This window comes from Triticum urartu, chromosome 7A (assembly GCF_056163025.1).
Source record: "Triticum urartu cultivar PI428250 chromosome 7A, HENAU_Tu73, whole genome shotgun sequence".
Classification (NCBI taxonomy): Eukaryota; Viridiplantae; Streptophyta; class Magnoliopsida; order Poales; family Poaceae; genus Triticum; species Triticum urartu.
Window position 1 is genome coordinate 52,500,697 of NC_141879.1, and position 288,358 is coordinate 52,789,054.

Below are 288,358 nucleotides of genomic sequence, written 5' to 3' on the forward strand. Positions count from 1 at the left end.
TTGTGTGATAATGAGCTCTAATGATGTATCGAACTCAATAGAGTTTACTCAACGAGTCGTTGTGATGCTTGGATTGTTATTATAACATGCTCTTGTGTTGAGTAAGTTAAGAATGGTTTTATGACTCAACCATAAGTTTTCGTCATGGAGAAGTTTGACATAAGTCATGCTATCTAAAGAAATACAATTATGAAATAATACAAGCATTGGGACTCTCGTACCATAAAACAAGGGGGAGTAAGACTACTAACTTGTGAAGATGGAATATTTTTGGCGAGCTAAGAAATTTTTATCTTCTATTTATGACATAGGATCTTGGTGGTGCCTCATACTTTGCTTGTATTGAATTTCGCCAAGATATAGGTCTGAAAGGAGTATAAGTTTTATTATGACGACATACATCGATAGAGTACGAAAGAAAATATTATGTGGTAGTACTCTATTGTACCTGCTACTAAAGTTAAGGGCAATAAAGGTGGACATTTCATTGTCCAAGGAACCATTATGAACTGATCAGATAATGTTGATTCCTTATGCTTTAGTTGCCAGAAGCAATATGTGTACTCAGGTATGAACGTGCCCTTGTTTGTGATCGGGATAATTGGCAAATATGGAAGTAAGTCCAGAAGTGGACCAGTAGAAAAACCGCTACAGCCTTGTAGATATGCAAGGCAATAAAGTTTACATGCTCACTAATGGGAAGTTTGATAACCTTGATATCTTGTGTTATTCAGACATTGTTTATGCGAGATGTGTGGATATTAAAGTTTCCACGTTACGTTACATCCTCATTCTTGCATATGGAGTTATATTGTGGAAAAGCTCCTTAATGACAATGATGGCATTAGAAATATGCATTTAATTATGTGGCATGTTAAGAAGCTACTTGGCAGGTTGTATGTCAAGAAATTTTATTCCTGAAATTATGGTGGTAGACAACATATTTTTAACCACCTACTGCAATATGACATGCAGTTTTCTATGCGAGTAACAACAAGTTGAATGGCATTGCCAAAACCATTGACAACATGTTTAGTGTTGTGAAAGATAGAATCCAGGATCAAGCTATTGGAGTTGAGCGTATGAGAACATTTGAATGTTTTACGGATCCGTTTATCGAAGACTTGCCACCCATACTTATGATTATGTTGCCGGCATGGGGTTACTAGAAAGCCTTTTGATCCTGGAAATGAGGACCGTTCAATAAACCAACTCCCATAAAGTAATATGTTATCCATTTCAAGATAGAATGGTGTACTATAAGTATCGAGGTTTAATGGCACTTTTTGGCCATTACAACACCTTACTTTGGTATATTATTTCTATTAAGAATGGGCTTATGATGTTTGTTAACCTTACGATCAAGGGGGAGGGATGTTGGAATTGATCTACGGTTGAAACAAACCGTGAGTGAAAAGGGGGAGCCTTTTGACCCCAGGTGTGCAATGATCGGAAGCACGTCACACATCCACACATTTGGTTTTGGTCCCATGTACCCAGCACACGCACATATATAAGAAAAAGGGGGTTTTCATTATGGATAACAGAACCAAGATCTAAACCCACCTAACTGCCGATCCTGAATATGTGCTGAGGTACGTGAAGGCCATCTCCACCACCGGCCACCGCAGAGCTGTGCCTGCGGCAACCCTGTTGCCGTCGTCGTCACCGTGGTGCTTCTTCCCCAACATCTCCTCGCTACTAGAGACGCAAAGGTGCGGCCGTGGGCTACACAGGGGCTGCATTGACGCAGGAGATATCGCCAAGTACCTGTAAGTTTGTACGCTTCCGCATAAAGTTGTTGATCTAGTCTGAGATTAGGAACTTACATTGATTAGCCTAAAGGCTAATTTGTCTAACATTGGTATCTCGAGCCTACCTAATCTGGCTAGAACACTAATCAGGCCTTCCAATGGCAAATTAAAGAAGTGAGAAGGAGGGGAAATCGCGTCAAATCAAAGAAATCTGAATGGCAAATTACACCTAATCCCCAAATCCCAGCCCAGATCGACATTATATATATATATATATTTTAAAGGAAGAGGGACTGGGACTTGTGTTGTTGATGCCGGCCATCGTGCGTACTCACCATGCATTGGCCAGACGACTGCGTCCTTCGGGACGACAGCCGGGATTATGCGCGCCGCCGATCGCCTCTCCAATGGACGCGCGCGTGGCCAAGGCTCCGTGCTTTTGCTCGCCGCCGTCAACACCAAAGGTTGCGCCGGCGCCCGCCGGCGAGATGTGCTCCTCTGGTGCACACGCGTGCAACGTGGTCGCCACCGTTCGAGTGGATAAAGGACCTAATTTGGTCGTGGGTTGAGGCCCAGGTTGTCTAGGCCCCGGGGAGATGTTTCTTTTTCTCTGAGTTTTTTTTTGCTCCTGGGCCAATCAATAAAAGGCTACCGTGGGTATTATGGGCAAAATTTAATGTTCTCTGTATTTTCCTTTTATTCAGTGCTTTTATGTATTATGATCATTCTCAAAATATATTGCACTACTTTATAATGAAAATATCTACAAATGTATGTTTTAGGTTTTTGCATTAACTTTTTCGGGGTACTTTTAGCACATGTTTTTTGATGATGAGTATCATTTAAATATATATTTATGTTGGAAATTTGCCAAATTGATATTTAATCTAAGAATGATGTGCCCAGTATCTATGATGAATGATTCATTTTTTTTAAAGCGCGCTTTATGCAGTTTGATTTTTTTCAAGTAATGTCTTATGTACTAATTAAGTTAGAAAATGCCTTGATTTTAAAGGAGAAATATGATATGAGATTATGATGTCATTTATATTTTTTCTTTCAGTGTTAATCTCTCTTTAATAGCATGTCAATGTTGAATTATGAGATGATATTATTATTTTGGCACAATTATGTTCAACTTCTAAAATTATGAATAACCTTTTTTTGGATATCGAACATGAATTTTATGTTGATTTTATGATAATGGTATTCCTTAATGATGTGATCATCACTAACGGAATAAAGTCACCTCAACAAAAACGCTAATGTGTGGTGCGGTTTTCCGCGTTGCACTATGCATCTAATAATGTTGGGCTTCTGTGCTCGTTGAGCAATACTAAGGTTTATGTCAGTTCATTTTCTATTGAAATTAAGATATGCACTCACTGGTAGAAAAAGGGCCTATAGTCCCGGTTCGTAAGGGCCTTTAGTCCCGGTTCCTGAACCGGGACTAAAGTGTCGGTATAATGCCCCGACCCTTTAGTCCCGGTTCAATCCAGAACCGGGACTGATGAGCCTCCATGTGGGCAGTGCGCAGAGCCCAGGCAGGAGACCCTTTGGTCCCGGTTGGTGGCACCAATCGGGACCAATAGGCATCCACGCGTCAGCATTTCTGTGGCTGGGGTTTTTGTTTTTTTTTGAAAGGGGGGGGGGGGTTGGGGGTTTTGGGGGGTTAATTTAGGCGTTTCATATATTGTGTTAGCTAGCTATAATTAATAGAGAGAAGTGTCCTCTCTTATGTCCGTGCTTGGTCGACGCTACGTACTATACATACGTATAGAGAGGACTAGACACGCTAGCTAGCTAGTAAGCAAACGAAGGAAACAGAAGATCGTCATGAACATATATGCATACACAGAGAAGTGATACCGACCACCTCTCCTTCTCCGAGAGATTGGTCGAACAACAAGTTCTCGTATATCTATCTCACACTACCGGCTACATATATATACAATAATTATCTCTTAAAAATATAATCATACGGACTCAGGGTCCACATAGAATTCTCCGTCTTCAAGGATCACGTGGTCAAGAAAGAATGCCACCAATTTCCTCTTGAATTGCTCGCATGCGAGCTGGTGCTAGGAGTTCATCCCGCTTCTGAAACATCTAATTTGAAGAAGGGGGTCAATACATATATATATATGAATGAATGAAACTCAACACAAATGATGGTAATAAAATAAAATTGTGAATGTTGTTATTTACGTACTTCATATTGTTCGTTAGAGTACCCGCCCCGCTCACAGGTCGTGTGGCGGATGGACTCGCAGATGTAGTATCCACAGAAATCATTCCCTTGTTCCTGCCACAACCACTTTACAAGAAATAGAGGTCAATCAAACTGATAAGCAAGAATGCTAAATGGTATTGATGAAACTAGCACTTGAATCACTAGGAGATGCGCGGAACATGCTACTATAGTACTTACTTTCGGGTGTCTAAATTCCAGCTCCTTCGGCAGTCCCGGAACTGTTTTGGTGAATTTTCACCAAACCCTACTGGACAAAGAAAACAATTACTTGATATCAGGAAATGAACAAAGTTGCTGATATGGTGGATAATGATCGATTTAACTTACTTCTGGAGTATTTGAGTCATGTCTGCATAGTCCTGGGGATCTTTTCGTTTTGAGTCTAAGACGGTTACTAGTCCCTGCTCAAGCTTAAATCTCTAGGAGAATATAGTGGAAACTGCACACGCATGCATAACTCATGAATTACATTACTATAACCTTGACTAATATATAAGGGAAACCGAATACGCACAAGACAGTAACACTCACCTGAAGTTGTAAGGAAAGAGTATTATATCTTTGTTTTGATTTATTATGAACGATCGTAGCAAGTTGGCCTCGGTAGCTGCGGCATGAAGTTTAACCTGAGTTGCATCTATGAGATATGTGTTAATGAACCCAATATCACCGACTTGTCTTTTCTTCAATTCGGCGATATTCAATCTGCATAATATAGTGAGGATGATTATAAATACATGCAATGAAAGAGCTAAGCTACATAGAGAAACTTAATGACAGAAGTAGTACTACTTACAGACAGTAGCAGGCGACCGTTGTTTTATCGAGGGCCAATTGATTGAAAAACTGATAGAACTCCTCAAATGGAACAGGTAACAGATCAATTCCAACGAGGTCATGCTCCTTTTTAACTTTCACATACAAAGTACTCCTCCCCCAAGAGTCTCTGCAGATTTTCATGTACCAATCATGCAATCTTCGCATCATCGTTGATAGAGATCTTTCATCTTTGACGAGAGGCTTCCCGTACTCGTATCTTTGTATCTGCATGTCCATGGGTTCATAATGCAATTCGTCGGGCAGGTAATCTGCAAGATTGCTATAACCGGGCACCATCCTCGGATCATTAGCGACGTTGTGGCTAGGCACCTTGAGCGGGGGGCACGATTGCTTCGCTTGTTCGCCGAGCTGGGCAATTTGTTTCCCAGCTCATCGTTCTTTCAGCCTTTGATCACTGACAGTACTTCCCGACCGCTCCGCTTCGGCAAATTCCTTTCCAATAATGCGGTCATAGTTTCCTTTCGGCAGATCAGACTTCGGTGGTTTTGTCAGGGCAGCCAGAGTGCGCTTCACTTTCACCCGATCTACCTTCTCCTCCGGAGGTGGATGTTTCTTTGCTTTCACCCCTTCAAAGAAGTTCCTCACTTCTTCTCGCGCGATCTCGGCGTTCTCCTCCAGGGTCCTCTCATATGGTAACTTCTCTGGAGTCTTCAGAGAAGGACTGAATCTGTATGTCCTCCCGCCTCTGGTTGTACTGCTAGACGCCGACCGAGCAGATGGAGCGGTTGTCTTCTTTACTTGCTTAAGAGGCGGAGGAGAAGGACTACGACACGCCGGAGCAGCTGGAGCGGCGGCAGGTCTCTTCCGCCCTTGCTGACGAGGCGGAGAAGGAGGAGGCTGGCTGCTCGGGCGCGTCGGCGCAGGCGGAGAAGGAGGCGGAGTGCCGCCACGCGCCGGAGAAGGAGCCGGCCGAGGGCCCTGATCGTTACTCGCCGGAGGAGGAGGCGGTGGAGGCGGAGTGCCCTGACTCGCCGGAGGAGGAGGAGGAGGCGGTGGCGTCCAGTTCGGAAGGTTGATGAGCTCCTTCCGCCATAGGCATGGAGTCTTCAGAGCAGACCCCAGCCGAGTCTCCCCTTCACCGGTAGGGTGGTCAAGCTGGAGGTCCTCAAATCCCTCCGTTATCTCATCCACCATCACCCTAGCATATCCTTATGGAATCAGCCGGTAGTGAAAAGTTGCGCCGGGTTCAGTAGGATAAACAGAGCCAACAGCCGCCTTGACCTTCAAATTCATCCATTGCGTCATAAGGTGGCAATTTTGAGACTCCGTTATAGCATCCACGGGATAGCTGGCAGGAGCCGTCAAGGCATGCTCCAGCTGAAGCAGCTCGGTGGAAGCCACGCTGCTTCTGCGCTGAGATGGCGGGGTAGCTTCGGGGGAGGCTTCGGCAGTACGTTTGCTGCGATTTGCTTCTCGTTCCTCTATCGCGTCTACCCTTGCTTGCAGCGCCTGTATTTGGGTCTGCTGCACTTTTTTCCTCCTCTCATGGGATTTGTAACCGCCTGCGTTCGGAAACCCAACCTTCCACGGAATGGAGCCTGGCGTGCCTCGTGTCCGTCCAGGGTGCTCAGGATTCTCGAGGGCCATTGTGAGCTCGTCGTTCTCTCTGTCTGGAAAGAACGTCCCTTCCTGCGCTGCTTCGATATACTGCTTAAGCTTACTGACTGGTATGTCCATTTGATCGTTCGTCCAAATGCACTTCCCTGTTACAGGGTCCAGGGTTCCGCCAGCCCCGAAGAACCAAGTCCGACAACGGTCTGGCCAGTTAATTGTCTCTGGTTCGATCCGTTTATGAACCAGATCGTTCTCAGTCTTGGACCACTTAGGCCGGGCTACGAGGTAGCCACCTGACCCCGTGCGATGGTGAAGCTTCTTCTTCGCAGCATTTTGCTTGTTTGTCGCCGACATCTTCTTACTCTTTTCTGATGTCTTGTGGGCCACAAATGCGGGCCAGTGATGTCTGATCTTCTCATATCTGCCCTTGAATTCTGGTGTCTCATTATTTTTGACAAACTTATTCAGCTCTTTCTTCCACCTCCTGAATAGTTCTGCCATCCTCTTCAGAGCAAAAGACTTGATTAATTTCTCTTTAACTGGGTTCTCTGGATTATCCTCAGGCGGTAGGGTGAAATTTGACTTCAGCTCAGTCCAAAGATCATTTTTCTGCATATCATTGACATAAGACACCTCAGGGTCTTCTATAGCCGGCTTAAACCATTGCTGCATGCTTATCGGGATCTTGTCCCTAACCAGAACCCCGCACTGAGCAACAAATGCGCTCTTTGTCCGGAGGGGTTCAATAGGTTGGCCGTCGGGCGCAATTGCTATGATCTCAAACTTTTCATCCGAGCTCAACTTTTTCTTCGGGCCTCGTCTCTTTACCGAAGTTGTGCTCGATTCAGAGGGCTAGAAAAAAGAACAAAGACTTAATTAATATGTGTACATACCAAAACAATGAATGCATCAATCAGCTAGTCAGCATAGGCTTAACTAATATATATACCTGGCCGGACTCGGTTCGGTCACCGGAGCCGTCATCACGGTCTCCTTCTTGCACCGGCATTGGGTCACCGGAACCGTCCTCATGTTCTTCTTCTTGCACCGGCATTAGGTCACCGTAGCCAGCTTGTTCACCCTCTCCTTCCAGACCATCGGTTTCGTTGAGAAACAACGAGATGGCATCACTTCCTTTCGCGATTATGTCCCTCAACAACGCTTCTTTTATTGCTTCGTCTAGGGCGGTGTCCATAGTTTCTACAAATATTTACAACATGGCAATTATTATTCAAACATGACAGATGGATATATTAGTGCCAAACGTAGAACTAGCTACCTAATCATAGTAAGCTATCGGGAGGGGGTATATATCGACAACGACGACACTACATCTATGTCCCTCGACGACCCTCGTTCCCGATAAAAAAAAGAGGAAGAAGAAGAAAAAAAGAGGAGAAGAAAGAATAGAGGAGAAGAACTCCTCTATTCTTTCTTCTCCTCTTTTTTTTCTTCTTCCTCTTCTTTTTTTATCCTCTTCTTCCTCTCATGTTCTAGAGGATCGCCGAGGGGTCGGGAGGTTGCCTAGTGTCAAATGATTCAACAAAACCATGTCTTCATCATTAGGCGAAAGTAACATGTGCATGATGGTACGAAGCTCTTCAAAGTTGTTCTGGAACGGAATCCCAGATAGGATAATTCGCTTTTTGGTACAAAGTTCAGAAAGAGCCTTCCAAATATCGCTATTTGGAAGGCCTTTGCTGAATTCGTACCAAAAGGCGGATTATTCTATCCGGGACTCCATTCCAGAACAACTTTGCAGAACTTCGTACCAACATGCCCTGGTTACTTCCGGCTAATGATGAGGGCATGGATTTCTTCAATACTTTGACACTAGGAAACCTCTCTCGACCCCTCGGCGATCCTCGACCCCTCGAACCCTCGACGACCCTGGAACCCTCGACCCCTAGATGACCCTCTTCTTCCTCTCATGTTCGAGAGGATCGCCGAGGGGTCGGGAGGTTGCGTAGTGTCAAAGGATTCAACAAAACCATGTCTTCATCATTAGGCGAAAGTAACATGTGCATGATGGTACGAAGCTCTTCAAAGTTGTTCTGGAACGGAGTCCCAGATAGGATAATTCGCTTTTTGGTACAAAGTTCAACAAGAGTCTTCCGAATATCGCTATTTGGAAGGCCTTTGCTGAATTCGTAACAAAAGGCGGATTATTCTATCTGGGACTCCATTCCAGAACAACTTTGCAGAACTTCGTACTAACATGCCCTGGTTACTTCCGGCTAATGATGAAAGCATGGATTTCTTCAATACTTTGACACTAGGAAACCTCTCTCGACCCCTCGGCGATCCTCGACCCCTCGAACCCTCGACGACCCTGGAACCCTCGACCCCTAGACGACCCTCTTCTTCCTCTCATGTTCGAGAGGATCGCCGAGGGGTCGGGAGGTTGCCTAGTGTCAAAGGATTCAACAAAACCATGTCTTCATCATTAGGCGAAAGTAACATGTGCATGATGGTACGAAGCTCTTCAAAGTTGTTCTGGAACGGAGTCCCAGATAGGATAATTCGCTTTTTGGTACAAAGTTCAGAAAGAGCCTTCCGAATATCGCTATTTGGAAGGCCTTTGCTGAATTCGTACCAAAAGGCGGATTATTCTATCTGGGACTCCATTCCAGAACAACTTTGTAGAACTTCGTACCAACATGCCCTGGTTACTTCCGGCTAATGATGAAGGCATGGATTTCTTCAATACTTTGACAATAGGAAACCTCTCTCGACCCCTCGAACCCTCGACCCCTCGAAGAGGAGAAATAAATTTCTATTTTCTCTTCTTCTCCACTATTCCTTTCTTCCTTCTCCTCTTCTTTTTCTTCTTCTTATTTATTTCTTCTCTTCTTTTCCTCTCCTCTTCTTTTTTCTTTCCTCTTCTTATTTTCTTCTTTCCTATCCTTCTTTTTCTAAAATTGTATTTTTTGCATATATAAAACTTTTCTAAAATTGTAACTTTCTATATAAAACTTTCCTATCGGGAGGGGGAGAAGATCGAAGAAAAAAAAGAAGAAAAAAAAGAGGAGAAGAAGAAAGGAATAGAGGAGAAGAAGAAAAAATAGAATTATTTTTCTATTTTTTCTTCTTCTCCTCTATTCCTTTCTTCTTGTCCTCTTCCTTTTCTTCCTCTCCTCGTCTTCTCCTTCTTCTTCTCCTTCTTTCTCTACTTATTTTCCTTTTCCTTATTTTACTTTTTCCTCTCCACTAACATAAAATGCACTAACCTAAAATGCAACAAACATAAAATGCACTAAAGAGGCTCAACTAACCTAAAATCAGTGATAAAATGCACTAACCTAAAATCGATATCTACTAACAACTTAAAAAAATTAATACATATATGAAAAAATGCATATATGAAAAACTTTTGCATATATACATCAACATATATATACACTAACCTAAAATGCACAAAAATGCTATCGAAGAGGGGGTATATCGACCCGCCTCATGTATCCACATACATACATCTATACATACATACATTTCTCATATATAAATACATACATTTCTCATATATAAGTTTTTCTTCTTCTTCCTTTCTTCCTTCTTCCTAGCTAGATATATAAATTTTTGCATATATAAAATACATATATACTTGCATATATGTATAAATTTTTGCATATATAAACAGAGCCTCGACGGCGGCGGCTCACAACGGGGGCGGCCGGCGAGGGCGACAGCGGCGGCGGCGGCGATGGCGTCGGCGACGACCACGGCGTTGGCGGGGGCGGGCGGCGGGCGGCGTCGGGGCAGCGCCTGGCGGCGACGGGGCAGGGGCGACGAGGACGGCGGGCTCGGAGCAGCGCGGGGCTCGGGCGACGGCGGGGGCGGCGCGGGCGATGTCGGGGCGGCGCGGGCGACGACGTGCGTGGGCGACGAGGACGAGGAGCAGGGCGTCGGGGCAGAATGAGGAACTTAATGAAATTTTTGACAAGTGCTGTATATATAGCAAGAGCATTGGTCCCGGTTCGTGGCACAAACCGGGACTAATGCCCCCCTTTAGTCCCGGTTGGTGCGACGAACCGGGACCAAAGGCCAATTTTCGGCAGCCGAAAGGGCGGGAAGCGAAGGCCATTGGTCCCGGTTGGTGGCACCAACCGGGACTAAAGGGGGGCAATGGTCACGGTTGGTGCCACGAACCGTGACCAATGCCCCCTTTAGTCCCGGTTGGTGCCACCAACCGGGACCAATGGCCTTGTGCTGCATCGCTAGCTGAAGTTTAGTCCCACATCTCTAGCTGAAGGGCGCCGACACTTGTTTATAAGCGCTGCTGTGCCTCCCCATTCGAGCTCCTCTCTAATGCAGGCTTTCGGGCCTAAACTTGTTACTGCCTGTGGGCCTATTGGTCCTCTGCGGGCCTGAATCCTGGCCCATGTAGGGTTTCTAGTCGTATTCAGGCCGTGGAGGCCCAGTAGGTGGCATTTTTTTGGTTTTTTCTTTTTTATTTCTATATTTTTTTGGTTTTTTATTTTTTTTATTTCTACTTAAAACTAAATACTTACAGTAATTATAAACTTTCTGTTAGTGCCATTAGTTTTAAATTTTGAATAGTTTAAATTTGAATTTTTAAAAATTTGTGTGAATAACTAGTTTATGAATAACTTTACTATAAAAATAGAAAAAAAACATTATTTATTTTTTATTTATACTTACAACTAAATACTTATAGTTTTTTAGTGATTTCTTTTTGATTTTAGGTCACAAAAATTATAAACTTTCTGTTAGTGCCATTAGTTTTAAAATTTTGAATAGTTTAAATTTGAATTTTATAAAATTTGTGTCAATCACTAGTTTATGAATAACTTTACTATAAAAATAGAATTTTTTTCTTCTTTGCTATTTATTTTTTATTTATAATTACAATTAAATACTTATAGTTTGATTTTAGGTCACAAAAATTATATTCTTTTTGCTATTGAAGAATATTATAGTTTTATATTAGTTGATCATAACATAATATTTTAATTGGTTGTTTTTATTTTCCTAAAAGTTTTGTAGTTCATTCTGTTTGCTATTAATTCATTATTTGAGCTAAATGACTCTGAAATTGGAAAGCATTTCAAAATGAACTCTGAAAAGGTTGAAAGTTGGCATGGTATCATAATTTCACCCACATAGCATGTGCATGTATAAAACGGACAATGGTAGCATGTCGCCTGTTACAAATTTGGCATGATATCATCATAATAGTTGCGGGAGAAAGTCTTCACTTTTTCTTCGCTTGTGTCATTTGCTTATTGCGCCGTAACCATGGATAATCTTCATTGTTTATCAGGATGCTTGTGTCAGCCTTGACATTGAAGGGAGGAATTTCATGAAACTTTTCATAATCTTCAGACATGTCTGTCTTGCCGTCCACTCCCAGGATGTCCCTTTTTCCTGAAAGAACTATGTGGCGCTTTGGCTCATCGTATGATGTATTCGCTTCCTTATCTTTTCTTTTTCTCGGTTTGGTAGACATGTCCTTCACATAGATAACCTGTGTCACATCATTGGCTAGAACGAACGGTTCGTCAGTGTACCCAAGATTTTTCAGATCCACTGTTGTCATTCCGTACTGTGGGTCTACCTATACCCCGCCGCCTAACAGATTGACCCATTTGCACTTAAACAAAGGGACCTTAAAATCAGGTCCGTAGTCAAGTTCCCATATGTCCACTATGTAACCATAATATGTGTCCTTTCCGCTCTCGGTTGCTGCATCAAAGCGGACACCGCTGTTTTGGTTGGTGCTCTTTTGATCTTGGGCGATCGTGTAAAATGTATTCCCATTTATCTTGTATCCTTTGTAAGTCAATACAGTCAAAGATGGTCCCCTGGACAACAAGTACAACTCATCACAAACAGTGTTGTCACCTCTGAGACGTGTTTCCAACCAACTGCTGAAAGTCCTGATGTGTTCACATGTAATCCAGTCGTCGCACTGCTCCGGGTGTTTGGAGCGCAGACTGTTCTTGTGTTCATCGACATACGGGGTCACCAAGGTAGAGTTCTGTAGAACTGTGTAGTGTGCTTGAGACCAAGAATATCCGTCCCTGCATATTATTGAGTCTCTTCCAAGAGTGCCTTTTCCAGTCAGTCTCCCCTCATACTGCGATTTAGGGAGACCTATCTTGTTAAGGCCAGGAATGAAGTCAACACAAAACCCGATAACATCCTCTGTTTGATGGTCCATGGAGATGCTTCCTTCTGGCCTAGCGCGGTTACGGACATATTTCTTTAGGACTCCCATGAACCTCTCAAAGGGGAACATATTGTGTAGAAATACGGGCCCCAGGATGACAATCTCGTCGACTAGATGAACTAGGACGTGCGTCATGATATTGAAGAAGGATGGTGGGAACACCAGCTCGAAACTGACAAGACATTGCACCACATCACTCCTTAGCCTTGGTACGATTTCTGGATCGATCACCTTCTGAGAGACTGCATTGAGGAATGCACATAGCTTCACAATGGCTAATCAGACGTTTTCCGGTAGAAGCCCCCTCAATGCAACCGGAAGCAGTTGCGTCATAATCACGTGGCAGTCATGAGACTTCAGGTTCTGAAACTTTTTCTCTGGCATATTTATTATTCCCTTTATATTCGACGAGAAGCCAGTTGTGACCTTCATACTGACCAGGCATTCAAAGAAGATTTCTTTCTCTTCTTTCGTAAGAGCGTAGCTGGCAGGACCTTTATACTGCTTCGGAGGCATGCCGTCTTTTTCGTGCAAACGTTGCAGGTCCTCCCGTGCCTCAGGTGTATCTTTTGTCTTCCCATACACGCCCAAGAAGCCTAGCAGGTTCACGCAAAGGTTCTTCGTCACGTGCATCACGTCGATTGAGGAGCGGACCTCTAGGTCTTTCCAGTAGGGTAGGTCCCAAAATATAGATTTCTTCTTCCACATGGGTGCGTGTCCCTCAGCGTCATTCAGAATAGCTAGTCCACCGGGACCCTTTTCAAAGATTACGTAGTGTAAATCATTGACCATAGCAAGCACGTGATCACCGGTGCGCATGGCGGGCTTCTTCCGGTGATCTGCCTCGCCTTTGAAATGCTTGCCTTTCTTTCGACATTGATGGTTGGTCGGAAGAAATCGACGATGGCCCAGGTACACATTCTTCCTGCATTTGTCCAGGTATATACTTTCAGTGTCCTCTAAACAGTGCGTGCATGCGTGGTATCCTTTGTTTGTCTGTCCTGAAAGGTTACTGAGAGCGGGCCAATCGTTGATGGTCACGAACAGCAACGCCTTAAGGTTAAATTCCTCATGTCTGTGCTCATCCCACGTACGTACACCGTTTCCATTCCACAGCTGTAAAAGTTCTTCAACTAATGGCCTTAGGTACACATCAATTTCGTTGCCGGGTTGCTTAGGGCCTTGGATGAGAACTGGCATCATAATGAACTTCCGCTTCATGCACATCCAAGGAGGAAGGTTATGCATACATAGAGTCACAGGCCAGGTGCTGTGATTATTGCTCTGCTCCCCGAAAGGATTAATGCCATCCGCGCTTAAAGCAAACCATACATTCCTTGGGTCCTTTGCAAACTCATCCCAGTACTTTCTCTCGATTTTTCTCCACTGCGACCCGTCAGCGGGTGCTCTCAACTTCCCATCTTTCTTTCGGTTCTCACTGTGCCATCGCATCAACTTGGCATGCTCTTCGTTTCTGAACAGACGTTTCAACCGTGGTATTATAGGAGCATACCACATCACCTTCGCAGGAACCCTCTTCCTGAGGGGCTCGCCGTCAACATCACCAGGGCATGCGTTCAGATCCTTGTATGCACCGCGGTAGAGGATGCAGTCATTAGGGCATGCATGTATCTTCTCCACCTCCAATCCTAGAGGGCATACGACCTTCTTTGCTGCGTATGTACTGTCGGGCAATTCGTTATCCTTTGGAAGCTTCTTCTTCAATATTTTCAGTAGCTTCTCAAATCCTTTGTCAGCCACAGCATTCTCTGCCTTCCACTGCAGCAATTCCAGTACGGTACCGAGCTTTGTGTTGCCATCTTCGCAATTGGGGTATAACCCTTTTTTGTGATCCTCTAACATGTGATCGAACTTCATCTTCTCCTTTTGACTAATGCATTGCGTCCTTGCATCGACAATGACCCGGCGGAGATCATCATCATCGGGCACATCGTCTGGTTCCTCTTGATCTTCAGCAGCTTCACCCGTGGCAGCATCATTGGGCACATCGTCTGGTTCCTCTTGATCTTCACCAGCTCCCCCCGTTGCAGCATCACCGTATTCAGGGGGCACATAGTTGTCATCGTACTCTTCTTCTTCGCCGTCTTCCATCATAACCCCTATTTCTCCGTGCCTCGTCCAAACATTATAGTGTGGCATGAAACCCTTGTAAAGCAGGTGGGAGTGAAGGATTTTCCGGTTAGAGTAAGACCTCGTATTCCCACATTCAGTGCATGGACAACACATAAAACCATTCTGCTTGTTTGCCTCAGCCGCATCGAGAAACTCATGCACGCCCTTAATGTACTCGCGGGTGTGTCTGTCACCGTACATCCATTGCCGGTTCATCTCCGTGCATTATATATAATTAAGTGTCCAAATTAATAGAAGTTCATCATTACATTAAAACCAAAGTGCATACATAGTTCTCATCTAACAACATATAGCTCTCCAGAGCATCTAATTAATTAAACCATACATTGAAACTATGTAAAACATTTCAATGTGAAAACAAATGCGATCATAATCGCAACCAAGGTAACAATTGATCCAACGGCATAATGATACCAAGCCTCGGTATGAATGGCATATTTTCTAATCTTTCTAATCTTCAAGCGCATTGCATCCATCTTGATCTTGTGATCATCGACGACATCCGCAACATGCAACTCCAATATCATCTTCTCCTCCTCAATTTATTTTATTTTTTCCTTCAACAAATTGTTTTCTTCTTCAACTAAATTTAACCTCTCGACAATAGGGTCGGTTGGCATTTCTGATTCACATACATCCTAGATAAATAAAATCTATGTCACGTTGGTCGGCATAATTTTCATAAACAATAAATGAACCAATAGTTATAAAGATAATATACATACCAAATCCGAATCATAGACAGGACGAGGGCCGACGGGGGCGGATACCAAAACCATCGCACTATATAAGATGCAATAATAAATGTAAGAAAATGATACAAGTATCTATCTAAACATACAAGTAAGAATATTTTTCCTTTCAGAAAGAAGATAAGAACAAGAGGCTCACCACGGTGGTGTCGGTGATGAGATCGGCACGGGTGATCGACGGCGGTGAAGACGGGGACGGGGCGTGACGGACCTCTAAATCTAGACAAATCTCAAGGAAAATGGAGCTTGGAGGTCGAGCTTCGAGAGGAGAAAGCTTAAGTAGTGTGGCTCGGGCATTCCATCGAACACCTCATGTGCATAGGAGGTGAGCTAGAGCACCACAAAGCCCTCTCCCCCTCGGCCAGAAAAAACAGAGCACTGTGCTCTGCTCTTGCGCGAGGGGGTATATATAGGCACCTCATTGGTCCCGGTTGATGACATGAACCGGGACTAAAGGGAAGCCTTTGGTCCCGGTTCAAGCCACCAACCGGGACCAATGGTGGTGGGCCAGGAGCGAGGCCCATTGGTCCCGGTTCGTCCCACCAACCGGGACCAAAAGGTCCAGACGAACCGGGACCAATGGCCCACGTGGCCCGGCCAGCCCCCTGGGCTCACGAACCGGGACCAATGCCCACATTGGTCCCAGTTCTAGACTGAACCGGGACTAATGGGCTGAGCCGGCCTGGACCATAGCCCTGTTTTCTACTAGTGACTATTGAAATAAGCATAATGGACCAAAATGGTATCAATAAACTTATGGTTGATTCTCTAAACAAATAAATGTTGTTTAAAGAATTTTATGTGATATGCAATATCCTAGTCATTATATGACATTTTTATGAAATCTATCCAAAGTACATGTTGCCATTTATTTGACCATCATAATTTGTCAAATATTATTATTTGGTGAATTCTTACGTAACTTTATGTCCAAATTTTATTATTTTGAAAATCTTATGACAACCTAACAATAATGTTAGTGTCAATTTTAATGTTGGCAATGGCATTTATATTTATGACATTTTCACTCTGAATGCCTTCTTTAATTATTACTCGGTGGGAGTGACATTCATATTTATATGTTAATTCCAATCTCATTTTCATTGTATGTCATTGACAATTCTAACAATAATTTTGACACTTAAGTTCAATATTTATATTATCGTTGTGAGATTTAGTGTCAAAAGGCATCACTGTGCCTCATGGCACACATGATTATATTATGATGTTACTTTATGTTAATGATGGCAATTAATTTAGTCGTAGTTCTTGTTGGTCATTACAAGATTTGACATCTCTCTGGTCAAAATGGAACCAACGAGAAGTTTTGATTAGAGATTTAATGAGCAAGCATTCTAATAGCATATGATGATATTCTGATTGATTATGTTTTTTCATGTGTCATTTATGAATGAGTAAGGTTCTGTTTTGTTATCTGCCCAACGGTGATACAAATTAGAATAAAACTAAGCATGTTTTTATTCATGGCATTGCATGGTTAGTTCATGCTTGATTTTTTGTTATGATGATCATAAAGTTCTCTCCTTTTTTCTAGCAATAATACTGATGTCAAACTTTAGTTTGGCATAGAAGAACCTTATGAATAACTTTTCCACATGGAGAGTGGAGATCATTGTCTCATGTAAGGAATCTCCCAATGTTTTTCTGCCACTAAGGTTGAAGGATGTTAATCATGATGATAAGACATACATTGGGAGAGGACGCATGTGCAATCATGCACATCACTAATGCAAAGGAGAATAAAGTCAAAACTATTGGATTTATTTATTCCACTAGCTTTTGGAGATGACTTAATTCATCATCTTATTGATGATACTTTGTTCATGCTCCTAGTTATTGGGGAACCTTAATTTCGTCTCTCGAATAGATGACGTGATTTTATATGTTATTAAGTCAACTCCAATTATGTAATGTTAGTCCCGCCTTATGGTGAGACGAGTTATGTTTTCACTAAATGAATCTTTTGTAAAGATTATATGCTATGTTACAATTGAAGATGCAAGAGAAGTGTAATGAATGAGACCTCATCAAAATTGTGGTTTAGACCACATTTCGAGGGGGAGAATGGAAGTCTCATTTAATATGAGATACCGCGTTCACTTTTCCTACTTAGATTATAGCATGTACAACTAAACAAACTATGTATCTCAATTCTCTAATTAAGATGGAACCAATGAGAAGTCTTGGTTGGAGAATGTATGAAAAGCACATTCTAATGTTGGTTCTCTAATTAAGATGCAACAAATCTTATTTAGAAGAATGAATGAAAAATGACTCCTTTATCATGTTAGCATGTACTTAGTCCCTTATGAGCATTACGAAGCACACATGAATGCTAAAGTGGCAAGCTTGCTAGTCTAATGACCATCATGATGTAACATGTTGATTATATATGACCAACGTCGTTTATAATCATATGTGACACTTCACTCAAGTGGCAAGTTTGTCAGTATCACCTGGCTTGTGGTTATATTTCTGACTAACGTCGTTTATAATCATTTGTCACTATTCTTTAAGTTCTTTTCCATCTTCAGCCCAATGGTGTTGTGGTTTAGAACTAAAATGATTATTATCAAGATTTTGGATATGTTTTACATCCTTTAAATAATGTGATCATCGGGGAACCTGGAGCGTATGAACATGAATCTTAAGGATAACTCCATTAGATCTTTATTCATATGCATCAGGTAAGTTGAGAAGAAATGCATATTGCAACACCTATTGTTGAGGCTTAACAATTACCCTGTGATTGATAATGTGTGTGAACGATCATCTTAGAGGCTTGTGTGATAATGAGCTCTAATGATGTATCGAACTCAATAGAGTTTACTCAACGAGTTGTTGTGATGCTTGGATTGTTATTATAACATGCTCTTTTGTTGAGTAAGTTAAGAATGGTTCTATGAATCAACCATAAGTTTTCGTCATGGAGAAGTTTGACATAACTCATGCTATCTAAATAAATACAATTATGAAATAATACAAGCATTGGGACTCTCGTACCATAAAACGAGGGGGAGTAAGACTACTAACTTGTGAAGATGGAATATTTTTGGCGAGCCAAGAAATTTTTATCTTCTATTTATGACATAGGATCTTGGTGGTGCCTCATACTTTGCTTGTATTGAATTTCGCCAAGATATAGGTCTGAAAGGAGTATAAGTTTTATTATGACGACATACATCGATAGAGTACGAAAGAAAATATTATGTGGTAGTACTCTATCGTACCTGCTACTAAAGTTAAGGGCAATAAAGGTGGACATTTCAGTGTCCAAGGAACCATTATGAACTGATCAGATAATGTTGATTCCTTATGCTTCAGTTGTCAGAAGCAATATGTGTACTCAGGTATGAACGTGCCCTTGTTTGTGATCGGGATAATTGGCAAATATAGAAGTAAGTCCAGAAGTGGACCAGTAGAAAAACCGCTACAGCCTTGTAGATATGCAAGGCAATAAAGTTTACATGCTCACTAATGGGAAGTTTGATAACCTTGATATCTTGTGTTATTCAGACATTGTTTATGCGAGATGTGTGGATATTAAAGTTTCCACGTTACGTTACATCCTCATTCTTGCATATGGAGTTATATTGTGGAAAAGCTCCTTAATGACACTGATGGCATTAGAAATATGCATTTAATTATGTGGCATGTTAAGAAGCTACTGGGCAGGTTGTATGTCAAGAAATTTTATTCCTGAAATTATGGTGGTAGAGAACATATTTTTAACCACCTACTGCAATATGACATGCAGTTTTCTATGCGAGTAACAACAAGTTGAATGGCATTGCCAAAACCATTGACAACATGTTTAGTGTTGTGAAAGATAGAATCCAGGATCAAGCTATTGGAGTTGAGCGTATGAGAACATTTGAATGTTTTACGGATCCGTTTATCGAAGACTTGCCACCCATACTTATGATTATGTTGCCGGCATGGGGTTACTAGAAAGCCTTTTGATCTTGGAAATGAGGACCGTTCAATAAACCAACTCCCATAAAGTAATATGTTATCCATTTCAAGATAGAATGGTGTACTATAAGTATCGAGGTTTAATGGCACTTTTTGGCCACTACAACACCTTACTTTGGTATATTATTTCTATTAAGAATGGGCTTATGATGTTTGTTAACCTTACGATCAAGGGGGGGGGGGATGTTGGAATTGATCTACAGTTGAAACAAACCGTGAGTGAAAAGGGGGAGCCTTTTGACCCCAGGTGTGCAATGATCGGAAGCACGCCACACATCCACACATTTGGTTTTGGTCCCATGTACCCAGCACACGCACATATATAAGAAAAAGGGGGTTTTCATTATGGATAACAGAACCAAGATCTAAACCCACCTAACTGCCGATCCTGAATATGTGCTGAGGTACGTGAAGGCCACCTCCACCACCGGCAAACGCAGAGCTGTGCCTGCGGCAACCCTGTTGCCGTCGTCGTCACCGTGGTGCTTCTTCCCCAACATCTCCTCGCTACTAGAGACGCAAAGGTGCGGTCGTGGGCTACACAGGGGCTGCATCGACGCAGGAGATATCGCCAAGTACCTGTAAGTTTGTACGCTTCCGCATAAAGTTGTTGATCTAGTCTAAGATTAGGACCTTACATTGATTAGCCTAAAGGCTAATTTGTCTAACATTTATAACTCTTCGCTTTATTATTCAGTTCTCCGGAAAGACGGGGCGAGACAAGGGGGTGAGCATATGAGGCGCTGATGACTCGCCCCCTCCAACATTTTGCAGCAGCTCATACTAGTGTACTGGTCATGCGCTAATGGTTTTTGAGATAGCTCACCACTCATGTCAAGTGGTGATGCGCTAATGGTTAGAACTCGATTAATTAGACATGCCATCCATGCGAACCTGGTGCAACGAATTAGAGACCCAATAGCCCATCTGCATCGTATTTACTATTTTCCCGGACCAAACCTCGATCTGCCTAGTGGTCATAAGGATTGCAGTCCTTGGTAGTACACCAAATCAAGTGATTAGTACCTAATAAAATACTAGATCCTGCCGGTGTCGCTGATCACCGTCCACATGGACCACCTCAACGCATTAAGAGACCAGATCAAGATGATCATTGCCTCCCACTGCAAAAAAAATGGAGGTTATTGCTAAATATGTGGGTAGTGCTACCTTTTTTTGATAGAAAGTTTTTTATTAAATAAATGTGGCATTAAGCAGATACAATGCATGATAAGTAACATCCGATCTCTTCACAACTAAAATACACAAAGCCAAATACAAACGAACTAACAAAAGATAAACAAGCCGACATATCGGCAACAGTAGAGTCGTATAAGATCAACAATATGCCTGTGTCCAAGGAGGTGGTGGACCGATTCAGATATTATGCCGCCACCCACGTTGGGTAAAAAACCTTCCCGACCACTCGCTCCAGTCGCATACACACCACCTTGAATATCGGTTGGTACTTTATTTCGGGTTATGACACATTGAGGTTTCTGATGTTAATTCTCAGCATGTTAGCTTTGTCAAGCCACCAAGGAAGAGTTAGCTCAAAATTTCTCTGCTATATAGTACAAATGAAATGGCATGGGAAAATTAGGAAATTTGATGAGTGGACACCCCGCAACTTATTCCTCTGCCCTTCTTTTGAATCCACGCTGAGCAAAACAGAAATACACAACCGCTGAAGCATCACCGGCTTGCCGCCGATGGTAGTCCTTGCCGGTTCCACTGAGTCACACATCATGTCACTACATACTTCCAAACGTCTTCCATGCCTGCAAGTAATCAAATAGCTAGGAAGATAATGTGATATGCGGAAAATGTTCACAACGACAATATATATAGACCGGTGGCTCCGGAGGAGGTGGTTAATATATGGGGAAATCTTGAGCTATCATGAAGCAATAACTATGGAATATGGCAATGAATCAGTCACCATACAAAGCAATCTTGATCAAGTGGTTGTGTAACTGTTTAATACTCCCTCTATAAAAACTAATATAAGACATTTTAGACCACTAAAGTAGTGATCTAAAACGTCTTATATTAATTTAAAGAGAAGTACTTCACACGTACAATAACATCAAAAGTAGTTGGTGCTTCTTGTAGCGTTCTGACACAAGTTCAGCTTCACATAAACCGTCGTTTTGATCATGACCCAGACTACTCAGCTAAAGATGCGTATCACTCAGCTCGCATCTTATATACACGTGAAGACCATCTCTTGTTCAGTAGTTTTGATATATGGTTAGGTCTGCATCGCCTAATCCATCTATGAAGGCTTCTCGAAGTGAAATTTTGATATGATAGTTCGACTAGGATGGGCAAAATTAGAAGTAGGACGACAACCAACGTAGAACCTGACAAAATTTGGTATTCATGAAGTATACAAAAGGCGAACTTAGTTTCGTGCTTTGAGCAACTATGATTTTTCCGAAAAAGGGTGAGTTCAGCACACTGGCTACGAGGAACGCGGTCTGGCGGTCGTGGATAACAGGGAAGAGCACCGAGGACGGTAGCGGCGGTGGGTCAGCGGGAGAAAAGGGTTATGGGATTGTTAACGGGGCGGCTGGAAGTTAGGATTAGGAATGGGATTCGAGAGTTTTTTGGAAATTTGAACGCGGTTTATTTATAACCACGATTTTTTATTTCAAAATTTTGACAAAATTTTGGAAATGCGAACAATATTACGACAAAAATGAATAATCTTTGAAAAAATGGAACGCATTTTGAAATTCTGAACAAATTTCAAGAAATAAGAACAAAAGTTCAAATTACGAACATTTTTTTTCAAAAGGAGCAAAATTTGAAAACCTGAATTTATTAAAATTGTGAACAGTTTTTTGAAAACACAAGCTATCTTTTAAAAAACCGAACAAATATTCAACTTCTGAACAAATTTTTAAAAATGATAACCAAAGTTGAAATTCTGAAGAATTTTTAAAAAATTGAACAAATTTTGAAAACCCGAACAAATTTCGAAACTCTGAACTATTTTGAAAACACGAACATTTTATTAAATTGCGAACAATTTTTGGCAACATTAACAAAATTTTGAAACTCGAAACGTTTTGCAAAAACATGAACGTATTCGGAATTCTGAACATTTTTTGAAAAAGTGAACAACTTTTGGAACCATGATGAAAATTCGATTTCTTTTCCTTTTTAGAAAAGGAACCAATTTTTTTAATATGTTGAACATTTTTTTCATCTTTGCGGTTTTTTAAGAAGTAACAAAAAATAAAATAATAAACCAAACACAAAAAAAATGATTCATGAACCTAGAAGGTCTTCAAACCAATTTGCGCTTTCAAACATTTGTTCGAAATTTCAAAAAAATGTTTTCTTTTCAAAAACTCACCTAGTACAAATTTTACAAACTTGAACACTTTTTCTAAAATTGTTAACATGTTCCCAGAAATTGCAAACCACTAACTTTTTTAAAATTTATGAACCTTTTTGGAAACTCAAACATTTTTAAAATTTGTGCACAATAAATAAAGCGGGAACATATCTTGAAATTAGAACTTATGTCGAAATTACAAACCACTAACTTTTTTAAAATTTATGAACCTTTTTGGAAACTCAAACATTTTTTAAATTTATCAACAATAAATTCGAAAGCGGGAACATTTCATGAAATTAAAAATTATTTAGAAATTGCAAGCGATATTTGAAAATAATTTTTTGAAGAAGAAAAACGAATTACTCAAAAAAAGAACAAAAACAGAAAAATAGAAAAAGCTTAGGCCTTGGCCTAACCATGCGACAAGCCCCCATCGAGTGCCTGTTGGACCGGCCCAAGCGTTCCTCGAATTGGAAAATGTTAATCTATTTTGAAAAAATGTTCACAAATTTTGAAACATTTCGCAGATTTTCAAAAAGCAATCACTAAATTTTATCATGAAATGGAATAAGACTAAAAAATTGAGAAAAGTTGACGATTTTTTAAATTTGAAGAGGCCACGCATTGGAAAAAACATGAATTTTTTAAAAAAGAAAAGAAGACGGAAAAAAACAGAACAAAACCCGGTTTAAAAAGTAAAAATAACACAAAAGGTCATGCCCTACTAATTTAGCAAGAACTTGATGCTACCCCGACTGGTTAGCCGTGTGCACGCTAATGGGCCAGGCCATTATTATAGACAATTAAGACGAAGCGCTTCTTCTGTATGCAAGCCAGCCACATCCCTCTGCGGAGTGTTCTGGAGCCTTTTTCTATTGAGCTTCTATAGCAAAATATGATGATCCCGAATAAACAATATCTACTAAAAATTGGCATTTTGCTACAAAAATTGCATGAACACAATAAAAAAATCCTTATGGAAAATAGCCATGGCTCATGTACAAAAATAAATACCTATATGACCAAAATATGCCAAGAAGGACCACGCCCCTAGTCACCTACCACAACCATCTCGCCCAAAGCAAGCCATGCTCCCGCCCCAGCATCAGCGCCGCCCGACTGGTCCCTGCCCTGCGAGCGCGCCACCCGACTGGGCATGCTTAAGCGTCGCTTGCAACAACTGCGGCCGCCGGTACCCCACCCCTGCGTGTTGGCCTCGCGTACGCCGCCATGGAGGTGCCCCCACCATAAAGAGTTGGCTCATGGCCAACCTCCTCTGACGCCTTCCCCATCTCCAAGCCGCCCTCTGCCTCGAGGTGAGTAACGTGCCTTGACGGGGCGTCGCGGCCTCCCACCTCCTGACCTGGCACAACCAGCTTTCACGCAGGCGCCGCCTCTTATCATTGTGTTGAGAGCGGCACCGGACCAAATGGGTAAATCTGCTGCCCCACCTGGCACGGTCGCACATCTCATGGGCCTTGTTTCGCCGGGAATCGTTGGGGATCCGCAACCCTCATCGGGATAGGGAGATCCTACATGAGGGGTAGGGAGGAAAAAGTTTGGAGAGGGAAAGACCGTTGTGGTGTGGGTGAGTGGGGGAGATGGAGCGATTCCGTGTTCACTCGGTTTGGCTCCAGATTGAACGATCTCTAAATATGACGTGGCAAGAAGGATGAACTGAGATCTGTGTTGTGCGATCTGACGGCTTGAACAGCGTTCGCTCGGGAGGCATAGAAATCTGACGTCCCGCATCCAGATAACCGCTCCCATAGTAACTCATTATGGTCCGACCCAGTGACGCTCGACACGCAAAAATATTCAAGCGAGACATATGGAGGCACCACACTTCTTTTTGTTTTGTTTGTTTTGTTTTTCAACCGGTTTTCTTTCGGGTTGTTTGAACTTTTTTAAGTCTTTAAGTATACAAGAACCTACTCCCTCCTAATAATATTGGAGGGAATACTAAAAATAAAATGATAAAAACAATTTATCATTTCTTAGAAATATGTTAGGAATGTGTTTAGAATTTTTTTTATCATATAATACAAAAACGTGCACCATGCATTAAAAGATGTTCATTGTAAGAAATTGTTCAACGTATATTAAAAAAAGTTAAATTTATATTTAAAATTCCAACATATATTTAAAAAATGCTTGTATTTGAAAACAGTCACCATATGTGTTACAAAAACGTTCAAGATAAATTAAAAAAACAGAAGAAAAACAAGGAGAAAAACCAAAACCGGAGGAGAAAACGGAAAGAAACAAACCAAACACAAAACCATATGCTAAAAACGACAAAAAAAAAACCAGCAGCGGAAAACCACAGCAAAATGCAGACAAAACCTGGAACTGGGCCGGCCATGTCGCCCCATTCAGAGTATAGCCTTGTCTATTTGACGCCTGCAGGCAGCGAATAGGATCCACCATGTTTGGTCTACTAGCACGCAATTTTGGATTTTGTGTGATTAGTCACTTCCTGACGGATTCTAGACAAAGGAAATCAATTTGTGCCGAGTCTAAGAAAAACCACTTCACGGCATAATGAGATGGAGACCAAGAAACGAGAGGGGCCACACATCAACTTCTCAATTTTAATTTGAGTTTATTCTAGGCAGTGTCGATTCAGTGGCACTATCACACGGAGAAGGAATTGTCGCATGACTCGTCCAATCTTGATTTGGCCGTCATGGTTAGCGCAGGGGAACCTATGTTGGCTTTACCCTCTAGATCAACTACTACTGACCCGACGAATTCGTGGACTGTGACCCCTTTCTTCTGCCTTGCTCGGCGATTACAACACACTAGGAAAAAATTCTCGCATTGAACTCATCTTTGAGAGACGTGTCGGATGTCATGGCTCTCAGCTGTTCCTCCCGTGTGTTGGTTTCTTTCCGAGAGTTCATGAGCAATGCGAGGTTGGAACGGCAAGTCGTCTCAAAGATCAGCCCAATGCAAGAAATATTTCCTGGAGTGCCATAGATGCCGAGTGTGTCAGAAGCAACGGGTTACATTCCTCCGTGTGTTGATCCCTTAGCAGGAGCTCATGAGCAATGCGAGGGTTGAACGGCAATTAATGTCACTATAAACTTCCCAACGTCTTCCATGCCTAAAAGTAATCAAATAGCTACAGAGTGAACGGCGATATGCCATGAAATTTTCATGATGACAGAATAGACCAGCAGCTCGAGGAAATTGGTGTTAATATCTGGGGAAATGTTTCAACAGCTTGAGCTATCATGAAGCAATAAGTAAGCCAGATGGCCAGGACTCGATCAAAACTGGACATAAAGCAAACAAAATCCGGTAATAGTGTAAATGCTTAGTACTTCACACGCACAACAACAAAAATAGATGGTGCTACTTGTAACTTTCCGTGACATGTCCAACTTTACATAAAGCCTCGTTTTGATACCTCGCAGTGGTGAAGCCACGTTACACCTGTGTAGTCGATTGACTACACAGGATTCTTGTATGTCATTGACCCCCAGGTCCGCATGCCACGTTAATGAACGAACCAAAAATGGAATTTGACGAAGTGGCCTATCTACTGTCTGCTATTTTGCTTGGGTTAAGACTAAATGGGCCACTGTTGGGTGGGCCATATAGTTAGAAGTCCAAAAGCGCCTACCTCACGGTTTTACTCAAAAAAGAAAAACTAACCTCATAGTTGATCCCTAAATCGCGTGATCTCCTTCAACTTCTCCAGCTACCACATGCCTATCCAATGAGCGTCGACAGCCGCCGCAGAGTGCGTCTTCCTGTCCTTTGTCCGGCGCTGGCGATCTCTGATCAGACCGTGAGATGTGAGGAACGGCCCCCTCCGGTGAGCCACCACCCACCCACCCACAGCTGCACACGCATTGTCCGTCGCCATGATCACTAGTTTAGCACTAGTCGGCACTCTATCCGATCCAACACCAGGAAGAGGCCCTCCACTCTCCCACTTTTATTTGTAAGTTTTATCTGCCAACACTGCAATACTCTTCCTTATTTTATTTTTCTCGCCAGCAATATTAAGAAGTAAGATGTTGTTTTTCTTTAGAATAAGAATTGCATTTTTCGTGATGAAATATATCACGTCTTATTTGTGCAACGGGAATAGCGATGATCTGTTGTATTGTTGTCGCATTACTTATGTTGAAACCGATGTATTCGAGTCTAATACCGACCCCTTCACGCGAACAAATCAAAATATGCATGATCACAAAGGGCTGCTACATAATATATGCTCGTAGTAAAGTATGATATTTTATGTTCGTGTTTAATTTGTCTATAAAATTTTCCATTAGAAAAGCTTGACATCACAAGGTTTTGATCCTGGCACCGCCACTGGTACCTCGGGTTTACATAAAGCCTCGTTTGGACCATCACTCAAACACTCGGTAGAAGATTCGTGTCAGGCAAGTCACATCTTATATATACATGAAGACCACCTCTTATTCAGTAGTTTCAATATATGGTTAGGTAAGCGTCGCCTAATCCATTCTAGGAGTGAAAATTCACTTTGGTAATTCAGTTGGAACGGGCAAAAATAGAAAGTACACAAAAGGTGAGATCAGTTTCTTGCTTCGAGAAAATATGCATGACATGCCCAATGCATTCACCAGCGATGATGCATGGGTGGCTGCCAGCGGCAAGGATGCAGCCGTTTTGCACATCGCATCCAAATTATTCAAAGTTTCAGACCCAGCTCACAGTATGGCTATTGTCTTCTCGGAATTGAGATTTGAGAGTCATGACGGAGCAGTGAATTCCAGATATATTTCCCCATTGCAAGAAAAATTGTGTATTAATACCAAATCTGAATCTGAGTTTGTAAAGCGACCCAACCTCTTCTGCTGCACTACGATTCTCTCTGCAGAAGCTGTCACAACACAGCAAATGGAAATAAGTTTAGATGGTACTAGCCTTAAATTTTTGGCAATGTGGTTTGTGCTCTTGAACAATGACGTATGATTAGAGGAACCTGCAACAACGAATGCACATAGGCAGGAAATACCAAGAGAAGAGCACCGCGTGAATCACTATCTCTCAGCATCGCATCCAACAAAATACGAGATTAAATTGTAGTATGGCAGAGAACTTTGGAAATACCGCTGCCGGCCTCCAGACACACACGCGTGTTAACAGCACAGCAGCGTTAACTTTTTTTTAAGAAACGTGCAGCAGCATTAGTAGGCCGGTTTCTGATTCATCCTCTGTTAGTGGGCTTCCTTGCCCATTTACTCTTCCTCAGTCTGTTGCTCCCCTGCCGCCTGTCCCTTCTCAGATGTTAGATGAACACCATAAGAAAAAAGATGTGAGATGAACGAACTTATTTGTAGATTGTATGAAAAAAAAACTTGTGTATAGAGAGAAAATTCTTTGGGATCAATGCTCTAGTATAAGGTGGCTCAAGCAAGGTGGGATCAACACAGAATTCCCTTCGGAAGGAAAAGCAGGGTAGTATCGCGTGCTGGAATTATCCGGTAGCCCTACACGACATGGCGACATCTTATTTTCATACACCCTTAACTCGTGACTTACATAACGAGCCTTCGTGTCGGACCAAGTTACGCTTTGTTTGGATGTCCGTATTGAAGAGCTCCTTATTGAATTGGAATGGGATTCCAATTGAGTGAGAAAATTGAAATGGCATGAATACTCATTCCGCTGTTTGGTTGTTCATTGAATTGGCCCTTGAAATGGCTCTGAGGTTTCAATACCAAATCATGTTTGGATGGCAAATTTTTTTTTTCGAAACGGAGGCAAAAGATTTGCCTCATCTCATTAATTAAGAAGAGTTTTGAATTACATGACCGACCGCCCGTAGACGCCCGAAACCGATAAGCCTACTCTTGTGGCATAAGAGAACTCAGCCGTTTGGCCCCTGCCAACCCCCAAAGTCTGACCTCCGCCTTGATTCTAGACGTGATTACATTTGGCATGGAGGACACCACCCTAAATACTCTCGCCAAGAAGATAATACCTTGTTCTACATGACTCAAAAATGAAATCTGCTCACAGTGACTATAATTGAATGAATATATAGCGGTTAAAAATAAAAATATTCTAGAAATAAATCACGACAACACAAATGGCCACACAAAAACAAGAGTATCCTCTTACGATAACATAGCACAAATTTCTAAACAATAACAAACAATACATAGACACAATATTGACTTGTTAACTTTAATTGTGCTTTGGGTGTTGGAAGCTTCCAGGGAATGATAGAACACCAATTAAAATACTTAATTATGCATTCCAGGATGGCACTGTTCTCCATTGTGAAACGCTGCTAGACAGCATGTTGAACTCTTGGTATAAAGATGGATCACATCTCATCAAGGGCATAGAAGCCCCTGTCATATCAACAGGTGTTGTGTTTTTTCCTTGGAATTAAGGTGCTCCTGCCCCAAATTTCATTTTCATAAGATTAGTAGAATATCACAGAGTCTTTGTAGTCCCTCAGCCGCAGAGAGAGAGAGAGAGAACAGCAAGCAGCCCACACGGCACTGCAAACCACAACCAGTACCATCCACGCCCCGCACTCAGATAACACTCCTACAGTAACTCATTACGTGCTGGCCCAGTAACGCCCGACACAAAAAAAATCTTCAGGGTAGACGGACGAAGGCATCACACTAAGCGATACATAGGAAATAAGCTTTACGAAAAAGGGATTTCCCCCACTTTATATTATAAAGCAACAACCGAGCATACAACCATCGAAACCACAAAAAGAAAGAAGAAGAAGGAAAAAAAAACGCAACAGAGGATACAAGATGCCACCGGACAACAGCAGTCCTGACAACCCTAGAAGCTAGGACATCGAGGACCCCGGCAACTCCAGGACATGCCCACAACATGCTCACGCTAATGGAGCGGCCCGCCGCCGGAGGAAGCGCACAGTCGTCAACTCCCATACCATTGCCGGCCATCCGGGAGCACGCTTGATCCCGGATGGACTAGGAGAGGATGGCAACATGCTACCACACCGGCAAATTTACTCCGATCAACGCCACCGCCTCGGGCCACGCCACGAAGAATACCTAACATTGTCGAGCAGGACCCACTGAAGAACCGGCAACCGACCATGCCAAAGCCGCGACCACCACTCACCCGTCCCAAAGGCGGCGTCTTCAAGAAGAAAGCGACGCTAAGACGCCGTCGCCGCCCAATCCAAGGGGATTTGGGTTTTCACCCGGGACAAGGAGAGGAGGAGCATGGGCTAGGACTCTATGCCGACCCCAAGAAGTAGAACGGCGACGGAGCGCCGCCGACATCGTGGCTGCCGCAGCTCGCCAAGGGTTTCCGCCATCCATAGCCCACTCCAACCAACCACCAAACCAGCCACACGAGGTCGCCGACAACCGAGTCGGCGTGGGCGGCCAGAGAACGCGGAGGTCGCCGTCTTCAAATCGAGATCCATACTCACCGCCGACTCGCCGCCTGCACGGCCAAGTCCAGCGCCCGGAACCATCAGCACCACCTCCCCCCGTCGCCAGGGAGGGGTGCCCTCGCCGGAGGAGGCCGCCACCCCGCACCTGCACTGCCCAAACTGGAGGCCTCGCCGCCACGCCACCTACCCCGCCAGCCGCCGGCCACGGCAGGGGAGGTCGCCCGTGGTCCAGGCCGCCCGCAGCCCCCACCACCCACCGGGCCGCCGGTGCCAGATCTGGCTGGATCCGACGGGTGCGGCACCACCAGAGACCGCAGCCGCCGCGCCGCAAGAGGAGGCCCCGCACGCGACGCCGCGAACCACGCATGCCGCCGCTCAGAGCCCCCGTCGCCGCACCGCTGCACCCCGCGCTAGTGCAGCACGTCCACTCGCCCGGGCCGTCCCGCGCCAGGCGGGGGGAGGGCGAGGGGAGGGGAAACGAGGCCCCGTCGGCGCCGAAGCCAGCTGGGCTTTGCCCGCTGACCCTTGCCGGCGGCAGCGAGGGAGGAAGAGGGAGGGAGGTCGCGGAGAGCCGGCGGCTAGGGTTTCCCCCGCGTCGCTCGCGGGAGCGGCGGCGAGGGGAGCAGTGCGTAGTCGACTATCAGGAAATAAGGTTGACGCTCGTGAGCATCAAGTAAATTAGCCTTCGCGTAATTATATGCTTAATGGGCTGCCAGTCCACTCTGTCTATACTTGGCATGCTCTATTGAGCAGGGGCTTTTTTTTGCTTGTTCTGTTTTTCAGCCGGTTTTCTTTCACACAGAGTTGTATGAACTTTTTAGGACATTATATATACAAGAGCCTACACCCTCTTATCCAAATTAATTGACGGACACTTCACAACTTTAGTACAAAGTTGTTCTAAGTGTGGATCAATTAATTTTGTATCGGAGTGAGTATTAAAATAAATCAATAAAAATAATTTATCATTTACTAAACATATGTTCAGTATGTGTTTAAAAACTCATTACATAAGACAAAAAAAGTGCACCATTCATTAAAAAATGTTCATTGTATCAAGAAATTGTTCAACGTATAATAAAACATGTTAAATATATATTTAAAAGATGTTCATCATATTAAAATATGTTCACATATAGTAAAATATTTTTCAGTTTGTATTTGAAAATGTTCACCATATGTTACAAAAACTTTCAGCATATAATAAAAATATATTAAATTTGTATATTACAAAAAATTGTAGTACAGAAAGTATGAAAAAAATAAATGGTACAAAAATAAAAATAGAAGAAAAATAAACCTGGAAGAGAAAACCCCAAGAAAACAGAAAGAAATAAATCAAACCGAAAACCGAAACACTAAACTGAAGACGAAAAAAAAGGCAAAAAAAAAAAAGCAGCAGCAGAAAACTGAAGCGAACTGCAGGCAAAACCCTAAATTGGGTCGGCCCAACTCGCCACATCCAAGTATAGCCTTATCTATTTGCCGCCTGCAGGCGGCGAATAGGATCCACCATGTTTGGTCTACCAGCATGCAATTCTGGATTTCATGTGATTGCTCGCTTCCTGGCGGATTCTAAACAAAGGAAGTCAATTCATGATGAGTCTAAGAAAAACCACTTCACGGCAAAATGAGAGGGAGGGACCACACGTCAACTACTCAATTTTAAATTTTAATACTCAGAACACTATATCCGGCAAAGAATTTGCCTCCATGTTTACCCACTTGGGTGAAAGCAACTTGGGAAGCTATCAAGTGCAGCCACCGTGTATTAATTTGGGCTCCTACAGGGTACAATTTGGTGGTGACTTTACTCTTTTGGTGTAAATTTTGTTAACATGGTTTGTGTTTTGTGTGTGCGTTTGTGTGTGGACCATGCCGTCCTGTTTACCCGTATGTTTTTCAAATGAGATTCTCAAACATGCAATCTGTCCCCCCTGGTGTCAGCCGGTGAATTTGGCAGCAAGTGCATGGATGCATGCAAGCAGTGGTGAGAAATGACTTGCCTACGTACATGTACTCCCGGTTCCAGCGTTTTCTGGACAGCTGATTAGTATAGGCGGTCGCTGTTTTTCTTTCGGTTTGTTATTATCTTCTCTGCGTTTTGTCCCAAAAACTCTTCATCAATACCTCAATCCCATCGCCCCCGCCCGGCGGCTCACCGTCGTAGCTCCATATAAAAGGCCCCCAACTCCTTCGGAGGTGGAGGTCACCAGTGTTCGCTCGCGCTTCACTAAAGCACCCACATGCCGGCCAGCGTCTCGCCGAAAATCCTACCACCGCGCCCTTATCCTCCCTTCCTATCTTCTCTCTGCCGGAGCCTGAGGGTAGGCCGCACGAGCTCAGAGCACGCCGTGCACGGGAGCTCCGGCTTCTACCTGCGCGAACAGGAGGTATGCAGGGATGTGGTGGCGCGGACGAGGGACGGTGGCACGGTATATGGCGTGGAGAGAGAGGGGTCGTAGTCCACGTGCCGATGGCGGCGGCGGCGACGACGGTCTCCACCGTGCCTGTACCTGCGGCGACGGCGCCTCAAATTTCCGCAGGGCGGCTATCGGTAGCAACATGGCCTCCGTGTCGTGGCTCTCGACTCCGGAGATCCTATGGCCCCGTCCTCCTCCCCACGATGACACCCATGTCTTTCGGCTTCGACGGGGGGTGGATTCAGAGCGCGGATCGTCGTGGCGGCCAGCTGCGTGGAAGATAGGCCTCCACCTTGAGTCAGGGACGGGAGACACGCGTATGCAACCCAGCACGCGAGGCTGGCGACCTCGGCCGCTAAGGTGACGACGACGCATGAGTTCGGCGTGACGCACGCGAGCGTGCCCTGGACACGACGAGCATGGACTGCCAGGCCTTGGGCAACGATCAGATCTTACGTGCTTCTGGTGCAATTCATGCAAGGTCGACGTGCTGGCGACCGCCAAGAGCAACTGGAGGGCCGTGGCCAGTGCCAACGCCGCTACCCTCGCGCTCCTCATTCTTGCCTATTGCCTCGGCTGCTGCGGCCTCCGTGTCAACGCCGCTGCGGCGACGACCGTTACTACTGATTGCTTATTTTTTCGTTCATTGGGGACGGGATGGTTGATTTCATGATTCGGGTTGAGAGAATCAGATTTGACAACACAAAGTTTCTTCCTAGCTCGAGCTCCACGGTACCTCTTATCCGGACTGTTGGTTTGCTTCGAGATTTGTGCACACAAAGAGCATGACGAGCAGTGTAGCTGTTCGGTGCAGTGTCATTAGCAGCACGTCCTGTCCTGTCTGCAGGGCTGCAGCCGCATGTCATGTTCCTAGCCTCACTGTTGCAACAGTGAAAGAGAGAGAAAGAGTGGGGCCAGCTAATAAAGAAGTGTAGCGTCCTCAGGGCATCTCCAGCCGTTGGCCCCCCAGGAGGGGCAAAAAATCGCCCCCTAGGGGCGCACCGGCGCTAAACCGCGCACTGGGGGCGTGATGCCCCCCAGTCGCGGCGCTCATGTTTTTTTAAAAGTCAAATACGGCACAAACACGACTCAAATTTAACGCAAACATCAGCGAGTTCGTTCAAATTTAAACATAATTTACAAAAAAGGGAAAAACTACCGCGGGCTACCCCCGCCGTCTCCCTCGCCGCCCGCCTCGCCGCCCGCCCACGCGGTTCTACATGCCGAGGAGGCGGTAGAACCTCGTGCAGTCACCGCCGTCGTCGTCGTCGTCATCGCCCCCGCCGACGCCTCCGCCGTCCCTGCTGCATCCCTCCCCCGGTTGGCACGGCGGGTTGGACGGTCCGGGGGCGTCGTCGACGTCGTCACTGTCGAGGACCACGACGCCGTGCTCGTCCTCGCGCCCACGCTTGCGGGCGGTGATCTCCTCCAGGGCCCAGCGCTGCCGGACCATCTCGTCGCGGAGGTAGTCGTCCCGCGCTCACCGCAGGGCGTCCTCGTCGGAGAAGCCATGCCGGGCTACCTCCTCGTACTCCGCGGGGAGGCCGGGCTCCGGCTTGGGCTTGACGAGGACGAAGCGGCCGGTGGGGGAGGCGTTGTCGCCGATGCGGACGCCGGAGCTGCGGGTGCGCGCGCTGACAGGCGCGCCCTGGGGCTCCGGCTTGACGGGGCGCAGGTGGAGGAAGGGGGAGCCGCCGGACGAGGAGGAGGACCCCCCGGTCTCCATGCGCCTCGGGGTCCAGGAGCTTCCCCGGCGGCGTGTGAAGGACGGGGGAGCGGGGTACTCGAGGCGCGGCGTGTTGCCACCCTCGATGTACTCGAGGACGGCCTCCAACGTGCGCCCGGGCACGCCCCACCACCGACGCCGGCCGAAGGCGTTGAGCCTGCCGGAGGGCTCGACGCCGTTGGTGGCCTCGAGCTGCTCGGCGTGACGGCGGCGGAAATAGGGCTCCCAGAGCGGGCTGTCGGGGACGTATCGTGGCCCCTCCCTCGCCGCACGCGGCAGGGACGAGCGGATGCGTGCGATCTCCGCACGCCACGCTGCGCCGGTGGGTATCGGGGGCACCGGCACGCCGCCGGCGCTGATCCTCCACGCCCCGGGTACCCGCATGTCCGGCGGGACCGGGTACTCGACCTCGAAAAGGAGGCGACCTCGCTCTCGTGAAGATGGCGGCGGCCGAAGCTGTTTGTCGCCGCGCCGTCGCCTGGGAAGCGCTCGGCCATGGGTGCTGGAGACGGCGAGAGAGAGGAGAGGGAGGAACGGCGACGGCGAGAGAGAGGAGAGGGAGGAACGACGACGGCGAGAGAGTACGAGTCGCCGAGTGCGCTGGGGCGCGTCTTATATAGGCCGAGGCGCCGCCCGTGCGCGAGCCGCCGTGAGTACGCGTGGCGGGCGAGGGAGGGCGAGGGACACGCGTCATCCGGCCTTCACTGCGCCGCCCGTGAGGCATCAATGACGCAGGCTGACCGACGCGGTAGCGCGGCAGCTTTGGCATTGATTCGCCGCGGGAAACGAGGCGATGAGGACGACGAAGGGGCGAGAAGAGGGTCCACGGCTATTTAGCGCCAAAACAGTTCGCCCCGGCGCCCCCGGGCGCCCCCCAGCGCGCCGGGTTCGCCCTGGGTCCGCCGGCGCTGTTTTCGGCCCAAGCCGGCGAAAATCGGGCTCCTGGGGGCGCGACTGAGCCGATTTTTTGACGCCGGCGCAATAAAAACGCCTGGGGAGGCCTTCCTGGGGGCGCGGCTGGAGATGCCCTCACTCCTTAGGGAAAGGTGAAGAGAGAGGTGGCAGGTGTGATTGAGAAAAAAAATCACTCAGAAAATTCCTTTGAGAGAGAAAAGTGCCTACGTGGGAATCTCAAAGAGAGAAGAAAATATTTGCAAAATTTGAAGAGACAGGTAGCATGCGATAGGGAGAGAAGAGTCTTTTTTTTTATGGAGAAGGGAGAGAGATGGAGAAGCTATTTGGATTAATTTTAAAAGGAAGCTTCATTTACGAGAGTGAGAGAGAACATACGGGAGAGAGCCTGCACATGTGAATGAAGATTTCAATTGCATACGAGGAAAGAGAGAGCTTCTTGTGAGGAAAGATTCTTTTTTGTAGTTAGCGAGTATGTCAAATAATACGAGAGCAGGTCATCCATCAAAGAAAGAGAGTGTTTTTTTTTATTTGTGCAGAACTGTAGCCATCACAGTGCATAGTGGTAGAAACTGTAGCCCTTTTGCCAGTCTCTATCACGGGTCTTTATCCACTGCCAGGTTATTAAGCGTTGAGCGTCTGCCTAGCTGCTGATTTTTTTAATCTATGCACACATCCAGATGCACCTAAGTACCGATTGAACAGCTATGGTAGAAGGTACCGTGTAGCTCATCCTATAAAAAAACATTCTCATTTGACAAACCTTATGAGATAAGAGTCAAGCAATTTTGTCTTTTGCACTAATTTTGATATACTTGTGGTCTTACCGTATCAGTTTCCATTACAGGAATACAGGGTGAAGAATGATGATGCATGCTTCTTTGTTCAATGGCTGGATGTAGAATGTGAGTGCAGGAGCTGTGACTATATTTTCCATCACAATTCTTCATGTGCTTGCTCAAAATGTTAAAATTTATTTGAATATATATTGGAACTGCAGTCCTGATAGCCGTTGGATCATGACTTATTGTGTCGTCCTTCTGGTCAATATTTGTGAGATATCTATCGACGATGGCAAGAAGGCTGCTGCTTCTCATTTCTTGGTGTTCAGTAGTTAAGGAGCTAGAGACATATATGCATACTTTTTTTTCTTATGGGAAACTAACTGAAACGTCTCTTTGGGATTAAGGTGAATATATGCATGGTTTCTACTTTCCTATACTACCACTCACTATCACAACTAAATGTACCTAAAATGATGCAAGTTAATATAGTTTGTTTGTTATGGGAAACTAATCAGTCAATAGACTACAAAATAGGCAGTATCCTTTCTTCAACCGCGTGGCATGTCACCGCATATATGTTACCACATACAGATGTTTCTGTGTTTCCATTCAAAGTTAATTGTTAGCCATAGATGATGATAACACCGAGATTTACATATACTTTATTTGAATAACAGTTCACAGTAGTTTATGTTACCATTAACAACACCATAAATTTCTGTTAACTTGGCATTGAGGGGAAAGAACTGGACTCTTTGGTGACTTGGTATCGTCAATACATTTCCAAAAGAAATATACCATGTAAGCATGTATTTCCATCTCTTTGAGGTTATAAGAACATATCAGATAGACTGTTTTTGCATCATTTCATTTTAAGTGGGCTAATAGAGAAGAGACATGCAGGATCGTTGGTTCTTTGATGCTATGTACAGGATCAGCATATAGTATGGTGGTCTGTTGGCGTTGGCAGTTCTGAAGGCATGTAGGAAATAATGTAAGCCTACGCGTCACATTCAACATCTAGCTGGAAAAGAGCTTCCGTTAAAAAATGTGAAATGCAGAATGCAGATGGAAATAATGTAAGCCTACGCGTCACATTCAACATCTAGCTGGAAAAGAGCTTCCGTTAAAAAATGTGAAAAGCAGAATGCAGATGTAAATGAGATGACATCATAGTAGCCACTAATTTCATGCAATGGAAAATTAGCTGAATAGGCCTTAAGGAAATTTTCTTCCGTGGCCGAAGAAAATTTAAGGAATAGGTTTGATCACCCATAGGACCCTAAGGAAAAAATGTTCAGGGTTTTACTGTAAAAAGATAACAATGGGGATGTACATTCTGCTAACTCATAGCGTAGCTTGCTTCCTCCTTCTTTAACCATTTGCAGAGTTGTCTTATACAAACAGAATTCTGAACATATAAAGTAAAATTCAACGGTTCTCCCTAAAAAAGGGTGTCTTCCACCATCTAGGGGTGTCCTAACTCCTTCCGGCAACAACCCTAAACCCAGTTTGCCACTGCAAGAAATTTCTAAAAAAACAGAAAATAGTAACCTACCGGGATATAGAGAAGGTAGTACATTTAGTAAAAATGTGCCTCCCTGCTCTAAAGTGAAATGACAGTGAGATGCATGTCATATCAACAGGAGATTCTACAGTGCGCCATTCTAGAATTTAAGAATGTTCTCCTAGCATATGATTAGTTGGTTTTTCAGAGACATGCAAAATGTTTAGAGGCTTAAATAATTTCTCTTGACATTAGCACCACTAAGTCAACCTGTAGGCGTAGATGTGGGTCATAACAGTTCTACTGTTTTACCACCGTATACAGACCTCCTTCATGGTGTCTAAGCAACCAAATCCTTCAATCACTATGGCCATGTTAAAGATCACAAGCTCTAGGCGAGCTATTCCTTTTGATTTCTGCTTCTTTCTATCTTAGCTTCGCATGCCAACATTTTTGGCATACAGAACTTTGTCATCTCAAAACTAAACACACTCCATATAGGTAGACTGTATCGACGAGCGCGGCGTGCCGCCACGCAAGCTTTGCTAGTTTGAGTTTATTCTACATTATGTATTGTGTGTTCCTGAGGGCAACGTTGACTTAGTGATTTGGATGTCATGGTTAGCACAGGGGAACCTATGTTGTCTTAAGCCTCTACATCAACTATTGTCGACCCAACAAACTGTTGGAATGTCACCCGTTGCTTCTCAGTTACTCGGCATTTATGGCACCCTAGGAAATATTTCTTACATTGAACTGATCTTTGAGAGACGTGCAGGATGTCATGGCTCTCGGCTGTTCCTCCCGTGTGTTGATCCGTCAGCAGGAGCTTGAGAGCAATGCAAGAGTTGAACGGCAATTCATGTCACTATAAACTTCCCAACGCCTTCCATTCCTATAAGTAATCAAATAGCTACAGAGCGAATGGTGATATGCCACGAAATATTCATGATGACATGATAGACCAGCAGCTCAGGAGGAGGAACTTGGTATTAATATCTGGGGGAAATGGATCGAGATCTTGAGCTATCATGAAGCAATAAGTAAGTCAGATGGCAAGGACTCGGTCAGCACTGGACAGAAAGCAAATTCAACCAAGTAATCGTGTAAATGCTTAATACTTCACACGCACAATAACAACACAAATAAATGGTGCTACTTGTAGCTTTCCGTGACGTATTCAGCTTTACATAAAGCCTCGTTTTGATACCTCGGGTTTACATAAAGCCTTGTTTTGATCATCACTCAAACAGTTAGTAGAAGATTCGTGTCAGGAAATTCATATCTTCTATATACATGAAGACCACATCTTACTCAATAGTTTTGATATATATGGTTAGGTACGCGTCGCCTGATCCATTCTTGGAGTGAAATTTTGCTCTAGTAATTCGGCTACAACGGGCAAAAATTAAAAGTATACAAAAGGCGAGATCAGTTGTTGCTTTGAGCAACTATGCATGACATGCCAAATGCATTCACCAGCGATGATGCTTGGTTGGCTGCCTGCGCCAAGGATGCAGCTGTTTTGCACATCGCATCCAATGTATACATTCAAAGTTTCAGACCCAGCTCACAGTGTGGCTATTATCTTCTCGGAATTGAAAGTAAAGATGCAGCAGTGAATTCCAAATATATATTTCTCCAATGCAAGAAAAATAGTGTATTAATGCCAAATATCTGAGTTTTTAAAGCGACCCAACCTCTTCTGCTATACTACGCTTCGCTCAGCAGAAGCTATCACAACTCACAACACCAGCAAACGGACATAATCACGTACACGTTTAGAGGAACCTGCAACAACGAATACACATAGGCAGGAAATACCAGGAGAAGAGCACCAGGTGAATCACTATCTCTCAACATCGCATCCAAGGAAATACGAGATTCAGTTGCACTTTGATATTGAACTTCGGAATTGGAGGAAGGAGATAGACAGATTTTACAGGAAAGGGAAATTGCTCGCTGTTCACCGCTGACGGCCTCCAGTCACGCACATGGCATTAACGACAGCGCAGCCGCGTTAGTAGGCCGGTTTCTGATTCAACCTCTGTTACTGGGCTTCCTTGCTTGTTTACTCATCCTCAGTCTGTTAGGGCATCTTCAACGGCAATTCACAAATTTCCTCTCACATTCGTCCGTAGACAAGGAGAACCAGTCCGCAGACTCGGATGTGGGAGAACGTCGTCCAATGCTAAGCGCATACATTTCAAATTTCTTTCAACAAATCAGATGAAATTCATGCAAACACAAACGGATTTCATACAAACATGACGGATTTCATATAAACACCGCGAATATCATTCAATTTCAAACATTTAGAAAAAAAAATGACCGGACTCTAAACCTATCCTACGGCAGTGGCGGGCGGCGTCCAAGACCATGTCGTCCTCCATCCGCCATCTTCATGAACACCGGCGATAAGACCGGTGAAGTGAAGGTACGTCTCCGTCGAGGAAGAGTAGAACACGAGAGACGGACCGGCCCACATGGGACACCAGGCCCTGCCACTTCCCGTGGCCTGCTCATCCTTGGAGGAGTCCGCGACCTGTCTGTTGCCGGCGGACGTAACGTCCACGAGGGAAATGGTGTCGCTGGCGCTGTCCTCGTCCCACTGGGCCGCCTGATGGTTTGTCGGCGGCAAGTAGGAGACGCAGCTAGCGTTATTCTCCTCCGCGATGGCCTCCAACTCCGTCTCCTCGGCGGCCGCTTCCTGGCGAGCAGCGGATTGAGCGCGAAAGGCATCGTAAATGGCACGCAGCTCTGCGACGAAGTTGGCGTTAGTCGCGGCCATGACCGCCATGGCCTCCTCTCTTGCTCGCTCGCTGTAGATCTGGCCCTCCGTCAGCCGGCGCCGCTCCAGGAGGAACAGGTTGTACCGTTGTTCCTCCAGCGCCTGCCGGAACACCGACAAAGGCGCCAGCACCGGCTGCACCTCCGCCATGGCGGTGTTGTAGTGCGCATGCGCCTACTCCATGGTGAAGCCAGCGTGCACAGGAGGCGCGGGAGTCGGGGCGGTGTCGTCGGAGCCTTTCTCCATCATGATCTCGTCCTCGTCATCAGAGACCTCGGGTGAGCTGGCTGGCAAGCCAGCCTCAATCCGCCTGGCACTGTGGCTCTGCAAGACGGCGGCAAGGGCGGCCACAAGGTGCTTCATCGCCCTGGAAAGGATGTCCCATAGAGCTTCGCCGCCTGCAGTCATGGCGGATGCAGTGCAAGGGAAAAGGATGAGGAGAGGCTTGTGTTGTGGTGTGAAGTTAGCCGAGTGTGGCCGCCTTTATAGTAGTTAAACTCTGGAATCTGAGGTACAGGACAGATTCGATGAGGTTGTTATCGGGAGGATGACGAGGGTGGCGATCGGGAGATAGCGGGGTGGGAGAAAATATATAATGGGGGGGGGGGCGATGGCGGGTTTGTACGAGGGGAGTCGATAAGAACAATTTACTATTGGATGGCGGGGATATAATAGCAGTGGTTTCACTTATTTTCTTTCTACCAATTCTTTAAAATATATGTAAACGCCATCTGTACAAATTGAAATGTGACAAACACCAACACGAGCTACCAAACGTAATTAGACAGTTCACATGAATCATGTTAGAGTACATAGGATGCCAAGATATGACGTTACAACGGGCAACACGATTTTGGATTTGAAATTAAACACCCCCATGGCACCATCACACTTGACATGATCATGTTCACTACTAAAGTTACATGCTCAAGTATTTTCTGCCTATAAGCCTACGGAGAGAGAAGGGGGAGAGTGACGGGGGAGAGGAAGGATTTATACCCCTCGCTACGCATGTCCCGGGGGGGGGGGGGGGGGCACGGTAGAGACCGCTTAGTAGTAGCGAGGGGTAAAAATCTGCGCTACTACTATCAACTTAGTAATAGCAAGGGGTAAAAGCCCGCGCTACTAGTAAATAGTAGTAGCGAGGGGTATAAACCCACGCTACTAGTAAGTGTCTTCCTATAAGCTTTTCACTAGTAATGGGCATCGTCGATTATGGGCCCGTATGTCAGAAACATTGACTGGTCAAACATGGTTGGTCAGTTGGTCGTGTCGGATGTATCAGCACGAAAACTACGATGAGGGACGGTTGTTAGTATATGGTGACAGTCGTAGTGACATTTTTTGGTCGTCGTGGAAGATAGTTTCAGTGACAATTTTTGGTTTGTCACCTAAGATACGATCTTGCGTGATGGGGCAAGTGGTACGATTAAGATTATATATTTTTATGACGACACCTCAGCGACGTCGGGGGTGACGGCCGGAAAACGTCACCCTTACATTTTCCGTGACGAAAAACGGTTTTATGTGACACACGTGAAACACCGCAAAATAGAGCAAATTTTGTATTGTTTGCAATGGTAAAGTTAGTCATATCTCTCTCACTTTGTGAGAGTGGGAAAGAGTGAAGTTGGATCTCACTTGTGCTTCTTTTGCCACATAATGTTGACTTTTGCATTCACCCTTAGTACCGCTAATAATCATAATTTTGTGTTGAGAACTAATGTCGCCACATAAATATGACCTATGAATTTTGGTTGTATACCCTGGTATTAGGGATGGCAATGGGTACCCATTACCCATATACCCTGTGGATAAAACCCTATTAGGGTAAAGGTATGGGACAAAAATTTACCCATGGGTATCTAAATAGGGAAATCTCAAACCCATCTGGTAGAGCAGGTATGGGTATGAGATCATATAACCCATACCGGCCCGCATACCCATGTACCCTTATAAAATCTAACAAGTATGGAAAAATTACCTCGACCCTTTGTCATGAGTTTGTAAACTTAAAAATGTATGACTATGTACCGTTGTTTATGACTATATGTTGATGTTTTGATGTGTTGTTGTTTACAAGAAAGTGTTAATGTTTATAAAAGGCAGTGTGTTTCTGATGTGTTGCTGTTTATAAGTATCTATTGATGTTATTATGTGTTGTTGTTTATAAATTATGATTGTATCTTGTTGTTTATGATTATGTATCACTCAAATTGATGTGATGCAAACATGGGTATTTTAACCCACGGGTACCCATTTACCCTGTCGGGTGACGGGTATGGGAAAATTTTGTACCCACTAGGAGGTATGGGTACGAGTGATGGGTAAGATTAAATGGGACGGGTAAGGGTATGGGTGGCTCCACCCGTACCCAAACCCTGCAGGTGCCATCCCTACCTGGTATGATTAACAACTATTCCATATCATCGCGCGCGTGCACACACACACACATTCATGACCATTGTAGCACACTAGCAATGTCCAAGATTATTTAGTTGTGTTAAAAGCTTTGCATGATTGTCACGTGGAAACCCATTAAAAATTGCATAGAGTTAATAAAATTCATGGGCAATAGAAGTGCCACAATCATTGATTCATACATCAATGCTCCATGATGTGGCACCAGACAAGTACGCTAGCTGGGTACTATAAATGTCGGTGCTTCTAACCGAGCTTTTCATGCTCCAATTGCCACTACAAACACTATTGCAAGTAGCAACTAAGTCCCAGGAAGGGTCTTCTTTTGTTAGAGGGAAATCAACTTGAAATAGATAAGTGTGTCATGAATTACCAACTAGCCTCATTTGAAAGAAATTAGTTTGAAACATATAATCGTGCTATAATTGTCATGAAATAGGCTAATTCAAAAGAATTCCCAGTGACTGTACCATTCAAATATTCTTAATTGAATATTTATAGGCCCATTAAATAAAAAAAATGAAGGTTGTGTACACTAGAAAAGACTAGGGAACAAGATTAGGGGTGAAGGAGATTAGCAGTATGAAATGGTAAGAGCATCTCCAGCCGTTCGCCCCCCCAGGGCGCATAAAAATCGTCCCCTGGGGGCGAGCCGGCGATACAATCGGCGTTGGGGCGGTTTCGCGCCCAGTCGTCGCCCCCAGCTCGCCCCCAGGCGCCGATATTGACCCATTTTTCAGCCCCATTTCGGCGAATAAAGGGCCCATATGGGCGACAATAGGACCATATTCGGCGTGGTTCGCCATTGTTCGGCGTTCAATTATGCACATAAATTTTGTATCACATATTTCATCACAGAAATATCAAATACTTCAACAAAATAGTACAACAACAAATAGTTCAATACAAATTATATAGTTCAACAAATAAAAACTCATATTTCATCACACGTTGCGCCCGGCGTCGCCCTTGAGCCTCCATAGATGCTCTATCAGATCTTGCTGCAGTTGATGATGCACCTGTGGGTCTCGGATCTTCTGACGCATACTGAGATAGGCAGTCCAGGTTGCCGGTAGCTGGTGATCAACTTCGTCTAGAGGACCCTGTCTGTAGTATGGTTCAGTGTCAAACACTGGGTCTTCTTGCTCGCTCTCGATGATCATGTTGTGCAAGATGACACAGCAAGTCATAATCTCCCACATTTGATCTTTCGACCAGGTCTGAGTGGGGTACCGGACAACAGCAAATCAAGATTGAAGCACACCAAATGCCCGCTCGACATCCTTCCTGCAAGCCTACTGAACCTTCGCAAACCAGGCGTTCTTGGCTCTTGGCACAGAGTTTGAGATCATCTTCATAGATGTCGACCATCTCGGATAGATGCCATCGGCTAGATAGTACCCCTTGTTGTAGTGCCGCCCATTGATCTCGAAGTTCACCAGAGGAGAATGACCTTCAACAAGCTTGGCAAAGACAGGAGAGCACTACAGCACGTTGATGTCATTGTGAGTTCCTGGCATACCAAAGAAGGAGTGCCAAATCCAGTCATGTGTGGCCACCGCCTCAAGTACCACATTGCAACCGCCTTTGACGCCTTTGTACATCCCCTGCCAAGCAAATGTGCAATTCTTCCATTTCCAATGCATGCAGTCGATGCTTCCAAGCATCCCAGGAAATCCTCTTGCTGCATTATGTGCTAGGATCCGAGCAGTGTCTTCCGCATTGGGTGTTCTCAAGTATTGTGGTCCAAACACTGCCACCACTGCCCGACAGAACTTGTAGAAACACTCTATGCTGGTGGTCTCGGCCATGCGCCCATAGTCGTCGAGTGAATCACCGGGAGCTCCGTATGCAAGCATCCTCATCGCTGTCGTGCACTTCTAGATGGAGGTGAATCCAAGGGCGCCGGTGCAATCCATCTTGCACTTGAAGTAGTTTTCGAACTCCCGGATGGAATTCACAATCCTGAGGAGGAGTTTTCGGCCCATCCGATAATGGCGCCGAAATGTTTTCTCTCCGTGAAGTGGAGCATCGGCGAAGTAGTCAGAGTAGAGCATGCAGTAGCCTTCGAGACGATGTCGGTTCTTAGCTTTCACCCGCCCCGGCACCGAGCCACCTCACCGCGACTTTTCATTGCTCGCCAGCAGCTGGGCAAGGGCGGCGAGCACCATGAGATGCTCTTCTTCCTGGACGTCAGCCTCGGCTTCCTCCTCCAGCAGCGCGGCGAGCGCTTCCTCATCATCCGAGTCCATCGCCGAGGCAGGCAAATCGCCGAACACCTTGCGCCCGGTGGGCGTGTACCCACCGCTAAACTGCCCCTCCGCGGCCGGAAACGCCCAGCTACTATTGGAGGGGCTGCCGCGGCGAAGCTCTGCTAATTTTCCGGCGTGGAATGGCTATCTAGTGGTGAAAGGCGGCGGGCGGCGCCGGGATATAGCTACTGGCGGCCGAGGTCACAGGGGGTGGGAGGCGAGTCGGGAAGAAAACCTTGACTTTTCCCCTGATGGCGTGGGCCAGCCGCGCTTTTCCCTTGCGCCGGAGCCCCCAACTGCCCCCCAGTGCGCCGGGTTCGGCCTGTGACCGCCGGGCAGAAAAAAGGGCCGAACCGGCGTTTTTCGGCGTCCTGTAGGCGCGACTGGGGCTTTTTTTTACGCCGGCGCCGAAAAAGTGGCCTGAGGGGCCTGTTGGGGGCGCGGCTGGAGATGCTTTAATTAAAGTACGGTAGTGATATGTAGATCTACTCATCTACAATTTGTCAAACAAAAAAGTACAACAGGGAAGTATCAAACAGTGAGGTGAAGCTATTCCTCAAAAGGAAATTTGAAACGGTCGACCATGGGCCATGAATTTTTTGAATTTCGTCCAAAAAGGGTTCAAATATGAACACAAATGTCAACATTACATTGAACGAAACTATGATCGGATCGAATGGAATCTGAACATCAATGTGCAATTTTTTTCGTGTACAACTTATATATCTCGAATATAAGCACGATTGTGTAGAAGAGAACAAGCTAAGTGAAGAAATTCAGGAGATGATTAAAGGAAAATACCTGCAAACAACGTACACATACGTACCGCAAGAGCCACCCATTTGTGCTCTGTGCCTGGCTCTGGAGAATGGTCCATCTGAGCTTTCGTCCTCAGCCAGGCCCAAAGATACTTTGAGCAGCATGCCATGCAGGCCGAACATTTTTTGCGCATGGCCCCAAAAAATGCAGTTAGCGAAACAAGCCCTTGATATCAAATCGACATGTTTTTTTTTGTTTGGATGGCTAGAAAGATAGAGATATCACTCTAACCCACTAGAGTTCAAGTACTAGAATTGACACCGATGCTCGTATTTTCCTGGATTTATTACAGGCCCTCCGTCGATGTGTGTTTAGTTGGAGAAGACGTTTCGTGTACTAGGAAGGCATCTGCGGCGATTTCGTTATTCTGAAGATGATGTGCAGACTCAATCTATCAAAAATGCTCATAGGAGTGAGTGTGTGTATGTATGCATTCATATGGATGAGTACGTGTGCGTATGTATGAACGTATCCATCGATACTGTGTTAAATAAAACACGCGCAAACACATGTGACGATGACCGAGTCCTTCTTGATCAGTAGAAGCAAAGCAAAAGCAAAAGGGATCATAACAATGGAAAAGTCACATACCTAAGCGATGCACGGATCAAGTGGTGGGTGCAGTCTCCATCTTGCGAATAGGCATGGGTACGTGCTACCCTCGATCCATCGGCATGCTCTATCGAGTCAAACACAAGGGAGGGCGTCCGAGTCAACAGCGGCAACGGCGGTCGGTATGGCCCCTGCACGCACGGCTTGATCGTAGTAGTAGACCGTGTGCTGTGTTGTCATTCGCACCTTCCCAGTGAGCTGCAATATAGGATTATTTACTTTTCATCGACAGCAACATCTTCCTCTTCCGGGAACTTTCGAGCTACGAGTACGCCGTGTGCTTGCTACCGACGCAGGGAAATGAGGTCTGAACTATCCTTTTGAGAAACAGTGTGCCGCTTATTTTGTTGCAATCGGCGATCTTGACCGTCTTCAATCCGCGGATGTCAGCGGTCAGCTAGCGGCACGATCATGGTTGTGTTGGATCTCAGCCGTGAGCAGTGAAGGTAGTGGTGGGCGCGCCGAGATTTCTACTTGAATCAGGGAGAAAAAAGTACTTTCTTGGTTTATCAATTCTGATCCGAGGTGGTGGCTTCCATGTGTGGTGTTCGGTGGTCGTGGTTGTTGGCGGCGGCGATTTTGTGTGGGCACACGACCATCTCGGTTCGGGCAGATGGCCGGACTTGATCTAATGTTTTGGGCATGGTGAACTCTGAGTGAATGCCTTGCACTGAATTCGGTATGTGCCTTTGTTGGAGGCTTCGTCGTGGAGCTCTTGACTTCCAAAGGCATTTGGTCTAGAGCTCTCCAAGTGAAAACTTAGGCTTCAGCTTTGGAAGAAGCAGGCGGCGGCGGCTTTCATCGCCCTTGGGGGCGTCGCCTTGGAGATTCGGTCTCCTGTCTCGCAACAGTGGTTGGAGTTTTCCAGCAATTTTGTCATTGGCTAGGCGCGTAGCGGCCTCGGGGCCGGCCGGTGTGAAGATCGGGGTGGAGGCTTGGAAGAGTACTTTTGTGTTGAGGGGTGTCGAATTTGATCACCCGGGTGACAGAGTCGTCGGCTCGTTGGATTTTCGGCCTTGGGGCCGTCCGGAGTGGAAGCCGGAGCGATGGCTTCGGACAGTGTCTTTGGGGTGTAGGGTATCGTTTCTGGTCACTTGGGAGATAGAGTCGTGGCTCTTGTCTGGTGCGCGGTCTCGGGACCTCTGTGTGTGTGTGTGTGTATGTGTGGATTGTGTAAGTATTTTAGGAAATTCAATAATTATGTACTACCAAGTATTTTATAACTTTTTGAAATGCAAAAGAATAAGAGATATCGTGAAAAACAATGGAGCTCGGTAAAATTCTAGAATACCACGAAATTCAGCAATTGGAGAGCCAATAAATTTTATACTCCTTTTAGTTTCAATATTTTTAATGAACTCCTTTTATAAAAAAAATAGCATTGGAGAAGACCAGGATGCCATTTTAACCCGGCCCCACACGGTCCGATGACGCCTTCGAACGCTCGGTGGCTCCTTTTTGTTTATATATCAACAACAAATCAGCATGTGTGGGGAAGAAGGAGATCCAAGCCCGAGCTCACAGGCACAGATAAGACAGAGCAAAGAGAGCAAGAACACAAAGAAATAATCATTTTGCTACAGAAGGCAGACAAAGCTTGCTAGGAATTTCTGTTGAAGTGGACAGCATGGTTCATCATGGACAAGATCCAGGCTTTCTCGATCCCAGCTCGTCGCCTGCAGAGATCACGGGCGTCGTGTGCGCCACGCGCCTGTCCTGGCGGAGCAGTGGCGCCGGCAAGCAAAAACTTGCTCTGTCACCAAAGATTGCCGGGTTATTATCACCGTACCAAACAATGACTTGCTTGTTGATAGGCTCGAGTGATAAACAAAAGCTGTAAAACAGACACGCGTTAGCGTTCTTGTCGATAGTCATGGGTATGTCTCATCCAACGTGTGTACATCGTCGTCCTCCAGCAGCTAGTACGGCGTCGATGCCTCGCCTTTCGCCAGTAGTAACTGGTCCGTGGATTGGAGCAGAGTCACCGACGCCAAGGTCACAAGGTCACCAGAGAATGTCGAGGCCCTTGTTGGAAGCTTCGACGTGGAGCTCTTGACTTCCCAAGGCATAATATCTAGAGCTCTCCAGGTGAAACCTTAAGGTTGAGCTTTGGCTGAAGCGGTCGGCGGCGGCTTTCACGCCGCATCGCGCTTGGGAGTGTCGCCTTGAAGATTCAGTCTCCTGTTTCGCATCAGTGGTTGGAGTTTTCCGGAAAATTTCGTCATTGGCTAGGCGCGTACGTGGCCTCGGAGCCGGACGGAGTGACGGTCGGAGCGGAGGCATGGAAGAGTACTTTCGTGTTGAAGGGTGTCGACTTTGATCACCTGAGTGACCGAGTCGTCGACTCGTTGGATTTGTGGCCTCGGGACTGGTCGGAGTTGAAGCCGGAGCGACGGGTTCGGACAGTGTCTTTGTGATGTAGGGTGTCGTTTCTGGTCACTGGATGATACATGATAGAGTTGTCGGCTCTCGTGTGGTACGCGGTCTGGGGAACATGGTGTATGTATTGCAGAGGTTGTACGTTGGAGCAATTGCTCCAGGTAGTGTTGTAGGGTGTCAACTTCAGTCTCTTGGATGATGGAGTCGTCAGCTCATTTGGAACGCATTCTTAGGGCTGGTGTTGCCACATATATATTGGTTCTTCTATATGAAAAGTCAGACCTCCTGCGGCTTGCTAAAAAAATTCTCCACCAACCTTTACTTGAGTGTATTATAAGTTTTCCTTATATATATGAGTCTATATTCACATGAGTGTATAGCAGGGCCCAATACTTCATCCACACTTTCATATTTCCTCGTTCTTCTGACTGACATGTTACCAGATAAATGAGTAGCAAGCACGAAAATAGAGCAGGGAAGAAGACAAAAGAAGCACTGAATACATTTACAAACACGTAGGATTTAGAGACATCAGGAGAAAGACAATCCATACTTTGCGAACCCAGCGTCCTTTAATGTTAGCATCAGCTAGTAGACATGAATCCGGATGCTAATGGGTACTTGTTCAAACTGCCCTTTGGTGATAACTGGCACAAGTTTTGAATTACCGCGGAGCTTAAAAGTCATCAGCTTCGCCTGGCGTCTAGAGGTAGCTTCAACGGCGATGCACCTCGCCAGATCCGGCCCTCTCGCGAAGGTTGGGGGCTCCGGTGGTGGATCTAGTGATGTGGGAGCGGTGGCCTGGTTTTTGACGGTTTTGGGTCGGGGTGGCAGGCCTCCCTGCCGGCTCTAGTGGTGCAGTAGAGATGGGTGCCAGATGGTGGCCCGGCTTGGCTGCCGGCGAGATTTGTGGTGGTTCTCGTGTGGCGCAGCGCAGTTGCCGCACAGGAGGGAGCGGGTTAGCGGATTGCGGCGCATGGGGGTGATTTCCAAGATGCTTCATGTGAAGGCATGCCCGGTTGTTGCCAGCCGGTGCCGGTAGCGCCCACGAGCGTCGTTCCTTCCCTTGGAGGCGCTTCTGTGCAGATCTCCACCCTTCTACCCTCGGTTCAAGGTCAACGGGCAAAAGCCAATGGCCCGGTGTCGGGTTGGGCGACGACGTCATTCTTGTCACATCCCCCTTTGGGGCGTCGCCTTGAAGCTCTTCGGTCTTGTTCGCGCATTCCATAGGTTGGACACTCGCGGCATTGCAGTTGGCTAGTGTCCAATCGGTGATGCGAGTGGTTGGCGTTGCGACTTATGTGGTGACAACAATGGTGGTGTGTGGAGCTGGGACGCGGCTTCTCCTTCTAATATGAAAGGCTTTGTTTGCCAATAGATGCGCCTACGTTTGTTCCTTGCTATGACAGAGAAGTCGGAGTTGCATGTGGTGGCGCCCCTACAGCAACGATGACTCTATGACGGCGGCTTCAGCGGATGGTGCTCTTCGGAGGTTGTGCTGGACTAGATCGGTACGAGGCTTGCAAACTTTCTCCGGTGAAGCGCATCATCAAAATCGGAGCTGCATGTCCTCGACGTCTGTGGTCGATTGTTTGGATATGGCTGACGAGGTCCTTCTGTGTTGTTCGTTTGGAGAGTTCCTGACGGGTCATCAGCAATGAAGTCCGAATCGCTTGCTCGGGGAGAGGTGATGACGATGACACTATAGGCAATCTCAACGATGTCCTTTCCTTGGCGGTGTGTGTAATCTTGTTGGTGCCAAGTCGGTTGGGTGCCCTTGTCTGTGGGTATGTTATAACGGGTTTCGTCCGGATTTCTGTTAATTAGTCGGGCAACTCTATTTTACCTTATTTAATGATGAATCAGGTCATAAGGGACCGCATTTCAAATAAAATAGCTGGTGGTTCTTGTAGTGTTCTGACACAAGTTCAGCTTCACATAAAGCCTCGTTTTGATTACCCCCTAGACTATTCGGTTAAAGATCCATATCACTCAGCTCACATTTGATATATACGTGAAGACCATTTTATCTATGAAGACTTCTCGAAGTGAAAAGTTGCTATGGTAGTTTGATTGGGATGGGTAAAATTGGAAGTAGGACGACAAGCAAGCCAGACGCGCGAATGAAAACGTTCGATATACGAGCTACCGCTGCCGCTGCTCGGCTAATTTTCTTTATTCTTTTTTTTAGAATTATCCCTCTGCTAAGTGGGCCGGGGCTTTTTACTGTTGGTCTTATATAGCAAAATTTGGTGACCATAAATAACAATATCTATAAAAAAATTGGCATGATGACAATAAGAAAATCCCTACGGAAAATTGCCATTGCTCAAGTACAAAAATAAATAAAAAATATCTACATGACAAACATATGACAACGAAAACCACGCCCCTGGTCACCACCACCACCAGCTCGCGATCCTGTATTTTGTGTGCTTGCTCGCTTCCTGGTGGATTGTAGACAAAGGAAATCAATTCGTAATGGGTTTTAAGGAAAACACTTCACGGCAGAATGAGAAGGGGAGACCAAGAAGCGAGAGGGACCACACATAAACTTTTCAACTTTAATTCGAGTTTATTCTACATTATGTGTTGTGCGTTCTTGAGGGCAGCATCGACTCGGTGACTCTGTCACATGGCTCGTCCTATCGTGCTTTGGCTGTCAAGGTTAGCACAGGGGAACCTATGTTGTCTTAAGCTGATCTAGATCAACTACTGCCCACCCGATGAATTGGTGGAATGTAACCCGTTGCTTCTGACACACTCGGCATCTATGGCACTCCAGGAAATATTTCTTGCATTGGGCTGATCTTTGAGAGACATGCAGGATGTTATGGCTCCTAGCTATGTTCCTCCGTGTGTTGATCCCTTAGCAGGAGCTCATGAGCAATGCGAGGGTTGAACGGCAATTAATGTCACTATAAACTTCCCAACGTCTTCCATGCCTACAAGTAATCAAATAGCTACAAAAGCGAATGGCGATATGCCACGACATGACAGACCATCAGCTCGGGAGGAGGAACTTGGTATTAATATTTGGGGAAAATGGATCGAGATCTTGAGCTATCATGAAGCAATAACTAAGTCAGATGGCAAGGACTCGGTCAGAACTAGACACAAAACAAATTCAGTCAAGTAATTGTGTAAATGCTTACTACTTCCACGCACAATAACAACAAAAATAAATGGTGCTACTTGTAACTTTCCATGACGTTTCTAGCTTTACATAAAGCCTTGTTTTGGTACCTTGGGTTTACATAAAGCCTTGTTTTGATCATCACTCAAACAGTCCGTAGAAGATTCTTGTCAGGCAATTCACATCTTTTATATACATGAAGACCGCCTCTTATTCAATAGTTTCAACATATGGTTTGGTACGCGTCGCCTGATCCATTCTCGGAGTGAGATTTAGCTCTAGTAATTCGGCTGCAACGGGCAAAATTTAAAACTATACAAAAGGCGAGATCAGTTGTTGCTTCCAGCAACTATGCATGACATGCCAAATGCGTTCACCAGCGATGATGCTTGGTTGTGTACCAGGGGCAAGGATGCAACCGTTTTGCACATCGCATCCAATGTATATATTCAAAGTTTCAGACCCAGCTCACAGAGTGGCTATTATCTTCTCAGCATTGAGAGTCATGATGCATCAGTGAATTCCAAGTATATATTTCTCCATTGCAACAAAAGCAGTGTATTAATGCCAAAAATCTGAGTTTTTAAAGGGGCCCAACCTCTTCTGCTATACTACGCTTCTCTGTGCAGAAGCTATCAGAACTCACAACACAGCAAACGGACATAATTAACCAGGTAGACGTTTAGAGGAACCTGCAACAACGGATGCTCATAGGCAGGAAATACCAAGAGAAGAGCACCACGAGAAACGAAAGAAACAAAAAACAGAAGTATAACGACAAAGAAAGAAAACCGAAGAATAAATAAGAAAACGAAACAAAAAAATTGAAGTAAAACAAAGAGATAACAAAAACTGGGGAAGACAAAAAAACGAAGAAAAAAGTAACAGAAAAAGGAAACAGAAGAAAAACCGGTGCAAAAAGAAAAGGAAGCAAGTAAAACAAAATAATCAGAGAAAAACCGAGATAAGAAGCAAAAAAAATGAAGAAATAAAAAACATAAAAAACGAAGGAAACCAGATGCGAAACAAAGAAAAACAAAAAACCAAAGAAAAACCGTTACAGAACACCAGACTAAAATCAATAAAAAATGCAAAAAAAAAAATCGAAGAAATGATAGCGAAGGCAGCCAGCATCGATCGAGCGTTTCAATTGAAACCAGATCGAAAAAAAAAAGACGAAAGTGGGCTGTCCCTATGGCTACGCGTGAGCTTTCATGCGAGGGCACCTTTTTCCCTCAAAAAACAAAAATGCGAGGGCCGCCTGTAGCCATAGGGCGTGGGCGCTTGCTGCGCTCACGGGCGTGGTAGTTGGGCCGACCCATTAAAGCAGGAGCGACCCCTCAAAAAAATAAAACAATTATGCACGATCGTTGTCGCTCCTCGCTTGATCGATCACAGGTTCGCTCGTCGGTCGGGACGCTCGTTGCTCTGGTTCGCTGGTTGACCACAGACCACTTATAAAGGTCGTTCACTATTGACGTTTACACAAAACTTAAAATTTAAAATTCCGAGGAAACTGTTGAAAATATTAAAAAACCGTGATTTTTTTCAAAAAAGTGCACGAATTTTAAAAAATCATGAAATAAAAAATCCGTGCAATTTGAAAGAAGTTTGCGAAACTGAAGAAAGTTCATGAATTTGGGAAAAGTTGATCGATTTGGACAAATGGTGATAAACTCGGGAAATGATTCACGAATTTGGAAAATGTTCATGACTTTGAGAAGAGTTAATGAATTTGAAAAAACTTCACAACTTGGAAACGTTTGTAATTTGAAAAAGGTTCACAAAAATGAAAAATATATTGTAAAAATTGAAAAAATACTACAAAATTTGGAAAAAATAAGTCCGTGAATTTGAGTAAAGTTCACGAGTTTGAAAAAGTTCATGCATTAAAAAAATAAAAAAAAAGTGAAAAAACAAAAATACGAAGAAAAACCAGCCAATACATAAACTTTGTAAAGAAAAACGTCTAGAAGCTACTAGAAGCTTCCCAAAATATAACTAAGTAAACGCTACCGTGCGTTATATGGGCTGGCCCGTTAGTTCCCAATGGGAGTTGTGCACCAGTTGCCAAGTGGCCATTGACCGGCGCTTAAGGCACCAAATAGGATTTGGGAAAAATCACTTCATGATAGGGTCTAAGGAAAACACTTCACGAGGAATTAGAGAGAGATAAACCAGAAGCGAGAGGAACCACACACCAACTTCTTGATTTCAATCTGAGTTTAGTTTCTACATTATGGATTGTGTGTAGGGCAGCGTCGTCTCGAGTGAATTTGTCACCCGAAGAAGGAATAGTCACGCAGCTCGTCCCATCTTGGTTTGGCTATCACGGTTAGCACCGGGGAACCTAGTTTGTTTTTACCCTCTAGATCAACTACTGCCGACCCAACGAATGGGTGGAATGTCACCCGTTACATCTGTCCCACTGGGCTTTTGTGGCACTGCAGAAAATATTTTCTGCATTTAACTGATGCTTCAAAGACGTATAGGATTTCATGGCTCTCAGCTATTCCTCATGTATGTTGGTCTCTTACCTAGAGCTCATGAGCAATGCAATGTTTCAACGGCAAGTGATGTCACTATCAACTTCCCAACGTCTTCCATGCCTATAAGTAATCAAATAGCTACAAAGCAAATGGCGATATGCGACGAAATATTCATGATGACATAATACACCAACAGCTCGGGAGGAGGAACTTGATATTAATAAAGGATCAACATCCTGAGCTATCATGGAGCAATAAGTAAGGCGGACGGCAAGGACTCTATCAAAACTGGTCAGAAAGTAATCGTGTAAATGCTTAATACTTCACACCCATAATAACAACAAAAATAGATGGCCGTACTTATAACTTCCCGTGACATGTCCAACTTTACATAAAGCCCCGTTCTGATACCTTGGGTTTAAATAAAGCCTCATTTCGATCATTACCCAAACACTCGTAGAAGATACGTGTCAGGCAATTCACATCTTATATATATATATAGGCTCGCTCAAATAAGCCAGAGCGCACAATAAGTAATCGTACGCTCCGCTCAGCGCACGAGCCAAACAGCGACCGGTGCGTTAATTAGCCCCAAACCACCCACTGCCCGCCTTCCTCCGCAGCCTATATGCATTCATCGTAACGAACCAATTCACATGGTAATGGATACTGCACGCACACTCCGCGGAAGCGATACTAATTAGCAAAGGAACCTACTAATAAATTTACCATAATTAGTGAAGGAACCTAATAATCACGCATACATGTTACGAGGAAGGACCTTGTATGAAGTAGTAAACATAAATTCCATAGTTTTACCATGGTTAGAAGAATCGTGTGTTTGATTTACATCTGGTAATTCCATTACTATCTTTGCAACTTGTGGTAATTCCATTATCATATTTGCCAGCTTTTTTTACCATGATTAGAAGAATGGTTGGTTTCCAGGAACTGAAGATGGTAATTCCATTACCATATTTGTAACTTGTGGTAATTCCATTACCATATTTGCCAGCTATTTTTACCATAATTACAAGAATGGTTGGTTTGCAGGGATGGTAATTCCATTACCATATTTGCCCGCTATTTTAGCATGGTTTCTGAATTGTGCATGGCACATAGTAATAAATTTAACTCTATTACTATTTTTGCTAGCTATTTTACTGGGATGAGAAGAACAACTAGTTTGCGGAGCGGAGTCTCTTGCGAGACTGGCAGTAACCAATTTAATTTTGTTACTTTGTCTAGGATGCGGTATTACCTTCATGATTAATGGGGTGGTTCAGAGCGACGGGGCGTGGAGGTGGGCGCGTGGAGTGGTAACAAAAACTAACCACATTACTATATGTTTTACTTCCTTTTACCCTCAAATAATTAGCACCGCGGGACTCCAATCGAGCGGCACGCAGAATAAGAGTTTCGCGCTATTCGTCATCCTGGGTGAGAAATAATTATTCGTCACCCCCTCTCTATTTTGACATAAATGCACCATATTTTTACGTTTCGTAAATTTTGTCTTATTTCATACATAAAAAGAAAACGTAAAAAAATATGTACTCACCGTAAAAAAATTATATTACGTAAAATTATGAATGTAAAAATATAGTGTAAAACATACATAAAATGTATTTTTTCTGGTCTTATAATCAATTTTTTGTACCAAATTTTACATATTGAATCAATATGCATGTAACTATTTATATTCTAAATGTAATTTATTTGAGAAGCGATCGTAAGATTACGTCGGTTGAAGAATAACTTATTCTGCACCCTGCGTGATGAATAGTAACACTATACACACACACACATACATGAAGACCACCCCTTATTCAGTAGTTTCGATATATGGTTAGGTTTGTATCGCCTAATCTCTTCTCGGAGTGAAATTTTGCTCTGGTAATTTGGCTGGAAGGGGCAAAAATTAAAAGTAGGACGACAACAAACGCAGAAAGCAGCATAATTTGGTGTTCACTAAGGCTGGTCATAGTGGGGAGTAACTTAAACTAGTAACATACATATGTTACTAGTCCATATTACTACCTTCATAGTGGGAAGTGTCATAAGTGTATTAACATACATGTCTTCATTTATTACTTTGTAGACTCATTTTGTATTAGAATCCGCTATGTGATGTTACTCTATTTGTCTCTCTCCTCTTTAATTACATGATACATCATCTTTTTTGCTTATGTGGCATCCATGTTACTACTTATGTTACTTCCATTATGACTAGCCTAAGTGTACAAAAGGTGAGATCAGGAAATATGAGATATGTTTCTTGCTTCCAGCAACTATGCATGTGTTCACCACCGATGATGCTTGGTTGGCTACCAGCGGTTCAATGGAATGCATTCACCTTTTGCACAGCGCATCCAATGTATTCAAAGTTTCAGACGGAGCTCACAGTTTGGCTGTTATCTTCTCAAAACTGGGAGTCATGATGGAGCAGTGACTTCCACATATATTTCCCCATTGCAAGAAAAATAGAGTATTAATGCCAAATCTGAGCTTGTAAAGCTAGCGACCCAACCTCTTCTGGTATACTACGCTTCTCTCTATAGAAACTGTCACAACACAGCAAATGGAAATAAGTTTAATTGGTACTAGCCCTAAATTTTTGGCAATGTGGCTTGTGCTCTTGAACAATCACGTACACGTTTAGAGGAACCTGCAACAACGAATGTACATAGGCAGGAAATACCAAGAGAAGAGCAACACGTGAATCACTCTCAGCATCACATCGAAGGATACGAGATTCAGTTGCAGTTTGATAGAGAACTTCATCCGACACTAGTGCAGAACCGGGCAATAACACCGGTTCGTAAAGCCCTTTAGTGTCGGTTCCATAACCGACACTAAAGTGTGGTCACTAAAGCCCCTCCCTTTTAGTACCGGTTCAGCACGAACCTGTGCTAAAAGGCAACCACGTGGCATGAACCAGCTCCGGGAGCCGGGAGCTCTTTAGTACCGGTTGGTAACACCAACCGGTACTAAAATGTTTGGGGGGTTTTTGGTTTTATGATTTCTTTTTCATTTAATTTTGTGTTTTCCATTTTAATTCTTTTTTGTTTGCTGGTATTTTACGATACTACACATTGTACACGTTATGCATATATATATATATATATATATATATATATATATATATATATATATATATAAATAGAATTTCTAGTAGAACCAATCATATATATATCATCAATGTCTCACAAACTACCATATTAATTCACACATACACACATGTATAGCTATATACAATTTCTCCTACATATGCATGTTGCCTTCAGAGCCAGTGGCATTAGCCTAATTGGTGCCTTCGAAGCACGATGACAATTGGAAGTAGTTCATGACCTGGTCGATGGGGACGGTAGCGGGTAATAGTATTCTCCTTTCGAATTTATGACCTGGTCGAGCAAAAATCCCGCTATTTCTTCTTGAAGTGCTTCTACGCGCTCCGTTTCTAGGAGCTTGTCCCGCACCTCTTTAAACTGTTAAGAAGGAGATCAATATGCATGTGTATTAGTTGTGTGACTAGATATCGATAATGGTGTAAAAATTGTGAATAGTGTTCTGACAAGCGTATCCATTCCTGTCTTTGAGATTTGCTCCTTTCGGACGCCATCATGCGAATGTTCTCGCAAACGCAGAATGCACACAGATCAGTCCCCTGCGCCTGCTTCAGGGCCTTTATTATGAGAATGGAATTTAATTTGATAAGATAATAATTAATCAAGCATGATAATTAAAGAGATGGCAGCTAGCTAGCTAGCTAGTACTACTTAATTACTTACCTTGGGTCGAAACCATTTCAGCTGTCGTTTCCATTCGCCTTCCGTGACGCTGATGAACCTTGCCCAAGCCCTGCCCGCCGACAAAGAAAATGAATAAAGGGGTTATTAAATAGTTCATATCATGAAATGACGAACTAAATAGGCCGAGATATATAGTTAATAATGATTGAAATTACCTGTTGACTATCCCAAACAAGATGTTATAGTCACTATTTCCTTTGAGTAGTGAGTCCAGTATTTGAACTGTTCCGGCGTCAACTTTAATGATACACAAGATCCAGTGAAATCTGCATGCACACACATTTGCATGTCTTAATTAAGCGGGCATATGTAAGCAAAAACATGTAGCTAGCTAGTAGGCAAAAACAGAGAATTTGTAGTACAAGAAAGTGTGACTCACTGGAAGTTGTAAGGAAGTAGTATATCTTCATTGTATTTGAGGCGCTTCAAGAACTTTAGCATGCTGTCCTCTACCTGCTTTTCATAATGCTTGTTTATTTTCCATGTGTATTCATTAACGGTGTTTGGGTCAATGAACCCAATGCCATAGCGTCCACCTTTTCTCATTTCATACATCTTCATCCTGCATAATACCACAGAAAAAAATATAGTGAGGATAATTACAGGTAATGATTGATCAAAAGGATCACTACAGCTAGTTTGAGACTTAAATTACAGAAAGAAATCACTTACAGACAATAGCAATTGACGATAGATTTGTCGAGTGCGTCTTGATTGTATAACTGAAACAGTTCAGAATACTCAACGGTCACAGCATTCTCATGGTAGTAATGATCCTTCTGGACTTGCACCATGAGGGACTCTCGATCGGGTCTCTTGGTAATGTCCATGTACCATTGATGCAATTCATACATTCTCGTTGGGAGCTTCTTGACCTCTTCTGGCTTGACCAAAGGTTGGCCCCGGGCATATTTCCGTTTTATTTCCTCCTCTATAAGCACAGGCATGTCCTCGATCTCGAGGAGTTGTCCAACAGTGATGTTGAGAGTTTCAGCCTGCATTATATGCTCCTGGGTTATTACCACATCGCCCACCTCGGGAACGTAAACTGTTTGCCCACAATAATATTGGGCGCGCGTACTGTCACGTGTTGTTCGCGGCACAACAAGCGGGGGGATCGATTGCGCCGCCTGTTCTCCCAGCTGGGCAACGGTTTTCCCGCATTTTTTGACAGCTGCTTGTTGTTTGCTCGAGCTCGAGCTCGCCTTCTTCTGTAGACGTTGTCGATGTAACTTCCTGATGTGGCGTCATAGTCTGTGTCAACAGGCTTAGGAGCTGGTGGTTCAGCCATACGAATGAAGTGGTCAACTACTTCCACAGGCACTTTCTCCCTTGGCGGCGGTGGCGGTTTCGGTCCAAAATGGGCGTCAACTTCTGCCCGCACTATGGCATTGGTTTGCTCCTCGGTCCTGTCGTAAGCCCTCTCAGGAAGAGGAGTAGTGAGGTTTGGACCATATTTATATCGCTTGCCTCCGCATGTATTTCCTGTACTATGACCTTGACTCGTACCGCTACGCACCATAGCTGCGGGGTGTCTCTTCTGCGATTGCTGAGGCGGCGGAGACGGCTGACGAGGCTGGGTTGGACGAGGAGGAGTGGCCTGAAGCTGTGCCGGACTTGCAGTGGCCTGAGGTTGTGCCGGACTTGGAGGAGGAGTGGACGTCTGATGCTGTGTCGGACTTGGAGGAGGAGTGGCCTGGCACTTTGCCGGACTTGGAGGAGGAGTGGCCTCACGCATTGGTGGACTTGGAGGAGCGGGAGTCTGCTGACTCGGTGGCGGACTTCGACGAGGAGTCGGGTGACGCGGTGTCGGTGGCCTTCGAAAGATGATGCAATCCTTTCTCCATAGGATGATACGATGTTTGGCATCTCCGAGTGTGTGCTCCTCGTCACCTCCAGGAATGTCAAGCTCTAGCCCCGAATATTGGTCCACCACCTCATCAACCACGACACGAGCATAGCCTGCTGGAATCGGGTTGCAATGGAAGGTTGCATCGGGGGAATTTGTATAAGCAACGCCGTCCGCCACCTTCAAGAATATGTTCTTAATTTTGAAGTGTAGCTCGCAGTTAGTGTTCTCCGCGATATCATCCACGGGGTATCTATCCAGCATTGCGTCAAACGGGGCGGAACCCACGCTGCTTCTCGGCATGGATGGGGCGGTGGTATCCAATGCTGGATCATCCGCTAGCTGCTGCAGCTGCTGAGACCCTCTTTGCTGGCTAAGTGAGTCGATCTGCTCCTCCTGCCGCTGGAATTTGATTGCCAAGTCCACGTGCGCTGATTCTAGGCCTTGAAGGCGTTCATTGTCGAGCTTCCTCTGCTCCTCCTCCATATTCCTTTTCTTCTCCTCCGCAATCTTCTTTCTCGCACGGGTTCTGTAGTCGGCGTTCCAGTCCGGAAACCCCTCATACCACGGAATAGCGCCCATGCCTCGTGTTCTTCCCAGGTGTTCAGGATTTCCCAGGGCACGCGTAAGCTCGTCGTTCTCTCTGTTGGGATCGAACAACCCGGATCGAGCCTCTTCTATTGCAACAAGTAGCTTATCTTCGGTTCCGTGCAGACATGCCTTCTTGGAAACTTTGCCTGTCTTCGGGTCCAACTCCCCCCATGCGCATAGAACCAAGTCCTGCACCTGGGGGGCCAGCTCAATGTTTCTGGAGTGACACTTGCATCCAGCATCTCTTTCTCAGACTTATCCCACTTAGGCATTCCCACCGCATAGCCACCTGGCCCCAGCTTATGAAACTTATCCTTTTTTGCAGCATTGGCCTTGTTTTTTCTTGACCGTTCCTTAGATAATTCTGAATCCTTGAATTTCACGAAATCGTCCCAATGAGCACTTTGATTCTCTAGTGTTCCCTCGTATACTGGAGTCTTCCTTCCTCCCTTAACGTACTTGTCCCATTCACGATTCTTGTGGTTCTTGAATGCAACCGCCATCTTCCTAAGAGCAGCGTCCTTGACTTTCTGCACATCTGCTTCTGTGAAATGATCTGGTAGGGTGAATTGTTCCATGAGAGTATCCCAAAGCAGACTTTTTTGTCTGTCATCGACAAAAGTAAGATCTGGACGTGGCTTTGCTGGCTCTCTCCATTCTTGAAGGGAGATCGGGAGTTGGTCCTTCACAAGAACTGCGCACTGACGAACGAACTTGTCCGCAATCTTCTTAGGCGCTAATGGTTCGCCATTAGGTTTGATTGCCTCGATATTATACTTTACGCCCTCCTTCAACTTTTTGTTCGGGCCTCGTTTCGTCCTGTTGCCTGAAGATTTGCTCGATCCGGATGGCTGAAAGAAGAAAGATCGATTCGTTAATATATCTTCAACTCATTTAAAACATGTGATGATCACCAGATGCCTGCTTATATAAATATATATACCTCTCCGGTGTTGTCATAATCGTAGTTCATGACTTCATCAATTCGGTCGTCGCGATCGAATATCATATCACCCTCTCCGGTGTTGTTTAGAAATTTGGAGCCGTCATAATCTTCTTCATTCTGATCATCATCTGGCCCGCGTATTATATCGAATATGGTTTGTTCTCCCTCTCTGTTGGTATTGTCCGCCATAGCTTTTATTTAACTATGCCAAAAGAAATATAAAACAATTTAGTATTCAAATTACATCGTCTCGAATAATAGATATAATCTTGAATACATCGTCCGAATAATAGATATAATCTCGAATACATCGTCTTGAATAATAGATATAATCTCGAATACATCGTCTTGAATATTATATATCGAGTACATCACTGGCTAGGCGCGGGCGGTGGACACCCAAAGAGAAGGAACCCTCACAGGATCATAGCTGAAGTGAGATCCCTGAAGAAACTGCCAGGTATTGGAGAACCTGCCGCCCTCTAACGCAACCATGTAGCGATGGACGTGCTCGTCCTCCTCCCTGACACGGCGACGTACCACCCCCGGCGGGGCTAGCTCCCTCCGCACCGAAACTGGCCCACGCGAACGCCACCAAATGAGATCAGGGTTGACGACAGGACCCGGGGCCGGGTTCCTCATCAAGCGGCGCGCCCCTCCAGGCAGCACCTCCCAGTGCCAGCCCGGCGGAGCCCAGTCCCGTACATGGGTCTGCCGGACGTCGTCGCGGACGGGTCGACGGCGAGGATGCGGGCCGGGCATCGTCGAGAACAAATACTAGCTATATGCCCGCAAAAAGTAACATTTTTTTAATGATTGGATTTTGATAACTAAAATTTCTAACATTTCTATATAACTAACATTTCTAATATTTCTAGAACTAAAAAAAGAAAAATTTCTAACTTTTTTATAACTATTTCTATAACTAAAAAACAGAAAAATTTCTAACAATTCTAACATTTCTAACTATTCTAACAATTCTAACATTTCTAACTATTTCTAAAAAACAGAAAAATTTCTAACAATTTCTAAAAAACAGAAAAATTTCTAACAATTCCAACTTTTTTATAACTATTTCTATAACTAAAAAACAGAAAAATTTCTAACAATTCTAACATTTCTAACTATTCTAACAATTCTAACATTTCTAACTATTCTGACAATTCTAACATTTCTAACTATTTCTAAAAAACAGAAAAATTTCTAACAATTTCTAAAAAAACAGAAAAATTTCTAGCTATTTGTATAACTAAAAAACAAAAAATGTATGTGTGTGTGTGTGCGCTCACCGGCGAGGCGAGAGGCGACGGGGGGCGGCGACGGGGACGGCGATGGGCGCGGCGACGACGGGGATGACGACGACGGGGACAGGGACGGGGCGGCGATGACGGGGACGGGGACGTACGGGCCGGGGCGGCGACGACGACGGGGATGTACGGGGCGGCGACGATGGGGACGGGGACGATGCGGGACGGGCCGGGACGGGGCGGCGGTGACGGCCGGGACGACGGGGACGGGGCGGCGACGTTGACGGGGCGGCAACGGGGACGGGGCGGCAACGGGGATGGCGAGGAGGGATGGAGACGTACGGGGGGCGCGGCGGGCGACGGTGCAGAGGAGAAGAAGCAGATGAGAAACTAAAATTTTCGTAAGTGTTGTTTATATAGGAGGGGCCTTTAGTACCGGTTGGAGCCACCAACCGGTACTAAAGGCCTGTTTTGGCCAGGCCAAGCGGCGGGAAGCGACACCCTTTAGTACCGGGTGGTGGCTCCAACCGGTACTAAAGGCCCCCCCTTTAGTACCGGTTGGTGCCACGACCCGGTACTAAAGGTCGTGCGCTGGCGCAGGTGCGGTGCGGCAAGTTTAGTCCCACCTCGCTAGCCGAGGGGTGACCGCACTGGTTTATAAACCCCCGTGCGGTAGCTCTCTCGAGCTCCTCTCCAAAGCAGGCGTACTGGGCCTACATGTTCTGTGCTGCCCTGTTGGCCTACTGGGCCTTTGCGGGCCTGCATCCTGGCCCAACAATAGGTTGGGTTTCTAGTCGTATGCCGGCCGCTTTGGCCTAGTAGGCGGGCTTTTTTTTATTTTTTGCTTTATTTATTTTTGAGTTGTTTTTTGTGTATTTAGAGTTTCTTTGTGAATATTTTTGCTTTAGGTACAAAAAATTACAAACTTTCTGTTAGTGCCCATAGTTTTCAAATTTGAATAGTTTAAATTTTGAATTATTTGAAATTAGTGTGAATCACTAGTTTGTGAATAACTTAACTTTAAAAATCAGTAAAGGCATGAAAGAATTTGTTTGCACATAAAATTTCTTCGCGTTTCAAATGCCAAAACACATAATTAACTACCCTAACTATTACAGAGATTCCCTTCTGGGTGTGAAACACAGAAGAAAGTGATGATAGTGAAGCCGATCACATCCCAGATCTTTGGGTGTGAAACTTTTTCTTCGCGTATGTCCCTTTGCGCCGTAATCATGGAAAATCTTCATCATTTAACGGGATGTTCGGGTCAATATTTACTGTGAATGGAGCAATTTCATCAAACTTTTCATAATCTTCTGACTTGTCTGTCTTGTCATCCACTCTCACGATGTTTCTCTTCCCAGAAAGAACTATGTGCCGCTTTGGCTCATCGTACGATGCATTCGATTCCTTATCTTTTCTTTTTCTTGGCTTGGTAGACATGTCCTTCACATAGAAAACCTGTGCCACATCATTGGCTAGGACGAATGGTTCGTCTGCATACGCAAGATTGTTGAGATCCACTGTTATCATTCCGTACTGTGGGTCTTCCGTTATCCCGCCTGGTGTCATATTGACCCATTTGCACCGAAACAAAGGGACCTTCAAACCACGTCGATAGTCAAGTTCCCATATGTCCTGTATATAACCATAATATGTTTCCTTTCCCGTCTTGGTTTCTGCATCAAAGCGGACACCACTGTTTTGTTTGGTGCTCTTCTTATCTTGGGCGATCGTGTAAAATGTATTACCATTTATCTCGTACCCTTTGAAAGTCATTATATTCGAAGATGGTAACTGGGACAACAAGTACAGGTCATCTTCAATAGAGGTGTCATGCATGGTACGTGTCTGCAACCAGCTGGCGAAACTCCTGGTTTGTTCACGTGTAATCCAGTCATCAGACCGCTCCGGGTGTTTGGAGCGTAGCAAATTCTTGTGTTCATCCATATACGGAGCCACCAAGGCGGAATTCTGTAGAACTGTGTAGTGTGCTTCAGTGATAGAATGTCCGTCCATACATATTATTTGTTCCCCTCCTAGCGTGCTTTTTCCATCCAGTCTGCCCTTATGCCGTGATTCAGGAACACCAATCGGCTTAAGGTCAGGAATAAAGTCAATACAAAACTCAATGACCTCCTCATTTTGACGGCCCTTGGAGATGCTTCCTTCTGGCCTAGCACGGTTATGAACATATTTCTTTAAGACTCCCATGAATCTCTCAAAGGGGAACATATTGTGTAGAAATACAGGACCCAATACGTTAATCTCTTCGCATAGGTGAACTAGGACGTGCGTCATGATGTTGAAGAAGGATGGTGGGAACACCAACTCGAAACTGACAAGACATTGCACCAAATCATTCTCTAACCTTGGTATGATTTCTGGATCGATTACCTTCTGAGAGATTGCATTGAGAAATGCACATAACTTCACAATGGCTAATCGAAGGTTTTCCGGTAGAAGCCCCCTCAATGCAACCGGAAGCAGTTGCGTCATAATCACGTGGCAGTCATGAGACTTTAGGTTCTGGAATTTTTTTCTCTGCCATGTTTATTATTTCCTTTATATTCGACGAGAAGCCAGACGGTACCTTAATACTGAGCAGGCATTCAAAGAAGATTTTCTTCTCTTCTTTGGTAAGAGCGTAGCTTGCATGACCCTGATGTATGCCGTCTTTTTCGTGCATACGTTGCTGGTCCTCTCATGCCTCAGGTGTATCTTTTGTCTTCCCATACACGCCCAAGAAGCCAAGCAGGGTCACACAAAGATTCTTCGTCACGTGCATCACGTCGATTGCGGAGCGGACCTCTAGTTCTTTCCAATAGGGCAGGTCCCAAAATATAGATTTCTTCTTCCACATGGGTGCGTCTCCGTCAGCGTCATTCGGAACAGGTTGTCCACCAGGACCCTTTCCAAAGACCACCTTCAAATCCTTGATCATATCATGTACATCAGCACCAGTACGGTGGCGAGGCTTCGTCCGGTGATCCGCCTCACCTTTGAAATGCTTGCCTTTCTTTCTTACGGGATGCCTGCTCAGAAGAAATCGATGATGTCCCAGGTACACATTCTTCTTACAATTAGCCAAATATATACTGTCGGTATCGTCCAAACAGTGCGTGCATGCGCGGTATCCCTTGTTTGTCTGTCATGAAAGGTTACTGAGAGCAGGCCAATCATTGATGGTCACGAACAGCAACGCCTTTAGGTCAAATTCTTCCCCCATGTGCTCATTCCACGCACGTACACCTGTTCCATTCCACAGTTGTAAGAGTTCTTCAACTAGTGGCCTTAGGTACACATCAATGTCGTTACCGGGTTGCTTAGGGCCTTGGATGAGCACTGGCATCATAATGAACTTCCGCTTCATGCACAACCAAGGAGAAAGGTTATACAAACATAGAGTCACAGGCCAGGTGCTATGGTTGCTGCTCTGCTCCCCAAAAGGATTAATGCCATCTGCGCTTAGACCAAACCATATGCTCCTTACGTCATCTGCAAACTCCTTCCCGTACTTTCTTTCGTTTTTCTTCACTGCGACCCGTCAGCGGGTATTCTCAACTTTCCGTCTTTCTTACGGTCTTCTCTGTGCCATCGCATCGCCTTGGCATGCTCTTTATTTTGGAACAGACGTTTCAACCGTGGTATTATAGGAGCATACCACATCACCTTGGCAGGAATCTTCTTCCTGGGGCGCTCGCCCTCGACATTACCAGGGTCATCGCGGCTGATCTTATAGCGCAATGCACCACATATCGGGCAAGCGTTCAAATCCTCGTACTCACCCCGATAGAGGATGCAATCATTAGGGCATGCATGTATCTTCTGCACCTCTAACCCTAGAGGGCAGACAGCCTTCTTTGCTTCGTACGTACTCTCGGGCAATTCGTTGTCCTTTGGAAGCATATCCTTTATCATTACCAGCAACTTTCCAAATCCCTTGTCAGATACACCATTCTCTGCCTTCCATTGCAGCAATTCCAGTGTGGTGCCCAACTTTTTCTTGTCACCTACGCAATTCGGGTACAACAATTTTTTGTGATCCTCTAACATGCGCTGCAACTTCTTCTTCTCCAAATCACTTGCGCAGTTTCTCTTTGCATCGGCAATGGCCCGACCTAGATCATCAACGGGCTCATCTGATGCCTTTTCTTCAGCTTCTTCCCGCATTGCCGGCTCAGCTTCTTCCCGCATTACCGGCTCAGCTTTTTCCCCCATTGTTGTATCATCGTATTCAGGGAACACATGGCCAGGATAGCTGTCGTCGTCCTCTTCTTCTTCATTGTCTTCCATCATAACCCCTCTTTCTCCGTGCTTGGTCCAAACATTATAGTGGGGCATGAAACCGGACTTAAACAGGTGGACGTGAATGGTTCTTGACGTAGAGTAATTGTGACCATTCTTACAGCGAGCACATGGACAAGGCATAAAACCATCCGCCTGCTTGTTTGCCTCAGCCGCAAGCAGAAAAGTATGCACGCCCTCAACAAACTGGGGAGAGCATCGGTCATCGTACATCCATTGCCGGCTCATCTTCATTACACAACACCGAATAGACCAAATTAATACAAGTTCATACATAAAGTTCATACAACACTTAAATGCAACAAACAAATAACTCTCTAGCTAAAGCATTTAAATGCAACAACAAATACGATCAAGATCGCAACTAAGGTAACAATGGATCCAACAGCATAATGATACCAAGCCTCAGTATCAATGGCATATTTTCTAATCTTTCTAATTTTCAAGCGCATTTTCTCCATCTTGATCTTGTGATCATCGACGACATCGGCAACATGCAACTCCAATTCCATCTTCTCCCCCTCAATTCTTTTCAATTTTTCTTTCAAGTACTCGTTTTCTCTTTCAACTAAATTTAACCTCTCGACAATAGGGTCGATTGGAATTTCCGGTTCACATACCTCCTAGAAAAAATTTCTATGTCAACTTGATGGGCATAATTTGTCATAAACACGAAATGCAACTAGTTTTAAAAGAGAATATATATACCACATCCGAATCATAATAAGGACGAGGGCCGACGGGGACGGATATCAAAACCATGGCACTATATGTATAACAAACAACGTACGGGTAAGATAATTATACGAGTAACTATATATCCAAATCACACAAACATCAATTTTTATATAAAATTTCATGAACAAGAGGCTCACCACAAGGTAGTGCCGGCGATGGGACGGTGCGGGCGATCGACGGTGGTTACGACGGAGATTTAGAAGGCACTAAGTAAAGCACACCTACATATGCAAACTAAGTGTTATTTTTGACCTCAAATTGCATATAAATCAAATACTAGCACACACACACACACACACACACACACACATATATATATATATATATATATATATCTCCTCTCAAATTACCAAACTCACAAATTAATCACTATATAAAGCATTGCAAGAGCTAATCTAGCAATGAGAGATGAAAGGACAAAGTTGCTAACCTTTGTGATCATTTGAATGGATGGGGGCCTTCAAATCTTGACAAATTTTGAGCAAAATGTGTGATGAGTTCGAGAGGAAGAGGGGAAGAATAGAGAGGAGAGGGGAAAGGGGAAGAACAGAGCGAGCTCAGGTGGACGAAGGGTTTATGTAGGACGACCTTTAGTACCGGTTCGTGCCAAGAACCGGTACTAAAGGGGCTGGAGGGGCCCCAGTCTGACAACATCCTGCCACCACTCTCATTAGTACCGGTTCGTGGCACGAACCGGTGCTAAAGGTTCGCCACGAACCGGTACTAATGAAAGCGGCCCGGCTAGCCGTTGGAACCGGCACTAATGTATACATGAGTGCCGGCTCAAATACAAACCGGCACTAATGTGCTTCACGTTTGACCCTTTTTCTACTAGTGCGAGGAGGCACGACATCCAAGGAAAATGAAGTATTGAAGCCTGGCGCCGGTACTCCTATCTTTCGTCGCTGCCTCACCGAAGAGGCACAGCGGCTGCTCCGCCTCATCACGTTATGAGGATTTCCTCAATACATTTTAGTGTTTGATTTTTTTTGCTTTATTTTTATAAAGCAGGGAACTACTCCCTATATCCAGCCTTCAACCTCACCTTCTACAAAAGCTTGATCGCCTTGATAGCAAGTCGAGCAAACCCTGGAGGTGGTGTCAGCCTTGTTAGAGAAGAATTGGGAATTATGATCTAGCCAAATCTTCCTCATTCCTAGTACACACAACTGTGAATTCATTCATTCTTCTAGAGGTGTTAACCTCGGGCAGAGAAGGCCACCTAGCTGAATATCTATAAATGGCACCATGGGGTGAATCCTATGGAGTTGATAAGATTTGAACCAACGTGCATGAGTGATAGGATATTGAATGAGCAAGTGGTGAATAATGGATTCCTGATGTTGATCGCACATCCTGCAGGCAGGAGAGTTGGTCCATTGCTACCATGGCTAGCCGTGCCGCAGTCCAACATCTACCACGCATTACCAACGAATAGAACAACTTTTCCTTGAGGGGCAATGTTCTTTGACAGTTGTTCGCATAGTCATTCCCTCACAACCCCCATCAGAAAGGCATGGTAAGCATGACAAGGTGAATAGCTACCGTTCAACGCCGAAGACAATTGAAGCAGACCTTGCTGGTTGTAAGGGCTGGAGTATTCGGAATCGTCCGCGAGAGATGCATGAACTCTGCAATGGCTTCTAAGGAAAGCACTCCCGTCAAATGTGAGACATAACGATTGTCTGGCTTAGCATCCACCACAGTGCTCCAATTGGCTTAATTATGAACGAGAAAATGTGTGCATGTGCAGTTGTGATCGTTACCAAATCACGCGCCACTCCCGCCATCGGTGCTGCCTCTAACTACACTAACTCCTGAACAACAATATATGAACGCGCCATAATAATAAATAGTTGGGGACATTAACTCCACCACATGGCAACCTGCACAGCTTGATCTATAAATACCATGTGCACGTTAATATAAAAGATAAAACAAAAAAGATAACCCCGTGAGTTCCTAATGTGTTGACACATCATGGCATCGTATGGATCGGTTCCTTTGTTAGTCCAATAATATTGAGATTCGATAAGAGTGGCATAATATTCAGCCTGTTGAGAACAACTGGCAGTTGACTTTAGGGTCAGTTCATCAATTAGTACTTGTGTAAATTATCATCTCCACATCGAATTATCAGTCTCTTTTTTTTTTCCTTTTGGTGTTGTTTGTGACCAATCGATGCAGTTGGATTGGCCGCTGTTCACACTGCGAGCAACACTAGCGACGCCTCTCCAGCCATGTACAGTTTGGAAAGTGGCGAGGCGTTAAGGCTCTCGTCAATCTTCTCTCGAACCAACTTACTCTCCCTGTTTCTAAATATTTGTTTTTCTAGAGATTTCAACAAATGACTACATATGAAGCAAAATGAGTGAATCTACACTCTAAAATATGTCTATATACATATTCATATGTGGTAGTCTATTTAAAATATCTAAAAAAACAAATATTTAGAAACGAAGGGAGTAGTTCTATGTTGCATGGGCCATGCATGTCACCGTACGCGTATCTTATGTCTTGATCTCCTCTTTGAGTTTTTTTGTTCTTTTGCGGGAAATCCCCTATCTGAGTTAACCTAATGATTGTCGTGCAAACCTTGAAATTTGGCCGAGCCCCGAGCGAGCACATGCTCCACGACATAAATTCATTATCATTCGCCATGTGAACGTGCTATCTAGAAAGATATTTTTTTTTTGCGAGAAGCTAGAAAGAATCGATCAGTTGACAACAGAAAGCACATGGAATGGAATAATTCTGCATCTGCTAGATGTAGATTAATGTATGTATGGCACGTTTTATTCCATCCAAAGTGGAGTTGCTGCATCATGTCATTCTCCGGCGCACAACATGGAACGAACATGTGGTCTTATTCCTTCGACCGCCTTCAAGTTTGCTAAAACTCTTACTGCTTTATCGTTTTGTGAGGTTGCACCGACCATTTGTAGAGAAACTAAAAGGACAGGTTGCGCTAGTGTATATGTTGTCCCTGGAACCCGACCATATATCTCTGACTTGTGACAATCAATGTTCTCGTACGGTACTGATTAGATATACCGAATGTCGCTTTGTATTACTCCCTTCGTCCGGAAATACTTGTCGGAGAAATGAATGTATCTAGAAGTATTTTAGTTATAGATACATCTATTTTTATTTATTTTTCCAACAAGTATTTTCAGACCGGGGGGGGGGGGTATTATTTTTTCTTTCTTTCTCTTCATCTCCACCAATCATATGCATGTGACTCGACATAGAAAGAAAAAAATGGAAAGCATGGCTGCATGCACAGGCAAATAGGGACTCAAAACAAATATGTTTGGACACTGACCGGATACATCCACGGACGTTTGAGGGGCCATACTTGTCAGAACCGATAGTAGATGCCCTTAGTTCTGCGTTTCATGGGCCATGCATGTCACCACATGTACGTTATGTCATGATTTCCTTTGCGAGTTAACAATGGCCACACAAACCTTGAACCTTGGCCGAACAAGCGCACGTGTGCACCATGATGAAGATTCATAATCATTTCTATGTATTCGCCATGCACGCCTGCACTTGAGTCGAAGGTGCTAGAAAGAATCGATCAGTTGCCAACAGAAAGCACATGGGCTGGAATAATTCTAGATCTGCTAGATGTGGATTAGTTTATATATGCATCATTGTATCATCAATGGTCAGGTCCTTCTCCGGCGCTCAACAAGGAACGTGCATGTGGTTGTATTCCATCTATCGGCTTCAGGTTTCCAATGCCACAACTCTTATCATTCTATGAGGTTGCACCGACCATGTTTAGAGAATACTCCTTTTGTCCCATAATATAAGAGTGTTTCTGACATTACATTAGTTTCAAAAACGCTGCATGTTCCGACCGCACAGCAGTTCGCCGATGTGATGACTAAGGGACTTCCAACTTTCACCTTCGAGGAGTTTCGTTCCAGTATCTGCGTCTCCGGCACCGCTTCGACTACGGGGGGTGTTAAATATATTGTGTACGTGTATATTGTGTCTTGAGCCCACCTCCTAGTTCATATGTATAGTTGAGGCCGTGCCCCCCCTCTGTACATCGTATATACGTGCCTGGTGCACCGATCAATGCAATTGTGTTACACAGACTATTCTAGTCTTCCACATATACATACCTAGTCCCTGCCTCCCTGGCGGTTGAAATAGAACATGGCCACATACCTTTGGCTTGTGTACTGATTGGATATTGATCCACTTAATTAGTGATCGTGATCTGTCCAGCTAAGCCTCCACCATTTTGTAACCCACTGGCCTATAGTTCTGTTTTGTGTTGCCGTCTATAAATGACGGCAAGAGGAAGCGACCTGGAGATATCTCTCTGAAACACCAACAACTAATTAAGCTAGAAGCCACCTGGGTCGATCAGCTAGCCAGGGTGCTACCTCATAGCCGCGGGATCCACTACGATGGCCACTAAAACAATGAACCTGGCGCTTGTGCTGCTGCTGGTGGTGATGGCGGCGGCGTCTGCGGCGGCAGTGCCCACGGGCTGCTACAGCCTGAGCACGGTGGAGTTATACTGCACAAGCATTCTCCGGTACGGACCCGACCCCCATTTCGTTGGCGGTTGCTGCCAGGGGCGAATTTACCGTACGGGCACCCTGGGCACGTGCCCGGGCTCCACCCCGTCGATTTTTTAAACTATTGCAAACCTTTCTAGGCATCGTATGCGTCAAAAACGCTCGAAAACACGAAAATACGATAGAAAGTGCGTAAACTTCTCTAACTGGGCCAGTCTGGGCGTTTTTCTGCAGTTTGGGCCTTACTCATATGGGCCACAACAGCCAGTAGGCCTTGTTTGCCCGATCGATCCATGGATGGACTGAAGCAGAATTGTTTGATGCCCGTTCGTTTTCGTGCGCACGAACGCGAGATCGAAGTCGTGACCTTACCATCTACTGCGCGGCTGCGCCTTCGACGCGGCGAGGGTGACTGTCGACTGACGGAACCCGGCAGCCAGACTAACATCAGCCAGCAAGATTGCAAAAGAGATCAGGGATGACGCGTGGCCAAGCCTCGACTATGACTCCGGCGGGGGACGGTCAAGATCGGAAGCGCAAGCACGGGCGCCACGGCGGCGAATCCTCCGGTACCATCAGTGGGAATTCAAATCCGGCTCGATCGGACGTTGGGTCGTCACCATCGACACTAGCAACACGAGCAGCGGCAGCGAGCGCTCAACCCATTGAAGGCCATGACCAAGAGAAATCCAGTAGCAGAGCGCCAACAATTAGGGCTAAAGGCAAGCAGCAACTAGGTGAGTTATTTGATTTGGTATTGTATTCAAGTTTTTATTTACTTCTTTGATCTATAAAACATCAATGCATATATTGCACATCATATTTATCCAAATATATGATACTTATCCTGGTTGATAGACCAAAGTAAATTTTAGCTTACGAGGTGCCCGGGCTTTGGCAATTCGCTGGCTCCGCCACTGGTTGCTGCGCGGATGTTGCTCGGAGCTGCGTGTGCGGGCTCCTCGGCAGCGGCCTCCTCTCGGACGCCGTCCGCGATTTCATCTCCACCAAGTGCCGCCACGTCTGCCACCACGCGTAGAAAAAGGGCCTATAGTCCCGGTTCGTAAGGGCCTTTAGTCCCGGTTCCGGAACCGGGACTAAAGTGTCGGTACTAATACCTCCCCCCTTTAGTCCCGGTTCAATCCAGAACCGGGACTAAAGGCCCTCCACGTGGGCATTGCGCAGAGCCCAGTCAGGAGACCCTTTGGTCCCGGTTGGTGGCACCAACCGGGACCAATAGGCATCCACGCGTCATCACTTCTGTGGCTGGGGTTTTTGTTTTTTTTTGAAAGGGGGGGGGGGGGTTGGGGGTTTTGCGGGGTTAATTTAGGTGTTTCATATATTGTGTTAGCTAGTTATAATTAATAGAGAGAAGTGTCCTCTCTTATGTCCGTGCTTGGTCGACGCTACGTACTATACATACGTATATAGAGAGGACTAGACACGCTAGCTAGCTAGTAAGCAAACGAAGGAAACAGAAGATCGTCATGAACATATATGCATATATACAGAGAGAAGTGATATCGACCACCTCTCCTTCTCCGAGAGATTGGTCGAATAACAAGTTCTCGTATATCTATCTGACACTACCGGCTACATATATACAATAATTATCTCTTACAAATATAATCATACGGACTCAGGGTCCACATAGAATTCTCCGTCTTCAGGGATCACGTGGTCAAGAAAGAATGCCGCCAATTCCTCTTGAATTGCTCGCATGCGAGCTGGTGCTAGGAGTTCGTCCCGCTTCCGAAACATCTAATTTGAAGAAGGGGGTCAATATATATATATATAAATGAATGAAACTCAACACAAATGATGGTAATAAAATAAAATTGTGAATGTTGTTATTTACGTACTTCATATTGTTCGTTAGAGTACCCGCCCCGCTCACAGGTCGTGTGGCGGATGGACTCGCAGATGTAGTATCCACAGAAATCATTCCCTTATTCCTGCCACAACCACTTTACAAGAAATAGAGGTCAATCAAACTGATAAGCAAGAATGCTAAATGGTATTGATGAAACTAGCGCTTGAATCACTAGGAGATGCGCGGAACATGCTACTATAGTACTTACTTTCGGGTGTCTAAATTCCAGCTCCTTCGGCAGTCCCGGAACTGTTTTGGTGAATTTTCTCCAAACCCTGCCGGACAAAGAAAACAATTACTTGATATCAGGAAATGAACAAAGTTGCTGATATGGTGGATAATGATCGATTTAACTTACTTCTTGAGGATTTCAGTCATGTCCGCATACTCCTTGGGATCTTTTCGTTTAGAGTCCAAGACGGTTACTACTCCCTGCTCAAGCTTAATCTCTAGGAGAATATAGTGGTAACTGCACACGCATGCATAACTCATCAATTACATTACTATAACCTTGACTAATATATAAGGGAAACCGAATACGCACAAGACAGTAACACTCACCTGAAGTTGTAAGGAAAGAGTATTATATCTTTGTTTTGATTTATTACGAACGATCGTAGCAAGCTGACCTCGGTAGCTGCGGCATGAAGTTTAACCTGAGTTGCATCTATGAGATATGTGTTAATGAACCCAATATCACCGACTTGTCTTTTCTTCAATTCGACGATCTTCAATCTGCATAATATAGTGAGGATGATTATAAATACATGCAATGAAAGAGCTAAACTATATAGAGAAACTTAATGACAGAAGTAGTACTACTTACAGACAGTAGCAGGCGACCGTTGTTTTATCGAGGGCCAATTGATTGAAGAACTGATAGAACTCCTCAAATGGAACAGGCAACAGATCAATTCCAACGAGGTCATGCTCCGGTTTAACTCTCGCATACAAAGTACTCCTCCCCCCAGAGTCTCTGCAGATTTTCAAGTACCAAGCATGCAATCTTCGCATCATCGTTGATAGAGATCTTTCATCTTTGACGAGAGGCTTCCCGTACTCGTATCTTTGTATCTGCACGTCCATGGGTTCATAATGTACTTCGTCGGGCAGGTAATCTGCAAGATTGCTATAACCGGGCACCATCCTCGGATCATTATCGATGTTGTGCTAGGCACCTTGAGCGGGGGGCACGATTGCTTCGCTTGTTCGCCGAGCTGGGCAATTTGTTTCCCAGCTCGTCGTTCTTTCAGCCTTTGATCACTGACAGTACTTCCCGACCGCTCCGCTTTGGCAAATTCCTTTCCAATAATGCGGTCATAGTTTCCTTTCGGTGAATCAGACTTCGGTGGTTTTGTCAGGGCAGCCAGAGTGCGCTTCACTTTCACCCGATCTACCTTCTCCTCCGGAGGTGGATGTTTCTTTGCTTTCACCCCTTCAAAGAATTTCTTCACTTCTTCTCGCGCGATCTCGGCGTTCTCCTCCTGGGTCCTCTCGTATGGTAACTTTTCTGGAGTCTTCAGAGAAGGACCGAATCTGTATGTCCTCCCGCCTCTGGTTGTACTGCTAGACGCCGACCGAGCAGACGTAGCGGTTGTCTTCTTTACTTGCTTAAGAGGCGGAGAAGAAGGACTACGACGCGCCGGAGCAGCTGGAGCGGCGGCAGGTCTCTTCCGCCCTTGCTGACGAGGCGGAGAAGGAGGAGGCTGGCTGCTCGGGCGCGTCGGCGCAGGCGGAGAAGGAGGCGGAGTGCCGCCGCGCGCCGGAGAAGGAGCCGGCCGAGGGCCCTGATCGTCACTCGCCGGAGGAGGAGGCGGTGGAGGCGGAGTGCCCTGACTCGCCGGAGGAGGAGGAGGAGGCGGTGGCGTCCAGTTCGGAAGGTTGATGAGCTCCTTCCGCCATAGGCATGGAGTCTTCAGAGCAGACTCCAGCCGAGTCTCCCCTTCACCGGTAGGGTGGTCAAGCTGGAGGTCCTCAAATCCCTCCGTTATCTCATCCACCATCACCCTAGCATATCCTTCTGGAATCGGCCGGCAGTGAAAAGTTGCGCCGAATTCAGTAGGAAAAACAGAGCCAACAGCCGCCTTGACCTTCAAATTCATCCATTGCGTCATAAGGTGGCAATTTTGAGACTCCGTTATAGCATCCACGGGATAGCTGGTAGGAGCCGTCAAGGCATGCTCCGGCTGAAGCAGCTCGGTGGAAGCCACGCTGCTTCTGCGCTGAGATGGCGGGGTAGCTTCGGGGGAGGCTTCGGCAGTACGTTTGCTGCGATTTGCTTCTCGTTCCTCTATCGCGTCTACCCTTGCTTGCAGCGCCTGCATTTGGGTCTGCTGCACTTTTTTCCTCCTCTCATGGGATTTGTAACCGTCTGCGTCCGGAAACCCAACCTTCCACGGAATGGAGCCTGGCGTGCCTCGAGTCCGTCCAGGGTGCTCAGGATTCCCGAGGGCCATTGTGAGCTCGTCGTTCTCTCTGTCTGGAAAGAACGTCCCTTCCTGCGCTGCTTCGATATACTGCTTAAGCTTACTGACTGGTATGTCCATTTGATCGTTCGTCCAAATGCACTTCCCTGTTACAGGGTCCAGTGTTCCGCCAGCCCCGAAGAACCAAGTCCGGCAACGGTCTGGCCAGTTAATTGTCTCTGGTTCGATCCCTTTATGAACCAGATCATTCTCAGTCTTGGACCACTTAGGCCGGGCTACGAGGTACCCACCTGACCCCATGCGATGGTGAAGCTTCTTCTTCGCAGCATTTTGCTTGTTTGTCGCCGACATCTTCTTACTCTTTTCCGATGTCTTGTGGGCCACAAATGCGGGCCAGTGATCTCTGATATTCTCATATCTGCCCTTAAATTCTGGTGTCTCATTATTTTCGACAAACTTATTCAGCTCTTTCTTCCACCTCCTGAATAGTTCTGCCATCCTCTTCAGAGCAAAAGACTTGATTAATTTCTCTTTAACTGGGTTCTCTGGATTATCCTCAGGCGGTAGGGTGAAATTTGACTTCAGCTCAGTCCAAAGATCATTTTTCTGCATATCATTGACATAAGAGACCTCAGGGTCTTCTGTAGCCGGCTTAAACCATTGCTGGATGCTTATCGGGATCTTGTCCCTAACCAGAACCCCGCACTGAGCAACAAATGCGCTCTTTGTCCGGAGGGGTTCAATAGGTTGGCCGTTGGGCGCGATTGCTATGATCTCAAACTTTTCATCCGAGCTCAACTTTTTTTTCGGGCCTCGTCTCTTTACCGAAGTTGTGCTCGATCCGGAGGGCTAGAAAAAAGAACAAAGACTTAATTAATATGTGTACATACCAAAACAATGAATGCATCAATCAGCTAGTCAGCATAGGCTTAACTAATATATATACCTGGCCGGACTCGGTTCGGTCACCGGAGCCGTCCTCATGTTCTTCTTCTTGCACCGGCATTAGGTCACCGTAGCCAGCTTGTTCACCCTCTCCTTCCAGACCATCGGTTTCGTTGAGAAACAACGAGATGGCATCACTTCCTTCTGCGATTATGTCCCTCAACAACGCTTCTTTTGTTGCTTCGTCTAGGGCGGTGTCCATAGTTTCTACAAATATTTACAACATGGCAATTATTATTCAAACATGATAGATGGATATATTAGTGCCAAACGTAGAACTAGCTACCTAATCATAGTAAGCTATCGGGAGGGGGTATATATCGACAACGACGACACTACATCTATGTCCCTCGACGACCCTCGTTCCCGATAAAAAAAAGAGGAAGAAGAAGAAAAATAAGAGGAGAAGATCTCCTCTATTCTTTCTTCTCCTCTTTTTTTTCTTCTTCCTCTTCTTTTTTTATCCTCTTCTTCCTCTCATGTTCGATAGGATCGCCGAGGGGTCGGGAGGTTGCGTAGTGTCTCAGGATTCAACAAAACCATGTCTTCATCATTAGGCGAAAGTAACATGTGCATGATGGTACGAAGCTCTTCAAAGTTGTTCTGGAACGGACTCCCAGATAGGATAATCCGCCTTTTGGTACAAAGTTCAGCAAGAGCCTTCCGAATATCGCTATTTGGAAGGCCTTTGCTGAATTGGTACCAAAAGGCGGATTATTCTATCCGGGACTCCATTCCAAAACAACTTTGCAGAACTTCGTACCAACATGCCCTGGTTACTTCCGGCTAATGATGAAGGCATGGATTTCTTCAATACTTTGACACTAGAAAACCTCTCTCTACTTCCGGCTAATAAGAATAAGAAGAAGAAGAAGAAGAAGAAGAAGAAGAAGAAAAGAAGAAAAAAAGAGGAGAAGAAGAAAGGAATAGTGGAGAAGAAGAGAAAATAGAAAATATTCTATTTTCTCTTCTTGTCCACTATTATTCTATTTTCTCTTCTTCTCCACTATTCCTTTCTTCTTCTCCTCTTCTTTTTCTTCTTTTTTCTTCTTCTTATTTATTTCTCCTCTTCTTTTCGGTAGAGGAAACCCTAAATAGCTAGCAAGTATCGTGGGTGTGAGATACATGTGGCCTTCGGTGTCGGACACTACATCCACGTCCCACAAGTGACGTGGGCGTCGAAGCCCGCGCCACTTGTGGGATGTGGGTGTAGTGTCCGACACCGACGGTACATGTATCTCACACCGACGATACTTTCTATTTAGGGTTTCTCCTCTACCGCTCCTCGACCTCTCGACGACCCTCGTTCCCGATAAAATAAAGAGGAAGAAGAAGAAGAAAAAAGAAGAAAAGAAAGAATAGAGGAGAAGACTTCCTCTTCTTCCTCTCCTCTTCTTCTCCCTCTTCTTCCCCTTCTTTTTTCTTCTTCTTATTTATTTCTCCTCTTCTTCCTCTCCTCTTCTTCTTCTTATTTAGTTCTCTCGACCGCTCATCCCTCTCTCGACCCCTCGATGACCCTCATCCCTGATAACATATTTTTTTCTCCCCTCGACACCTCTCGACCTCTCGTCCCACTCTCGACCCCTCATCATCATCTATCACCCCCCTCGTTTTCTTTAGCATATATCCATGAACAAAATAGAGGAGAAGATCGAAGAAAAAAAAAAGAAGCCTTCCTCTTCTTATTTTCCTTTCCAAACTCCTTCCTTTTCTTCTTCTTCTTCTTCCTTCTTCCTCTTTTCTTCCTTTTCCTTATTTTACTTTTTCCTCTACACTAACCTAAAATCGATATCTACTAATTAACAACCTAAATAAAAAAATGAATACATATATGAAAAAAACATCATATAAAAAAACATTTTTGACATATTTAGCATATTCTGATCCATAGTTCAAAATTTTCAAATTTCATTCAAATGAAATTTGAATCGGATTCAAATAACTTGTTGAAAACCTATTCTAAACCTCTCCAAAAATTCTGAAATTCCTCCTGTTCCAAAAAATTCAGAAAAGTGGACAGCGCGTTGCTGCTGCTCCACTTCTCCTCTCCTCTACTTCTCCTCGGGCGCTCGGGGCCGGCGGAGCAGGGGCGGAGCAAGGGCGCAGGGGCGGAGCCGGGGCGCTCGGGCGGCGGCGACCATGGAGCAGGGGCGGAGCAAGGGCGCTCGGGCGGCGCAAGAGTGGCACTCGAGAGGGGGCTCACTTTGAGGGGGGCGCCGACGGCTGGAGTCCGGCGATGAGGACGGCGGGCTCGGGGACGCGGTGACGGGGACGGTAGCCGGGGCGGCAGGCGTCGGGCAAGGGGCCGGCGCGGGCGACGGCAAGGGCGGGACGGGGCGGTGCGCGTCGGGGCAGGGACGAGGGCGACGACGACGGGGGCGGGCCGTGGCGGCGCGCGTCGCGGGCGACGGCGACGATGGGCGCGGGCGACGACGACGATGGGGGCGGGGCGGCGTCGGGGCAGCCTGGCGACGTCAGGGGCGGCAACTGCAAGATGAGAATGAAAAATTCCAAAGTGTGGCCTTATATAGAAGAGGATTTAGTCTCGGTTCGTGGCAGCAACCGGGACTAAAGGTGGGCATTAGTCCCGGTTGGTGCCACGAACCGAGACCAATGGCCTCTTTTCGGCAGCCCAAAGGGCGGGAAGCGAAGCCCATTGGTCCCGGTTGGTGGCACCAACCGGGACTAAAGGGGGGCAATGGTCACGGCTGGTGCCACCAACCGGGACCAATGCCACCTTTAGTCCCGGTTGGTGCCACCAACCGGGACCAATACCCTTGTGCTGCCCCGCGCCCATAAGTTTAGTCCCACATCGCTAGTTGACAGCGCCCAACACCAGTTTATAAGCTCTGCTGCCTCCTCCCTCTCGAACTCCTCTGAACAGCAGGCCTATGGGCCTAATTTGACACTGCTTTGCCTGTGGGCCTATTGGGCCTTCTACGGGCCTGAATCCTGGCCCATGTAGGGTTTCTAGTCGTATTCAGGCCGTGGAGGCCCAGTAGGTGGCATTTTTTTTTGGTTTTTTCTTTTTTATTTCTACATTTTTTTGGTTTTTTATTTTTTTATTTCTAATTAAAAATAAATACTTACAGTTTTTTAGTGATTTCTTTTTGCTTTTAGGTCACAAAAATTATAAACTTTCTGTTAGTGCCATTAGTTTTAAATTTTAAATAGTTTAAATTTGAATTTTTAAAAATTTGTGTGAATCACTAGTTTATGAATAACTTCACTATAAAATTAGAATTTTTTTTCTATTTATTTTTTATTTCCACTTAAAACTATATACTTACAGTTTTTTAGTGATTTCTTTTTGCTTTTAGGTCACAAAAATTATAAACTTTCTGTTAGTGCCATTAGTTTTAAATTTTAAATAGTTTAAATTTGAATTTTTAAAAATTTGTGTGAATCACTAGTTTATGAATAACTTTACTATAAAATTAGAATTTTTTTTCTTCTTTGCTATTTATTTTTTATTTATACTTACAATTAAATACTTATAGTTTGATTTTAGGTCACACAAATTATATTCTTTTTGCTATTGAAGAATGTTATAGTTTTATTTTAGTTGATCATAACATAATATTTTAATTGATTGTTTTTATTTTCATAAAAGTTTTGTAGTTCATTCTGTTTGCTATTAATTCATTCTTTGAGCTAAATGACTCTGAAATTGGAAAGCATTTCAAAATGAACTCTGAAAAGGTTAAAAGTTGGCATGGTATCATCATTTCACCCACATGGCATGTTCCAAAAAGTAGAGAGGGTTACGACAAAAACTTGATGCACTTCGTGTACAAAATGGACAATCACTTTCGAAGTATCAAAGTTTCGAACCATAAGACATGAAAGCATTTCAAATGAACTCTGAAAAAGTTGAAAGTTGGGACGGTATCATAATTTCACCCACATAGCATTTGCTTATTGCGGGAGAAAGTCTTCACTTTTTCTTCGCTTGTGTCATTTGCTTATTGCGCCGTAACCATGGATAATCTTCATTGTTTATCAGGATGCTTGGGTCAGCCTTGACATTGAAGGGAGGAATTTCATGAAACTTTTCATAATCTTCAAACATGTCTATCTTGCCGTCCACTCCCAGGATGTCCCTTTTTCCTGAAAGAACTATGTGGCGCTTTGGCTCATCGTATGATGTATTCGCTTCCTTATCTTTTCTTTTTCTCGGTTTGGTAGACATGTCCTTCACATAGATAACCTGTGCCACATCATTGGCTAGGACGAACGGTTCGTCAGTGTACCCAAGATTTTTCAGATCCACTGTTGTCATTCCGTACTGTGGGTCTACCTGTACCCCGCCGCCTAACAGATTGACCCATTTGCACTTAAACAAAGGGACCTTAAAATCAGGTCCGTAGTCAAGTTCCCATATGTCCACTATGTAACCATAATATGTGTCCTTTCCGCTCTCGGTTGCTGCATCAAAGCGGACACCGCTGTTTTGGTTGGTGCTCTTTTGATCTTGGGCGACCGTGTAAAATGTATTTCCATTTATCTCGTATCCTTTGTAAGTCAATACAGTCAAAGATGGTCCCCTGGACAACAAGTACAACTCATCACAAACAGTGTTGTCACCTCTGAGACGTGTTTCCAACCAACTGCTGAAAGTCCTAATGTGTTCACATGTAATCCAGTCGTCGCACTGCTCCGGGTGTTTGGAGCGCAGACTGTTCTTGTGTTCATCGACATACGGGGTCACCAAGGTAGAGTTCTGTAGAACTGTGTAGTGTGCTTGAGACCAAGAATATCCATCCCTGCATATTATTGAGTCTCTTCCCAGAGTGCCTTTTCCAATCAGTCTCCCCTCATACCGCGATTTAGGGAGACCTATCTTGTTAAGGCCAGGAATGAAGTCAACACAAAACCCGATAACATCCTCTGTTTGATAGCCCATGGAGATGTTTCCTTCTGGCCTAGCGCGGTTACGGACATATTTATTTAGGACTCCCATGAACCTCTCCAAGGAGAACATATTGTGTAGAAATACGGGTCCCAGGATGACAATCTCGTCGACTAGATGAACTAGGACGTGCGTCATGATATTGAAGAAGGATGGTGGGAACACCAGCTCGAAACTGACAAGACATTGCGCCACATCACTCCTTAGCCTTGGTACGGTTTCTGGATCGATCACCTTCTGAGAGATTGCATTGAGGAATGCACATAGCTTCACAATGGCTAATCGAACGTTTTCCGGTAGAAGCCCCCTCAATGCAACCGGAAGCAGTTGTGTCATAATCACGTGGCAGTCATGAGACTTTAGGTTCTGAAACTTTTTCTCTGGCATATTTATTATTCCTTTTATATTCGACGAGAAGTCAGTCGTGACCTTCATACTGAGCAGGCATTCAAAGAAGATTTATTTCTCTTCTTTCGTAAGAGCGTAGCTGGCAGGACCTTTATACTGCTTCGGAGGCATGCCGTCTTTTTCGTGCAAACGTTGCAGGTCCTCTCGTGCCTCGGGTGTATTTTTTGTCTTCCCATACACGCCCAAGAAGCCTAGCAGGTTCACGCAAAGGTTCTTCGTCACGTGCATCACGTCGATTGAGGAGCGGACCTCTAGGTCTTTCCAGTAGGGTAGGTCCCAAAATATAGATTTCTTCTTCCACATGGGTGCGTGTCCCTCGGCGTCATTCGGAACAGCTAGTCCACCGGGACCCTTTCCAAGATTACGTGTAAATCATTGACCATAGCAAGTACGTGATCACCGGTACGCATGGCGGGCTTCTTCCGGTGATCTGCCTCGCCTTTGAAATGCTTGCCTTTCTTTCGACATTGATGGTTGGTCGGAAGAAATCGACGATGGCCCAGGTACACATTCTTCCTGCATTTGTCCAGGTATATACTTTCAGTGTCATCTAAACAGTGCGTGCATGCGTGATATCCTTTGTTTGTCTGTCCTGAAAGGTTACTGAGAGCGGGCCAATCGTTGATGGTCACGAATAGCAACGCCTTAAGGTTATATTCCTCCTGTCTGTGCTCATCCCACGTACGTACACCGTTTCCATTCCACAACTGTAAAAGTTCTTCAACTAATGGCCTTAGGTACACATCAATTTCGTTGCCGGGTTGCTTAGGGCCTTGGATGAGAACTGGCATCATAATGAACTTCCGCTTCATGCACATCCAAGGAGGAAGGTTATACATACATAGAGTCACGGGCCAGGTGCTGTGATTGCTGCTCTGCTCCCCGAAAGGATTAATGCCATCCGCGCTTAAAGCAAACCATACATTCCTTGGGTCCTTTGCAAACTCATCCCAGTACTTTCTCTCGATTTTTCTCCACTGCGACCCGTCAGCAGGTGCTCTCAACTTCCCATATTTCTTTCGGTTCTCACTGTGCCATCGCATCAACTTGGCATGCTCTTCGTTTCTAAACAGACGTTTCAACCGTGGTATTATAGGAGCATACCACATCACCTACGCAGGAACCCTCTTCCTGAGGGGCTCGCCGTCAACATCACCAGGGTCATCTCGTCTGATCTTATACCGCAACGCACCGCATACCGGGCATGCGTTCAGATCCTTGTATGCACTGCGGTAGAGGATGCAGTCATTAGGGCATGCATGTATCTTCTCCACCTCCAATCCTAGAGGGCATACGACCTTCTTTGCTGCGTATGTACTGTCGGGCAATTCGTTATCGTTTGGAAGCTTCTTCTTCAATATTTTCAGTAGCTTCTCAAATCCTTTGTCAGCCACAGCATTCTCTGCCTTCCACTGCAGCAATTCCAGTACGGTACCGAGCTTTGTGTTGCCATCTTCGCAATTGGGGTATAACCCTTTTTTGTGATCCTCTAACATGCGATCGAACTTCAGCTTCTCCTTTTGACTAATGCATTGCGCCCTTGCATCGACAATGACCCGGCGGAGATCATCATCATCGGGCACATCGTCTGGTTCCTCTTGATCTTCAGCAGCTTCACCCGTGGCAGCATCATTGGGCACATCGTCTGGTTCCTCTTGATCTTCACCAGCTCCCCCCGTTGCAGCATCATCGTATTCAGGGGGCACATAGTTGTCATCGTACTCTTCTTCTTCGCCGTCTTCCATCATAACCCCTATTTCTCCGTGCCTCGTCCAAACATTATAGTGTGGCATGAAACCCTTGTAAAGCAGGTGGGAGTGAAGGATTTTCCGGTTAGAGTAAGACCTCGTATTCCCACATTCAGTGCATGGACAACACATAAAACCATTCTGCTTGTTTGCCTCAGCCGTATCGAGAAACTCATGCACGCCCTTAATGTACTCGCGGGTGTGTCTGTCATCGTACATTCATTGCCGGTTCATCTGCGTGCATTATATATAATTAAGTGTCCAAATTAATAGAAGTTCATCATCACATTAAAACCAAAGTGCATACATAGTTCTCATCTAACAACATATAGCTCTCCAGAGCATCTAATTAATTAAACCATACATTGAAACTATGTAAAACATTTCAATGCGAAAACAAATGCGATCATAATCGCAACCAAGGTAACAATTGATCCAACGGCATAATGATACCAAGCCTCGGTATGAATGGCATATTTTCTAATCTTCAAGCGCATTGCATCCATCTTGATCTTGTGATCATCGACGACATCCGCAACATGCAACTCCAATATCATCTTCTCCTCCTCAATTTTTTTTATTTTTTCCTTCAACAAATTGTTTTCTTCTTCAACTAAATTTAATCTCTCGACAATAGGGTCGGTTGGCATTTCTGATTCACATACATCCTAGATAAATAAAATCTATGTCATGTTGGTCGGCATAATTTTCATAAACAATAAATGAACCAATAGTTATGAAGATAATATACATACCAAATCCGAATCATAGACAGGACGAGGGCCGACGGGGGCGGATACCAAAACCATCGCACTATATAAGATGCAATAATAAATGTAAGAAAATGATACAAGTATCTATCTAAACAGACAAGTAAGAATATTTTTCCTTTCAGAAAGAAGATAAGAACAAGAGGCTCACCATGGTGGTGTCGGTGATGAGATCAGCGCGGGTGATCGACGGCGGTGAAGACGGGGACGGGGCGTGACGGACCGCTAAATCTAGACAAATCTCGAGGAAAATGGAGCTTGGAGGTCGAGCTTCGAGAGGAGAAAGTTTAAGTAGTGTGGCTCGGGCATTTCATCGAACACCTCATATGCATAGGAGGTGAGCTAGAGCACCACAAACCCCTCCCCTCGCCGGCCAGAGAAAAACAGAGCACTGTAGTGCTCTGCTCGCGGGCGAGGGTATATATAGGCACCTCATTGGTCCCGGTTTGTGGCAAGAACCGGGACTAAAAGGGAGCCTTTGGTCCCGGTTCAGGCCACCAACCGGACCAATGGTGGTGGGCCAGGAGCGAGGCCCATTGGTCCCGGTTCGTCCCACCAATCGGGACCAAAAGGTCCAGACGAACCGGGACCAATGGCCCACGTGGCCCGGCCGGCCCCCTGGGCTCACGAACCGGGACCAATGCCCACATTAGTCCCGGTTCTACACTGAACCGGGACTAATGGGCTGAGCCGGCCTGAACCATAGCCCTGTTTTCTACTAGTGCACTAGATGCGGAGGGGGACCCGGCCGGGCGGGACGTAAGTTGAAACTGTGACGCACCTGGCCAGCAGCTGGCTTATCGTATGCATGCTCTAGTGTCGAACTTCTCGCTGGTTAGTTTCAGCCTTGCGTTTTGTGTAACTTATTCGTGTAATTGGATTTTGCTGTATTGAGTGCTCTTCGGTTTTTTACCTGTCATTGAATGGATGTACTCCATCGTGTGCGTGTGTGCGGGCACTAGCGCGCCTGCTGCGTCTGTGTGCATGTGTGAAATAAAATTTGTTCATCTCAGCAGAGTTCACATTTGTTCATCAATCAATCTGATTGTTTATATGTCTATCTATCGTTACTTCTATAAAGAATGCTGAAACACCTACCTCACTAGCGGTCCTGAGGGGTGCGTTCTTTCTGTACCGTTCGATCGGGCTAATAGAGTACGGTTTTACCGATTGGTCTTTTCTCGGCAGTCGAAAGTCCGTGTATGGTCGACCCATGTTGGTGGGTGTCTAGGCATCCAGGAAATGGTTGCGATGTGCAGGGAGTCCGTGTTCCTCTCTCTCTCTCTCCCTCTCTTTCTCTCTCTCTACGCTGCCTCCTCCGGTGCTCCAATCCTATCTACGTTGCCTCCTCCGATGCTCCAAACGTATCTACTACCTCCGTCCTGGTTTACTAGTCCTCATCATATTTTGGGTCAAATTAAGTTTGACCACATATTTAACTAGTAAAATGTTAATGCATGTTACTAAAAATTATATTGTTGGATTCGTTTTTGAATGTAGTCTCCAATGACATTATTTTTTCTACGTATAACATGTATTTTGTTAGTTAAAATTAATGGTCAAAATATTGCGCGGTATACAATGGGGATTAGTAAACCAGGACGGAGGTAGTGCCCGGCTGTGAGATGATGTTGGGTCCGCATTTATGGTCCCGTCTATTGGTTGGTGTCTCAGGTCGGTTAGTGTAACAGCACATCAGGAATAGTTGCAGCGCACAGGAAGTCATGCTCCTCTCACTCTCTCCCCTCATTCAAAGCATATGGTGTCGCGTCCACGTATGGTCCCGCCTGTCAATGGGTGTCTGGGTATCCTTTTCGCCTGGTTGTGAGTCATATTCTTCTGCTCGACGTGTCTGTCAGTTCCTCACATGGTCTCTTCCTGTCCTCCTAGCTCATTAGTGTGCCGGTTTGTAATTGAATCGGCACTAATGTGACCATTAGTGCCGGTTCCAAGGCTAGATGGACGGCGCTCATTAGCACCGGTTCGTGGTAAACTTTTAGTACCGCTTCGTGCCACGAACCGGTACTAAAAAGGTGATGGCCTTTAGTATGGGTTGATGGCTCCAACCGATACTAAAGACCCCACCCCCCCTTAGTACGGGTTCGTGCCACCAACCGGTACTAAAGGGGAACGCTGCCACCCGCGGTGCACAATGTTTAGTCTCACCTCGCTAGTTGAGAGGAGCTCGAACCGGTTTATAAGCCCCGTCACGACTACCGTGTCGAGCTCCTCTCTAAGCAGGCCTTTGTGGGCCTATTGCAAGTCTTCTACCCCGTGGGGCCTACCGGGCTGTACGGGCCTGCATCCTGGCCCAACTAAAGGTTGGGTTTCTAGTCGTATGCAGGCCGTGTCGGCCTAGTGGGTCGGCTGTTTTTGCTTTATTTCAAAAAAAAAATCCTTTAGTCCCGGTTGGTGTTAGCAACCGGAACTAAAGGTCTCCCAGACCACGGCGCGCCTCATTCCACGTGGTGGCCCTTTAGTGGCAGTTCGTGTTGAACCAGTACTAAAGGGGGGGCCTTTAGTCCCCACACTTTAGTGCCGGTTGTGGAATCGGTGCTAAAGGGCCTTACGAACCGGTGCTAAAGCCCGGTTCTGCACTAGTGATAGTTGTTAAACCACTACTAAGGAAGGGCTTATAGATGAACCCAAATGAGTGGCGTGCGGGGCGGGGCACCCGCCATAGCTATTTTTGAAAGCAAGCGGTGGCGGGTAGCAAAACTTGCCCACCACAGATAATAGACCAACCGTGGCGGGCATAAGTCGCCACCCGCCATAGGTATAATCTCTCGGACCGGACTTGTTTGCGTAACTCAGCAGTGGCGGGCGCTCCGGTGTGCCCGCCACTGGTATATGGCCAAGCAGTGGCGAGCGTCGTCTTGCAACGACCACTAGTTATCGCCAGATGTCCAGTTTTGTCAGAACATAACTGTGGTGGTTGCTCGTTGTCGCCCGTCGCACCATGCACGAGCACATTTTATCAACCCACGCGCACCCCATGCTCCCCCTCACTTCACTCACTCAGTCACCTTAACTCTCCCCTATGGATCTCACTCTCGGCGCCGCCGTCGCCTCTACCTCGCCGGCCCCGTTGGCACCAACGTCCTCTTGGCCGGCCCCACCGGGTTTGTAGATCATATATTGCTTGTGACTCGTATTGTGTTCTATTGCATTTTTTCTAGGTAGGATTATGGCCAGGTTTTGTAGATCGCAGACTGTAGGCACTTTCTTATGCATAGATTGTTTATATGGATTCATAGTATGAGCTAATGTTTTAAACCAGAGTTCATGCCCAAATTTTAGAGTTCACCATGAGTTTTTTTTTGTGCGTCAAGAAAATTCCTTAATTAAACGTCCATAGAAGCACAGCGTGCAAGGCACCCTATATGTTGCATTCATGCACAAGCGCTCAAGACGAGAATAACTAATGAGAGAAAACACATGATTATTGTTATTATATTGTTGAACAATACAAACGGACACTAGTAGCAGGAGCAAACAACATGATGGAGTTACACACGAATGCTTTTGTCGACGGGGGGTATAGGTTGTATTGACTCAAAATGAAGAAATAAAATGAGTACGCACCCAATATTTGTAGTGAGCTTTTTTACAGTACCCTGGTACTCCATACCCTTAGAAGTACCAACTAAATCAGTCCGTTGATTGCCAGGGGTAATTTAGTCCTTGTCTCTTACAGTTTTATCAGTTGAAATCTGAGTATCTCTTCCTTATGATTTCCACCGACCAGGAGATGTTCATCGGAAATTCTGACTTTTCCCTGGTTCCTACGAATGGACTTCTTGGATTAATATATAGTTTGAGTTATTCAGCTTCGCACCGAATGCCAAATTTAAACATTCAACTTCATATCATTAAACATCTTCAGATACATCACTTGGTACAATGGCAGCGTGATAATAATACCTGATTTTTTTAAATATTACTATGTGTATGGCAAAGCAAAAAGTACGTAATTAGCTGAACGAGATAGTACTACACCAGTATGCCCAAAACAAGATGCGTACGAATCACTGGCCAATTGAATTGGAGGCCTCTACGGTGTTCTTGTCCTCCAGGGAACGAATTACAGACCGGTGAAAGGGATTACTCGTCCGACCTCTGACCCCATCCCCAATCAATCTGACCTTACCGCATCTATCTCTGTCACATTTATGACGTTGATTAGACAGACTAAACAGTCTACAGTAATTTAGGGTACTGTATTTCGGATGCACATAGTCAACACCAATAAATTTACACAAAGAATCACGCAGGCAAAGAGCAAAGTCATACAGGACGGAAGCTACACCTAGGTGGAGGAAAAATGAAAACAAAACTTCAAAGCAATCAAGACAACAATGATCAGAACCAAACATCTTTTGGTACCAAACGGACAATGAGAAACATTATCCATAGCAGCACCTCGAGTTAGGGAAGGGAACTATGATCAAGGACCGTTGTTGCTAAATCGAACCACCAAAGGTCGTCACCAGTACATACGGTGCTTACACAACTAAATTAAAGTAGGTTAAAGGGGCACGGTTTTTTATAGGACGGGCTACGTGGCACCCTATATCGTAACCGTCCAAGCTTGACCCGGGCGCACATGGATATGTGCCAAGATTCAGGGCTCTCAACGCTTAATACTCTGCTGAGATGTCATGTTTTCGTCAGACTACACCCGCTGCAGGCTTTTGTCACATGCATGCACAGAGGGCCCTCTCTCTTCACTCTTTCTGACACGCACAATTCTCGGACATGCTTGCACACCATAATCTCTCACAAGCTCTCTCTCATTGCTCTGTGTCATATGCATGCACCTCTCTCTACATGATTTCTCTCTTTAGGAGTCTCGCACGCATTCACAACATCACGAGCTCTCCCTCACTAAAAATAATCACAAAAAGTACTCTCACACTAAAAGGTATGGCCGGCAAAAGTCAAAGCTCGACTACATGTACTCTTTATAGGTCATTTGATTGTAGTAGTTGTTTTAACTCGATTCTTGCTAGGTTCCTCACCACAACAGTGTCACATGTGCGTGCTTTTGGTGCTCGTGGAGTAAAGAAAAAGTGAGAGAGTTTGTGTCTTGCATGCCAGGAGAGACAGTGTGCTGCAGTGCATGCAGATGGAGTAAAATAAACAGGAGAGAGAGAGAGAGAGAGGAGTGTGTCTTGCATGCAAATGTCGGGAGAGAGACGCAGAGTGAGTTTGTGATGCATGCAAATATCTGTAGGTCCCTCCCAATGCTCCACCTTGTACAGGCGCTAAGGCTGCCATGTATGCAAAAAATCTGACGTGGCAAGGTAATTATGAGGAGAGAGATGAGTGTGGTGACCCCAGGAAGAAACAATGCCAAGCGCAAGAACCTAGGCAAAACACTTAAATGGAAGAATCCCACCAATACATAAAGAACTTTAGTTGCAAATCATTAAATGAAGGATACTTAGCACCAACAAGTTAAGCACCTATGCATTGGGGTCTTTAGTTGCTAAAGTATTTAATATGCTTAGCACCTCATGTAAGCACCAATGCATTGGAAGCAGCCGTAGAGAGGAAGGGCAGCGGGTGGAACAGAGTAGGGTGGACCCCGGGACCAAACATCAACGAAGACCAGGCAGTGACACGACGGGGACAACGCTGGTGGCACACAAGACCTATGATGGAATCTTGCTACTGTTCATGTAGCACTGCCTTTTTAGACTAAGGACCTGTTTGGTTCCAATAAGCCACTTGACTTATAAGTCAGGTGACTTAAAACCAGTGACTTATAAGTCATGCCTGTTTGATTGTCACCTGACTTATAAGTCACCTGACCACACCTTTCCACCTTATTTTTTATGTAAAGGTGATGGGACCCACGCAAAAGGGGTGACTTATAAGTTTTAAGTTGGGGTGAAGCAACTTATGACTTATAAGTTGGGGTGACTTATAAGTTGGGTCTGCTTGGCAAAATAAGTCACATTTTTCACTTTTCGACTAACTAGCACATATGCACGTGCGTTGCAACGGGAGATATTTATTACGACAAGCAACGGGAGAGAAATGACGTGTCCTCCGAAAATAGTCTCCGTAGCGGTGGCCGATAGAGCTAGGAGCTGCGATCTTCTCGTAGGTCATGTTTGGCCGATGAGATCTTGATAGTGGCGGGGTTGGTCGGCGTCTCCTATCACAGCGTAACCAAATGTATTACTAATTGTAGCGCATAAATCAAAGACTCGATGATATGCTCCTAGCTAGTTGAACAAACACGTTCTATTGATCAATGGCAAGCGCGGATATGTAAGAACATAATGCAGCATCAGATTTGAAACATATTTTAATTTTTTAAACCTATCATAAAAAATAAGAATGAATTTGCGTATATTCTTTGAAATATAACATTTTTTGAAATTTCAAACAGTTTTTGAAAATTCTGAATATTCCCAAAAGACATGAGCAAAATTTTAAATTGGAATATATTTTCCTAAATTCACAAAAAATTCTGATAACATGAACCTTTTATAATAAACTGAACATTTTTTGAATTAGTGAACAAATTTTTTTAAATGGTAACATGTTTTGAACATTCAGAAAGTTTTTGAAAATGTTTTTTCAATTAAGAAAATTATTTTAATTTCGTAACCATTTCACAAAAAAAACATTTTTAAATTTGAATTTTTTTTCTAAATGCAAAAAGAAACATTGGAAATTTTGAATAATTGCATAAAATATAAACATTTTTTGAAAAATTGGGAACTTTTGTTTATTTTGAACAAATTTCAGAACAAAAATAAAGTTGTGAACTTTTATAAAACAATTATTTTTTAGACATTCGAATATTTGTCGATAACTTGAACCAAAAATTAGAATTCTGAGGTTTTTTGAAAATTTCGAATTTATTAGAAAAGAAAAAATAAAATTAAACTTTGAAGGGTAAAACGTAAAAATAATTAGGAAAGAAAAAGAAAAAAATTAAAAAATACAGAATACAGGATAAAGCGAAAATTGGCCAGCCCAGTATTAGGCGACTTGTGCGAAACTTTGGGTATTTGACGCTCTAAGCGGTAAATAGGGTTCTGACAATTGTGTGCATAGGAAAATAAGTGGCCTTGCTGCATTGGGCCTCAACGCCCGGCCCAGGTACGAAATCTGGACAACCCGTTTTTCCTTTCTAGCACACGAAAGCAAAAAATTTAGTCCCATCTCGGATAAAAGAAAAATCTTTTCGTTGGTGAACGGATGAAAAAAAGCGGAGAAACACACCTTGCTTTATTAGTAGGTATAGATATAGATAAGTTGGTGACTTATTTGGAACCAAACAGGACCTAAACGCTCTGCGGCTACAAGGATACTACTGCTGATGCTAGCACTAGCACACATCTTCATATCATGGCCAACGGCAGAGATAAGGGGTTCCGTGTAAGACGAGCTACAAATAAACTTTGTGTTAAAGTAGGAATTTTCAATTACAGAGGAAAGAGCTTAGATCGATACCGATAGATCGCTCGAACGATGCTATTATTCCAGCTTGACTCAACCGGCCAAGCTAAAAGGAAATGATGCAGAGATCGCTACGCATGGTTACCCAGATTGATGAACATTGCTGGTGTCGCATGAGTATTTGATCCCTGAGCAGAATTTATCGAAGAATTTGACCGGCTTCAGCTCCGCAAACTGCTCACGGATATCACATAGGCAGTCCACGGGGCCGCGGGATAAAACTCTACAGCATTCCCGGATCAAAATTGGTTCAGTGACACCATCGCTGACCATTTTGCTACAGAGCTCTCCCTTACTGCTGCCGACGCAGGACGATGCTTCAGCCACCATTGCCAGCGCCAGCGCGGCTACTAGCACCAGAGCCACCGGCGCCGCGGCACCTAGACGGGAGGATTTCACGGTGGCCATGGCTAGGGATTTGATGCTCGAGGTGGTGGGTGTTTTGGGTGTTTGTGCTGTTGAGTCCGTGTATGTATGCAGTATGATCAATCCATCCCCTTCTAGCCTTTTTATAGTGCACGAAAGCACACCACCAACCCATGCGATGGGATCACCATCGCTAATGCATCCATTAGTGGGTCCAAAACAAGCTACTTAATGGACTACTATATGAGTGCATGCATCGCGGGAGGCATTTTTCTACAAGGAAATCTTTGGGAGAGATGCTGATGGATCACAGCACATCATGAATGCATGGCGCGAGAGATGCCACGTGGGTGTTGACTGCTTACTAGGGCATCAACCGAGAAGCATCTTCTTCAAAATCTCAAGAACATAATTTAGCTTTTCTTTTCTTTTCGCCTCGTTGCACACGTGGTGAACATTGTTTCCTAGCCTTTGTGTTTCTAACGCTGGTGTAAGTTGTGTTTGCAATCAAGTTACGGCTAAGCTAGGGTGCTTGATCCTGTTCGACTGTATGAGGAATGAGAACTTAAGCATCAAGGTGTCCAGACTCCAACACTGGTGCGGCCCATTGTCTAAATACACATTTTGTAAAGTTAAAAAATTCCGAACAAAAATCCCGTGTGTATATCCGGACATTTTATGTGTGTGCATAAAGTTTTCGGTGAAAAATAAGGTTTTTGTGGCTTGTGTAAAAAAGACAATTTCTGATGCTTCATTACAACTATTCATTTTACATTTCTTTATCTTTTTTACACAAACTACAAAAAACGTCGTTTTTCACCGAAACTTTGTGCATGTACATAGAATGTCCGGATATACCCGCGTGATTTTTGTTTCGAATTTTTCAATTTTTCAAAGTGTGTATTTAGACAATAGGTGCATATGCACCTAGGAGCCAAAACACCGCATCAAGATGCAGGTATTTATAACTCTTCACTTTATTATTCAAGTTCTCCGGAAAGAAGGGGCGAGCATACGAGGGGCTAATGGCTCGCCCCCTCCAACATTTTGCAGCGGATCATACTAGTGTACTGGTCATGCGCTAATGGTTAGAACTCGATTAATTAGATATGCCATCCATGCGAACCTGGTGCAACGAATTAGAGACCCAATAGCCCATCTGCCTCGTGTTTACTATCTGCCTAGTGGAGTAGTGGTCATAAGGTTTGCAATCCTTGGTAGTACACCAAATCAAGTGATTAGTAGCTAATAAAATACTAGATCCTGCCGGTGTCGCTGATCACCGTCCACATGGGCCACCTCAAGTCCTCTACGCATTAAGAGACCAGATCAAGATGATCATTGCCTCCCACTGCAAAAAAAATAAGGTTATTGCTAAATACTCCCTTCGTTCCTAAATATAAGTCTTTTTAGAGATTCCACTATGAAGTACATACGGAGCAAAATAAATGAATCTATACTCTAAAATATGTCTATGTACATCCATATGTAGTTTGTAGTGGAATCTCTAAAAAGACTTACATTTAGGAACGGAGGGAGTATGTGGGTAGTGCTACCTTTTTTTTATAGAAGGTTTTTTATTAAATAAATGTGGCATTAAGCGGATACAAAACATGATGAGTAACATCCGATCTCTCCACAACTAAGATGCATAAAGCCAAATAAAAACAAACTAACAAAAGATATACAAGCCGACATATCGGCAACAGTAGAGTCGTATAAGATCAACAATATGCCTGCGTCCAAGGAGGTGGTGGACCGATTCAGATATTATGTTGCCACCCATGTCGGGTAAAAAACCTTCCTGACCACTCACTCCAGTCGCGTACACGCCATCTTAAACATCGGTTGATACTTTATTTTGGGTTATTACACACTGAGGTTTCTGATATTAATTCTCAGCATATTATCTTTGTCAAGCCACCAAGGAAAAGTTAGCTCAAAATTTCTCTGCTATATAGTACTAATGAAATGGCATGGGAAAATTAGGAAATTTGATGAGTGGACACCCCGCAACTTATTCCTCTGCCCTTCTTTTGAATCCACGCTGAGCAAAACAGAAAAACACAACCGCTGAAGCATCACCGGCTTGCCGCCGATGGTAGTCCTTGCCGGTTCCACTGAGTCACACATCATGTCACTACATACTTCCTAACGTCTTCCATGCCTGCAAGTAATCAAATAGCTAGGAAGATAATGTGATATGCAGAAAAATGTTCACGACGACAAGATATATCGACCGGTGGCTCCGGAGGAGGTGGTTAATATATGGGGAAATCTTGAGCTATCATGAAGCAATAACTATGGAATATGGCAATGAATCAGTCACCATAGAAAGCAATCTCGATCAAGTGGTTGTGTAACTGTTTAATACTCCCACTATAAAAACTAATATAAGACATTTTAGACCACTAAAGTAGTGATCCAAAATGTCTTGTATTAATTTAAAGAGAAGTACTTCACACGTACAATAACATCAAAAGTAGTTGGTGCTTCTTGTAGTGTTCTGGCACAAGTTCGGCTTCACATAAAGCGTCGTTTTGATCATGACCCAGACTACTCAGTTAAAGATGTTTATCACTCAGCTCGCATCTTATATATACGTGAAGACCATCTCTTGTTCAGTAGTTTTGATATATGGTTATGTCTGCATCGCCTAATCTATCTATGAAGGCTTCTTGAAGTGAATTTTTGATATGGTAGTTCGACTAGGATGGGCAAAATTAGAAGTAGGACGACAACCGACGTAGAACCTGACAAAATTTGGTATTCACTAAGTATACAAAAGGCGAACTTAGTTTCGTGCTTTGACAACTATGATTTTTTTTTCCGAAAAAGGGTGAGTTCAGCACACTGGCTACTAGGAACGCGGTCTGGCGGTCGTGGATAATGGGGAAGAGCAGCGAGGACGGTAGCGGCGGCGGGCTAGTGGGAGAAAAGGGATATGGGATTGTTAACGGGGCGGCTAGAAGTTAGGATTAGGAATGGGATTCGAGAGTTTTTTTGGAAATTTGAACGCAGTTTATTTATAACCATGATTTTTTTTTCAAAATTGTGACAAAATTTTGGAAATGCGAACAATATTACAACAAAACTGAATAATCTTTGAAAAAATGGAACGCATTTTGAAATTATGAAAGAAATTAAAGAAATAAGAACAAAAGTTCAAATACGAACATTTTTTTCAAAAGGAGCAAAATTTGAAAACCCAAATTTATTAAAATGTGAACAATTTTTTTAACACACAAACTATCTTTTAAAAAATAGAACACATATTCAACTTCTGAAAAAAAATTAAAAATCATAACCAAAGTTGAAATTCGGAAGAATTTTTAAAAAATTGAACAAATTTTGAAAACCCGAACAAATTTCGAAACTCTGAACTATTTCGAAAACTCGAATAATTTTTGGCAACATTAACAAACTTTTGAAACAGAAACTCTGAACAATTTTTGGCAACATTAACAAACTTTTGAAACTCGAAACGTTTTGCAAAAACATGAACATATTCGGAATTCTGAACATTTTTTTGAAAAAGCGAACAACTTTTGAAACCATGATGAAAATTCTAAATTTTCTCCCTTTTTAAAAAAGGAACCAATTATTAAATATGTTGAACATTTTTTTATCTTTGCGGTTTTTAAAAAGGTAACAAAAAAGAAAATAATAAACAAAACACAAAAAAAAATTGATTCATGAACCTAGAAGGTCTCCAAACCAATATGCGCTTTCAAACATTTGTTCGAAATTTCAAAATATGTTTTATATTTCAAAAAATCACTGAGTACAAATTTTACAAATTTGAACACTTTTTCTAAAATTGTTAACAAGTTCCCCGAAATTGCAAACCACTAACTTTTTAAAAAATTATGAACTTTTTTGGAAACTCAAACATTTTTTTAAATTTGTGAACAATAAATTCGAAAGCGGGAACATTTCATGAAATTAAAACTTATTTAGAAATTACAAACCACTAACTTTTTAAAAATTTATGAACCTTTTTGGAAACTCATTTTTTTTAAAATTTGTGAACAATAAATTCGAAAGCGGGAACATTCCATGAAACTAAAACTTATTTAGAAATTGCAAACGATATTTGAAAATAATTTTTTGAAGAAGAAAAACTAATTACTCAAAAAAAAGTACAAAAACAGAAAAATAGAAAAAGCTTAGGCCTGGGCCTAACTATGCGACAAGCCCCCATCGAGTGCCTGTTGGGCCGGCCCAAGCGTTGCTGGAACTGGAAAATGTTAATCGATTTTGAAAAAATGTTCACAGATTTTGAAAATTTTTGCAGATTTCAAAAAGCTGTCACAAAAGTTTACCGTGAAATGGAGTAAGATTAAAAAACTGAGAAAAGTGCACGATTTTTTAAATTTGAAAAGGTCACTCATTGGAAAAAAAACATGATTTTTTTAAAAAGAAAAGAAGACGAGAAAAAATCTGAACAATACCCGGTTTAAAAAGTAAAAAAAACACAAATGTTCATGCCCTACTAATTTAGCAAGAACTTGATGCTACCCCGACTGGTTAGTTGTGTGCACGCTAATGGGCCAGGCCATTATTATAGATAATTAAGACGAAGCGCTTCTTCTGTATGCAAGCCGGCTGCATCCCTCTGCGGAGTGTTCTGGAGCCTTTTTCTATTGGGCTTCTATAGCAAAATATGATGATCCCGAATAAACAATATGTACAAAAAATTGGCATTTTGCTACAAAAATTGCATGAAAACAAAAAAAAATCCTTATGGAAAATTGACATGGCTCATGTACAAAAATAAATACCTATATGACCAAAATATGCCAAGAAGGACCACGCTCCTAGTCACCTACCACCACCATCTCGCCCCAAGCAAGCCATGCTCCCGCCCCGGCATCAGCGCCGCCCGACTAGTCCCTGCCCTCCGAGCGCGCCACCTGGCTGGTCATGCTTAAGCGTCGCTTGCAGCAATTGCGGTCGCCGGTCCCCCACCTCTGCGTGTTGGCCTCACGTACGCCACCATGGAGGTGCCCCCACCATAAAGAGTTGGCTCATGGCTAACCTCCTCTGACGCCTTCCCCATCTCCAAGTCGCCCTCTACCTCGAGGTGAGTAACGTGCCTTGACGGGGCGTCGCGGCCTCCCACCTCCTGACCTGGCACAACCAGCTTTCATGCAGGTGCCGCCTCTTATCATTGTGTTGAGAGCGGCACCGGACCAAATCGGTAAATGTGCTGCCCCACCTGGCACGGTCGCACATCTCATGGGCCCTGTTTCGTCGGAAATCGTTGGGGATCCGCAACCCTCATCGGGATAGGGAGATCCTACATGAGGGGTGGGGAAGAGAAAGTTTGGGGAGGGAAAGACCGTTGTGGTGTAGGTGAGTGGGGGAGATGGAGCGATTCCGCGTTCACTCGGTTTGGCTCCGGATTGAACGATCTCTAAATATGACGTGGCAGGAAGGATGAACTGAGATCTGTGTTGTGCGATCTGACGGCTTGAACAACGTTCGCTCGGGAGGCATAGAAATCTGACATCCTGCACCCAGATAACCGCTCCCACAGTAACTCATTATGGTCCGACCCAGTAACGCTCGACACGCAAAAATATTCAAGCGAGACATACGGAGGCGCCGCCGTTCTTTTCGTTTTGTTTGTTCTGTTTTCAGCCGGTTTTCTTTCAAAAACTGGGTTGTTTGAACTTTTTTAAGACATTAAGTATACAAGTACCTACTCCCTCCTAATAATATTGGAGGGGATATTAAAAATAAAAAAAATAAAAAAATTATCATTTCTTAGAAATATGTTAGGAACGTGTTTAGAATTTTTTATCATATAACACAAAAAAGTGCACCATGCATTAAAAGATGTTCATTGTAAGAAATAGTTCAACGTATATTAAAAAAAGTTAAATTTATATTTAAAAATTCAACATATATTAAATAACTCAGCTTGTATTTGAAAAAAAATACCATATGTGTTACAAAAACGTTCAACATATATTAAAAGTATATTTAATTTCTATATTACAAAAAAATTGTAGTACAGAAAACTCCAAAAAGGGTGGAAAAGAAAAAAAAGAAGAAAAACAAGGAGAAAAACCAAAACCGGAGGAGAAAACGGAAAGAAACAAACCAAACACAAAACCATATGCTAAAAACGACAAAAAAAAACCAGCAGCGGAAAACCACAGCAAAATGCAGACAAAACCTGGAACTGGGCCGGCCATGTCGCCCCATTCAGAGTATAGCATTGTCTATTTGACGCCTGCAGGCAGCGAATAGGATCCACCATGTTTGATCTACTAGCACGCGATCCTGGATTTTGTGTGATTAGTCACTTCCTGACGGATTCTAGACAAAGGAAATCAATTTGTGCCGAGTCTAAGAGAAACCACTTCACGGCATAATGAGATGGAGAGACCAAAAACCGAGAGGGACCACACATCAACTTCTCAATTTTAATTTGAGTTTATTCTAGGCAGTGTCGACTCAGTGGCACTATCACACGGAGAAGGAATAGTCGCACGACTCATCCAATCTTGATTTCGCCGTCACGGTTAGTGCAGGGGGACCTATGTTGGCTTTACCCTCTAGATCAACTACTGCTGACCCGACTAATTTGTGGAATGTCACCCCTTTATTCTGTCCCGCTTGGTGTTTACAACACTCCAGGAAAAAACCCTCGCATTGAACTCATCTTTGAGAGATGTGTGGGATGCCATGGCTCTCAGCTGTTCCTGCCGTACATGTGTGGGTTTCTTTCCAAGAGTTCATGAGCAATGCAAGGTTTGAACGGCAAATCATCTTACTATAAACTTCTCGTTGTCTTCCATGCCTAAAAGTAATCAAATAGCTACAAAGCGAACGTCGATATGCCATGAAATATTCATGATGAGAGAATAGACCAGCAGCTCGAGGAAATTGATATTAATATCTAGGGAAATGGATCAAGATCTTGAGCTATCATAAAGCAATAAGTAAACCAGATGGCAAGGACTCAGTCAAAGCTGGACATAAAGCACACAGAATTAAGTAATCGTGTAAATGCTTAGTACTTCACACGCACAATAACAACAAAAATAGATGGTGCTACTTGTAACTTTCCGTGACATGTCCAGCTTTATATAAAGCCTCGTTTTGGTACCTCGGGTTTAATTTTCTTTCTTTTTTTAAAAGGAGGACTTCCCCCGGCCTCTGCATCGGAAAGATGCATGCGGCCACTACCTCGGGTTTACATAAAGCCTCGTTTTGACCATCACTCAAATACTCGATAGAAGATTCATGTCATGCAATTCACATCTTATATATACATGAAGACCACGTCTTATTCAATAGTTTTGATATATGGTTAGGCACGCGTCGCCTAATCCATTCTAGGAGTGAAAAATTGCTCTGGTAATTCGGCTGGAACGGGCGGAAATAAAAAGTACACAAAAGGTGAGATCAGTTTCTTGCTTCGAGCAAATATGCATGACATGCCCAACGCAGTCACCAGAGATGATGCTTGGTTGGCTGCCAGGGGTAAGGACACAGCCGTTTTGCACATCGCATCCAATGTATTCAAAGTTTCAGACCCAGCTCACAGTGTGGCTATTATCTTCTCGAAACTGAGAGTCATGATGGAGTAGTGAATTCCAGATATATTTCCCCATTGCAAGAAAAACAGTGTATTAATACCAAATCTGAATCTGAGTTTGTAAAGCGACCCAACCTCTTCTGCTGCACTACGATTTTCTCTGCGGAAGCTGTCACAACACAGCAAATGGAAATAAGTTTAGATGGTACTAGCCTTAAATTTTTGGCAATGTGGTTTGTGCTCTTGAACAATCACGTACGATTAGAGGAACCTGCAACAACGAATGCACATAGGCAGGAAATACCAAGAGAAGAGCACCGCGTGAATCACTATCTCTCAGCATCGCGAGATTCAGTTGTAGTTTGACAGAGAACTTTGGAAATACCGCTGCCGGCCTCCAGACACACACGCGCATTAACGACAGCGCAGCAGCGTTAACTTTTTTTAAGAAACGCGCAGCAGCATTAGTAGGCCGGTTTCTGATTCATCCTCTGTTAGTGGGCTTCCTTGCCCATGGATAAGCTGGAACTGTCGCGGGGCGGGGAACCCCACGACAGTTCGAGATCTCGCGTCTCTTGTTAGGACGCATTCCTCGAGTCCTGTTTTTCTTTGCGAGACTAGGCAAAATAAAGAACAAATGTATCGTCTTAGAAACAGATTAGGTCTTTCTGGTTTAGAAGCAATCAGTTGTAATGGTCGTAGTGGTGGCTTAGCTTTGTATTGGCATGAGTCTATGTACGTTGATATTCAAGAAGCCAATGAACGATTGATCGATGTGTACTTGCGGGTCTCGGCTGATGCACCACTTTGGCAGGCTACTTTTGTGTACGGAGAACCTCGCGTGAAGAACCGTCATCTTATGTGGAACAAGCTCAGGTCCTTTGAAGGCGCTTGAAGGCGCCGGGTCCGGATGGGTTCCCGGCGAGGTTTTTCCCAACGACATTGGTCAGTGATGAAGGACGATATTATTGCTATCGTAAAGTTATTTTTTGCCACCAATGTGATGCCTGAAGGGGTAAATAGCACTACCATCGTGTTAATTCTAAAGGTTGATTCTCCGACCTGGCTTACTGATTTCCGTCCAATTAGCCTTTGTAATGTGATTTATAAGGTTATTGCCAAGTGCTTGGTGAACAGGCTACGCCCCATTCTGGATGAGCTCATGTCTCCAGTATAGAGTGCCTTCGTGCCGGGGAGGCTCATTACAGACAATGCACTAATTGCTTTTGAATGCTTTCATGCAATAAAACAGAAGAAGGACCCTGGGCACAGTTTTTGTGCGTATAAATTGGACTTATCGAAGGCATATGATAGAGTGGATTGGGTATTTTTGGAGCGGATGATGCAACAGTTGGGTTTCTCTTGCCGGTGGGTGAATTGGATAATGACGTGTGTCACCTCGGTGAGATATAATGTCAGATTAAATTGAGCCCTCTCAGATTCGTTCGCACCGCCCTGCGGGTTACGGCAGGGAGACCCTCTTTCACCCTTTCTATTCCTTTTTGTGGCTGATGGGTTGGATGCTATTTTAAGGCAGGAAATTGAAGGTCACAGGATCACGCCTATGCGGGTATGCCCTCAAGCCCCGGGCATTTCACACCTCTTGTTTGCGGACGACACGCTACTGTTTTTTCGTGCCAATGCTACAGAAGCTGGTCATGTGAGGGCGGCTCTAGACAGATATCCTTCAGCTACCGGGCAAGTCATAAACCCAAATAAATGCTCCATTTTGTTTGGGCCCAGGTGTCCGGAGTTGAACAAACAGGAGGTCATGCATACGCTGGATGTGGTTAATGCAAGTTTTGAAAAAAAGTATCTTGGCTTTCCTACTCCAAGTGGTCGGTTGTCTAGAGGGAAATTAAAAAATGTGCAACAGCAGCTCACCAAGAGAATTATTCAGTGGGGAGAGCTTATGTCGCAGGCAGGAAGGGAAGTACTCATTAAGGCTGTAGGCCAGTCCTTACCGACGTTTCTGATGAGCATATTCAAGTTCCCTAGGAGTACATGTGATAATCTTGCTCGCATGATCCGGAGTTACTGGTGGGGAGCGTACAGAGGTAAGAGGAAAACGCACTGGAAGGCTTGGGATCATATGTTGTGACCCAAATCAGCTGGTGGCATGGGATTCAAGGATTTCAGATTATTCAACCAAGCGTTGTTGGCTAGGCAAGCATGGAGACTACTGGTGAATACCAAGAGCTTATGTGCCCGTGTTTTGAAAGCTCCCTATTATCCAAATGGCAAACTGGAAGACACGGTTTTCTCCACTAATGCTTCTCAAACCTGGCAGTCCATTGTGCATGGGTTGGAATTATTGAAGAAGGGGCTGATCTGGCGCATTGGTAATGGGCAATCAGTCCGCATATGGAGAGACTCGTTGATCCTTCATCCCATCGGGCGTCCGCCGATCACCCAACAAGGTCGATGTAGGCTGAGAAGGATTAGTGAGCTACTTGAGGAAAATGGGGAGTGGCTTGCGGATCTTGTTCGGCAAATATTCTGGCCAGTTGACGCACAACATATTATGAAGATCGAAACTTCTCCAAGGCTGGGTGACGACTTTGTTGCATGGGGTGCAGAACGCACCGGTATCTTCAGCGTGCGTATTGCGTATCGGCTGGCGCTCGAGGACAAGCTACGTCCTTCTTCAGTCGCGGCGAGCAGGGCACCGGATGGGCAACGTGCCGTCTAGGCATTCTTATGGAGGTGCCCTACTCCTCTGAAGGTGCGTGTTTTTGATTGGCGGGTGGCTACGAATGCACTTGCAACATGGGCTAATAAATTTGATCGTCACATGGAGGTTTCTGATGTGTGTCCACTATGTGGTCTCAAGCGAGAGGACACATTTCATGTGTTTTGCAGATGCCCACGAGCTGTGGATCTATGGCATACCATGGAAGAAGTTTGGCAAATCCCCGAAGTGACATCAATATGGAACATGGGGCCGGAATGGTTCCTGAACCTCATGGCGGAGTGCGATGAGGGCGGTCGTCTCAGAGTCCTCATGTTGATGTGGAGGTGTTGGTTCATCCGGAATGAGATCCAACATGACAAGAGACCACTGCCCATGGAGGTTTCTCGACGATTCTTACATAGCTACGTCGCCTCGTTATTAGGCATACATCAATATCCAGCCGGTGAGTGGGACAAGGGCAAGATGGTTGTGCATCTCGACGGGGCGGAGCAACCATTACCACAGGTGTCGAAAGAGCCGAACATTCTGCGCAAATGGCAACCGCCTCCGGTCGGATGGGCCAAGTTGAATGTTGATGGGTCCTACACCCACGAAGATGGTAGGGCGGGTACTGGGATGGTCCTGCACGGTCATGACGGTGGCATCATCTTCTTTGCTTGCCGCTATTTGCGATCATGCTCTAGCCCTTTACATGCTGAGCTTGAGGGATACCGGCAAGGCCTTGGCCTAGCCTTACAGTGGACTGAGCTATCGTTCTTGAGTGCGATGGCTTACATGCCGTATTGATGATCAAGGCGACTGGACAAGATCGCTCCGAACATGCAATGGTGATCTCGGAGATTAAGGAGTTTTTGGGTAATAGGGAGTGTTGTGTTACTCATATTTCTAGAGAGCAAAATAATGTAATTAAGCCATGTGTTAGCAAACTTTGGCAGAACGGAGGACCGTACTGTGGTCAGGCTCCCCTCTGGACCGGCTAACATCCCTAGCTTGTGTAGGGATGATCTCTCCTGCTCTTGAGTAATATAATCCTTTTACCCTGCAAACAAAAAAGATGTGAGATGAACGAACTTATTTGTAGAGAGTATTAAAAAAACTTGTGTATATAGAGAAAATGCTTTGGGATCAATGCTCTAGTATAAGGTGGCTCAAGCAAGGTGAGTACAACACAGAATTCCCTTCGACAGGAAAAGCAGGGCAGTATGGCTTGCTCGAATTATCCGATAGCCCTACACGACATGTATTAGGCATAATCTTTGACATGAGAGTAGAGAGGCCGGCCAGGTCGTTCGTGGAGTTAGTTAGATGCATGCTAGCTACCAGGCCGTGTGGCCGGCTGTTGAGGAATTGATGCGCGCATGAATATGGACGCCGTGCATGTAGCTAGCTTAGTGGTAGTTAGTGCGTGCGTGACTTGCGTGTGTGTATGGGTTGGTGGCCGAGTGCAGCGGCAAGACAAGTCGGTGCGTGCGTGCGTGTAGCTAACCTGGTGTGTGCGCGCGGGTATAAAGACCCATCCCATATGTAATGGTCGAAATGCGAGGTAATGAGCCGAGCCTAGGAGAGTCAGAAGATGAGCGTAGTCTCCGCCAGACCGTGGTGTGCGCCGGCTTTGGTGAGTTGCCGAGCCGTGTATGTAGGTGCCAAACCCAGTGAATAAAAATTGCCAAGATAGGCGCCGGTTCGCCAGCCACGGCGTTTGTCGCCATTGCTCCGAGTTCGTGCTCGAGTTGAGTTTTTTGTGCATATGGTTTCCGGGTTTGCGCCGACATGGCGATATCTTATTTTTATACACCCTTAACTTGTGACTTACATAGCGAGCCTTCATGTCGGACCAAGTTACACTTTTTTCGGATGTCCATATCACAGATCTCCTTATTGAATTGGACTGGGATTCCAATTCAGTGAGAAAACTGAAATGGCATGAATGCTCATTCATCTGTTTGGTTGTTCACTGAATTGGCCCTTGAAATGGCTCTGAGGTTTCAATACCAAATCTTGTTTGCATGACAAACTTTGGAATTGCATACCTACATTACCAAGAAGATAATACCTTGTTCTACATGACTCAAAAATGAAACCTGCTCTCTTTTTTTCGTGAATACGCAAAGCTTGGGTATCATTCATTGATAGGTCGAAAAGAGAATACAAGTAGGGGCGCTAGAGTGCTACGTGCACAATGATGGCGTAGTCGCTAGCGCGAGCGTGATAGAGTGTGGGTATGCTCAGCCCCAAAACAATCATGTAGCGTCTAAGGTGCTATGGCGGCTAACTCGGACGCTCCTGCCTTGATCGAGGAGCTCGCTTCTTCGCGGATGTTGAGGCATAGCTGCGTAGCTGACGGGGTGCTGCCGTCAAACACGCAGGAGTTGCGGTGCCTCCAGATAGACCAAGCGATGAGCAAGATGAGTGAGGAGAGGCCCTTCCTGTGCGCCGCCGGGGCGTTGCTCGTGGTAGCGTGCCACCAGTCGAAGAACCGTGTGCCGATCGTCGGCGCATGAACTGTGGGAGTGCACCAAGCGAGGCAGTTGTGCCAAACCTGCCTCGAGAAGGGGCAACCAGTCATGAGGTGCTCCATGGACTCGATCTCCTGGTCGCAGAGCAGGCAGAGGGCATGGTGGGGGAGACCGTGGCGAGCGAGGCGCGCGGCCGTCCAGCATCGGTCTTGGAGCGCAAGCCACGCGAAGAACTTAATCCGGAGGGGTGCCCAGGTTCTCCAAGTCAGCTGCCAGTGCGGCGCACTGGAGGGGTGCCCAGGTTCTCCAAGTCAGCTGCCAGTGCGGCCGTCCAGCATCGGTCTTGGAGCGCAAGCCACGCGAAGAACTTAATCCGGAGGGGTGCCCAGGTTCTCCAAGTCAGCTGCCAGTGCGGCGCACAGATGGAACCATCAAAGAGCGCGATGTAGCAGGACTTAGCGGAATAGCAGCCGTTGCTTGTCCATCGCCAACTCAAGCGATCTAGCTCGTCGGAGAGAGTGGTATGCTGGAGGCGGCGCCAGAGCTCAACGTACTGGACCAAGGCCACCAGAGTGAGAGCTCCTCGAGGGTCGCGGGTCCAGGCGCGGTGGAGAAGGCCGTTTGCCACGGTGCAGGAACGGCGGCGTCGGCGGGGAACAAGGGAGGCAAGGGCTGGAGCCAGTTCGGAGATGGAACGGCCGTCCACCCAATGGTCCTCCCAGAAGAGGCAGGATCGCCCGTCGCCCACGGTCCACGTAGTGGAGGCGCGGAAGATGGTGCGAGCCTCCGGGTCGTCGGGCAGCTTGAGGTGACGCCAAGGGCGAGACAGATCCGTGCGCTGAAGCCAGCACCATCCCGTGCGCAGCGCGATGCCAAAACGGCGAAGGTCCAGGATGCCGAGGCCGCCAAACTCAAGAGGCTGACACACCTTTTGCCAGTTAACCAGGCAGTGCCCGCCGTTGGCCTCACGGCGCCCGTGCCAGAGGAACTCTCTGATGATGCGGTTGACACGTTTGAGAACCGGTTGGTAGATCGCCATGGCCATGAGGAGGTGGATCGGCATAGCAGAGAGCACGTGCCTCACCAGAGCAAGACGCTCGCCCCTGGAGAGCAAGGAGGCGCGCCATGTGGAGAGCTTCTTGACCAGGTGGTCCACCAGGGGTTGAAGAACCGAGAGCGGCACCTTACGCACCGAGAGGGGAAGGCCCAGGTAGGAGATGGGGAAGCTGGCAATGGGGCAGGACAGCACGGCAGCTATGCAAGATGTCTCCTCGTCGGTGCAGTGGATGGGAGTGGCGGAGCACTTGGCAAAATTCGTATGGAGGCCCGACGCCTGCCCAAAAGCATGCAGGATGGAATGCACCGCCGTCAGCTCGGCCCTGTCCGGATGGCAGAAGATGACAACGTCGTCGGCGTAGAGGGACACGCTGGGGGCAACATGGCGTGGGGTGAGGCGCCGGAGGATGCCCATGCTCGTGGTGTGCTGCAGGAGGGAGTTGAGGACGTCGATCACCAAGGTAAAGAGCATGGGGGACACCGGATCGCCCTGACGGAGCCCTTTCGCGTGGGGGATGAACTGGCCATGCCTCCCATTAACAAGGATGCGCGAGGTGGCCGTGGATAGCAGGATGGACACCCATTCACACCACCGGCGACCAAAGCCAAGGTGCCGCAGTACCTCGAGGAGAAAAGGCCAAGACACGGCGTCGAAGGCGCGGGCAATGTCTAACTTGAGCAGCACGTGGTTGGCCTTGGAGTGATGAAGATGCCGGGCCGTCTGCTGGACAAGTAGGAAATTGTTGTGGATGCAACGGCCGGAGAGAAAAGCACTCTGACTTGAAGAGATGAGCTCATTGAGGTGGGGAGCGAGCCGCAGGGAAAGCGCCATGGCGACGAGCTTGGTGACGAGATGAATTAGGCTTATGGGTCGATAGTCACACAAGGCGGCCGCGTCGGCGCGCTTGCGCAGCAGGGTAATGAATGCCTCGTTCAGACAGTGGAAGCCTTGCCCGTTCATGTGGTAGAGCTTGTCGAAAGTTTCCATGAAGTCGCTCTTGACCACGTCCCAGGAAGAGCGTAGGAATTCGGCTGAGAAGCCATCCGGACCGGGGGATTTGCCTGTGAGTAGCTGCTTGACGGCGTGCCATACCTCGTCATCGGAGAAGGGCAGCTCGAGCGAGGAGAGGTCGAAGGATTTGGGATCGATCGCATCCAGGTCCAAGGAGAACTCACGTGGGTCGGTGGCGCCGATGATATTCGAGAAGTGGTGGAAGGCGGTCTCGACCATTGCATCCTCATCATAGGTGGTGCTGTCACCGTGGCGGAGCGAGAGGATGCGGGTGCGCTGTTTCCGGTGCGAGGCCTGGATGCGCAAAAAGGCCGAGGAGGCCTCACCGTCGCGGAGCCAAGCAAGGCGAACACGCTGGTGAAGGATGGTGCGTTCCAAGGAGGCCAACCCAAGGTAGGCACCCTTGAGCCGTCGGCGGAGCCAAGCTTCCTGGGCGGAGAGAGGCCGGAGGTCTTGTGCCGTGTCGAGGTGAGCGATGAGTTCCCGGGCGACCATGAGTTGCAGGGAGACGTCGCCAATGGACTTGGCACTCCAGCTCTGCAGCCGCCGAGCCATGATCCGAAGGTGATCAAAGATGCGGCGAAAAGGATCGGGGTCAGGCTGCACGGAGGACTAGGCGTCCGAAACGACTTGCTGGAAGCCTTGCATCTTCGGCCAAAATTTCTTGAAACGAAAGCGGCGCGGCCCTGGAGAACGTGGCGTGCAGTCGACCACAAGCGGGCAATGATCCGAGGCCGCGGAGGACAGGCATCGAAGAAGGCAGCTCGGGTGGGCAGATTCCCAGGAGGAGGTGCAGAGGACACGATCTATGCGGACCGGGGTGGGGTTGTCGCGCTCGCTAGACCACGTGTAGCGCCTGCCGTGAAGGTACATGTCACGCAGCTCCATGTCGGCCATGAAGCGGCGAAAACGCCTAATGAGACGCATGTTGAGCCGGGCATTGTTCTTGTCAGCCGCGGCCGCGATCATGTTGAAGTCGCCACCGATAATCCAAGGGCCAGCGCAGAGGGCACGAACGTCCTGGAGATCTTGCAGGAAGGTGAGCTTGTCGGCGTCCGATTGCAATCCGTACACCCCCATGAGCCACCAAGGGCAATCACCGGCCAGCGAAGAAACCGTGGCGGTGCTGTGGTGCGTGCCGTAGATCGGGTTGGAAACCACGATCTCAGAGCTTCGCCAAGCGAGAAGGATGCCACCGCACGTGCTCACCGCGGGCAAGAAGAAGAAGGCATCGAAGGCCGGGCCTAGGGTCTCCGAGGCGAGAGTGGGTGTGACGAGCTCGAGTTTGGTTTCTTGCAAACAAATGGCGGCGGGAGGGTCCGAGGAGATAACACTGTGGACGGCGGCGCGCTTGGCACCAGAGTTGAGGCCGCGGACATTCCAGAATATAATCTTAGGGTTGCACTCCATATGACAAGACTTGAATCCCAGGGAGAGACTAGCGCTAGGACGGACTAAGCAGCCGCAATGCCCGGCGAAGATGGAGCAAGAGTGGGCAGCACGCCATCCACGGGGACATCCCACCCGTAGAAATCGGCGAAGGCTTGCAGGACGTCCGGGGCGAGAGGCCTTTCAAACAACTTGGCGTACTTATCCAGCGCCACAGGATCAACGGGTTCATAATCATGGAGGAGGCCCAGACGTTGGAGTAGCACCCTCTTGGCCTTCATCTCAGAGTCTAGGCCACGGTCAGCTTGGGCAATTCGGTGGCTCCTGCGTGGGGTGAAGTTGGGTGGAATTTCATGCCTATGACGACGAGGCGGGGGCTGCAGCACCGGGTTCAGTCCGCGTTGCACGGAGAGGACAAAAGCATCCAGGGCATCGTGCGTCGCCGTCGAGCCAGCCGGGGCCGCAGCAGGGACGTGGCCAAGTTCTTGCATGGCCTGCATGGGAATCAAGGCCAAGGATTCGTCCACCGGGCGCGAAGTGGAGGGGCCCGCCTCGGGGCGTGGAGTGGAGGGGCCCGCCTCGAGGGCGCCGATGGAGCCAGTGGAGCCGCAGACCTGGGACCCCACCCGCTGAGCAGGAATAGGAGTTATGGTTGGCTGTAGCAGCGCGGTCAGAGCAGGGGTGGCGGGGTCCGAGACGAGCATGCCGGAGGGGGTCACGGCTGTCGGAGAGTAGACCAGAGGCTGCAGGGCAGCCCCGGCAGGGCCAGCAAACGTGGGTTGACTAAGGGCAAACTGCCCGTTGTCCACCATGGCCTGGGGAAGCGGACTCTCATTGGCCGCGAGCAGGCCAGAGGCCTCCAGAGCGGCAACCGGGCGGGTGGGACCTGCCGAGGGAGGCCGGTCCATGCACGCAGGCGGGCCCGCAAGCTGGGAAGCCTCCAAAAACGTGGCAGGCGCAGACTCCAAAAGTGGCAGGTCACCTATTGCCGGCAGGGGAGGGAAGCTCACGCGATCGAGCACGGGCGGGCCAGCAGCCCTGGAAAGCGCGGAAGGGTGGGGCCCGAGCACGCCACCCCAGATGCGAGCCACCGGAGGGGAAGTGCGGCGGCGTCGGCGACGCGCACCCGCCCCATTGCCACGCCGCGCCTGGGGAGCACCACCAGGTCCGCTAGGGGGCGGGAAGTCATGGCGGCGCAGGTAGGGAGGCGGGACAGGCGGGGACGATGGAGATGCATCCCCGTCCTCGCCGGAGCCGGGCGCCGGAGAGGGGACAGCGGGGAGGTGGTAGTCCTCAGAACTGTAGACGTGAATGGAGACTGGGAAGCGCAGCAAGGGGCGCCCAAGGTGGAAGACCATGTTCGGGTCGGCATCTTCCAAGGTCGCCGGCACCGGCAGAAGCAGCTCGGAAAGACGAGGAATGGCGTCCGAATTGAGCGTCCATGCGGAGAGGCGGAAGTAAGACATGTCCGACATGTCCAGCGTTTCCGGAGCGATCGCCTCGATATCGCAGAATGGAGTGAGCAGCGTCTCAGCCGAGGAACGATGCCAGGCATGGTCGGGGATGCCCCCCATCTCGATGGAGATGTGGAAGCGGGCGGTGACCGGCTCGCCACAGGTAAGCCTGCACCAAGGCTGCATCAGCAGCCTGAAGCGTGGGCCCCTGGTGTTGCCCGCGGCGACACGCGCGCGGTCGGCCGCGACGCTGAAGCGGAGGAGGAACTCGTCATGGCGCCGGCGATGGACGGAGAACGCGTCCGTGGGGAGCCGAAATCTGTCGCAGATGAAGGACTGCACCTCGGAGGCGGAGATGCCAGAACGAGCGCCAGCCACAATCGCGAGCAGGGCGCGCTGCTCAAGGGCCAGCTCCGCAGCGGTGAGGGCCGGGGTCCGAGGCAGGTAGCAGACCGCCACGGGAGGCCTAAGGGAGGGGTGGCCCGACATGGCGGAGGCCTGGGACGCGGAGGAAGCCGGCGGGGAGGGCTCCGGCGACGGCCCGGCTGGAGGCACCGGGGGCGAAGCGGAGCGCGACGACGCGTCGGCGGGCATCCTCACAGAGCCAGACCCGGAGGACGCGGGCCTGGAGCCGCCGACGGAGCCGCGAGGAGCGGAGTCGGCCGAGCTGAGAGGGGTGGCGCGGAGGCGCTTGGCCGGCGGGGCGCTGGCAGAGGAGGCGGGGGATCGCGGCCGTGGGCACTTGCGGGTGATGTGCCCGAAGTGACGGCAGCGGCGGCACCGCACGTCATGGTGGCAATCAGAGTGCTTGTGGTCAAGGTCGGCGTCGAGGCACCTGGGGCATTCTCCCGAGGCGGCGAGCGGCGGGTGCCGCGGCCCGTCGCGACGGGGTCGAGGCCTCCTGGGTAGGCGAGCGACCTGGCGCCTGTGCGACCGTGGCAGCTCCCATCCATCGTCCACGGGGGCAGAGGCATCACGCGGAACCCGATGGATCTCGGAGCGGGGGCCAAGGCGGGGCGCCGGGGCGCCGGCGGCCGGGGAGATCACTGGGGCGCTGGCGGAGGGAACCGGAGCAGGGGATGCAGGGTGAGGGGAGCAGAGCACCTCGCGGAAGGACGAAGGCCGGCAGGTGGAGCTGGCGCCGGCGGAGGAAGGGCTGGATTCCTGCCAGCGGAGCGCGGGGGGGCGCCCACCGGAGGTGGGGGAGGCCATTGGCCGCGGAGGCGGACGCGGGCAGGCGGCGGTCTGGTGGTCGTCGGGGCCGGAGCGGCCGTCGACGAGGCGCGTGGTGTGCGGCGACTGACCTGCTCTCGAGGCGCTCTCTAGTTCAACTCCTCAATGAAATCTGCTCACATGTGACTATAATTGAATGAATATATCACAGTTAAAAATAATAATATTCTAGAAATAAATCACAACAACACAAATGGTCACACATAAACAAGAGTATTCTCTTACAATAACGTAGCACAAATTTCTAAACAATGACAAACAGTACATAGACTCAATATTGGCTAGTTAACTTGTGCTTTGGGTGTTGGAAGCTTGTGGGGAATGATAGAACACCAATTAAAATATTTAATTATGCATTCCAGGATGGCACTGTTCTTCAGTGTGAAACGCTTCTAGACAGCATGTTGAACTCTACGTATAAAGATAGATCACATCTCATCAAGGGCATAGAAGCCCAGTCATATCAACAGGTGTTGTGTTTTTGAATTTTTTTTCCTTGGAATTAAGGTGCTTCTACCCCAAATTTCATTTTCATAAGATTAGTAGAATATCACACAGTCTTTGTAGTCCCTCAGCCGCAAAAAAAAAGGAGTGAGAAAATAAAACAGCAAGCAGCCCACACGGCACTGCAAACCACAACCAGTACCATCATCCTTCAACCAAACAACACATAGTCTTTTAGCAAGCAACATACCTCAAACAGACAGAGCTTCTGGTGAGAACTGAGCTTCATGTAATTCCAGTTCTCTAACCATTTGCCGGTCTCATCAGCGTCCAGGCACAACCTTGCGAGGGAAAGAGAACATATATTAGATGTTCCTTATATTTGTGTTGTGTGTGAAACAGAGTCAGGTACTCCCTCTGTAAAGAAATATAAGATCGTTTCAATCACTATAGTGTCTAAACGATCTTGTATTTGATGAGAAATCAAGTCAAGAACTGCATGATGGTAATGCTAGCATTAGGCCAATGGAAATGGATCCCTTTCATGAGGAACTGACTCTGCAAACGGACGGTGATTTTCCTTCTGTAAGTTGTGATGCAGCCACCGGACATGGGGATGGGGACGAGATGGGATGGTATAAAACGGAAGGGGGAGGGATGCAGCACATGGGGATGGGGAAGGGATGGGATGGTGGTCGCCGCCGTGGAAGGGGTGCGTCCAAGCCGACAACCGTAGTTGGTCACCGTCGCCTTGGTAGCTAGCTAGGTCGCCCCGAGATCCCCTCTTTTACTCTCTTGTTTGGTTCTTTTCTTTTCCTGGTCGCTGGGGGTGGAAGGGGCGAGTTTGGCGGGAGATGGGCAATTCGGAGGAAAACGGAGCAGTAGCCCTTCGAATCGTGGGAGAGAACTTTACATTTAATATAAAAAAACTTCTGATGTTACAAAGACACCAGAAATAAAAATTACATTCAGGTCTATAAGCTTTACATGGGAGGCGAAACGGCTTGGAATTGTCCTGGTGTTTCCAATATGATTTCGGTTGACAGCCAAACCTCTGTATTGAGGTCAGATGATTATTAATTTGATTTCTCATGCTTCAATGAAGACATCCAAATGCAATGCTAATGAATTGCTTGTCCGTCGTGGTAAAAGAAACTGAAAAGCTATCTGGCAAACGCCAGATTTTTGGCTCCTCCTAGCAAACTCATTGTCTGCCATTGGATGCGCCGCAAAGATCTTGGGGTGTTTTTCTTGCCCCATTAGCTCTTCAAACTCATTCGCCACATAACAAAAATTGTGAGAACGCATCCTATTCAAACACAACCGACCCACCGCATTGTGTCGCACTCTCAGCCTCCGCCACGTGTTACGCATTGGACGCTCCCTCTGGGTTAAATTATTATTTTTCCGTACATGTTTTTAGGTTTTAGATGGTTTTTTGGGGTTTTTGGCTTCTTGGATTTGCCTGGTCATCCCTAGATTTTTGTTAAAACCAAAATTTGAAAAAAAAATGCATGAAAAAAACATTTTTTTTCTTTTGCATCCGCGAGAGGCACATTTTTGCTTCTCGTGGAGGCATAGATTTGCTTCTGCACAACCATGCCTCTCGAAAAAAGAAAAAATACATTTTTTTTCTATGAGACAGACGCATATTTGTTTCTTGTGGTTGCACGGGTTTGCTTCCGCAAGAGGCGCAGACTCGAACAGGGAATAAAGCGTGTGTTTTTTCTACCACGAGAGGTATGGCTATGCCTCTCTTGGAGGCACAGGTTTGCTTTCGTGAGAGACACAACTGTGCCTCTTGAATAGGGGGGAAAGACATTTTTTTTGCTTTGGCGAGAGGCAAATATTTGCTTCTCGTGGAGGCACATATTTGCTTCTGCGAGAGACACACTCGGAAAGGTGGAAAACATGCTTCTGGCTCGGGGTTTTGACGCAAGGTTTAAGAGATAAAAATGTTTTGAATAAACAAATCTAAAATAGAAAAATCACGGATTGCGAGAAGTAGCATGCATTTAGTGCGCCATTTATTGCAACCTGGGAAGTTGTGAGTCACTTTTGTAAGGAGTATTTCTTAATTAGTGATTTGGTTGGTCTACGAGCACGCAATCCTGGATTTTGTGTGATTGCTCACTTCTTAATGGATTCTAGACAAAGGAAATCAATTAGTGACGAGTCAAAGAAAAACCACTTCACAGCAAAATGAGAGGGGGAGACCAAGAAGTGAGAGGGATCACACATCAACTTCTCAATTTTAATTTTAATTTTAATTTATGTTAGCCAGCGTTGACTTAGTGGCACTATCTCACAGAGAAGGAATAGTCACACGGCTCGTCCAATCTTGATTTGGCCGTCATGGCTAGCACAGGGGAACCTATACTAACTTTACCCTCTAGATCAACTACTGCTGACCCGACAAATTGGTGGAATATCACCTCTTGATCCTATCGTGCTCGGTGTTTACGGCACTCCGGGAGAGACGTGTAGAATGTCATAGCTCTCATTTCTTCCTCCCGTGTGTTGATCTCTTAGAAAGAGCTCGTGAGCAATGCAAGGGTTGAACGGCAATTCGTGTCACTATAAACTTCCCAATGTCTTCCATGCCTACAAGTAATCAAATAGCTACAAAGCGAATGGCAATATGCCACGAAATATTCGTGATGACATGATAGACCAGCAGCTCAGGAGGAGGAACTTGGTATTAATATCTGGGGAAATGGATCGAGATCTTGAACTATCATGAAGCAGTAAGTAAGTCAGATGGCAAGGACTCAGTCAAAACTGGTCACAAAGTAATCGTGTAAATGCTTAATACTGCACACGCACAATAATAACAAAAAAAATATATGGCGCTACTTGTAACTTTCTGTTACGTGTTCAGCTTTACATAAGGCATTGCTTTGTTACTTCGGGTTTACATAAAGCCTTGTTTTGATCATCACTCAAACACTCGGTGGAAGATTCGTGTCAGGCAATTCACATCTTATATATACATGAAGACCACATATTTCTTTTTTGTGGTGGCACAGGTTTTCTTCCGCAAGAGGCACAAATTCGAACAGGGAATAAAGCGTGTTTTTTTCTTCTGCGAGAGGCATAGTTGTGCCTCTTGAAAAGGAAGAAAATGCGTTTTTTTTTGCTTTGGCGGGAGGAACAGATTTGCCTCTCGTGGAGGCACAGATTTGCTTCCGCGAGAGACACACTCGGAAAAGTGGAAAACGTGCTTCCTGCTCAGGGTTTTGATGCATGGTTAAGAGATAAAAACGTTTTGAATAAACAAATCTACGAATAAGAGAAAACACATGGATTGTGAGAATTAGTGTGCATTTAGTGCACCACTTATTGCAACCTGGGAAGTTGTGAGTCACTTTTGTAAGGAGTACTCCTTAAATAGTGATTTGGTTGGTCTACGAGCACGCAATCCAGGATTTGGTGTGATTGCTCACTTCCTAATGCATTCTAGACAAAGGAAATCAACTCGTGACGAGTCAAGAAAAACCACTTCACGAAAAAATGAGAGGGAGAGACCAAGAGGCGAGAGGGGTCACACATCAACTTCTCAATTTTAATTTTAATTTATGCTAGGCAGCGTTGACTTAGTGGCACTATCGCACGGAGAAGGAATAGTCACACGGCTCGTCCAATCTTGATTTGGCCGTCACGGTTAGCACAGGGGAACCTATATTGACTTTACCCTCTAGATCAACTACTGCTGACTCAACGAATTGGTGGAACACCCTTGCTCCTATCCCACTTGGCTTTTACGGCACTCTAGGAAAAATATCTTGCATTGAACCCATCTTCGAGAGACGTGTAGAATGTCATGGCTCTCAGCTCTTCCTCCTGTGTGTTGACCTCTTAGCAAGAGCTCGTGAGCAATGAAAGGGTTGAACGGCAATTCATGTGACCATAAACTTTCCTATATCTTCCATGCCCACAAGTAATCAAATAGCTACAAAGCAAATGGCAATATGCCACAAAATATTCATGATGATATGATAGACCAGCAGCTCAGGAGGAGGAACTTGGTATTAATATCTGGCAAAATGGATCGAGATCTTGAGCTATCATGAAGCAATAAGTAAGTCAGATGGCAAGGACTCGGTCAAAACTGGTCACAAAGTAATCGTGTAAATGCTTAATACTTCACACCCACAATAATAACCAAAAAAATAGATGGCGCTACTTGTAACTTCCCATGACGTGTTCAGCTTTATCGTAAGGCCTTGCTTTGATACTTTTTTTTGCGGGTACTTGCTTTGGTACTTCGGGTTTACATAAAGCCTTGTTTCGATAATCACTCAAACACTCGTTGGAAGATTCGTGTTCAGGCAATTAACATCTTATATATACATGAAGACCACCTCTTATTTAGTAGTTTCAACATATGGCTAGGTGCGGGTCGCCTAATCCATTGTCGCAGTGGAAATTTGGCTGGAATGGACAAATACTAAAAGTATACAAAAGGTGAGATCAGTTTCTTGCTTCGAGCAACTATGCATGACATGCCGAGTGCGTTCACCAGCGATGATGCTTGGTTTGGCTGCCAGTGGTTCAATGGAATGCGTTGACCTTTTACACATAGCATCCGATCAAAGTTTCAGCTCCAGCTCGCATTGTGGCTATTATCTTCTCGGAATAGAGAGTCATGATGGATCAGTGAATTCCATATATATTTCTTCATTGCAAGAAAAATAGTGTATTAATACCAAATCTGAGTTTGTAAAGTGATCCAACCTCTTCAACTATACTACGCTTCTCTCTGTAGAAGCTGTCACAACACAGCAAACGGAAATAATCACGTACATGTTTAGAGGAACCTGCAACAACCAATGCACATAGACAAGAAATACCAAGAGAAGAGCACCACGTGAATCACTACCTCTCAGCATGGCTTGGAAGAAAAATCAAGATTCAGTTGCGGTTTGATAGAGAACTTCGGAGTTTGCAAACACCATAAAAAAAGTGTGAGATGAAGGAACTTATTTAGAGTTTTTTTTCCGAAAAGGATGATAACTCTCGGCTTCTGCATCGAGCGATGCACACAACCACACTTATTTATAGAGTGTTTGTACTCCTATAAAAGACTTAGTTGATGATGATGGTGTGTCTGTCATCCGTCATTTCTGACCATTAGATCTGCATCTAATGTTGTGTGAAGTAAGTTGTGGCCTTTTTGCAGCAATAGCCCACGTCTCTGCTCCAATTAGGAGAAAACCTCTTAGCATCTTGAAACCAACCACATCCCTCTCTCACCTTATCAAAATAGCTCGAGGAATATATTTGAGTGAAACATACTATATTTTTAGTGATACATGTATAATAAAACTAGAGTGTTTTCTTTCAAGTTTTTGAATAAGTATTATTCTACTTTGGATCTCTTGCAACGCAGGGGCACATTGCTAGTTAATAAAAAAACTGTGTATAGAGAGGAAATGCTTTGAGATCAATGCTAGCTCTAGTATAAGCAGCCTCAAGCAAGGTGAGCACAACACAAAGACTTTCCTTGGAAAGGAAAGGTAGTGCAGTATGGCGTGCTAGAACAATCCGGTAGCCCTGCATGACATGGCAACATATTATTTAACTCGTGACTTACATAGCGAGCCTTCATGTCACACCAAGTTAATGAATTGCTTGTCTGTGATGGTAAAAGAAAAAAGGCTTATCCACCTCAGGGCGGTGGTCGCTTGTGGATGGGCTGATGGTTGCTTTAGCAGGATCCACGGAGCAGTAGCAACAGCGGCGACCGTTTGAATAGGCGCGGCTATGCAGGACGATCGGTACGACCGTTTGAATGGATTGCTTTCCTGGATCCAGCTTCCCCATGACCGGCGGCAACGGTGACCACATCGAACTGTGGCGGCGTCCCGCTGCGGATTATTGTGGCCATCAAAAGATCTTTGTGAGGGTCTCTCTTCAGATCTGGTGGTTGTCTTCGACGGTGTAATACAATCCATAGATGAAGCCTTGACGCACAAGGTATGGTTGTGCAGCATCGGCGGTTGGTTTTTTAGCCCAGTGCATGTACCTACTGGGATCGCGGCAAAGTGGTGGTGACAACACATGGTTGACTTCGATGAGCTCCGGGGTGAAAACCTAGGTTTGATCCAAATTGATTATAACTGGCAATGACGATGTTTTTGCATCGTTACCTAGTTGAAGGCATTGCTCGGGTATGCTCGAACTGGTTCTTCAGGGTGAAAACCTTGAATCTGACCTTGGTGCTTAGATTTGGTGACGGCGGCGTTTGAGCGTCTCTCCCTTCCTGAAGGCATTGTTGTTGAAGTATATTGTTCTCCCCGTGATGTCATGAGATGATTGGTGCGGATATGGCCATAGTTGTAGTTTGTCGATCGCAGATTTCATAGTTTCAGTTTTTTTTTCTTTTCCTCACTTAGGCATAGCTTTGGTCTCATATTTGGCAGCCTGTTTTTGTGTGTGTTCATTGGGGTGGCTGTGTGCATCCTAACTATGCATAGGTTGTGTGTGTGCTCATTGTGTTTGTATCTCCTTGATGCTTCATTTTGAGTCAATAAAATCTACCCTTTATCAAAAAAAGAATAAGGCTTATTCTTGATTTTTCTGGTGAAATTTTTTGGAATGCATTATCCAGTTGGCCTGGCAGTGATTATAACTTTTCTCCAATCCCACTAGCTTCTAGCCCTCTAAAACCCTATTCGTCGCACACTTCCTCATTTTCTCCTTCCTAGCAGCACCACCTCATTCAAATACCCATTGATCCCTCTCTCTAACTCTCTAGATCTCGTTTTGTGCTCTCCCAATCTAATCACATGTCTCATTTCTCTCACTCCCCTTGACCACATGGTCTGTTCTGCTCTTCCCTTGTCTCATCAACTTCATTTTCACTTCAGAGGACGATGACAAAGGAATACAACCTGTCCTTGGAGCATGAACCTGATGAGAAGGTGGAGATGATATTAGCAATGTGGCGACTCATTATGAGGTGGCGGTGCTTATGCAAGCACCACTCAGTGATCACCGGCAAAACCTTGTATCCTATTCAGTCCTTGAAGGGCTTTCCTTTATAAATCCCGGCCAGTGGCCTCCTAAAAATATGACCTATCTTTTTAGAAAGTCTTGGTAGTTAAACAAAGGGGAATTCGCTAACTTCTTCGGAATGTCACAATATCTAGGCCAGAGACATCTCCATTCCCGCTCATTTGTTGTTAAGGGCTTCTCAATACCTCCAATGCCTATGAGTACTTGAGCATAAAAGAAAATGATGACAAATTATTTAGGTGGGAAGGATCGTGAGCGTCTAGTTCAATTGCGCAGGTAAGAGCAATAATATATATATATATATACATATATATATATATATACATACATACATATATATATGTATGTATGTATATATATATATATATATATATATATATATATATATATATATATAGTAGGTGAATCATGGCTTCATAAAAAATAGTTGTCTATGCTTCGATAAATGCTTATAAATTTTAATACAACAACTAGTCCACCCAACAGTCTAGAATTTGTGACTACAACTGTCAATTGTATATTATCAATTTTTCTAAAAAGCGCATCGAATGCATTCCTAGCCTACAAGAGACATTGTGAATTATATCAAAAGGATGACAACTTTTTCCTCACAACAAATTCAAAAGATCAGCATAGTATTTTCTCACTCGAAAGTGTGTCTTTTCATTTGATGCATATATCTTACTACGGTTACCGGGGTCTATTTTCTCCATATAATTTTTGCATATCAAGGAGTCACTAAGCATAAAGAGCACAACATTCCTAATTGGTGAGGTAGTTCAACAAAAGGAAAAATAGTAAAATACAATGAATAATAATGTCAGGAGTATTCATGAAATAAATGTCTTTTGTTCTTGGTACAATGCCTTGACTTGTTCATAACCTCTTTAATTCAAAGAATTTTGGGAGGATTCTAATTAATCCGTGTAACATTTCCATATACGACATTTCTTATTCATGGGATTGTAAGAAAAAGATCCATAGGATTCAGTTGTATTAGGTTTTATGGGAAAATTTCTGTTAATGATCAAACAACTCTTCAATCTTGTAGTATTGAAGAAGACATGACATTACAATAATGTGTATCGCTATTTCTACATTGTATGAATCCTTTGAATGGAAGAGACCTTTACTCTACAAGTGTTGCATAACATCACTAGGTGCCAGGAGTTGAGGATCGTTGTAAGAATTGTTACAAGTTCTCATACAACACTTGTATATAATTTAAAATTATTAATCACTAATGAATTTCTCGATACGAATTTTCTCTATAAGTTGTAGATTTTTTGGGGGCGCTGGATGGAGGCATGTTTGTTGTATGCATGTTCGCTTCCCCATATAAAAACTAGCAACAAGGCATAATTGGTCTTCCCTATAAGCTAGGCTTCCCAAAGATAATCCAGGTGTTTTTCCATAACCCATTAACATTGAGAGGTGAGAGAAATCGAAAAATCAACCTTTTGAGTTTAGATTTAATTTTTGCTACATTATGTTTGTGTGTTCGTGAGGTTAGCATCTCGATACAAGAGACGGTTTCACAAAGAATAGTCACATGTCTCATCACAATCTTGATATTGTCATTGTGCACTGGTCTGGTGGGTTCTCGTCATGTGCTTCAACCTGACTTAGTAATAGTGGTGGTTGTGATGTTTTATTAAATTTCCATCCACTCCACCACTTGGAAAGAATCTTGCTCTTTCATATTCACGATCAAACAACTATTCAATCATGTAGTATTGAAGATGACATGACGTTTCAATAATGCGCCCTTTCTTACTCTTGTGTTGTAGGAATCCTTTGAGTGAAAGAGACCCTTACTCAACAAGTGATTCGTAACATCACCAAGATCTAGGGTTATCGCAGTGATTGTACAATGCATCCATATAATGTATCTTGTTCGGAAATTGGAAACCATTAATGAGAATATTGTTAATAATTTTAGCATCTGGAACAGCGCGGACAGAGGGACACGCTAGTTAGTATGTATGTTCGCTTCTCTATGTGATAGATAACAACAAGCCACACAATCGGCCTTCTCCTTGTAATCTAGATTGCTCAAAGAAATCTAGGTATTCTCCCATATCACACTATCTCTTGACATTTTACTGGTATTGAGAGATGAGAGGAATCACATATCTAACTTTTTGAGTTTAGGTTGAGTTTGTTCTATGTTATGTTTTTGTGTTCATGAAGGCAGCATCTCGATACTAGAGATGGTGTCACACAGAATAGTCACATGGCTCATCCCATCCTGTACTACTAGGTAACCTATGGTGTTTTGATCCTGTGAAAAAATGGCTACCGATCCGATGGATTGTCATCCGGTGCTTTAGCCTAACAAACGAAGAGAAATGAAGACTGGATTCTAGCAGATGCACTAAAGAGACAACCACTGACCGAAGCCCACGAGATCCATCGAAGAAATCTCCATACGGGCTATCCAACGATGGTAGATGCACCCGCGACGAGGGCTAGGCGGGGATAACCTTATTCCATCTCCAGGGAGTCGATGGCATCTCACCTTCTTGAGAAGAACACAAAACCGAAACAAACTCAAAGAAACATAACAAAACGGATCCCTCCCGCAAGCAAGGGTCGGGATCCACCCCCCTTCCCCCATGGCCGAAGACCATATCAGACGAAGCAAAATCGGTGCTACCGCCGACGGGAGGCAGGAACCCAAATTGCTTTCGCTTGAGAGAGATACTAAGGGGTATGTGCTAAGCCAATTTCATAAAAACATTTATTTGAAACAATACCTCAGAAAATGTAATCACACATTAAAAAAATGTAATCACCATTTCAAACTAGCAAAACTTGTTCTGTTGCTACTTCTAACAAAACAATAGTTGAACCAACACCTTCATATAAAATGAATGTTTTAAAAAATGTTTGTGATTTTAAAAATGTTTGGGGGCTTTTAAAAATATGATTGAAATTTTAAAATATTCATGAATATAAATAATATTCAGGAGATCAAAAAATGTTGTTGATTTTTTTGAAAATTTTAATCAAATTAAAAAATAAATTGGAAAATATAAATGGTAATGAATTTTAAAAATTTGAAAACAGGATCATAATTTTTTTAAATGTTCAAGAATTGTCTTCAAAGTTCTCCTAGATTTTCAGCAAATGTTCATGCATTTTTCATATTTATTGAAATAAAAAATTCAAAAAAGACAAAATTCTTAATATATTCATGATTTCAAAAAGAAAAATACAAAAAAATAGGAAACCGTAGATATTTCAAAGAATAAAAAGAAAACCATAAAAGAAGAAAGGGATGGCAAAACACCAGCGCCTCAACCCTCATTGGGTAAACCAAAAACTTGTTAGGAAAAAACCACCAGCAAACCGGAGAAGAAACTGAGAAATTATTCTTTTTTACTGAGAGAAATAGAAACAACCGCTACACTGCAGTTCCGTCAATTGGTCCAGCCCGAAGGAGCGCCACGGGACAACATGGGTCGGGCAACGTTATATCTCGCTTATAGCCAGACCAAGCATGCTCTCATATCTCGCGTGTCCTTAAATGGGCCCGCCTTGGAGCGCGGGAGACTACACCCTCTTTTCTTTTTCTTTTTTCATATTTTTTCCTGTTGTTTATACTTCAAAATATTCTAAATAAAAACATTACAAAAAACACTTGACATAAAAAATTTGAAAAAAAATGTAAACCAAGCATTTGAAAAATGTTAGATGTGTACAAAGAAAGTGTTTCTCATTACATAAAAAATATACAGTTTTGTGAAATCAATTGATCATGTATTTCAAAAAGTTAATCAAGAATTTGATAAACATGTTAACCAAGTATTTGAAAATATTAATCAAGCATTTAAAATGTTAAATGTGTGTAGAAAATTTTTTACCATGTATTTAAAAAATTTCAAACTTGTATTTGAAAAATGGTAATGAAGAATTTGAAAATTTTAAATGTGTATAGAAATATGTCTACCATGCATTTAAAAAATTTCAAACTTGTATTTGAAAAATGGTAATGAAGAATTTGAAAATTTTAAATGTGTATAGAAATATGTCTACCATGCATTTAAAAAATTTCAAACTTGTATTTGAAAAATGTTAATCAAGAATTTAAATATGTTGAAATGTGTATAGAAAAAAGTTGACAATGTACTAAAAAATGTTAATCTTGTATTTGAAAATGTGAAAATGTTCATAGAGAAAATATTGACCATGTATTAAAAAAAGTTAAACTTATATTGTATTCAACACATGTTAAACTTCTGAAAATTTTAATCAAGCATTTCAAAAATTATAAATATATGGTAAAATGTGGACCATGTATTCAAAAACAGTAAATATTGCATTTAGAAATGTTAATCAAGCATTGGAAACATGTTAATGTGTACAACAAAAATGTTGACCATGCATTTAAAGAACATTAATCTTGTAGTTGAAAAATGTTAAATTTTGATAAAAAATTGATAAACATGCATAAAAAATAATCTTGTAGTCCCTCCATCCGGAAAAGCTTGTCCCTCAATTGGATGTATCTAGCACCAAGTTAGTGATACATACATCTATTTGAGGGACAAGCTTGGGACAGGTTTTTTCGGACGGAGGGAGTACTTTAAAAATATTCATCATGCATTTGAAATGTTAAAAATATGTATACAAAATGTGCTGACAATTCATTCAAAAACTGCTAATCTTGTATTTGAAAAATTGTAATAAAGCATTTGAAAAATGTTTAAAACTTGTATAAAAAATGTTGACTGAGCAAGAAACAAAGAAGAATAAAGCCGATGAAAACAGAGTGAGAAACATGTTGAAAAAAATCCAAAATGGAAAAGCATAAAACCCATGAAAACTGAGAAAGAAAAAAAGAAAGAAAAGAAAAACCAGTGAAAACCAAAAAATAAACAAAGAAAATCAGTGGAAAAACAAATAAAAATATAATGCTGGTGAAAAATAGGTGAAGAAATAGATAATAAAAGAAAATTGAAAACTGAAAAGAAATAAAAAATATGGAAGAAACCGGTACAACCAGCACGAGCGATCTTCTTGCTCGGAAATAATCTATCTATCTATCTATCTATTATATTATTAAGACGATAGAAAACGAACGGTTAATATTTGTTGGTTAGTAGCTAAGATAGTTAAACGGCCAAGATTCATCAGGATATATGCCACAACCCACACGCAATAATTAATCATATAGAAGTCAGTCACCTGTACGTGCACGGAATCATATACAGGGAGATTTCCAGGAAGGCACAAAAATACAAAGTGGAGATTCACACGGACACGCATCAGTAGTTGCCTGATTGATTCCCAACTACACGTGCATCCTAGCTCAAGCACAACCACACGCATGAAGAAAAATTTCCAATTACACGGCGACGTCATGACACCCCAACAAGGCACAAGTCACACCATGAATCTTTATCTTTAACTTTATCTTTATCTTTACCTAATATTAAAGAAAAGATTGTTTCTCCATCTTTTTTGGTCCATATAAATGTTTTTCATGCGTCATCTGTTTTTTTTGTCCATCATGCAGTTTTTTTTCATTGTACGTAAGAAATTGCTTCAAACCAAAATATAAAATAAATGGGCTTATGAGGACTCGAACTCCACCCGCTTAGTTTGAGCCCGTGCGCACAAACCAGGCCACCTATAGCTAACTATTGTTGGCATTCTCTTTTGCTGCCACACTGGTGTTCAGCATCACAGAAAAACAGAAAAATATAGTGTTAGTGACGATTCAAACTCTGGACCAGCACCCTACCATCAAAAAGACACAACTAAGCTGGTTATTAGTCTGTGACAAAATTGAATTTGTTTAGTAGTTAAAGAGCCCACGTCACTTCTATATATCTAATGGTACCGATTAGCCCCACCTTCCTTCTTTAGATAAAATCTTACCGATTTAAATATTCCCACGAGTAGTCTGGAGAAACAATAAGAGAAAGACCAAATAAAGAAGAAGATGCATACACGCTTGTTGGCTGGAGGATGGAGGATAGAGAGAGGGAGATGCACGTACGGTTGGCTGGAAGGAATAAAGCTCACCTTGCCTAAATAAGGAAAGGAATTAATTAAGGTTTCCTTGAAGGAATTAAACTCGCCTTGCCTTTAGAAGGAAAGGAATTGATCAGGGAAGGAAAGGATCAAAATTTGCAGCACTGGTACATACAACGTCGGCAACGTGGTTGTGGAAACAAGCTGAGAAGGCTAAGATTTAGAAAATGTCATTAATATAATTATTCGTGATTCCGGTTTTCGATTTTTGATTAGTGAACCAGTCATAACAGTTAACCCAATATCACAGGACCTTCAGTCTCTCACCCTACATACGTCTCGCATTAAGCGCGGACAATTAGTACACCATTGTCGGTGGATAACACATGACATAGTGGAGGTCAAAATAAAATAGAAAAATTGCAAACCAAACAACCCATACATTCCTAAGCAGTTCTTCAAAAATGATTTGGTAGAAAGCACCGTTTTTTCATGTTAGGAAAAAACTATATTTATCCGGCTAGAGGAGTGCGACATTTTTTCTACCCGCTGCAATGCACGGGCATATGTGCTAGTTTTTAAAAATCACGGCGGACTCTTGCGTTTGATCTTGAAGAAACCTGAGCGCCCCATGCAGGCCACCATGCCAGATTTTTGAAGGTACCTACGCATGTCTTGATGTCAACCATAGCTTGAGCATCATGCATGGACTAAAAATATGTGTTGCACTGATCGTAGTGGATCCAGACATACCCAATTATTGAATTTAGCTTACACCATGCATTGGTCTATCAAGTATATTATTTTGAGAAATTGTGTTTTAGAAGTTATTTTGAGAAATCTAATAGTACGGTGGTCTAGGACAATGTTAAAATAACCACCATTGTACGAGCTAAAAATTTGAAGCCTAATATCATATTGATTGTGGATTTGGAATATAACTTTGTAGATGTTACTCCCTCCGACTACAAAAAAGAAAGCACTACCACTTATCAAGATTTAAATTTGACCATGAATTCAATCAATATAATGCCAATTATGTGTCACATAACCATTAAATTCGTACAAATGCTATAATTTTTAAGTTATATATATGACTCTTATTTCTTAATGATCTAATTGATGGTCAGAATCAAATTAGTGTAATAACTATGTAGTATGTTAATCTTCAAAGAATGAGTAGAATAATGTGTTTGCCTCATTTCCGTTAGCACATGTCAATCTACGAGCCGTACTTGATGCTTTCGAGCCTGGACTGCCTTGGTGGGAATTATACAGAGAAAAAAACAGATAAATTTAGCAAACTAACAATTGGCAGTTTTTCATATTTCCTACATTTACTTGAAATATTGCCACTGAGAAAGAATTGGAAACAAGGGAATGGTAAAAAGGGGTATACATAATTGATAGTTTTGCATATCGGGTTTAGTGGACCTAACTAACATCGAGCTTCGTTGCATTACATGCGGGTGTTGGCTTGACAAGAAACTTCGTATAAAAAGACATACACATTCCTTTTTCTATACTTAAATTTCTGAATTGTCTGATGGAATTGTTTTGAGTGTCCACCTAGAAACAGTTATTTCACAATAGCCTGAGAAACAGAGAAATATTATTTATGAATAGTTTAACAAGTGGTAGATATGCATTCTTTTGTAATGATGGGTGTGAACACTAAATCGGAAAGAGGAAAACGTTATTATGGACATATCAAATACCAAAGGTATGATATATGGATGTAACGGTTCTAGCCGCGCAAATGCGCGGGTCACGCCGCTAGTTAAAGAAAAAACAAAAGAAAAATGAGCAAGCCCAGCAGGGGTGAAAATGCTTCTGGCAAGAGCGAGGAAACACTCGCTATCAGCGTGATATAGCCTTTACGACATGGGTGGGGTGCATGACCTCCCGTAAGCATATGCTTAATGGGCCGGCGCCAACTCTGGCAATACGTGGCATGCTCTATTGAGCAGTTTTTGTTTATTTGTTCTATTTTCTAGCTGGTTTTCTTTGAAAAATTGGGTTGCTTGAACTTTTTTAGGACTTCAAATATATAAGAAACAAACAGTAAACCAAAACACAAAACCTAGACCAAAAAAACGACAAGCCAACCAATAGTAGAAAACAAAAGTGAACCACAGACAAAACCAAGAACTGGGCTAGCCCAACTCGCCATGGCGGCAAATTGGATCCGCCGTGTTTGGTATACCAGCACGCGATCCTAGATTTTGTGTGATTGCTCGCTTCCTAATGGATTCTAGACAAACGAAATCGATTCTTGATGAGTCTAAGGAAACCACTTCACAACAAATGAGAGTGAGAGACCAAGAAGCGAGCGGGCACACACATCAACTTCTCAATTTAATTTGAGTTTATTATGCATTATGTATTGTGTGTACTTGAGGGCAGCGTCGACTCAGTGGGTCTATCACACGGAGAAGGAATAGTCACACGGCTCGTCCTATATATCTTGATTTGGCTGTCTGGGTTAGCACGGTCGAAACCCTAAGTTGTATTAGGCTCTAGATTGACTATTGTCGACCCAATGAATCGGTAGATTATCACCTATTGCTCGTGACACACTCGGCGTTTATGGCACTGAAGGAAATATTTCTTGCATTGAACTGGTCTTTGAGAGACCCGCAGGATGTCATGGCTCTCAGCTATTCCTCCCGTGTGTTGGTCTCTTTCCAAGAGCTCCTGACCAGTGCATGGTTTGAACGGAAGGTCATTTCACTATAAACTTCCCAATGTCTTCCATGCCTACAAGTAATCAAATAGCTACAATGTGAATGGTGATATGCCACGAAATATTTATGATGACATGATAGACCAGCAGCTCGGGAGGAGGAACTTGGTATTAATATCTAGGGAAATGGATCGAGATCTTGAGCTATCATGAAGCAATAAGTAAGTCAGATAGCAAGGACTCAGTCAGAACTGGACACAAAGCAGACAGAATTAAGTGATTGTCTAAATGCTTAATAATGCACACGCACAATATAACAACAAAAATACATGGTGTTACTTGTAACTCTCCGTGACACATTCAGCTTTACATAAAGCCTCGTTTTGGTACCTCGGGTTTACATAAAGCCTTGTTTCGATCATCACTCAAACACTCTTACACTCGGTAGAAGGTTCGTGTTAGGCAATTCACATCTTATATACACATGAAGACTACCTCTTATTCAATAGTTTCGGTATATGGTTAGGTACGTGTCGCCTGATCCATTCTCGGAGTGAAATTTTCCTCAAGTAATTTGACTAGAACGGGCAAACATTAAAAGTATACAAAAGGCGAGATCAGTTGTTGCTTCGAGCAACAATGCATGACTTGCCAAATGCGTTCACCGGCAATGATGCTTTGTTGGCTGCCAGCGGCAAGGATGCAACTGTTTTGCATATCGCATCCAATTCCAATGTATATATTCAAAGTTTCAGACCCAGCTCACGGTGTGGCTATTATATCCTCGGAATTTAGAGTCATGATGAGGCAGTGAATTCAACATATTTATTTCTCCATTGCAAGAAAAATAATGTATTAGTGCCAAAAATCTGAGTTTTTAAAGCGGCCCAACCTCTTCTGCTATACTACGCTTCTCTGTGCAGAAGCTATCAGAACTCACAAACAGCAAACGGACATAACCATATACACGTTTAGAGGAACCTGCAACAACCGATATCATAGGCAGGAAGTAGCAAGAGAAGAGCACCACGAGAAACCAAGGGAAAAAAAGTATAACAACAAAGAAAGAAAACCGAAGAATAAATATGAAAACCAAAAAAATAAAAGAAAATTTCGAATTAAAACGAAGAGAAAACAAAAACTGGGGAAGACAAAAAAATGAAGGAAAACCGGTGCAAAAAGAAAAGGAAACAAGTAAAAAAATAATTGGGCACGGCTGTGACTCTCACGAAAGCAAAACCATGACTCTCGCGAAAGAAAAAAAAACAGAAAACGCGTTTTGTTTTTCCCTTTCCGAGAGGCACGACCGTGACTCTTGCGAAAGCACAACCGTGCCTCTCGCGGAAGCAAAACCGTGACTCGTGAAAGAAAAAAAACAGAAAACGTATTTTTTCCGTTTCCGAAAGGCACGGCCGTGACTCTCGCTAAAGCACAACCGTGCCTCTTGCGAAAAAAAAACCGTGACTTTCGCGAAAGAAAAAAAAAAGAAAACGCGTGTTTTTCGTGCAAATTTTTTTTTCGAAATTTGTTTTTTGATCAAAAAGTTAAGGAAGACCGGGAGAAAACCAAAACATCAAAAAAACCCAGGAATAAAACCGTTTAAAAAGCCGAAAACACGTGCAGAAAAATAAAAAAATAAAATCCGAAGGGAGCATCCAGAACGCGACACATGGCGAATGACTGAGAGCACGCCAAGTGACGTTGATTGTTGCGAGGCTCCCGAAGGAGCGGTCGTTAACTTTTTTTTTGAGACAACCTCGCGAAGCTTTATTAAATCGTCACAATGTTTACAGGGACGGAGGGTAAATTCCCGGGGTGTCCCAACCACACGTGTCGGCCACCACCGAGAGATAAAGCATGCTCGCTAAGTTGTGAGCTTCATAATTTGAGCTCCTAAATTCATGACTAAAAGTGCAAAAATCAAAAAACGAGGAGTGTTTCATTATTTCATGTATAATGACACTATAGCTCGACGAGTTGCCCATCTTCAGATCTTGTACCACCACCTTACAATCTGAAGCCACTTGAATCCTTCGCTCATACAGGTCATCTGCTAACGCTAGGGCTTCTCTGATGGCAAGAGCTTCCAAAGTCATCGGATCAACAATGTGGTTGAAACAAAGTGTTGAGGCACCCAAGAACATGTCGCTCCCATCTCTGCAAATAGCACCTACAGCCCCGAATCCATTGCTAGACACAGCAGCATCCACGTTCATCTTTGCATTGCCAACCGTAGGAGCCACCCAAGTCTGAGATCGCGTTACGGCCAGCACACGGACCCCCGGTGATCTCTTGTTGACAGTTTGCAGGTCGGTCAAATATTTTGTTATGAACGTATGAACTGAATGAGGTGTTTGGAAGATGTTTTCATGAATAGCCTTCCTCCATACCCCCCAGAGGGCCCATAACGTGACCACCAGTTGATCAAACAGTTCCCTTGGCAACACTTTATGCATGGAGAACACCCACTCCCTCGGATTATCCTCTCCCCGATCAATCATGTGAGCTACGAGTTCTTCCGGTGCCAGTGCCCAAACACTAGCCGCCATCGGGCAAGAGATGAGAGCATGTTTCCATGTATCCACAGCCCCGCAGATCGGACAAGCATCTTCCGTTGACATATGCCGATGCTTCAAAACAGTGCCAGTTGGCATGGACTTTTGAGCAAGACGCCACACAAAAAACTTCAGTTTCGAGGGAACCTGCAGGTGCCATATCATAGACCACTTCTTGGTTTCACTAGGATCATACGAGGTCTCGCCGTGCTCATCATACACAGCCTCATGGGCGTGTTTTAAACGCATAATCATCCTGTAGGCCGACCGAACACTGAACCCCCCTCGGGTCTCTTCATGCCATGCCCAAAAGTCCTCGACTTGATGTGTGCATAGTGGGATCCGCAAGATAGCTTCCGCATCTCCCTGAGTAAAAACGGATCGAACCAAATTCTCGTTCCAACTAGCAGTTGTATTATCAATAAGTTGTGCCACTTTAACAGGAGCATTTGGAACAAGCGATGTTACTAGGCACTTGAAATTGTCTCTAGGAATCCAATGATCACTCCAAATGCTCGTTATCTCGCCATCACCTATCCTTCGAATAATCCCATGTGCCATAACCTCTTGCCCCTCTAGAATGGCCCGCCATATCTGTGAGGGATGCGAGCCAAGTTCAGCTTGTAGCAGAGAGCAGTCAGGGAAATAAACCGCCTTGAGAATTCCAGCACTAAGAGATGTGCTGTCCCTAAAGGTTCGCCATGCCTGTCTCGCCAGGAGAGCAAGATTGAAAATCTCCATGTCACGAAATCCCAAGCCTCCCAGATGTTTTGGCAACGTTATAGTATCCCAAGCAACCCAACACGGTTTCCTCTTTCCTTGCTTTGAACCCCACCAAAATTGACGGATGATGGAGGTGATATTCTCACAAAGACCTCGTGGAAGTCGGAAGCATGCCATGGAGTAGACGGGAATTGCTTGAGCTACGGACTTGATCAGTACCTCTTTGCCACCAGAAGATAGCAATTTTGCCATCCATCCTTTAATCTTTTCCCACACTCGATCCCTGAGGTACTTGAAAGTACCGTTCTTCGAATGGCCAACATCCGTTGGCATGCCAAGATACCGTTCGCTCAAGGACTCGTTCTGGACATGCAGGTTCTGCTTTATCGCCTCTTTCAACTGAACAGGGCAACCCTTGCTGAAAAAGATTGATGATTTCTCATTATTAATCCTTTGTCCCGAGGCCATACAATATGTATCAAGTAGGTTTGACACCGCATTTGATCCCTCCACACTTGCCTTGAAAAGCAACAGGCTATCATCTGCAAAAAGAAGGTGGTTTACAGTTGGAGCTGTAGGGGCCACCTTTATACCTGGTACCGATGATTCAGAACTTGATTTAAGGAGGCACGAAAGGCCCTCTGCTGCAATCAAAAATAAGTAGGGGGAAATTGGGTCTCCCTGCCGGATACCTCTAGTTGGCTTAAAGGGTTCTAGCTTCTCACCATTGAAACATACTGAAAATGAGACTGAGGATACCATACCCATCACCACAATTATCCAATGTTGATCAAAACCCAACTTGGTCATAATCGCTCTCAGATAGTCCCACTCCACGCGGTCATAAGCTTTCATCATGTCCAACTTCAAAGCACAAAAGCTGTTTGTTTTTGCCCTAGATCGCTTCATAAAATGAAGACACTCATAGGCGCAAATAATATTGTCCGTGATCAACCTTCCAGGGACAAAAGCAGACTGCTCTTCAGAGATTATATCAGGCAAGATCACTTTTAACCTGTTTGCAATGACCTTCGAGGCTATCTTGTACAAGACATTACACAAACTAATTAGCGGGAATTGAGCAAGAACAGTTGGGTTTGTTACCTTTGGGATTAAGACCAGGACTGTATCATTAATAGATTCTACACTTCCTTCACCTTTTACAATCTTGAGAACTATTTCTGTTACTTCATCCCCACACACATCCTAGTGGCGCTGATAGAAGTGGGCTGGAAAGCCATCTGGCCCCGGAGCTTTGGTCGGGAACATTTGGAAAAGTGCAACCTTGACCTCCTCCCTCGTATATGGCGCACAAAGTTTTGTGTTCATCACGGCTGTCACTTTCCTGGGAACGTGTTCCAGCACCGCTTCCATATTCTGCACACCCTCGGATTGGTACAGATTCTCATAGAAGCTCTTGGCTAGGGCTCTAAACTCATCCGGATCAGAGATCTCCACTCCCAACGAGTTTTGTAAAGCCTTGATCATATTCTTCTTTCTCCGGATACTAGCTCTCAGATGAAAAAATTTAGTGTTCTTGTCCCCTTCAGTAAGCCACACAATCCGAGATCTCTGTCGCCACATGATCTCCTCCCTGTGATCTTTAGCTCTGCATGGGATGGGCCTAGTCTCGTAGGGTCACCTTGTAGTTCGGCCAGCGTCTCCTTTAGCCTTTTTATCTCCTTTCTGACGCTTCCAAAAGTGTCCCTGCTCCACCTCCCAACATCCTGTGCAAGATTTTGTAGCTTGTGTCGTAGGTCAACCACTGTTGTGCATGTTGGCCCGTGCCCCCAACCCGACTGTATGCAACCCTTGAACTCCTCATGTGTTTCCCACATAAGCTCATACCTGAAAGGGCGTTGAGTCTGATCCTTTTCCCCCTCCTCTAGACGAAGCGAGAGGGGAGAATGATCCGACGTGACCCCCATAAGATGCATAACAGATTCCAGTGGGTATCTCGCGAGCCATGTAGCGGTAGCCAAAGCGCGGTCAAGTCTGCACCTTGTAAAACTGCCTCCTGTCACTTTTTTCTCAAAAGTCCACTGGTTTCCTCGGTAGCCCAAATCTAGCAACATGCAAACATCAAGCACCTCTCGAAAAGCTTGTATCTGAGCATTACTCCGCTGTCCAATGCCTTGATGTTCTTCCGGACGTAAAACCTCGTTAAAATCACCAATGCATAGCCAAGGGAGGTCGCTCAAAGTGCTAATGTTTTTAAAGTCGTCCATGTTTGATGCCTCAGGTGCATTTGCGCCTCTCCGCACACGCACGTCATTCTCCACTTGGCCGTACCTTGTTCCTCAATGGAAACGTCGAGGTGATAACCAGAATAACCAAGAATTTCAACATTTATTGAGTTGTTCCAAAACAAGCCAATGCCACCACTTCTACCATCACTACTCACAGCATAAGAACTGTCAAAACCAAGCATTTCCGACAAAGCTTCTACCCTAGTACTATCCATTTGAGTTTCAACAATGCATAAGAGGGTAGGGGTAAATTGCCTCGCAAAATCGCGAAGCTCTCGAATTGTCGCGGCTTTACCCGAACCACGACAATTCCAGCAGAATATATTCATTGGACCCGGCGGCGCTCCTCGAAGGAGCCCGCCAAATATGTGACAGTCTTGCCATGACCGCCCATGTTATTCTCCACATCCTCATCTGTCGCTGAACTCATCTTGGTTCTCTTTGGTTCCTGTTTGCTGCTAGGGCTCTAGGGAACTGGCGGAGGCGCTGGCAGCTGGAGCGCCCCATCCGACCCAAAGAATTTGCTGCAACAATAGCTGATTTTCCATCCCCCGGCGATCGCTTTCTATTATTTTCTGCTTCAGCCATATCCAAGTCTGCCTCTTGATCAAACTCCTCCTGTCCAGCGCTGCCTCCCTCATGGCCAGTGCGAGCGTTGGTTCCACGTCCTCCCCCCCCCCCCCCGTCCTCCTCGGCGGCCTCCACGACGGCCTCGACCCCCACCCGGGCCTTGTCCCATGCGCATAACCCATGATGCTCTAAGATCCTTGTAGACCAGAGCAGAAGGGGGGTGAATACCACTGCCATGCTCCTTGAAGAGGTGGCCAAGCATGCCACATATCGCACACCAATCGGGTAGCTTCTCGTACTTGACTCGGTAGATTTGACGTTTCCCGTCCCGTATCATTGAGACAACATTCTTCAGTGGTTTGTTGACATTGATCCGAACCCAGACACGGTGAAAGTTTCCCGCGAAATCCTGCGATTGGGGTTCAGCAAACAGAACTTCCCCAATTTTTGCTGCTAAAGGTGGCACAAGGTGAGCATACAGGGGTGGAACATCATGTATTTGCACCCAAATCTCAATTGTATCCAGCTGAATCGTGGTTGGCTTCGACAGCCCATCATAAGGTTTCAAGATCACCGCATCTCCCCTAAAGTGCCATGTTCCATCCATTGTGATTCGTTCCCAATCTCCCAAACACGAAAACTGTATTGTATACAGATTTTCTTCCAGCGGTTTGAACTGAACCTCTTGTGCCAAATCCCAGGCCGCACGCATGTTCCTGAAGAACCAAAATTGGCTATAGGTTTTGACCGTATGAACCTTTACCAGGGCTATCCAGTGAGCTGCCTCCGCCGGTGCCTCCTTCTCATCAAAGACAACATCATCTAGATCCTCTTCTCGGAGACCGAGTTCCGCCATTAAAGCTGTCACATCATCCGTAGTTGCTGGGCCTGCCAACGAGCGGGGATCGGGGAAATCCAGGTCTCAACAGCGGCGACGTAGATCGCCCCGAGAGGAAACAAACCCTAACGTGAGGGAACAACTCGTTAACTAGTTGCTCCCTTGTGCACCAGTTCACCATCACGGCTCACGAGCGTGGTATTTGGGCCGATCCATTAAAGCACGAGCGTGGTAGGTGTGGCGGCCTATTAAAGCACGAGCGACCCCTCAAAAAAAAATAAGCACGAGCATTGTTGCTCCTCGCTTGATCACAGGTTCGCTCGTCGGTCGGGAGTCGGGACGCTCGTTGCTCGGGTTCGCTGGTTGACCACAGACCACTTATAAAGGTCGTTGACTATTGACTTTCACAAAAAAAGTTAATGAAAAAAAATAAAATTTAAAATTTTGAGGAAACTGTTTAGACTATTAAACAATATGTTTTTTAAAGTGCACGTATTGAAAAAAAATCATGAAATAAAAAATCCGTGCAATTTGAATAAAGTTTGCGGAAATGAAGAAATTTCATGAATTTGGGAAAAGTTGATCAATTTGGAAAAATGATGATAAAACTACGGAAACGGTTGAAGAATTCGGAAAATGTTCATGACTTTGAGAAGAGTTCATGAATTTGAAAAAAGTTCACAACTTGGAAACGTTTGTAATTTGAAAAAGGTTCACAAAAATGAAAAATATAGTAAAAATTTTGAAAAAATATAACAAAATTTGGAAAAAAATAATTCCATTAATTTGAGTAAAGTTCACGACTTAAAAAAAGGTCATGCATTTAAAAATTAAAAGAAAGAGAAAAAAACAAAAACACGAAGAAAAACCCGTCAACACATAAACTCTGCAAAGTAAAACGTCTAGGAGCTACTAGCAGCTTCCCCAAATAAAATAAAATAAATGCTACCGTGCGTTATTTGGGCCGGACCGTTAGTTCCCAGCATGAGTTGTGCGCCAGTTGCCAAATGGCGTTTAAACGGCGCTTAAGGCACCAAATAGAGTTTGGGGGAAATCACTTGACAACGGGGTCTAAGGAAAACACTTCACGAGGAATTAGAGAGAGATAAACCAAGAAGCAAGAGGAATCACACATCAACTTCTCGATTTCAATTTGAGTTTAGTTTCTGCATATGGATTTTGTGTTCTTGAGGGCAGCGCCGACTCAGTCACTCAGTCACTCGAAGAAGGAATAGTCACGCAGCTCATCCCATCTTGATTTGGCTATCACGGTTAACACGGGGGAACCTACTTTGTGTTTACCCTCTGGATCAACTACTGCCGACCCGAAGAATGGGTGGAATGTCACCCGTTGCATCTGTCCCACTCGGCTTTTGTGGCACTACAAAAAAACATTTTCTGCATTGAACTGATGCTTCTTAGACGTATAGGATTTCATGGCTCTCAGCTATTCCTCCCATATTTTGGTCTCTTACCTAGAGCTCATGAGCAATGCAACGTTTGAGAGGCAAGTCATGTCACTATAAACTTCCCAACGTCTTCCATGCCTATAAGTAATCAAATAGCTACAAAGCGAATGGCGATATGTGACGAAATATTCATGACGACAAATAGACCAACAGCTCGGGAGGAGGAACTTGGTATTAATAAAGGATCAAGATCCTGAGCTATCATGGAGCAATAAGTAAGGCAAATGGCAAGGACTCTGCCAAAACCGGTCACAAAGTAATCGTGTAAATGCTTAATACTTCACATGCACAATAATAACAAAACAAAAATAGATGGTTTTATTTGTAACTTTGCGTGACATGTCCAGCTCTACATAAAGCCTCGTTTGGTACCTCGGGTTTAAATAATGCCTCATTTAGATCATCACTCAAACTCTCGGTAGAAGATTTGTTTCAGTCAATTCACATCTTATATATACATGAAGACCACCTCTTATTCAGTAGTTTCGATATATGGTTAGGTTTGTGTCGCCTAATCCATTCTGGGAGTCTAATTTTGCTCTGGTAATTTGGCTGGAAGGGGCAAAAATTAAAAGTAGGACGACAACCAACGCAGAAAGCAACATAATTTGGTATTCACTAAGTATACAAAAGGTGAGATCGGGAAAACTGAGATCAGTTTCCTGCTTCGAGCAACTATGCATGGCATGTCCAATGCGTTCACCGCCAATGATGCTTGGTTTGGCTGCCAACGGTTCTCAATGGAATGCGTTCACCTTTTGCACATCGCATCCAATGTATTCAAAGTTTCAGCTCCAGCTCACAGAATGGCTATTATCTTCTCGGACTTGAGAGTCATGACGCAGCCGTGAATTCCAAAAAAATATATTTCTCCATTGCAAGAAAAATAGTGTATTAATACCAAATCCGAGTTTGTAAAGCGACCCAATCTCTTCTGATATATACTACGTTCTCTCTGCAGAAGCTGTCACAACACAGCAGACGGAAATAAGTTTAGATGGTACTAGCCCTAAATTTTTGGCAACGTGGTTTCGTGCTCTTGAACAATCACGTACACGTTTAGAAGAACCTGCAACAACGAATGCACATAGGCAGGAAACACCAAGAGAAGAGCATCATGTGAATCACTATCTCTCAGCATCGCATCAAAAGAAATACGAGAACTTCAGAATTGGAGGAAGAGGCCGGTTTTCTAATTCATCCTCTGTTAGTTGGCTTCATTGCCCGTTTACTCTTCCAGTCTGTTACTCCCCTGCAGCCTCTCCCTTCTCAGATGTGAGACAAACTTATTTATGGAGAGTATTGATTAAAAAAACTTGTGTATAGAGAGAAAATGCTTTGGGATCATTGCTCTAGTATAAGCTCGCTCAAGCAGGGCAGTATGGCGTGCTCTAATTATCCGATAACCCTACGTGACATGGCAACATCTTATTTTCATACACCCTTAACTCGTGACTTACATAGCGAGCCTTCTTGTCAGACCAATTAATGAATTGCTTGTCCGTGACGGGAAAAGAAACGGAAGAGTTATCTGGCAAATTTTAGATTTTTGGCTCCTCCTAGCAAATGCATTGCCTGCCGTTGGATACGCCGCGCAGATCTTGATGTGTGGTTGCTTCCCCATACGCTTTTGAAACTCGTTCGCCACATAATAAAAATTGCGTGAACGCACCTTATTCAAACACAACCGACTCACCGCATTGGCTAGCGCCTCAAGCTTGACTTGGGAAACCTGGCATCCAACATGCCTCCTTTACTTTTCTTTTCTTTTCTTACTAGGTGGCAAAATATGAAAAAAAATGTTTTGTTTAGGTACATGGCAACGTTTCTGGAAATAAATATACATGACAGTTTTTTTATTTGAACTTGTCATATAGCAAATTTAAACATTTTTTAATGTTCACACGTCAAGTTGTTCTGTACACTTGGAAATTTTTTAGAAAAAAATCCTTATCCCATGGAAAATTCAGAACTTTTTTTTTGTCTTCCACACATGGCAATTTCAGGCCCTTTTTGTAATGTTCCCATGGCAAGCTTTGGGAATTTTTGTGACTTATTCATGGAATTTTTACTATTAAGAGTGTGACAATTTCATTTTTAATGACATGAAAATTTTATTATTAAGAGTGTGGCAATTTTATTATGAAAAGCATTGCGATTTTATTTTAATCATATGGCAATTTTACTTACTTTTGATCATGGCAATTTCTGCGTCCGATTTTTATTTATTTTAAAACAAAAATATGAAATCATGGCAAGTTATGTATTTGTTAACACTCAATTGGAATGAAATGTGTTTTTTAACATCACGGCGAATCATGAACTTTAAATGGTGGGAGTATTTCATTCATTGTTTTAATCCTTCCCCAGCAAACGAATCATTCGTAAGGGGAACCTCCCCAACTGGCGCTAGATATTAGGGTTAGAAAAGGCTTATTCTTGATTTTTCTACTGAATTTTTTTGTAATTCATTATTCAATTGGTTTTTGGTGATTATAACCTAGATCCAATCCCACTAGCATCTAACCCTCTGAAACCCTATTGCCACACACACTTTCTCTTTTCCTCCTTCCTAGCAGCACCACCTCATTCAAATACACATTGATCCCTATCTCCAACTCTCTAGATCTCATTCTCTTCTCTCTCAATCTACTCTCGTCTCTCTCACTCTCATCGTCCACATGGTTTGTTTTGATCTCATCCCTTGTCTCCTCAACTTCATTTTCACCTTCAGAGGACGATGACAAAGGAACATCGACGAGGGTGGCAGGGCTCCCCTATGGCCAACATTGGCACTCTCGTTGTCCTTGGACCATGAGCTTGACGAGGGCGTGGAGACAATACTAGCAATGTGCGGACTCATGGTGAGGTGGCGGTGCTTGCGCAAGCGCCACTCATTGATCACCAGGAAAACCTTATATCGTACTCAGTCCTTGAAGGACTTCCTTTATAAATCCCGGTCAGTGGCCTCCTTTCTAAAAATATGGCCTAGCTTCTGCAAAGGCTTGGTAGATAAGATAAAGGGGCTTCACTAAATTCTCAGTTCACACCAGTATGTTCTTGAGGGCGTCCCAATACCTGCAATGCCTGTGAATACTTGAGTACCAAAGAAAATGGTGATAAAATATGATAAATTATTTTTGTGGGGATGAGAGTGAGCGCTAGTTCAGTTGCACGGGTAAGAGCAAGCATGCTATATAAGGATCTTAGAATTGTACTATCTCCATTACTATGCAGTAAGGTAGGTATAGTAGGTAAATCAAGACTTTATCAGAAATAGTTGTGTATTCTTGCGTTAAATGTATATAAATTCTTATACAACAACTAGTCCACCCAAGAGTCTACAATTTGGGTAGGTATAGTAGGTAAATCAAGACTTTATCAGAAATAGTTGTGTATTCTTGAAGGAAATATGCCCTAGAGGCAATAATAAAGTTATTATTTATTTCCTTATATCATGATAAATGTTTATTATTCATGCTAGAATTGTATTGACCGAAAACATGATACATGTGTGAATACATAGACAAACAGAGTGTCACTAGTATGCCTCTACTTGACTAGCTCGTTGATCAAAGATGGTTATGTTTCATAGCCATAGACAAAGAATTGTCATTTGATTAACGAGATCACATCATTAGAAGAATGATGTGATTGACTTGACCCATTCCGTTAGCTTAGCACTTGATCGTTTAGTTTGTTGCTATTGCTTTCTTCATGACTTATACATGTTCCTATGACTATGAGATTATGCAACTCCCGTTTACCGGAGGAACACTTTATGTGCTACCAAACGTCACAACGTAACTAGGTGATTATAAAGGTGCTCTACAGGTGTCTCCAAAGGTACTTGTTGGGTTGGCGTATTTCGAGATTAGGATTTGTCACTCTGATTGTCGGAGAGGTATCTCTGGGCCCACTCAGTAATGCACATCACTATAAGCCTTGCAAGCATTGTAACTAATGAGTTAGTTATGGGATGATGTATTACGGAACAAGTAAAGAGACTTGCAAGTAACGAGATTGAACTAGGTATTGAGATACCGTCGATCGAATCTCGGGCAAGTAACATACTGATGACAAAGGGAACAACGTATGTTGTTATGCGGTTTGACCGATAAAGATCTTCGTAGAATATGTGGGAGCCAATATGAGCATCCTGGTTCCGCTATTGGTTATTGGCCGGAGACATGTCTCAGTCATGTCTACATAGTTCTCGAACCCGTAGGGTCCGCACGCTTAAAGTTTCGGTGACGATTGTATTATGAGTTTATGTGATTTGATGTACCTAAGGTAGTTCAGAGTCTCAGATGAGATCAGGGACATGACGAGGAGTCTCGAAATGGTCGAGATGTAAAGATCAATATATTGGATGACTATATTCGGACATTAGAAAGGTTCCGAGTGATTCGGGTATTTTCGGAGTACAGGGGAGTTACGGGAATTCACCGGGAGAAGTATTGGGCCTTATTGGGCCATACGGGAATAGAGGAGAGAGGCCAAAGGGAAGGAGGCGCCCCCCCTGTCCGGTCCGAATTGGACAAGGGGTGCAGCCCCCTTTTCCTTTTCCCTCTCCCCCTCTTTCCTTCTCTCCTACTCCGGAAAGGAAAGGGGAATCCTACTAGGACTTGGGAGTCCTAGTAGGACTCCCCACACATGGCGCGCCTCCTCTAGGGCCGGCCTCTCCCTCCCTCCTTTATATATGGGGGCAGGGGGCACCTCTAGACACACAAGTTGATCTATTGATCTCTCCTAGCCGTGTGCGGTGCCCCCCTCCACCATAATCCACCTCGATCATATTGTAGCTGTGCTTAGGCAAAGCCCTGCGTCGGTAGCATCATCATCACCGTCATCACTCTGTCGTGCTGACGGAACTCTCCCTCGAAGCTCTGCTGGATCAGAGTTCGTGGGACGTCATTGAGCTGAACGTGTGCTGAACTCGGAGGTGCCGTACGTTCGGTACTTGGATCGGTCGGATCATGAAGACGTACAACTACATCAACCGCGTTGTGCTAACGCTTCCGCTTTCGGTCTACGAGGGTACGTGGACACACTCTCACCTCTCGTTGCTATGCATCACCATGATCCTGTGTGTGCGTAGGAAATTTTTGAAATTACTACGTTCCCCAACAGTGGCATCTGAGCCTGATTTTATGCGTAGATGTTATATGCACGAGTAGACACACAAGTGAGTTGTGGGCAATACAAGTCATACTGCTTACCAGCATGTCATACTTTGGTTCGGCGGTATTGTTGGATGAAGCGGCCCGGACCAAAATTACGCGTACGCTTACGCGAGACTGGTTCTACCGACGTGCTTTGCACACAGGTGGCTGGCGGGTGTCAGTTTCTCCAACTTTAGTTGAACCGAGTGTGGCTACGCCCGGTCCTTGAGAAGGTTAAAACAACACTAACTTGATGAACTATCGTTGTGGTTTTGATGCGTAGGTAAGAACGGTTCTTGCTCAGCCCGTAGCAGCCACGTAAAACTTGCAACAACAAAGTAGAGGACGTCTAACTTATTTTTGCAGGGCATGTTGTGATGTGATATGGTCAAGACGTGATGAGATATAAGTTGTTGTATGAGATGATCATGTTTTGTTGAAGTTATCAGCAACTGGCAAAAGCCTTATGGTTGTCTCTTTATTGCATAAGATGCAAGTGCCAAATAATTGCTTTACTTTATCGCTATGCGATAGCAATAGTTGCAATAGCAATAGTTGGCGAGACGGCCATGTGACGACACATTGATATAGATCAAGATGATGGAGATCATGTGTCATGCCGGTGACGATGGAGATCATGACGATGCTTTGGAGATGAAGATCAAAGGCACAAGATGATGATGGCCATATCATGTCACATATTTTGATTGCATGTGATGTTTATCTTTTATACACCTTATTTTGCTTAGATCGACGGTAGCATTATAAGATAATCTCTCACTAAATTTCAAGGTATAAGTGTACTCCCTGAGTATGCACCGTTGCGAAAGTTCTTCGTGGTGAGACACCACGTGATGATCAGGTTGTTGGAAATATGCCCTAGAGGCAATAATAAAAGGATTATTATTATATTTCCTTGTTCATGATAATTGTCTTTATTCATGCTATAATTGTGTTATCCGGAAATCGTAATGCATGTGTGAATAATGGACACCAACATGTCCCTAGTAAGCCTCTAGTTGACTAGCTCGTTGATCAATAGATAGTCATGGTTTCCTGACTATGGGCATTGGATGTCATTGATAACGAGATCACATCATTAGGAGAATGATGTGATGGACAAGACCCAATCCTAAACATAGCACAAGATCGTATAGTTCGTTTGCTAGAGTTTTCCAATGTCAAGTATCCTTTCCTTAGACCATGAGATCGTGTAACTCCCGGATACCGTAGGAGTGCTTTGGGTGTACCAAACGTCACAACGTAACTGGGTAACTATAAAGGTATACTACGGGTATCTCCGAAAGTGTCTGTTGGGTTGACACGGATCAAGACTGGGATTTGTCACTCCGTATGACGGAGAGGTATCACTGGGCCCACTCGGTAATGCATCATCATAATGAGCTCAATGTGACCAAGTGTCTGGTCACGGGATCATGCATTACGGTACGAGTAAAGTGACTTGCCGGTAATGAGATTGAACGAGGTATTGGGATACCGACGATCGAATCTCGGGCAAGTAACATACCGATTGACGAAGGGAATTGTATACGGGGTTGCTTGAATCCTCGACATAGTGGTTCATCCGATGAGATCATCGAGGAGCATGTGGGAGCCAACATGGGTATCCAGATCCCGCTGTTGGTTATTGACCAGAGAGCGATCTCGGTCATGTCTACATGTCTCCCGAACCCGTAGGGTCTACACACTTAAGGTTCGGTGACGCTAGGGTTGTAGGGATATGTATATGCAGTAACCCGAATGTTGTTCGGAGTCCCGGATGAGATCCCGGACGTCACGAGGAGTTCCAAATGGTCCGGAGGTAAAGAATTATATATAGGAAGTGCTATTTCGGCCATCGGGACAAGTTTCGGGGTCACCGGTATTGTACCGGGACCACCGGAAGGGTCCCGGGGGTCCACCGGGTGGGGCCACCTATCCCGGAGGGCCCCATGGGCTGAAGTGGGAAGGGATCCAGCCCAAAGTGGGTTGGGGCGCCACTTCCCCCTAGGGACCATGCGCCTAGGGTGGGGGAAACCCTAAAGGAAGAGTCCTAGAAGGGGAAGGCACCTCCTAGGTGCCTTGTGGAGGAGGGATTCCTCCCTTGGCCGCCGCCCCCCCTAGGAGATTGGATCTCCTAGGGCCGGTGCCCCCCCTTAGGCCCCCTATATATAGTGGGGGGAAGGGAGGAGCTCTTACCTTTGCCTTTGGTGCCTCCCTCTCCCTCTCCAACACCTCCTCCTCCATAGTGCTTGGCGAAGCCCTGCCGGAGTACTGCAGCTCCATCACCACCACGCTGTCATGCTGCTACTGGAGCCATCTTCCTCAACCTCTCCTTTCCCCTTGCTGGCTCAAGAAGAAGGAGACGTTACGCTGACCGTACGTGTGTTGAACACGGAGGTGCCGTCCGTTCGGCGCTAGGATCTCCGGTGATTTGGATCACGTCGAGTACGCCTTCCTCATCCCCGTTATTTGAACGCTTCCGCGCGTGATCTACAAAGGTATGTAGATGCAATCCGATCACTCGTTGATAGATGAACTCCTAGATGGATCTTGGTGAAACCGTAGGAAAATTTTTGTTTTCTGCAACGTTCCCCAACAGTGGCATCATGAGCTAGGTCTATGCGTAGTTCTTTTGCACGAGTAGAACACAATTTGTTGTGGGCGTTGATGTTGTCAACTTTCTTGCCGCTACTAGTCTTATCTTGCTTCAACGGTATTGTGGGATGAAGCGGCCCGGACCAACCTTACACGTACGCTTACGTGAGACCGGTTCCACCGACTAACATGCACAAGTTGCATAAAGGTGGCTGGCGAGTGTCTGTCTCTCCCACTTTAGTTGGAGCGGATTCGATGAAAAGGGTCCTTATGAAGGGTAAATAGAAGTTGACAAATCACGTTGTGGCTTTCACGTAGGTAAGAAAACGTTCTTGCTAGAACCCTACTTCAGCCACGTAAAACTTGCAACAACAATTAGAGGACGTCTAACTTGTTTTTGCAGCAAGTGCTTTGTGATATGATATGGCCAAAGTTGTGATGAATGATGAATGATCTATATGTGATGTATGAGATGTTCATGCTATTGTAATAGGAATCACGACTTGCATGTCGATGAGTATGACAACCGGCAGGAGCCATAGGAGTTGTCTATATTTTTTGTATGACCTGCGTGTCATTGAGAAACGCCATGTAAATTACTTTACTTTATTGCTAAACGCGTTAGCCATAGTAGTAGAAGTAATAGTTGGCGAGCAACTTCATGGAGACACGATGATGGAGATCATGGTGTCATGCCGGTGACAAGATGATCATGGAGCCCCAAGATGGAGATCAAAGGAGCTATGTGATATTGGCCATATCATGTCACTATTATTATTTGATTGCATGTGATGTTTATCATGTTTTATACATCTTGTTTGTTTAGAACGACGGTAGTAAATAAGATGATCCCTCATAATAATTTCAAGAAAGTGTTCCCCCTAACTGTGCACCGTTGCGACAGTTCGTTGTTTCGAAGCACCACGTGATGATCGGGTGTGATAGATTCTAACGTTCGCATACAATGGGTGTAAGACAGATTTACACATGCAAAACACTTAGGTTGACTTGACGAGCCTAGCATGTACAGACATGGCCTCGGAACACAGAAGACCGAAAGGTCGAGCATGAGTCGTATAGAAGATACGATCAACATGAAGATGTTCACCGAAGTTGACTAGTCTGTCTCACGTGATGATCGGACACGGCCTAGTTAACTCGGATCATGTTATACTTAGATTACAGGAGGGATGTCTATCTAAGTGGGAGTTCATTGAATAATTTGATTAGATGAACTTAATTATCATGAACTTAGTCTAAAATCTTTACAAATATGTCTTGTAGATCAAATGGCCAATGTAGTCCTCAACTTCAACGCGTTCCTAGAGAAAACCAAGATGAAAGACGATGGCAGCAACTACACGGAGTGGGTCCGGAACCTGAGGATCATCCTCATAGCTGCCAAGAAAGATTATGTCCTACAAGCACCGCTAGGTGATGCACCTGTTCTCCCTGCAGAACAAGACGTTATGAACGCTTGGCAGGCACGAACCGATGACTACTCCCTCGTTCAGTGTGGCATGCTTTACAGCTTAGAGCCGGGGCTCCAAAAGCGTTTTGAGAGACACGGAGCATATGAGATGTTCGAAGAGCTGAAAATGGTTTTCCAAGCTCATGCCCGGGTCGAGAGATATGAAGTCTCCGACAAATTCTTCAGCTGTAAGATGGAGGAAAATAGTTCTGTCAGTGAGCACATACTCACAATGTCTGGGTTACATAACCGCTTGACTCAGCTGGGAGTTAATCTCCCGGATGACGCAGTCATTGACAGAATCCTCCAGTCGCTTCCACCGAGCTACAAGAGCTTTGTGATGAACTTCAATATGCAGGGGATGGAAGAGACCATTCCTGAAGTATTTGCAATGCTGAAATCAGCAGAGGTAGAAGTCAAAAAGGAACATCAAGTGTTGATGGTGAATAAAACCACTAAGTTCAAGAAAGGCAAGGGTAAGAAAACCTTCAAGAAAGACGGCAAGGGAGTTGCCGCGCCCGGCAAGCAAGCTGCCGGGAAGAAGCCAAAGAATGGACCCAAGCCCGAGACTCAGTGCTTTTATTGCAAGGGAAGTGGTCACTGGAAGCGGAACTGCCCCAAATACTTAGCGGACAAGAAGGCCGGCAAAACGAAAGGTATATGTGATATACATGTAATTGATGTGTACCTTACCAGTACTCGTAGTAGCTCCTGGGTATTTGATACCGGTGCAGTTGCTCACATTTGTAACTCAAAGCAGGAGCTGTGGAATAAGCGGAGACTGGCGAAGGACGAGGTGACGATGCGCGTCGGGAATGGTTCCAAGGTCGATGTGATCGTCGTCGGCACGCTACCTCTACATTTACCTACGGGATTAGTTTTGAACCTCAATAATTGTTATTTAGTGCCAAGTTTGAGCATGAACATTGTATCAGGATCTCGTTTAATTCGAGATGGCTACTCATTTAAATCCGAGAATAATGGTTGTTCTATTTATATGAGAGATATGTTTTATGGTCATGCTCCGATGGTGAATGGTTTATTCTTAATGAATCTCGAGCGTAATGCTACACATATTCATAGTGTGAATACCAAAAGATGTAAGATTGATAATGATAGTCCCACATACTTGTGGCACTGCCGCCTTGGTCACATAGGTGTCAAACGCATGAAGAAGCTCCATGCTAATGGACTTTTAGAGTCTCTTGATTATGAATCATTTGACACGTGCGAACCATGCCTCATGGGTAAAATGACCAAGACTCCGTTCTCAGAACAATGGAGCGAGCAACCAACTTATTGGAAATCATACATACTGATGTGTGCGGTCCAATGAGTGTTGAGGCTCGCGGTGGCTATCGTTATGTTCTCACCCTCACTGATGACTTGAGTAGATATGGGTATGTCTACTTAATGAAACACAAGTCTGAAACCTTTGAAAAGTTCAAGGAATTTCAGAGTGAGGTTGAGAATCAACGTGACAGAAAAATCAAGTTCCTACGATCAGATCGTGGAGGAGAATACTTGAGTCACGAGTTTGGCACACACTTAAGAAAATGTGGAATAGTTTCGCAGCTCACGCCGCCTGGAACACCTCAGCGTAATGGTGTGTCCGAACGTCGTAATCGCACTCTATTAGATATGGTGCGATCTATGATGTCTCTTGCCAATTTACCGCTATCTTTTTGGGGCTATGCTTTAGAGACTGCCGCATTCACTTTAAATAGGGCTCCGTCGAAATCCGTTGAGACGACACCGTTTGAATTATGGTTTGGGAAGAAACCTAAGCTGTCGTTTCTAAAAGTTTGGGATGCGATGCTTACATCAAGAAACTTCAACCTAAAAAGCTCGAACCCAAGTCGGAAAAATGCGTCTTCATAGGATACCCTAAAGAAACTATTGGGTATACCTTCTACCTCAGATCCGAAGGCAAGATCTTTGTTGCCAAGAATGGGTCCTTTCTAGAGAAAGAGTTTCTCTCGAAAGAAGTAAGTGGGAGGAAAGTAGAACTTGATGAAGTATTACCTCTTGAACCAGAAAATGGCGCAACTCAAGAAAATGTTCCTGAGGTGCCTGCACCGACTAGAGAGGAAGTTAATGATAATGATCAAGATACTTCTGATCAAGCTCCTACTGAAATTCGTAGGTCCACAAGGACACGTTCCGCACCAGAGTGGTACGGCAACCCTGTCTTGGAAATCATGTTGTTGGACAACGGTGAACCTTCGAACTATGAAGAAGCGATGGCGGGCCCGGATTCCGACAAATGGCTAGAAGCCATGAAATCCGAGATAGGATCCATGTATGAAAATGAAGTATGGACTTTGACTGACTTGCCCGTTGAGCGGCGAGCCATAGAAAATAAATGGATCTTTAAGAAGAAGACAGACGCGGATGGTAATGTGACCATCTATAAAGCTCGGCTTGTCGCTAAGGGTTATCGACAAGTTCAAGGGGTTGACTACGATGAGACTTTCTCACCGGTAGCGAAGCTGAAGTCCATCCGAATCATGTTAGCGATTGCCGCATTCTATGATTATGAAATATGGCAAATGGACGTCAAAACAACATTCCTTAATGGTTTCCTTAAGGAAGAATTGTATATGATGCAGCCGGAAGGTTTTGTCGATCCTAAGAATGCTGACAAGGTGTGCAAGCTCCAACGCTCGATTTATGGGCTGGTGCAAGCATCTCGGAGTTGGAACATTCGCTTTGATGAGATGATCAAAGCGTTTGGGTTTACGCAGACTTATGGAGAAGCCTGCGTTTACAAGAAAGTGAGTGGGAGCTCTGTAGCATTTCTCATATTATATGTAGATGACATACTTTTGATGGGAAATGATATAGAACTCTTGGACAGCATTAAGGCCTACTTGAATAAAAGTTTTTCCATGAAGGACCTTGGAGAAGCTGCTTATATATTAGGCATCAAGATCTACAGAGATAGATCAAGACGCCTCATAGGTCTTTCACAAAGCACATACCTTGATAAGATATTGAAGAAGTTCAATATGGATCAGTCTAAGAAGGGGTTCTTGCCTGTGTTGCAAGGTGTGAAATTGAGCTCAGCTCAATGTCCGACCACGGCAGAAGATATAGAAGAGATGAGTGTCATCCCCTATGCCTCAGCCATAGGTTCTATTATGTATGCCATGCTGTGCACCAGACCTGATCTAAACCTTGCCGTAAGTTTGGTAGGAAGGTACCAAAGTAATGTCGGCAAGGAACACTGGACAGCGGTCAAGAATATCCTGAAGTACCTGAAAAGGACTAAGGAAATGTTTCTCGTTTATGGAGGTGACGAAGAGCTCGTCGTAAAGGGTTACGTCGATGCTAGCTTCGACACAGATCTGGATGACTCAAAGTCACAGACCGGATACGTGTATATTTTGAATGGTGGGGCAGTAAGCTGGTGCAGTTGCAAGCAGAGCGTCGTGGCAGGATCTACATGTGAAGCGGAGTACATGGCAGCCTCGGAGGCAGCGCATGAAGCAATTTGGGTGAAGGAGTTCATCACCGACCTAGGAGTCATACCCAATGCGTCGGGGCCAATCAAACTCTTCTGTGACAACATTGGAGCTATTGCACTTGCCAAGGAGCCCAGGTTTCACAAGAAGACCAGGCACATCAAGCGTCGCTTCAACTCCATTTGTGAAAATGTTCAAGATGGAGACATAGATATTTGTAAAGTACATACGGACCTGAATGTAGCAGATCCGTTGACTAAACCTCTCCCTAGAGCAAAACATGATCAACACCAGAATTCGATGGGTGTTCGATTCATCACAATGTAACTAGATTATTGACTCTAGTGCAAGTGGGAGACTGTTGGAAATATGCCCTAGAGGCAATAATAAAAGGATTATTATTATATTTCCTTGTTCATGATAATTGTCTTTATTCATGCTATAATTGTGTTATCCGGAAATCGTAATGCATGTGTGAATAATGGACACCAACATGTCCCTAGTAAGCCTCTAGTTGACTAGCTCGTTGATCAATAGATAGTCATGGTTTCCTGACTATGGGCATTGGATGTCATTGATAACGAGATCACATCATTAGGAGAATGATGTGATGGACAAGACCCAATCCTAAACATAGCACAAGATCGTATAGTTCGTTTGCTAGAGTTTTCCAATGTCAAGTATCCTTTCCTTAGACCATGAGATCGTGTAACTCCCGGATACCGTAGGAGTGCTTTGGGTGTACCAAACATCACAACGTAACTGGGTAACTATAAAGGTATACTGCGGGTATCTCCGAAAGTGTCTGTTGGGTTGACACGGATCAAGACTGGGATTTGTCACTCCGTATGACGGAGAGGTATCACTGGGCCCACTCGGTAATGCATCATCATAATGAGCTCAATGTGACCAAGTGTCTGGTCACGGGATCATGCATTACGGTACGAGTAAAGTGACTTGCCGGTAACGAGATTGAACGAGGTATTGGGATACCGACGATCGAATCTCGGGCAAGTAACATACCGATTGACGAAGGGAATTGTATACGGGGTTGCTTGAATCCTCGACATAGTGGTTCATCCGATGAGATCATTGAGGAGCATGTGGGAGCCAACATGGGTATCCAGATCCCGCTGTTGGTTATTGACCAGAGAGCGATCTCGGTCATGTCTACATGTCTCCCGAACCCGTAGGGTCTACACACTTAAGGTTCGGTGACGCTAGGGTTGTAGGGATATGTATATGCAGTAACCCGAATGTTGTTCGGAGTCCCGGATGAGATCCCGGACGTCACGAGGAGTTCCGGAATGGTCCGGAGGTAAAGAATTATATATAGGAAGTGCTATTTCGGCCATCGGGACAAGTTTCGGGGTCACCGGTATTGTACCGGGACCACCGAAAGGGTCCCGGGGGTCCACCGGGTGGGGCCACATATCCCGGAGGGCCCCATGGGCTGAACTGGGAAGGGATCCAGCCCAAAGTGGGCTGGGGCACCACTTCCCCCTAGGGACCATGCGCCTAGGGTGGGGGAAACCCTAAAGGAAGAGTCCTAGAAGGGGAAGGCACCTCCTAGGTGCCTTGTGGAGGAGGGATTCCTCCCTTGGCCGCCGCCCCCCCTAGGAGATTGGATCTCCTAGGGCCGGCGCCCCCCCTTAGGCCCCCTATATATAGTGGGGGGAAGGGAGGACCTCTTACCTTTGCCTTTGGTGCCTCCCTCTCCCTCTCCAACACCTCCTCCTCCTCCATAGTGCTTGGCGAAGCCCTGCCGGAGTACTGCAGCTCCATCACCACCACGCCGTCGTGCTGCTGCTGGAGCCATCTTCCTCAACCTCTCCTTTCCCCTTGCTGGATCAAGAAGAAGGAGACGTTACGCTGACCGTACGTGTGTTGAACACAGAGGTGCCGTCCGTTCGGCGCTAGGATCTCCGGTGATGTGGATCACGTCGAGTACGCCTTCCTCATCCCCGTTCTTTGAACGCTTCTGCACGTGATCTACAAAGGTATGTAGATGCAATCCGATCGCTCGTTTCTAGATGAACTCCTAGATGGATCTTGGTGAAACCATAGGAAAATTTTTGTTTTCTGCAACGTTCCCCAACACAGGTGTGATAGGCTCTACGTTCAAATACAACGGGTGCAAAACAGTTGCACACGCGGAATACTCAGGTTAAACTTGACGAGCCTAGCATTTGCAGATATGGCCTCGGAACACTGAGACCGAAAGGTCGAGCGTGAATCATATAGTAGATATGATCAACATAGTGGTGTTCACCATTGAAACTACTCCATCTCACGTGATGATCGGACATGGTTTAGTTGATATGGCTCATGTGATCAATTAGATGATTAGAGGGATGTCTATCTAAGTGGGAGTTCTTAAGTAATATGATTAATTGAACATTAATTTATCATGAACTTAGTCCTAGTAGTATTAGCATATCTATGTTGTAGATCAATAGCTCGCGTTTAGCTCCTCTGTTTTATTTTTGATATGTTCCTAGAGAAAACTAAGTTGAAAGATGTTAATAGAAATGATGCGGATTGGATCCGTGATCTGAGGATTATCCTCATTGCTGCACAGAAGAATTATGTCCTTGATGCACCGCTAGGTGATGGACCTATTGCAGGAGCAGATGCAGACGTTATGAACGTTTGGCTAGCTCAATATGATAACTATTTAATAGTTTAGTGCACCATGCTTAACAGCTTAGAGTCGGGACTTCAAAGACATTTTGAACGTCATGGATCATATGAGATGTTCCAGGAGTTGAAGTTAATATTTCAAGCAAATACCCGAGTTGAGAGATATGAAAGTCTCCAACAAGTTCTATAGCTAAAAGATGGAGGAGAATAGCTCAAGCAGTGAGCATGTGCTCAGATTGGTTGGGTACTACAATCGCTTGAATCAAGTGGGAGTTAATCTTCCAGATAAAATAGTGATTGACAGGATTCTCTAGTCACCATCACCAAGTTAGTAGAACTTCGTGATGAACTATAGTATGCAAGGGATGACGTAACCGATTCCCGAGCTTTTCATGACGATGAAATCGATGAAGGTAGAAATCAAGAAAGAGCATCAAGTGTTGATGATTAACAAGACCACTAGTTTCAAGAAAAGGGCAAAGGGAAAGAAAGGGAACTTCAAGAAGAACGGCAAGCAAGTTGCTGCTCAAGTGAACAAGCCCAAGTCTGGACCTAAGCCTGAGACTAAGTGTTTCTACTACAAAGGGACTGGTCACTAGAAGCGGAACTGCCCCAAGTATTTGGCGAATGAGAAGGATGGCAAAGTGAACAATGCTATATTTGATACATGTTATTGATGTGTACTTTACTAGTGTTTATAGCAACCCTTGGTATTTGATACTGGTTTAGTTGCTAAGAGTAGTAACTCGAAACGGGAGTTGCAGAATGAACAGAGACTAGTTAAGGGTGAAGTGACGATGTGTGTTGGAAGTGGTTCCAAGATTGATATGATCATCATCGCACACTCCCTATACTTTTGGGATTAGTGTTAAACCTAAATCAATGTTATTTGGTGTTTGCGTTGAGCATGAATATGATTTGATCATGTTTATTGCAATACGGTTATTCATTTAAGTTAGTAAATAATTTACATGAATAAAACCTTCTATGGTCATACACCCAATAAAAATGGTTTGTTGGATCTCGATCGTAGTGATACACATATTCATAATATTGAAGCCAAAAGATGCAAAGTTAATAATGATAGTGCAACTTATTTGTGGCACTGCCGTTTAGGTCATATTGGTGTAAAGCGCATGAAGAAAATCCATGCTAATGGGCTTTTGGAATCACTTGATTATGAATCAGTTGATGCTTGTGAACCATGCCTCATGGGCAAGATGACTAAGACTCCGTTCTCCGGTACAATGGAGGGAGCAACAGACTTGTTGGAAATAATACATACTGATGTATGCAGTCCGATGAGTGTTGAGGCTCGCGACAGGTATCGTTATTTTTTGACCTTCACAGATGATTTGAGTAAGATATGGGTATATCTTCTTGATGAAACATAATCTGAAACATTTGATAAAGTTTAAATAATTTCAGAGTGAAGTGGAAAATCATCGTAACAAGAAAATAAAGTTTCTACGATCTGATCATGGAGGAGAATATTTGAGTTACGAGTTTGGTCTTCAATTAAAACAATGTGGAATAGTTTCACAAACTCATGCCACCTGGAACACCACAGCGTAATGGTGTGTCCGAATGTCATAACCGTACTTTATTTGATATAGTGCAATCTATGATGTCTCTTACCGATTTACCACTATCGTTTTGGGGTTATGCATTAGAGACAGCTGCATTCACACTAAGAAGGGGCAACATCTAAATCCGTTGAGACGACACCGTATGAACTGTGATTGTTTCTTAAAGTTTGGGGTTGCGATGCTTATGTGAAAAAAATTCATCTTGATAAGCTCAAACCCAAGTCGGAGAAGTGCGTCTTCATAGGATACCCAAAGAGTAACTATTGGGTACACCTTCTATCACAGATCCGAAGGAAAGATATTTGTTGCTGAGAATGGATCCTTTGTAGAGAAGGAGTTTCTCTCGGAAGAAGTGAGTGGGAGGAAAGTAGAACTTGATAAGGTAATTGTACCTTCTCCCGAATTGGAAAGTAGTTCATCACTGAAATCAGTTCCAGTGATGCTTACACCAATTAGTGAGGAAGTTAATGATGATGATCATGAAAGCTTCGGATCAAGTTACTTCCGAACCTCGTAGGTCAACTAGAGTATGTTCCGCACTAGAGTGGTACGGTAATCATATTCTGGAGTTCATGTTACTTGACCATGACAAACCTACGAACTATGAGGAAGCGATGATGAGCCCAGATTCCGTGAACTGGCTTGAGGCCATGAAATCTGAGATGAGATCCATGTATGAGAACAAAGTGTGGACTTTGGTTGACTTGCCCGATGATCGGCAAGCCATAGAAAAATAAATGGATATGCAAGAGGAAGACGGACTCTGATAGTAGTGTTACTATCTACAAAGCTAGACTTGTCGAAAAAGGTTTTTGACAAAGTTCAAGGTGTTGACTATGATGAGATTTTCTCACTCGTAGCGATGAGTGTGTCCGAATCATGTTAGCAAATTGCCGCATTTTATGAAATCTGGCAAATGGATAAACAAAACTGCATTCCTTAAAGGATTTATTAAAGAAAGAGTTGTATATGATGCAACCAGAAGGTTTTGTCAATCCTAAAGGTGCTAACAAAATATGCAAGCTCCAGCGATCCATCTATGGACTGGTGCAAGCATCTCGGAGTTGGAATATACGCTTTGATAAGTTGATCAAAGCATATAGTTTTATACAGACTTGCGGTGAAGCCTGTATTTACAAGAAAGTTAGTGAGAGCACTACAGCATTTCTGATAAATATATGTGAATGACATATTGTTGATCGGAAATAATGTAGAATTATTCCGCAAAGCATAAAGGAGTGTTTGAAAGGAGTTTTTCAAAGAAAGACCTCGGTGAAGCTGCTTACATATTGAGCATCAAGATCTATAGAGATAGATCAAGACGCTTGATGAGTTTTTTCAATGAATACATACCTTGAAAAGATTTTGAAGTAGTTCAAAATGGAACAGGCAAAGAAAGAGTTATTGCCTGTGTTACAAGGTGTGAAATTGAGTAAGACTCAAAGCCCGACCACGGCAGAAGATAGAAAGAGAATGAAAGTCATTCCCTATGCCTCAGCCATAGGTTCTATAAAGTATGCCATGTTGTGTACCAGATCTATTGTATACCCTACATTTTTTTGGCAAGGGAGTACAATAGTGATCTAGGAGTAGATCACTGGACAGTAGTCAAAATTATCCTTAGTGGAATAAGGATATGTTTCTCGATTATGGAGGTGAAAAAGGTTCGTCGTAAAGAGTTACGTCGATGCAAGCTTTGACACCGATCTGGATGACTCTCAGTCTCGATCTAGATACATATTGGAAGTGGGGGCAATTAGCTAGAGTAGCTCCGTACAGAGCATTGTAGACATAGAAATTTGCGAAATACATACAGATCTGAATGTTGCAGACCCATAGACTAAACTTCTCTCACAAGAAAAACATGATCACTCTTTGGGTGTTAATCACATAGCGATGTGAACTAGATTATAGACTCTAGTAAGCCCTTTGGGTATTAGTCACATGGAGATGTGAACTAATCACATAAAGATGTGAACTAGATTATTGACTCTAGTGCAAATGGAAACTGAAGGAAATATGCCCTAGAGGAAATAATAAAGTTATTATTTATTTCCTTATATCATGATAAATGTTTATTATTCATGCTAGAATTGTATTAACCGGAAACATGATACATATGTGAATACATAGACAAACAGAGTGTCACTAGTATGCCTCTACTTGACTAGCTCGTTGATCAAAGATGGTTATGTTTCATAGCCATAGACAAAGAGTTGTCATTTGATTAACGAGATCACATCATTAGGATAATGATGTGATTGACTTGACCCATTCCGTTAGCTTAGCACTTGATCGTTTATTTTGTTGCTATTGCTTTCTTCATGACTTATACATGTTCCTATGACTATGAGATTATGCAACTCCCGTTTACCGAATGAACACTTTATGTGCTACCAAACGTCACAACGTAACTGGGTGATTATAAAGGTGCTCTACAGGTGTCTCCAAAGGTACTTGTTGGGTTGGCGTATTTCGAGATTAGGATTTGTCACTCCGATTGTCGGAGAGGTATCTCTGGGCCCACTCAGTAATGCACATCACTATAAGCCTTGCAAGCATTGTAACTAATGAGTTAGTTATGGGATGATGTATTACGGAACAAGTAAAGAGACTTGCCAGTAACGAGATTGAACTAGGTATTGAGATACCAACGATCGAATCTCGGGCAAGTAACATACCGATGACAAAGGGAACAACGTATGTTGTTATGCGGTTTGACCGATAAAGATCTTCGTAGAATATGTGGGAGCCAATATGAGCATCCTGGTTCCGCTATTGGTTATTGGCCGTAGGTTCCGCACGCTTAAAGTTTTGGTGACGATTGTATTATGAGTTTATGTGATTTGATGTACCAAAGGTAGTTCGCAGTCCCGGATGAGATCGGGCACATGACGAGGAGTCTCAAAATGGTCGAGACGTAAAGATCGATATATTGGAAGACTATATTCGGACATCGGAAAGGATCCGAGTGATTCGGGTATTTACGGAGTACCAGGGAGTTACGGGAATTCACCGGGAGAAGTATTGGGCCTTATTGGGCCATACGGGAATAGAGGAGAGAGGCCAAAAGGAAGGAGGCGCCCCCCCCCCTCTGGTCCGAATTGGACAAGGGGTGCAGCCCCCTTTTCCTTTTCCCTCTCCCCGTCTTTCCTTATCTCCTACTCCGGAAAGGAAAGGGGAATCCTACTAGGACTTGGGAGTCCTAGTAGGACTCCCCACACTTGGCGCGCCTCCTCTAGGGCCGTCTCTCCCTCCCTCATTTATATACGGGGGCAGGGGGGCACCTCTAGACACACAAGTTGATCTGTTGATCTCTCCCAGCCGTGTGCGGTGCCCCCCTCCACCATAATCCACCTCGATCATATCGTAGCGGTGCTTAGGCGAAGCCCTGCGTCGGTAGCATCATCATCACTGTCATCACGCCGTCATGCTGACGGAACTCTCCCTCGAAGCTCTGCTGGATCGGAGTTCGTGGGACGTCATCGAGCTGAACGTGTGCTGAACTCGAAGGTGCCGTACATTCTGTACTTGGATCGGTCGGATCGTGAAGACGTATGACTACATCAATCGTGTTGTGCTAACGCTTCCGCTTTCGGTCTACGAGGGCACATGGACACACTCTCCCCTCTCGTTGCTATGCATCACCATGATCCTGTGTGTGCGTAGGAAATTTTTGAAATTACTTTGTTCCCCAGCAATTCTTGCGTTAAATGTATATAAATTCTAATACAACAACTAGTCCACCCAAGAGTCTACAATTTGTAACTACAATTGCCAGACTTAAATTTTATTTCCATTTATTCTTCTTATAATCACATCGTCCAGGTTGCGTTGTGTCACTCTTTATTCACAATAGATTGATGTGAATGATTTTTCTTCCAAGATTAATTATTTTCCTATTATTTACTGTGTACAACATGAAATATGTATAAATTGTTTAGAAAAGTGATCGGTAAACTATCAAATGTCAATTCATGTTCATCAAATTCATGTGGTCAATAAATAATGCAACCAAATGCACAAATAATAATTTTGAAGATTATTTCACTATTATCTTTTTAGTGAGGTGACTTTGAGAAATAAACTTAGAGCTAAGTGATCAACATCCCGGGAACAACAAAGTTCCAAGCAAAACCATTTCATTGAACATACCTAGAAAAAGACAGTAGAAAGTAAATTTACAACCTTGGTGACAAAAATTGAGCGAGTGTGTGAATTGACCGTAATACATGATACAAAATTATGATGACTATTTTTGGATAAGGGTTTGCGGAAGGATAAGGCTGTTTCTTGTTGATCATGATGGATTTGTTTACAACTTTTACTTACTTTCTCCGTAGTTTAGGTATGGCAACAAACTAGAAGGATCAGTTTAACCATGGTTATAACAACTTAAATCAGATATTCCCATGCCACTATTAATAATGGTACCATACATAAATGCGCCAAGTCTTAATCACGAGACCAATTTTATATGTGCAAAGCAAGGGAGATAACAGTAACTACAACAAAAAAAGATGCTTGTTGCTGCAATATCCATCTGAAGTATAGAAAATATATGATAAAATTTGAATTATTTGAACTACAATCACTTTAGGTGGGCATATTATGAATGATTTTAATAAATGGATGTGTGCATCAAAATAATGTAGTGGCCGGGGTATTCCTCCTCAAAAAAGAGGTGGGTATGTTTTGCTAACTAGAAACTAAAATTGAAATAAATTATTTTCTAGGAAAAATTGGAATAAAGTAAGTAAATGCAACAAACACCTAGTAGAAAACAGGGCTTTGGTCATAGCGCAATATACACATTAGTCCCGGTTGCATTACGAACCGGGACTAATGTGATCATTAGTCCCGGTTCGAGCGGCTAAAGGCATTAGTCCCGGTTCAAATGGGCCCTTTAGTCCCGGTTTGAGACACAAACCGGGACAAAAGGGCATCGCACCCTTTAGTCCCGGTTCATATCTCGAACCGGGACTAAAGGTCTACCCCCCCCCCCCCCCCCCCCCGTGTATCGGCATTTCAGTTCTCAAAAAAACAAAAGAAAATGATAAAAACTTCAAAAATTAAAATCCTTCAAGATGTAGTTATAGTACTGCATCTACTAGTTAGGAAAATTTGAAAACTTAAATTTGGACATGTTTTGCAAAAAAAAGTGTCATGAAAAAGTAAAACGGCTATAACTTTTGTATACGATGTTGGAAAAAACGTATAATATATCAAAATGTTCAGCACGAAAATCCGCATCCGATTTTGATAGCGTACGACCTATTTGCAATTTTTTAGAATCCTCAAATTCTAAAAGGAAAAAAAGATATGCTCAAATTTTAGTTTTTTTGAATTTTGGTTAAATCTGGTCAAACTACTTATTCAAGAAGTATTAGTGTTATTACATAATTATTCAAGAATATTAGTGTTACTAAATAATTATTTCAATTTTTTGAATTTTGGTCAAATCTGGTCAAACTGTGGTCAAACTATGGTCAAACTACTTATTTAAGAAATATTAGTGTTACTAAATAAATATTGTTTTTTAGAATAATAGTTTCAAACTCAAACAGTGAAACGTGTGACTTCATGCTCAAGCTAAACTCCTAAGGGTTAATAGGATTGACATCTTACTATTGTCAGGAAAACGACAAGTGCAGACTTGGAAACGACGGGGAATAGAACCCGAAAGTTAAGCGTGCTCAGGCTGGAGTAGTGAGAGGATGGGTGACCGGCCGAGAAGTTAGATGATTTGGAATGATGAGGGGTGATTAGAGATTAGAGGTTAATTGAGCAATGATGAGGGGTGATTAGAGATTAAATAGTAAAATAATTCAGAAATTTGAAAATACGAAAAAAAATTAAAAAAATCGTAAAATTTCCTTTAGTCCCGGTTGGTGTTACCAAACGGGACTAAAGGTGGAGCTCCAGACAGCAGCCACGTGGAGGGCCTTTAGTCTCGGTTGGTATAAGAACCGGGACTAAGGGGGGGGGGGCTTTAGTACCGACCCTTTAGTCCCGGAACCGGGACTAAAGGCCCTCTAGAACCGGGACAAATGGCCCTTTTTCTACTAGTGAAATGGAACTTAATACTATCAAGTGTGAACGAGAGAACGAGGTGCTTAATTTGGCAATAATAAATAATTTCCACATGTTATTTTATGAAAAGACATATTGAGGCTTAACTTATTGAATATCAAGTTTTCTTATAAACCACTTGCTCTTTGCAGTACAGAGTTGTTTACTAGTAGCACATGTGCTAGCCCGGATAGTAATCTTAATAGGAAGGTCGGAAAGTAATGAATTCAACCAAGCGAGCAAGTTACAATTTCTCATTCTAGAGTGTTATTAGAATAATAGGGCCTTGGGACGGCCCAATTGCTGATGAAACCAAAATGATACAATGAGTTACAACCCATAGAGAATAAACCCTTTGATATCTCAGAAAATCTAAAACGTAAAGAAACCCAACATGTTTAGCTTACATCTATCGTCTAAATAATAACAGCTAGCATATTCAAGCTAAACAGGGGTATGATGCACCATTAGGAAGTCCATCTCACTCCATTGGATTGTTGTGAATGCCTCAGAAGCATTAGACCCTCCTCGGGAAGCTTTGGCGGGATGGGCTCTAGCTGGTGCTCAAGTTTTTCCATGGTCAGTTCCACTTTAGATTCATCATTAAGATTCCACGGGGAGTTCAACACCAGCACCTCAGGGCCTGGAGACTATGCCAAGGGATACATAGAAGGTGATCACCTCGTTATAAAATACCTAGGCTGTAGCTAAAGCAGTGCTTGGGGGATACAAGCTATATGACCCAACCTCCCAGCTATGATCCCCAGCGGGCGACTCTCTTGGATTCCATGAGCATTGTGAAAGGAATGAAATGTCGTACTTTTCGCAAATGACATGCATCCAAGACCAATGGGCATGATTAAAACAAATGGCATTGTGAACTTTCCACAGTGCCATAACGTGGTAGCATGAGCTACACTCACAACTTTATTGTTATTATTATTGAAACACAAACACAAAATTGACTGAAGGTGGCATATGTAAACTAGTTAGGTCAGCAATAGTTTTCCAACTTTCACGACAATTGAACAACTAAAAAAAGTGTGTGCGAGTTTGTTTCAGAACAAATTATATAGGATAAATCGGGCACATTTTGAGGTTTATTCTAGAGTGTTTATGTAGAACTTAGTGGAACTGAGTAATAAACCGACAACATATTTCTTGTTACAATGCATTGAATGCATCCATAACCTAAATGAGACATTGTGAATTTACCAAACGAATGGCAACATTTTCCTCACAACAAATTCAACAGATCAAAGTAGTATTTTCTCACTCCAAAGTGAGTCTTTTCGTTTGATGCATATATCTTAGTACGGAGATCGAGGTCTATTTTCTCCTTATAATTGCTGCAAATGAATATGTCGACAAATATAAAGAGCACATAATTCCTCATTTATGAGGTAGATGGGCAAAAGGAAAAATAGGAAAATATTGTGAATAATAATGTCAGCATCATTCATGTGAATAAATATCTTTTGTTCTTGGTACAATGCCTTGGCTTGTTTAGGGACTCTTTGTTTCAAAGGATTTTGAGAGGATTCTAATTAATCCTTGGAAATTTTTACTATATGGGTTGTTTGATTCATGGGATTCTAAACCATATAATTTTTTCCTTAGGATTTCATTTCTATTATTCACTCCATACTCTTGGAAAGAGTCTTACGTTTTCCTGTTCACTATCAAACAACTATTCAATAATGTAGTATTGAAGATGACATGACATTCCAACTATGTGTTTTTTCTGTTCCTATGTTGTAGGATGCTTCAAATGAAAGAGACCTTTACTCAACAAGTGCCACATAACATCACCAAGCGGTAGGACCATACTAAGAGTTTATGCAAGTGCTTGTACAGTGCATGCATATAATGTATCTCATTTAAGACATCACCAGACACATAATGGGCCAACAAACATACTAACACGGTTCCACTTGTTTTCTACCCTAACCTTGGATGGCTACGTCAAACACTCGCTTCCAGACTTCACCGGTAAATCCGTGGATTTGCCTTCCCTCTACCTGCTGCTCTAGCGGTCGGTGGCGGGGAGGGGAATTCTGGTTCCTCCACTCTGATTAGTAGTTTAGTTAGGGTTTTTTAGTCCTTGCAGGAGTGATGCTCTGGCGGATGGCGGCTCGCTCTGGCGGAAGTAGAGGTTGCTTGGTGGTCTTGGAATCTTGATGTAATATTTATTATGTTTTAGATATTTTGTACTTTCGGTGAACTTTTATAATAGATTTGATGTTTTTTCACAAAAAAAGGCGGTACCGGATAGAGACGTGTTTGTTGTATGCATGTTTGCTTCCCTGTATCGGACACCGTATCTGTCCGCGAATCAGTGGGGACCAGTCCACAGGAAGTGATGCGAAAGGGGTCATCCAATGCTTATTCACTAATAATCCCATTTGCCCGGTTGAGAGGGGAGAGAGGAGAAAGGGAGAAAAGAGAGGAGAAAAAAGGGTTTTGCCTATCCATCCTAGCCGAAGTCGGGGGCATCGATGGTGGTTGTGGCGAGTAGGGGTGGGTACAACAACTAGGGGTGGCAGCGACGGGAAGCGGTGGTTGCGCAAGCGAGAGAAAGAGGGGCGAAATTTTTACTCGGCACGGCCAAGGTCGAGTATATTTAGCTGAGTTGGGGGAGTTTTTAGCCTAAGAAGGATAAATTTCACTTCATTAATGTTTTACGAGTTTGGCTAGGTCCGGCTAGCCGCGTATTTTTCTCCACTAAGAGCATGTACAACCGGACTCCCCATACCAGCCAAACGCCCGGAAGGAAAAATGTCACCCAACCGGCCATCCCATAGCTAGCCATCCCAAATTCACGGACTCATCGGCACTCCCCATAGCCGGCCCAAATCTGGGGCGAATATAGGGATGCCTGGATGCGCCCGCCACGTCGGACTGACCGCTAGGGCCCGCGCCAATCCGCTCATATCCGCCTCCCCTCTCCTCTTCTCTGTTCGCCCTCCTATGAATAGTCGTCATCAAACTTCCACTGCTATCGGTGCTCCACTGCCACCCACAACTCAGGACTTTGCCATCGGACGCCCCAACGCGCACCACCGCTGACCATGCCACCACCGGGTGCCGCCCTTGTACATCAAACTCCACCACATTTTCACCCCGCGTTCTACGTGTTCCATGAAATGTTCAAGCCAGTTTTTTATTCTTTCGGTGATTACTTCTAGGTTACCACTAAATTCAGCATGCAATGATGATTATGGAAACAGTGATCTTGACGAATTCATATTCAACGAGTTCATCATGTCGTCGGATTTGGATGATGAGGATGCTGAAATGATGAATATGATTAGCATACAAGAGGAGCTTGAGAAGGCAGAGGAGCACGTCCTAAACTTCATGGGTTCCATCAAGGGTCGGACAGTGATTCCCCATGATGGGATTGCCGGTGCACGACTTCTGTACACAGACTACTTCACAACTATCCCAACATTGCATGAAACTTTCTTTCATCATCACTATCAAATGAGCAGAAACTTGTTCTTGCGGGTAGTGGAAGGCATGGAGAAGGGTGATTCAAGCAGAGGAAGGATTGTTATGGAAAACTTTCTTTTCTTTCCTTTGCATAAATGCATGGCTGCTCTTAGGATGATTGCTTATGGTAAAGCAACAGATGCAATTGATGCAAAAATCCAGATGGGGGAGACCACGGTCCTGAATGTTGCTACTTGTGAACTGCGTTGGGATTTCCTGAAGAGGAGGAGATGATGTAGTATAATAGAGATAAGTATTTCCCTTAGTTAAGAACCAAGGTTATCAATCCAGTGGGAGAACCAAGAAACACCTTGTTAGCAGCACCTGCACACAAACAGCAAATCCTTGCAACCCAACGCGAACAAGGGGCTGTCAATCCCTCGATGGTTACGAACAAGATTAAATTGTATGGTGATAGATAGATAGATCGGACAAAAATACAAAACAAAATAAATAAAGTAAAAAACACAACAAGGTATTTTTGGTTTTAATATATGATAAGAGGTAGACCCGGGGGCCATACTTTTCACTAAAGGCTTCTCTCTTGAAAATAGCATATGGTGGGTAAACAAATTACTGTTGGACAATTGATAGAAAAACAAATAATTATGACGATATCCAAGGCAATGATCATATATAGGCATCACGTCCGAGACAAGTAGACCGACTCCTGCCTGGATTTACTACTATTACTCCAGCCATCGACCGCTATCCAACATGCATCTAGAGTATTAAGTTCATAAAGAACGGAGTGACGCCTTAAGTAAGATGACATGATGTAGACAAAATAAACTCAAGTATGAATAAACCCCATCTTTTTTATCCTCAATAGCAACGATACAATACGTATCATGTCCCCTACTATCACTGTGATTAAGCACCCGCAAGATCAAACCCATTACAAAGCACCTCTCTCATTGCAAGATAAATCAATCTAGTTGGCCAAACCAAATCAATAGACCAGAGAGAAACACAAAGCTATAGTAATCATGCATAAAAGAGTTCAGAGAAAACTCAAATAATATCCATGAATAAATCTGATCATAAACTCACAATTCATCGGATTCGAACAAAAACACTGCAAAAAATGATTACATCGAGTAGAACTCTAAGAACGCCGAGGAGAACATTGTATTGGAGATCAAATATAGAGAAGAAGCCATCGAGCTGCTAACTATGCAACCGTAGGTCTATGATAAACTACTCACACATCATCGGAAGGGCAACAAGGATGATGTAGAGCCCCTCCGTGATAGTTTCCCCCTCTGGCAGAGTGCCGAAAAAGGCCTCCAGATGGGATCTCGCGAGAACAGGAACTTGCGGTGGCGGGAAAAATATGTAGGCCCCACAAGCCACCAGGGCGCGCCCTACCACCCTGTGGGCACCCTGGTGCCTCGTGGGCCACTACTCCATCTTCTCGTCCCCTCCCGAAGCTTTCAGGGTCTCTTATTCTAGAAAAAAATCTCCAAAAAGTTTCGTGACATCTGGACTTCATTTGGTACTGATATTCTAAAAAACCAAAAACAGACAAAAAAACAGCAACTGACACTAGGCCCTAAGTTAATAGGTTAGTCCCAAAAAAATGATATATAATTACTTATAAGTGTATATAAAACATCCAAAATTGATACTATAATAACATGGAACAATAAAAAATTATAGATACATTGAAGACATATCAAATACCACTGTGCAATTTGCACTCACAGTGGTGAAGATCTTCGGACCAAAGAACCTGAGAGAGCCAACCGTGGAGGACACAAAAAAATGTTGGCAATTGGAGCAGCAAGATGATTGCCACGTATGTTAGGTTCATTTGATTGAATGCACTGGCAGTGGAAGAATTGCCCAAAAGGTTTGCGTGCGCAATACCAAGATCAAGTCAAAGAACCCACCATCATATTTGAAGCAGTGGCACTACAGACCTGTGAATTTGGCATGCTTTCTTTGCACGCTAGGTTCGTGCAATGACATCAATGTGTGCTCCAATGATCTCCTTTTTTTAAGAGACTCTGTGATGGGGAAGCTCCACGTGCAACTATACCATCAACAGACACAACTACACCATGGGGTACTACCTTGCCGATGGCATCTATTCTCAGTCGGCGGCGTTTGTGAAGACCATATCTGATCCCCAAGGCAACAAACAAACCTGCTTTGCAACAATGCAAGATGCAGCTAGGAAGGATGCGGAGAGGGCATTTGGAGTGCTCTAAGCTCATTGGGGTATTGTTCTTGAAGCTGCGATGATGTGGGAACCGGAGACACTTTGGCATCTCATGACATGTTGTGTTATCTTTCACAACAAGATTGTCACGGATGAGGGTGAATGGGCATCAGCGCACACGCATGATTTCGAGAAGCTCGGTGTTCAGGTCCTCCTCCCAGAAGAAGAGGTAGAGAGCATTGCCAACTTTTTGAAGATGCATCGACAACTGCAAGGTCAACAAGTGCATATGCAACTTCTGGACGATCTTGTTGAGCATATGGAAATAAGTAAACTTGTCTTTTATTTTATCGAATATGCATTATCACCAATATTTATGTTTAAACTATATTTGGATTATGTACTATCAAATATGAACTATTTGTATAGGTTCGCACTAAACTATGTTTGTCTAAAATGATCGACGTGCGTGTGTTTGTAGTGATTTGATGTTTTGAAAATAGAAACCGTGATTGCAAATGTCAAGATTTGATGTCCGTCCGGTTGGTCCTTGTTCACGGGCGTGACCGCGGGTATAAAGGGCTTGGATTAGCAATTCGTGGCCGTAGATGCTCTAACACATAATAGGGAATTGGTTAGATTTGCTCTAGAGAAAAAACTGGGTCATCTTCAAATAAATCCCAGCGTGGGGAGCAAAACCTGGATACTGCGTGCAAGCACGGCCTGTCTGCTCGTGACCACTATGAAGCATCTTCTAGCTTCTGCTCCTAGTCCATTCATTCAAAAACAAAATAGGTGCTACTCCTAGCTGTGCACCCGCAAGCCCCCACCCTGTCTCGATTCAAACGAAAATATTAGACAGACGACACTCCATGCACGATGCATGCACCATTCACAATCAGATAAATGTGAAGCACTTTATTCTCTGATTCAAACCAAAGGATTCGTGTTTCATTCGCAGGGATACATACTCCTATTTCCTCTTCCTTTTAAACCGAGGGACACAACATTTTCCCTCCAACCCACCAAATTTCTTCAGATGTTCAGAGCAACTTCAATAAGCCGACCCAAATAGACGTGAGTTTTATCCGCATTTTGTCCGATTTGGGTCAGGCCGTCCGCTCTGCCGTATCCGCTTTTTCATTTGCATCGGCTGATACGCACAACGCGGAGGGAACGCATTTTTTGCATGTCCGTCCCTGCATTTCGCCGAACACGTAGCAAGCGTGGAGCATGCAGCGAGGCAAGGCGGGCGCGGCAGGCGTGGAGCATGCAGCGAGGCAAGGCGGGCGCGGCAGGCGTGGAGCATGCAGCGAGGCAAGGCGGGCGCGGCAGGCGTGGAGCATGCAGCGACGCAAGGCGGGCGCGGCGCAGCATGACAAGCATCTGGCGCGGGCGTGGGCGAGACGCAAGGCCAGCGGCTGCAGCAGCGAAGCTAGCTAGCTCGCGTGGGACGCCATGCACGGCCGGCACCCACCATCCAGCAGAGCGAGTTTGCCGTCGCGCGGCTGGGCGCGGCGAGGCAAGGCCGGACAGGAACCCCGGGCGCCGCGAGGCGGCAGGGCGCGAGCTCCAGTGCTCCAACGGCATGGGGCTGTGGCTGCGCTCGCACGCCACGGCCAGCTCGGCCAACGGTGACGGGCCCGTGACTCGCTGCGCCTGCTCGCGGCACCCGCACCTTGCGCTGCTCGCCGCGCCCCTGCTCGCGCCAGCTCGCCGCGCCCGCTCGTGCGCCTCGCCGCTCGCCCTGGCTGCCTCACACGCCTCACGGCTCGCCTCCGCAGCCGCTGCTCTGCTCGTGCCCCGCTCGCGCGCGCCGCACCCCGCGAGCTCGCGCTGCTCTGCCCGTGCGGAACAACATGCGCGCGGCCTAGCAGTCGACGGCGACGAGCAGAAGGTGGTCGAGCGGGGCGGCGGGCGCGTCGGAGTAGTGCGCCTCGGCGTCGGCGCAGAGGAGGAGAGAGATGGGGTGGGATGGGCCAGCGAATAAAATAAGGAAAGGAGGTCGCCGGGTGGGTGACAGGTGGGCCTGACCCGGACACAGATGGAAGAGGTGGGCATAGAAAACGTCCGCTTTGTATCCGTCTCAAATCCAAATACAATCCAAATTTGAGACTGAAATGAGTTCGAGTGGATACAAAGTGGACGTAAAATGTAAATGGGTCTGCACGTTGCGCGCTCGTTTTTGTCCGCGCGGATGCATACGAACGCAGGCAGACGTTTTGTGTCCCTGCCTTGGAGTTGCTCTCACAAAGTTTAAACCAACCTCTGGATGAAAATGCTCCCAGCTCTGAAAAAGTTTCAGGCCTCCTTTGATTTAGAGAAATTTTATAAAAATTCTAGAGGATAGAATTTTTATAAGATTTTTTCCTTTAGAGCCATTTGGTTCATATGAATGGATTCCCATTTTTACATAGGATTGGTTCCTATCCTTCACATTTTATAGGAAAATAAAAAAATGTCTAGACTCAATAAAAAAATTCCTTTAATATCAACCAAATGACATCTTGTTTCCTATTCCTACTCATAAAATTTGAAATACATGTCATTTCATTTTCTATAAGATTTCTATTCCTATGATAATCCTATCCTATAAACCGAAAGAGGCCTCGGGAGTTTTGGCCATCGATTCAGCTGGCACAGAATGAGAGACAAAGAGTGTGTGTGAATAGTGAGATTGGACAGCACGCGCCACAGTGCTCTGCATTCCCATCGCTGACACACGCACACACGCCAAAGAGCGGTCAATCCAATCCAGCCAGCAAAGCAAGCAAGCGGCGGCTAAATTTCATGTTTTTGACCCTTTTTTAAAACTTGTTCGAGATCTGACCTAGCTTTATAAAAAATTTGAAATCTGACCTTTTTTTTACCGCCAAAGTCCCTAACGGTAGGGTATAACAGCCCACCTCCAAGGCCCATGACGCTGCATTGGCCCAAGGCGACGGTATGGTGCATAAAGAGGAGGGAGTTCGCAGTACCGCCGTCAGATCTACTCCGGCCGCTGAGAGGTAGGCAATCCACCTCTCTTGGATGGGATTGCTGCCGGTGATGACCGGAGTGGGTGGGGCGTGGCGAGACGGCGGCTTGGCTATCGAAGAAACTGAACAGGCGGTGAGGGGAGAGAGTGGAAGTGGATGTGAACTGACGAGGGAGGTGACGGGAGGGTGCGTGAGGAGTTAGAGCAACTTCAATGGGGTGAACCATTTCGTCCGCCCGTGTCCGTTTGGGTCGGCGCGGACAAAAGTAGCGGCCAAACGCGTCGACCCAAACGGACGCGCGCGCCGCTACTCCTCTCCCCGGGCCCGCCGGTCGGTGACAGGCATCACCATTTCCCCCCATTTTCCTAAAAACACTCACGCGCGCGCTCCCGCCCCCAACCAGCCATGGACGACACCATCGATCTCGACCTCGACGCCGCCGCCGGCCTCGCTTCCCTCGTCTCGTCCGACGCCGTCGCCCTCTCCGGGAAAGGCAAGCCTCGTGCCCCGCGCAAGACCGCCACCGCGACCAAGCCGAAGAAGGCGCTGACGCCAGAACAACGGGCAAGGAAGTCGGCCAAGAGGAAGGGCCGGAGGCATGCCGCGGACGCGAGGGATGAGGCCGCCGCGCAGGCCGCCGCCGTCGCCGCCGCGCAACAGGAGTTCACCAACGCCCGCGTCGCGGCGGCAACGAGGAAGGTGCTCTACATTCTAGGGGTAAACCCTAGCCAGCACAGCCTCGTTCAAGCCGCCGTACTCAAGGCACGTGGGGGGGGGAGGAAGAAAGCCATGGAGGATGTTGGGGAGGGCGACCCGGCACGGTCGCGGGGGAAGACTAACTCCAAAAAGGAGGACAAGCGAGATGCGACCACCAACGCCTTGATCGCAAGCGTGGACGACATGATGAATAAGAAGGACTCAAGGGAGGAGGAGCACCGGCGTTTCAAGGCGGAGCAAATGAATGCTTTCATGAAGATCCAAAGGAGGAGGCTTGATCTTGACGCCAAGAAGCAAGCCAAAATGTTCGAGCTCGAGGCGGAGAAGCAAGCCAAGATGCTAGAGATCGAGGCCGCCAACGCCAAGATCAAGGCGAAAGAAGTGGCTCTCGCGAGCATGATGACCGGGGTGGAGATCATGAAGGTGGATATCAATACCGTGTCGCCAAGGAAGAGGCCGTGGTACGAGAAGATGCAGGCCGACATGCTCAAGTTTGATGACGAGTGATCTATGACGGCGATGGCCATCTTTTTTGTATGCCGACAGGTGTGCCGGCATGACCACGGGAGCTGCGATGGTGTGGTCGAACTCAAGTCCCACCCTTTTGTGTGCTGGCATGTGTGCTGGCATGTGTGCCGGCCGGCTGGCGAGTGCGCCAGCATGAACTGTGGTGATATTTTATGAAACCGGCATTGTATGCCGACGCTGGCATGATGCCAGCATGAAACATGGCCGCTGGCATGATCGGCGGCAAGCTTTTTTTATTTAAAAGTTGAATGCGGACATGAAATTGGTCGACGCGTTGGACGCATTGCCGACCCAAATGCAAAACTGGCGTCTAACTGGGCGGATGCCGGGCGGGCGACCGACCCAAAACGAACAAATGTGCCGTCCATCTGGGTCGGCCCGTTGGAGTTGCTCTTATGAGCCATCATGTCCTCTCTTGCGCGTCTCCAGGCGTGCAGATGCTCATCACACGTGGCTCGAGCGAGTTTGACTCGCAAAAATGGCTGATTCGGCCGTTTCTCTAGAACATGGGTCAAGCCTTCTTTGAGGTTCGTGCGGGTCACAAATTGAATGCGACCCAGGATTCTAAGGTCCTGTTTGATTTCAAATAAGTCACTAACTTATAAGTCGAAAAGTGAAAAAGTAACTTATTTTACTAAACATACTAAACTTATAAGTCACCCCAACTTATAAGTCATAAGTTGCTTCATCCCAACTTAAAACTTACAAGTCACCCTCTTTTACGTGGGTCCCATCATCTTTACATAAAAAAAACAAAAAGATATGGTCAGGTGACAACCAAACGGTCATGACTTATAAGTCACTGGTTTTAAATCACCTGACCATAAAAAAAATAAGACGAAAAGATTGGAACCAAAGAGGGCCTAGAAACGGTCCAGCGTGGGAGCAAAACCTGGATACTGCGTGCAAGCACGGTCTGTCTGCTCGTGACTGGAGCATCTTGTTCTAGCTTCCACTCCTAGTCCATTCAAAAACAAATGCTTACTAGGTTCTACTCCTAGCTGTGCACCCCCACCCCCAAGCTCCCGACCTGTCTCGATTGAACCAAAAGGATTCCTGTTTCACCCACAGGGATACATACTCCTATTTCCTCTTCCTTTTAAACCGAGGGAGCACAACATTTTCCCTCCGACCCACCAAATTTCTTCAGATTTTCACAAAGTTGAAACCAACCTTGGATGAAAAAAAAATTCAAAGTTTGGAGGAACTTTGAAATGAGGCTGGAGGAGGCCAACTGAAGATAGGGGCGATGGAGATGGTGAAGCATCCCTGGGAGATCTGATTTGAATTCCATTTTCTTCGTTTCCTTTCTTTCTGCTGGACCTATGTAATAATTCGGTTTGGACATGATGCTTTGTTGCCTCGAGACGTAAACTGCTTATGTTGGTCGTAGGTTATTCCGGCGAGGAGGGTAGATGCTTTGTACTAGTATTCAGGTCGTTCGAAAAAAACCTTTGTATTTCTGTGACTGGTTGCGGTCTGCTTCATTCTACTATAAAATGGGGCTTTCAAATTTTTCTTTCCAAAGTTTTGGCAATCGATTCAGCTGACACAACAGTGAGATTGGACAGCACGCGCCACAGTGCTCTGCACTCCCGTCGCTGACACACGCACACATTTCCCCACAGAGCACAGAGCGGTCAATCCAGCCCAGCCAGCAAAGCAAGCAGGCGGCACAGCTCCTCACAACAAGCACAAAGAAACAAGAGCCAAAAGCAAAGCACCAAACGCCTCTCAAAAGCCTACATTTCCACCCCTCAAAACCAAGAGCAGACGAAAATTGCCCTCGGAAAGCCGGAAACCCCCATGGAAAGCATCGACGCCGGGTCCATTTACCACTTTGCCCTCCACCACCACCTAAAGTCCTCAGCTTTGGCTCCATCCCCCTCCGACCCTCACTCCACTCCACTCCCCACTCCCCACTCACCGCCGCCGCTCCAGCTCCAATGGCCGCCGCCGCCGCGCGCGGGCTCTCCCGGCTCCTCCCGCTCCTTGCCCTCCTCCTCCTGACGGTTCTTGCCGCGGCGGCGAGGGACGAGGGGGAGTTGCGGGCGCTGGCGGCGCTGAGGGCGGCGCTGGACCCGGCGGGCCGGGTGCTGGGCTCGTGGGCCCGGGCCGGGGACCCCTGCGGCGGCGGCTTCGTCGGCGTCGCCTGCGACCGCGAGGGCCGCGTCACGGCCGTCTCGCTGCAGGGCCGCGGCCTCTCGGGCACGCTCCCGCCGGCCGTCGCCGGGCTGCGCCGGCTCCGGGGGCTCTACCTGCACTACAACGGCCTCAAGGGCCCCATCCCCCGGGAGATTGGCGGCCTCTCCGAGCTCGCCGACCTCTACCTCGACGTCAACCACCTCTCCGGGCCCGTGCCCGCGGAGATTGCCGCCATGGCGAACCTCCAAGGTGAGCTTTTCTTTCAGGGCTTGTTCTCGGCTCAGTCAGAGGATGAATCTTACCTGCATCTCCTTGGTTCTTTTCTTGGCTAGATGGTGGATTTCTTTTCCTGTCCGTTCTTTGCACTGTTTCTTCTAGAGTTTCTACTGCTTTTTTGTGTCAGATTAGTGGTTTGGACTGTTAGGCTTGCTTAGATTTGAACATTGGGGGAAAAGTTGTATGAACAAACCCTAAAAAAACCTTGAATCCCAAACGGAGAAGCATCCAATCGCTCACTACTGCTGTAGCTACGGCCGTTTCTTTTCTTCCTTTGGTTGTTTGTGCCGAGATTTTGCAATACATCCAGGGCTTCATTTATTACAGTTCATTTCGAAATCTCCAGGCGGGTTTGGTCCATTTATTGACCCCACCCACCGTACCACTACAAACTTCAGATAATTTTTGGGAGAGAATAGCAGACGCCCTCATCAATTTGAAGATCCAGTGCTGCTCCTAGTACTGTACCCGTTTGTCGGCCTTAAATCTTCCTAGCAGCACAACGGTTTGCTTTTGAAATGGGCCACTGTGCTCCATTTTTTGTTCTGCATTTGAAATGGACACCTCGTTTTGCTTCTGTGCCAACCTCTCCTTTTGTATGCTTCCATTCCTGGTCGTCTTCTGGGAGCAGTGCGGCAGCCACGTGACCGTCTCATTTGATTTATTGGGGGTGCCTTGTTTGACTCTCCGTGGGTAAAGGACAAATGGTGTCTCTTGGAGTTGAAAAATGGGGCTTCACTTTAGTTTGGATCCACTTGGCTCTCTAAAGATCCCCTTTGTGTCAAACTTCAGACCAGATCTTGAAAAATGTACTAATGGAAGAACAAGATTGTAAGTACTTATGGATGAACAAGAACATGATTTTTTTTTGTGAGGCCAAGATTTGTGTTCACTGTTGCATTATTGGAGTTGAAAATCTGCATTGTCAGTTTGACTCCTGCATAGGTAAAAGACAAATGGTGATTTCTGGGAGTTGAAAACTTGTGATTTTCACTTTGTTTGGAGCCACTTGGGTCTGTATAGATTCCCTTCGTGGCATCTTCTGGCCAGAATCACTACACTGGCTCTGTATTCAATTGGATTTTCTCTGATTTGATTTAATTTTCTCATGTTTACTGTACAATATCCGTGTTCTTTCAGTGAATGTACTATTGAAAGGACAAGATTGTTTGTTTTGTGTTCTTTTGCGTCAAAGGGGTTGATTTGCATTGTGAAAGATTTAAATTCACTGATGTACTAATTTTAATTTACTCACCCATGGCTCTGCTCTTCGCTTGCAGTGTTGCAGCTGGGCTACAACCAGCTGACAGGCAGCATACCGCCCCAGCTAGGCAACCTGAACAAGCTTGCTGTTCTTGCGCTGCAGTCCAACCAGCTGACCGGAGCCATTCCGGCAACCCTCGGCGACCTGACTCAGCTGACTCGGGTCGATCTGAGCTTCAACAACCTATTTGGCTCGATCCCTTCAAAGATCGCAGATGTTCCGTCGCTTGAGGTCTTCGATGTTCGCAATAACACTCTATCAGGGAGTGTCCCTGCTGGTAACAAACAGACTCTTGCTCAACCTTTTTGGAGATAAAATTTTAACCTTCATCATTATATTAACTCCTGTGATTTGGTTTTGGATGCTAGGCTTGAAGAGACTGAATGGAGGGTTCCAATATGTAAACAACAAGGGGCTTTGTGGAGCAGAGTTCATTTCTCTTGATCTCTGTACATCTACAGAGGATGGGCTGAGGCCCAGCAAGCCTGAGCCTTTTGGCCCAGATGGCACTGTCAAGACAGGGCAAGTACCCCAGTCGGTGGATCCACACACGACGAAATCTGCAAAGGCCTCTGCAGGAGTTCTTATTGTTGGTGTTCTTGCTGTGGTCATCGGTGCCGCATTCTGTGGAATATTTGCATTCTCATATTATCGCCGGCAGAAGCAAAAGATTGGCAGCTCACTGGAGGTGTCTGATAGCAGGCTCAGCACTGACCATTTCCAGCAGAAGGAAGCTTGCCGAAGGAGTGCTTCTCCTCTGATCAGTGTGGAGTACTCAAATGGATGGGACACCATGTCAGGTGGAGGCTGCGGATCATCCGGTGAGGTTGGCGATAGCTTTAGGTTCAACCTTGAAGAGGTCGAGTGTGCGACTCAGTACTTCTCTGAGGTTAACTTGCTAGGCAAGAGCGGCTTTGCTGCGACGTTCAAGGGGATCCTGAGGGATGGGTCTGTTGTGGCGGTTAAGAGCCTCAATAAGACAAGTTGCAAGCAAGAGGAGTCTGATTTCCTGAGAGGTCTGAAGACGCTCACCATGCTGCGGCATGAGAACCTTGTTGGCCTGAGGGGCTTCTGCTGCTCCAGGGGGAGGGGGGAATGCTTTCTTGTGTATGACTTCATGGTTAATGGGTGCTTGTCGCATTATCTCGATGTTAAGGAGGGTTCTGAAGCTAGTGTTCTTGATTGGCCTACAAGAGTTTCCATCATCAGAGGCATTGCAAAAGGTATATCTTTTGTAGCTCCTGTACTGTAATTGAAGATTGTTATGTGTGCAAGCCGCACATGTATTTTGGTCCTTACCAATCTGTTGTGCATTTGCAGGTATCGAGTACTTACACAGCAAGAAGAGCAACAAGCCATCACTAGTGCACCAGAACATATCGGCCGACAAAATCCTTCTCGACCACCATTTCGCCCCATGTCTGTCAGTCCCAGGACTGCACAAGCTCCTTGCCGACGATGTCGTCTTCTCAACCCTGAAGGCCAGTGCAGCTATGGGGTATCTTGCCCCCGAGTACGCCAACACGGGCCGCTTCACCGAGAAGAGCGACGTCTTCGCCTTTGGGATAGTTGTTCTCCAGGTCATCACGGGCAGGAGGGCCGTCTCACAAGTGAAGGTAGGCACAGCGTCCAGCGATCTCGAAGGCCTGATAGATCCATACCTTGGCGGCATCTTCTCGACGACTGAAGCTGCCAGGCTTGCAGAGGTCGCTGTGCATTGCACGTCCGAAGCAGCGAGCCAGCGGCCGACCATGGAGGCTGTGGTTCAGCAACTCAGCGGCTGATGCCGTGGATCGGAACCGAGCTGATGAAGATGTCTGTTGGGAGGCCTTTTGTAGTAGTAAGCTGGAGGACAGTGATGATCCAGTTGCCACCCAATGAGGTCTGAGGTCTTTTGTAGTAATAATCTGACCTGCTAATGTGGAACATGTCGCCATTAACTATTTAGTCACTTTCCTGGTGATCTCACCATTTCATGGTTAAGTATCACAATCTCTTCACAACTTGAATGCTGAAAGATTGTGTATCAATGAGATGACTTGAACCCTTGGTTAGCTAGATCAGCATGCCAAAATGTTGAATGTGTGAGCCATTTGGTTCAGGGATTTTAGCATCTGTGGTGTAAACTTTGATGGCTTTGTGCTACTGCCATAGTGCCATTGCCTGTATTCAAGTGCTCTGCCATATGTTTAAAGCATGGCAAATTTGCGGGAGTTAAAAACAATTTTGTTCTGTATGTAACGCACAACTGAAGCAACAATTTTGTTCAAAACAGGGCAACAATTGAAACAACTGAAGCAACAGCAACAGGTTAACAGAGCGATCAAGCAGATTTTATTTTTTTCAAAAAGGGGGTGATCCATTGCTCCGTATTCCCCATTCCCGGTGCCTTCTATGCCTGAACCAATAAAATTTAAAATTCTAATGTGTGAAGCTGTGCCAAAGAATGTACAGGCAAAGCCTGGACAAGTCTAAGGAAGATTCCTGGTGCCTTCCATGCCTATGCCAATAATGCTCCAATCTCTAATGTGTAGGGATAGAACAAAATCATGCGTAAAATGGGTCTGCAAACTAAAGGGAGAGAAGCAAAATGGCACATGTATGATTCATTTTGCTCAGCGGGGCTTTGCTCTTATAAAAGACAAGACCTAGGAAGTAGGCAGTGATATGAACTAGTTGGTTCATCGATAGATAACTGCTAAGAACCTGTTGGTTATGACATGGTCCTTGGGTAGGAATAGCATACGAGAGCTTTATCAATCCTTTATGCAAATGATATTTCATTTGAAATTAAATAATGTATTTAGCCAACAGACAATTTACATTGCACATACATATAAGAAAGCCCAACGATAATGTTCCATCCCCGGAGTCTAGAGAAGTGGATATGAAGTTTCCTACTAAATCTCTTGGCCTTGCATACAAAAGTGAAGCAATATGGAGCTTTGTTTATCTCGGTAAAGTGTATCGTGTTCTCTGGAGGAGATAAAATGATTCTGTGCTTTTATTGTTTCCCGTGAACATGTTATTTAGAGCAAATACATTAAAGCACTTTTGGTGTCACTTGCACATTCGGCCCTCCATCTAGTTATATTAGGTGTGTATGTTTTGCGTTTTTGTCCGCTGCTAGGGCAGAGTAGTGCAATTTTTTCAAAGAAAGCTGTTAATAATCTTGAGTCTAGAAGTAATTAAACATGGTAGGAAGAGTGTTTTTTTAGGTACGAAAGAGGTTTTCAACGGTATACTTTTTGTGACATGTAGTTTATATTTATTAATTAAATTTATGGCCAAATTTAACCTAAAATACAAGGAGCCCAATAAACCCGAAAGGAGAAAGTAATAGCTAAAATGAACTATGAGATATCTGGTGTGGTAAATTATAGTTGTGAACCAAAATACGAGGGGCTCAATAAACCCGAACAGAGAAAGTAATAGCTAATATGAACAGTAAAATACCTGATATAGCATAGTTATGGTGGACTTGTGTCCTCGGGCTCCGCCGTTGCGATGACGTCTGCTCCAGTATCGGTGCGGAGCTTGGGAGGTAGTTCGGGAGCGGATGCAGATTGTGGTCTGCATCGACGACATCTGGAGGACGGAACATGTGCTGGGTTCGTGGTTGATGGATGGCAGGTATGGTTTCCTACTTCGGCGTCTTAGTCATGATGGGGTGTCAGATCTGGAGCTTCTTTATTCAGCATCGCCATCGCCGCCGCCGAAGCCAAGACGTCCGACGATCCAAAAACCTAAGCTATTAGGGCTCTAAACCTAAAGCAAAAACGATCCGCATGGCGGGATCCGGCGAACCCCTCACGACCGACGACCAAGAGGTCGCCGGCGGAGGAGAGTCGCCGAAAAACGGCACGGGAAAGTTGGCTCTCTTGGCGGCGGCTAGGGTTTTGGTCGCTAGTCAAACCCGTTCGTTCGTCGTTCAAGCCAACACACACGGCTTTTGACTTACCATCCTGATATAGTATAGTTGTAAACCATATTCTACTTAGGGCATCTCCAATAGAAGATATATAATTGAAGATGTAAAAATAGGTGTTGTATAATTTACATCATCAAAAAGTGATTTTTACATCTCAAAAAAGTATCAACTTCAACAGATGATGCATTTTTGGTGATGTAAAGCTCCTACTCCAACAGATGATGTATTTGAAGATGTAAAACTAGTTCAACTACTACATAATTTCAAACATAGCAAGTTCATTTGAAGCAAACATAGTTCTAATTAAAACATAATTAAACATACTCCTAGTTCAAACTACTACATCCATCAAACTACTACTACTACTACTACTACTACTACTACTACTAATACTACTCCAACAACTGCTACTAGTTCAAACAACTACTTCAACTACATCCAACATAAGACTATCCATCATGCTCTTGAACTGTTCCCAGAACTCCTCCATGCCGGAGTTGTCACACTCCTTGTCGTCCTCCTCCGAGTCACCCCAGTCCGTCGAGTCAGACTCGACGGGGATTACGATCCAGGGCTGGCCTCGTCGTCCTTCTTCACACCCCTTTTTCTTTTGCAAGGCCTCACGCTTCCAGAAGAACTCGCGCTCGGCCTGGAGATACTCCGGATGCTCCCGCAAACCTCGCCATCACCGCGCCGGGAGCAACACGAATCGCCAGCTTCTTCTTCGTCCTCTCCTCCACCCGGGAATTCTTCGGCGCGAGGAACTCCGCATCCGCCTGGGTCTCGATCTCCAAAAAGTTGAACTCCGTCCTCGGCCGGCTGACATGTCACACTGCCACGTCGCACGCACGCGTCGCCTCCTCGGAGGTGTCGTACGTGCCGAGCTCGAAGCGGTGGACTTCGTCAGAGAACTCGACTCTGTAGTTCCTGGATGGCGTCGACTGCACCCTGAAGAATGTTAGGCAATAAGCCACGGCTCAGGACGGGTCAGGCGCGGTGCACGTACGTGCGCGCGATGGCCGCGTCGGGTCCGATCGTGGAGAACTCAAGCGTGTGTGTGTGCGCGCGTGTCCGAGGGGGTGTGTGTGTGCGTGTGTGGCATGAAGGCGTGTGCGTGTGTTAGTTGGCGCAATAGGCGCGGGTGTGGACCGCGTCGGGCGCTAGACCTCGTCGCGCGGATCGCGTGCGTGCGCGACGGGAGTGCGGGCCAAGAGCGCGGGGACATGGGGAAGTGCGCGAGGGGGGTGCGTCGGGGGCACGGTGTGGCACGCCAGTGGACGCGGATATAACCCCCCCCCCTCGTGTGTGTTGTTGCTGAGGTAGTCGAGTTCGAGCCCGCCGGAAATACACAGGAGCCGTTCGTGCGGCAAGGTGTTCGAGCGCCTGGAAATCCTCTGTGTCCCTCCTCTCCCGAAATCTTCTTGTCTCCGGTGATCATCGTGGTCCGGCGAGTAGGCTAGGCAACAACATTTGGTATCAGAGCCTCGCGGCTCGGGGCTGTGGCGCGGCGAGTCCGCGGTGAGCACGGAGGTGGCCGCGGCTGTGGCTCGTTGTTACGCCGTTCGTGCGGTGGATGCAGAGCCGCGGCGACGACACACAGCGGCGTGGCGGCATGGAGGTGCGGAGCTGCGGTTGAGGCCGCAGCGGCGAGCCGGGCGTGACCGGTGCGTGTTATGGATGCGCACAGGACGCGTCGGGCGCGTCGGGATCGCGGGCGCGCGTACGAGCGTGCGGTTGGCACCGGGAGGAGGCGTATGTTGCCGTTGTGCTCAAGTCCGTGCTCGAGTTCGGCTACATACTTCCGGCGTTTGTCGCTGGAGGCTGCTCGGCGTGTGTCGCCGGAGCCGGAGAAGACGACATGGGTTGCCAGAGATGAAGAAGGGTGTTCTCCGTGGCGGTCGACGACAAGCTGAAGTCCTGTCTGGATGGGCGGCGAGATTGTGGCTTAGAGGGGAGAATGTTAGGCAATAAACCACGGCTCAGGACGGGTCAGGCGCGGTGCGCGTACATGCGCGTGGTGTCCGCGTCGGGTCCGACCGTGGTGGGCTCGGGCGCGCGTGTGTGTGCGTGTCCGAGGGGGTGTGTGCGTGCGTGTGTTAGTTGGCGCAATAGGCGCGGGTGTGGACCGCGTCGGGCGCTGGACCTGGTCGGGCGGACCGCGTGCGTGCGCGCCAAGAGCGCGGGCCGGGAGCGCGGGGACGTGGGGAAGTGCATGAGGGGGGTGCGTCGGAGGCACGGCGTGGCACGCCAGTGGACGCGGATATAAACCCCCTCCCACCCGTGTGTTGTAGCTGAGGTGGTCGAGTTCGAGCTCACCGGAAATACACAGGAGCCGTTCGTGCGGCAAGGTGTTCGAGCGCCTTGAAATCCTCTATGTCCCTCCTCTCCCGAAATCTTCTTGTCTCCGGTGATAGCCATGGTCCGATGAGTAAGCTAGGCAACAACAAAGAAGCCCGTCTTGCTCTTTGGCAGCCTCTTTGGCGGCATGGCAATAACGGTGCGGCGGCGGCTGGGCTTGAATCGGGCAGCGACGCGGTGGCGTGGGCTTGAATCGGGCGGCGGCGAGGCGGAGTAGGCTTGAATTGGGTGGCGGGGCGGCAGAGTAACGCTTGGATCGGGTTGTACTGTAGAAATAGGTTTTCTTCTAAATGACCAAAACATAAAACTAGCTGCAAACAACAGAAGTACTCCCAGTAAACTGCTGACCTGGGCTGTACTGTAGCACATGGGTCAACTTCAAAATTTGAATCTCTTAAGGAAAATAAGAAAGGACATGAACAGTTACAATTGTCAGCAGCTTGTGGGCAGGATGCAGACGCAGGCGTGAGCACGCTGCTGCCCTTTTGCTGCCCACTGAGCAAACGTTGGGGCTGAATGTTGCCAATAGTACTGTCCTCCTTTCAGAACTTTGGTCGTGTAAATGCTGTCACAGAAATTTGGCACTATTGTTTCGTCGCTGTTAAAAATAGGAGCTCAAGCAATGACATTACTGACATGGACTGGAAAGGGTTGAATGGTCATGTTTCACTCTTGCTGCCAAGTGCATGGTAAAAAGAGCCAGCGATGCATTCGTCTAGGAAAACCAAGAGAAAATAGATGGTCACTCAAGTGTGAGACAAGGCATCCTGCCCAGGCAATGGCAGAATCTGCCCGTTCATGGGGACAACACAAGGATTTGTTTAAGCAAACCAAGAAAGAAAGTAAGCAAGCAACCATGGAAAGAAGCTGTGCACCATAGCATAATAATTATCTAATCACAACGCCATTGGGACGAGACAAATCGATCCTTACGCACGGTTTGCTGCAAGGATGCAATGATGCAGCAGCCGTGGTGATTGACCCTCGTCGCTTGGCCCCAAAGTTTCACCCGTCTGCATGGAGTACGAGCATCCAACGTTGCATGGAGTATGAGCATCCAATGTCGAAAAATAAATTCTGAAGGAACACACAAATAAATGTAGTAGTAAGCTGGAGGACGGTAGTGGTCCAGTAGCCACCCAATGAGGTCTTTTGTAGTAGTAAGCTGACTTGCTAATGTGGGACATGTCTCCACCAATTCACTAGTCACTTTCCAAGTGATCTCACTTCTCGCCATTTCATGGTTATGTATCACAATCTCTTTGCCACTGGAATATGCTCAAAGATTGTGCATGTATGAGATGACGTGAAGCGTTGGTCTCTACATTAGCATGCAAAAATGTTGAATGTGTGAGCCATTTGGTTCAAGGATTTTAGCATCTGTAGTGTAAACTTTGATGGCTTTGTGCTACTGCCATAGTGCCATTGCTTGCATTCAAGTGCTCTACAGTATGTTTAAGGCCTAAAACATTTTTTTTTCAAAAGAATATGAATGTATAGCACAACTGAAGCAACGATTTGGTTCCAAACAGCAGGAGCAGCCCTGCAATCATGAATGTATTGCACAACTGAAGCAAGAGCCAAGAGGACTCTGGTTAACAGAGCGCTCAAGCGGAGGATGGACAGGCATGACGACACGGGCGGAGCTACGTGCGGGCAAAACCGTGCCCTGGCCCGCCCTGGCCAAAAGCGAAAAACGAAAGTACAGTATGTAATTACGTATGCCCAGTCCCTGAATACGCAGCAGAGGTCTGCCGTTGGACTGCCTGCATGTGAGACTTCGGGTCAGATTTGGATGCCCAGCACACCTCACACCCAGCACTGCATCGTGTACATCCAAACCCAGCACTGCATCGTGTACATCCAATTCTCGATTCAGCCAAGGCACGATGCTCCAGATTCAGCCACGCCAGGAGCAGCTGCACCGTCACACATGCACTGTGCACAAACTACTCTGTTCTTTCTTCTAGTTGCACTTCATGGCATCATCTCAAATTGTCAATTCCAATTTTCGTATAGGCTGCTTCATAAAAAAATCATGTAGGCTTGTCTGAAATTCTCAGTACCGATTTGGTAGCATGAATTATTCAAACAATTATTGTTTGCAAAGTTCTACAAATTGTAATTTATGCACAATAACTCACCATGGGTAACGCCAGTCAGCGCAGAATTGGTTTGATTACAAAAGAAAATGTAATGGTTCAGCATTGCAATGGTTTTCAGAATAACTGGGCACTAACTAATGCCTTGTAGAATTGTAGTGTAGTTCAAAAATTAAAAAAAAAATGTTCTGCTTCAGAATGGCCCGCCCAACTATTTCTTTGTAGCTCCGCCACTGCATGACGAGATCACTCCGTATTCGTGTTGTACTTGAGTTAATCTAATCGCCGATTCCCGGTGCCTTATATGCCTGAATCAATAAAATTTGAATCTCTAATGTGTAAAGCTATGACAAACAATGTAGAAGTTAAACCTCTTTTTTTTTGGAAAAGGAGGCTTGCCCCCGGCCTCTGCATCTGAACGATGCATGCAGCCATATTATTAAAAGTCTCAAAGTATCACAAAGTCTTAAAAGTATTATAGCTCGCAAATGAAGCAAAGAAACATATAAAAAAGCTCAATACCACAACCGGTATGAATACAAGGACAAACTCCCTAGACTCCTATCCTGTTATGCGACCACCGTCCAAACCGGTTGAATATAGCCTGTGCTACCATCTCCTACTGGTTGCACCCAATAACCAAAGGCTCTCTGGAGTCTGTAGGAGTGAGTAAGGACCGCATACGGATCCATGCCGTAGCTCTGAAGATGACCTGCAAGAAGGTTAAAATATGTGTCTGTTAAAAATCATATCATTCCTACAGTTCCATATAGCCCACATAAGCGCACATATTCCTATCCGAATACGAGACGCAGTAGTACGTTCAACCCCACCTAACCACATCCCAAATAACGATTCAATGCTAGCTGGAGGAAAAATGTTAAAGGCTATATAAATCGTTCGCAAAAGTAATTTCGCGAGACGGCAATCTATGAAGAGATGTTGTATTGTTTCATTATGATCACAAAAACAACATCGTGTACTGCCTACCTATCGCCACTTTAGCAAATTATCTTTGGTGAGGATCACTTGCTTGTGGATAAACCACATTAAGATTTTAATACGCAAGGGAACCTTAGCCCTCCAAATATCTACAAGCTAAACCTAGATAACTCTAAGGAAGATTCCTGGTGCCTTCCATGCCTATATCAATAATGTTCCAATCTCTAATGTTTAGGGATACAATAAAAGCATGCTTATTTATAAAAAAACACAAAATAATGCTTAAAATGAGTCTGCAAACTAAAGGAATAGAAGCGAAATGGAACATGTATCATTCATCTTTTGCTGAGCGGGGCTTTGCTCTTATAAAAGACGGCCTAGGAAGTAGGGAGCGATATGAAGTCGTTGGTCCATCGGTTCATAACTACTAAGAATCTATTGGTTATGACTTAGTCCTTGGGTAGGAATAGCGTACGAGAGCTTTATCAATCCTTTATGCAAATTATATTTCATTTGAAATTAAATAATGTATTTAGCCAACAGATAAATTACATTGCACGTATATATGAGAAAGCCCGATGGTAATGTTCCATAGTCGGAGTCAGAGAGAAAAATGAGATAAGTAGAAACTACAAGCAGGCCAGACGAAGTGAAATTTGACATCACACATTGTCATATGTTGCTACAACCATGACAATTATTGTAGTTATTTGTGGTAGTCTATCGTGACTAGCAAACAATAAGTTTCTCCTAAATTTTGTCAAAATTGTGACAATTAATTCTTTGCCATTTTCTCTATGACTAATCACATTGTAGTAAGGAAATATGGGAAAGTTTGACAAGCCCAAGGACAGTAGAGAAATGTTTTTCTGTTGAAAATGCTTTGATCCAATTCACCAACCTTACTTTGCCACACATGATGTAGGTAGTGGATACAAAGTTTCCGACTGAATTTCTTGTCCTTCCATACAACCGTGAAGCAATATCCAGCTTTGTTCATCTCGGTAAACTGTATCATGTTCTCGGGAGGAGGTAAAACTGATTCTGTGCTTTGATGGTTTCCTGTGAAAAGGTAATCTAGAGAGAATATATTGGAGCACTTTGGCGTCACGTGTGCTCTCGGCCTTCCATCTAGATATATTAAGTGTATCTGTTTTGTGTTTTCCTCCGTTGCTATGCTAGAATCTAATCTAGTTTTATCAAAGAAAAGCCTTAATAATCACGAGTCTAGAGAAGTACTCAAACTTTGAGAATCTATTTGACTAACAAAATATGAGATATATACAACAAAAAGTATACTATTAAATTTGTACTTATAAGAGGTTGTCAACAGTATACTTTTGTGACATATGATTTATATTATATTAGTTAAATTTATGGTCAAAATTTAACCTAGAATACATGGGGCCCAATAAACCCGGATGAAGACTGTAATGGATAATATGAACAGTGAGATATCTGATCTAGTAAATTATAGTTGTAAACCATATTCTACTTAGAGTTGAAACTAGTAAGAATAGTTTTGATTTCTAACTGAGCAAATAAAATATAACTAGTTGCAAACAACAGAAGTACTCCCACTGAACTGCGGACCTGGGATGTACTTAGCACATGGATCAACTTTAAATTTGAATCTCTGAAGCAAAATAAGAAAGGACATGAATAGTTACAATGGTCAACATCCTATGAGCGCGGAGGAGAATGCAGACAAACGGCAAGCATAAGCACGCTGCTGCCCACTGCATTGGTTCTAAATGATGTCAATGGTGTCCTCGTTTCAGAACATGAGTCATGTGAATGCTTTCATAGAAACTTGGCACTATTGTTTTAACACTGTTATAAATAGGAGCTGAAATAGTTAAGATTGTTGAGTCACTATTAAAAATTATACTTGAGTCATGTTTCGGCACATTGCACGTCTGAAGCGGCCAGCCAGAGGCCGACAATGGATGTTTTGGTTCACCAATTCGGCGGCTGATGCCTGAGCATCCGAGCTGAGCTGATGAAATGTCTTTTGGGAGGTCTTTTGTAGTAGTAAGCTGGAGGATGGTAATTATCCAGTTGCCACCCAATGAGGTCTTTTGTAATGTGGAACATGTTGCCATTAATTATTTAGTCACTTTCCTAGTGATCTCATCATTTCATGGTTAAGTATCACAATCTCTTCACAAATGGAGCTGAAAGGTTGTGTATGTATGAGATGATGTGAACCCTTGGTTCTCCAGATCAGTATGCTAATGTTCAATATGTGAACCTTTTGCTTTGTGCATTTGTGAACTTTCAAGGCTTCCATGTACCGGCTCAGCCTGGACAACTCTAAGGAAGATTCCTGGTGCCTTCCATGCCTATACCAATAATGTTCCAATCTCTAATGTGTTGGGATACAACAAAATCATGTGTAAAATGGGTCTGCAAACTCTAAGCGAGGCTTTGCTCTTATATCATTCATCTTTTGCTGAGCGGGGCTTTGCTCTAATAAAAGACAAGACCTAGCAAGTAGGCAGTGATATGAAGTCATTGGTCCATCGGTAGATAACTTCTAAGAATCTATTGGTTATGACTTAGTCCTTGCCAAGAAGAGCGTACGAGAGCTTTATCAATCCTTTATGCAAATGATATTTTCTTTGAAATTAAATAATGTATTTAGCCAACAGATGATTTACATTGGAGTACATATAAGAAATCCGGCCGGTAATGTTCCATCATCAGAGTAGGAAAGAAAGGCGTATAAGTAGAAACTACTAGCGGGCCCAGACGCATTGGAATTTGACACCACACATTGTCAAATATTGCTACAACCATGAAAACTATTGTAGTTATTTGTGGTAGTCTATTGTGACTAAAAAACAATGCATTATTCCTAAATTTTGGCAAATTGTGACAATTAATTCTTCGCCATTTTTTCTATGACTTATCATATTCTAGTAAAGAAATGTGTGTGAAACTTTGTCAACCCCAAGGACAGTAGAGAAATGTTTTTATGTTGAAAATGCTTTGATCCAATTGAGAAATCTTACTTTGCCACACATGTTGTAGGTAGTGGATAGGAAGTTTCCGACTGAGTTTCTTGCCCTTCCATACGATAGTGAAGCAATATGCGGCTTTGTTCATCATGGTGAAGTGTATCATGTCCTCGGGAGGAGGTGAAACTTATTCTTTGCTTTGATCGTTTCCCGTGAAAAGGTAATCTAGAGCAAATATATTGGAGCACTTTGGCGTCACCTGTGCACTTGCCTTCCATCTAGTTATATTAAGTGTGTTCGTTTTGTGTTTTCCACCATTGCTAGGCTAGAACCTAATCTAGTTTTATCGATGAAAAGCCTTAATAATCTCGAGTGTAGAGAAGTACTCAAACTTTGACCATCTATTTGGCTAATGAAATATGAGATATATACAACAAAAAGTATACTATTAAATTGGTACTCAGAAGAGGTTTTCAATGGTATACTTTTGTGACATATAATTTATATTATATTAGTTAAATTTGTGGTCAAAATTTAACCCAGTGGGGACTAATAAACCCGGATGAAGAAACTAATGGATAATATGAACAGTGAGATATCTGAGGTACTAAATTATAGTTGTAAACTATATTCTACTTAAGAGTTGAAACCAGTAAAAATAGTTTTTATTTCTAGCTGAGTAAATATTAAAAAAGCTACTAGTTGCACACAACAGAAGTACTACCACTGAACTGCTGACCTGGGCTGTACTGCACATGGGCCAACTTTAAATTTTAAATCTCTGAAGCAAAATAAGAAAGGACATGAATAGTTACAATGGTCAGCATCTTGTGAGCACAGAGCAGAATGCAGGGGAACCGCATGCGCGAGTGAGCATGCAGACGCCTTTTTGCTGCCCACCGAGCAAACGGTTGGGGCTGAATTAATGTTGTCAATACTGTCCTGCTTTCAGAAATTTGGCACTAGTGTTTCGATGCTGTTAAAAAAAGGAGCTGAAACAAGGAAATTACTGTCATGGACTGGGAAGGGTAGAATGGTCATGTTCCACTCTTGCTGCCAAGTGCATAGTAAAAAGAGCCGGCGCTGCATTCGTCTTAGGAAAACCAAGAGAAAATCGATGGTCAGTCAAGTGTGAGACAGGGCATACAGCGTCCCCCAGGCTACGGCAGAATCTGCCCGTTCATTGGGACAATACAAGGATTTGTTTAAGCAAACCAAGAAGTGAAATTAAATAAAGTATTTAGCCAACATATAATGTACCCGAAGGAGACAACATATAATGTACGCAGCAAAATTATATGTTGACAATTATTGTAGTTGTTTGTGGCAGTATATCGTGACTATGTTCCCTATAATCTTTCAAAGTTGTGAAAATTATAACTCTTCATCATTTTTCTATGACTTATAGAATGTATGAGAAAGTTTTACAACCCGAGGGCAGTACATAAATATTTTTCTGCTGAAAATGCTTCTATCAGATTAAGCAACCTTACTACTTTGCATGATCCGGGGGAAACCCTAGATTAATTGTACGAAGCAAGTTTGAAGCATGATGATTTAGTTGTTATTAATTTCCAAAAATATATTCAATATTAGTCTTGTTTCAAAAATCTTGTCAGCAAAAATGTAGTTGTGCAAATAGAATGTAAATCAAACTATTACTTCAATATACCATAGTTGGCTATTTATTTCAATGAAACTTAGTGAGTAGACATAACACAATGATGTTACTGGTCCCACATAGCAACAAAAGAGGTGGTGGATGCATGCACGGGAGGTCCTGTGCATGGTAGAAACTCCTCTCTCCTTGCAATGCTTCTATTTTCGTTCTTGGTTTACTTAAACAAATCCTTGTGTTGTTGGTCTCCATGAACGGGTAGATTCTGCCACACTAGTTTAGATTTTAGCTTAGAAAGAGAGGAAGACACAGAACATACACACACTATAAAAATTATCTGAACCCAGCATGCACACGTGACCCAAAATTGCTCCAATAAATTCACCCTAAATTACTTTTTTTAAGGGAAACCATCGAAGCCATACAATAATTTTTACCTCCTGTGAAGAACACAATACACTACCGAGATGAACATAGTCAGAGCCGCATATTGCTTAACTATTGTCTGCAAGGCAAGAAATTCAATACTACCCCGAATCCATATTAATATACGAAATCCGCGGCAATTAATCTGGATAATGCAAAGTAGTTTTTTTTTAGAAAAGGAGGAGGACCCCTGGCCTCTGCATCTGGGCGATGCATGCGGGCACTTTATTAATTATTCTCACAAGACCTTACAAAGTCATACAACAGTAAAATTGAAGACACCGTCTAAGAAACAACTGTCGCTACACCTATCCAATTGATGAAGGGGCGCTGATAGCCTGGGCCAAATACCAAACAGACATCGCATCCAAACCTAAACATCTAAGACCCGAGGTCCCAACCAGGACGCCTGCCGGGTATGGGGCACCTACCAGTCCGGCACACTCCTCAACCAGGACGTCTGCCGGGTATGAAGCCGCCGCAGTCACCTGCCACCAATCCATCTTCAGAGCTGTACTGTTGCATCTACCGTGCCAGGTCTCTCTGCCATCGACGCCACCACGACGTCAGACAACGTCGTCCTCTTGCGCGAGTCCATCCTCACACATCGAACTCCGAATCTTCAATGCGGCACGTCGTCGAGATCCGTCGCCATCAATGTGTAGGATGAAGCACCACTTCACCAAAGATGTCGTCCGCTGGTCCCGCGAAGCCGAGTGCACCTCCAAGAATGCCGCCCCCAAGGGGGTAACGGCACATGATTGCCGCCAACATCCGATCAGCTGATCTAGGGTTTCCCCCGGAGGAACGATGGGCGGGGCAACTCTACAGGCGACGCCACAGGCGGCCTCATCCGTCGGGGAACGGTGGGTTGGGGGCCGGTTCTGGGCACTGTTGGACTGCGCCGGAGACACGAATGACGAGGACGGTGACTCGGATGGCGAGGAGCAGCCGGTGAGTTCTCCGACACCGTCGGACGCGATCTGCGCAACGTTCAGGGTTGGATACTCCGAGAACGAGGTGGCGTTGCTCGTCGACTTGGCGATCCCCTATGACGATCCAGCTAGGCTAGGACTGAAGGAGGAGGATAACGTCGAGATAGTCCGGTGAGTCGTTCATCGTCGTACGACGGCATCAGCGATCCGGCCTTGGCGCGGTCCTCTACCCAAGGTGAGTCTGCCCAAACCTACCTTGTCAGATTTTTTGAGGCGGGGGCTTGGAAGACGGTTCAGAGAAAGAAGTAGAAAAAGCCAGCGGCGGCGGCGGTGCCGGCGGCCGGCCGGCCGAACGGCCGGACGGCTGAGATCCGCGAAGCGCGGATCCAGCGTTTGAATTATTTGCTGGGCTCTGTTGGGCCCGATGTGGATGCGCGGCTGGGGGCCGGTTTGCTGACGGGTTTTTGGCCCATCAATTGCAGAAACAGAGTGGGCCGGGGTTAGCTGGGTATGAGGACCAGGCTAAACCGGACGCCACCTCTGTTGAGAGCACCGGCCTGTGCATGTTTTCGACCGATCGTCGATCGCAGTACTCGTCTTCGCCGCCCCCTAGGGTTCGTCGACGCTGTGCGGTGCCGGGCTTCCCTGCGTGCGGTCCCGGGCGCGCAGCTCGTATTCCTCCCCTTGCAGCTATGGCTGGGCGTGGTGGTGGTGCTCCGCTGGGTCCGAAACCTCCGGTGGCCGCCGGGACTGTGCCGGCCAGGCATGGTGGTGGTGCTCTGCCGGGTCCGAAGCCTCAGGTGGCCGCTGGGACCATGCCGGCCGCTGCGGGTCGCGGCGGTGATTCGCTGGGGCCTAGGCCACCGACGTCTGGGCCGGCCGTACCGGCGCCCGCACTAGCCGTTGTGGGGCGTGGCAACACGCAGGGGCCTAGGCCGCCGCTGCCTGGGGCAGCTGTGGTGGCGCCTCGCAAGACGCAGGCGCATGGGCAGCAGCCGCGGGCTGCACCGCCGCCCCACTTCGTTGCTAGGCCGCCACAAAAACGGGCTGGGCCGGTGCAAAGGCACATACCGCCGCCTCAACCTGAGCATGTGGGCGATGGAGGCGCGGGAGAAGTTCGTTTCCCAGGTAACCGTGGTGGTAATGGACCATCTCAGGGACAATGGGGTGACGATGGTTACAATGCCTATGGTGATGGCCAACATCGTGGTTCGTCGTCGGCGGGCGTGGCTATGCATGTCAGAGTGATGGAATAGTAGAAAGACCTTTTTACGCCCCCCCGGGAGGCTTTGTTGAGGGGTCATCTGGCCCGGATTACCGGCAGAGAGGTGGCTACCGAGGTCATCGTGGTGGTCGCGGTGGTAGGAACCGTTACCGCCAACCTCCACCGCCTGTCGTTGTGGAGTCGACGGCATCCTCGGAGGTGGCTGCTTCCGGACAGACGCCGGAATTGTCCGGTTAGGTTATGGTCGCGGTGACGGCGCTGGCTAATGCTGAGGTGCCTGAGACTGAGCCCTTGGTGACGGGTGCTGTCGGTGCCGCCGACAAGACAGATGCTGATAGAGCTTCCAAGTGGGCTCGTAAATGGAGAAGATGCTGTGTTATCGTTGTGGTGAGAGGGGCCACTTTATAGCTGAATGTGTGACTGAGTTATGTGATACCTGCCTCAAGCCAGCGCATGACACGGGGGAGTGCCCGACACTGCGTGATCAGATGCCGAGTATTACCATTTATGGAGTGTATTGTGCCGATTTGATGTTTTTTGAGTCTCCTAGTGCAAGGGAGATCCCAGAGGAGCCCGAGAGCACGACCACGGAGATTGTCAAAGTCACGAAAGGTAATGTGTCCGAGGCTCAAATTATGCAAAGGCTTAGTGAGTTAGCTCCAGGTAATTTTCAGTGGGAGCTTATTCGACTCGAGGCCAATATGTATAAGGTTGACTTCCCTGCAACATAGGACTTGGAGAGTCTTCTGAGTTTTGGGTCGTGCAGAGTACCTGGCACAGAGTGCATCCTCGAGTTTCCTAAGTGGAAGAAGGTAGAGCCATAGGGCAAGCCTCTCACCCAGGTCTGTTTGCGATTCTCGGGGGCTCCATCGAAGCCGCTTCAGGATGCTCGGGTCGCTGGTAGCTTGGGGATACTGGTCGAGAAAACCGAGAGGGTGGACATGGCCTTTACCCGAGCTAACGGGGTGGCCCGACTGCTGGTGAGTGTCCTGAACATCGAGTTTGTGCCTGACGTGGTTAAGTGGACACATAGGAGCCAGGTATACAACCTTGAGATTGAGTTTCAGGACACTGATCTTTTCGCTGAGGCTCTAGCAAGGACTGACGTGGATATGCAAGAAAAGGATGATGGATCGGATAATACGAAAGCGCCAGGGGAGGATGTTGGGCGTAAGTTGTCCAACGGCCTGGGTTCCGCCTCACAGACGCCCAGGAACGGGGCTGTACCTTGCCAGAGCCGCACATGGACTGGAAAGGGTAGAATAGTCATGCTCCACTCTTGCTGCCAAGTGCATAGTAAAAAGAACCCGCGCATTCGTTTAGGAAAACCAAGAGAAAATTGGAGGTCACTCAAGTGTGAGACAGGGCAATGGCAGAATATGCCTGTTCATGGGGACAACACAAAGATTTGTTTAAGCAAACCAAGTAAGAAAGTAAGCAAGTATGGTACCATGGAAAGAAGCACTGCACCATAGCATCTGTTAATCATCTAATCACAATGCCACTCGGACGAGACAAATCGATCCTTATGCACGGTTTGCTGCAAGGATGTAATGATGCAGCAGCCGTGGCGATTGACCCTCGTCGCTTGGCCCCAAAGTTTCACTCCTCTGCATGGAGTACGAGCATCCAACGTTGCATGGAGTATGAGCATCCAATGCCGAAAAGTAAATTCTGAAGGAACACACAAATAAATTCCAAAGTCTTGATGAAGTGCGTTTCACTGGGCTAAATATAAAATGTTTCCTTGCTTTGACTGTTCTGACAAAAAATAAAACAAAAAGTGAGGAAACGTATTGAAGCACTTTGATGTCATGTGCACGTATTAACCTCCCCATAAAACCATGGCTACTACTAGTACAGATCGCACTGTGCCTTGTGTTGCCTAGTAATGGCATCAAAGAGGAATAACTCCTCCAAAATTCCAGTCCACTTTTCTAACTTAATAAAGCAAGCATAATGCACTTAATATCAATGTAGTCAGTTTGGAACCGACACAAAACAACAAGCCGTAGTGACATTGCTTGCATTCAAGTGCTCTATTGTGTATGTTTCCACTATCATACAACAAATTTTACAAGTAGATATCAACATTCATATTCCAGGCCTGGCAAATTTGCAGGAGTTATTTTTTTTTCAAACAGAAGGAGCAATTGAAGCAGTTTCACTCTGGTTAATTGAGGGGGTGTTTGTTTTCAGGGACTTTTTTGTGTAGGGACTAGAAAAAGTCCCTCTTAGAGACTTTTTTACCAAACGGGAGGGACTTTTTAGGGACTAAACTAGGCATTTGGGACTAAATGAAGAAGACTCTCAAGGAGAGTCTTTTTTGGGACTTTTTGGGACTTCTCCAACAATGCCCCTCCATGCATTCAATGGCCCGCCACCCCATGGTGTTGTTTGATTGTTATTTTTCTATATACTAGGGGCAACATGGTCATTTAATAACCTCTAGGAAGGGACTAGGGACTTTTTAGTCTCTGGAAATAAATAGGGAGGGACTTTTTAGGGACTAGAGACTTTTTAGTTGGGACTAGAAAAAGTCTTAGGACTTATGAACCAAACAGGGCCTGAGCTATCCAGCGTACGGACATGATGCCATGAAAGTTGGGTACATCTTGTTACTATATCGGTAATCTATTGCTGATTTCCGGTGCCTTATATGGCTGAACCGATAAAATCCTAATCTCTAATGTGCATGTACGGCCTGAAAACCTCTAAGGAAGATTGGTGGTGCCTTCCATGCCTATACCAATAACATTCCAATTTCTAATGTACAGGGATACAACAAATGATGCACAAAGCGAATCTGAAAAACAATAGGGAAGAGAATCCAAATGAGGTACACATTATTCATCTTTTGCTTAACAGGTCTCACCCTTATAAAAGACAAAACCTATGTAGTAATATGAAGTCGGTGGTCGACCGCGCCAGAATCTTCTGGTCATGACTTCAGTCCTTGGGTAGGAAGAGGGTACCTGCGTACGAGGGATTTACCAATCCCTGAAGCAAATACTATTTACTTGTGTTTTCCTAAAAAGGAATATATTGTATTGGTCTCTAAACTTTTGCATTGAAATAATGTATTTAGCCAACAGATGATTTAGATGCACACATGTAAAACACGGCCCAATGGTAATCTTTCACCCTCGGAGATAAAAGGAGATAGGTAGAAACTCCTAGCAGGCCTGATGCAGTGAAATTTGACTACACACATGGGCAAATATTGCTACAACCAAGAAAATTATTGTAGTTATTTATGGCAGTTTACCATGACTATGAAACAGTACGTTTTTCCTATTTTTTTTCAAAGTTGTGACAATTAAGTCTTCACCATTTTGTATATGACATATCACATTCTAGTAAAGAAATGTACGGTAAAGTTTGGAAACCCCCAAAACAGTAGTGAAACCTTTTTCCTGTTGAAAATGCTTTGATCCAATTAAGCAACCCTACTTTGCCACACATGTTGTAAGTACTAGATACGACCTACTGAATTTCTTGTCCTTGCATATAATTGTGAAACAATATGCAGCTTTGTTTACCTCGGTTAAGTGTATCATATTACTGGGAGGAGGTAAAAATTATCCCTTTACATTGTTGGTTTCCAGTGAAAATGCAATTTAAGGCAAATATGTTGGAGCACTTTGGCGTCATGTATGCACTCGACCCTCCATCTAATTATAATATAAAGTGTCGCTGTTACGTGTCTTCCTCTGCTGCTAGGCAAAAACCTAAACTAGTGGGGAAGAATCTGCCCGTTTATTTAATCATTTAATCAGAGCGCCATTAAGATGGGACAAATCCATTTTTACGATCTTTACGAGCTGCAAACTTGGGGGCTACAGTCCCTCTTGCAACGAGACATTTGTTTCTTTTAGCAACGATGCAATGATGCGGTAGCCGTGGTGACTGGTGAAGTGGTGTGCATCCAATGTTCCATGGAGTATGAGCACCCAACGTCTATGTCGAACATTTGAACATGTGATGTACAAAATTTTGGCAGCCCAAAAAATTGCCTGCCGCTGCTGCATATTTGCAGCACCCTGAGCTGCTGCAGAAAAAACACAGCTGTGCCACACGAACCCTCAATAGCCCATAGAAGTTTGCCCGTGCGCAGCCGCATTATCGCCGGTCGGCATCGTCACTGATTCTGGATGCCCCACGCCTCATCGGCAACCCCCCTAGCTGCACAAAGCCAACTTACCACCACAGCAAGATCCATGCCACATCCCTGTTGTCAATCTCCACATTGCCCCTCCATCGCTGTACAATCGAGGTCGATTCCGGCAGTGGCTGCCTGATTCGGCCGCCGATCTATCAATTTCGTCCGTTGCTCCACCGTGATTCGCCCGCTATCGCCACGACAAGATGCCTCCGTGATGCTGCCCCAGCGGAGCGCCATGCCATACCTTGGCATACGGCTCCGAGCGTCGGGCTATTTCGCCGTTAAGATCACGTGTGAAGGTGAGTGGATGTGGCCAGGGGCGGATCCAGAACAAAAATGTCCCGGTGTCCACGTGCACATCATATGTATAAGGATGGACACCAAGCAATAATATAAAATAACACACCCAAGAACACGAATTATATGGCAACGAGATTTCTTACCAAAATAAATTGTTCACTTGCATTTGAAATACTAGTTGATTATGCAAATTTGAACAAGCCTAAGAACGCCAAACAATGAACGAGTTACAATATTATTAAGAAACCATTTTATAAATTCTCCTGTGATTAATTATTACTGTTTTAGCAAAAATGTACAAGTTACATTATTTGTGTTTGCATATGCAAGAGCATAAACAATAAACAAAATGTATTGATCGAATGATACGATTAGGAACTTAAACTTACTTGACATTGTGTCTCGCCGCTGTTGCAGAAATAATCCTCCCCTGGTTAGATATGAATCACAGCGAATTGTTTCCAATTGTAATAGCTTTAAATTTTAAAACCCTAGCCATACAATTAGAAAAAATAGAAGTTAAAAAGATTGTAATTCCTACACACAGCTGAGATTTCAGATTTAAGAGAGATTGGCAATTACCAAGTTCTGAGTTGAGAGTTGAGACGTACCTCAAATTTTCAACAATCCATGACTAGGTGAGGGTATAGGTGGTCGGCTAGCGATGCTTCAACAACGGTGACTGGATCGGCGGCTGGCCGCGCGACGGAGAAGGGCCGAGGACGAGCGACGCTGTGAGGGTTGAGGCGCAGAAGCCGGCTGGGCGGACGAGCAACCGAACATGCGCACGTACAGATAAGGTACAGCTGTATTGGGGGATCGATAGCTTTTTTCTTTCAACACGCGCACATACAGGGACCAAGGATTAATCAATCGTTTCAGGAGTGGGCATTACGTAGATGGGCCGGACTGTCTCCCTTGTGTTTATCAGTCGCCGGGCTGGCCGGTTGTCCAGGTCCAAAAGTTACCGGTGTCCAGCCCAAAAATATGGACTTTGTATAAGGTAAATACGTATTTTACCCGGTGCCAGTGACACCGGTGTCCATAACGTGCCTCCGCCCCTGGATGTGGCTTGGCAGTTTCGAGACGCTAGAGCTCGCAGTGTGTGCATACAAAGCGGTGGCATGGAGGTACGGTCGTGGAGGCACAGTTCCTCTCCTCTCCTCTATGGACCGTGTCCTGCGAGGAGAGGGCACACCACCGGGCAGAGGCGCAACACACCGCCCATGAGAGGGATGTGGTGGCCATGGCGAAGTTCGACAAGGTCAATTCAGATCTCGTCGCAGCGGGCCTTGTGTTCTTCGTGGAGATGGACGGGGAGCGCGGGCAGAAGCAGGAAGAGGATTATTCTCACAAGATCAGTGCCGAGGTTGATGCGTTCTTCAAGGAGCTTGACACGCATGGCTGGGACGATGACAAGGAGGTCTAGCCTTTTGCCAGTAATGACCACGAGGCAGGCCCCTTCGGTGGACCACCGTACCAGGTGTGAGCAACCTCGACAACGATGATAACGACGATGAGAAGTACGACAAGATTTGTGGCATCGTGGCTTATCCTAGTTCTGTATGATTAAGTTGTTTGAAATATTTAATGTCCAATTAGAATTTAAAAGTTAAAAATGTGAAATGAATGACATTCAAAGTGATTATTTTGGGGCACCATTTTTACATCATCTGTTAAAGCAACAACCGTGGTGGTGCCCAAATTTTAGGAATTTAACACTAATGGTTTTTCATCATCAGTTGGAGATGCCGTAATTAGGTAAAACAATTGGCCCGTGTTTCACTCCCCAGCAAATGACGCAGGTAGCATCTTTGTCTCGTGCTATCGCCACCCGCTTCCTTCCCAATGTCGCCAGGAGAAGCCTGCACAACCGATGGCCGCAGTGGGGCACTACTGATGGTGCTGCCCTCCCTCTCCATCTACTCTCGTTTTTCCCTTCTCTTCCCTCAAACCCTGGGCCGTTGCCTCCCCCCAAGCTTGCACGGGGGAGAGCAAGGAGACTGGGAGAGGACGCGGGCTCCGGCTTGACGCAAACGAGTGTCTCAAGTGGCGTCACCAAGCTGTTGACGTGGAGGACAGAGCGACAGAGCATGACCTCCATCTGCTAATTGTACTTGCCGTCAGTCACGGTGTAGACTGCGTCCTGCCCCGTCGACTACTGCTTCATCGCTGGCTGGTCCTCCTCATCGTCAGAGGATGTCCCCCTTGACAAAGGAGCCGGTCGCCGATGAGGACGACGGCCCTGGAGTGCGAGGGTAACCAGGGCCGGTCTTGACATTTTGGGGGCCCGGGGCGAAAGTAAAACCGGGGGCCCTTGATTTCAAAATGTCTATGTACATTTAGGTAAATTTACAAGCACAACTTGGATTCTCCTTTTAATATGAACTCCAAAGCACTCATATACAATTTTCTAGCCTATAAATATTGATCGAGTCTACCAAATAAAGAAAAGAAGCAAATCAGGATGTTCAACAGGAAGTTATCTACCTGTTTCATCTTGTAATCAAAAACTGGTTACGCCTAAAAAATAGACTAGTTCTTGCAAAATAGAAATCTCATAAAAGTTGCTAAAAAATATATATACTGAACTTTGAAAGTACTTGTCCATCAACAGTGACCTTGTGATACCTCAACAACAATTAATCCAAACTAAACAAATTGGGTTCGATGGGAATGAAATCCATAAACATTACAAATTTGATTGTTGTGTCGTCTCAAAATTAAGCACAAATAATGTGGTTTTCAAAGGACTAATCCGATCCAATTATCTGATTATCAAAAACAAATCTCGGCATCAACTTTAATTAACAAGAAACAAATTTAGGAAAGGGACTACCAGAAAGGTTACCTTCGAGCTGTAGAACATGGATTTAAAATTGTTTTCTGATTGATTGTATGCAGCACTCGTCTGCTCTTGTCACTTGTTCCTGGCTGCTGCTAAGCATGTAGGTGATATTGTGATAAGGCGAAGCGAAGGCGCGACGTGACGATCAAGTGATGGCAAGGGTGCTCAGCGCGAGGGAAAATTCATCCATCGGCGCGCTGCTTGCGTTTTTCTTGCCAAGAGATCTGATCTGATCTTTTTTTAGGGAAAGATCTAATCTAATCTAATCTGAGATCGTGCGTGTATCACGTCTTAGATAGCCCAGCAACCAACTGCATGCGTTTTTCTTTCCGAGATATCAGAGATCGTGCGTGTATCACGTCTTAGATAGCCCAGCAACCAACTTGGGCCAGATCAGTATTTTTCTGTACTGTAATAGGCCTGAAGCCTTGCTACTCTGGGCTACTAACGTACGTACGTACCTGCTGAGAGGGGGCCCTGGAATTGGGGGGCCCGGGGCGGCCGCCCCCTCCGCCCCTCCTCAGGGCCGGCCCTGAGGGCAACATCTCCAGGAACCTCTGGGGCTTGTTTTGGAGCCGTCGCCTACCAGCACGAGGCCCATGACTTGCACATCACTAGAGTTGTACAGGATGAGGGGAGGTGGGGAATTGCGGAGCGATGTGGTTAGTGTGATGTGGATGGCGCCGGAGCACGACTTATATGGCCTCGGACAGGCCATGCAAACGGACAGTCAGTCGCTTTAATGCGGCGCAACGGTCGGAGTTGGTTCCTCGGGAAGCTGCGCCCACATTGATGGGGCGGCCCCCGATAGGTCGTGTAGCTCAGGGCCACCCTCCTGTTTGATAACATCACACGACATCAATGCCGGTCGCCGCCTGCTCTGGGCTGGCATTGTTGTGGCATGAGAAGCGTCTTGTGCACGAGATGAAAAAGCATGGCGGAGATGGGTGGGATTGTTTGGGTGGACTAGGTTAGTTAGATACAGGCATGATACAATCCGGATGCCCATAAAGCGCACACAGTTTATCTCCCATTTGCAGGAAAAACACGTTTGGACCGACCTACAAATTGATGCAGGCCCGTATTGGATGGCAAAATATGTACAAACCACATAATCTGAATAGTTGTGGGTTGTTTAATGGTCCATGTTGGAGACACGCTTCTGTCTCGTAATATGATATGTATAGACTTCTTATGAAAGACAAACCTTGTACAAATTAACTAAGTTTATTGTAATTGATACCAAATAGATTATTTACGGGACCTGTGCAATTTCCAAGATTCCTATCTATACTTTGACTTGTAGCAGTAGCCCCGCAATGTTAAAAGAAAGTGCAACTATCAGTGGGTTTACTGTGGAACCGCCCACGAAACCACCGTCAGGGAAAAGGGTATACCCTCGTCCCTGGGCGAAGCGGTCGGACCTATTCTCTCCGCACCGGCCGCAGCCATCAGGAGGCGCAGCGCGCCATGAGCGCCTCCAGCAAGAAGCTACCGGTGGCCATCATCGGCGGACGCGGCACCATGGGGATGACCTCGTCCTAGTGTTCCGGCGGACGCTTGCCCTGTTCGTGCTACTCACGGCGCAAACGCTCGATCCAAATGAGGGTGCATCGCTCGATCCTTCTAGATCGGTCAGGTGGCCGGTGAGTGAAGGCAGGGGCTCAGCGCTCGATCCAAACGTGGCTGCATTAAAGAATCTATCTCTATGTCTAATTCCTGGGGCCTTCTATGCCTATACTAAGGTCAATTTGGATCTTTAATATGTAGAGTTACAAAACAACAAATGCTGTATAAAATGGGTATGCGTAATTAAAGTCCTAAGGAATGGAAGCAAAATGAGTATATCTTGTTCATCTGTTGCTTAGATGGGCTTGCTCTTATAAAAGACAAGAGCTAGGTAGTAGGCAGTGATATGAAAGGCGTTGGTCCATCGATAGCTAACTGCTAAGATTCTGGTTGTTATGACTTTGGTCCTTGGATAGGAAGTTTTTTTTTTTTTTTGGAAATGGAGGCGTACCCCCGGCCTCTGCACCATGGTGATGCATGCAGTCATTTTATTAAAAATTCTTAAAATAACACAAAGTCATCACGGTATTACAGCTCGCAAACGGAGCAAAACAAAGAAGATGAAAGTATACGCTCCAAATTACAACCAGTAAGGCAAAATAAAAGATAAGCTCCCTAGACTCCTATCCTGTTATGCGACCGCCATCTGAACCGATTGAATATAGTCCGTGCTATCATCTCCCACTGGTTGCACCCAGTAACCACAGACTCCCTGGAGTCCATAGGAGTGAGTAAGGACCACGTACGGATCCATGCGGTAGCTCTGAAGATAATCTGCAAGAAAGTGAAATTGTGTTGTCTGTTAAAAATCAAATCATTTCGACAATTCCATATAGCCAACAAAAGCGCACATATTCCAATCCGAATACGAGCTGCAGTAGTATGTTCAACCCCAGCTAACCACGTTCCAAACAACGATCCAATATCAACTGGAGGATTAATGTTGAAGGCTATATGGATGATTCTCCAAAGCAATTTGGCGAGTGGGCGTTCAAGGAATAAGTGTTGTATTGCTTTGTCATGATCACAAAAACCACAACGTGAACTACCTACCCATCGCCTTTTGATTAAATTGTCCTTGGTGAGGATGACTTGCTTATGGACAAACCACATAAATTTTTTATTACGCAATGGGACCTTAGTCTTCCAAATATGCAACGTTCTTGAGATTGAGCTAGAATTAATCAAGTCCATATAGAAAGATTTCACCGTAAAAACCCCATTCTTAGCTAGTGTCCAATGCATCGAATCCGGCTGGTCGGAAATTTGAACATCTATCAATCTCCGGACCAAGTGCAACCAGGTAGTCCATCGCTCACCAACTAACGCACGCTGAACTGAATATTCAAGGGAATCATTTGGAACACTGTGCCTATGTAATCCCCCTTACGTTGCACAATGTTATAAAAGGTGGGATATTGCACGGCCATGGGTGTCTCTCCCAACCACGTGTCTTCCCAAAATCTTGTTGACATCCCATTGCCAACCAAGAATTTGACCCTACAGAAAAACAACTCCTTCGTTCTCATAAGCCCTTTTCCAGAATGGCGAGTAAGTTGGTCACATGGTAACCTGGGCAAGCGTTTTGGACTGTAAATACTTATTGCACAAAATCTGTGCCCACATGCCCTCCGGCTCCATCTCTAACCTGTAGAGCCACTTGCTCATAAGGCATTTATTCTTAATTTCTAAGTCCTCAATACCAAGACCCCCCCTTGGTCTTTTGGCCGGCAAAGGATGTCCCATCGCGCCAGTCTTTACTTCCTTTTGGCCTCATCCGACTGCCAAAAGAAACGAGACCTGAATAAATCAAGTCGCTTCCAGACTCCTTTGGGAATTTCGAAGAAAGATAATAGGAAGGACTGCTACCTCTTGAGCTTGCGTTGGATTTCCCCGAAGAGGAAGGGATGATGCAGCAGAGTAGCGCAAATATTTCCCTCAGTTTTTGAGAACCAAGGTATCAATCCAGTAGGAGGCCACGCTCAAGTCCCTCGTACCTGCACAAAACGATAGCTACTCGCAACCAACGCGATTAGGGGTTGTCAATCCCTTCACGGTCACTTACGAGAGTGAGATCTGATAGATATAACATTTTTGGTATTTTTGGTATAGAGATGCAAAGTGAAAAGTAAAAGGCAAAGTAAAAAAGCAAAGCAAGATTAAAGTGATGGAGATTGATATGGTGAGAATAGACCCAGGGGCCATAGGTTTCACTAGTGGCTTCTCTCAAGAGCATAAGTATTCTACGGTGGGTGAACAAATTACTGTTGAGCAATTGACAGAATTGAGCATAGTTATGAGAATATCTAGGCATGATCATGTATATAGGCATCACGTTCGTGACAAGTAGACCGAAACGATTCTGCATCTACTACTATTACTCCACTCATCGACCGCTATCCAGCATGCATCTAGAGTATTAAGTTAAAAACAAAGTAACGCCTTAAGCAAGATGACATGATGTAGAGAGATAAATTCATGCAATATGAAATAAACCCCATCTTGTTATCCTCGATGGCAATGATACAATACGTGCCTTGCTGCCCCTTCTGTCACTGGGAAAGGACACCGCAAGATCGAACCCAAAGCTAAGCACTTCTCCCATGGCGAGAACTACCAATCTAGTTGGCCAAACCAAACAGATAATTCGAAGAGACTTGCAAAGATAACCAATCATACATAAAAGAATTCAGAGAAGATTCAAATATTATTCATAGATAGACTTGATCATAAACCCACAATTCATCGGCCTCAACAAACACACCGCAAAAAGAAGAAGATTACATCGAATAGATCTCCACGAGAGAGGGGGAGAACTTTGTATTGAGATCCAAAAAGAGAGAAGAAGCCATCTAGCTACTAACTATGGACCCGAAGGTCTGAGGTAAACTACTCACACTTCATCAGAGAGGCTATGATGATGTGGAAGCTCTCCGTGATGACGGCCCTCTCCGGCGGAGCTCCGGAACAGGCCCCAAGATGGGATCTCGTGGATACAGAAATTTGCGGCGGTGGAATTAGGTTTTTGGCTCCGTATCTATTCGTTTGGGGGTACGTAGGTATATATAGGAGGAAGGAGTACGTCGGTGGAGCATCGAGGGGCCCACGAAGCAGGGGGCGCGCCCTAGGGGGGGGCGCTCCCACCCTCGTGACCGCCTCTTTGACTCCTTGGAGTAGGGTCCAAGTCTCCTAGATCACGTTCAGTGAGAAAATCACGTTCCCGAAGGTTTTATTCCGTTTGGACTCCGTTTGATATTCCGTTTCTTCGAAACACTAAAATAGGCAAAAACAACAATTTTAGGCTGGGCCTCCGGTTAATAGGTTAATCTCAAAAATAATATAAAAGTGGAAAATAAAGCCCAATATAGTCCAAAACAGTAGATAATATAGCATGGAGCAATCAAAAATTATAGATATGTTGGAGACGTATCAAGGAACATTTGCATACTGGTCAGTACCGAATTAATCAGCACTAGCCGACCTCGATAAGACATAAGCTTGCCCTTCCAGCAGCTCAGTTTTTTCTCAATTCGATCTTCAATACACTTTCATTCTTTATTGGACAACTTACGGTGGTGAATTGGTATGCCCAAATAACTAAATTGTAAAGACCCTAATTCACACCCAAAAAGTTGTCTATATGTGTCTTGCTCATCTTTGGCCCTCCCAAAGCAGAACAACTCACTCTTGTGAAAGTTTATCTTTAAACCAGACAATTGTTCGAAGAGGCATAATATCATTTTCATGTTGCGCGCTTTGGCAATGTCATGTTCCATGAAAAGGACAGTGTCATCAGCATACTGCAAGATGGGAACACCTCTATCGACCAAATGAGGAACTAAACCCTCCACTTGACCATGCTGCTTGGCTCTGCCAATAAGAATGGCCAACATATCGGCCACTATATTAAACAAGAGAGGAGACATGGAATCACCTTGTCTCAAACCCTTATGTGTCTGGAAGTAATGACCATATCATCGTTGACCTTGATTCCGACACTACCATTCTGGACTTGAGAACCGACTTTGTTCCGCCAAGCCTCACTAAATCCTTTCATGCGCATTGCCTGCTGAAGGAAAGGCCATTTAACTTTATCATATGCCTTCTCAAAATCCACTTTGAAGACAACCCCATCTAGCTTCTTCGAATGGATTTCATGACGCGTTTCATGCAAAACGACTACCCCTTCAAGTATGTGTCACCCTGGCATGAACGCTGCCTGACTCGGTTGTACCACTGAATGAGCAATTTGTGTCAATCTGTTGGTACCAACCTTTGTGAAAATTTTGAAACTCACATTAAGAAGACATATTGGCCTAAATTGTTCGATCCGAACTGTTTCTTCTTTCTTGGGCAACAACGTAATCAAGCCAAAGTTTAGATGAAACAGCTGGAGATGACCACTAAAGAAGTCATGAAACATAGGCATAAGATCATCCTTAATAATATGCCAACATTTTTTTATAGAATTCAGCTGGAAACCCATCTGGTTCCGGTGCTTTATTCGGTTTCATTTGTGAGATGGCATTCACAATCTCCTTCTCACTAAATGGTGCAGATAGAATATCATTCTCCTCTACCTGGCACTACTAGGGAAAAGCCTAGCAGCAGCGCGGGTTTTCGGCCTTTTAGTAGCGCGGGGGCCGGCGCTACTAATAAGGCGCTACAGCTAACGTATAGCAGTAGCGCTGGTCCACCCGCGCTACTGCTACACAAGTGTTGCAGCAGCGCGCTTAAAGGAATCTCGCTGCTGCTAATAGCTATAGCGCGCTTCCCCTGTGCGCGCTACTGCTAACTTTTCTCCACTCGCTACTGCTAATTTTAGTAGTTTTTTGTTTTTTTCCAGCATATTTATTTTGTATTTGAACAGGCTTTATAGAAGAATCTTTAGCACATACAAATGTCATCATGATACACATACAAATGCCTGCGAGACCACAAATGTAATCATAGCATATACATACAAATAGTCTCGTCATAATCATCATCCAACACAAAGTGGTATCTTGTCATCATCTTGAAAATAGCGATACATGCAAGTCTCGAATACTTGCAACTACAACGTCATCCATCTAAACAAAGGTATACGCGAGAAGAGCTATCATTATGAGTGAGAGCGGAACTATGCAGTACATGAGATGGCGGTTACGAGTCCTCTCTCGCGCTAGCGTGAACCTCAAGTAACTAGCTTCTCCTTCTTGTCTGCTTTTGAAGCCTTTATGGCTGGCGTCTGAGAACCCATTCACTTGCGCCTGACACTCATGCCACTCGTTGTACACCCCCGGAACCTTCCCTTTGTACATGACATAGCAATTCCATCTTGCCATCAAGAAACTAGGTACCTGTTAGAGATGCATGTTCATGAAGAGGATGTACAATCATATATATGCAACAAAATATACTAGAGAACACCGAAAAAGAAAGGGTTAGCAACTAGATGCAACATACAGTACGCAAATTAATTAACTAGAGGTACCAAGGTCATCGTACGCAAACTAACAAAGTAGCGTTACGCAAGTTCGGCAGGGATCGTGGACATCACAAAGTTGCATCGCTACAAATAGTATACAAGTTCAACCGACACATATCATCATCATCGGCATCATAAATCGCTAGAAGTTCCATCCTTCCATATCATCGAAGATGGACCCTAGCTTCTTGAATGGCGTGAGGTCTAGACGTTGCATGCCTATGCGAGTTCGGACGTCAGCTTGCGATATAGGGCCGTGGTGGAACATCCCCTTCTCATCGACGACTTCTTTCATGATGATCGTCGCAATGTCGCTTTGGATGCGAAAGAAGTCATCTCTAAGTTTATAATCCGCTTCTCCATGAGATTCTAGCCACTTGTGGATATGATCATCATTTCTGCTTCTCATGCGAAGCTTTTGGTGATCCGTGTTGAACTGAATCATGAGATGGAGGATGTACAATCCATCCTTCTTGCTTAGTTTTGGGACTTGGATGCAGGAGAAGTTAGTTTTATGCGCGAAACCCATCTTCTTGTTCCTTTGTTTCCTGATCTGCATGTGGCCACCTCTAAAGCTGAAGCCTTGGAGAGCATCATCTAGAATATTCATTATATGGGTGTAGTCTTTTTTCTCGTAGTCTCTGGAAGGGTCAAAATACACGGCGTGGGAGACTCGCGGATAAAGAACGATAAGGACGGCGCGCCCGTTGCTGCGGGGAAAAGACACCTCAAATTATTCCCCATAGAGAGAGAAGGAATTATTGAAATGTATGAAAGGGTTGTTTGAAACTGACTTACTTTGGATGATAAGGCACAAGGACAATTTCCCGCTCCTTATTCTGTACCATGAAGTTTTGGAGGTAGTCCCTAGCAGTTTCACGCTCAAAGTCGCCGAGACTCAAGTAAGACGCGTGCATGTAGTACGGATCCGCCACATAGATTTGCGAGACTTCTTCACTGTTCATGACAGAGCTCATATGTAGCGCAAAAAGGCGGACGATTGTAAAATCGATCCGCCTTGTCAGAAACATCTCAAAGATATGGTCAAACCGCAGGAAGAACACCTCCGCGGGCCGTGTCCTGACGTAGCACTTCCCCTCAGGCACACGAGCCGCGTATGTCGGATATCCTGGATCCTTTGAGGCTAGTAGGCTTTTCTCAGTCGACAGCACATGGTCGTGCAGTCTCCTGAGATCCCCTGATAGTGCCTCCAACGGTTTCGGCGGTAGCATCGGCTCGCCCGTGAGATGGAACATGGCCGCACCTTTCACGGGTACACGCTCTTCAGAATGCATCGTTTGGCTGCTATGTGCTCTGGCTTGTTTGGAGACAGCTATCTTCCCCGATCTCTTTCTCTCCTTTTTCTTGGGCACACCTTCTAGACCCTTCCTTAACCCCTGCCCCAGTGTTCCCGGGCTAAGTACTGTACGACCCTCGCGCTGGGATAGTTGAGCCTGTGTTGAGGCGGCATCTTCAGGCGTGTCCTGTGAGGATTTCATGAAGAGAGACTTTTTGCAATCCCTGCTACGACCTTCCTGCCCGGGCATATCATCCATATCCTCATTAGCAAGCTGATAGCCCGATTCGTCATATGGTTGACTCATCAATTCTATGTCATAATCATACGCGTTTGTATTGAGGAAATCCATAGGGTCGACCTCCGTCTCATCATCCATTCTTTGTTCTACAGGACAAATTACATCAGCCAGCACTATTGCACCCCCTTCATCATGTCGTCCGCCGCTCTCACCCGGCACTACAGGAGCTGGTAATTGCGTAGGCGGGGTGGTGATCTCCGCACATGCTTGTTGATGTGTGGTTATTGGTGTGCTCCCGGCCGGCTCCAGACGAATAAGATTCTTCGGCCATAGCAGCACCCAACCCTTGCAGCTTCCAATCCGCGGCGGGGTCTCGTCGTCCGCTCCCACATGCTGTACTGGAGGAGGCAAATCCTCGTGCCTCGATTTCATACTGGACAAGCTAACCCTGAAGTGCCCAGCAGGGATCGGCTGGTTGTGGAACGTGGGTTGCAAGGGGTCCATTATCATCCCCTTTCCCACGTCCACCTTCTGGCCTTTGATCAAGTAGAGTATGGTGCACGGGGTTTCTTTCGCCTGCAAACACATATGTCTGTGGCGTAAAACATCCGAAAGGCAACAAAAATGGAATATTATATATATATATATATGGTGGTGCGACATGTAATTACCGTGATGGCGTCGAGCTCAGCCAAAGACGAAGGCCCACCGAGCGCGCCAGGGACTGAGGACGGGCTGCTATGAGCGGGAGCGGCTGCGAGAGGAGGCCCGGTTGCGTGGGCAAGTGATGGTGCGATGATGTTGTTGTTCATGGAGTTGCTCCCGTTGAAACTAGGCAACGGGAAATCATGTACCATCTTGTCTGGATTTTCCTTCGTCCAGTTGATGATAACTGGAACCAAGTTAGTAGCGAAATCATTTCTGCAGGCAGTTACAGCTGCATTGACTGCCTGCTGTAACAACTCATATTTGTCCTCGGCTGCTTTTTTCGCGTCCTCAGCTGCTTTTTTCTCGACCGCAAGCTTCACCTTCGCGTCGATGTTCTTGACTAAACTTCTTTTTCTGCTTCTTGGCCTCCGGGCCCTCATTGTAAAACACCTTCCACGTGGTGCCATCTCCAGCGCCGTGCACACGACCATATTGCGGCCGCTGGCCCAAAGGGAGTCCCTTAAATTCGTTCAAGGCCCGGTTGAGAGGGGTGTCCCGCTTGGGCCTCATCGGAGAAGTAGGGTTTTCGGCTGCAAGCTGGTGTTGCTTCTCCAGTAGTCTAATCAATTTCCTCGTGATCTTGTCCGTGTAAAAAACCTTTTTCTCCTTGTCCCACTTGTAGCGGGCCCTGATGAAGTCATGCTCCAAGGGGTTGGTGAAATTCGCGAAGGGGTCTGGGAGACCCGCGGCTTCACGTTCCGCGTCCTCCTTATCCCATATGGGCCTTTTACCGAGGTAGCCACGGCTTCCGAGGCGATGCTTCCCCGTGTTCCTTTGCTGAAGGCTCTTGAATTTCGCAGCCTTAGCCTTGGCGTCCTCGGTAGCGCAAGTGTCCTTGAACTTTTCGAACTCCTCTTCCGTAAGTGTCGGATTTTCCTCCAGAATCTTGGACAGGGGTTCCTCAGCCTCAATAGCTCGTTTCACCCTAGATTTTCAGGAGGCCAAATCATTGCTGAACATGCCCATGGCGTGATTGTTAATCTTTTTCATCCTCGGATCATCCCACGGTTGTTCTATGTTATCATCCCGATCGGGGAACTTGAATCTCTTGTGCAACTTCGTTAGGAGCAACTGCGTCAAATGTTCTTTACTCCTTAAGTCATCGTCATTGATGCTCGTGCATTCCCGTAGGATGCATCCTACTTGGTTCCCATAGCACTTGCGAGGTTCTTCCGGCTCTAACGGCTCGAACTTGCCAGGTGCCATCTTTGTGATCACAAGTCGTCCAATCCCTAGTTTGTTAGGTTTTCATATCCTCTGCTTCATATGCCTCTTTTCGGTACCGGCATCGGCGCTGGTATCTTCCCCGGCGGTACCTTTGAAGGAAATATGCCCTAGAGGCAATAATAAAGTTATTATTTATTTCCTTTTAATCATGATAAATGTTTATTATTCATGCTAGAATTGTATTAACCGGAAACATAATACTTGTGTGAATACATAGACAAACAAAGTATCACTAGTATGCCTCTACTTGACTAGCTCGTTAATCAAAGATGGTTATGTTTCCTAACCATGAACAATGAGTTGTTATTTGATTAACGGGATCACATCATTAAGAGAATGATATGATTGACATGACCCATTCCATTAGCTTAGCACCCGATCGTTTAGTATGTTGCTATTGCTTTCTTCATGACTTATACATGTTCCTATAACTATGAGATTATGCAACTCCCGTTTACCGGAGGAACACTTTGGGTACTACCAAACGTCACAACGTAACTGGGTGATTATAAAGGAGTACTACAGGTGTCTCCAAAGGTACATGTTGGGTTAGCGTATTTCGAGATTAGGTTTTGTCACTCCGATTGTCGGAGAGGTATCTCTGGGCCCTCTCGGTAATGCACATCACATAATCCTTGCAAGCATTGCAACTAATGAGTTAGTTGCGAGATGATGTATTACAGAACGAGTAAAAAGACTTGCCGGTAACGAGATTGAACTAGGTATTGGATACCGACGATCGAATCTCGGGCAAGTAACATACCGATGACAAAGGGAACAACGTATGTTGTTATGCGGTCTGACCGATAAAGATCTTCGTAGAATATGTAGGAGCCAATATGGGCATCCAGGTCCCGCTATTGGTTATTGACCGGAGACGTGTCTCGGTCATGTCTACATTGTTCTCGAACCCGTAGGGTCCGCACGCTTAAGGTTACGATGACAGTTATATTATGAGTTTATGCATTTTCATGTACCGAAGGTTGTTCGGAGTCCCGGATGTGATCACGGACATGACGAGGAGTCTCGAAATGGTCGAGACGTAAAGATTGATATATTGGAAGCCTATGTTTGGATATCGGAAGTGTTCCGGGTGAAATCGGGATTTTACCGGAGTACCGGGAAGGTTACCGGAACCCCCCGGGAGCTAAATGGGCCATGATGGGCCTTAGTGGAAAAGATAAGAGGCAGCCCTACATGGGCTGCGCGCCTCCCCCTTCCCCTAGTCCTATTAGGACTAGGAGAGGTGGCCGGCCCCCTCTCTCTCTTTTCCCCCTCCGCGAATCCTATTCCAACTAGGATTGGGGGGGGGGGGGGGAATCCTACTCCCAGAGGGAGTAGGACTCTCCTGGCGCGCCACACCTTGGCCGGCCAGCCTCCCCCCTCTAGTCCTTTATATACTGAGGCAGAGGCACCCTAGAACACACAAGTTGATCCACGTGATCTATTCCTTAGCCGTGTGCGGTGCCCCCAGCCACCATATTCCTCGATAATACTGTAGCGGAGTTTAGGCGAAGCCCTGCTGCTGTAGTACATCAAGATCGTCACCACACCGTCGTGCTGACGGAACTCTTCCCCGACACTTTGCTGGATCGGAGTCCGGGGAACGTCATCGAGCTGAACGTGTGCTCGAACTCGGAGGTGCCGTAGTTTCGGTGCTTGATCGGTTGGATCGTGAAGACGTACGACTACTTCCTCTACGTTGTGTCAACGCTTCCGCAGTCGGTCTGCGTGGGTACGTAGACAACACTCTTCCCTCTCGTTGCTATGCATCACCATGATCTTGCGTGTGCGTAGGAATTTTTTTGAAATTACTACGAAACCCAACAACAATCTCTTAGCATATTCCAGTGGTGAAGAGATTGTGATACTTAAACATGAAACGGTGAGATCACTAGGAAAGTGACTAGTGAACTAATTAGTGGCTACATGTTCCACATTAGCAGGGCAGAATTATTACTACAAAACACCTCATCGGCTGGTAACTGGATGATTACCTTCCTCTAGCTTACTACTACAAAAGGCCTCTTGGAAGGCAACAACATTGGCTCTATCGGCTCGAATCCTTAGCATCAGCCGCTTCGGACGTGTAATTTGAGGCAATATGACTCGTGTATAATTATTAATAGTGGGTTGACAGTCTTTACTATTTGAACTCCATCGTAGTTCTCCGTGAGAGTCAGAACAACGTTGTCTGGTCGCAGGTGGCAGAGTTGTTTCGTGGATCTTCATGCATCTCCACATGGGCGCCACTGTGTGGGTGGAGTTAACGATCGCCTACGGCGAAGTCGGAGTCGTTTTCTCAGAGTTTAGGATGGCGGTCGATGACACCTTAAGGGGAGGAGTGATGTGATACGTCCATTTTTGCATCATTATTTCCTACTATAGTTTATCCTATTTCAATGATATAATTCACAATATGATGCAATTTTAATTCCTTTTCTCTCTTAAAATACAAGGAATACTAAGAGATGGGGATTGCCAGACAGCTGGAATTCTGGACCTAAATTGCAACAGAAGAAAAAGCAATTCTCTAGATCTCAAAAATCAGCGTTGTATTTTGGAGAATTATTTCAAAATATGAAAAGAATTTTGGAGCAAGAATGGGCTAGAGGGGACCCACCAAGGGTTCACACACCCTGGTGGCACGCCCTCCCCATATGGCATGCCATGTCGCCATGTGCGGGCCTCGTGGCCCCTCTCCCGACGTCTTTTTGCTATAAAATCACATTTTCCCGAGAAAAAATAGGCGGAACTTGGGTGGAGCACTTTTCCTCTACGACGGGGCGATTCTTTGCGGGAACCCCCCCCCCCCCCCGCCCCAGGAGGGGGAAATCAAAGCATTCATCATCACCAACACTCCGTTCATCGTGGGGATCATCGTCTTCATAAACATCTTCACCAGCACCATCTCATGTCCAAACCCTAGTTCGTCATTTGTGTTCAATCTTTGTATGAAACCTCAGATTGGTACCTCGGAGTACATGTAAGTGTTGATTACATCTTGTAGTCGATGCTTAGTGGTCTCATTGGTGGAAGATTGTTATGTTCAGATTGTTAATCCCATATTTATACCTACTGATCATGATCCAGATGATGAGTTGTGATTAGTTACATTACTTCTAGTTCTTGAGGACATGGGAGAAGCTTTGTTACTAGTAATCATGTGAACTTGATACATGTTCAATGTTTTAATATTATATGTTGTGTTTTTCTTCCTCTAGTGGTGTTATGTGACTGTGACTACATGACACTTCACTCTCATTGGGCCTAGTGGAGGTCATTATGGAATTAGGTCGTAGACGAAGGGTTGCGGGAGTGATATAAAGCCAAACCCTAGTTTGTAAATTATTCCGTAAGGGGCTGTTTGGATCCAGCTGTTTAATGTTATGCTTAGATTTGTCATAATTACTTCTCTGTAGTTACGGATGCTTGCATGGAGGGTATAATCGTAAGTAGGTATTTGTTCGTGTTAGGATAGTACGTTAATTCCAGCCCACCCACATAGCACTTATCAAGTCAATGAACATTAATTCAATGAATCATGGTGATAGTAACTTGGCGAGATTCCCGTGTGTCCTCGAGAGCGTTTTAGTCACTATAAAAAAACACCTTCGGCTTGTTCATGGCACAATTAAGGATTCGACCACTTGCTGCACCTATTTACGCTTGTTCCTTGTTACATGGTCACGACATTATCTTGCTATAAAAATCTGCCTGAAGCATGTCAATTCCTTCTACTCCTCATTCAATTCAACAAACTTACTAGTTGAAAGGACTAGATTGATCCCCCATACTTGTGGGTCATCATAATTATGATGACGCATGCGTGCTCTCTCAGCAACGCCCTCATTGAAGTGGTGTGTGTGGGGTATCTTGTGTCTGTGTGTGTGTGTGTGTCGCTCAGCGGTTGGGATGGTTTTCGCGCCGTTTTGCATAATTAAATAGGCAATCTGGTTTTTGCTTGGTTTTCCCTGATTAACCGATGATACATCTCAAACATATCTTTAATTTATCGATGTTTGTTTAATGCTATTATATTATCACTTTTATATGCTTTTTGTATCATTTTATATTATTTTTCAGATTAATTTATCAATTTAGTGTCTAGTGTCGTTTCTTGTTTTTACTTGTTTTTTGGTTTTTCAGAAAAACCATATCAAGGAAGGTCCAAATACGATGCCAAATTTTTGACGATTTTTCTGGAGTAGGAAGGACCCTAGAAGCTTCGGGAGACCATGATAGGACTCACCATCAAGCTACAAGGGTAGATGGCACAAACAAGGGGTGGTCGCGCCACCTGGGCTTGTCGGCCCCTTATTGCTCCGTTTGACCTAATTCCTCCACCTATAAATTATATAGTTCCCGAAACCTTCAAAGAGGCAAACGAGATAATTTTATCACTGCCGCCAACCTCTATTTTGAAGCAATCCCATCTGGATCCCTGTTCTGGTGGTCTCTCGGAGGGGGAAGCCACCACGGGGGAGGGGGGGACTCTTCATCAGCCTTGCTGCCTCCATGATGATGTGTGAGTTTTGTAGGATTGGAGAAGATAGGTCTAGAGGTGGGTGAATAGACTCTTAACCAATCAAGGGTGCAGTATTTAGTTCTCTTGAAAATTTGGTAGATTTTGACACGAGTTAAGATATCATCAAGGCTTTCTACACATGCATATCTAGAGATAGAGCAACGGAAATAATAAAGCATGCAATTGTGTAGAAAGTAAAGAGTAGAGATGGAAGATCAATCGCAATGAAGACTCGGAGATTTTTGGCGTGGTTCCAGTAGGTGGTGCTATCGTACATCCACGTTGATTGAGACTTCAACCCACGGCGGGTAACAGCTACGCCAGTCCACGAAGGGCTCCACCCACGAAGGGTCCATGAAGAGGCAACCTTGTCTATACATCATGGTTTACGCCCACGAAGGACTAGCCTTGCTCGGGTAGATCTTCACAAAGTAGGCGATCCCCTTGCCCTTACAAACTTCTTGGTTCAACTCCACATTCTTTCGGAGGCTCCCAAGTGACACCTAACGAATATAGGAGACACCACTGTTCAAAAGGTAATAGATGTGTAGTTGATGATGAACTCCTTGCTGTTGTGCTTCAAACGATAGCCTCCCCAACACTCAATCACTCTCTCACAGATTTGGCTTGGGTAGGAGAAGGATTTGAATTGAAAGCAACTTGGGGAAGGCTAGAAATCAAGGCTCAATGGTAGGATTGAAATCTCTTGATCTCAACACATGAGTAGGTTGTTCTCTCTCCAAAAGTGAGTAGTGGAAGTGAAGTTTCGTTTTGATGGCTCTCATAGAGAGTAAGTTGGGGTGGAGGGGTATATATAGGCTTCACAAAAAATCCAACCGTTACAAGTTTTTGACCCAACTCGGTGACACCGGACCAAAATCTCAGTAAGACCGACTAGTGTAAAAGATTCGAACGTTGGAAGTCCCAGTGAAACTAAAGGAGAAAATTTCTAAGGGACCAAAGTGCAATGGCTAGGGCAAGACCTTGTTTCGGTAGTTCCAATCGTTTCATCTCGGTAAATCCAAAATGAAGCAAATTCATCAGAGAGACTTGGCCATGCCATCTCGGTGGGACTTATATGCATATCCGTAGAAACAAAAAAGTTAGGGTTTGGCTTAGGCAGTGTATGTGATCAACTCGGTGAGTCCGGGATAGGGAATTTCTATGGGGCCGATATGATACTTTAGAGTTTTGGAAAATTTTGATGTGGAAAGGGTGGTAAGTGTTGGACAATTAATCATCATATAGAGTTATTTTTTAGTAAGTCGGTTCCAAATCTGCACTTCTCTTTTTGCATATGTATCTACCACCTCTCGATCGACCATCAACTACACCAAGGAGCATAAACTAAAGCAAGGATTGAGCATAAAAAACAAAGAACAAGCGGGAAAGAGTTTCAATACCTACTTACTGGGAACTATCATCGACCTCTCCTCCTTTGTAGGAGGCCGTTGGGATGGGCGCTCAACCAGGATTGTTTCCTCCGCTGTCATTGGTGACTTCACTGCACAACACCTCGTTGTCTCGTGACCTACCTAGCCTGTGTGCGCTGTCTCCACCCTGCCTGAACGAGAAAGATTGGAGGATCGGCGGGGAAAAGAGAGTACCGGGGGGAGAGAGAGAAAGGATAGAAAGCATAAAGAGCGACACCCGGCCTTTGCATAGCTAAGATGCACACAGCCATCAAACAAACAGTCTTACAAAGAATATAAAAACGACAAAGTGGCAACATTAAAGCCATATGGGGCCGAAACTATGCCTATGTCGATGGGGAAGATGGACCGGTTCAGAGATTATGTTTCACCCATGTTGGATAAAAACCTCCCTGGCCAGTCGCTCCAACCGCGTACACACCGCCTTGAACAGCCATTGGTACTCCGTTTGATGCAGAGTAGACCACATACGAAGCCAGTGCGTACAAAGGTAAATAACCTGCATAGAAGAAGAGATTTTGCCATTAAAAACACAAGCATTTCTACAATATAGAGTGACCAATACAATATAGAGAGACCAATACAATATATTCCTGTGCCTCATTTAATTTATAAGTTCCAACTTTCTTTAGACGCCACCTTCATCTCCCGTGGCTTCATTCCACGAGTCGGACGCAGTGCCGAGAGATCAATCTTTTTTCTTTAAAAAAAATTGTTCCCATATCGTCCTTACGGAGACACGGGAGACGATCTCATCCTTTCAATAGCTACCCATGATCCACGTTTTTCGCTCGCCGCCGCTGGACGCCGCCGCCAGAAAACGCCCGGCCGGCCGACGGCGGCAGCGGGCCTGTGGTTGGATTGATCTCTCGGCAAGGAGGCGGCAACAGGGGAAAAGCTGTAGTGGAGCGAGCCACGGCGAATCGAGCAGGTAGTGGCTGCTGTGCGGCGAACTGAGTGGGCGGTCGCCTCGCTGCTGGAGGGCTGGGCATGAGGCGTTTTGCACTACATCCGCAGCAGCTGGCTACCTCTAATTGGTATGTAGCTGCAGCGGCTTGCAATCTCCTGATCTGCACATGTGACAATCAGGAGGTAACCAGGTTGGCGGCTGCTGCGTGCTTAGACAGCTTGCTCTCCACGGAAGGCGGAGGCGCGGGCCTTTTTGGGCCTGATCTCCGGAGGATCCAGCGAGGTCGTCGGCGGTCAAATTCGTCTTCTCCTCTGCAACCAACTGGTGGCGTGGTGTCTACTGGCTCGGCTTGAATGAAGGTGATTGGCCCTGCTGTTCTTCGAGTTCCAATTCGTTGATCTGCATCATATCGCCCTCCTCGATTTGGATGCCAACGAGTTCCGGTCTTCCACTCAGAGATCTCAGTTATTTGTGCAGGGCATCACTGGATTTTTTAAATCGAAATTGATCCAGTTGAGCGCACCGTTATCTTAGGCCAAAGAGGCTTCACTAGGGCGTGGTACGAAGCTTTGCTATCTTGCCGGCGCCATGGGACATGTCTAAGTATAGATTTTCATGCATTGACAGTGGTGAAGAAAGTTATGTCGGCTGCGATTGGAGGCTTGTAACGACGGAGAGGAGTTTTGGTTACGATGAAGACATGGGGCACAAGTTTTTTCTGTTTGTCGGATGTTGAGTACTTGTAGCAGCGGACTTGACAGGAGGGGTGGCAACACATTCGGAAAGCATTTTTGGTGGTGCTCTCGAGTACCGAAGCGTGATTTCCAGGGTGAAAGACCAAGGTCTAGCCTTCATTGGTTGTCTCGGGCGGCACGGTCAGGAGCGCGGCTGGGAGGCCCGCTTTTCTTCTCCGACATCATCTCCACGCCGCGATGTCTGCTTGGGGGGGGGGGGGGTGAGATTGTTGAGCAGGTGGCTCCACGGTCTCCTTATCCCATTACTACGGCTCGAGATACCCGTTCGACCACGCCTTACCCCTCTTCACCGGCACTTGTGGAAGGGCATCGGAGCGGGGACCCCACACCTCGGCAGAGTACTACAGAGAAGCTTGTTGCTTCCGGTGGCATTTCAGATCCGACCACAGCTGGCAGGCGTGTCAGCAGTCGGATCCAGGGCCAGCCAGATGCTGACGACCTGCAGTTAGCGCACGCCAAGAGGTCGGCCATGCTTCGAGATGTCGAGGCAACTACAGGTATGTCTTTTGATAAGAGTTGTTCAATTATGCATTTCACCGAGCATGAAATTATTGATAAGGCAAAAGACATAGGAGTTACTTTGGGTTCAAATGAACAAGAGATAGCGAAATCTGTTAATGATCTTTTAGATTTAGAAGTAGAGCGGGACTCTAAAATAATTCGAAATCTCTCATCAGTTAAGCCTATGAATGATGATGACATGAACAATCTAGGAATTGTAGCCCTTGAAAGTATATGTAATAACCTCCTACCTAGTGAGGAGGCTGAAGATGAGGAGGGGTTAGAGATTACAGACACTGTAGAGCCTCTAATGAGGGAGGGCATTGTTCCATGTCTTACCGACCCTACGTTTCCGAAGGGTGATGAGGAGAAGCCCAAACGACCCTGGAAACGGAAAATCTATCCTACTTCGGTGGTTCGTAGAAGTGCTAGGGTCAAGCAGAAGAAAAAATTCCATGATGACCAATGGAAGGAATCTTTTGGAATAGCATAGGTCTAACTGACTTGGCTAAACGTAGGTTCCTGGCTGAGACAACAGCAACAGTAGAACAACATCTAGATTTCATTGCACTTCTGGAAACACGACGAGATAATTTTACCTCACAGTTCCTTGGAACTCTTTCCGGTGGAATTGATTTTGATTGGCATATCTTACCTCCTAGAGGAAGATCTGGTGGGATTTTGCTAGGGGTCAGGTGTGAAACACTTGAGGTGATGAACGTGGTTCGGGGAGATTTTAGGGTCAAGTTTCGGGTGAGATCAAAATTGGATGGTTTCATATGGTCTCTTGTGGCTATATATGGAGCAGCACAACCTGAACTTAAACCAGATTTTCTAGCCGACTTAGTGCGGATCTGTGGAGATGAAACTCTACCAATCCTAGTCGGTGGGGATTTTAATATAATTCAGAGAAGAGATGAAAAGAACAATGACAATTTTGATGGGCGTTGGTCTATGAAGTTCAACATGATTATCGAGAGTCTTAATTTTAGAGAAATTGAACTCACCGGCAGAAAATTTACTTGGGCCAATGCTTTGCCCACTCCCACTTATGAGAAGTTGGATAGGGTACTCGCCAATGTGGAATGGGAACAAAAGTATCCTTTGGTGCTGGTTCATGCGATGCAGAGAGCGATCTCAGACCATACACCCCTTCTTGTAGACTCGGGAGAGGCTACACACGTCGCGAATAAGAACACCTTCTCTTTCGAACTAAAAACTTTTTGGAGATCATTGCACGCGAATGGGCAAAACCTGTTACTGGACGAACTAGTATTGAGCGATTGCAAAATAAGATTAGACATCTGAGGCAGTTTCTGCGAGGTTGGGCTAGAAATGAGAGTGGGATTTACAAACAAGAGAAAGAACGACTCACTCAATTAATTGAGGTGCTAGACTTAAAAGCCGAAAGTAATCTCCTTACGATTAGTGAGCAAAACTCTAAGTCCGAAGCTGAGCAAGGCTTACGAGCTCTTCTTAGAGAAGAGGAGCTCAAGTGGGCACTGCGTGCTCAAGTGCTTGAGGTCATCCAAGGGGATGACAATACACAATTTTCCCATATGATTGGGAATGGTAAACATAGGAATAAAAAATCATACAGCTTGAACAGGACGAGGAGACAATTGTGGGGCATGAGAATTTGAAAGCTTATATCACTAATTATTATAAACAACTTTTGGGCATCCGGAAGCAAGCACGGTGGCCCTTGATGAATCTGTTTTTGGATATATACCACAACTCCACACTACTAGGGAAAACCTTATACACAGAATCTTAGCAGCAGCGCGGCATAAAAACAGGTGCTGCTGCTAAGTAGTAGCAGCGCGGTTACGGAAAGCTCGCTACTGGTGCAAACTTAACAGTAGCGCGTGATGCTTAAACCGCGCTGCTACAAAAATCCACCGACAGTACACAACGACATAAGTTTACCAGTAGCGCGGCGCCAGGGAGCGCGCTGCTGCTAATGCCATAGTAGCAGCGCGCTTTTTTGTCACCTCGCTGCTGCTAATTTTGAAATTGTGCACAGGGTTGGCCCCGTTTAGCAGTAGCGCGTGACAGGAAAGCGCGCTGTTGCTACGCTCTTAGCAGCAGCGCGCTTTTTCTCCCGCGCTACTGCTAAGACGCAGCACCCACCACCTTTTCCACCTCCCCTCCCCATCTCCTCTCCTCCCTTTCCCCTACCTCCCACATCCTCCCTCTCTCACTCTTCTTCTTCCTCAATACTTCTCCCCCCATTACTCTCCCTCTTCTACCTATCTTTCTCTCTCTTCATTACTCCTAGCTATAACTACACCACCTCCATTAATTCATCTCCTTTCTCTTTTTCCTCCCCCCTCCACTAGTTGAAGTTGTCTCCTCCCAAATTAGCTAGCTAGGTAGATGTAGCATTTAGTTAAGTGACCTATTTGCCCCCTAACTAGATCTTTCTTTGTCAAGAATAGCTTTGTGCACTTTTGACCTCCCTACATCATCATCTCCACCGTGTGCTCGATCTCGAGATAGAGGTGTGATTAATATTTCATGCTTTTGCAAAATGGAAATATATGTTCCGATTTTGTAAACACACTTAATTAGCCATTATTATGCATGGGTCCAATGATGTAATATATATATGTTCCTATTTTGTATACACACTTAGCCATTATTATGCAAGGGTCCAATGATGTAATATATATGTTCCTATTATGCTGAGGAAAAGAAAAAAGGGAAACTGGTTATAGCAGTAGCGCTTTAGTGAAAAAGAGCTACAGCTAGTCAAGGTAGCAGTAGCGGTTTCTGCAGAAAATCGCTATAGCTGCTCGTAATAGTAGTAGCGCGTTTCGTGTAAACGCGCTACTGCTACGTCCACTTAACCCAAAATTCTCCCTCTCCCTGCTTCATCCCGCCTCTTTTCCCCCAAATCCCCACTCTCACTTCCCCAGCCTTGTCGCACCGCCACGCCCGCCCTCGACCTCGGCGCGCTCGCCCCCGACCCCGGCGCGCTCGCCCCCGACCCCGCCGCCCCCGACCCAGGCGCGCTCGCCCCCGGCGCCGGTGCTCGCCCCCGACCCGTCGGCCCTCGCCTCCCTCCTCTGCTTCCTCCCCTCCCAACCTCGGCCGTCGTCGGGCCTGCCTCCTCTCCCTACACCCTCTGTAAACCACCCCCCCTCTCTCTCTGCTAGCTAGGGTTAATTTACTTAGGTTTTAGTTATGTTAATTAGGTTATCTATTTAGTTATGAATTTAGATAGGTTTCAAAATTTGCTGAATTTATATGCAAATTTGAACTGGACATGTGATATGTGGATATGTCATGTTTTGGTAAATGATCCGAGTTGCCTATGTTACGCTGGAATGTTGATTCATTTCCGTTCCGGTGAATTTCAGGCGCTCGATATGTCCATTTTTTAGCAAAGGTCATGCCGAAATTTCCCGTGAATAAAGGCATGATTTGTGCTACATAGTTGGCATATCAAGTGCTGGCACATAGATTTCTTTTTTATCTCATTTCTCATTTATTCATACTTTTAGAAATAAATGAGGACACTTAATCATAGGAAACATGTCGAACAACGAAGAAACTGGGCCTTCTGACCAAGATGCAGACGAGATGGATTATGAGGGTGAACAAGACTACCTCGACTTTTTGACTGCTAAGCAAGGTTTGCAGGTCCGCCTCGATGATGGTACTGACGCCGACACCGACACCGACGGCGCCGGCACCGATGGCGGCGCTGAGACCGGTGGGGAAGGTTGTTGGGTTTCATAGTAATTTCAAAAAATTTCCTACGCATACGCAAGATCATGGTGATGCATAGCAACGAGAGGGAAGAGTGCTGTCTACGTACCCACGCAGACCGACTGCCGAAGCGTTGACACAACGTAGAGGAAGTAGTCGTACGTCTTCATGATCCAACCGATCAAGCACCGAAACTACGGCACCTCCGAGTTCGAGCACACGTTCAGCTCGATGACGATCCCCGGACTCCGATCCAGCAAAGTGTCGGGGAAGAGTTCCGTCAGCACGACGGTGGTGACGATCTTGATGTACTACAGCAGCAGGGCTTCGCCAAAACTCCGCTACAGTATTATCGAGGAATATGGTGGCTGGGGGCACCGCACACGGCTAAGGAATAGATCACGTGGATCAACTTGTGTGTTCTAGGGTGCCTCTGCCTCAGTATATAAAGGACTAGAGGGGGGAGGCTGGCCGGCCAAGGTGTAGCGCACCAGGAGAGTCCTACTCCCTCTGGGAGTAGGATTCCCCCCCCCCAATCCTAGTTCGAATAGGATTCGCGGAGGGGGAAAAGAGAGAGAGGGGGGCGGCCACCTCTCCTAGTCCTAATAGGACTAGGGGAAGGGGGAGGCGCGCAGCCCATGTAGGGCTGCCTCTTCTCTTTTCCACTAAGGCCCATCATGGCCCATTTAGCTCCCGGGGGGTTCCGGTAACCTTCCCGGTACTCCGGTAAAATCCCGATTTCACCCGGAACACTTCCGATATCCAAACATAGGCTTCCAATATATCAATCTTTACGTCTCGACCATTTCGAGACTCCTCGTCATGTCCGTGATCACATCCGGGACTCCGAACAACCTTCGGTACATGAAAATGCATAAACTCATAATATAACTGTCATCGTAACCTTAAGCGTGCGGACCCTACGGGTTCGAGAACAATGTAGACATGACCGATACACGTCTCCGGTCAATAACCAATAGCGGGACCTGGATGCCCATATTGGCTCCTACATATTCTACGAAGATCTTTATCGGTCAGACCGCATAACAACATACGTTGTTCCCTTTGTCATCGGTATGTTACTTGCCCGAGATTCGATCATCGGTATCCAATACCTAGTTCAATCTCGTTACCGGCAAGTCTTTTTACTCGTTCTGTAATACATCATCTCGCAACTAACTCATTAGTTGCAATGCTTGCAAGGCTTATGTGATGTGCATTACCGAGAGGGCCCAGAGATACCTCTCCGACAATCGGAGTGACAAAACCTAATCTCGAAATACGCCAACCCAACATGTACCTTTGGAGACACCTGTAGTACTCCTTTATAATCACCCAGTTACGTTGTGACGTTTGGTAGTACCCAAAGTGTTCCTCCGGTAAACGGGAGTTGCATAATCTCATAGTTATAGGAACATGTATAAGTCATGAAGAAAGCAATAGCAACATACTAAACGATCGGGTGCTAAGCTAATGGAATGGGTCATGTCAATCAGATCATTCTCTTAATGATGTGATCCCGTTAATCAAATAACAACTCATTGTTCATGGTTAGGAAACATAACCATCTTTGATTAATGAGCTAGTCAAGTAGAGGCATACTAGTGACACTTTGTTTGTCTATGTATTCACACATGTATTATGTTTCCGGTTAATACAATTCTAGCATGAATAATAAACATTTATCATGATTATAAGGAAATAAATAATAACTTTATTATTGCCTCTAGGGCATATTTCCTTCAGTCTCCCACTTGCACTAGAGTCAATAATCTAGATTACACCGTAATGATTCTAACACCCATGGAGCCTTGGTGCTGATCATGTTTTGCTCGTGGAAGAGGCTTAGTCAACGGGTCTGCAACATTCAGATCCGTATGTATCTTGCAAATCTCTATGTCTCCCACCTGGACTAGATCCCGGATGGAATTGAAGCGTCTCTTGATGTGCTTGGTTCTCTTGTGAAATCTGGATTCCTTTGCCAAGGCAATTGCACCAGTATTGTTACAAAAGATTTTCATTGGACCCGATGCACTAGGTATGACACCTAGATCGGATATGAACTCCTTCATCCAGACTCCTTCGTTCGCTGCTTCCGAAGCAGCTATGTACTCCGCTTCACATGTAGATCCTGCTACGACGCTTTGTTTAGAACTGCACCAACTGACAGCTCCACCGTTTAATGTAAACACGTATCCGGTTTGCGATTTAGAATCGTCCGGATCAGTGTCAAAGCTTGCATCAATGTAACCTTTTATGATGAGCTCTTTGTCACCTCCATATACGAGAAACGTATCCTTAGTCCTTTTTAGGTATTTCAGGCTGTTCTTGACCGCTGTCCAGTGATCCACTCCTGGATTACTTTGGTACCTCCCTGCTAGACTTATAGCAAGGCACACATCGGGTCTGGTACACAGCATTGCATACATGATAGATCCTATGGCTGATGCATAGGGAACATCTTTCATATTCTCTCTATCTTCTGCAGTGGTCGGGCATTGAGTCTTACTCAACTTCACACCTTGTAACACATGCAAGAATCCTTTCTTTGCTTGATCCATTTTGAACTTCTTCAAAATCTTGTCAAGGTATGTGCTTTGTGAAAGTCCAATTAAGCGTCTTGATCTATCTCTATAGATCTTTATGCCTAATATGTAAGCAGCTTCACCGAGGTCTTTCATTGAAAAACTCTTATTCAAGTATCCCTTTATGCTATCCAGAAATTCTATATCATTTCCAATTAGTAATATGTCATCCACATATAATATCAGAAATGCTACAGAGCTCCCACTCACTTTCTTGTAAATACAGGCTTCTCCGAAAGTCTGTATAAAACCAAATGCTTTGATCACACTATCAAAGCATTTATTCCAACTCCGAGAGGCTTGCACCAGTCCATAAATGGATCGCTGGAGCTTGCACACTTTGTTAGCTCCTTTTGGATCGACAAAACCTTCTGGTTGCATCATATACAACACTTCTTCCAGAAATCCATTCAGGAATGCAGTTTTGACATCCATTTGCGAAATTTCATAATCAAAAAATGCGGCAATTGCTAACATGATTCGGACGGACTTAAGCATCGCTACGGGTGAGAAGGTCTCATCGTAGTCAATCCCTTGAACTTGCCGAAAACCTTTCGCGACAAGTCGAGCTTTGTAGACAGTAACATTACCATCAGCGTCAGTCTTCTTCTAAAAGATCCATTTATTCTGAATTGCTTGCCGATCATCGGGCAAGTCAACCAAAGTCCATACTTTGTTCTCATACATGGATCCCATCTCAGATTTCATGGCTTCAAGCCACTTTGCGGAATCTGGGTGATGAAGACATGTACCTAGGGTAGGGACACGGGCCTGACCCAAGAGTCCTACTCTAGGACACCCCTGGGAGAAATCACCTTTCAATCGACTTGAAGGCGTCCCACTCGACGGGCTCAAGACACTCGACCAAGAAGCTATCACTTGACCAAGAAGCTATCACTCGACCGCCAGGAGATCAGCAGTCGCTCTGTAGGCAAACGGTCAGCCGTTAAGTAGTCTTCATGGTCATTATAGCACTTTATTAGAGGCGTTACCAGTAACGACCAATCTTAAATGTACTTTAAACCCTGCATTACTGAGGGCAGGAGGGGGCCGGCGAACTCTATATAAGCCACCCCCCTCCTCAGTAGGAGGGGTTCTCACCCCTGTAACATATACACGCATAATCCAGTCGACCGCCTCTGGGCCCCGAGACGTAGGGCTATTACTTCCTCCGAGAAGGGCCTGAACTCGTAAACCTCGCGTGTAACAACTTCCCCATAGCTAGGATCTCGCCTCTCCATACTCACCCCCCTACATCACTGTCAGAGTTAGAACCACGACAGTTGGCGCCCACCGTGGGCCAGAATCTTAGCGCTTAGTTGGAGAAGTTGTGATTTTTCTCGGTCCCTTTGATCATGTTTTCTTGCGGAGTTTTTGTGGAGGACCGCGAGATCCGTCTCGGCGCGTTCACCTTCATCATCGACGACTCTGCCTGGCTTCAGGAGGTGCCGCTCGACATCGACGCGCTCCCCGCCCGTGGTGCGACACATTTCCGCGCATGCGTTCACGGCGTCCTCCTGCGGCAACCGTCGACCCAATATGGGTCGGCCCCCGTATCGTCTCCCCGCCCTGTCTCCCACCAGCGCAAGCGCTCCGGTCGGTCGAGACTTCAGCGGTGGGTGAGGCACGCCGTGGCCCGCCAATCGGCAGCCCCGCAAGTCGCGGCCATCGAGCCCGTCGAATCCCTCTACGGCCTGTTCGATCTGTCGACTGGCTCCGTGGAGACCGCATCCGAGTGCGACAGCAGCGATCCAGCGGCTGAGGTTCTGGCGGTCGATGGAACACACAGTCCCCCTGGTTTCCCTCGCACTGACGGAGGCACGGGAGGGGGCGATCCGTCGCATCCCCATGACGAATATCTCCCCGAACCTCTCACGTCATTGCAGCGAGAGGAGCTTCGCCGCCGGAACATGGACGCGCTCCGCACTCCTATCGTCAGAGAGACCCCCGAGGCCCGGGCCTTGGAGGACGCGCGTTTGGCCAACTTGGCCGAGCGCACTCGACTGGAGAATCTCCAGCGAGCACTCGACGAGCAAGCGCGTCAGCGGGCTCCCGGGTCTAGTCGACGCTAGCTCTTCCCGCCGACGCAGGTATATCAAACCCCAGTTCAGAATCTGGCCGCCGCGGCCCGTATAGCAGAATCGATTCAGCCTTCCCAGTCAGAGGCTGGCAGGGGCTTGTTACAGATCAGAACATTGCTCCGGGCGGCGGGAGACACGAATTCCACTGTCTCTCAGTCGCGGAATAGGATCCACAGTCGGTCTATCGCAACAGATACAGTCGAGTCAGCTCACAGCCCGAGATCGCCCCCGAGGCGTGAGGGACGTGGTGGCCAGCATGATCAGTACAGGAGGAATGAGCGGTATGATCACCGGTTCGACCGTGATGATCGACGTCGAGTGCCAACCCCTCCCCCGAGGAGTGGGTCATATGCGCCTCGACGGCAAGATGACAGACGCCCTCATAGTGTTGGGCAGTGGATTCCAGTCGACCCCAGAGACCCAGGCTTTGATGCGAGATCCATCCTCGTCCAAGGTTTGGTTGACAGGAATAGAGCTCATCGAGAAGGCCACAACAGAGATGCGTCTGCCAGCAGCAGAGTACGTGCTTTAGGGCCAGAGTGTTTCAGTCGAGCCATCAGAGCCGCAGTGGTACCTCCCAATTTCAGGTTGGCGACTGGAATCGGCAAGTTCACCGGTGAATCTAAGCCTGACACCTAGCTCGAGGATTACCGAGTGGCTGTACAGATTGGCGGTGGCAATGACGAGGTGGCCATGAAGCATTTGCCTCTCATGTTAGAGGGTTCGGCCAGAGCATGGCTAAATCAGTTGGCACCCAGCAGCATTTACACTTGGGAGGACCTCTCCCGAGTGTTTATCACAACCTTTGAAGGAACATGCAAGCGACCCGCAGGCCTAACCGAGCTGCGGTCTTGCGTGCAGAAGCCAAATGAAACTCTGAGGGAATACATCCAGAGGTGGATCACGCTGCATCACTCGGTTGAGAACGTGCCGGACCATCAAGCAGTTTGTGCCTTCAAGGAAGGCGTTAAATACAGAGAGTTGAATCTGAAGTTTGGTCGAACTGGAGAGATGTTGCTGAATCGGATGATGGAGATTGCCACCAAGTATACTAACGAAGAAGACGAAGATCGACTCCGGAGTGGCAAGCAGAAAGCAGTCGCCCAGGAAACTGGAGGCAATTCCAGTCGGAAGCAGAAGCGGAAGGCCGAGCCAGCCGCTCCTGGGGAGGCCCTGGCCGTAGCCCAGGGGAACTTCAAGGGAAGACCCAAGGGCACCTGGAAGCCCAAAAAAGTCAAGGATCAAGACGGAAATGATGTTTTGGATCTGCCATGTCACATCCACACCAAGAAAGACGAAGAGGGTAATTTTATTTACCCAAAGCATACCACTCGACAGTGCCGACTCCTGATCCAGCAGTTCCAAGGAAAGCAGTCCAAGGATAAGGAAAAAGAGTCGGACAGGGTCGAGGATAAGGAAGACAGTGACGATGGATACCCCCAAGTCAATTCCACCCTGATGATTTTTGCCGATGTCGAGAGCAAAAGTCGACTGAAAGTCATTAACCGAGAGGTAAACATGGTTGCCCCGGCAACACCCAGTTACCTGAAGTGGTCCCAGACTGCCATCACATTCGACCAGTCTGATCACCCGACGCACATTGCCACCCTTGGGAGGCAAGCTTTGGTGGTCGACCCAATTGTTGAAGGCACTCGACTGACTAAAGTCCTGATGGATGGAGGCAGTGGCATGAACATACTATATGCTGAAACATTGAAAGGAATGGGCATTCCGATGTCCAGACTCAGCACCAGTAACATGAGTTTCCATGGAGTCATTCCTGGGAAGAAAGCCCAATCACTCGGCCAGATCGCTCTTGATGTGGTTTTCGGTGATTCAAAGAATTACCGCAAGGAAAAATTGACATTCGAGGTCGTGGACTTCCAAAGTGCTTATCACGCCATTTTGGGCAGGCCAGCTTACGCACGCTTCATGGCCCGGCCATGTTACGTGTACCTCAAACTGAAGATGCCTGGCCCCAAAGGTGTGATCACTATCATAGGCAATCGGAAGAAGGCGGAAGAGTGCTTTCAGAAGGGCTCAAAGATTGCAGATGCTCAGATGGCAGTGGTAGAGCTGCAAGAGTACCAAAAGACTGCCGACCCAAGCGAGTTGCTACGAGCCAAGAAGCCTGCTTCAGAATCAGCTTTTCAGTCGTCGGGTGAAACAAAAATAGTCAACGTTCACCCGACCGACCCTGATGCTGCCCCGACTCACATCTCAACGACGCTTGACTCCAAATAGGAGGAAGCGCTCATCCAGCTCCTCCGTGAGAACTGGGACATCTTCGCATGGAAACCCTCCAACATGCCTGGAGTTCCCAGGGGGCTGGCTAAGCACCGTCTATGGGTCGACCCAAAATTCAAGCCTGTGAAGGAACATCTTCGGCGGTCTGCCGTGCAGAAGAAGCAAGCCATTGGCGAGGAGGTGGCTCGGCTCTTAGCAGCAGAGTTCATCCGAGAAATTTACCACTCCGAGTGGCTCGCCAATGTCGTCATGGTCCCCAAGAAGGACAAGTCACTTCGCATGTGCATTGATTTCAAACATATCAATCGGGCCTGCCCGAAAGATCATTTTCCTCTCCCTCGCACCGACCAAATAGTCGACTCGATTGCGGGGTGCGAGAGATTGTCTTTTCTAGATGCTTATTCCGGATACCATCAGATCCATCTGTATGGACCCGACGAAATCAAAACAGCTTTCATCACCCCATTCGGATGCTTCTGTTATGTCACTATGCCGTTCGGCCTCAAAAACGCCGGAGCCACGTTCATGAGAATGATTCAGAAGTGTTTACTCACTCAAATCAGTCGGAATGTGGAGGCATACATGGATGATATTGTGGTCAAGTCACGCAAAGGTTCCGACCTGCGAGTTGACCTTGCCGAAACTTTTGCCAACCTCAAGAGGTATGATATCAAGCTCAATCCATCAAAATGCACATTCGGAGTTCCAGGCGGAAAGTTACTCGGTTTTCTCGTTTCCGAACGAGGGATCGACGCCAATCCTGAGAAAATTGGCACCATACTCCGGATGAAGCGTCCTGTGCGCGTGCACGATGTCCAAAAGCTTACAGGTTGCTTGGCCGCTTTGAGTCGATTCATTTCTCGCCTCGGTGAAAAGGCATTGCCTCTCTACCGACTGATGAAGAAGTCTGACAAGTTCGAGTGGACTCCAGAAGCTGACGCAGCGTTTGCAGAACTCAAAGCTCTGCTCTCCACCCAGCCGGTGCTTGCTGCCCCAATCAGCAAAGAGCCTCTGCTGCTGTACATTGCGGCCACAGGACAAGTTGTCAGTATAGTACTTACGGTCGAGCGGGAAGAAGAAGGAAAGGCCTTCAGAGTTCAGCGCGCAGTCTATTATCTGTCTGAAGTTTTGACTCCTTTAAAACAAAGATACCCTCACTACCAGAAGCTTGTATATGGGATTTACATGACCACGAAGAAGGTTGCACATTACTTCTCTGACCACTCCATTACAGTCGTCAGCGACGCCCCACTGTCAGAGATACTGCATAACAGAGATGCAACTGGTCGAGTGGCCAAGTGGGCGATTGAACTCCTTCCCTTAGATATCAGGTTTGAAGCAAAGAAGGCTATTAAGTCCCAAGCGATCGCAGATTTCGTCGCCGAGTGGATTGAACAGCAGCTTCCGACTCAAGTTCACTCGGAGCACTGGACCATGTTCTTCGATGGATCTAAGATGCTGAATGGTTCCGGTGCTGGGGTAGTTCTAGTCTCCCCCCGAGGAGATAAGCTCAGATATGTTCTCCAGATTCACTTCGATTCCTCCAACAATGAAGCAGAGTATGAAGCACTTTTGTATGGGTTGCGCATGGCCATTTCACTCGGCGTCCGTCGCCTCATGGTCTATGGCGACTCAGATTTGGTGGTTAATCAGGTGATGAAGGAGTGGGACGTCAGAAGTCCAGCTATGACTGGTTATTGCAATGCAGTGAGAAAGCTAGAAAAGAAATTCGAGGGGTTAGAGCTTCATCACATCCCCCGACTCAAAAATCAAGCAGCCGATGATCTGGCAAAGATAGGCTCCAAGAGAGAAGCCATTCCCAGCAATGTGTTTTTGGAGCACATCCGCTCACCGTCAGTCCAGGAGGATCCTTTCACAGAAGAAGCCCCACAACCTAAAAGTGCCACAGATCCGACTGAAGTCGAAGTTCCTGCTGTGGTCGACCTGATCATGGAAGTCTTGGCCATTACTCCCGACTGGACGATACCATACATCGCATATATCCTAAGGAAAGAGCTCCTAGAGGACGAGGAAGAGGCTCGACGGATCGTCCGCCGATCCAAGGCCTTCACGGTCATAAAGGGGTAGTTGTACAGAGAAAGCGCGACTGGAATCGGTCAGAAGTGCATAACTCCGGAAGAAGGTCAGATGATTCTTGATGAGATCCATTCGGGGACCTGCGGTCACCATGCGTCCTCCCGGACCATTGTGGCCAAAGCATACCGAGCGGGATTTTACTGGCCAAGAGCGAATGAGATGGCAAAGGAGATAGTTGACAAGTGTGAGGGGTGTCAGTTCTACTCCAACATGTCCCACAAACCCGCATCAGCCCTGAAGACCATTCCACTCGTCTAGCCCTTCGCTGTCTGGGGACTGGATATGGTCGGCCCTCTGAGAACAGGCAGGAGCGGATTCACCCATGTGCTTGTGGCAGTCGACAAGTTTACCAAGTGGATTGAAGCTAAACCCATCAAGAACCTCGATGCTAGCACTGCTATTAGTTTCGTCAGAGGACTAACGTTCAGATATGGAGTCCCTCACAGCATCATCACTGACAATGGGTCAAACTTCGATTCAGACCAGTTCAGAGCCTTTTGCGCCTCTCAAGGCACTCGTGTCGACTATGCGTCAGTCGCCCACCCCCAGTCGAATGGACAAGCTGAAAGGGCAAATGGTCTGATCCTCAAAGGACTAAAGCCTCGGCTAATGCGTGATCTCAAGCACGCAGCAGGTGCCTGGGTCGACGAGCTTCCGTCAGTTTTGTGGGGATTAAGGACCACCCCTAACCGGTCGACTGGAAGAACCCCATTCTTTCTTGTTTACGGAGCCGAAGCCGTTCTGCCAAGTGATCTCCTTCACAACGCTCCCCGAGTCGAACTTTACACCGAAGACGAAGCAGAACAGGCTCGGCAAGACACAGTAGACCTCCTGGAAGAAGAAAGAGAGATGGCCATGATCAGATCGACCATTTATCAGCAAGACTTGCGTCGATTCCATGCCCGACATGTGAAGAGTCGAGCCTTCCAAGAAGGAGATTTGGTCCTCCGAGTGGATCAACAGAAACCTCACAAGCTTGCTCCTACTTGGGAAGGCCCCTTCATCATCACCAGAGTCCTCCACAACGGAGCGTATCACCTCTACAATGTTGACCGCCAGATCGACGAGCCGCGAGCTTGGAATGCGGAACTACTCCGCCCCTTTTACACTTAAGTTCCTTCCCATAAAGATGTAATAAGAGAAACTTCCGCAGTCCATTTTTATCAAAGTCAAGAGTGCTCCAATGATTGCTATCACTTCCATTTACATACGAGAACCCCCAGTGGGCGACTTAGCCGCGAACCCGTTTCGCCTAAGTTTAAAAAATCCTACCGAGTGGAGAGCAAACCTCCCACTCGGGGGCTTAGCTGCAGTCCAGCACTCGCCTAAGCTCTCCTATGAAGAGACTTAGCTGCGGTCAGCACTCGCCTAAGTTTAACAAATCCTACCGAGTGGAGAGCAAACCTCCCACTCGGGGGCTTAGCTGCAGTTCAGCACTCGCCTAAGCTCTCCTACAAAGAGACTTAGCTGCGGTCAGCACTCACCTAAGTTTAAAAAATCCTACCGAGTGGAGAGCAAACCTCCCACTCGGGGGCTTAGCTGCAGTTCAGCACTCGCCTAAGCTCTCCTACAAAGAGACTTAGCTGCGGTCAGCACTCGCCTAAGTTTAAAAAATCCTACCGAGTGGAGAGCAAACCTCCCACTCGGGGGCTTAGCTGCAGTTCAGCACTCGCCTAAGCTCTCCTACGAAGAGACTTAGCTGCGGTCAGCACTCGCCTAAGTTTAAAAAATCCTACCGAGTGGAGAGCAAACCTCCCACTCGGGGGCTTAGCTGCAGTTCAGCACTCGCCTAAGCTCTCCTACGAAGAGACTTAGCTGCGGTCAGCACTCGCCTAAGTTTAAAAAATCCTACCGAGTGGAGAGCAAACCTCCCACTCGGGGGCTTAGCTGCAGTTCAGCACTCGCCTAAGCTCTCCTACGCGGAGACTTAGCTGCGGTCAGCACTCGCCTAAGTTTAAAAAATCCTACCGAGTGGAGAGCAAACCTCCCACTCGGGGGCTTAGCTGCAGTCCAGCACTCGCCTAAGTTCTCCTACGCAGAGACTTAGCTGCGGTCAGCACTCGCCTAAGTCTAAAAAATCCTACCGAGTGGAGAGCAATCCTCCCACTCGGGGGCTTAGCTGCAGTCCAGCACTCGCCTAAGTTCTCCTACGCAGAGACTTAGCTGCGGTCAGCACTCGCCTAAGTTTAAAAAATCCTACCGAGTGGAGAGCAATCCTCCCACTCGGGGGCTTAGCTGCAGTCCAGCACTCGCCTAAGCTCTCCTATGAAGAGACTTAGCTGCGGTCAGCACTCGCCTAAGTTTAAAAAATCCTACCGAGTGGAGAGCAAACCTCCCACTCGGGGGCTTAGCTGCAGTCCAGCACTCGCCTAAGCTCTCCTACGAAGAGACTTAGCTGCGGTCAGCACTTGCCTAAGTTTAAAAATCCTACCAAGTGGAGAGCAAACCTCCCACTCGACGGGTCATCCACAAAGAGATTCAGCAACAAATCAAGTTCAAATAAAGCCTAAAAGATCCGAGAGACCTCAGATCAAAGTACTCGAGCCCACAGCTCGGTAGAGTTAAAACTGTTACACTTCCACTCGGCATTCCGAGACGAATTTAAGGCAGAGTTCAACGGATTACAAAATACACTCGGCATCCCGAGGCAAGTTTTTTCATTCCTCAGGAGGAGGAGGACTGGCAGGGGCGACGAACTCATCCAAGTCGATCCCGTCTGCGATGCGGGTAGCAGCAGCAATGAATGTCTCCATGAAGTCCTGGAAGTTGTGCTTCCTCGTGTTGGCGACTTGGATGGTGGCCAGCTTCTCCTCCCGCACCTCCTTACAGTGGACGCGGACCAGGGACAGAGCCACGTCAGTGCCACACCGAGCTGAAGACTTCTTCCACTCCTGCACTCGGTCAGAGATTCCATTGAGTCGAGTCATCAGAGACTCGAGATCATTTTGGAGCATAGATTCTGGCCAAAGTGTCGGGTCGATCCGCGTCATGGCAACCTTCAGTCGAGCCAAGTAATCCACGACGCCGTCAACACGAGACTCCAGACGGAGCACGTTCATTGCGGCCTCGTCCTTCACAAGAGAGTTAACAGGGTCCAAGCTCGGCTCCACTCGACTGGTCTCCTCTTCAAAATTCTGGCAAAGCTCTGCATACAAGATTCAAGGATAAGACAATTTTCACAGAATGAGTCGACTCAAAAACCAGTCAAAACTGAATGCGCACCTTCAAGCTTAAGGTACAACTTCTTCGCGAGGTCCCCCAAGTAGCTCTCCAGGTCGTTTCTCCCGCGAGCGAGGCCTTCCAGCTTCTCGCTCGGGATGAGGTTCTCCTTCTTCCAACGTGAACACTCCCTGTTGGCTTCATTCAGAGCAGTCTTGAGCTTGGTATTTTCTTGTTCTAAGTGGTCGACCGAAGATAGCTTCTGTGCGGCCAGAGCGGTCTTGTCTTCAGCCTCCTTGCGGGCAGCAGCCAAGTCCTGATCCTTCTTCGCCAGAGCTTCTTTCAGTGTTTCTGCAAAAACGATGATTGAGTCGGAGAAAGCGAAGAAATACTAACCAGTTGACAAAGGCGTCTTACCTGCGGTGCCATCTCTGACTGTCTGCAGTTCTGTCCTGGCCAGCTCCAGATCAAGTTTCATTTGAATTTGCTGCTTCTCCAAGTCAGCCAAGTGGGTTCCAAGATCACAAGATTTCTGAAGCCAGAGAGGAGTTACAATTTCAGTAAAAAGGAAAAAGCAACAAAGGCAGTAAACACTAAGACTACGGTCGACTGCCAGCAGTCCACCATAGTCTCGGGGACTACACCCAGTGGGTGCACTTAGCGTGCCCCCACCGGTTCCTATCCCACCCGACCGACCCCCGAAGTCGAGTCAAAGGCCACCCGACCGACCCCTGAAGTCGAGTCAAAGACAAGTTGCTTCCGAGCAGCTAAGAGATAATAAGCCTACACCCAGTAAAAAAAAGAAGAGAGAGAAAGCCGTCGACTGCCCGCAGTCGACGGGATACCGTTCCATTCGACATGGCCCGATCAGACAGAGCGAAGAAATTCAACTATGACTCAATTTAAAGACTACAGCCGACTGCCAGCAGCCGACCGTAGTCTCGGGGACTACACCCAGTGGGTGCACTTAGCGTGCCCCCACTCGTCAAAAAAAAAAACACACACACCCAGTGGGTGTACAAACTTAAAGACCTTCGGGAAAGAGAATCTTCAAAGGACATACCAAAACAGACCAAGTGTTGAAGTCGACTGACCTGGACATTACTCTGAAGAGCCGAGCTTGCGTCGTAAGCCGCCTGGCAAGCCTCCCGAGCCAATTTTACCTGTTCCATCATGACTCCAGCCTGGCGTATAGCCTCCTTCGCAGCAGCCGCTTGGTCCTCAGGGACGGGGTACGCAGCAAAAAGCGAAGACGGATCTGCAGTCGACGCTGAAGGTTGCACACTCGTCAAAGGAACAGCGAAGGTCACGGAAGCCCGAGTGGGTTCGCCATCATCCCGAACTGCAGCCTCAGACGCGGGAGTGGATTGCGGAGTCTTGCCAGCCAACACCTTCTTCTTCCTCTTCACCCTCAATGGTGCGTCGTCGTCGTCGTCCGGGAGGCCGATAACATGAGGAGGAGCTGCAAGGACAACATTCAATCGACCAACACTTCAGTCGACTCGTAAGCAGGACGGCAGTGATCGTACCAGGGTTGGAGGTGACAGCGTCCTCCATCTCTTGGTCGTCGTTCCTGACAGAGACCTCAGAAGTTGCTCCACTACAAATCAGAAAAGATTAGTCAGTTGGCCCAGGGAATCGACCAAGGATCCGTCCACAGTTGACAAAGGAAAGCAAGTGTTGGTGTTACCCCGAAATGGTGGGAACAGCTATCTTCATCTTGGGCAAGGCCTTGGGCGGCTTAGATGGCGCCGTTCGTGGGTGCTTGGGAGTCTTCCCGGTCGGCGGAGGAGAAAAAGTCCGAGGGCGTTTCGACGACTGCCCGACAGGAGCGGTCGCCTTGCCACGTTCCTGCGCTGGATCGTGGGCGAGATTGGATCGTCCCTCCGGGCGGGAGGGTTCAGCTTCCTCCTCCTCTTCACTGGAGAAGATGTCGTCGCCCTCCTCTCCCTCACCGTCGGACTCCCACTCGACCTGGTCGTCCCCGCTCTCGCCTCCGCTCCCCTCGCCTTCCTCGGTCGGCCCTTGGGCTCCGTTGGGCGTCGAGTACATCTCAGTGGTAGCCTGGAAAACAATGGACAGGACGAAAGTCAGTCGACTTACACAAAGAAGACTAATACAGAAGATCAGATATCCGACACAAAAACATACCTGATCCACTTCATATGAGTGGTCAAGTGGAATCACCCTTCTGGCTCCTCGGGGGTTGTCTTTATTCCCCGTGATGCTTGACAACCACCCCTCCAGCATCTCATCGGTGACCTCCTCCGGGTGGATCCGAGTGGTGTCGTCAAGGCCAGAATACAGCCACATCGGATGGTCTCGCGCCTGGAGCGGTTGGATGCGCCTCTGGAGAAAGACCTCTAACAGGTCCATCCCAGTCACCCCCTCACGGACAAGTTCAACCACTTGACCCGCCAATACCTTGACCTGGTTGCTTTCCTCCGGCGTGACCTTCAGAGAGATAGGCTTCTCGGCTCGGTCGAGTGAAAAAGGAGGAAGACCGGTCGAAAGCCCGGGGGTCGCCTGGTCCTGGCAGTAGAACCAGGTCGACTGCCAGCCGCGGACCGACTCCGGGAAGGTGATAGAGGGGAAACAGCTCTTCCCCCTCGTGTGGATCGCCAGACCCCCGCACAACTGGATAACTTGCGTCTTCTCGTCACTCGACTTGGCCTTCTTCACCGACTGGGAGCGGCAAGTGAAGATATGCTTGAAAAGCCCCCAATGCGGACGGCAACCCAGGAAAGCCTCGCACATGGAAATGAACGCGGCAAGGTAGACTATGGAATTGGGGGTAAAGTGATGGAGCTGCGCTCCGAAGAAATTCAAGAAACTCCGGAAGAACGGATGGGGAGGCAGAGAAAACCCTCGGTCGATGTGGGTGGCGAGGAGCACGCACTCACCGTCGTGGGGTTGCGGCTCAACCTCCCTCCCCGGGAGACGCGCGGCCTCGTGGGGAATGGCTCCTCCCTCGACCATGTCGTCGAGGTCTTCCTGTCGGAGCACCGATGGCATCCAATCACCCTGAATCCAACCCTTGGGCAGGGTGGTCCGGGACGAAGATCCACCTCGCGAAGACTTCTTCCCCTTCCCCGCCGCCGCCGCCTTCTTCGCGCGCTCCAAAGCAGTGGTCTTGCCCTTCACCATTGTCGCCGGGGAGATCTCGCACGGGCTCGCGGCGCTAGGGTACGGCCGAGGGTCGCAGGAGGGCTGACAAAGGAAGAGAGGAAGAAAGAAAGAAGGAAGCAGAAGAGAGCGCACGGCTTAGAAACCCCGAGCCGGCAACTTATAAGGGGCCGCTCCCGAGTGGCTGGCCGGTAGGCCCAGGCCATCCAGTCAAATCCCGCAACAGACGCGCGCGCAGTACGTGGCGAAAAAGGCGACGCGGAGATTGAGGAACTTCCGCTTTATCGCTTCCGATTACTGCGGCCGCTCCCGTCCCACGCGCTTCCCAAAATCCAAATCCCGCGACATCCGCGGGCCGCAGAACAACTTGCTAAAAAACAGAAGACCCCGATCGCGCCGGCACTCGGTATGGCACAAACAAAGAAATTCACTCGACGGAAGGCCTGGAATGGATCAAGGGGACTGAAAAAGGTTGGCAACGTCATCCGTGACGATTGTCCCGAAACGAGGCGCTCACATAGCCTGAAGAACCAGTCGGAAAGATCTCCAACTCTTTCCCCACTCTAACCTCGATCCATTCGGGGGCTAATGATGAAGACATGTACGTAGGGTAGGGACACGGGCCTGACCCAAGAGTCCTACTCTAGGACACCCCTGGGAGAAATCACCTTTCAATCGACTTGAAGGCGTCCCACTCGACGGGCTCAAGACACTCGACCAAGAAGCTATCACTCGACCAAGAAGCTATCACTCGACCGCCAGGAGATCAGCAGTCGCTCTGTAGGCAAACGGTCAGCCGTTAAGTAGTCTTCATGGTCATTATAGCACTTTATTAGAGGCGTTACCAGTAACGCCCAATCTTAAATGTACTTTAAACCCTGCATTACTGAGGGCAGGAGGGGGCCGGCGAACTCTATATAAGCCACCCCCCTCCTCAGTAGGAGGGCTTCGCACCCCTGTAACATATACACGCATAATCCAGTCGACTGCCTCCGGGCCCCGAGACGTAGGGCTATTACTTCCTCCGAGAAGGGCCTGAACTCGTAAACCTCGCGTGTAACAACTTCCCCATAGCTAGGATCTCGCCTCTCCATACTCACCCCCTACATCACTGTCAGAGTTAGAACCACGACACTGGGCTCACCATCGCTTCTTCATAGTTCGTAGGTTCATCATGAGGTTCAGTAGTATCTTGATCTGAAGTTTCATGACCATCATCATTAGCTTCCTCACTTATTGGTGTAGGTGTCGCAGAAATAGTTTTCTGTGATGTACTACTTTCCAATAAAGGAGCATGTACAGTTACCTCGTCAAGTTCTACTTTCCTCCCACTCACTTCTTTCGAGAGAAACTCCTTCTCTAGAAAGGATCCATTCTTAGCAACAAATGTCTTGCCTTCGGATCTGTGATAGAACGTGTACCCAACAGTCTCCTTTGGGTATCCTATGAAGACACATTTCTCCGATTTGGGTTCGAGCTTATCAGGTTGAAGCTTTTTCACATAAGCATCGCAGCCCCAAACTTTAAGAAACGACAACTTTGGTTTCTTGCCAAACCACAGTTCATAAGGCGTCGTCTCAACGGATTTTGATGGTGCCCTATTTAACGTGAATGCGGCCGTCTCTAAAGCGTATCCCCAAAACGATAGCGGTAAATCAGTAAGAGACATCATAGATCGCACCATATCTAGTAAAGTACGATTACGGCGTTCGGACACACCATTACGCTGTGGTGTTCCGGGTGGCGTGAGTTGCGAAACTATTCCACAATTTTTCAAATGTACACCAAACTCGTAACTCAAATATTCTCCTCCACGATCAGATCGTAGAAACTTTATTTTCTTGTTACGATGATTTTCAACTTCACTCTGAAATTCTTTGAACTTTTCAAATGTTTCAGACTTATGTTTCATTAAGTAGATATACCCATATCTGCTTAAGTCATCTATGAAGGTGAGAAAATAACGATATCCGCCACGAGCCTCAATATTCATCGGACCACATACATTGGTATGTATGATTTCCAACAAATCTGTTGCTCTCTCCATAGTACCGGAGAATGGTGTTTTAGTCATCTTGCCCATGAGGCACGGTTCGCAAATACCAAGTGATTCATAATCAAGTGGTTCCAAAAGTCCATCAGTATGGAGTTTCTTCATGCGCTTTACACCGATATGACCTAAATGACAGTGCCACAAATAAGTTGCACTTTCATTATCAACTCTGCATCTTTTGGCTTCAACATTATGAATATGTGTATCACTACTATCGAGATTCATCAAAAATAGACCACTCTTCAAAGGTGCATGACCATAAAAGATATTACTCATATAAATAGAACAACCATTATTCTCTGATTTAAATGAATAACCGTCTCGCATCAAACAAGATCCAGATATAATGTTCATGCTCAACGCTGGCACCAAATAACAATTATTTAGGTCTAATATTAATCCTGAAGGTAGATGTAGAGGTAGCGTGCCGACCGCGATCACATCGACTTTGGAACCGTTTCCTACGCGCATCGTCACCTCGTCCTTTGCCAGTGCCCGCTTATTCCGTAGTCCCTGTTTTGAGTTGCAAATATTAGCAACAGAACCAGTATCAAATACCCAGGTGCTACTGCGAGCTCTAGTAAGGTACACATCAATAACATGTATATCACATATACCTTTGTTCACCTTGCCATCCTTCTTATCCGCCAAATACTTGGGGCAGTTCCGCTTCCAGTGACCAGTCTGCTTGCAGTAGAAGCACTCAGTTTCAGGCTTAGGTCCAGACTTGGGTTTCTTCTCCTGAGCAGCAACTTGCTTGCTGTTCTTCTTGAAGTTCCCCTTCTTCTTCCCTTTGCCCTTTTTCTTGAAACTCGTGGTCTTGTTAACCATCAACACTTGATGCTCCTTCTTGATTTCTACCTTCGCAGCTTTCAGCATTGCGAAGAGCTCGGGAATAGTCTTGTTCATCCCTTGCATATTATAGTTCATCACGAAGCTCTTGTAGCTTGGTGGCAGTGATTGGAGAATTCTGTCAACGACGCAATCATCCGGAAGATTAACTCCCAATTGAATCAAGTGATTATTATACCCAGACATTTTGAGTATATGCTCACTGACAGAACTGTTCTCCTCCATCTTGCAGCTATAGAACTTATTGGACACTTCATATCTCTCAATCCGGGCATTTGCTTGAAATATTAACTTCAACTCCTGGAACATCTCATATGCTCCATGACGTTCAAAACGTCCTTGAAGTCCCGATTCTAAGCCGTAAAGCATGGCACACTGAACTATCGAGTAGTCATCAGCTTTGCTTTGCCAGACGTTCATAACATTTGGTGTTGCTCCAGCAGCAGGCCTGGCACCCAGCGGTGCTTCCAGGACGTAATTCTTCTGTGCAGCAATGAGGATAATCCTCAAGTTACGGACCCAGTCCGTGTAATTGCTACCAGCATCTTTCAACTTTGCTTTCTCAAGGAACGCATTAAAATTCAACGGAACAACAGCACGAGCCATCTATCTACAATCAACATAAACAAGCAAGATACTATCAGGGACTAAGTTCATGATAAATTTAAGTTCAATTAATCATATTACTTAAGAACTCCCACTTAGATAGACATCCCTCTAATCTTCTAAGCGATCACGTGATCCAAATCAACTAAACCATAACCGATCATCACGTGAGATGGAGTAGTTTTCAATGGTGAACATCGTTATGTTGATCATATCTACTATATGATTCACGCTCGACCTTTCGGTCTCCGTGTTCCAAGGCCATATCTGCATATGCTAGGCTCGTCAAGTTTAACCTGAGTATTCTGCGTGTGCAAAAACTGGCTTGCACCCGTTGTAGATGGACGTAGAGCTTATCACACCTGATCATCACGTGGTGTCTGGGCACGATGAACTTTGGCAACGGTGCATACTCAGGGAGAACACTTCTTGATAATTTAGTGAGAGATCATCTTATAATGCTACCGTCAATCAAAGCAAGATAAGATGCATAAAAGTATAAACATCACATGCAATCAATATAAGTGATATGATATGGCCATCATTATCTTGTGCCTGTGATCTCCATCTCCGAAGCACCGTCATGATCACCATTGTCACCGGCGCGACACCTTGATCTCCATCGTAGCATCGTTGTCGTCTCGCCAAACTTATGCTTCTACGACTATCACTACCGTTTAGTAATAAAGTAAAGCATTACATCGCGATTGCATTGCATACAATAAAGCGACAACCATATGGCTCCTGCCAGTTGCTGATAACTCGGTTACAAAACATGATCATCTCATACAATAAAATTTAGCATCATGTCTTGGCCATATCACATCACAACATGCCCTGCAAAAACAAGTTAGACGTCCTCTACTTTGTTGTTGCAAGTTTTACGTGGCTGCTACGGGCTTAAGTAAGAACCAATCTCACCTACGCATCAAAACCACAACGATAGTTTGTCAAATAGACTCCGTTTTAACCTTCACAAGGACCGGGCGTAGCCACACTCGGTTCAACTAAAGTTGGAGAGACAGTCGCCCGCAAGCCACCTATGTGCAAAGCACGTCGGGGGAACCGGTCTCGCGTAAGCGTACGCGTAATGTTGGTCCGGGTCGTCTCGTCCAACAATACCGCCGAACCAAAGTATGACATGCTGGTAGGCAGTATGACTTATATCGCCCACAACTCACTTGTGTTCTACTCGTGCCTATAACATCAAACCATAAAACCTAGGCTCGAATGCCACTGTTGGGTTTCGTAGTAATTTCAAAAAAATTCCTACGCACACGCAAGATCATGGTGATGCATAGCAACGAGAGGGAAGAGTGCTGTCTACGTACCCACGCAGACCGACTGCGGAAGCGTTGACACAACGTAGAGGAAGTAGTCGTACGTCTTCACGATCCAACCGATCAAGCACCGAAACTACGGCACCTCCGAGTTCGAGCACACGTTCAGCTCGATGACGATCCCCGGACTCCGATCCAGCAAAGTGTCGGGGAAGAGTTCCGTCAGCACGACGGTGTGGTGACGATCTTGATGTACTACAGCAGCAGGGCTTCGCCTAAACTCCGCTACAGTATTATCAAGGAATATGGTGGCTGGGGGCACCGCACACGGCTAAGGAATAGATCACGTGGATCAACTTGTGTGTTCTAGGGTGCCTCTGCCTCAGTATATAAAGGACTAGAGGGGGGGAGGCTGGCCGGCCAAGGTGTGGCGCGCCAAGAGAGTCCTACTCCCTCTGGGAGTAGGATCCCCCCCCCCCCAATCCTAGTTCGAATAGGATTCGCGGAGGGGGAAAAGAAAGAGAGGGGGCCGGCCACCTCTCCTAGTCCTAATAGGACTAGGGGAAGGGGGAGGCGCGCAGCCCATGTAGGGCTGCCTCTTCTCTTTTCCACTAAGGCCCATCATGGCCCATTTAGCTCCTGGGGGGTTCCGGTAACCTTCCCGGTACTCCGGTAAAATCCCGATTTCACCCGGAAAACTTCCGATATCCAAACATAGGCTTCCAATATATCAATCTTTACGTCTCGACCATTTCGAGACTCCTCGTCATGTCCGTGATCACATCCGGGACTCCGAACAACCTTCGGTACATGAAAATGCATAAACTCATAATATAACTGTCATCGTAACCTTAAGCGTGCGGACCCTACGGGTTCGAGAACAATGTAGACATGACCGAGACACGTCTCCGGTCAATAACCAATAGCGGGACCTGGATGCCCATATTGGCTCCTACATGTTCTACGAAGATCTTTATTGGTCAGACCGCATAACAACATACGTTGTTCCCTTTGTCATCGGTATGTTACTTGCCCGAGATTCGATCGTCGGTATCCAATACCTAGTTCAATCTCGTTACCGGCAAGTCTTTTTACTCGTTCTGTAATACATCATCTCGCAACTAACTTATTAGTTGCAATGCTTGCAAGGCTTATGTGATGTGCATTACCGAGAGGGCCCAGAGATACCTCTCCGACAATCGGAGTGACAAAACCTAATCTCGAAATACGCCAACCCAACATGTACCTTTGGAGACACCTGTAGTACTCCTTTATAATCACCCAGTTACGCTGTGACGTTTGGTAGTACCCAAAGTGTTCCTCCGGTAAACGGGAGTTGCATAATCTCATAGTTATAGGAACATGTATAAGTCATGAAGAAAGCAATAGCAACATACTAAACGATCGGGTGCTAAGCTAATGGAATGGGTCATGTCAATCAGATCATTCTCTTAATGATGTGATCCCGTTAATCAAATAACAACTCATTGTTCATGGTTAGGAAACATAATCATCTTTGATTAACGAGCTAGTCAAGTAGAGGCATACTAGTGACACTTTGTTTGTCTATGTATTCACACATGTATTACGTTTCCGGTTAATACAATTCTAGCATGAATAATAAACATTTATCATGATTATAAGGAAATAAATAATAACTTTATTATTGCCTCTAGGGCATATTTCCTTCAATTGTGTATGTATTAGACGACATGAGCCGTTGGTTCTCTAGATCAGTATGCAATGAATGTTGAATCTGTAAGCCATTTGGTACCAGGGATTTTAGCATGTTTAGTGAAACTTTGGTCAGCTTTGAACTACGGCCATAATGGGCACATTGCTTGCATTCAACTTGTTTTCACTGACATGGCTTGTAAATTTGCAGGAGTTAAAAGCATGTTTTCCAAACAGAAGGAGCAGACCTGCAAATATGAATGTATAACACAATTGAAGCAGCATGACTCTTGGTAACTAAGTTATCAAGCGGATGGATAGGAAGACGACATGAAAGCCCGGCACTTCATGATACTGTATCGGTAATGTATTGCTGATGTCCGGTGCATTATATGGCTGAACCAATAATATCCGAATTTCTAGTGTGTAGAGATACGACGAACCATGTACATGAAGAGCCTGGAAAACTCTAAGGAAGATTTCTGATGCCTTCCATGCATATACCAACAATGTCCCAATCTCTAATGCATAGGGATACAACAAAATGATGCACAAAATGGGTCTAGAAAACTCTAAGAGGAGAAGCCAACTGATACATGTGTTATTCATCTTTTGCTTAGAGGGACCTTCCTTTTATAGAAGACAAGACCTAAGTAGTGATATGAAGTCGTTTGTCTACCGATAGATAACTGCTAAGAATATGTTGGCTATGACTTTACTCCTGAGGTAGGAAGAGCGCATAAGAGCTTTATCGATCCTTTATGCAAATGATATTTTTTATTTATTTTTGCATAAAGCAATATATTGTATTGATCTCTGAAGTTTTGCATGAAAATATGTATGTAGCCAACTGATCACCAACATTGCATGTACATAAAAGAAAGCCGGATAGTAATCTTCATCCTCGAAGAGAAAAGGGGATATATTGAAACTACTAGTGAGCATGATGTAGTGAAATTTTACCCCACACATCTACTATTATTATTATATAATTAAAATAAGAGTCAAACAAGCCATAACGTTCGTCCACATATGTTAAATTATATCAGCCATTAATTTTAGATATAAACGGTCAAGATTTAAAGATGTAAATGTTATTACATACAAATATAGTTTACATGTCAATATATGTTTTGCACATAAAAGTTCTGTCAGGTAGGACATATATTAGATGGAAAGGTGCAATCCCAATCACATAAAAGAAGGAGACGTGTAGACCCTAAAAAAAAGAAACGTGTAGGGAGTATGTGACGTGGTACATATATTAGATATTATAAAGGTGCAATCACAGTAACATACTATAAGAGATGGAGACGTGTAGAAGAAGGAGACGTATATATCTATGTAGCGGTGGAGATTTAAGTCAGACAACAAAGATATACGGTATGTGTCCAAATATAGAAAACTTACCTACGCATATGTGAGTGCCTAAACCTACACGGAAGCCAATCCTGCAAGTAAGTACTAATTATCTTGAAGCTTTCGTCACACACAAATTTATCTTGATTCTAAAAAAAACTTTATCTTGAAGCCATTGTAAACCACGTACCTATAATACATCGTTATGGGCCAACAGCCTAAGTGGAGTACGAATCACATGCTTGAAAAAAGTGGAGTCCAGAACAGAGGGACGTTGTGTATGTTTTTTTTCTTTTAAACTCCACTGCATGTACGTTTCAACACCACTACACGTACGTGAAAGCAGTATTAGCCCAACTCTATTTCTATTGAATCTTTTTTTGAAATTTATTTCTATTGGTTATTTTTTAACAATGATGGTGCTTCAATAAACAATAAAAATTAATTATTGCACCACAGCAAAAAGAAATTTATTTTCATTATTTTTTTGTTAGATGGAAAGTTATATTTCAAAGAAAAGTGAGAAGTTAGGGAAATTTTCTGATCATCCAAAATTATAATAAAAAACACTGAAACAAAGGATTTGTAGGAAAATGAACCATACTGGCCAGCGCAAGCAAGAAAAGAACAGTGTGATACAGAAGATTAAAACAAAAAAATAATGCTCGCGCCCTGCAAGCAAACCAAATGATTGTAGGTTATTGAAGACAAAAACTAAAACAACTAGAAAATTCCGTAGCAAGAATATATTATGTATTCATAGATAGCTTCTCCCCTTAATCGATTAGATTCACTCGAGATACTATTGATAATTAATGAATTACGGGCTTAATGTACCTGAAGTACAACTTACGTCAACTTAAATTCTACACGGTTCAATATTAAAAAAACATATTTTATTTTTTATTGAACCACAGCAAAAAAGAAATATTCAGAATCGAAAGGAAGTTATCTTTGAAAATGTAAAGTGTATTATTTGGAAAAAATTCTGATCATCCAAAATTGTAATAAAAAAACGTAACCGAAGAGTCCATATGAAAGAGAAGCATACTGCCTAATGCAAGAAAAAAATGAAGGTAGAATATAGAAGTATATTATGTATTCATTGAATGCTTCTCCCCATACACTGGACTTGAGATACTATTGATTATTAATAAATTACGGGCTCAGTTTACCTGAATTACAATTTGACGTCAACTCAAATACTGCACGGTTGAATATTTTCAAAACATATTTTATTGAACCAGAACAAAAACGAAATATTTAGAATCAAATGGAATTTCGTGAAGTGTATTATTCGGAAAAAATTTGGTCATACAAAATTCTAATAAAAAACTTAATTGGAGAGTCCGTACGAAAGAGAAGCATACTGCCTGACGCATCAAAAAATATATGAAGGTGTTAAAACAAAAAAAGATGACGCCGTGTAAGAAAAACCAAATTATAGTAGAATATAGCAGATACAAAACAAAAGAATTAGAAACTTCTGTAGCAAGGATACAATACGTATGCACATGTTAAGATATGTTCTATTCATGCGTTACTCAGAAGCCCATGTCAACTGTAATAGGGGTTTTCAGATGTGTACAACAATATCACTATGATAAAAATACTATTCGAGAGAGAGACACACAGAGAGAGAGAGAGTATTTTAACTATTTCAAGATAGTATACGTCAATAATTAAGAGAGAGAGAGAGAGGATCAAACTATACCGGAAACTAGAAGATGAGAATGCATAAAAAAAATTTGGGGGTTGCTTTTCTTAAAAAATTATTTCTGTAGAAGCTATGCATTAGCTTTAATTTAGTTCTTGATAGAAAGATAGACACAAATGAATGATTGAAACGCCGAAGTGAAAGGTAAAGTAGAATGAGATTTTATATTTATTTAATTTTATACAGTGAGCTAAGATACTAACCATAGTGTTTTGTTTGACATAGCATATCGTAATTCCTACCAGCAAACCCATACAAATAATAAAATATTTTAACTAAACCTCAATACATATTGCCAAAACCATTCTCCTATATTGAATGATAAATCAATGGTGTTATGTAATCTAATAAATTTAAAGTTATTTGTCTTGCGCCAATATCTGGATAAGATATAATAAAATATTTACGCTACTCATTTTCTATAAAATATTAAAATGTCTATAGAACAAACTAATTACAAATAAATTTGCGAAGACACAAACATAAAAACCTATAAATCTAGCCGCGCAAATGCGCGGGTTACTCTGCTAGTTATCAAATATTGCTACAACCACGACAATTATTGTAGTTATTTGTGGCAGTATATCATAACGATCTTTCCTAAAATTTCTCAATTAATTCTATCATGACAATTAAGTCTTCACCATTTTTTCTGTGACTTACAAGCTATAACAGTCTAGTAAAGAAATGTATGGGAATGTTTTACAACCCCGAGGACCATAGAGAGATGTTTTTCTGCTGAAAATGATTTGATACAATTAAGCAACCTTACTACTTTGCACATGTTGTAGGTAGTGGATATTAAATTTCCTACTGAATTTCTTGTCCTTGTTCACCTCACTATAAAGTGTATCATGTTCTTGGGAGGAGGTAAAATTATTTCATTGCTTTGATGGTTTCCTATGAAAAAGTAATTCAGGGAAAATATATTAGAGGACTTGCATGTCGCGTGTGCACACGGCCCTCCATCTTGTGTAGTGTGCCCGTTTTGTGTTTTCCTATGCTATACTCGTAGCTGCTAGGCTAGAATCTAGACTAGTTTTGGTGAAAAGGATTTGGTTAGGCCCTTCCCAATGCTTCAAGGTGTACAGGTGCTAAGAACGCTACATAAGCAAAATAGTGATGTGGCAAAGTAATTAAGGAGGAGAGAGATCATTATGGTGACCCCAGGAAGAAACGGCGCTAAGCACGTGAACCTATGTAAAATGATTACCAACCAATACATGAAGGAGATTAATTATTAAACAATTCTATGAGGGAAGCTTAGCTACAAAAGCTAAGCACATATGCATTGGGGGGACTAGTTGCTAAGATTTTTAATGCACTTAGCACCTCATCTAAGCACCCATGCATTGGAAGAGGCCTTATAGACTCGAGTCTAGAGAGGTGAAAATCTCTGGCAGATTGAGTTGTAACTGTTCACAGTGGGGAGTAACATAGAGTAGTAACTTGCCGATGTTACTAGTCTGTGTTACTACCTCCATAGTGGGTAGTAACATATGAGTGATATCATGAAAGAGTTCATTTATTAGGCTATAGACTCATTATGCCTTGAAATGTGTGATGTTACAGTAACTAGCTAAGTTACCACAAACCCTTCTCTCCTCATTAATTAGCTGCCACATAAGCAATCTTGTATTGAAATGTGTGATGTTACTAGTTAAGTTACTCCCATTGTGACTAGTCTAAGTCAGACAACAAAGATATACGGTATGTGTCCAAATGTAGAAAGCTAACCTACGCATATGTGAGTGCCTAAACCTACACGGAAGCCAATCCTGCAAGCAAGTACTAATTATCTTGAAGCTTTCGTCACAAACAAATTTATCTTGATTCTAGAAAAAACTTTATCTTGAAGCCATTGTAAACCACGTACCTATAATACATCGTTATGGGCCAACAGCCTAAGTGGAGTACGAATCACATGCTTGAAAAAAGTGGAGTCCAGAACAGAGGGACGTTGTGTATGTTTTTTTTCTTTTAAACTCCACTGCATGTACGTTTCAACACCACTACACGTACGTGAAGGCAGTATTAGCCCAACTCTATTTCTATTGAATCTTTTTTTGAAATTTATTTCTATTGGTTAATTTTTAACAATGATGGTGCTTCAATAAACAATAAAAATCAATTATTACACCACAGCAAAAAGAAATTTGTTTTCATTATTTTTTGTTGGATGGAAAGTTATATTTGAAAGAAAAGTGAGAAGTTAGGGAAATTTTCTGATCATCCAAAATTATAATAAAAAACACTGAAACAAAGGATTTGTAGGAAAATGAACCATACCGGCCAGCGCAAGCAAGAAAAGAACAGTGTGATACAGAAGATTAAAACAAAAAAATAATGCTCGCGCCCTGCAAGCAAACCAAATGATTGTAGGTTATTGAAGACAAAAACTAAAACAACTAGAAAATTCCGTAGCAAGAATATATTATGTATTCATAGATAGCTTCTCCCCTTAATCGATTAGATTCACTCGAGATACTATTGATAATTAATGAATTACGGGCTTAATGTACCTGAAGTACAACTTACGTCAACTTAAATTCTACACGGTTCAATATTAAAAAAACATATTTTATTTTTTATTGAACCACAGCAAAAACGAAATATTCAGAATCGAAAGGAAGTTATCTTTGAAAATGTAAAGTGTATTATTTGGAAAAAATTCTGATCATCCAAAATTGTAATAAAAAAACGTAACCGAAGAGTCCATATGAAAGAGAAGCATACTGCCTAATGCAAGAAAAAAATGAAGGTAGAATATAGAAGTATATTATGTATTCATTGAATGCTTCTCCCCATACACTGGACTTGAGATACTATTGATTATTAATAAATTACGGGCTTAGTTTACCTGAATTACAATTTGACGTCAACTCAAATACTGCACGGTTGAATATTTTCAAAACATATTTTATTGAACCAGAACAAAAACGAAATATTTAGAATCAAATGGAATTTCGTGAAGTGTATTATTCGGAAAAAATTTGGTCATACAAAATTCTAATAAAAAACTTAATTGGAGAGTCCGTACGAAAGAGAAGCATACTGGCTGACGCATCAAAAAAAATGATCGTTATTAAAACAAAAAAAGATGACGCCGTGTAAGAAAAACCGAATTATAGTAGAATATAGCAGATACAAAACAAAAGAATTAGAAACTTCTGTAGCAAGGATACAACACGTATGCACATGTTAAGATATGTTCTATTCATGCGTTACTGAGAAGCCCATGTCAACTGTAATAGGGGTTTTAAGATGTGTACAACAATATCACTATGATAAAAATACTATTCGAGACACACACACACACACACACACACACACACACAGAGTATTTTAACTATTTCAAGATAGTATACATCAATAATTAAGAGAGAGAGAGAGAGGATCAAACTATACCGGAAACTAGAAGATGAGAATGCATGAAAAAAATTTGGGGGTTGCTTTTCTTTAAAAAATATTTATGTAGAAGCTATGCATTAGCTTTAATTTAGTTCTTGATAGAAAGATAGACACAAATGAATGATTGAAAAGCCGAAGTGAAAGGTAAAGTTGAATGAGACTTTATATTTATTTAATTTTATACAGTGAGCTAAGATACTAACCATAGTGTTTGGTTTGACATAGCATATCGTAATTCCTACCAGCAAACCCATACAAATAATAAAATATTTTAACTAAACCTCAATACATATTGCCAAAACCATTCTCCTATATTGAATGATAAATCAATGGTGTTATGTAATCTAATAAATTTAAAGTTATTTGTCTTGTGCCAATATCTGGATAAGATATAATAAAATATTTACGCTACACATTTTCTATAAAATATTAAAATGTCGATAGAACAAACTAATTACATAATAAATTTGCGAAGACACAAACATAAAAACCTATAAATCTAGCCGCACAAATGCGCGGGTTACCCTGCTAGTTATCAAATGTTGCTACAACCATGACAATTATTGTAGTTATTTGTGGCAGTATATCATAACGATCTTTCCTAAAATTTCTCAATTAATTCTATCATGACAATTAAGTCTTCACCATTTTTTCTGTGACTTACAAGCTATAACAGTCTAGTAAAGAAATGTATGGGAATGTTTTACAACCCCGAGGACCATAGAGAGATGTTTTTCTGCTGAAAATGATTTGATACAATTAAGCAACCTTACTACTTTGCACATGTTGTAGGTAGTGGATATTAAATTTCCTACTGAATTTCTTGTCCTTGTTCACCTGACTATAAAGTGTATCATGTTCTTGGGACGAGGTAAAATTATTTCATTGCTTTGATGGTTTCCTGTGAAAAAGTAATTCAGGGCAAATATATTAGAGGACTTGCATGTCGCGTGTGCACACGGCCCTCCATCTTGTGTAGTGTGCCCGTTTTGTGTTTTCCTATGCTATACTCGTAGCTGCTAGGCAAGAATCTAGACTAGTTTTGGTTAAGGATTTGGTTATTATAGACTCGAGTCTAGAGAAGTGAAAATCTCTGGCAGATTGAGTTGTAACTGCTCACAGTGGGGAGTAACATAGAGTAGTAACTTGCCGATGTTACTAGTCTATGTTACTACCTACATAGTGGGTAGTAACATATGAGTGATATCATGAAAGAGTTCATTTATTAGGCTATAGACTCATTATGCCTTGAAATGTGTGATGTTACAGTAACTAGCTAAGTTACCACAAACCCTTCTCTCCTCATTAATTAGCTGCCACATAAGCAATCTTGTATTGAAATGTGTGATGTTACTAGTTAAGTTACTCCCATTGTAAACAGTATACTACTGCTTAGAGTTGAAGATGGGAAAAATATATTTTGTTGTAACCGAGTAAAACAATGTTGGCAACAACAGAAGTACTAGTACTGAACTGCTGATCTGGTCTGTACTACAGGAAATGGGACAACTTAAAATTTAAATCTCTGAAGCAAAATAAGAAAGGACATGAACAGTGACGACGGCGAGCATCTTGTGAGCAGGATGCACGGGAACTGCAGGCGTCAGCAAGCTGCTGCTTCTTTGCTCCCCACTGAGAAAATGTCGGGGCTGAACGCTGTTCAATTCCTCCTCTGCCAATATTGTTCTCATTTCAAAACTTGAGTCATGTGAAAGCTGTCGCACAAACTTGGCACCATTTTTTTAATACTCTTAAAAAGAGGAGCTGAAATAGTAACCAAATTAACATGCATGATTTTTTTTTGAGAAGACCATGCGTGAACTCGAAAGGCTAGAACAGTCATCATCTAACTCTTGTTGCCAAGTGCGAGAGCAGGCAAGGCCATGGCAGAATCTGCACGTTCATGGGGACCAGCAACAACACGTGATTTGTTTAAGCAACTCAACAGCCAAGGTAAGTATAGCAACAATGAAAAGAAGCACCGCCTTATCGCAACTAATCATCTAAGTACGGTGTCATTAGAGCATGGTATCGGGCATTTGCACAAGCTCGTCCCTAACAACGCCGTTCTCAACCCTGAAGGCCAGTGCAGCTATGCGTCATCTAGTTCATGAGTACACCAACACGGGTCGCTTCACCGAGAAGAGCGATGTCTTCGCCATCGGGATCGTTGTTCTCCAGGTCATCACAGGCAGGAAGGCCGTCTCACAAGTGAAGGTTGTTGGAGCCGAGCCCTTTCCCTAGCTGGCCCTAGCTCTACCTGTCTCTGTTTATCTGAACACTTCTCTCTCTAGCACGCACTGAAGAAGAAAGAAGGAAGAAGAAGCAGCAATGGACGCGGTAGTTTTCCCTGGCGCACGAACGCCCGCCGCAACAACGGCGTTTTTCGTTGAGCTCAAACTCAACCCACACAGCAATACACAGGGGCTCGGGGAGTCTTATGCGCGCGCTCATACGCCGCGCCCATTCATCCACTACCCACGGCCACGCCCCGCACCCCCTGGCTCGCGAACCCGCCGCGCTCGGACGCAGACGACGCGGCCACTACCGGTGCTGGCGACGCGCTCACCCCCTGATTCTTCGCCAACAGACACACGCACTCACGCACGCAACCTGTAGACTTGTCGGACACACCCCAGACCATGGCCACACCATACACAAGTCGGACTATGACTCGACGCGACCACAGACTACACCTGACACGCCCAGCTCGCGCACGCACACGCTCTGGACGTAGTCGCCATGGCTTATTGCCCATGAAAGGTAGGCACAGCAGCCAACGACGTCGAAGGCCTGATAGATCCAAACCAGGGCAGTACCAGGGAAATGAGAGGCCCTGTGAAAATCAAAATTAGGACAAAAGCTGTCAGATTTGCAGCGGTCGCCACACATGGCACGTCAGAAGGGGCGAGCAAGAGGCTGAGAATGGAAGCCGTGGTTCAGCAACTTAGTGGCTGATGTCGCCGAGGATCCGAACAGAGTTGATGAAGATGTCTTTTGGGGGGCCTTTTGTAGTAGTAGTATAACCTGGAGGACCGTAATGATCCGGTTGCCAGCCAATGAGGTCTTTGTAGTAGTAATCTGACCTGCTAATGTGGGACACCTCTCCACTGATTCACTAGTCACTTTCCTAGTAATCTCACCATTTCTTGGTTAAGTATCACAATCTCTTCACCACTGGTGTATATATGAGATGACATGAACCCTTGATTCTCTAGATCAGTATGCCATGATTGTTGAACGGATTTGCTATTTTATAGTCGACTGTTTTTCAATTCGTTGTCAATCAAATCTTTGTCTGTTCGATCTTTGCTCTGAGATTCACGCTTAGTCTGCTGTTTTTTGTGTTGGTTTTTGTTATCGGGCGCGGTTTTCTTCTTCCGCCCGTTTTCCTCGGCCCGCCCCGTCCCGGCCGGGCACTGTTGGTTTTTTGTCTTTTTTGAATTTGGGAGCGGGGTGTTTACCTGTCTGGTCGTTCCCCTTTCTCATCTCTTCGCATTTGGATAAGGCAGAGAGAGAGAGAGAGAGATGTCGAGCAGAGGAAGAGGGGGAGGTGATTGCTTGCGTTCATGGCGATTTCGAGCTCATCCACCGTAGGATACTGATTTCTCCCTCTTCTTCTCCTCGTCCGCGGGCTGCTCTGGTTCCTTTTCCTTGTCTCTCGCTTTTTGCCCATGCTTTTTTGTGGCCGCGTAGTTCCAGATCTGGTGATTTTTCGGCTTCATGGATCCGCGGCATGTGGTTTTTGTGGTCCGCGGGATGTGCATGTCGATGTTGTGGTGTTCTAGTCCACCATGGTGCCATGGTTGTTCGTGTGAGTTTTGGGAGGAGCCTGCAGTGCGCCTTGTGTAGTCTTCTGTTATTGTTTTGGGGCGCAGACCAAATTCCGGGCCGATTGTGTTCTCGTTGTTGATTTGTAGGTAGGTGTAGAGAATAAGTTCTGCTCCTATCGATGTGGAGGTAGCTTAGTAGGCTTTAGTTCCCAGTTGTGGATCCCGTAACTTGTCTCTGAAGGTGGAGGTGTGGTTATAGTCCCTGAATTTCTTCATGTTTGTTTACGTTTTGTCTCACGATGTTGTTCATTCTGGTGGTTAATGGACTTCTCTGCAGCTTGTTAGACCAAGGTTTTGTGTACCCTCTTGAATTTCATGGGTGTTAGACCAAGGTCTTGCAGAGGTATGTGCATGAGTTCCGATGTTCAATTTTTAACTCTGTTAGTTGCGCTATATGTTCAGTGCAACTTGTAATGTAGAGCTTCACTGCTATCTTATGCGCCCTATGTAGCTGTGCTGTAGTTATATTTGTACCCCCTATTTTTGCCCTATTTCTCATTTTGTGTCTTGCAGTAAAGTACTGTGAAACTTGCCCTCCTAATTTTCTGTGTGGCTAACTTGTTCTTTAGTTATGCCTGTTTTCCCTTAATTTTGTCACTTTCTATCCTTTTGGTCACATTCCCATCCTTTTTTTCTGAAGGTGCCAAGGTGTTTTGTTCATCTTATCTCCTGTGTATATTGTAATGTATTTTCTACATTGTAATCCCGTGTATACTTACATTATATTTGTTCATGTAATTTTCTCTTAATTACATAGTAATCCCATGTATGCATGTCGGAGTGTAATTTTCTCTTAATTACAGTTTATTTTCCTGTGTATTTTGTCTTGATTTTTCAATGTAATCCGATGCGTATAATTATTGCATAGATTGTCTCTGTGTTATAGTGTAGTCTGATGCGTTATCACGGTGTGTAACTTTACCGTTAACTACCGCATAGTTACTCTGTAGTTGCACTGTAACCTGATGATTTTTTTACAGCGTTATTTTATCCATAATTACTGTGTAGTTTGTACTGTAATTTCACTACAATTTGGAATGTCCATTTTCTGGTATAATTTGTATGCATAATTACCGTGTAAGTTGCACTGTTTTTACACTGCAATCCTATGCCCTTTTACAGTGTAATTGTACCCATAATTAATCCGATGGCGTTTTACACAGTAACCCGTTGCCCTTTTATAGTGTAATTTTACCCGTAATTACTTTGTACTTTGTATTTTTATAGTTACAGTGTAATTTATGTACCCATAATTACAGTGTAATTATGGGTAATTGTACAGTGTAATTACTTTGTACTTTGTATTTTAATAGTTACAGTGTAATTATGGGTAATTGTACAATGTAGTTACAGTGTAAAAAGGGCAACCTGATGCTTTTTTTACAGTGTAATTGTACACATAATTTATGTACTTTACACTGATCCGATGACGTTCTACACTGCAACCCGTAGCCTTTTTACAGTGTAATTTTATTCATAATTACTGTGTAGTTTATTCTTTTACAGTGTAAATTTCTCTTAGATTATTACTGTAAATTTACACAGTTTTGCACTTAGAGTCTCTCTGAGCCCATTTTCTCTCTTGTTTTTCAGCTAGTATCTCAATGGGCAGACTACGGAAAGTCTCAGCCAGGGATGTTCCGCAAGTTTCTTCAGTTGAGAGTCCTGATTCTTCAAAAGATCCTTTCGTGCCTAATGATTTCGCTGATGAGAATGTTATGTCTTTGGTAGTTATCTTTGTCTTCTTTTCATTTTCATTATGTTTTTTCTATTTTTCATTTTCTTAAGTGTTGTGCTTATTGTCTGAATTTTTCCTTTTTTCAGGATTTCTCTGCTGATGATGCAGAGTTTGATAAAGTACTTTACAATTTCTATGTGAATAGTGTAAGTATTTTTCTGATCTAATTTTATTTTTTCATGGCGATTTTCAAGATCTTCCACCGCACGAGCTTGATTTATCTTCCCTTTCTCCTCGCTCCCCGGTGTCGCAGTTGGTTCTTTTGCTTGTGTTTGTTGCTTGTGTTTGTTCCAAATCTACGTCAGTTCATGTCGCCCTCTCGCCATCTGGTGCAGCCGCTGGTAGGTGTGATTGCTAGGTCCTCTGTGGTTGTTGTGGTCGTCCCCCACACGCTCCTGTTGTAGTTTGTAGATGTAGCGGTTGTTTTCCCTTTGTCCCTGTAGATGTAGCATGGCGGATTTCTGTAGATGTAGCATGGCGGATTTCTGTAGATGTACCTGTAGGTGCTAGATTCTGTAGATGTAGCATGCGGGATTTCTATAGATGTTCTGCTCATGGTCTTGTAGGTGAGGTTCATGTAGATGCCTAGCTCTTTCCTGCTGATGTCCCTGATGCTACCTGATGCTCCTGCGTGTTTTCCTGCTCATGTCATGATACTAACTGCTCATGTCAAGCTTTTTGTAGTCCATGAATTCGACTCCTGATTTGTTGTTGCGAGCTATTGGTGTTTAGTTCCCCTTGTACAATGTTTGTTTACGTCTATCAGGCATGAATTTTGAGTTTAATTTCAGTGTAATCTTGTCTCAGCCTTTTCAATGTTGTCAAGTGTTGTCAGTCGTTTTGATTGGATTCTCAGTGTTTTATTTACATTGTAATTTATGTCAGACTTATAGTGTAATTTGTCCCAACTTACAGTGTAATATCAGTATTGTAGTGTAAATTGTCCTAGTCTTACAGTATAATTTCTCTCAGTTTTATAGTGTAACTAACCTGAGTTTTAGAGTGTTTTTTTATTGTAATTTCAGTGTGGTTTATTCCAGTTACAGACTTTTAAGTGTAATTTACCCAGACTTACAGTGTAATTTTATCTCAATATTGCAGTGTAGTTTGTACCAGATTTACAGCGTAATTAACTTTTCCAGTGTGATTTGAGTGAATTTTACACTGTTATTTGATTGTATTTACAGTATAGTTCATCCTAGCATTACATACTTTTAAGTATAATTTACCCATTAATTCCATTGCATTTTATCTTAGTATTGCTGTGTAATTTGTCCTAGTCTTACAGTATAATCTACATTTTATCTCACTATTGCAGTATAATTTGTCCTAGTCTTACAGTATAATTTGTCCCAAATTTATAGTGTAATTTACCTTTTTTCCAGTGTGATTTCGAGTGCATTTTACAGTGCTATTTTGATTGTAATTACGGTGTAGTTCATCCCGGCATTACAGACTTTTAAGTGTAATTTACCCATCAATTCCAGTGTATTTTAGTGGTTTTATAGTATAATTTGAATGTACTTACAATTTAATTTATCCCAACATTACAGTGTAGCGTATCCAATAATTCCAGTGTGGTTTGTTATAGGATTTTGAATGGTTTTATCAGTGTATTTTTAGCCTGTTTTTGCACCCAGTTTGCACAGTAATTTTGTCTATTTTCAGTATAATTAAGTCCAGTTTTGTCAGTGTAATTTTGTCTATTTTCAGTGTAATTATGAGACTGCAGGCGTTTGCACCCAGCTTGTTGGCATGTGCTATGTGGTCCCTGATCAGGAGGGAGGTTTGTTGTCCAGGAAGAACCGGGTCAGATGTTTACCCGGTCCGTTTAGACGTTCTTTTTACTCTTTGGTGATTTTCCTACTCATACAGATGTCGTCTGTTGATTGGTCGGGAAATTTGACTGTTTTCGAATTGAAAAACAGTCAAATGTCAAATAGACAGTCCCTTGTTGAATCTGTAAGTTATTTGGTGCAGGGATTTTAGCATATGCAGTGTAAACTTTGGTAACTTTAGGAAATTCACTTTGGCACATGGGAGCATATGCTCCTGCCATCGAAAAAAAAACATTTCAAAATGTCATAAAATTCTGAATTTTGTTTTTGACTTTGTGCCATTGCTCGTATTCAAGTGCTTTACCGTATATTTCAGGCAAGGCAAATTTGCAGGTGTTAAAAACAATTTTGTCCCAAACAGAACGAGATGCCCAGCAACCATGAATTTTATAGCGCAACTGAAGCAAAATGGATCTAGTTAACAGAGCGATCCAGCGGATGAGGAGGCACGATGAGATCACTCAGTACTACCTGTTCGCTGAATCCCGTTGCCTTGTATGCCTGAACCAATAAAATCTGAATCTCCAATTTGTAAAGCTAGGATAGACAATGTACATGGTCTGATAGGAAAACTCTAAGGTGGATTCCTGGTGCCTTCCATGCCTATACGAATAATGTTTCACTCTAATGTGTAGGGATAGAACAAAATCATGCGTAAAATGGGTCTGCAAATTCTAAGGAAGAAGCGACATGACACGTGTATCATTGATCTTTTGCTGAGCGGGGCATAGGCAGTGATATGAAGTCGTTGGTCAAATAACGGCTAAGAATCTGTTGGTTATAACTCGGTCCTTTGGTAGGAAGAGAGCTTTATACTCCTTTATGCAAATGATATTTCCTTTGAAATAAAATATTTTATTTAGCCAGCACATAATTTACGTTGCACGTACATATAAGAAAGCCCGATGGCAATGTTCCCTCCTTAGAGTCGGAGAGACAAGGAAATTAGTAGAAACTACTAGCGGGCCCTGATGCAGTGAAATTTGACACCACACAATGTCAAATATTGCAACAACCATGACAATTATTGTGGTTATTTGTGCCGGTATATCGTGACTAGCAAACAATACATTTTTCCTAGATTTTGTCAAAATTGTGACAATTAATTCTTGGCCATTTTTTCTATTACTTATCACATTCTTGTAAAGAAATGTGTGGGAAACTTTGTCAACCCCATGGACAGTAGAGAAATGTTTTTCTATTGAAAATGCTTCAATCCAATTGAGCAACCTTTCTTTGCCACACATGATATAGGTAGTCGACATGAAGTTCCTTTCTTTTTTGCGTGTTGATATGAACTTTCTGACTAAATTTCTTGTCCTTGCATACAACGGTGAAGCATTATGCGGCTTTGTTCGTCTCGGTAAAGTGTATCATGTTCTCAGGAGGAGGTAAAACCAGTGGCGGAGACAGCACCCGGCGAGCCGGGGCTGCTGCCCGGGCTCTCATGGTGCATGTGCATGGAGCTCTAGTAGTAAACAAATGGTTTACGTACAGTTTGTTTGGGCAAAATTTAATTAACTTGGCATCACGTATATCTTGCCCAGGCTCTAAGTTTGAGCTGGCTCCGCCACTGTAAAACTGATTCTCTAGTTTTGATGGTTAAAAAAAAAGGATTCCCCGCTTTATATTATAAAGCAACGAACATCGGTACAAGCAACGGAAACCACACAACACCAGACCACACCACCACACAACACACCCAAGGCCTGATACAGCAGGTACAGGAGCAACCACATCACCCAACACTCCACGCATACAGCAAATGAGCAATGAGGGCAGAGCTTGGAGAGTCGAACTTATCCACCATGACAGACTGTCACGGAGAGACGAGGCTGAGCTTGGCGAATGTAAGCCTCCAAGACGGCGCCTTCAAGAAGGACAACGACACGTGAGCGCCGTCGCTGCCGAATCCAAAGGGTCATGGCTTTCGCCTGGATCATTCGAAGGGGGAGAGTAGCCACGACAACGCCTTTAAGAAGGGGACGACGCCCACGGGCGCCGCCACCGTCGGGCCGACCGGAGCCGAGCAGGGCATCTCCCCTGGCACGCACTCTCCATCTTCGAAACGCCATCACTCGCCGAAGCACCGGCCGCCACACCGCCCGAGCGGCCATAGCAACCGGCTCACACCTGAGTCGCGCACCTCGCCCACAAGCAACGCGACCACCACCACCGAGGCCGCCGCCCCAGAATCCATGACCCCTCCGCAACCACCACGATGGCTAATGGACGTAACCGACCGATGAGAGGTAAAAGGCGATCCCTTCACCCCAAAACGAACCCTTGGCGGGAAGACGGCCCAGCCAGCCAGATCCAGGTAGGGGAGAGGGTTGCCAGCAGCCCCTGGCCTCGACCTCTCCGCAGGCGTCGGCCTCGTCTACGCCGCAGCCCACGACCTCGTCCTCGCCGCAGCCACCAGCCTCGACCACGCCGCAGCCGCCAGCCTCGTCCTCGCAGCAGCCACCGCACCGCGCCACCGGGGACAGGGACCAGGAGGCCCCTGTCTCCCTTCCCGGTTCGCCCCACCATCACCGGCCAGCCAACGGCACCCGCCGAGCCGCCACGTCCACCAACAGGCCGCCACCGACCGCCACATCCACCAGCCGAGGAGCAGAAGAGAGAGGGTCAACCACCACCGCCACGGTGCCACCCCCACCGGCCGGAAGACGAGGCAGGGGCCGCCGCCCGTGACCCGCGCCGCCCCCGGCCCGCGCCGCCCGGAGGGCCAGATCTGGCGGAGCCGCGACCAGAACCGGCCCCCAGGCGCGCACCTCCAGCACGCCGCAGCCACGCCACCGTCGGCCGGATCCGGCGCTCCACCACGTTGCCGCGCCCGCCGCTAGCACGGCACCCCGGCCCAGCCGTCTCGGCCCGCTCCGAGTCCACCGAGCGAGGGGGCGAGATCTCCCCGCCGGCGCCGGCGCCGACCAGGCTTCGCCTGACCACGCCCTTTGGCGGCGGTGAGGTGGAGGAGGAGAAGGCGGGGGGGCCCGCCGGTGGCGGCTAGGGTTTCCTCCCGGTCGCGAGCGGGGCGACCCGGGAGGAGGGGAAAGGAGCGGGGATGGCTATCGAAGGCTCTACCGCTCAGTTTTGATGGTTTCCCGTGAAAGGGTAATCTAGAGCGCATATAGTGGAGCACTTTGGTGTCACGTGTGCACTCGGCGCTGCAACTAGTAGTTAAAGTGTGTCATTTTTGTGTTTTCCTCCGCTGCCGCCTGCCAGGCCAGAATCTAGTCTAATTTTATGAAAGAACAGCCTTAATAATCTTGAGTCTAGAGAAGTACAAACCTTGACCATATATTTGATTAACAAAATATGAGATATATACAACAAAGAGTATACTATTAAATTTGTACTCATAAGTAGTTTTTAACGGTATACTTTTGTGCCATATTATTTATATTATATTAGTTAAATATGTGATCAAAATTTAACCCGGAATACATGGGGCTTCCCAATAAACCTGGACGAAGAATGTAATGGGTAATATGAACAGTGATGTATCTGATCTAGTAAATTATAGTTGTAAACCATATTCTACTTAGAGTGGAAACGAGTAAGAATTGTTTTGATTTCTAATTGGCAAATAAAACAAAACTAGTTGTAAACAACAGAAGTACTCCCACTGAACTGTTGACCTCGGGTTGTATTGTAGCACATGGGTCAACTTTTTTTTAAGCATCAGTACAGACACAAGCGCTCATATACACGCGCATACACTCACCCCTATGAACACACACACGCACACCCTACCCATGTGAGCACCTCCGAGAGATTGAGCCGGCATATCATCTTGAGATTTACGAAGAAATCCAGGAATAATGCGAGCATCAGGATTTGAACCCTGGTGGGTTGGGGATACCACTATCCACCTAACCAACTCAACCACAGGTTGATTCGCAGCACATGGGTCAACTTTAACATTTGAACCTCTTAAGCAAAATAATGAAGTACATGAACAGTTACAATGGCATCTTGTGAGCACATAGTAGAATGCAGGGGATCCGCAGGCGTGAGCACGATGCTGCCTTTTTGCTGCCCACTAAGCAAACGTTGGGGCTGAATTAATGTTGTCAATGCTGTCCTCGTTTCAGAACTTGAGGCATGTGAATTCTGTCGCAGAAATTTTGCACTATTGTAGTATTGTTTCAACACTGTTAAAAATAGGAGCTGAAACAATAATGAAATTTGGCACTATTGTTTCGACGCTGTTTCCGACATGGTCTGGGATGGGTAGAATAGTCATGTTCCACTCTTGCTTCCGAGTGTATAGCAAAAAGAGCCGGCGCATTCGTCTAGGAAAACCAAGAGAAAATCGATGGCCAGTTAAGTTTGAGAGACAAGGCATACAGCCCAGGCAATGGCAAAATCCGCGCATTCATGGAACAACACAAGGATTTGTTTAAGCAAACCAAGAAAGAAAGTAGGCAAGATACCAGGAAAAAAACACTGCATCATAGCATCTATAATGTCAAGAAACGTCTGACATTATGAGCCGGAGGGAGTACTAATCATCTAATCACATCGCCATTAAGATGAGACAAATGGATCCAGCAGTCACGGGCTGCATGTTGGGGAGCTACAGTCTTTCTCTCTTGCAACGAGACATATTGTTTGTTTCTTTCAGACGCTTCTTTGCTGCAAGGATACGCCGATCCAGCAGCCATAGTGAGTGGCCCTCGTCCCTTGGCCCCAAAGTTTCACTCCTCTGCATGAAGTACCAGCATCCAACGTTGCATGCTGAGTATGAGCATTCAACGTTGAAAGATAAATTCCGATGTCTTGATGAAGTGTGTTTCACTCGACTAAATATAAAACGTTTCCCTGCTTTGACGGTGCAAAATAAAATAAAAGTGAGGAAAAGAGTTGAAGCACTTTGGTGTAATGTGCAAATACTAGCACATGTTGCGCGGTTTTTTTTAGAAAAGGAGGATGACCCCTGACATCTGCATCCGGGAGATGCATGCGGCCACTTTATTGATTATTCTCGAGGACCTTATAAAATATTACAACAATATGCCCGAATCCGTCGTCTTGGCAACATATGCCACTACTCCTATTCATATGGTGAAGGGGTGCTAACTGGGTCAAATACCCAGACCACTCACCTAAGCCTATCATCAAAAGCCAGAAGCCCCAGTCGAGCCACATATCGGGTCTGGGGCATAAACTGGTCTGACGCACTCACATGTGTCGTCGCCGCCATCTTCCACAGGTCCGTCTTCAGAGCAGATATTGAGGCTTCTACCTTGTCAGGCCACTCTGCCATCGACGCCAGACAATTACCTCCTCCTGCGCGAGTCCATCACCGCGCATCGGGTGCCGAGTCTCCACTGCGCCACGCCATCGTGATCCGCCGTCATCAATGTGTAGGATGAAGCACCGCTCCACCAAAAAAGCCGCCCACTGGTCCCTCGATCCCGTGTACGCATCCAAGGAGGAAACGACACCAACGCGCCGCCGTCATCCGATCTACTGATCTAGGGTTTCCCCCGGAGGTAGGGGATAGAGGTCTGGAGCTTCTCCACGGCGATGCCTTCAAGAAGGTAATGACACAAAAGATTGCCGCAAACACCGGTCTTGGCATCAAGCCGAGAACTAGGTTTTCACCCGGATCCACTCGAAGAACCTCCATCAAGCATCGTGTGCACAGGTCCCCGCTAATCTGAGCCGCCGCACATCGAGTAGGCTGCATCGGCCAGATCAGATTTGTCCGGAGGGCAAACCACGCATGGCGCCGACCCAACCACCAGGCCCTCCATGCCGCCACCGCCGATCCGAGTTCAGATGGTCTGTCGCCGCAGACCCAACCGCCGCCGCCGAACGTAGCCAAGGCCGCTGCCCGAAGCAGGGCTAGCCGCTGCACCCGCCACCATTGCCGCCCAAGGCCCGCGAAGCCACCAAGGCCAGATCGGCCATGCCACTAGACATCGCGGGGCTCCGCACCGCCCCCACGGCGCTAGAGAGAGGGAATGCCCCCGCCACTGCCGTCAGCCCCCGGGCGCGCTATAGGCCGGCGGCATCCTTCGGCGGCGGCGGAGGGAGGGATGGAAGGATGGGCCGGGAGCCCCCGGCGGCTAGGGTTGCGATCCCGCCCTTGTCAACCGAGCGGGGGCGACGTGGGGGGCGCAACAAAATCCCTAATTGATACGTTAAAACTGACGTGGCCTCCCAAAGGTCGCACGGTTTGGCTTGTGTTGTCTTAGAGCAAGCATAATGCACTCAATATCAATGTAGTCAGTTTTGAACCGGCATATAACAAGCTGTAGTTCCATTGCTTGCATTCAAGTGCTCTACCGTTTCTGTTTTCACTACGTGCCATACTACAAATTTTACAGCTAGATGTCAACAAGGAATATATTGTACCAGTCTCACAGCTTCTGCATCCAATGTATTTAGCCAACCGATGATTTGCATTGCACATACGATAAAAAAAAGGCCTTTCATCCTTGGAGAGAAAAGGAGATAAGTAGAAACTACTAGCAGGCCCTATGCAATGCAATTTGACTCCGCAAGATGTGAAATACTACAACTATGAAAATTATTGTAGTTATTTTTGGCAGCCTATCGTGACTATCAAACAATGCGTTTTTCCTAAAAAAAATCAAAGTTGTGACAATTAAGTCTTTGCCGTTTTTCTGTTGGAAATGATTTGATCCAATTAAGCAACCGTCCTTTGCCACACATGTTGTAGGTAGTGGATATGAAGTTTCCTACCATATTTCTTGTCCTTGAATATAATAGTGAAGCAAAATATGCAGCTTTGTTCATCTCGATAAAGTGTATCATGTTCTTGGGAGGAGGTAAAAATTATGTCTTTGCTTTGATGGTTTTGAGTAAGAAGGTAATTTAGGGCGAATATCTTGAGCAAATTGGCATCACGTGTGCACTCGGAGTTATGCTTTGGTGTTTCGTGTGTCCTTTTTGCCTTCTCTTATGCCGCTAGGTAAGATCTGTGATTTTTTATGCTTACCAGTTTATTATAGTGGTAAATCATATTCTACTTAGAGTTGAAACTAGTAAAATATAGCTTGTATTCACTGCCCAAAAAATGAAACTAGTTGCAAACAACGGAAGTACTCCCACTGAACTGCTGAGCTGGGCTGTGTTGTGGCAAAAGAGCCAAATTTGAGTCATGTGAATGCTGTCACAAAAATTTGACACTATTGTTTCAACACTGTTAGCACATTGAGGTGTGTGTTCTTTACAGGGGTATTTAGGAGCCAACAGACAATCCAAGTGGCCCCTAATGTATGACACAGCTGAAGCATGAGGGGCTTCAGCAAACGGACGGATCGAGCAAACTAAGTGAGAAGGCGGCATCCGTGCTGGGTAGTCTTCTCCAATTTATTTCTGATTTTTCGATGCCTTCTGTGCCTATAATAATTAAATTTGAACCTGTAGGCACACAACAAATAGTGTACAAAATGAGTCTAGATAAGTCCTAAGGTGGAGAAGCAAAATAAGGTATATGTTGTTCTTCTTTTGCTCAGAGGGGCCTTGCTCTCATAAAAAGACACGACTAGGTAGTTGGCAGTGATATGAAGTCGTTGGTCCACCTGCACATATTTGCAAAGAATTGCTTGGTTATGACTTTAATCCTTCAGTAGGAAAAGCCTACGAAAAAGATTTATCATTCCTTTAAGCAAACAATATTTGCTTATTTTTTCCCAAAAAGGAATATACTGTATTATCTTTTGGACTTCGCATCAATATCTCTCCCTAATAATAAAGTACAGATTGACTTTGTCGGGTTCATCGTCATAATACACTTTTTTTTCATGTCATAATACACTTCTACAATTTATATGAACAAAATCAAGGTGTTACTAATTTTGGTTGTACACATCGTGCCGTATGTTTTTTCAAGCAAACAAAGCCGGCCCATGTGTTCGTTGCCACCGCACGTGTTCCAGCCCATCGCTTCGCAAGTTTATTGTTGGTACAAGGACCATGTAGCTCCGTTCAAATTCTTTCTCCAATTAAATAATCCCACCTCACTTCTTTGCATTTGATCCCACCAGTTCATATACGTACAAGCTGAAGAATCAACAAGCGACCCAGAAAATCAGGAAGGAAACGAATCAAGAAGGGAATTAACTCCGCTTCATAGTCATATGGAACCGACCCGACTCATATGGGTCTCTTCCCCTGAACCAAATCCGAGCGCGCACAAGAACGTCGGGTCGCAGCAGCGGCACAATCCGAGAGGCGGCAGGGTATGGATAAAGATTCATACAAAGCATGCAAAAAAAACCCTACTACTACATACTACTTAGTACCCTAGCTAATCTTCATCGTCGGAGATCTGCACGACGACGATGTCGAGCGTTGGCTGGACGGGCGGGTAGGAGGGCTTTGTCTCATCCTCCTCCCGCTCGACCTCATCCATGTAGGCGAGCATCAGCGCCTCGTCCGCGGCCTCCATCTCCTGCCGGCGAAGGCGTCTATCCTCCGCAGTCAACTTCAAGCGAAGGAAATCGAGGATGGCCTGCTGCTCCGCCTGTAAATCCACATCGCCAGCGTCCCCGACATCCTCATACTCAAACTCCTCCAGACCGAGTCCATCCAGAGGTACCCCACGGCGATCCGGGCTTCACGCCTTGCCCGATCTGCTCAAGGACCTCGAGCGGCGCTCCGGCGTTAGAAATGGGTGGCTCCTCTCCCGGCGGGGGGGGGGGGGGGGGGGGGGAGGGGGGGCATGGCGAAGCGGAAAGTCGCGGCGGGGGCGGACAGGCAGAGAAAAATGTGAATGTTAGGGTTTCGGTGCCGCCGATCGACTTATATAGCCGAGCCTGTGCTGTGCCCGCCGGAGCGGCGCCACGCGACGGCTTCGGTCCAACGGAGGAGACGACCTTCGGACCACCAGGTTTCCGCGTGGGACCGCTCTGTCAGTCCGACGTGGCGGACGTGCCCGGGCGTCACAATATTTGACCCATATTTGGGCTAGATATGAGGGTTGTGTGTCAGCCCGTGCGTTTAAGGGCCGTTTGAGGCGTTTGTTTGGGTCAAAATTTCACGACCTGTTAGTGACCGGGCGGGCGTATGAGTCAAATTTGAGAGGTCCGACTGTAGATGTTCTAATTAAGCAAAATTTTAAAGTTTTAAACTGCACAATTGGATCTGGATTGTGATGTTAGTGATCAATGTGCAAGCATCGTACTTAATGGAGGTTAAGCACGATATGCATTTTATCTGGACCTGCCATGAGCCTCTCTATCCAAGGGATGTAGGGATGTAGTCATACCACGTTGGTGAACAATAAAATGGATACATCAATTTTTTCCGTTGTAGTGGACGTGCCTCAGCCTGACTGACTTCAATTTAAAAAGACTATGGGCTCTGCATGGTAGAGTGTGTACTATACATGAAAGCACATTAGAGTATTTAACATGAATTTCGTGGAATATGCACTCCATCATTTTTCTAAAATATATACGCCGGGCACATCATTGATTTTCTAAGATATATAAACTGAGGATGTATAACATAAATGCTTCTTACCGCCGATGCTTGAGATAGAATGCATATGATAGAGTATATACCATAACTGTGGAGTATAATGCATATTGTCCCCCCCTTTTTGGTTTGTTGGGCTTATCTCACTATTTTTTTGTTTGTTAGTCCTATTTTCATTTCTCTTCCTCACCTATTTAGATTTCGAGCTGCATAAATTTGTTTCATGCAAAGGTTCAAAGGAAATTCACCAATACATGTAACCATTTCTACTTAATTGGTGGTCATGCATGCATGCGTTGCATTTAATGAAGATTAAATCATAATATTTAGTTCTAGCTCGCCATGTGTCTTCCTACTTTTGCGGATGTTGTCATGTCATGCCTGATGCACACATTAAAAGATAAATTGTTTTCTCCTGTTGCAATGCACGTGCATATGTGCTATTTATTTCTTATTGAGCTTGGCATGTGCCTCCCTACTTTTGAGGGTGTTGTCATGCCACACTGATGCATGCATTAGTAGTCACATCAAAAACATTCTTCCGTTGCAACGCACGGACATATGTGCTAGTAATGTGTTTAAGCAAACGATGATTTATATTGCACGTACATTAAAAAAAAAGCCCCATTGTAGTGGTCCATCCTCGGCGGGACAAATCTATCAGCGCGCCCGACACAATGAAATTTGAGTCCGCACATTGTCAAACATTGCTACAACCCTGATAATTTTATTATAGTTATTGGCCTTCCTCGTATTCCTCGTAGTTGTTTCATGGGTTAATTACCACAATCTCGTCACCACTGGAATGCTGACCATTGGTTCTTTAGATCAGTATGCACATGGATGTTGACTCGGCAAGCCATCTGGTGCAGGGATTTTAGCATCTACGGTGTAAACTTTGGTCAGCTTTGTACTACTGACATAGTGCCATTGCTTGCATTCAAGTGCTCTACTGTGTATTTTTGCATCATCATACAACAAATATTACAACTAAATATCAACACTAGTATTAGTAGTTAAAAACTTTTTTTTTTCAAACAGAGCGAGAAGCCTTGCGAATGTATACACAACCGAAGCATGAGGACTTCGGTTAACAGACCGGTCATGTGGATGGAGAGGAGGTCGACATAAAGCTGGGTACTTTATGTTCTTCCGGTGGTAATCTATTACCGATTTTCTGTGACTTATATGCCTGAACCAATAAAATCCGAATCTCTAATGTGTAAGTCTAGGACAAACAATGTACGTGGTAAGCCTGGATAAGTTTAAGCAAGACTCCTGGTGCCTTCCATGTCTATCTATATCTATATATATACCTACTAATAAAGCAAGGTGCGTTTCGCCAATTTTTTCATCCGTTCACCGCTAAAAATAATTTTGTTTCCTATATCCGAGGTGGTACAAAATTTATATATGTTTGCCAGCTAGAAAAAGAATTTTCATACGTGGGCTGCACGCTATGGCCCAGCAAAGCCAGCCCACGTATTTTTCTGCCCACGCACTTGGAAAAATTCTATTTTCCGCACAGGGCGATAAATAGTTGAGTTTCCACTGGACAACCAATATTGAGCTGGCCAATTTTTCTTTTTTTTTTTCTGTGTTTTACTTCTATTTTTATTCTTAGTTTCATATCTCTTTTTTCTCATCTCATCCAAGTTTATTTTCCTTTTAGAATTTATTTCTTAAATTTAAAAATCCTCAAAAATGTTCCGAATTATTTTTTTTGAAAATGTTCGAAATTAAAAATTTTTGTTACTATTTAAAAAAATATTCCGAACTTGCAAAGAGTTTCCCACTTTTTCAGAAAATATTTTTTCAAAATTGTTCGAGATGTCTAAAAATCAAATAGCATTTAAAAAATGCTTAAAATTCGACAAATATTCTTCTTTTTGTGAAATTTTCATAATAAAAATAATGTTCGTTTAAAAAATATACACATTTTCTATTTTTTTTGAATTTTTAACACATGTTCCTATTTTAGAAAATATTCACAAATTTAAATAATTTTCATGTTTTTAGTTGGAGTTTCGTACAGAACAACCAATAATGGGCTGGCCCAATTTTCTTTATTTCTGTGTTTTACTTCTATTTTTATTCTCTTTCCTATCTATTTTTTTCCTTCCAAGTTTATTTTTATTTTAGAATTTATTTAATAAATAAAAAATTCTCGAAAAAGTTCAGACTTAAGATTTGTTTTTTTTAAATGTTAACAATTCCAATTTTTTTGCTATTTTTAAAAAATATTCGGAACTTGCAAAAAGGTTCCCATTTTTTCAAAAACTATTATTGTTTTTCAAAATAGTTTGAGATGTCTAAAAAGAAAATAGCATTTCAAAAATGCTCCAAATTCAAAAAATATTCTGTTTTACTGAAATTTTCATAATTAAAAATAATGTTTTGTATAAAAGATACACATTTTCTAAAAATCTTACGAATTTTGAACATATGTTCCTGTTTTCAAAAATGTTCACAAAGTCAAATAATGTTAATGTTTTTACAAAAAAAATTGTGTTTTCAGAAACTATTTGTGAATTGAAAAAGATGTTTCCTTTCATATTTTGTTCGCATTTTAAAAAGTGTACATTATTTTCAAAAAACTATTCCAGATTTAAAATATTGGTCATGTTTTCTAGAATATTCAGAAACTTCATACCTTAAAGTCCCCTGGATTGGAAGGATTGAAAGGAAAAATAGATTGAATAACTCATGGTTCCTCCCCGACGTACGATGACATAACAAAACTCTTAAACACCATCGATCAATGAATGAAAAAAAATAACAGATTGATTCCTCCACACGCTGCGAAACCGAGAAGCTAATCGTTTCTTTTCTTTGTGTGCACATAGGGTTTTGCTTGCACATATGATTCTCACTGACTTTAACTGCATACTATTTTATCTTCCGTTGCAACGCACGGGCATATGTGCTAGTATCAATAATGTTTCAATATATATCTCAGCTTTGACCTATTGCCTCTCCGGCATGGTCCGCATCCGTGCGACCGACATGTGTTACAAACTCACTTCCGTCTATGGTCCCACAGACTATGCTTGCAAGGACGACTTCTTCGTTGAACTTACCGCCCACAAGCCTTTGGCTGGTGTTGGTTGGCTTGCTCTGGGAGACTTCAATCAGATCTATCATGCACGTGACAAAAACAAGAGAAATGTTAATCGAAGTAGGATTAACCGGTTCTGCGCTACTTTGCAATCCTGCGAGCTCAAGGAAATCCATCTTCAGAATAGACGCTTCACGTGGAGTAATGAGCGGGACAATCCAACGCTTTGCAAGCTTGACTCCTTCTTCTGCAATGCGGAATGGGATACAACATTCAACACCCATGTCTTGCACGCTTTGTCGTCCTCCCTTTCCGACCATTGTCCGCTCCTTATCGCGGATGACAGGGCCCCAGAAGGCCACGGTCCTTCAAATTTGAGAATTTATGGGTATCTTTGCCTGGATTCAACGAGGTGGTTCAGAAGGCGTGGGATGAGCACGTGGGTCACACGGAGCCTTACCAAGTATTGCACCATAGGCTCAAGAAAACTGCGATTCGACTCTCTGAGTGGAGCAAGAAGCTCTTTTCCAAGGCTAAGATTCAACTACATGCAGCCCTGCTTGTGATTCTTCGCCTCGACATTGCGCAAGAAGAGCGGATTCTTTCCCCCGAGGGAACGTGACTTACGTTCTAGGCTCAAGCGGAGGGTTATTAGTTTGGCGGTGCTTGAGAGGGCTAGGAAAAGCCAATGTGCGAGGATTTCAAATTTGAAGGATGGTGATGCAAACACCAGATTCTTTCATCGCCGCATTAATGCCCGAAGACGAAAAAACCACATTCATCGTATCAAACATGCACAAGGGTGGGTGACTGAACATGAGGTAAAAGAGAAGATCATCCATGACCACTTCTCTGAGGTCATGGGGAGGAGAGGCACGTGCAACAAACATTTTAATTGGGAGGAGCTCGGCACTGAGCCCCATGATTTGCATGACCTTGGCAACACCATCACGGAGGACGAGGTGTGGGAGGCCATTAAGGAGATGCCTGGCAATAAGGCGCCTGGACCGGATGGCTTCACGGGGACCTTCTTCAAAAAGTGTTGGGGAATCATCAAGCATTCGGTCATGAGGGTTATTCAACACTTCGATTCCCTACACACCTCCAACTTGCAATGGCTCAATTTTGCCAATGTTGTTCTCTTGCCCAAGAAGGAGGGTGCCGAAGGCATCTCTGATTATAGACCTATTAGCCTTGTCCACGCCATTGCCAAAATCATTGCCAAAGTTCTCTCACTTCGGCTAGCCCCCCACATGAACGACCTTGTCTCAAATGCTTAGAGCGCCTTCATAAACAGAAGAAGCATACATGATAACTTCATGTGTGTTCGAAATTTTGCTAGACGCCTGCACAAGTGCAAGACCCCAGCTCTTCTGTTCAAGCTTGACATCAAGAAAGCTTTTGACTCAATCAAGTGGGAATACATCCTTGATCTGCTTCAACGGTTGGGGTTCCCCGACAAATTCCGGGCTTGGATTGCCGCGCTTCTATCCTCATCTTCATCTCGGATCCTTTTAAATGGGTTGCCCGGCCCTCCAGTGAAGCATAGGTGCGGACTTAGGAAGGCCCCCTGCTTTTTGTCATTGCGATCGACCCCCTCCACAAGATTCTGGACCTTGCAACCCGAAAAGGTCTCCTGCATAAGATCCGTGGGCGAGGGGCCATGGTGCGAACCTCCCTCTATGCTGACGACGCAAAGGTTTTTTTTGGCTCCTATCAAGAAGGACATTGACAACCTTGCCTCTATCTTGAGAGGATTCGGCGAGGTGACGGGCCTATGCACCAACTTCCAAAAAAGCTCCGTCGTGCCAATCCGCTGCAATCACCTTGACCTTGACCATATTCTTCAGAGCATGCCAGCCGCACGGGCATCTTTCCCGGTTAAATACTTGGGGTTGCCTCTCTCTGTTTGGCAACTTAAGCATGTTGACTTCCAATACCTCGAAGACAAGGCGGCTGGCAAATTGGTCACTTGGGAGGGCCAAAACATCACTACCATCGAACGCACGGCCCTCGTCAAGTCGGTCATCTCCTCCCAAGTGGTGTACTCTATTATGCCTCTTATCGTGCCACCAAGATCACTTCATAACCTAAACAAAATCGAGAGGGCTTTCCTTTGGTCCGGCGCTGATAAAACAACGGGAGCCAAGTGCAAGGTCAACTGGCAAGTGGTGTGCCGACCAAAGGAGTACGGTGGATTAGGAGTTCTCAATACCGACAAGTTTGCACGTGCTCTGCGCCTTCGCTGGCTTTGGTATGAATGGACGGAGCCCCACAAGCTGTGGGTGGGTTTTGGCAATCCTTGCACCGAGGATGACCGCCAGTTTTTCTATGCCTCTACCACCATCACTGTGGGTGACGGTGCTAGAACACCGTTTTGGGACGCCCCCTGGCTTCTTGGTCGCAAGCCCAAGGATATTGCGCCGCTAATCTACGAGGCATCAAGACGGAAGAATTGGTCGGTGTGTGAGGCTCTTATTGGGAATGCGTGGATCTTCAAAATCCTCCACAACACCACTATCTCCGGCAACCACATTCAGGATTTTTTCACTCTTTGGATGCTTGTGCACAACTTCCACCTTGATGAACAAGCCGAAGATGAAACTGTTTGGAAACACGCGAATGACGGAATCTACACGGCGGATACCGCATACAAGGCTCAGTTCCTTGGCTTGACCCTCTCTCCCATGGACTGCATGGTCTGGAAGGTTTGGGCTCCTCCCAAGGTTAAATTCTTTGCCTGGTTGGCATTGCAAGATAGGATTTGGACCACCGATTGCTTGGAGAGGCGTGGGTGGCCAAATTGTGGCCTCTGCCCTCTTTGCAAGAGGGAGCAGGAAACGGGTGCTCACCTTTTCTTTAAGTGCCGCTACACGATTAGGCTTTGGAGAGACATCATCGAGAAGATTGGCTTACATCACATGGATACATCAACGTGGCACCTCCACGAAACCGTCAAAGAGTGGTGGGACAAGAGAACCGACAGTACTAATCCTAATTGGCATGCTATGGCCTCCCTCACCATGCTTGTCTCTTGGACAATTTGGAACGAAAGAAATGCTAGTGTTCCGTCACAAGTGCATCCCACCGCCTATTATCCTTACCACCATTCTGGACGAGGCCAAGCTTTGGGTAACCGCGGGCGCTAAAAGACTAGGGAACTTGTTGTTGGGCGAGTAATTGTCATGCCGCTTCTATGGGTTTGTTGTAAAACTCTAAACTCTATTCTCTACTTATTTAATGGATGAGGCAAATCTTTTGCCTCCGTTTCGAAAATAAAATAAAATCTGTAGGGATAGACCAAAATCATGCGTGAAATGTGTCTGTAAACTCTTAAGGAAGAGAAGCGAAAGGCACATGTATCACTCATCTTTTGCTTACCGGGGCCTTGCTCTTATAAAAGAGAAGATCTAGGAAGTAGGCAGTGACATGAAGTCGTTGGTTCTTCGATAGATAACTGCTAAGAATCTGTTGGTTATGACTTGGTCCTTGGGTAGGAATAGGTACAAGATCATTATAATACTTTATGCAAATGATATTCAATTAAATAATTTATTTAGCCAACAGACAATTTACAATGCACGTACATAGAAGAAAGCCCGATGGAAATGTTGCCCTCTCAGAGTCGGAGAGAAAAGGAGATAACTGAAAACTACAAGTGGGCCTGATGCAGTGAAATTTGACACCACACATTGTCAAATATTGCCACAATCATGACAATTATTGTAGTTATTTGTGACAATCTACCGTGACTAGCAAACTATATGTTTTCCCTAAATTTTTCTCAACATTGTGACAAATTAATTCTTCGCCATTTTTCCTATGACTTATCACATTCTAATAAGGAAATGTACGGGGAAGTTTGACAATCCCAAGGACAATACATAAATGTTTTTCTGCTCAAAATGCATTGATTGAATTGAGCAACCTTACATTGCCACACATGCTGTAGCTAGTGGATACGATGTTTCCTACTAAATTTCTTGTCCTTGCATAGAACAGTGAAGCAATATACGACTATTGTAATTATTTGTGGCAGTCTATCATAACTATCAAACAATACATTTATCCTCAAATTTCTCAAAGTTGTGAGAATTAAATATTTGCCATTTTCCTATAACTTATCACATTTTAGTTAAGAAAAAGTATTGGAAGATTTGACAACCCTGAAGGCAGTAGAGAAATGTTTTTTTTTACTGGAAATGCTTTGATCCTGTTAGGCAACCTTACTTTGCCACATGTGTTCTATAGGGTAGGGGATACAAAGTTTTCCACTTAATTTCTTGTCCTTGGATATAATAGGAAAGCATTATTCAGATTTGTTCATCTTGGTAAAGTGTATCGTGTTCCTGGGACGAGGGGAAAACTATTTTTTGATTTGATTGTTTCCCTTAAAAAAAGCAATTGCAGGCAAATATATTTGAGCAATTTGGCATCAACGTGTGCGCTCGGCCCTCCATCTAGTAATATATACTGTGTATATTTGTTTTGCAAGAAAAAAGTGTTCGTTTTGTGTTTTCCTATGCTGCTAGGCTAGTATATAGACTAGTTTTGGTTAGAAAAGGTTTAATAATGTAGAGTCTAGAGATGTAGTGCTAGCTGATATGAAGAGTGAGATCCGTGATTTATTATAGTAGTATTACCTATTTTATTATAATAGGTGTAAACCATATTCTACTTGGAGTTGAACGAGTAAAAATAGTTTTTATTCACTGCTCAGAAAACTAATTAGTTGGCAACAACAGAAGTACTCCCATCGAGGCCTCCTTTGATTTGTAGGAATCTTGTAGGAATTTCATAGGATAAGATTTTCAGGAATGGATTTTTATTCCTATGTAGGATAGGGACCAATCCATTAGCCGCTGTTGCCGCCATTAGGCCGCCGCCGGCACTACCCCCGTAGCCGTCGCCGCCCGTCCACCTCTTTCGTCTTCGCCCAACACCAGCTCGTCGCTAGCGTCGCCGTCATGTTCCCCGACCACTTCGTCTACTCCGACCACCGTTGGTGATATCGGCCCCATGCCGATTGGCGCCACAATCGTCGTCGAGTCTTCTTCTCTGCTGACCCTCCGACTCCTTGACATGGCGTACAGCTCGAGCCGGTCCCAGTCTCCGCATGCCTAGTGCTGGCAACATCGATGTGTTCCTTCATCCACGACGTGTCCCCAGGCCTGGCAAGCCTGGTCGGCGCTTCGTCAACTTCGTCTTCGTCCATCTACGCATGCCCGATGCTGGCAACACCGGTGCGGGCCTTCGTCCACGATGTGTCCCCGGGATTGGCAAACCCTCCGCAACGCGTTGTCAACCATATCTTCTTCCCGGCGCACCACTACTTGGACACCACTCCGCCCAAGCTAACTCGGAGCCCCCTTGTGCCCGTGGCTCCATGACGACTTCCTCGACACCGGCCACCCTAACTCAACATCGACCACGACATTCTTCGCATAGCTACCTTGACCACAGCTCCAGCACCCACGCTCTCGGCTATCTCAACAAACGGCGCAAAGGGCTACCGTCTTGCTTGAGCAACCTCGTCGGTTGCCACTCTAGCCACGACTCCGCGATGCATCGACCATTACGACTATGTGGGGGGAGTCCGTCGGCTTGCCTTCGGATTCTTCTCCAGTCTCACCGTCTGCGTTGCTACCATTGTGACTGCGGGGGGATGTTGAGTATATTGATTATTAGGAAAGACGAGATAGACTAGGGTTTGTTCTAGCTTGTCTAGTACTCCAAGTAGATCATTGTGTGTGTGTGTGTGTGTGTGTGTATATATATATATGCCCACGAGGCTCAAGCAATACAACAAACTATTTGATGTCTACTACACAACCTTCTTCTTGTAGACGTTGTTGGGCCTCCAAGTGCAGAGGTTTGTAAGACAGTAGCAAATTTCCCTCAAGTGGATGACCTAAGATTTATCAATCCGTAGGAGGCGTAGGATGAAGATGGTCTCTCTCAAGCAACCCTGCAACCAAATAACAAAGAGTCTCTTGTGTCCCCAACACACCCAATACAATGGTAAATTGTATAGGTGCATTAGTTCGGCGAAGAGATGGTGATACAAGTACAATATGGATGGTAGATAAAGGTTTTTGTAATATGAAAATATAAAAACAGCAAGGTAACTAATGATAAAAGTGAGCGCAAACGGTATTGCAATGTGTGAAAATAAGGCCTAGGGTTCATACTTTCGCTAGTGCAAGTTCCCTCAACAATAATAACATAATTGAATCACATAACTATCCCTCAACATGCAACAAAGAGTCACTCCAAAGTCACTAATAGCGGAGAACAAACTAAGAGATTATGGTAGGGTACGAAACCAGCTGAAAGTTATTCTTTCCAATCAATCCGTTGGGCTATTCCTATAGGTGTCACAAACAGCCCTAGAGTTCGTACTAGAATAACACCTTAAGACACAAATCAATCAAAACCCAAATGTCATCTAGATACTCCAATGTCACCTCAAGTATCCGTGGGCGTGATTATACGATATGCATCACACAATCTCAGATTCATCTATTCAACCAACACATAGAACCTCAAAGAGTGCCCCAAAGTTTCTACCAGAGAATCACGATGAAAACGTGTGCCAACCCCTATGCATAGGTTCATGGGCGGAACCCGCAAGTTGTTCACCAAAACATACATCAAGTGAATCACGTGATATCCCATTGTCACCACAGATATCCACGGCAAGACATACATCAAGTGTTCTCAAATCTTTAAAGACTCAATCCGATAAGATAACTTCGAAGGGGAAACTCAATTCATTACAAGAGAGTAGCGGGGGGAAGAAACATCATAGGATCCAACTATAATAGCAAAGCTCGTGATACATCAAGATCGTATCACCTCAAGAACACGAGAGAGAGAGAGAGAGAGATCAAACACATAGCTACTGGTACAAACCCTCAGCCCCGAGGGAGAACAACTCCCTCCTCATCATGGAGAGCACCGGGATGATGAAGATGACCACCGGAGAAGGATTGCCCCCTCCGGCAGGGTGCCGGAACGGGTCTAGATTGGCTTTCGGTGGCTACGGAGGCTTCTGGTGGCGGAACTCCCGATCTAATCTCTGTTCTGGAAGTTTTAGGGTACGTGAGTATATATGGGTGCAGGAAGTACGTCGGTGGAGCTTCGAGGGCCCCACGAGGCAGGGGGGCGCGCCCTAGGGGGGCACCCTTGTGAGCACCTCCCTTGGCTCCTGACGTGGGGTCCAAGTCCATCCGATAGCTTTCCTTCCAAAAATAACTTCTCCAGTTGATTTCATTCCGTTTCGACTCCGTTTGATATTCCTTTTCTTCGAAACACTGAAATAGGCAAAAAACAACAATTCTGGGCTGGGCCTCCGGTTAATAGGTTAGTCCCAAAAATAATATAAAAGTGGATAATAAAGCCAAATATTGCCCAAAACAGTAGATAACATAGCATGGAGCAATCAAAAATTATAGATACGTTGGAGACGTATCAAGCATCCCCAAGCTTAATTCCTGCTCGTCCTCGAGTAGGTAAATGATAAAAACAGATTTTTTGATGCGGAGTGCTACTTGGCATAATTTTAATGTAATTCTTCTTAATTGTGGTATGAATATTCAGGTCCGAAAGATTCAAGACAAAAGTTCATATTGACATAAAAATAATAATACTTCAAGCATACTAACTAAGCAACCATGTCTTCTCAAAATAACATGGCCAAAGAAAGTTCATCCCTACAAAATCATATAGTTTAGTCATGCTTTGTTTTTGTCACACAAGAATGCTCTCATCATGCACAACCCCGATGACAAACCAAGCAATTGTTTCATACTTTAGTAATCTCAAACCTATAAACTTTCACGCAATACATGAGCGCGAACCATGGACATAGCACTTTGGGTGGAATAGAATAATGAGGGGGTTATGTGGAGAAGACAAAAAGGAGAAAGTCTCACATCAACGAGGCTAATCAATGGGCTATGGAGATGCCCACCGATTGATGTTAATGCAAAGAGTAGGGATTGCCATGCAACTGATGCACTAGAGCTATAAATGTATGAAAGCTCAACAAAAGAAACTAAGTGGGTGTGCATCCAACTTGCTTGCTCACGAAGACCTAGGGCACTTGAGGAGTCCCATTGTTGGAATATACAAGCCAAGTTCTATAATGAAAAATTCCCACTAGTATATGAAAGTGACAAAACAAGAGACTCTCTAATATGAAGATCATGGTGCTACTTTGAAGCACAAGTGTGGTAAAAGGATAGTAGCATTGTCCCTTCTCTCTTTTTCTCTCATTTTTTGGGCCTTCTCCTTTTTTTATGGTCTTTCTCTTTTTTTTGGCCTTCTCTTTTTATGGCCTTTCTCTTTTTTATTTATTTATTTCTCACTTGGGACAATGCTCTAATAATGATGATCATCACACTTCTATTTATTTACAACTCAATGATTACAACTCGATACTAGAACAAAGATGACTCTATATGAATGCCTCCGGCGGTGTACCGGGATATGCAATGAACCAAGAGTGACATGTATGAAAGAATTATGGACGGTGGCTTTGCCACAAATACTATGTCAACTACATGATCATGCTAAGCAATATGACAATGATGAATGTGTCATGATGAACGGAATGATGGAAAGTTGCATGGCAATATATCTCGGAATGGCTATGGAAATGCCATAATAGGTAGGTATGGTGGCTGTTTTGAGGAAGATATAAGGAGGTTTATGTGTGATGCGGCGTATCATATCACGGGGTTTGGATGCACCGGCGAAGTTTGCACCAACTCTAAATGTGAGAAAGAATGCACGGTACCGAAGAGGCTAGCAATGATGGAAGGGTAAGAGTGCGCATAAACCATGGACTCAACATTAGTCATAAAGAACTCACATACTTATTGCAAAAATCTACAAGTCATCAAAAACCTCGGCACTATGCGCATGCTCCTATGGGGATAGATTGGTAGGAAAAGACCATCGCTCATCCCCGACCACCACTCATAAGGAAGGCAATCAAATAACACCTCATGTTTCAAATTTGTTACACAACGTTTACCATATGTGCATGCTACGAGACATGCAAACTTCAACACAAGAATTTCTCAATTTGACAACTACTCAACTAGCATGACTTTGATATTATTACCTCCATATCTCAAAACAATCATCAAGCATCAAACTTCTCTTAGTATTCAAAACACTCATAAGAAAATTTTACGAATCTTGAATACCTAGCATATTAGGATTTTAAGAAAATTACCATGCTATTTAAGACTCTCAAAATAATCTAAGTGAAGCATGAGAGTTCATCTATTTCTTCAAAATAAAACTACTACCATGCTCTAAAAGATATAAGTGAAGCACCAGAGCGAATGACAAACTACTCCGAAAGATATAAGTGAAGATCAATGAGTAGTTGAATAATTATGCAACTATGTGAAGACTCTAACATTTAAGAATTTAAGATCTTGATACTTTATTCAAACAGTAAGCAAAACAAAAGAAAATGGCATTCTATAAATGGCAAACATCATGTGAAGAAGCAAAAATTTAGGATAAACCGAAACTAACCGATAGTTGTTGAAGAAGAAAGGTGGGATGCCAACCGGGGCATCCCCAAGATTAGATGCTTGAGACTTCTTGAAATATTATCTTGGGATGCCTTGGGCATCGCCAAGCTTGAGCTTTTGTGTCTCCTTAATTCCTCTCATATCACGGTCTCCCTAAATCTCAAAAGCTTCATCCACACAAAACTCAACAAGGACTCGTGAGATAAGTTAGTATAAACCATTGCAAAAACCTTATCATACTCTACTTTAGCAAATCACTAAAATTATTATTCAACATTTCATACTAAATGCCTCTGTATATTTAATAGTCCTGTCCTCAAATAGAATCATTAAAGAAGCAAACATATGCAAACATAACAGCAATCTGCCTAAACAGGACAGTCTGTGAAGAATGCAGCAACATCCATACTTCCCTAGCTCCAAAAATTATGAAAGAAAATTCACACTGTAGTAAATTTATCAGAGCTTAATATTCAAAAGGTTTCAACATTTTATCACATTCTTACTTTTCTAGGGAATTATTGCAACAACGGTAAACTTTCTGTTTTCAAACAGCAACATGAGGACTTGTAAAATAGGCATAGTAAAGGCTATCAATGCCACTTTTATTGAAATAAAAGATGCAAAACATTGTTCTAAATAACAGCAAGCAAATCCTAACAAAATAAATTGACGCTCCAAGCAAAAAACATATCATGTGGCGAATAAAAATATAGCTCCAAGTAAAGTTACCGATGAACGAAGACGAAAGAGGGGATGCCTTCCGGGGCATCCCCAAGCTTAGGCTATTGGTTGTCCTTGAATATTACCTTGGGGTGCCTTGGGAATCCCCAATCTTAGGCTCTTGCCACTCCTTATTCCATAATCCATCAAATCTTTACCCAAAACTTGAAAACTTCACAACACAAAACTTAAAGTAGAAAACTCATGAGCTCCGTTAGTATAAGAAAATAAATCACCACTTGAAGGTACTGTAATGAATTCATCATTAATTTATATTGGTGTTAAACCTACTGTATTCCAACTTATCTATGGTTCATACCCTCCGATACTACTCATAGATTCATCAAAATAAGCAAACAACACATAGAAAACAGAATCTGTCAAAAACAGAACAGTCTGTAGTAATCTGGATCAAACGTATACTTCTGGAACATATAAAATTCTCAAATAAATTTATGGACCTGAGGAATTTATCTATTAATCATCTTCAAAAAGAATTAACTAAATAGAACTTTCCAAATAAAAATGGCAGCAATTCTCGTGAGCGCTAAAGTTTCTCTTTTTTTACAGCATGATCAACACGACTTTCCCAAAGTCTTCCCAAAGGTTCTACTTGGCACAAACACTAATTAAAAGCATAAAACCACATCTAAAAATAGGCTAGATGAATTATTTATTACTAAACAGGAACAAAAAGCAAGGAACTAAAGTAAAATTGGGTTGCCTCCCAACAAGCGCTATCGTTTAACGCCCCTAGCTAGGCATGATAATGACAATGATGCTCACATAAAAGATAAGAATTGTAACGTAAAGAGAGCATCATGAAGAATATGACTAGCACATTTAAGTCTAACCCACTTCCTATGCATAGGGATTTTGTGAGCAAACAACTTGTGGGAACAATAATCAACTAGCATAGGAGGGCAAAACAAGCATAACTTCAAAACTTTAAGCACATAGAGAGGAAACTTGATATCATTGCAACTCCTACAAGCATATATTCCTCCTTCATAATAATTTTCAGTAGCATCATGAATGAATTCAACAATATAACCAGCACCTAAAGCATTCTTTTCATGATCTACAAGCATAGAAAATTTACTACTCTCCACATAAGCAAAATTCTTCTCATGAATAATAGTGGGAGCAAACTCAACAAAATAACTATCATGTGATTGAAAATTAAGATCAAGATGACAAGTTTCATGGTTATCATTATTCTTTAAAGCATACGTGTCATCACAATAATCATCATACATAGGAGGCATGCTTTCATCAGAATAAATTTGCTCATCAAAACTTGGCAGACAAAAAATATCATCTTCATCAAACATAGCTTCCCCAAGCTTGTGGCTTTGCATATCATTAGCATCATAGATATTCAAGGAATTCATACTAACAACATTGCAATCATGCTCATCATTCAAAGATTTAGTGCCAAACATTCTAATGCATTCTTCCTCTAGCAATTGAGCACAATTATCGGAATCCTTATTTTCATGATAGATATTAAAAAGATGAAGCATATGAGGTAACCTTGATATGTCCATTTTGCATCATGCTTTTATATCGATATTTATTGCATTATGGTAGTTATTTCACTTTATGTCACAATACTTATGGCTATTCTCTCTTATTTTACAAGGTTTACATAAGGAGGGAGAATGCCGGCAGAGAATTCTGGGTTGGAAAAGGAGAAAATATTAGAGACCTATTCTGCGCAACTCCAAAAGGCCTGAAACTCCAAGGAACATCTTAAAATAAATAAAGGAAAATCCTCGTCAAAGATGAAGGCTAGGGGGCCCACACCCTGCTCACGAGGGTGGGGGGCTGTTGGGGAACGTAGTAATTTTAAAATTTTCCTACGCACACGCAAGATCATGGTGATGCATAGCAACGAGAGGGGAGAGTGTTGTCTACGTACCCTCGTAGACCGGCAACGGAAGTGTTGACACAACATAGAGGAAGTAGTCGTACGTCTTCCCGATCTGACCGATCCAAGTACCGAACGTACGGCACCTCCGAGTTCTGCACACGTTCAACTCGGTGACGTCCCTCGAGTTCCGATCCAGAAAAAACGTTGAGGGAGAGTTTCGTCAGCATGATGGCATGATGACGGTGATGATGTTCTACTGACGCAGGGCTTCGCCTAAGCACCGCTACGATATGACCGAGGTGGAATATGGTGGAAGGGGGCACCGCACACGGCTAAGGAACGATCACGAGGATCAACTTGTGTGTCATGGGGTGCCCCCTTGCCTCAGTGTATAAAGGAGGGAGAGGGGGAGGTGCGGCCAGCCCTATGGGTGCGCCTGGAGGAGTCCTACTCCAACCGGGAGTAGGACTCCCCCTCTTGCCTTGTTGGAAAAGGAAGGAGGAAGGGAGAAAGAGGAAAGGGGGGTGCCGCCCCCCTTCCTTGTCCTATTTGGACTAGGGGGGAGGGGGCGCGCGGCCTGCCCTGGCCGGCCCTCCTCTTCTCCCTTATGGCCCATGTAGGCCCAATAACCCCCCCCAGGGGGGGGGGGGTTTCCGGTAACCCCCGGTACTCCGGTACGTCGGTATCTCAATACCTAGTTCAATCTCGTTACCGGCAAGTCTCTTTACTCGTTCCATAATACATCATCCTGCAACTAACTTATTAGTTGCAAGGCTTGAGTGATGTGCATTACCGAGAGGGCCCAGAGATACCTCTCCGACAATCAGAGTGAAAAATCCTAATCTCGAAATACGCCAACCCAACAAGTACCTTCGGAGACACCTGTAGAGCACCTTTATAATCACCCAGTTATGTTGTGACGTTTGGTAGCACACAAAGTGTTCCTCCGTTAAACGGGAGTTGCATAATCTCATAGTCATAGGAACATGTATAAGTTATGAAGAAAGCAATAGCAACAAACTAAACGATCAAGTGCTAAGCTAACGGAATGGGTCAAGTCAATCACATCATTCTCCTAATGATGTGATCCCGTTAATCAAATGACAACTCATGTCTATGGTTAGGAAACATAACCATCTTTGATTAACGAGCTAGTCAAGTAGAGTCATACTATTGACTCTCTGTTTTTGTCTATGTATTCACACATGTATTATGTTTCCGGTTAATACAATTCTAGCATGAATAATAAACATTTATCATGATATAAGGAAATAAGTAATAACTTTATTATTGCCTCTAGGGCATATTTCCTTCCGTCTCCCACTTGCACTAGAGTCAATAATCTAGATTACACAGTAATGATTCTAACACCCATGGAGCCTTGGTGTTGATCATGTTTTGCTCGTGGAAGAGGCTTAGTCAGCGGGTCTGCAACATTCAGATCCGTATGTATCTTGCAAATTTCTATGTCTCCCACTTGGACTAAATCCCGAATGGAATTGAAGCGTCTCTTGATGTGTTTGGTTCTCTTGTGAAATCTGGATTCCTTCGCCAAGGCAATTGCACCAGTATTGTCACAAAAGATTTTCATTGGACCCGATGCACTAGGTATGACACCTAGATCGGATATGAACTCCTTCATCCAGACTCCTTCATTTGCTACTTCCGAAGCAGCTATGTACTCCGCTTCACATGTAGATCCCGCCACGACGCTTTGTTTAGAACTGCACCAACTGACAGCTCCACCGTTCAGTAAAAACACGTATCTGGTTTGCGATTTAGAATCGTCCGGATCAGTGTCAAAGCTTGCATCAATGTAACCATTTACGATGAGCTCTTTGTCACCTCCATATACGAGAAACATATCCTTAGTCCTTTTCAGGTATTTCAGGATGTTCTTGACCGCTGTCCAGTGATCCACTCCTGGATTACTTTGGTACCTCCCTGCTAGACTTATAGCAAGGCACACCTCAGGTCTGGTACACAACATTGCATACATGATAGAGCCTATGGCTGAAGCATAGGGAACATCTTTCATTTTCTCTCTATCTTCTGCGGTGGTCGGACATTGAGTCTTACTCAACTTCACACCTTGTAACACATGCAAGAACCCTTTCTTTGCTTGATCCATTTTGAACTTCTTCAAAACCTTGTCAAGGTATGTGCTTTGTGAAAGTCCAATTAAGCGTCTTGATCTATCTCTATAGATCTTAATGCCCAATATGTAAGCAGCTTCACCGAGGTCTTTCATTGAAAAACTCTTATTCAAGTATCCCTTTATGCTATCCAGAAATTCTATATCATTTCCAATCAATAATATGTCATCCACTTATAATATCAGAAATGCTACAGAGCTCCCACTCACTTTCTTGTAAATACAGGCTTCTCCAAAAGTCTGTACAAAACCAAATGCTTTGATCACACTATCAAAGCGTTTATTCCAACTCCGAGAGGCTTGCACCAGTCCATAAATGGATCGCTGGAGCTTGCACACTTTGTTAGCTCCCTTTGGATCGACAAAACCTTCTGGTTGCATCATATACAACTCTTCTTCCAGAAATCCATTCAGGAATGCAGTTTTGACATCCATTTGCCAAATTTCATAATCATAAAATGCGGCAATTGCTAACATGATTCGGATAGACTTAAGCATCGCTACGGGTGAGAAGGTCTCATCGTAGTCAATCCCTTGAACTTGTCGAAAACCTTTTGCAACAAGTCGAGCTTTGTAGATAGTAACATTACTGTCAACGTCAGTCGTCTTCTTGAAGATCCATTTATTCTCAATTGCTTGCCGATCAACGGGCAAGTCAACCAAAGTCGACACTTTGTTCTCATACATGGATCCCATCTCAGATTTCATGGCTTCTAGCCATTTTGCGGAATCTGGGCTCACCATCGCTTCTTCATAGTTCGTAGGTTCATCATGATCTAGTAGCATGACTTCCAGATAAGGATTACCGTACCACTCTGGTGCGGATCTTACTCTGGTTGATCTATGAGGTTCGGTAGTAACTTGATATGAAGTTTCATGATCATTATCATTAGCTTCATCACTAATTGGTGTAGGTGTCACAGAAACCGGTTTTTGTGATGTACTACTTTCCAATAAGAGAGCATGTACAGTTACCTCATCAAGTTCTACTTTTCTCCCACTCACTTCTTTCGAGAGAAACTCCTTCTCTAGAAAAACTCCGAATTTAGCAACAAAAGTTTTGCCTTTGGATCTGTGATAGAAGGTGTACCCAATAGTCTCCTTTGGGTATCATATGAAGACACATTTTCCCGATTTGGGTTCGAGCTTATCAGGTTGAAGCTTTTTCACATAAGCATCATAGCCCCAAACTTTCAGAAACGACAACTTTGGTTTCTTGCCAAACCAGAGTTCATAAGGCGTCGTCTCAACGGATTTCGATGGTGTCCTATTGAACGTGAATGCAACCGTCTCTAAAGCATAGCCCCAAAACGATAACGGTAAATCAGTAAGAGACATCATAGATCGCACCATATCTAATAAAGTACGATTACGACGTTCGGACACACCATTACGCTGTGGTGTTCCGGGTGGCGTGAGTTGCGAAACTATTCCGCATTGTTTCAAATGTAGACCAAACTCGTAACTCAAATATTCTCCTCCACGATCAGATCGTAGAAACTTTATTTTCTTGTTACGATGATTTTCAACTTCACTCTGAAATTCTTTGAACTTTTCAAATGTTTTAGACTTATGTTTCATTAAGTAGATATACCCATATCTGCTTAAATCATCTATAAAGGTGAGAAAATAACGATATCCGCCACGAGCCTCAACATTCATTGGACCACATACATCTGTATGTATGATTTCCAACAAATCCGTTGCTCTCTCCATAGTACCGGAGAACGGCGTTTTAGTCATCTTACCCATGAGACACGGTTCGCAAGTACCAAGTGATTCATAATCAAGTAGTTCCAAAAGTCCATCAGTATGGAGTTTCTTCATGCGCTTTACACCGATATGACCTAAACGGCAGTGCCACAAATAAGTTGCACTATCATTATCAACTCTGCATCTTTTGATTTCAACATTATGAATATGTGTATCACTACTATCGAGATTCATCAAAAATAGACCACTCTTCAAGGGTGCATGACCATAAAAGATATTACTCATATAAATAGAACAACCATTATTCTCTGATTTAAATCAATAACCGTCTCGCATCAAACAAGATCCAGATATAATGTTCATGCTCAACGCTGACACCAAATAACAATTATTTAGGTCTAGTACTAATCCCAAAGGTAGATGTAGAGGTAGCGTGTCGATCGCGATCAAATCGACTTTGGAACCATTTCCCACGTGCATCGTCACCTCGTCCTTAGCCAATCTTCGCTTAATCCGTAGCCCCTGTTTCGAGTTGCAAATGTTAGCAACAGAACCAGTATCAAATACCCAGGTGCTACTGCGAGCATTAGTAAGGTACACATCAATAACATGTATATCACATATACCTTTGTTCACTTTGCCATCCTTCTTATCCGCCAAATACTTGGGGCAATTCCGCTTCCAGTGACCAGTCTGCTTGCAGTAGAAGCACTCAGTCTCAGGCTTAGGTCCAGACTTGGGTTTCTTCTCCTGAGAAGCAACTTGTTTGCTGTTCTTCTTGAAGTTCCCTTTCTTCTTCCCTTTGCCCTTTTTCTTGAAACTGGTGGTCTTATTGACCATCAACACTTGATGCTCCTTCTTGATTTCTACCTCCGCGGCTTTTAGCATCGCGAAGAGCTTAGGAATAGTTTTATTCATCCCTTGCATATTATAGTTCATCATGAAGCTTTTGTAGCTTGGTGGCAGTGATTGAAGAACTCTGTCAATGACACTATCAACAGGAAGATTAACCCCCAGTTGAGTCAAGTGATTATGATACCCAGACATTTTGAGTATATGTTCACTGACAGAACTATTCTCCTCCATCTTGCAGCTATAGAACTTATTGGAGACTTCATATCTCTCAATCCGGGCATTTGCTTGAAATATTAACTTCAACTCCTGGAACATCTCATATGCTCCATGACGTTCAAAACGTCGTTGAAGACCCGGTTCTAAGCCGTAAAGCATGGCACACTGAACTATCGAGTAGTCATCAGCTTTGCTCTGCCAGACGTTCATAACATCTGGTGTTGCTCCTGCAGCAGGCTTGGCACTTAGCGGTGCTTCCAGGACGTAATTCTTCTGTGTAGCAATGAGGATAATCCTCAAGTTACGGACCCAGTCCGTGTAATTGCTACCATCATCTTTCAACTTTGCTTTCTTAAGGAGCGCATTAAAATTCAACGGAACAACAGCACGAGCCATCTATCTACAATCAAACATAGACAAGCAAGATACTATCAGGTACTAAGTTCATGATAAATTGAAGTTCAATTAATCATATTACTTAAGAACTCCCACTTAGAAAGATATCCCTCTAATCCTCTAAGTGATCACGTGATCCAAATCAACTAAACCATGTCCGATCATCACATGAGATGGAGTAGTATCAATGGTGAACATCAATATGTTGATCATATCTACTATATGATTCACGCTCGACCTTTCGGTCTCCGTATTCCGAGGCCATATCTGTTATATGCTAGGCTCGTCAAGTTAAACCTGAGTATTCCGCGTGTGCAACTGTTTTGCACCCGTTGTATTTGAACATAGAGCCTATCACACCCGATCATCACGTGGTGTCTCAGCACGAAGAACTTTCGCAACAGTGCATACTCAGGGAGAACACTTATACTTTGATAATTTAGTGGGGGATCATCTTATAATGCTACCATCAATCAAAGCAAGATAAGATGCATAAAAGATAAACATCACATGCAATCAATATAAGTGATATGATATGGCCATCATCATCTTGTGCTTGTGATCTCCATCTCCGAAGCACTTTCATGATCACCATCATCATCGGCGCGATACCTTGATCACCATCGTAGCATCGTTGTCGTCTCGCCAATCTTATACTTCCACGACTATCGCTACCGCTTAGTGATAAAGTAAAGCATTACAACGCAATTGCATTGCATACAATAAAGCGACAACCATATGGCTCCTGCCAGTTGCTGATAGCTCGGTTACAAAACATGATCATCTCATACAATAAAATTTAGCATCATGTCTTGACCATATCACATCACAACATGCCCTGCAAAAACAAGTTAGACGTCCTCTACTTTGTTGTTGCAAGTTTTACGTGGCTGCTACGGGCTTAGCAAGAACCGTTCTTACCTACGCATCAAAACCACAATGATAGTTTGTCAAGTTGGTGCTGTTTTAACCTTCGCGAGGACCAGGCGTAGCCACACTTGGTTCAACTAAAGTTGGAGAAACTGACACCCGCCAGCCACCTGTGTGCAAAGCATGTCGGTAGAACCAGTCTCGCGTAAGCGTACGCGTAATGTCGGTCCAAGACGCTTCATCCAACAATACCGCCGAACCAAAGTATGACATGCTGGTAAGCAGTATGACTTATATAGCCCACAACTCACTTGTGTATTAATTTCAAAATTTTCCTACGCACACGCAAGATCATGGTGATTCATAGCAACGAGAGGGGAGAGTGTTGTCTACGTACCCTCGTAGACCGGCAACGGAAGTGTTGACACAACGTAGAGGAAGTAGTCGTACGTCTGCCCGATCCAACCGATCCTAGTACCGAACGTACGGCACCTCCAAGTTCTGCACACGTTCAACTCGGTGACGTCCCTCGAGTTCCGATCCAGCAAAACATTGAGGGAGAGTTTTGTCAGCACGACGGCGTGATGACGGTGATGATGTTCTACCGACGCAGGGCTTCGCCTAAGCACCGCTACGATATGACCGAGGTGGAATATGGTGGAAGGGGGCACCGCACACGGCTAAGGAACGATCACGAGGATCAACTTGTGTGTCATGGGGTTCCCCCTTGCCTCAGTATATAAAGGAGGGAGAGGGGGAGGTGCGGCCGGCCCTATGGGTGCACCTGGAGGAGTCCTACTCCAACTGGGAGTAGGACTCCCCTCTTGCCTTGTTGGAAAAGGAAGGAGGAAGGGAGAAAGAGGAAAGGGGGGCGCCGCCCCCCTTCCTTGTCCTATTCGGACTAGGGGGGAGGGGGCGCGCGGCCTGCCCTGGCCGGCCCTCCTCTTCTCCCTTATGGCCCATGTAGGCCCAATAACCCCCCGGTACTCCGGTAAAATCCCGATTTCACCCGGAATGTTTCCGATATCCAAATATAGGCTTTCAATATATCAATATTTATGTCTCGACCATTTCGAGACTCCTCATCATGTCCGTGATCACATACGGGACTCTGAACAACCTTCGGTACATCAAAACACAAAAACCCTAATTACGATCGTCACCGAACTTTAAGCGTGTGGAGCCTACGGGTTCGAGAACTATGTAGACATGACCGAGACACGTCTCCGGTCAATAACCAATAGCAGAACCTGGATGCTCATATTGGCTCCTACGTATTCTACGAAGATCTTTATCGGTCATACCGCATAACAACATACGTTGTTCCCTTTGTCATCGGTATGTTACTTGCCTCAGATTTGATCGTCGGTATCTCAATACCTAGTTCAATCTCGTTACCGGCAAGTCTCTTTACTCGTTCCATAATACATCATCCTGCAACTAACTTATTAGTTGCAAGGCTTGAGTGATGTGCATTACCGAGAGGGCCCAGAGATACCTCTCCGACAATCGGAGTGACAAATCCTAATCTCGAAATACGCCAACCCAACAAGTACCTTCGGAGACACCTGTAGAGCACCTTTATAATCACCCAGTTACGTTGTGATGTTTGCTAGCACACAAAGTGTTCCTCCGTTAAACGGGAGTTGCATAATCTCATAGTCATAGGAACATGTATAAGTTATGAAGAAAGCAATAGCAACAAACTAAACGATCAAGTGCTAAGCTAACGGAATGGGTCAAGTCAATCACATCATTCTCCTAATGATGTGATCCCGTTAATCAAATGACAACTCATGTCTATGGTTAGGAAACATAACCATCTTTGATTAACGAGCTAGTCAAGTAGAGGCATACTAGTGACTCTCTGTTTTTTTTCTATGTATTCACACATGTATTATGTTTTCGGTTAATACAATTATAGCATGAATAATAAACATTTATCATGATATAAGGAAATAAATAATAACTTTATTATTGCCTCTAGGGCATATTTCCTTCAGGGGCGCCCCCCTAGGGCGCGCCCCCTACCTCGTGGGCCCCCTGATGGCTCTCCGACGCCCATCTTCTCCTATATGAAGTCTTTCGATGAGAAAAAAATAAGAAGGAACTTTTCGGGACGAGACTCCGCCGCCACGAGGCGGAACCTTGGCGGATGCAATCTTGAGCTCCGGCAGAGCTGTTCTGCTGGGGAAACTTCCCACCGGGAGGGGGAAATCATCACCATCGTCATCA

At 45.0% G+C, this 288,358-nt stretch overlaps 2 protein-coding genes across 2 annotated transcripts; one reads left to right on the plus strand and one right to left on the minus strand.

Annotated features, from left to right (window-relative positions):
• Positions 1 to 108,839: 108,839 nt before the first annotated feature.
• LOC147957636 (uncharacterized) lies at positions 108,840 to 109,637 on the minus strand. The gene has a single exon (XM_087531795.1). It carries the CDS (start codon positions 109,635 to 109,637, stop codon positions 108,840 to 108,842), a length of 798 nt encoding a protein of 265 aa, XP_087387921.1.
• Positions 109,638 to 171,548: 61,911 nt separating this feature from the next.
• Positions 171,549 to 175,562, plus strand: LOC125527281 (proline-rich receptor-like protein kinase PERK9). Its single transcript, XM_048691815.2, has 4 exons — positions 171,549 to 172,126; positions 173,434 to 173,694; positions 173,786 to 174,640; positions 174,738 to 175,562. Exons 1-4 carry the CDS (start codon positions 171,679 to 171,681, stop codon positions 175,199 to 175,201), a joined length of 2,028 nt encoding a protein of 675 aa, XP_048547772.2. The 5' UTR covers positions 171,549 to 171,678; the 3' UTR covers positions 175,202 to 175,562.
• The last annotated feature ends 112,796 nt before the right edge of the window (positions 175,563 to 288,358 follow it).

Coding starts and splice junctions, on each gene's coding strand:
- LOC147957636 (XM_087531795.1), bottom strand. CDS start 109,637: ATGGAGTGCAACCCTAAGATTATATTCTGGAATGTCCGCGGCCTCAAC.
- LOC125527281 (XM_048691815.2), top strand. CDS start 171,679: ATGGCCGCCGCCGCCGCGCGCGGGCTCTCCCGGCTCCTCCCGCTCCTT. Junction 173,695..173,785: donor ATCAGGGAGTGTCCCTGCTG/GTAACAAACAGA, acceptor TTTGGATGCTAG/GCTTGAAGAGACTGAATGGA. Junction 174,641..174,737: donor CATCAGAGGCATTGCAAAAG/GTATATCTTTTG, acceptor GTGCATTTGCAG/GTATCGAGTACTTACACAGC.